The sequence below is a fragment of the Caretta caretta genome, chromosome 8 (assembly GCF_965140235.1).
Source record: "Caretta caretta isolate rCarCar2 chromosome 8, rCarCar1.hap1, whole genome shotgun sequence".
Taxonomy (NCBI): Eukaryota; Metazoa; Chordata; order Testudines; family Cheloniidae; genus Caretta; species Caretta caretta.
In genome coordinates this window covers 62,827,388-63,115,745 of record NC_134213.1, presented here as the reverse complement: position 1 = coordinate 63,115,745, position 288,358 = coordinate 62,827,388, and the positions used below count along the sequence as shown (strand labels likewise).

The following is a 288,358-nucleotide window of genomic DNA, read 5'->3' as shown; positions in this document are numbered from 1 at the left end:
CAGGGTAAACTCAAATTGTTCACCTTCTATAACACTGATAGAGAGATATGCACAGCTGTTTGCCCCCCCCCCCATACATTCATACATACTCTGGGTTAATTCATAAGTAAAAAGTGATTTTATTAAATACAGAAGGTAGGATTTAAGTGGTTCCAAGTAGTAACAGACAGAATAAAAAGTTAATTACCAAGCAAAATAAGATAGACTTGTTCTATGTCTAATACAGAAAACTGAATACAGATAAAAAACTCACCCTCAGAGGAATTCCAGTAAGCTTCCTTTTACAGACTAGTCTCCTTCTAGTCTGGGTCCAGCAATCACTCACACCCCCTGTAGTTACTGTCATTTGTTCCTGTTTCTTTCAGGTATCCTTGGGGGTGGAGAGGCTCTCTTTAGCCATCTGAAGACAAAATGGAGGGGTTTAAATAGACTCTTGTGGGTGGAGACCCCCTCCTCTCTCTTATGCAAAGTACAGCTCCAAGATGGACTTTTAGAGTAACATGGGCAAGTCACATGTCCATGCATGACTCAGTTTTTACAGGCAGCAGCCATTGTTCACAAGCTACTTTGTACGTCCTCATGTAGACTTCTTATGTGGATTGGAGCCTTCCAAGATCCATGGTGCATTAAGTGCTTTTTGACTGGACACTTAACTTGCAAATTCCTTTCTAAGGAAGCTGACCAAATGCTTTACTAAGGCTACTTAAAAATCAAGCAAATACACAGCCAGTATTCATAACTTTGAATACAAAAACGATACATGCATACACATAGGATTAATTGATTCAGATGATCATAACCTTTACAGAGATGTTACATGGCATATGTAGCATAAAACATATTCCAGTTATGTCATATATACATTCACAAGTATATTTCCATAAACCCTTATGGGGTGCACTGTCACAGCATGGTTTACGGAGAATGCTCAAGTGGGATTCAGGAGATCTAGGTTCAAATCCAAGCTCTGCATGCGATTTGTCCAAGGACACACAGAAGATCATTTACATCTGTGACTGTTTTCCCCTCCTACCTTTGCTAGAATTGTGCATTTAAATTGTTAGTAAAGCTGTGTGGGAAGCAGATTTTGTGGGAAATTCCACAATTTTAAATTTCGTTCCATTCTGAAATGGAACAAAAAAGTAAGATAAGCTGGAAATTTCCCAAGAAATGAAATTCAGGAAAAAAAAAGTTGTATGAAAAGGTTTCCATTCATGTTGACCTTTTCATTTCAATTTTTAAAGTTTTATATTCTATACTGTAGAGTCATTTTGAAACAGAAAATCCAAGTGTTCCATCTTGACTTCATCAGAATGCTCCATTCTGTGGGGTTCCTTCACTCAGAACAGAATTGAATCCAAATAGAAATGTTTTCATAAACATGTTTTTTTTTAAATGTCAAGTTGTCAAAAATGAAAGTCAGAAGATTTCCAACCAACTCCAATTGTAATCTCTCCGCAGCAGGGAGTGTGTGTATATATATAGTGCATAGCACAATGGGACCCCATCTTCATTGGGGCCTCCAATAACTATCATAATGCAAATAAGTAATGAACACTCCCCTTTTCCACACTCCTCCCCATTTTCTCATGTGGGTCACTTACTCTTCAAACAAACAAAAAAAAACACACAACCCATATGAAATGTACATAGTCACTGGAGTGGTTTGATTCCATAGAAGTAGGTTCTGTATGGGAAAGTAGACTTGACTCTGGGGAGACTGGCTGCATTTTGGAGAAATCTACTGACCTCATTGGAATGTGATAAGTAAACTATAGCTCTTCCCTCTCAACCAGCCTGTTAAAAGAAGGTGTAAACTTCCTAAACTACTTCTCTAAAGTGTGTGGTCCTACTTAGTAGTCTATGGAATGTTTAGACTGGTCTCAGCCTTCTTCAACAAGAAGTTTCTATTCCGGAGTTACTGGAAACTAGTAAGACAAAATAGAAAAGATCTAATTAGTGGATATAAATATTTTCCAGGCATCAGCTGAGTTACCCAACAATAAAAGGAAAGTATTAAGCATGGTCAAAAGTTTGAAAGGGCAAACCAAGATTGGGACTCCGTTGACCTAGGCACTGTACAGACACACTAGTATACGGTCCCTAATTTAAAGAGCTTACAATCTAAATATCATAGCAGCCTCTGCGCTGTCCAAATATTGGAAGTTAGAGAGGAAATATTAGTGTGCATCAACTGCTGTGTTACTAATCCAAATTAGCATTTTAACTTTGTTAAACAGTATCACACACTGTAATTAAAAGGAAGCACTTGTGTCTATGAGAATGAGGCTTCTTGTTCTACCAAGGCATGCTGAAGCGTTGCAAGGGATGAAGCCAGCTGTTGGTTGACCCCTGACTATGGGAAGGACAACCATTAATCTGCAGTGCATGCTCTTAGCTCCCTGACAGATAAACGTATCGGTTTTAGAACAACAATTTGCTAGGAACTAAAACTTAGTGATCTGCACCAAAAAGCAATGTATGTATGTATGTGGATCCCTCCCAGGGCATGTCTACCCAGAAAAAGCAATGCGTGGACTAGCCTACTAGCTTGAATCAGCCAGTGCAGAGATTGATAGCAGTGAAGGCATTGCAGCATGGGCTTCAAAGCAGGCTACTGAACCCAGTATGTAACCTAGGTCCATGCAGGGATTGTGCTATCCACACTTCACTGCTGTTGGTACCCATGGATTCAAGCAAACTCAGGTAGGTTAGCCCTTGCTCAGACCTTTGTGTCTGATCCTGAAATATTTAAGTCAATAAGAGTTTTGCCATTGACTTAAGTGGAAAAAATATCAGGGCCTTATTGTGCAATTTTAACCTAACTGCCCTATCATTCCAGCCTGTGTCCTCTAGGAGAAGATCCCTACACCAACAGAGGAATATGCAAATTGAAAAACTGTGTTACCCTCTGCCACCCCAAGAAATCTGGGGGAGGGAGGGGAGGAGAGAAAAGAAAGAAATATGTCTGGGTTGTGTGCTGGATTAATGAAATTCAGCCTTGTCCAGAGTGTCAGAACAAGAGGTATGTATCACTTAAGCCCTCAATCATGGAACATAAGCATACGTGTGAAATTCATCCCATTAGAAAAGTGGACATTACCTAAGATCCACTGTTCTACAGCACCATTCCTATTGCTTAGTATCTCTCAATGATCTCTCACACCTGATTCATCTGCTAGGTACAAGTGGGTTTTGTTGCATGTTGGGTTTCCAGAAGTCATATTTGGCAGGTGTTTGATTGCATTTCAATAATCATTTTTCCTCTCCTTATTTAGAGCTTTCCTATTCTCTGAAGCCACACCACTGCTTTCCATTCACAGAAAAACTCACTTGGATTTGAGGAGACATTAGGGTGGATGTTGCATTGCTCTGATTGAAAGTAATATTTGTTTAATTTTTAATAATCCCAAACACACACCCTGGATCCTCCTGGCTGCCATGAGCTTTGGCAGGTGTTCAAAGTCTGAATTTGACTTTTGCAATGTGAACCCATCTTTATTTGGCTGTGGTCATAGTCACGCCATCTGAGAACATCCCAGAATTTAAAAGTAATCAACAAAATACATGAAATTGTCCACAATAGACAGAACATCTTTCAGAACAAGTCTTTCACCACTGACTACTCCTCTTTTTCTTTCCCCTTCCCTTCAAAACATATGTGCAAAGAGACACAGTGAGGCTCTAAGAAAATAAAAAATGAATCGAGTTTCCATAGTTTTCTATTCTCCTTACCCTTTACAGTGTAAAGTACCCAATTGTCTTGTCCCCTCTTTCTTAAGATTTAATGTGTGGTGGGAAACTTGAATAGTCAATCAAAGTGTAAATACTTATTTGTAAGTCCTTTTTTCCCCCCTCCAGACTGTACTAGACTTTAAAATTCTGAAGCCGCAAACAGAGAGCCTTGTGTCAGAGTATTCCAATTTCTGCCAAACCACATGGCATCTCTTTATTTAAATGTTAATGCTTTTCACATTCAGCATGAACTCTCTGAAGTAAATTTGCATTTGTCTGTGATATAAAGTAGTTTGATATTAAGTGGCTTAATTAAAAGTTAATTTAATAAGTTTGCAAAATACTGTAAAAATGATTCAATAGCACCCAACTTTCCAGTCAGGACATATTTTAATTGGTAGAACTGTTACAGTGATTTCAGGCATTCATTTTCAATTAATTTGGAAGTGTTGTTCCCTCTAGGAGACTCAATGCAACATGATATCTATCTTCAAAGGTTTGGTGGGGTTTTTTGTGTTTTTAAATCCCCAAGGATTAACAAATATATTTTAGGAAGATATCCAAATGTATTGTGATTGAAATAACTTCTGTGAAAACAACAAACTTCCTTGCATATGTAATATCTGACAACTTCTGTGCAAAAAATCCATGAAAGGCCTTGGAGAAAGAATATCCGTTGCTTAAAAGGAATTTACACCGAGAGATGCAAAAAACCCAACACCGTAGCGCAGTCAGAATGTTCCTCTGACAAAACCTCATGGATTGTGCCATACACTTTTGTTTATTCTTGTTAGAGTTGGACCAAACTGAAAGTGGGTGTCACTGCCAGTATACTAAACAAAATACCAACAGGTGGTTATGCCTAAAGGGCACTATTGGACAAGACTCCTAGGAGGTACCAATGACAGAAGTTGGCACTCCCTTGAGTAGGCCACCATATGGTCAATTCACACTTTTGGCAATGCAACATTAAGGGTGACATTTCTGGGACTAACATACACATACCAGCACCCAATCAGTTTCCAAAGTCTAGTGTATAGACAGACCTTCCCCTCTGCTAGTGTCAGACACATCCCAAGATGCACATGTTTTGGTTGGTTTTGCAAATCCGTTCACATTAAAGATAGGACACTAGCTTGGGAGACCTACGTTTGGAAACCTAGCCCAGAACTAGATCCAAAATTTCTTTTGTGTATGTGTGAGAATGCAGCTTACCTCTCTGATGTGAGGTCCATGTCTCAGTTTCCCAAAGATTCTCTTCCCTGGGGTGATAGAGCAATACATTCCTCCAGCCAATTTGAAAAAAGGTCTTTCCCTTCCAGGGCAACAAAAAAATAAATAAAATAAAAGCAAATGGGAATATTTGCCCCTTCTTATTTTGGGAGGGTTTTTGGTTTGTTTGGGTTTTTTGTTTGTTTGTTTTCTCCTCCCTAAAGCACAGAGTTTTCCATCCCTCAGGTTAGGGGCTTAGCATAGTGCTTTGCCCTTTCTCTGTTAAACAATTGTTTCTGTCCTCCCAGGACTAAATTTTTCCATTGATGCAGGAGAATGAAAGGGTGCTGCTTCCTCCTCCCCCTTGCTGGAAACTGTAAAGGAAGAGCAGTTATACAGACTAGGCCTCAGTTCAGACAGTGCACTCTAATCATCATCAACTGCCATCCCCCACTGGAACCCATATGGGCCGTCATCAGACTACAACCCAAACTTGATGGAGACCCACCTGCTGAAAGAAGTCATTCCTAAGCCCCCATTCCTGGCCTTCAAACAACCCCCCTCCCCCCAACCTCTTCAAGCTCATCAGTAGCAAGCTCTCCACAGACCAGGACACACCAATTCAAAGTGGCGCCAGATCCTGCCGGAACAGATGCAAAACCTGCAGACGTATCTACACTGCTACAATGATCTACACCTTTCAAGATCCATGTATTCTACACATTCCTATCACAACATGTGGCTTACCTCATCCAGTGCACTACAGGTCCCCAAAAACAACAACGTGGATGAAACCAGACAATCACTACACTCTTGAATGAATTCACAAAGGAAAGAAGGCTAATGGCATATTGGGCTGCATTAGTAGGAGCATTGCCAGCAGATCAAGAGAAATGATTATTCCCCTCTATTTGGCACTGGTGAGGCCACATTTGGAATACTGTGTCCAGTTTTGGGCCCCCACTACAGAAGGGATGTGGAGAAATTGGAGAGAGAGTCCAGCAGAGGGAAACAAAAATGATCAGGGGGCTGGGGCACAGGATTTATGAGGAGAGGCTGAGGGAACTGGGTTTGTTTAGTCTGCAGAAGAGAAGGGTGAGCTGGGATTATATAGCAGCCTTTAACTACCTGAAGGGGTGTTCCAAGGAGGATGGAGCTAGGCTGTTCTCAGTGGTGGCAGATTACAGAACAAGGAGCAATGGTCTCAAGTTGCAGTGGGGAGGTCTAGGTTGGATATTAGGAAACACTGTTTCACTAGGAGGGTGGTGAAGCCCTGGAATGGATTACCCAGGGAGGTGGTGGTTTTTAAGGCCCACCTTGACAAAGCCTTGGCGGGGATGGTTTAGTTGATGTTGTGCCTGCTTTGAGCAGGGCGTTGCACTAGATGACCTCCTGAGGTCTCTTCCAACCCTAATCTAGGATTCTAATGGTATGCTGTTGATGCATCCACCTAAATGCAAATGGAGTACAAGCCAAAATAGTCTGTAGAGAGAAAGATGTTACTAGTTATATTTGCCATCTCAAGGAAACAGTTGCTAGGGAATGATCTTGTTCTCCATCATATGCAAAGTTAACTGGTTATACATATAATCAGAATTCTGAATACTCGGTAGCACAATGGGTCAAATTCCATGGCAAGAACCTCTAGATTCTGCACCACAAACCCTTCAGTTTTGCGTCCATATATATATTTATTGCCATGAAATAGAGTTCATTTTCATGCCCATCCCCCACAGAAACATGTTTTTTTTAAGTTTGTTCAGCTGTGAGACAACAACAAAAACTACACACACACCCCCAACCCAAGCTTAAAATGTGTGTTTATTTTGGGCAATGGATTGTGTGTCTCCCCTTCCCCCAGTGCTATTCTATGCTCTCCCAACAGCTTTGTTCTACCCGCAGGAGTCCTCATTCAGACCATTCTCCCCAACATGTATACCATCCAAGGGGGGGCTTATTGCTGGATTCACCTCTGCAAGCACTTGAGCACTGCCCTGTTCTTCCCAGCTGGGCAGCCTACACTTCTGGTTTCTCCCCTCCTCACCTTTGGTTCTGGCTCCATTCAATAGTGCAGGAAGCATGTACCACAATCCAATAGTCCCCTCCCCTTGTGGGAAAAGCTGGGGAATGAGAGGCAGCTGCAGGTAGGTTTTGGCTGGACTGGAGCAAACGTAGGGCCCCTGCCTGTAGCAAAACATTTGGCAAAAAATGTTAAATGTTTTAGAAGTCGGGTAAGTGTCAAATTCCACAACCATGGAGTACATAGTGCCCTGACTGAGATAAAAAGGGTAGTTCACACCTCAAAGCTATTGTTTCAGGGTTTATGCAAACTCAGGAAGACACACATTTGAAAATGTTAATTCAGTGCATCACTAACTATAGGAGCTAGAAACATGGATTTTAAAAGGCAAAGTTGAGGTTTTGGAGCACAGTTCCAGAGGACGCAGTGAATCCATGGGAAATTCTGTAGCTATGCAATATTTGGGGTCTTGCATGTAGTCAGTGATTTTTACTCTGTCTCCTAATTGTAGCCAAAGTACTACATTCATCCCTAATTCAGTTACATGGAAGACACCGTAACAGAAGAATAGGGAAATGAGTATACTGAATGCTGTATCTACATCAAGAGGGCATTAGGATGCCAGCTTGTTGAAATCAGGCAGTAGAAATTCTATTTCTAGCAGATTTGAAAATTTAGCTTATTCAGACCTAATGAAATATAGGACTCCAGTTCATTAAAGATTATATGCCAAGGACTGGATAACCTATTTGTCCTTCAGGAAAGAAGTGTGTTATATGGGGAAATTCACTCTATAAGATGGGAAGAATTTTAAAGACCCAGGATTGAATTTAGAAAAGTTTATTTGAAAGATTCTCAAGATTGGAAGAAATATTCCCTAGTCTTAAAATGATGTGAGAATTGAGCCTACAAATTTACCCGAATTGTGAGCTCATCTGTAAAAATTACGTTGAAGTTCATAACATGTTAAAATAACCTATAACAAATGATTATGGAAAAGGCATGAAAGGGAGACTGAACAACTCTCTTTTGGGGTCCCTAAAGAAATGGGGGAGCACAAAAGAACAAAGAAAGCAGAAAGAACAGAGAGAGGCTACTGGAGCAAGTTTCACCATCATGGCTGCCACTTAGGACCCTGGACTTTCAGCATCCTGATCCTGAGAGGCGTCCTGGCTAGAAAGGGGCCAGAGCAGGACAGCGACTCAGATAACATTGCCACTTCTACCAGATCCAGCTGAATCCCAAACACCACCTTGGTATGACAGTTACTATGTAGGAGACTGTCAAACAAGGTGGCTTTTCCTTCTAAGATTAGACTTTACAGCAGCAGTGACATCTCTGGCCTATCTCAACTAACTTCTCTTTTTTCCCCAGAAAGGACAATTACCATGTAATACTGTCAAAAAGGGGACTTCAGCTGTAGACAGTATTAAATATTTTTAAAGGGAAAGGGAACAAAGGATTTTGTTAAAATGAAAGCCATATATAATAGTTCACATTTCAAAAGCTTTAGTCATTTTTTCCCTTTCTGTATGTTTAATGGAAGGTTAAAGAAGATTTTTAATGGTGTGTTTGCCATGGTGTTAAGCAGGCTGACTTCTCTATAAACCATGTCAGGACCTTATTTAACACTGTTTGATAGTGACTGGGTTATATTAAACATCTTTAGCCTATTTAACACCACACACCTAACTAGTAATACCTCTCAAACCAGTATAAAATATTTAAGTGTAACCCTTGTAAATTGCCAGGTGAATTCATTATAGGGGTTGAACCAAAACACTATGTGGTGGAACATAAAGGGACTCCATTCAACACCGAATGTCATGTTCTCTAATAATGAAGCTATTTTACCACTTGTACTAATATGATCACCTTGGGGTCAAACCCTCATTACTTCAGTCATGTGAGTAGGTCAATTAAAATAAGTACCCCCAATGTGATGTTCCCTCTCCTTAATGTAAGCATTGATACAACAATGTATGCTGTGACAGAGTTCCTCCTCTGCTTGGTGGGTCCTGCATTTTTTGGCAGATTTGCTCACCTCAGAGGTTCACAGCAGCCCTCAGTTTGGCCCTTCTGCTAGAAGCTCAAACCTGCCGTTCACTCAGCTAACCTCATCACTGGCCAGCATGGAAGAAATGGAGAACAATCTTCGCAGTCTCTGTTGCCCCACCTAGTGGGTTGGGGACAGGCCAGATCCCTTTCCAAATTAGACCTTCCCTTCTGGTGTTGCTCACAGACCAGGTAAACTCCTCTTGTGTCCAACCAGGAGTTGGGGGGGATGGCGGGAACCCAGGCCCACCCTCTACACTGGGTTCCAGCCCAGGGCCCTTTGGATAGCAGCTGTCTACATCTCCTGTATCATATACAGCTCCCTGGGCTACTTCCCCATGACTTCCCCCCCAGTGCCTTCTTTATCCTCACTGCAGGATCTTCCTCCTGAAGCCTGATCACACTTGTACTCAGTCCTCCAGCAGCACGCCTTCTTGCTCCTTGCAAGCCCTCCACTAACTGATGGGATGCCCTTTTTAAGCTAGATGTCCTGATTAGTCTGCCTCCCATAATTGATTCTAGTATGTTCTTAATTGGCTCCAGGTGTCTTAATTAGCTTGCCTGTCTTAATTGGTTCTAGCAGGTTCCGGATTGCTGTAGTGCAGCCCCTGGTCTGGTCACTCGGGGAACAGAAAACTATTCATCCACTGCCCAGTATATTTGCCTTCTATCAGACTCCTGTACCCTACTGGTCTGGGTCTGTCACAATGTGGTTAAGCAGATCCCCATTCAGCAAAGTACCTAAGCATACGCTTAAAGACAATGCGACTTAGGCAATTTAAGCACATACGGAGGTAATTTGCTCAATAGATCTGCTCAACTTTTGGGTCTTGAATAGCAACCAGCTTTAGGCAAACAGACACAGCCAAGTCATTATTTAATCTAAGTAGAAAAACCATTATAAATGATGTAAATAACTAGTATCTCATCACTTGTAACCACTTCTGCAGCAGGTTTATGGAACACAAATATTCATATATATTAATCCACTAGGGCTTGATCCTACAAGGTGCAGAGCAACTTGCAATTCCCATGGACTTCAAAGGGTCTTCCCAGAGTTGTTCAGTGTTTGCTAAGCCAAGCTTTCTTACATTAGCAGAGCCTCCAAGAAATTATCACCTTGCATAGTCAAGCAATAAGGAGCCCCAGTTTCTGTTTTGTTTTCCTTTTGACCTACAGCTGCAAGAGAAAGCTATGCATGATCTCCATAGGGAATGAATCTTATTTTATGGATTGTTCTTATGTACTTATGTACACAGTGCAATGTGTATGCACAGTGCATTGCAAAAATATTTTAAAAAAGACAAAAGGCCAACATTTCCAAGAATGAGTAGTGATTTGGGATGCTTTATTTCTGAGACACTATAAAGGGACTTGTTTTTGCAGAAGATACTCAGCCATTTCTGAAAATCATGCACCTAAAGGCATTTCAAGCTGGGCACCCAAAAATGACTAGTCACTTGAAAATCCGGACCTAGATTCTTGCCCTTAGCAACTGTCAAGGTTCCTTCCCACTCTGAACTCTAGGGTACTGATGTAGGGACCCGCATGGAAGGTTAAAAACTTCCCCAAGGCACAAAGTCTTTGCCCTTGGATTAGGTAAAACGCTGCCACCACCAAGTGTTTTAGACAAAGAACATGGAAAGAACCACTTGGACTTCCTATTTCCCCAAAATATTCCCCCCAAGCCCTTACACCCCCTTTTATGGGGAGGTGTGAGAATAAACAAGATGAGGACAAACCCCTTGTGTTTTTAGGGTCTTAAAAATCCAATCAGATTCTTAAAAATCAGAACTTTATTAGAAGAGCAAAAATAAAAAAAAGAACACTGTAAGGTCATAATGGAAGATAATCTTACAGGCAGTCAGATTCAAAACAGAGAATCCCTCTAGGCAAAACCTTAAGTTACAAAAAGACACCAAAAACAGGAATACACATTTCCTCCAGCACAGCAAATTTACAAGCCAAAAAAAACAAAAGAAAATTGAATTCATTTTCTAGCTAGATTTACTAACTTTACAGGAGTTGGAATGCTTGCATCCTTGACCTGTTCCCAGCAGAGGTATCACATAGACTGACCAAAACCTTCCCCGCCCCCTCCAGATTTGAAAGTATCTTGTCCCCTCAGGTCATTTTGGGTCAGGTGCCAGCAAGGTTACCTTAGCTTCTTAAACCTCTACAGGTGAGAGGATTTTGCAGCACTGTATACAGAACGGTGGTTACCCTTCCCTTTATATTTATGACAAGTAACCTACCTACAATCTATATTAAATTCAAAGTTAAGTTTATGTAGCAATAAAATTATCTCATGTGGAAAAGTGACTCAGCCTCAAGATGGCAGATATGAAAAGTGATTTAGTTAAAAACAAAAGAAAGAAAGATACTATATGGAACTTACTGTAATAAGTAATCCAAGATAAATGACAATACACAATTTAAGAACAAATTTAAGGCAACTGAGCTAAAATGATGCACCATCATTCTTGTTAAAAGTTTTCTTTATTACATAATGGGTAAAATCCTGGCTCTCATAGAATAAAAGTAGAGCAGCATACAGTGTAAATTCTTATATTGACTTCCCTTGGAATCAGGATTTCAGCCAATATGTGATTGTTGGCACATTAAGGTTACAGTTTACCATGCTGCTCCTTACATGAGTTTAATGAGAACACATGGTAAAACCCAATAAAAAAAAAGGAGCACAGATTATACTTTTCTCCCTAATTCAGCAGAAAACTTAAACACATGCCTAATTTTAACCATATGACAATCATGGGACTATAACTTTACTTAAGATTTCTTGATTATTTTGGGTTTTAAGACTATGGGATAACAGAGGTGGAAAAGAGAAGTCATTCCTACCTACAGAATGCAGAACCATAACAGAAGTTTCATTTGATATGAAATTGGTATTAAGGACTGAATAGCTGAAAAGATGCATAAAGCCATCCACTACAACTCTTCAGAATTCATTTAAATGCCTGTTTGCTAGTATGACTACCCACATAAACGTATGTGGGGAGAGACATACATCTCTAACTATTACATGACTGCTAGACAATACACTTTTTTTCCTGACAACTCAGATCTCATGTACGCCTTTGACTTACTTGTTCTTTAACACTTAACCCATGAACGCCCACCTTGGTCAACACAATATGGTATGCAATTGAATTTTCACACTGAACAATGCCATCTGGGTGTAAGAGCTCATGCAGTGGCATGAAAGACTGACTGCATTATCTTATGGCTGTGTAGAGTATATTAAGAAGTGTCACCATTGTATAAGAATTTCCAGTTTGCAACAAGTACTTACCCATAAATGTAAATGGATGGAAATTCAATACATCTTTATGGACATGCTGGATCATTTATGGCTTGATTAGATTTGCTAGCTGTGTGTGTTTTATCTCCTCCTGTTTGTATTTAGGAGGCTAACTCAATCAGCAATGAAGGAGAATATTGATCTTTTTGGGAGATTACTTTCCAGTGGACTGAATAACTTTAGAAGGGAAAAAATAACAGTAAATCTTAATCCGTTTCTAAGAGTCCCTGAAATCTTGTCAATCTGTAACTCAAGTACATAAGAAATGTTAGTCTTCAGTGCTGGATATATTTCAATTAACTATTTTTTTTCCATTTGCTGATTGTCTTCCTAGATAATAAAGCTGTTTGGTAGGTGTAAAACGGATAGGAAATTGAAGCTATTTGCAAATTTTTATTTAAATTGTTTCTCTTGACTAGACAAAGCTCAAGAGATTGATGTAAATCTCTGATGATCAACTGCATCCCCATTATGGAAGGGATTTTGTTGAAAGGTATTTATATAAAATATATTTAGTAACTTTCTGTTCTGAGGATTACTGAATTCAGAGATGTGAAAGCTTAAGTGGGTTCTTTTGACCTCAAAGACCTCTTGTTAAGGCCAATACTGCTGCATTAGGAATAGTTTTATCTAAAAGACTTCTCCCCTTCTTCCCCCAGTGAGTAATTTGAAAAAGGAAAAGCAATATAAACTACTACTAAGAAAAAGAATATGAATGAGATGCAAGGAAATGGATAAATAGGAATGTAAAACTATTGTAGAACAATTCCCAATATGGTCACGTTAATCATAATCTTAAAAAAGTTTAAATATTCTTTAGTTACCATCTACCTAATTTTGCAATCTCCGTCCCACCCTGGCCAAAGTCTGAACACCCTGACACGGAGATTTGAACTCAGAGCCTGGATCCAGATCTAAATCTGTGTTTTGTAAATGGCCACTATCTTTATAATGGACAAAAACAAACCTGAGACTTGGACACCCCCTAAGCTTTGGACTGTTCCAAATCCACATCCAAATTTTATGGTTCCAACCAATCTTTAGCAGTCCAGCTCTTACAAAATGTCATTACATGCAATAAGCAGGTTAGTACTTCCACTCTAAGGAAGACAATCGTTCTAATATGCAAAGATACTATGGCAGTTACTAAGTGGTACTGTTCATGTAACCTTACACTTTTTCTTAGCATGCAAGCACTATTCAGAGTTTGAAGAAATGTGTGTTGCATTTATGATGCATTTGGGGGGGGGGGGAGCGGAGGAGAGGCTGCTGTGGCAAACAAAGGAGTTCTCTCTCCATCTCAAGAACTGACTGTAGTTAGAAAGAGACAACAGAGATGTTACCTAGAAACCAGGCACTGCTGTGGACTAAGATTCCAGATGGACAATTATGGTTGATGCTTGTGTGTGCTATTTGTAACTACCACTGTTGAAGGACTGATGGATTATCCCTGTATCTCATTCATTACATCCAGGCTGCATCTAGATCTTGTAGATTCTTACTGTATACCATATTTAAGATTTGGCCTCTTCCAGTTGTCCAAACAGCTACAATGCTCATCCAGGCTCTCATCTTGCATCCTCATTACTGTAACATCCTCTTCTCTCTGGCCTTGAAAAACAAACAATCTTATCCCACTCAAAACCACTAAAAATGCTATTGAAGTTAATTCTTCTAGCTCAGGGGTGGGCAAACTACAGCCTATGGGCCGGATAGAGCTCACCAGCCATTTTAATCTGACCGTCAAGCTCGGGCTTGCCTTGCTCCGGCGCTCCAGCTGGGGAGCAGAATCAGGGGCCACTCCGTGCAGCTCCCAGAAGCAGCGGCCTGGCTACCCTCCAACTTCTATGCATAGGGGCAGCCAGGGGGCTCTGCTCTGCGCACTTCCCCCATCCCAAGAGCCCCCCCACAGCTCCCATTGGCCGGGAACCAATGGGAGCTGCAGGGATGTTCCCAGCGGACAGGGTGGCGCCTCTGCATAGGAGCCAGAGAGAGGACATGCTGTTGCTTCTGGGAGCCACCTGAGGTAAACACTGCCTGGAGCTTGCACTCCTGAGCCTCCCTCCATACCTCAAGCCCCTGCCCCAGCCCTGGATCCCCCTCCCTCCCTCCCTCCAAATCCCTCAATCCCAGCCCGGAGCACCCTCCTACACCCCAAATTCTTTATCCCCAGACCAGAGTCCACACCCCCAGCCAGAGCCCTCACTGCCTCCCAGACCCCAACCCCAATTTCATGCATATTCATGACCCGCCATACAATTTCTATACCTAGATATGGTCCTCAGGCCAAAAAGTCCTCCCCCCATCCTAGCTCATTGCTTTGACCATGTCACTCATTGCATCCCTCCATGATCTCCGCTTTCTCAATTACATCAAAGTAAGCTACTTCTCTTCCCTTTCTACTCTGCACATGTCCTCTCTCCCCCCATAACACACTATTGAGATGTCAGCACCTGACTCTGATTAGCCAGCTATGCCAGTCTTCATTGTCCACTTCTTCAGTTGACAAAACAAGCACCTTCATGCCTTCTCCCAGGCTGTTCCTCCTATTTGGGAGGAGCTCCCAATGAACACCCAGAAACCACCTCATTGCCCTCCTTAAAACTGTTTTGTAGGGATACCTACGGTCACAGTTTTGATGTAAATTCACCTTCATTCCCGCTCCATAGCTCCCTGAGGGCATCCACTTAAGGCTTCCAGTTCCTAGCCATCACGTCTCTTGGGAGGACACCCATGTCTCCCTCCTTCCTGACCGGGGGTTTAAGGCTTCACAGATCCTGGTCTTACACTGTGATATTTGCAGCAAGCCAGTCTGATTTCTCTCCAAGAGCTATAACCAGTTAAAAGTTACCACACAGCTCTTTCTAAAGCAAGCACGTCATTCTCATTAAATCATTAGAGAAAAAAAATATATTTAAGACAATAAAAGTCCCTATACACATACAAGCTTACCAGAGGTCACCCATCCATTTTGTGGGGTCAAAAGTCTTTCCAACCCTTCTGCAAGGTTGGAGCCCTTGGGCTAAAGGTTCTGTCCATTTGCTGGATCAGAAAGAATGTCCCAAGTCTGTTTAAATCAAGTGGTGGGGTTTTTTTTAAATCAAAAGCCCTCCTTTGATTGTTGGTTTCTGGAAGAGCCAGTAAGAACCAGCATATGCAAGCATCCCAAGGGATGGAACTTCTCTGGATGTGTTTATAACACAAGCAATTCAACCTTAATCCTGGTGGGAGTTGTGACAACCCTCCCTCCCTTGGATTACAAACAATTCCCGGCCCACAGTGATACATAAACCTTTCATACCCTTAATGCAAAATGATCCCCACAGATCTTGCATGCAGTTACTATATCTGTCACATCTACAAACTTGACAATGTTTAGGCTGCTGGTTTTTCATACTGACCAATATTGTCTCATTGTTTCTGTGTGCGCCCTCTCTGTACCTGTGTTCTTGTTTTATAATTAGATTGTAAACTCTTTGGTGCAGGGACCGCCTTTCTGTTTTTATACACAGAGCTTAACACAACAGGATCCTGACCCAACACTAGGGCATGTATGTACAGATACTACACAAATAATAATAGTAATAAAATCAACAAGTTGCACTAGGAATATACTGACTCCATGTTTCTGATTTTTCTAACAGGAAGCCAACCTGTAAGACCCCACCACCTGCTACCATTCAGAAGGTGCACTCTCTGAATGACCCTAAGATAAATCTATATTAAAAAATTAACCACACATCACTGTTCTTAGCATATACCTAATGGAGTGATAAGTACACCCCCAGCAGACTAACATTTTTCATAACTTTTATAGTTTTCTAGCAGTCAGTTTTACCCTTAGAGCCTTGTTGGATCTCAGGCTAATGCTAACATAACTTTTTCTAAATTAAATTCTCCTACCAGAGGGCTTCTTCCCTGCATTCTTATAATTCAATGGTGCAGCGTTTCTCTGCAAAAATGAGCATCCTGTAGAATGATTGTTGGCATTCTTCCCTTCCCCAACTCTAGAGGGTCATTCAGCTCAAACTAAAATTCTTCAAGTCTGCATTAGCATCCTTTAGAGACTTCAGTAATAAGCTGTCAACATTTTCAATTTGAACAATTACCCAAGAGACCTCTTCCCTATGAATTAACCAGGCCAGTCATTTACTGGAATTGTATCATTGTTCATATGTTTAGTATTCTCCCCCAATGAACAGGTTTTTTTCCCCCCTTTCCCCATCTGACAAGTGTTAATCAAATTGAACTCAGATTTAGTTTAATTTATTTGTGCTTGAGGAGATTTTATTTTACCAAACTCATTTTCAGGATGAAATTGCCTTTCGTACACAGAAATAAGCAAGACGGTGAAGGAACTCAGATGCTTTAATGAATAAGCAAGTACCGTATGTTCTATTTTACACCACTTTGTGTGTGTCCCATAATACAAATGAAGGAAGTCCACACTCAACTCAAACAAATTTATATCTGTGCAATGTCCAACAGAGTGGAGATTCATTTCTTTAGTCTGTAAGAAGTTTGGTTAACTCTTGCACTGTCCATAGGTCTAATGGAGAAGACATGAGCATCCTACACCAAGAATAGTGAGTTCAAGACCCATCTAGGATAGATGTCCCTTTTCTAAAAGATAGTATATTTCAACTACAAGCTGCTAGGCTAGTTGCAGGAATCTTTGGGTGAAATTCAATGGCCTGTATTATGCAGGAAGTAAAAGTAGGAGTTAATGGTCTCCGACTATGAAATTCAGGGCAGGAAAGTGGTAATTGTGTATTGTACAGATCTAGGCAGTGTGTCTCTGCCAAAGTGATCACACCATAGCATGAAAATAATTTCACAGGGTTTCCTGTTAGGCCACTTTTCTGATTAAGCAATAAAACAGGGTTACTGGTAACAGGCATCCCTGTCCTGTGCCTGCATCATCTTAGAATGTGTCATAATGAAGAAAACATAAGTAATATTTGTCCTATAAGATGGCATGATCTGGTGGATAGGGTCCTGGAGCAGGAGATCATTCCTAGCTCTGCCACTGACCTGCGGTGTGACCTTGGGCAAGTCACTTCCATTGTTTCCTCTCCTACCTGTTGTCTGTTTGGACAGTAAATTCTTAGGGGCTGGGATTGTCCCTTCCCATTGGTTTGCACAGTCTGCAGCACAATCCAGCCCTGAGTTGGGTCTGGGTGCAATGCTTGATTGAAGGTCAGGGACTGTCTTTTTGGTCTTTGGATAATGCCTAGCACAATTGGGCCATGACCCATGACTGGGGATCCTAGGCACTACTACAATACAAATAATAAATGTAGAAATATAAAATAGTACATCACACACTCTGTCAGTGCCCCATTAACATATGCCATCTCCCACATACACTTTAACAGAAGAATTTGAACATGAAAAAAAGCACTTGCTTCTAATAGTTTAAGCCTTGAATATATGCAAATAAATGAAAGTTTATGGAAATCTGAAGGCTAATACATTTTCAGAGGACCCTTCACAGTAGGAAACACAGGCAGTGAGTGCCCTTTCAGAGATATCAGATTCTATACTATCCCTACCTTCTCACCACTCCCACCCTGCCCTTAGGCCAGCACTCATTATGCACCTAGCGTTTTCACGCATGCAGATAAAAAAAATGCTTAAATTAAAAGTGTGGCTCCTATGTTTAACTAACTGTTTCTATTGCCTCCAGTTATCAAAGCCACCTGGCACATATTAGACAGATTGGCACCTACTATGGTTATTTTTCTAGAATAAGGCAGAAGTCATAAGCAGGTGGTAGCTTTTACTGTCTAGGCCATTATTCTTTTGTTTCTTGCCTTTGGCCACTGTTTCCTACCAGATGTGTTCTGTATTTTTGCTTTTAATTAAAAAAAGTTTGACTATGATCTATAGCAGTATTGGATTTGTGCGCACACGCTCATGAACAGTTTTGTTCTTTAGAGAGATTTAAATAATTAATAACGGAAGTGGGAATCATGTGTTACTACTGTATATGAATTGTATTTCCATCATAAAAATCAAAACTTTGTTATGCTTTTTACGGAGAGGTTTTATGTAAAATAAGCTATTTGTCATTATTCTTCAAAGGCAACTAATAGAGTCTTACACAAAATATAAATGAATCCTCTTATTGGGGGCTGATATCTGAGTTTGGTTAAAAAACACCCCCCATGCATCCTACCAGAGTACTACAAGCCCTAACTTGAATAAAGGCTGTCCTCCAGGTTTAAATATCCTCCATCTGAATTATAACATTTTTTTCCCCTGCCATCCTCCAGACTCAAAGAACTTAGTGTCCCTGTAAATTTGGATTGGTCTTTTAGGTGCCTTCATCTGAAAATGCCATCATGCAAAACAACTTACAGTACATTATGGGTGTTTCATATATTTCCTTGCCATGACATTTAAGTGTCTCTCTGGTAGAAGAATTCACTTTGTCAAAATGACAGCTTGATAGTGCATAAATACCTTTACTCTTTGACTACAAAGTCATATCTACCGACTTTGCCATTAAAATAATTCTTTGTTTCTCTTAACATATGGTCATCTTAGACTATGAAAATCTACTCACTTCTCTGCTTTACCATCAACACTTACCAGCAATTAAGATAACAGTGCTGAATATACCAGAAGCAATGTTAATCTTTTGTTAGGTAATAAGCATCAGCAACCAAAGGCTTAGGAGACAATTGAATAAGTAGGAGTGGGACCCTTCCAGCATGAGCTTATTTGTTATCACAATAGCGGACAGAAAAAAAAAAATAGATCACTGTCTTGCAGTGGTGCTGGAACTAGGGGTACTGCTGCACCCTCTGGCTTGAAGTAGTAACACACCAGATACAGGGTTTTGGTTATCAGCACCCCCCCCCCCACTATAAAAATTGTTCAGCACCCCTGTTCTCTTGCATTCTAGTCTAGGGTGACTAGATAGCTACTGTGAAAAAATGGGACGGGAGTGAGGTGTAATAGGTGCCTATATAAGAAAAAGTCCACAAAAATCGGGACTGTCCCTTTAAAAACAGGACATCTGGTCACCCTATTCTAGTTCCACTAAACCATCATATCCTCTTACTTTCATGTCAGCGCTTAGGTGTGTGAAAAGAGAAACTTTTTAGAATGCAGCATCCAAACAAACATGGCTCATTTGTGTCAACTTGATAGAAGTAAATTATGTTACGGAAAAGGAGGGTGGGGAGTAGAACGCTATATTGCCAGAAAAAGCCGCAACCACATCTTCAGAAGTGATCATAGAATATCAGGGTTGGAAGGGACCTCAGGAGGTCATCTAGTCCAACCCCCAGCTCAAAGCAGGGCCAATCTCCAATTTTTGCCCCAGATCCCAAATGACCCCCTCAAGGATTGAGCTCACAACCCTGCATTAAGCAGGGCAATGCTCAAACCCCTGAGTTATCCCTCCCCCCAATTGACTGCCTACTTTCAACTGACACTCCCTATCACATAATTGCCCTCTTATATGATTTTTTCCACTAGCATGTCTTTGAAAAGGGGTGTGGTCTGGAACTTTAAGTCTGACAAGGAAACAGTTGTAGCCCTAAAGTCTAGGGGGCTTCAACTGTCTGCTGCAATGCCCCTTCTTCCTGCTGTTAGTGTTTCCAATTCATGATTTTATTGCGAGTCTCATGATATTTAGTGTATTTTAAAAAAATCCAGAGACCCAGCAGTCATCTGAATGCACCAGAATCTCAGTTTCTCTCTTTAAAAATAGAGAGTTTCTAGTACTCATTCAGATGTAAACTTGAAAAATGTTACCCTTAAAAAGATACAAGAGCCAGAAAAATTAAAAAAAAAAAGCTGTAAATGGAAAAAAAAAATCTCAAAACCAGCTTGCCACAATTCCTACCACTCTGACTTAGTGGTAACATCCAGTTTACATACAGTTTTTCTGCAGTTCTTATCTTGATATTACATTATGGCAGAGTTCTGGGAGTTGATTAAAATACTAGAAGTCCTTTTGGAAAGACAACTATTTATATTCTAGCTTCAGCATTCAAACTGATCTGGGAAATACTTGGGGTTTTTTTAATTGTTTTCTATGACTCAGCTGTAGTCTACAGTTCAGCGTGAGACTGGCCTTCTCTGAGATACTTCTAAATGTGAAAATAATGTGTCATAGGCCACTTGTATTCACACTTCGGAGGAGCATTCTAGGTTTTATTGCATAGGTTTCATCTCTATTTGCACAAATTTCTATTTTAGTCCAATCAGGTTCTAAAAGCAGGAGGAACAGAGTCTGTAAGGCACTGGAATGGAACTCAGGAAATCTACATTCATCTACTCCTGTCCCTTTCACAGGCATCTTGTGCAACTTTGGGCAAGTCATTTGATTTTTTTGTTACTTCATTCCCCATCTGTAATCTGGGGGCAACAGTACATCCTTTCTTCTATGCTCCTTCTGTGTTTGCACAGTAACTAGCACAATGGGGTCACTAACAGCTTTGTCTTTGAGAGATTCCAATCTTCTTTTTAAGATTTCAGGACAATGGATACGTTATGCACTTTGCCATGTTAACGAGGTACAAAGAGAAGACCAAGATCAAACATATGTTATGGTTACTCTCCAAAGAGAAGGGAGCTGGAGCATTTACTTGTACACAATGGAGTTCAGCAGGCTATTGTGAAAAGGCAACTCAAGCTGTGCTATCAAATGTCAGAAAGAGGCACATATTTCTTTCTATGCATCATCAATACAGAACTACACGTAATGGGCAACATTTTAAAAGAAACTAAATGACTTACAAGCCTACCATACTGGAAGTCAATGAGACTTAGCCATAAGGTGGCCATATTTCCCAAAGTAAAAAGAGGACACTGCCTGAGCCCTGTGCCGCCCAGCGGCTCATGTTGACACATGCCCAAAATGTCCCTCCATGCCCCCCAAGGGGTCACACCCCACATTTTTGGGAAACAGGGCATTTGTTCTGTTTGCTTTTGCCAACTGATAATCAGTTGCAATAGTGAACGGGACATATGCCCATTTTTGTTAAAGAAAGACGGGATGCCTGGTATGGGGTTTACGAATGGGATTGTCCTAGGCAAAATGGGATGTATGGTTACCCTACTTAGCCTTCTACATAACTTAAGCACCTTTGAAAAATGCTACTTGGTGGATGCCTCAGTGTAGGAGATACAGATTAGGTCTTGTTCTGTGCTCACTTCCAAGCCTCTTTAGAAAGCCATTTCCATTCTAATTTGAATATAAAATTTGGAGAATGTGTATATTTTTGTAATGGGGTAGTACAGGTTAAATTGAGCCCCTTGCATAATGTGGCTCAAATATACAATAAGACATTCCCTTCCCCAAACAGCTTATATTCTGAATAGACAAGATGGGTGAAATAATTCTCCTGCCTATTTTACAGCCGGCAATGGAGGCAAGAGAAATTGAGGGCCACGGTCACACAGGAAATCCACAGCACAGCCAGGAATTGAATACCCAGCCGAGGACCTTAACAGAAAAAGCATTTTTGCTCATTCTCCCCCTAAATAGGTCCTACACTTTCCTAGTGTTACCTGGAGGGTACTATTTTGCTATTGCCAAGCATCAATGTCTGAATGATAAAGGGAGGAAGAATTTGTACCAGTTTCTGATCCAGAAAATCAGGTACTATAGAAAACTGAATGACTGTGCTTGACTTTGTGAGTTTAATTAACATAGAAAAAACTGTTTATCTTTTATATCATATTTTGTAGTTCATGGATACTAATTTATTTAATTTTACAGCAATAAAAAGGAAATTAAAAAAATCTCATTTCAATATTACATCCAAAGTCGTCATTTCTAATGATTGTCTAATTTGAGGAAAAGGGCAACTAATATTTCTATGCAATGATTAATTACTTAGCCTAAACAATTGGTTGTAATGAATGTTTCAAAAGGTGTGCAATATTGGTTTTCAATGGTATTAAATTATTTAGACTTAAATTAGCCAATATGGCTTTAATTTATTTACATTGAATTCTAAAGTAAATTAGAAGGTAATTGCTTTGCCCTTTTTTGTATATATCCTGCTGACCATTTGTTAATCTCAGTGGCTATGTTAATTCCTATGATGCCTAGCACTGAGCTCAGTAGTACACAAAATTGCTAGGGCTAGATGTAGGTGCATTCTGCAAGAAGGGCATGCCTTCCATCTCCTCCATTGCCAGGATGGCATAAGGGCCAGGCAGAATTGCAGCCTCAACCTCAGGGCAGCATAGAGACTGTCCCTTTCCTCTTTTTCTAGGAGTCACCCAGCACCCAGGGGCAGCAGCTTGGGTCATTACCTTATTTTTCACTCCCCTGGAGCTGTACTGGTATACCAGGGAACATTTAGCAGTTAATAAAGGTAAGTAACAGAGGGCAAACTCCCACCTTCCGCCAGGTAGTTGAATGAAAATGTCATCCTCCCAGTCCTGAGAGGCTTTGTGCTGCGCCTTCCTCTCTGCTATGCCCAATAGCATGCTCTCCACTTAAATCATGCTCACCATAGTGACAGAGGATTAGGTTTACTTTCTGCTATCATGCATATCATTTTATAACAAGCCAATTCATACAGCTAGATCCTCAGCTGGTATCAAGGAGTGTAGTTATGCAGATTTATACTAGACGGTGGTTTGGCCCTCTCTCTGATTCGAAATGTCGTATTATTGTTCAAAGAAACTGGATTCAATTTCTATTAAGCCTGCTGTAATCACTGGCAATGGACACTTCTGTAAACAAAATATTCATTTTCCTCCAGTGACAAACAGTAGCAAGTGGCCTGTAGAATTCATCCCTGAAAGAGTTCAATTGTCCCTGTTTTCCGTACTCACTCTATGAATTAGTCAATTTTCACTCACTTTGTGAAACTGTAAGCTAGGCCTGTGCCAGAACAAACTCTTTGAGCTTATCTACACAGTACAAACCAGAGGGGTGTGCACTTTAGCATATTGTGCATTAACTGCCCCATATGGACCTGCTAGTATGCAGTAGAGGTAAGAGTATAGGACCAGATCTTTAGCTGGCGTTAGTTTGCATAGTTGTACCTGCTCATGATCTGGTCCAGCTTCTTCTTACAATTTCCTTTATGACTTTTTTTTAACCTGGAAAGGGTTCAGGAATCTTATTGCCTCTTATCACTTGCCATGTTGATTAATTTGTAAGACCTGCCTTCGTTTCCACATCTAGTAATGGATTCTATGGACTTGATTTATCCTGGTTGTCATAGGAGTGTGCTAACTGCACAAATCTGAGCCATCAAAAGCAGTTGTACCCCTGGGGCTCACCCCTAGAGAAAGCAGGTGGCATTTGCACTACTGCCCTCCAAGATCTCCCACCAGAGGAGACAGTCTTTAAATGTAGGTCATTGTTCCATAGGAACTGCATGGGTAGAAGTTGTGGTTAATCAGCACATCCCCCTAGACACTTGGGCTAAGCAAAAAAAATCTTAGCCCATCAGGCTTACAGCTGCCGTGTAATAAATTCATCATAGACCCTGATGAGAACACTAAAAATATTGATTTTACAGGCAACCACATTAAATGTGATTTGTCTCAAAAGACTGTTCTCTCCTATTTGTCACGATGAGTCTTTTTACTATTTGATTGTGGTTTTCTAAAATCTAATCTGAAAAGGTTAACTCTCTACATGGGTAACATTCTAAGTTAGAATGAATCTAAAACTTACAATCAAGGACTTTCCGACTACAGGCTGTGTTCCTGTGAATCTGACCTTACATTGTACATTAGAAGACACAAATGGTAATCAGTGCCTTTGTCTGAAAGACTGGCATTTTTTCAAAGCACCTGCAGTTCCTGTGCATATTTTTATGAATGCCTTTTATCAGTTCTTAAGTTTCATTCCACTGTGGATCTGCTTATGGGCATTTCAGGTTTTTAATCTTTGTTAGTTATTAAAATGTTGACCCCAGGAATTGGCAGGAAACAGATTGCCCTTTATCTCCCTTTACTATTAATTGCACACAAGTCATAGTGAAGTGAAATTACAAAAGGTCAACAGTAATGAAGGCTTTTATCTTCCTATCGCTTTTGTTTCAAGTTAACTTTGATTAAGCAAGGTACTAAGTAGATCTGTAAAACAGTAGCAGAACTGGCTAAGTAGTATAAATCTTGTCTGTGAACTCAAGCAGAATTCATTTTGAAACTGTTGATGAGACCCTCTTAATTATTTACAGATGTTTCTCCAAACATTGGGCATTAAAAAAAAAAAAGTAGAAATTCCAAAGTTTTCATGATTTTTTACATCAATGACTATTCATCTCAAATGTCTCATCAAGAGTTGATCGTTCCCCAGTTATTTTTATCCTATTTAAAATGTTTGTCATCTAGCAATGACAATAGCATATGACAGGTGGCCAACCATGCAATGTGAATAGTGACTAGTCAAAGCAAGCAGTTTGCAAACAATCCCTAGAGTGAAGGCTATTTGTCTAAAACTATTCACCAGTTTCTTATCACTTCATTAGGAGATTGAGACTCATGGGAATGATTTGCAAATACAAAGAGGACTACATTCATAATAAATATTGCTTGCCATAAAATATTCAGCCAACTCTAGCCATTAAATGATAATTAAAGTTACCTTATATTTGTTATACCCATGGATAGGCCAGTATAATTTAGTTGGCTGAGATTTGCTCATGTGGTCTAGAATTACTTACTATTGTTCCTAGAGGGTCAATATATTTTGAACTATTAGTTGAGATAAATGCAACTGTTTTCTTTAGAAGAAAAGACACACAAACAATAGGCTCAATATCTGAAAAAACAGTTGAATATTTGTTAACAAAAAGATGCTGCGAGTCAACTAAAACCATTCCCCATTGCTCATTTTTGCACTGATACAAGATTCAGGTCTCCTCTTGATATACTTATAGGAATCCTTAACCTAAATGGAAGGTACATACATGTAACAAGCAACACACAGGGAACATTTTTTCCCTCTTCTGCTGCTGCTTAGAGTTGTCAGACATGTATTTGGAAACAAGATTCAGAATAATAAAAAGACTTACCCCAGACACCAAGAGATGCCATCTCCAAATTGCTTTAAGTAGAAATTTCTATGCTCACACATTTTATTGGTATATGTAAATGAAAACACAGCATCCACTGTAAAATGTTAATTATGCCATAATGTATATCAGTCATTGTAGCTTCAGAACCAAGAGCTAGAGTAGCATTAGAGAGGTCATGTCTCTCTTTATATAATTAGTGGCTAACAGGTACCTCCACAGTTGTACACTCAGAGCTTACTACTGTAATACTGGCTATTCTGAGATGGGGAAGTCTCATTTGTTGTTGTTGTTTTTTTGGGGGGGGGTGAGATAAAAAAGGAAGGTCTTGATTAATCCCCATGTGGAACGAGAAAAAGGGCATCTTGAAATATTTTTCTAGATGGGAAAACCATTTTTTGACAAGCCCTACTCACAACCTCTCTCCACCAGCTGACCAGCAGCCATCCACTGCAGCCTGAAACATGAATGGAATTGACTACAGATGCCTCAATTCAGCACATTGCACAGGCAGCATCTGCTGTTGGGCCTTCTTTAGAGCCCTAAGGGTTATACTGTTCTTCCCTAGTGCAGCCCCTGCCAAAACCACTGCCTTCCTCCACAGGTGACCCCCTCCCCCCCCCCCCCCCCCAACAACTTCCATGGGTGGAGGCTGGTTCCATCAGGGTTGATATTGGCCTATGACCTGCAAGATCACACTCACAGGGTGAAGGAGATACATATATAAAACAACAAGAATACAGACAAGGTGATGTTGATAAATGCTCAGCATGAAATAGTCTGTACTTTTATGACAGAACACATGCTGCTTACTCTAGACAGCTTACTGTGGAACTTTTCAATTTCTATTACCTCCTAAATGATCTCGGACTACACAGATACTGTGGGGCCTGATTAACTCCCATATACGAGCTAACAGATTTTGAGCTGCTCTCAGTAAGTGCAAGTATCACTTGGAGCAAATATTGTATCAAAACAGTTTATGGAGCAGTGTCAGAAAGAGACTCGGGTTGAATCTGGGAGAACCCAATTACCTCTGAGAGCTTTTGGGCAAACATGTTCTGAGAACCCTGTGCTACAAGGAACTGCCAGCAGACCAGGTGTGGGCACAAAAAACAAGCTTCTTATTACTTTCCTCTGAGCATGGGAATGCCTGTGTTAAACATGATTTTTTAAGTGGCAGTGAGGGACAAAAATTATGAATACTGAGGAAAACATGCATTAGCAATTAACACTGCTACAATATCACTATTTAACCCTGCAATTGGTTGCAAAATAAAACCTCATGTGAATCAATAGATGCTCATGTTGTCCGACCCTTTACATCCTAAGCTGTGAAATACTGTACCATCTAATTAAGATATTTAAGGCATTTTGGGTAGGATTTTCGAAAGCACCTACATGATTTAGGGGCACAAGTCACATTGGAAGTTGATGGGACATTTTTGAAAATCCCAACCCTTTCTCTAAAATATTGTGCAAATTTTTACAATTCTGTTTATTTTAATGTCTAAAAGGGAGTGCAGATCATTCAAAACTCTGCTCTCAATTGTGAGCACTAAGCTCTTCTGAAACTCAAGCACATAGCATATGTCTACACTGCAATGAGACACCCATGTTTGGCCCAAGCCAGCTGACATGAGATTGTGGCACTGTTTAATTGGAATGCAGACTTCTGGGCTTAGCTGCAGCCCAAGCTCTGGGAACCTCCCACCTTAAATCAGCTAGCATAGGCCAGCCACGGGTGCCCAACTGCAGTGTAGACATACCCACAGAGTAACTTTTTTTTTTTTTAAATCAGAATCTGATTTGTCCTCAAACTACTCTTGTTTACAATACTGATGTGTGATGTTATTGACAAACTGTGACCATATAAAGCAAAGGAGTACTTGTGGCACCTTAGAGACTAACCAATTTGAGCATAAGCTTTCGTGAGATTATGCTCAAATAAATTTGTTAGTCTCTAAGGTGCCACAAGTACTCCTTTTCTTTTTGCAAATACAGACTAACACAGCTGCTACTCTGAAATCTGTGACCATATAAATCATTGTTGCAACCACTGTTATATATTTGCCGCAAATATTGTACAGAGGTTGTTTTGTGAGGTGCCTAAAAAAGGTTATGTTTCATTGGTTATGATTATGCTATCTGTATGTGTGTATCATTTTTGTAGTTGAAATTATGAATATTGACTATGTACTTGTATCTCAATGTGTTTGATTCTAAAGTAGCATTAGTGAAGCATTTGGCCAGCTTCTGAGAAAGGGATTTGCAGATTAAGTGCCCAATCAAGAAACACTTAACTGACAATGGACCTTTGAGACAAATCCACATATGAGAAGTCTTCCTGGGATGTTCAAGGTAGTATGTGAGTAATGGCTGCCACCTGCAAACTGAGTCATGCATGGACATGTGACTTGCCCAGGTGGCTACAAACTCCATCTTGTTGCTGTGATTTTGCACAGGAGAACAAAAAGAGAAAGAATATAAAAGGCCCTGGAAACCCCTCCATCTTGTCTTCAATCTTGCTTCTTACCTCTGGAGAAACTTTGTTCAGAGCTTCAGTTTGTAGCAAAGGACTGAATGACCCATCCCAGCTGTGGATGTACTCCAGAGACTTGATTTGAGTCTGCAGTTTATTCCATCACTGCTACAAGCCTGAACCAAGAACTTTGCCTTTACTGTATGCAGTTGATTCCATTTAACCAATTCTAGCTCTCATCTATATTTATTTCTTTCTATGAATAAACCTTTAGATTCTAAAGGATTGGCAACAGCATGATTTGTGGGTAAGATCTGACTTGTATATTGACCTGGGTCTGGGCTTGGTCCTTTGGGTTCAGGAGAACATTCTCTTTTACTGGGGTATTGGTTTTCATAATCATTCATCCCCATAAGAAGTGGCTGCTGGTGGTGATACTAGGAAACTGGAGTGTTTAAGAGAATTGCTTGTATGACTTATGGTTAGCCAGTGGGGTAAAACTGAAGTCCTCTCTGTTTGGCTGGTTCGGTGTGCCTCAGTAGCAAGAAAGCCCAGCCTTGGGCTGTGACTGCTCTGCTCTAAGCAATTTGTCCTGAATGGATACTCTCAGTTGGGTCCCGTCAGAGAGGCAGCATCATTACACAGTGAAAGGACTGTGATAAAACGTGTGCAGTTTCCAGTTTTTGGATCTTGTTTGTCTGTCCTTGGTAAACAGGACGTTTACCTGGAGCAATATTATTGAACTCCTGCTGATTTTAACCCTTCAGTTAGGTTACCAAGTTCCATCTCTCACCTCCCCTGTCCTCTACCTAAGAAGCTCAAACTTTCCCTTCATAATTTAAATCTTTGAGTCCAAGTAATATGTTGGTTGAATCTGTTTATCCCACCAGGACCAATTATAGCTTTTCTCACATGGCTATTACTGCATGAAAGACTCTTGCTGAGACCTAACAAATACTTTATAATTCCTTTAATTTTGTTTTTATTCATCTGGAATTCATGTCAGCAGCCTGTTCCTTCTGTGAAGCAGCCAACATCTTAAAACATCCTTTAAGTGTTCCCAATACTAGTATCTGGTCCATGTGCTCTAGCAAATATTAAAGAAAAGGTGCTAAAAAGCTCCTTCTGTACTTATTTCCACCAAATTCCATTTTCCATATAATGACCCCAAATAAGGGCCTCAGTCATTGAGTCCAGGTGATAAGTGTGCACTGCAACTTAGGAGGGAGAAATAGAGCTGGATTTAAGCCACCTTTGACAACCTGTCTTGATCCAGGAACAAATATATTCCAATATAAACTGCAGCAGTTTTAGGGTTTATCTAAAGTAAGCCAGCTGCCAATACCCCCAGGGGCTCATATGGGCAGGACGGAATAGGAAAAACCTGGTCATGCCTTCATTCTCCTGGCCAACATAGATGTGGCTAGAGGGAGGATGATTGGTATAGGTCTCTAAAGAGTGGCTCTCTGCAACCAGGGGATCCTCCTACACAAGGTGGGGAGTCATTTGCTTTAGACATTCTATAGGGCAGTGGTGCGTAGGAGAGAGGTCAGAGTGCAACAAAAGTTTGAGCCCATATCTTAAGTGACATAGGACCCAAAATTCAAAATTTAATCATTTCTGTTACACAATTGCAAATTAGTATTTAGCATTTACCATACCACCTGCTGAAAGAAGAGCTGTTGGGAATATTCTATGTATTATTATTCATGAAGTAATTGTTTAATACCTCTCATACATTTGAGATCTGTAGCTGTTATTGCATTGAACATGGACATTGTATTTTTAACCCTAGCATATAATTTTAATTTGGCATTCACACAGCTGACAAACCATGAGAAATTCATAGAATGCTATTTTTTACTATTGGCTCTACCAATCCGACCAGTTTCACTTCTGCTGTCTACAGTACGTGAAACCCGAGTCAGTTCAGTAGGGTCAGGCACTACTTCTAGTTCCATGTAATTTGAAGGGACTGTTTGCTTTCTAGTGCCCAATGCCTTTTATTGCCTGTTGTTGCTGTCTGATATGTGAATCCTGACAACAGCAGCTTTGCTCAAAGATCCAGTCAGTGACAAGATTGTTAGTAACTTTGTCAAGTCTGGTTTCCTTCCTAACTGCTAAGCATGAGTACTGATTTTATTCTTTGATGCCCTGTGACATAAGGCATCCTAGTCTTTCCACCTCCATCTGTCCAATGTCATATTTCTTGCTCTGTTATAGTCTGTTTCCATGACAGTGACATCTTCACAATGGTTCATATGTCAGCTGTTGTCTTCCTCTTTTCCATCTTCCACCACATGGTACCCAATCAAGTGTATGCCAAGGAATAGTTGTGATGTGTACAACATTCCCAACCACTTCAGCCTTCTTTCTCAAATGATTGTCTCTAGTGTCTGGTGGCCAGTCCTGTGTAATACATCAACATTGGCTACTTTATCCCATCAGCAGACACTATGTATTTTTTTGCAAGCATCTTTGATGGAGTGTAATAAGGTTTCTATTGTGGATTTCTAGCATTTGCATCATTTTGGAAGCATACAACAATGTTAGTATCAGAATGGCATTGTATAAAATTGTTTGTGTGAATCTCCTTATTTTTCCCAGACATTTGCCAGCCTCGAAAAGGTTCCACTTGCCTTCCCGATTCTTGCTTTCATCTCTTTATGGAGCTGGCTATCACCACTAACTGTATTTCTATGGCATATGAACTCATTAACCCAGGCTGTATTCTTCATTATCCATCACATATGCACAATCATTGCTCACTCCAACAACCATAACTTCTGTTCTCTTTTGGCTGATTCTTAATTCTACTTTGGCAGCCTCACATTGATATTTGGTAGAAGTCCTTCACATAGGAACAGCAGCTATGTCTAAAACAAAATCTGAAAAATTAAGATCTTGAAGATTAGCTCAATTCCACTGAATGCCTGTAGTCTCCCTTTGATGTTGCTTTTCACATCATGTAATCACAGTGTAGACAAGAAGAAGTGATAAAATGCATCCCTGTCACACTCCAGTGATAATATCAAACCAGTCAATCTCTCTATTTTGTCCTTACACAGCATTTTGAAACTTCATACAGCATCTGAACCAGTAACATGATGTTCCTAGGAAGCCCATATTGTTGCAAGATCTTCCATAGGGACTCTATTTATGCAATCAAAATGCTTTGGTGAAATCTATAAAATTCAAGAGTAACTCTTCTCTGGTAAGCAAGCCCTTGACTGAGAAACTGCTTTCTAAATCAATCTTTTCAGTCTAGAATCTGTTTGCTCAGTATGCAGTTTTCTCATCTATGACAAGTTTGAGTCAGTTCAATAGTACACTACAGAACACTCTTGCAGATACTAAAAATGGTATTCTTCACCATTTGGTTTCCTTTCTTTGGTAGTTTGCAGATCAGACCTTTCTTCTGCTCTTCCAGGGATTCTCCCCCCCCCCCCGACTATATTTACATATGTCTTGCAACTCACTGCAGAATGCATCTTTTACTTGTTCATTATGGTCACTGGGAGTGGAACACTGGATGAGAATTACTTTACCATGATTTGTAACAAAACATGCTCCTATAATTTATGAGTTAACTGGTTCCTACTCCATTAGATATTATATTGCCTTTTTGTTAATGAGTACTCACAGAGTATCATCTTGCCTTCCTGAATATAGTACTTGATACCATCTGAATGGATTCTTCCATATCCACTCCACCTCATTTCACTCATTCCAAGATTTAGTAATAATTAACTGAATCTTTTCTCAAACTGAGTCAGGTAATTAAAGTGTCCCATATGGTTCTCACATTCCAGCACCAGATTCTAGTTTTAGTTATTAGGATCTCTTCTTTCAGACAATGAACATTTAAAGAATTGCATTCCTCAGTGAGATGGGGCTGCAAAAATTCATTTTAAAGGGCTTCACATTTAACTTCTTATAACCTGAGAAGTATTTCTCCTATGTGGTTGAAATTATACCTTTTGTTAGGGGGAAGAATCAATCACAAAAACTTCCAGGAGGGATTGTTATTGCTTTGTGATGGAAGCTGAGCTTAGAAAGAAAGACCTAAACTTACTTATGAGTCATGACCAATGTCTCTATAATTCAGTTTCCTATTTCATTAAGCATATTTAACCATGCATAATTAACAAGCAATATGAAGGGAAAACATGGGCTTAAGCTATAAACTAAAGGGAATGAATTCTAAATAAAGTTTTTAAATGAGAATTTCAATTAGAAAGCCTGCAGGGAGCAGGGAAAAATTGCTGTGAACCCCTAACAAGCAACAAGATTCCTCTACTTATTTGCCCTGATCTTCTTGTCTCTCTCCTCATACACTGACATGTCTAGTGGGCTGAATCTGAATTTTTACTGCATTTTTGATTGCTCATGCAACTTCCTGTATTCTAGGAATCTTAGTGCAACACTAATTAATAACCACATGTGCTTAGAAGTTAGTGCCATGCTAGATCCTAGCCTATTACTAAAGTTAGATCATGCCGCAAAATACAAACACAACAGAGTAGGAACTAGGAGAGTAGGAACTAGGAAACGCCATTAAACTCCCCTTGCTGATTTTCCTCTGAATTATTCTGGGGGCAAGCTTTACTTCTCACTCCCAATTGTTTGTGAAAGAATGAAGGAGTTTGGCCCATGAACCCAGAGTTTAACATTGAATATGGACCGCCTGCAACTTTTCCCCTGCCACCTCCAAAACAGCACAAGTCCACAGAAGCTATACTGTAAGGGACCTCACAACTAGTATCCACCTCTGGGACTTAACTTGCTCAGCGCAGATGGGGCTGGATTGTTCCACTTACTAAAAGAAGTAGAGAAGATGCTCTACCTCTAACCCGTCCATTTCCCACATTCAGATCACTGGGACTATGAAAAAAAAAAAAAAAAGGTCTTCTGGAGAGCCTGGGAAAGAGGGAATGTTATGAAGAAATTACTTATCCCCCTTTCCCTGTGGAGTGAGGAAGATCCATGTCTGAAAATTTCCCATGATTCAATCTGGACCCTAGTTTTGTTATAGAGCTCTTTTTCCGGAGATATTTCTTTTAAGGAAAAACCACCACCAGCACCACTTTAACTTTTAAAGGAATTACTTCAGCCAGCTTTAAGGCAGAGGCTCTAAAGAGCTGTTTGGGGCTAGCTCATTTGCGGCATTATCTTGCAAGCCTGCTCTATACACAACTTCCATGGCCCACAAGGTAAAGTCTGGTGCTCCAGTCCAACAATAAGGAGGGACTGAGCTGTCCACATTGCTACCTTTCCCTTTGTAGAAGAATGTCCAGTGAGGCTGTACGTGGATAGGGCCCTGCTGGGTTTAGGGATGGGGTTGAAAAGGAGAGGGCAGTGAACTGGTCACTCTTTATGGCAATCTCCCATGCAAAACCCGCAGCTTTCCACATAAAATCCAGGAATGAATGATCTTTTGGTCAGCTGGAAGGGGAAACAGTAAATGGCAGCGCTGCTGCTGCCAGGATAATTGCCATCATTGTCAAGCAATTCTAATGGGGCTGGAAAGAGGGCACCCTCCATATAAACCCATTTTGGTTTCCATGGATCTAGTAGGGTGTAGGGGCACTTCCTCTTGGATCCTCGAAGTCTTAGGCCTTCTCCTCTACAAACTAAATGCCCCTTTAATTCCCACCCCCTTGTGGCAATGCTTTACATGGAACTTCATGTGGCAACCCTTGAAATTTGTGTGAGCTGCTCTTCTGGTCTGCTGTGACTTCAGCATACAGAGAGCTGGCAGGATTGAGCTCTTAGTTTGGTCCAAAATACTAGAGCCTTTTTCACAACTCTGACTTGGAAATAAGAGTTCCTGAGATTTGTGGCAAGGACTGGATAGAGATTGCTGACAGGTCTCAAACAGTGTCCAAAAGAGGTTTGATTAGGAGAGCCACTAGGATACGAGACAAGGTCTTGAGATTTTCAAAGACAAATGGCAGATGGGTGCTTCATCTCCCAGAGAGAAGGACTAGGATTAACTGCCATTAGTGCCTAAATGAATAGGAAAAAGTGACCCAGGAGCATCAGAGAAAAAGGAAGGTAAATTACAGGCTCTCTTCTTACACGGCTCATTAAAAAATGCAAATAGTTAGCAGACTTCCACAAAAGTTTCCTCAGTTTTAGAATTACTACTTTTATTTATTGCAATGATAGATCAATTCCTATTTTACTTTGCAAGAGAATTCTGCTGGAAATGGCAGCTCAACATCTCATTATCCTAAACAGAAGCCTTGAATGCCCTCAAAATTCCCCAGTTGCTAGAAAGCAGTATTTACATTTTGCCGGCAGTTGAGTTATCATGTAGATTCAAAGCATTTGTCCATCTAGTCTGTCTTAGTTCCCTCTAGCAATGGCCAATACCTGAAGCTTAAGAGGAGGGGAGGGATAGCCCATAATAATCCCAAGCAGTTATTAAGTATTATACAAGGAGGAGGGCAGACTTATCTGATTCTCAGTGACAATTGGGTTATACCATGGGGCATAGGAGTCACTCACTCTACCTTTATTTTAACTTGCAGAACTAAAGATGGTACAAATGATTTTTTTTTTAATTAATACCAATCAGATGCAGTAGGTCACTGCAGCCAATATTACAACAGTAAATACCACAGACTGACTGCGGACAGCATAAAGTACTTCCTTTTCCAAGTTTTGAGCCAGTAACTCAGAAAGTCATTTATGTTTATTACAAATATTGAAGATTTTAGAGCTATTAATAAAACTTTAGGCCAGTAAAAAGAGATTGTAACCTGATCGCAATAGATGTAATAACTTCTACTTTCTATCAGACAGGCATTAAGGTGTAATTTTCAAGCTTAAGAGGTTTAGGCACCCAATTCCCTTTGATTTTCAGCAGGAGATGGATGCTTAGCTCCCATAGGCCCCTTTGAAAATTCCAGCATACAATATCTGATTGAACATACATTATGCAGAACAAGGTTTTTTATAATGTGCCAATATTTAGTTCAGTGGTTGGAATCTGACAACGTGACCCCTAAATCAGTACCTATGGAGCAACACTAAGAAGTGCGGTCTTCATTTTCAATACCATTGTGATAGAATGAGGGAGATGAGAATATAAGATCTGAGACCATGAAACCAGGGGAAGTAATAGTCTTCTTTATGTTTCAGAACATTGATTTCTGTACTGTATCTAACTTCCAGGACTCTGAATAAACACCTGACGTGTGATGTGGTATATCGTACGGAAGGCTGAACAGCAGAATGTACTAAGGACAGCTGTCCATATCTGCTAATATTTCAGCTTTTATTAGCCAGTCAGTTGGGTTTGTGTTAGAAAAGGAGATACTGGGGCTATACCCATTAATGTAATCTCTATAGTTGTGTCCTCTTCCTGTCTTGTCCACCCACCTCCCATTTTTCCAGACTATTTTTGAAATAACATACACTCAGCCCTAAACAGAGTGTCTTTACCTATCACAATGTCACCAGCACACTGAAGATTTGCTCGGAATGTAAACACCAGATGCTAGGCAGTTCATCCCTTGAAACTTAGATCAAGGGGCATTGCCAACACATACAACACACTTTCCTTTCAAACATTCCACTGAACTCTCTGCAGAGAGCTTTAAAAGCTAGGCTCGCTGCTACTGTGCCTTCAGCAAAGTCTCTTGAGGTTTCAAATTTACTTTTCATTTCCTTGCAGCAGGAGAGGCAGGTGCCAGATAAGTGACAGCACAAGGCTTATATTCACATTACCTGGAACTTCTTGAGCAGCCAATTCAGCAGCTGCAGGACGATATGGTTATGGGCGTCTGTCAGTTAAGTTAAGGGGAAGGCAAACTATTTGTTTTTTTTCCTTGAGCTTTCTACATTCAGCTACAAACAGCTTTTTTACTTGCTTTATAGAAACCTCTGAAGCATCAATTCTAACTAATGGCTTAGATGAAATCATTCTTGGGGAAAGCTTCCTGAACCAGCTGCATCCTTGTTATTGGAACTCAAACCAAAGAGTTGTGAATTGAGAGTTTGACTGACATACAGGGAAACCTTCTGAGGTATGGATAAAAGTGTCCATAGCAACATTTTATTTATTTTGATTATTACACATATGGCCTGTCTATATCAGGGAAATTTCTACCATTACAGATATGTGATGTAGCTGTACTTGTGCCAAGTTCTAAGGTAGAGATGATGCCCTGCACAACTGCAAGCCCTCCCTCACACCACTGCAGAACACTGGAGTTTTCTATGTTGTAGTTACACTGGATACAAATATCCCCAGAATAGATAGGCCCTTATTCAATGCCTGTCCACAGCCCAAAGTATTTTTAACTCTCACTGAATGGGGGATGTGGGGGAAAAACACACACTTGCTCCTATGACAGTAACTTGCCATTCTATTTTAACATTTTTAAAAATTTACCCTTTAATTTTTGTAAATTAACCATAAAGGTCTGTCTTCAACTTATTCTTAAGGCCCTGATCCTGGAATGGACTCACTGTGGCTGAACCACTGTGCCTGTCCAGAATCCCATTGAAGTCAACCCGGTACCATAATCAGATAAAAATTCAGCGAGCTGCAGACTAGAACCTAAAAAGGTTTGTTTCCCCCCCCACCCCAAACAAAAGGAGCATTTGAAATCAGATCCAAAGCCCCAAGGCTCATTTCAGGCCCTTAGGGAAAGAGGGAGCAAAGTTCACAAATTTATGAAGAATACCTTTGAATAAAAATAAAAAACCTTATTTAAGAGAAAGAGAGACTAAGAAATTATATCTACTTTTGGCATTGGCTTATGTGAATTAGGATAAATTATGCTATGAAAAAGCAAGCTCGCAATCATAAGGTATTTAAAAATAGTGTTTAGAGAATCTAGTTAAAAATATCATGAGGACACCTACTGTGATGAACACCTGTCAGACTCTGACTAGCATACTTCTGAACACTTGAGTTTGGAAGCATCTTTTCCATGCTAATTAACAAACTTCCATCTGGGACAGCAGGTGTAAGATTGCTATCATTTGAGATTTTAGGCTGTTTTCTTAAACAAATAGTATGGAAGATGAAAGTAGGTTGAGTTTTTGAAGAACTAATCTCTGTTCTCCAAAGCTGTCAAGAATAGGAGGTAAGGAGAGAGAAAGTTTTATTTCATCCATTGCTCTTTATTTCCAAGGACTAAGGACACTCTTACTAGAAGGCAGGAGATGGAGAGTGGGCATATAGCACTTCTGAAAATTCTGAGTAGAGTAGTGACCTAATCCTCCAGTCTTTACCCAGGGACAAATCCTATTGAATTCAGTAAGAGTGCCCCACAGGTGAACACTGCAGATGTAGATCCTAGGACTATTTCTTGAGGATATCAACAGCCACATATGAAATACAGTGAGTTTGTAAGACTTTTGCTGCAGGTACTGAATATTCTCAGTTATAATGCTATCTGTTTGGTTTAAATTAGCTTAAATGGTGCACTACTGTGATTGAACATGGAGGGAAGGAGAGATACTGAAGACAGACAAGGGACAGAGAAGGGTACCAGGATTTTAAGAACCATTATCAACCCCCTGCATATGAACTCACCCCATTTCCACAGGTTCACATACATGGACTGAGCCTATTGTGACTCACGTAAGTACAGCATAGACATGGCTAGTGCAGTCTCAGCTCCTTCATTCTGATATACCCATGCAACACAACACATTTATATCTGGCAAGACAACAGCATAATCCACTCATCTAAGATAGTGGAAGTTTCTCTGAAGGGGGGGGGGGGGGGGAGACACAAAAAAAACCTCCCCAATTCTGGTTCCACACATCTAGGCTCAGCTCTCATGGGGATCTTTGATAGAGGAATATTTAATGGTCAGAAGTAATTATTTTTTTCAGTGTGGAATGCAGAAGCAAATGTATATGTATTTGGCAGCCACTTTTGCTGCACCAACAGCCCTAATTATGTCACCATTAAAGTTTATCACTGATCATTTTAAGGGCATATTCTCCATAATTAATTCCTTTTACATTATCTGTCTTGCTTAATACTCCCAAAGATTTGCAGCTAGCTCTGTTTTCGGCTACATGACAGAATAGATATGCTTAGCCAAGTAACATTGCATTAATTATAGTAATTAATGCAAAGTATGCAAAACCACTACAACTCAGACTACCATGCAGATGATAACCTTTCAACTGACAATGCAGAATTTGAACTTGTCCTGCTTAGTTATGGCAGCTAGAATGCTGAGAGCAGTGTTGTATTTCTGGTTACATAGGCTAAGGCTTGTTCTCAGCTTTTATAATTATGATGTGTTCATTCAGTAGCACCTCATAATGCCACTATATTTAAATACCAATTTCTCTAGTAGGCTGCATTTTACAGGAGCTTATGTGATGCTTAAAATTAGCACTGTTTTAAAGGCTGGCATACTAGGTGTTGAATCAGCTCAAAGGATGTTCTATATTGTTCCCCCTTTCTCCCAACAGCGTTTCTATTTCTTAGAATTCAAAAGCAGACTGATTATAGAAGTGTCATAATTATTGTGTCAGAAACCAAGGCTTCATGAGTAAAGTGCCTAAGGTTTCAGCCTCTTAGATCATTTAAATACAAAAACTTCCTTTGTGGCCACAGCTACGTTTCTCTTCCCCATCCATCCTTAAATGGTTACTTGGATCTCACACACTCCTCACACCTTGGGTAAATAGGAATTGTGATTGGATGGAGTTCTCTGGGAACCAGGAGCACCGTTTGATCTTGGGCAAGTCACTAATTTATGTCTCAATAACCCACCCACCCCCGGGGTGATATTTTATCTTCCCTTATAAAGTGCTTTGAGATCTACAACGAGTTGATCCCTAATTTTATTATGAGCCAAAGCCCATGGGTGAAATGCTGGCGCTACTGAAAGGTGTATGTGGGGCAGGGGAGGATTGCCATTGACTTCAGTGGAGCCAGTCAAGATTTCACCCCACATTTATATCCACATCTAACATGTGATGTTTTGGCTTCAAGTGAGCCCTCACTCATGTAAAATTTCCACTGACTTCAAATGGAGTTTTTGATGAGTGACTGTAAGAAGTGCCATACACATTTAGATCAGTGAGACAACTAGTTTAGCATATTGTACCTAAAAGTAGACAGTACCAGCTGCTTCATAAAATGTAAAACCTCCTTAATGGTCAGTTATGGAAAAGCCAGATCACAAGGAAAGTTTATTCTTAACTTCCAGCAGTAATGGTTGGTGTACATGTTAGAGCATGAAGGTCTGTATTTGTTATGCTGTTTAACCTGACTGTGGAAGCTCTCATCCACAACTCACTGCCAAACCCTCAGGCTCAATATTTTTTGTAGCAATGAGTCTCACAGGTAAGTTATGTGTAGGGTAAACAGACTTCAGGGTTTAGTCCACATTCTTTTTCTTGTCTTTAGTACAGTAGACTCACTGGAAAGAAAGGGATAGTAGGAATGTCCTGTACTGAGCTATGAACGCTTATATTTTGATAAGAGTCTTGACTTATTGGACTTATAACTTAATTGAGTCACACAGGTAAAATCAGAATCAATCATCTCTTTGATAGTGATAAAGGATTTTAATTAACTCTGTGTTTTGGTTGCTTAAAGAATTGTATTCTCGCCATGTAATGTGTGTTCCTCTAAATCTGTTTCAGGACGTTAGCAGTTTTTTTTAAAAAAAAACAAAAACACACATTTTGTTCAATTTGGCTTATGTTTATAAATATATATACACACACAGTGTACCTGTTTATTTGCAGAGTATATGCCAAAGCCATAACTTATTTTAAAGCATGTTAAAAGATTGTGACCTAGTGTAAAATAGCAGATAGACTAAAAGTGACAGCTGTGCACATAAAAAATTCTATGGAGAATCAAAGGTTATATGCCAGAATGTCACTACATTGAAATGCTCACACACAGAATAATATAAATGCCTAGATGATAGAAACCTGAAATGTTTTATACATTTCTATGTATACCTAAACAGGGGTTGCACATTATTATTTTTTACTATGAACACAAATAATCCATTAGAACTCAGTGCCTCTCCCTCTTCTAATGCTTCTCCCCCCCCCCCCAAAGTCATTAAAACAATCTCTCATTGTGAAAGATGACTGCTACCATATGTAAACAAACCCGTAAATATACAGGATTTAAGAGGTGCACAATTGCATGTAAGCAAATACATAATCTTTAAATCAGGAATAATAAATATTAAGAAACAGATTCAGAAAAGTTCAAGGCCTGATCCAACACAGGAAAGACTCCCAGTGAATTCACTAGGAATTGGATCAGGTCCTAGTGGCCTGATGCAAAGCCAAATGAAGTTAACGGGAGACTTTTCAGTTGATTTTGGAGCCAGACATAAGTTCAGACATTGAAATCAGTGGGACTATTCACTTTCTTAAAGTACATTTGTAAGTGTTTGAAGAATCAGGGCCTACACTTTCTACCAGTCCATTCATTCCCTTCTACATGATCATATCTCAACTGGACTCTTTCTTCCAAATGTGTTTATTTTCAATTCCTTGACTGTTTTGTACTCATGTACTTTTGATATTACATGAGAGAGACGGACAATCTGCCATTTGATTAGTGGCCAGTTTTTCTTTCAGTGTATTTTTCAGCTTCTCATCTCTGCAATATTTATTATTGCAACTGCTTTCCCATGTGATCTCAATCACAAAGTGTTTGGTTTTAAACCACAACTGAAGAGTGCCCATTGGAGAGTGTTGATTTGGATTAATTTTTTTGTATGTATTTACATCATCCGCAGTAAATTATTTTGCAGATTCCTCTAGTTTTCTGTTGTTGGGGGGGGCGGGGCGGGGGGAAGAGAGGTGGAAGGGTCAGTGGTAAAGTGGGAAAAGGGGATATTTTGAAACCTCAGACAATTGTAAAGGCTCACGAGAGCTATGTATATATAAGGACAAAGTCTAATATTGGCTTGCATGAGGAAATGAAGCTACAAAACAAGCTTTGGAGGTCCCATACTGCAAGTGCTATAAGTGCATTAAAAGGCACAGGGGAACACTAAATGAGTGAAAAAAAAAAACCCTAAAAATGAAGTGTTATTGTTGGGGCTACGATGACAGGTATTACTCTGCGTACCTAGCCTGTGAGATTGCTTCCTTGGATCTTTACTCTTTGTAAGTGTCACCTCTCTTCTTTGACTTTACTTCATGTTGGTCATTTGCCCTTTCCTATGGGGACTGTTGGATTTAAGTACCTAAGCAGGCAAGGTGTACCACTGGGGTAGACCTACCTAGTATTGTCATCCCCAACTGTTCAAAAATCATGGAGTCAAGACACTAAAACCCATGAAATTTGCTTAAATATCTTTAAAGTCATAAATGCTGGGGTTCTCTTTCTTTGCTTTCTTGTTTATGATCCTTTAGTGGGCACTTGGGTCACATTTTCAAACTTTTCTCCACAGCCATCAGGGCTAGAAACTTTTTAAATTGAGACTTTTTAAAAGAGACTCTAAAATGTCATAGGTTTAATGATAAAAATCATGAGATATGTAAATCCTGCCTAAAAACCAACATGGGATCATAGAAGATTAGGGTTGGAAGGGACCTCAGGAGGTCATTTAGTCCAACCCCCTGCTCAAAGCAGGACCAACACCAACTAAATCATCCTAGCCAAGGCTGTGTCAAGCCAGGCCTTAAAAACCTCTAAAGCTAGAGATTCCATCACTTCCCTAGGCAACCCATTCCAGTGCTTCACCACCCTCCTAGTGAAATAGTGTTTCCTAATATCTACCCTTGACCTCCTCCACTGCAACTTGAGACCATTGCTTCTTGTTCTGTCATCTGCCACCACTGAAAACAGTCTAGCTCCATCCTCTTTGGAACCCCCCTTCAGGTAGTTTAAGGCTGCTATCAAATCCCCCCCCTCACTCTTCTGCAGACTAAATAATTCCAGTTCCCTCAGCCTCTCCTCATAAGTCATGTGCCCCAGCCCCCTGATCATTTTCGTTTCCCTCTGCTGGGCTCTCTCCAATTTGTCCACATCCCTTCTGTAGCAGGGGGGAACAAATCTGGATGCAACACTCCAGGTGTGGCCTCACCAGTGCCGAATAGAGGGGAATAATCACTTCCCTCGATCTGCTGGCAATGCTCCTACTAATACAGCCCAATATGCCATTGGCCTTCTTGGCAACAAGGGCACACTGCCGACTCATATCCAGCATCTTGTCTACTATAATCCCCAGGTCCTTTTCTGCAGAACTGCTGCTTAGCCAGTTGGTCCCCAGCCTGTAGCAGCGCATAGGATTCTTCCTTCCTAAATGCAGGACTCTGACTTTGTCCTTGTCAAACCTCATCAGATTTCTTTTAGCCCAATCCTCCAATTTGTCTATTTTAATTCAATGGGGGCTCTGCACACAGATGGGGAATCCACCTGTGCAGAACTGTTTACAGGAAGAAGTTACAGAAGTTATTCTGGTACAGAAGTTATGCTGGCACATTAACTGCAGTCAGACAGTGCTTCAAGTGAGCCCCTACCTCAGTTTCCACTCATCCAGAATAAAAACAAAGTACAAGCAGACTTTACAGTACTAAAGAACACTCTCCTCACAGGGTCTCATTTCTTTAAACATAAAAGGACAACAAAAAAGAAACAAAAGCTTTACTCAGCAAATCAAGCAGCATCTCACCTCCCCAAGGAAAATCAGTCTTAAGTTTCACCCCTCTAGCCCAAGAGCACTGTCAGGCTGAATTCCCTACCTGGAACTTAGGTTTCTGCTGGATGTTCACCCAGATACCAGCTTTTCCATGACCATGCATCACCATTTGCTGAGCCACTCCCTTGTAGCTCTCCAGAAGGTCCTAAACTCAGTTCATTCTCCTGGTCTGCTCCAGTCCTTTGTCTGGGAGTACTTTCAGTCTAGGCCTGTTCCTTTCTGTGAGCATCTCTTCTCTAAGAAGAAACCACTAGAACTAGCTTCTTACCCAGCTACCCTGAGGAGCTGCTCTCCTCACAAGCTTCCTTTATTCTGGGGCTTCCTGACTGAGCCCTCATAAGCCTTTATTAGCACCAGGTGCTCCATACCTAATTAACTGCCACTCAGCTACTGACACCGTTAACTAAGCACCAGTGGATCTGGGTTAGCTCATTCGCCTTAGCAGAGCCTGTCTGACCCCCTCATAGGCTAGCTCCATGGCAGAGGCTTAACTCTGTAACATAATCTCTCTTTCTGCATCTCAATGGGTAAAATCCTGCCCTTCTTGAAGTGAATGGGAGTTTTGAATAGACTTCAGTGGAACCAGGATTTCACCTATTGTGTTTTGTGATATTTTATGTGACCTACATAAACATCTAGGCTGGGAATTTCAAAGGAGACAAAGGAATTTGTGTGCCCAATTCTCATTGATTTCCCTGATGAATGTCAATGAGAATTGGGCACCATCAGGCTCATCAGGAAGTCCCAGCCACTTGTAGTATGCTATGCTATTATCAATAATTAACTCATTCCAAGATGCACATATGCACCTGTGTTGTTTAATTTTTAATAGTTTGTCCTACTAAAGCACATCAAGGAGTACTATTAAAGGGGTACGGAACAGAGTCAATTAAAATCAAGAGTTACACCAGGGATGAATTTACCTCAGATTCAGCTGATGATTCATGGAAAAGCTCTTACACTTCAGTCACATTTCCTGTATTCTTTTTCGATATAGAATCATAGAAATCTGGGGCTGAAAGGGATCTCCAGAGGTCATCTAGTCCAGCCACCTGTGCTGAGAATAGACCAAGAATACATAGACCATCCCTGACAAGTGTTTGTTTAACCTGATCTCAAAAATTCCCAACAGACAGGGATTACACAGCCTCTTTTGGTAACCCATTCCAGTGATTAACTATCCATATAGTTCGAAAGTTTTCCCTACTATCTTTCCTAAATCTCCTTTGCTGCAAAACTAAGCCAATCATTTCCTGTAACTTAAGAAAAAGACATGAATTTAGGGGGGAAATGATGACTTTAAAGTATTTGAAGTGGTACCAATGCCCATCATTTCCTCAGATAATTTCTGTGGTTTTACAGTGACATTTTCTTGTTTCTTTAAAACATTTTTGTCTCTCAACCACTGTGTAAAAGACCCACAAACAGGAAGAGACTGATTATACACAAAATGCTGTTAAAATGCATCCCATAAATGAATATTTTTTTCTCTGAACTCTTTCAGCCACAGTTGTATTTGGGTTGTTTTTTATTTTTTTTTTCCTAACAGCAAATAAAGAAAGAAAAACAAAAGTGCACCTATATCTGATTTTAAGTTTATGATATCATCTGAAACCTCCAAAAGAAGATTAGCACTGCTATTTTTAGCCTGATTCATGCAATTGCATGATATACACATATACAGTGGTACATGATATTTAAGGCATCTTTCACCTTTAGGACCCTGATACAAATATAGTTCAGGTGAGTAGTTAAGAAATAACTGAAAGTCATTACTATCTGAAAGTCACTTGATATCCTGTTTGAAATGACTTTGCAGTCCCAATTCCAATTCTTAGAGTACAAATGTCTACATCACACAAAAAATACCATCAACCTTGGCATGGACTGCTGGTAGTTTCAGCATAAAGAGTCTGGGTTGACTGGGCATGAAGACTGACCCCGTTCTCAAGATGGGTTTGGCTTCTCTAGGGCCTTGGTTCAAGAAGACACTTAAGCAAGTGCTTAAATCCATCTCTATTTAGCAAAGCACTTAAATGTGTTTAGCTTTAGGCACACTCTTAAGTCCCATTAAAGTGAAATAAATAAAGCATGTGCTTTGATGAACACACGCCTGTGCACTGCCTACAATACACTGTGCCCTGCCTACAGTATGCACTGCCTACAATAGGACTGAGACTTACTGTCAGGCAAGATTGGTGATGCCAACTGTGTTATGTAAAGCCTCTGCTTGATCCAGCAGAATGTGATTGTAAGATTTGTAACTTTTCAGTCATTGCTAGTATGATCATTAAGTTCTGTAACCTTCTGCAAACTTTGTAACTTTAGTTATTGTTAGCATAGCCTTTTAAGCTTTGTAACTCATGCAAGCTTTGTAACCTTTTCAGTTACCACTTGTATGAACCTCCAAGCTTTGCAATACCCCATCATGCAATCAGAGAGAGTGTGAACAAGGGAGTGTGTGGGAAGATAAGTGAGTGTCAACAAGGGTGTGTATGTGGGACTGGGCAGAGAGGAACTGCAAGGAGAATACAGCACAGAGACAGGTGTGTCTGATGTAATCTGCCCTGAGAAGACAATCATGGGGTGCTGTAAAAAAAAAAAAAAAAAAAAAGAACAACAACAACAACCTGGAATGCATGAAAGGAACCAGGCCTGAGAATGCTTCTTGGTGACGGACACAGAAGGGAAACTCAGTGTATGTGACAGGAGCCACCCAGTTCCAGCACAAGGAAGAAGGCATACACACAAGCCCCCTGCTTCTTGACCTGCTCGCCAGCCCGGATCCGTGACTCCAGGTGGACACACCAGATCTACTATGCTTCAGCTTCTCAGCTTCCTCTGCTGTCTCCGGTAACTCTCCGCCTGTGTGAGTGTGTGGGTGCATGAGGGGATGAATGGGATGAATGTGCGCGTGCATGAATAAGCCCCATCCCTTTTCTGTTTGAACCAACAGCGGCATTTAATAAAAACCAATATGTGTAACCCTGGATTGGTTTCTAGGGAAACTGAGGTAACAAACTGAAGGCCAAACCTGATAAATAGGGGCTCTTCAGGCTCCAAGGTTGTGGATCTGACACCTTCAATTCCTCCTGAAATTCCTTTACAATGAAACAGTTGTACTTGGGTAAAATATTCTGAGGTAAATGTTATATTGGCAGCCGAATAATCAGAAACAAGTCACATTTTGCTTGGGAAAATCTATTCTTAGTTTCAATTATCCATATTTCATCTTTTCAGCTATCTAAAATTTAGGTATGTCTACACTTAAGCCACTACAGTGGCACAGCTGCAGTTGGTCTGCGGCAGTGCTTCAGTGTAGACACTACCTATACTAACTGGTTCAAGTAATCCACCTCCCCGATGGAGGAATTTCTTCCATCAGCCTAGCACTGTCTACACCACGGATTAGGTCAGTATACCTATGTTATTCAAGGGGTATGGATTTTTCACACCTCCGAGCAAAGTAGCTATGCCAGCATAAGTTCCTTCTCAGTGTAGTCCAGTCCTGTATCTGTATATTGGTATTCATAGCGTGAAACAGAAAAGAGCTGAATTCAACAATTATACTACAATTCAGAGGCTGTTGGAGTTGTGTTTATCATCTGTGGGTATACAAATTCAATCTAGCTGCTTTTCTATGATCTCCCCATGATCTCCTCAGAAGAAGAAAAACAAAGAACTTGAAAGGTGACTGTCAAGGTTCCTTCCCCACTCTGAACTCTAGGGTACAGATGTGGGGACCTGCATGAAAACCCCCTAAGCTTATTTTTACCAGCTTAGGTTAAAACTTCCCCAAGGTACAAACTATTTTACCTTTTTGCCCTTGGACTTTATTGCTGCCACCACCAAGCATCTAACACATGTATTACAGGGAAAGAGCCCGCTTGGAAATGGCTTTCCCCTGAAAATCCTCCCCAAACCCTACACCCCCTTTCCTGGGGAAGGCTTGATAAAAATCCTCACCAATTTGCATAGGTGAACACAGGCCCAAACTCTTGGATTTATATTATTCATTTATATTAGGTTACTCTTTCACGCAGGTTTTAAAATCATCTTTGGCTAGGTGGTGAAGTTGATCCCATTTTCCTTTTGATTTCCATTCCTAATGATGGTAACATGGAGACTCAGTAGTGCTATAGCAACATATTAACAGTAGGATTCTGTTTGAGGACCAAGCCAGCCCTCTAAACATAATGCTTCTGCCACTGTCTAAATATTACCTCATTGAACTTTGATTTAATTCATCTTCATTCCTGTATCTAAGTGCAGTCTACAGGTTGAATTCAGTGAAGCTTTCACAACACATTAACAATGACAGCCTCCCAAGAACTCGCAGACAAGACCCTTCACCTTCACAATGAACTGCGAGCCAGAACATGCAAGTTTTCACTCATACAGACAAACTTTGCACAAGCACAAAGGCAAGCAGCTTCCAGATGTGCAATTTTTGATTCACGCTTTAACAAGGTCAGCAAGAAATTGTGTCAAAAGCTGTGCCAAAAGAGGAGTTTATACAGATCATATAGCTTCATGTAAAAGTGATCACTTGAGTTCTACTCTTACAACACACTTCACATTTTTAGAACTAATTAGCTGTTTATGAACTGGGAATATTGAAGTTGCCCATTGATCTATTACAAAACAAATTATAAACCTATTTGCTTCATGTGATATTCCTAAACTCCAGCAAACATTACTACATTTTAATTATCTATCATATATACAAGTGGTACGGTTATCATCCCTTTAGGAATAAACATTTAAACTATCTTCTCAAATGTAAATTCTGATTACCAGAAATGTCAGAGATGTTTACCTGACGGCAGAAATCTCCAGTGGTTTGCAAGAGACATTGATTATTGACATGAAGTTCAGTTTGTAATGATCTAGTGTGAGAGTAAATTGACCCAAGGTCATCTAGACAAAACAAAAGTAAACCTCTCTCTACCTGTTAAGGAAACAATCACAGTGATTACACAAAGTTTATTCAAGTTTTGGAAAACTTTTCTCTTTTAAAAGAAAATCTCTCTCCTGGGGCCAGATCCTCAGTGGTGACTTCAATGAAGTTATACTGATTTACACCAGCTGATGATCTTCCCCCCTGCATTCATTTTGTAATATGCTGCTAGAATTGATATTATGTCACAAAGTGGAAGAATCTTAAGTGGCACCACCGTTGATGCTTTGATAGCTGGAAAGATTGGAGAGGAAAACTCTCCCGCAATAATCTGTTATATCCACAAGACATTATTTGGGGAGAAGTTTGAGAGAGGACTACTGTCAGAGTCCTTTTTAAAGAAGGGTGGAAAGCTTATGCGCCAATACATCTGTTAGTCTATAAGATGCCACAGGACTCTTTGCCGCTTTAACTAGCCAGTGAAATTAACCAACATATTTGTGACTTTTTAACATTCCAAGAAGGCAAAGACTGACCTTTACTTGCTATCTCTGGAACAGAGTTGTTTCCTGCACTTAGCATATGTCACTATCAATCCTCTCTCCCGATCTCCCCTATTCCATTCTACAGCATGACATTGAAAATACTAATGATTGTCTGCAGTGTTGCTGGGCACAGCACTCTGCTGTTTTCTGCCAGTCCTGTCCCCTAAAATCATGCTACTACACTGACATAAGCCATGCCATCGTGAACTTCTTGGCAGCTGCACTGCCTCCCAATGTTTCTTGTTTTGCTACATCTCCATGCAGACTGCAGATTCAGTGTTGCACAGTAATGCAAGTCTATTTAACTTAGCCATGATTTCAGTTTAAAAGAAAATCAGTGTAAGGCCATCATATCAGGGGGAAAGCTGTTATTGCCACATTTCCTATCCAGTTGTTTATCCCCCACTGAATAAGCTATGCATCCCATCACTAAATAAAATTTGGAGGGTCAAAGGTGGCTGTAGCTTTTAGATGAGCATTTTACCAGTGGGAAGGACTTCATTTCTATTAACCTCTTACTGATAGATTTATTGTTACTATATGACCGATATCAATGTTATTTATGACCATAAAAATTATGAGTTTACGGTTGTTTATTTTTCATTTGTTGCCTCAAAGTTTTGATATTTAATTGCAGGAATACCACAAAGTAGTATATTTACATTTGAAGCTAAAAAACAGTGCCCCAATTGGTATAAATCAGTGAGGCTCTGCATATTTAAAATAAAATGTTTAATAAAATCATTGACAGCTTCAGTGGATCACTGGCCTCGCACTATGCAGCAGCATGGTTGCCATAGAAACAAGAAAAGGCTCAAGGATCATTGGGCAATTTATGAAAGTATCAAAATCCTTTGGTATATAAATGATATATAACAATTGCGAAAGTAAAAGAGGTACAAGTTTTCTATTTCCCAGTTCAAATCACAATGTCCTTTTTACTAAAATCCCAAGTTATATGCCTTTTTGTCTGTATAAGTGCCGTAATACATACAGATGATCAGCTATCATTACTATACCATGTCATTCTTGTCTATTCAAATAAAAACAGTTGTATATGCTACTGTATTATGATACATGATCCACAGAATGGCAGGTTTGATATTCACTGGAGATTTTCTGTTCGCCTGTGCTTCACTTGGTGTCTACTGTTAGAGAATATAAAAACAAACAAGATAGCCACTAGATGGCATACAGGAAAAAATCCACTATTTTTCAGAGGTGCAAGACTATGAAACATTTTGATGTCAAAGGATGTCTTATGTCAAAGTTTGACTCAGACACACAATTTATCAGACCACTCTGTTTTATTAGCAAAGCTGCTCTGCTAATACGTTTAGAAGTGAGCCCCCCGAGTGGGGCTTGTGTCTCTTAATTTATACAGTTTTTGGAGAACAAGTTACAGAGAAGTTACAGACAAAAGAAGAAAAAAGATTTTAGTCACCAGCCTTCGAGATCCCTGAGACCAGTCACGTATCTTTAATTACCTGCCACCCTTAACAATCTCCTTTAACAGCTTTCAGTTAACTTAACTAATTGCCCTTCACACCTTCCATTCTGATGCCTGCTTCTTAGATGTGCTGGCTCTATCTTAATTGCTTCTCCATTCAAAAGCTAACTGTCCCTACATGTGCTCCCTCAGATACTTTGTAACATATTTTGGCATGCCCTCTCATATACAATGTATCCAGCATGTCCCCTTATACAACGCTATACTTATACAATGTTATATTTCCACAATCCCCCCTTTTGGTCAAGGCTACGCCCATGACCAATGACTTACTGGATTCCATACATCAATCGTTCTTTTTCGTTACTTTCACTGGTGACATTTAACAACATTAGATTAGCATTCTGGATTCCCCAGACCCTCAGGACACAGTAGCTGAGGATTAAGCTTCTCAAAGGACACATGTTGGAAGCAGGACCCTTTCTGGTTCCGACAACCCCTTTCGAGGGAACCGCAGTCACGGTTTTACGTCCACCAGGCAGCAGGCGCTAGGCTCACTACTGCTTCTTGTTTGTTGGGTCCTGCTGTCTGCTTACCCTCTGCTTCTGGCAACCCTTACGAGAGCGCAGATTGTAAGGTATTGCAGGCTGTTCCTCTTTGTCTTCTGGGGTTGAAGCTGGTTCTGCGTGGTCTTGCAGAGGTGCTTGGTCCCCTTGAGGTGGCGCTGGCTTACACTGTGAAGCGTGGATCCATGCAGCGATGCCGGATAATTTCACTGCTGTCTGGGCGGTGAGCAGTACCTGGTATGGACCCTTCCACCGGGGTTCCAAGGCGTGCTTCCGAAGGTGGTGCCGCAGGTAGACCCAATCACCAGGCTCAAGAGTGTGACAGGCAGCAGAGGTGGGTTCCGTCGGCCAAGCTGCTCACACCTGTGAATGGAAGGAGCTCACAGCTTGTTGCATCTGGCTTTGTTGCAAGGAGAGGTTCCTGGGTTAGCGTTTTTGTTGTGTGGTTCCTGGTGAGTATTTGCTTCCACACACCACACAACAAAAACACTAACCCAGGAACCTCTCCTTGCAACAAAGCCAGATGCCAACTCTGACCACAAATCTGACATCAGGAATATATCTTATTCCTTAAGTTAAATATCCTTACACCTTCTTGTCAACTGTCTAAATGGGCCATATTGATTATCACTACAAAAGTTTTTTTCTCCTGCTGATCATAGCTCCTCTTAACTAATTAGCCTCTCACAGTTTGTTTAGATTAGCCTCTCACAGTTTGTTTAGCCTCTCACAGTTTAGATTCCCAGCAAATGTAAATGATCTCTTGCCTGTCTAACAGATATAAAACAGATATAAAACATACATGCTCATATTTTATTAATTTTAAAATTCACCTTGTTTAGTTTGTTCAGGATGATCTTGGTGACAGTTGTCTATATCTAGTAGAGAGATTGGTCTGAAATTTTCACAAAGATTGGTAAATCTGGCCTAAGAGATACAGTGAGCTACTGGGCTCAATACATTTGTGCTCCGTGACTCCTTTGCATCATCTAAGGAGAAGCCACCTTCCCTGGGAAGCAAAGGAGAAACCTCTGGCCAACAGAGTTAAGGACAAGAAGAAGGAGCTATTTAAATATATTGGGAACAAAACGAATCCTGACAATGGTATTAGTCCATTACAAGATGAAAATGGTAGAATTAGCAATAATAATGAACAAAAAGCATAAGTATTCAATAAATATTTCTTGAATATTCTGTATTTTTGGACAAAGCAGATGAGATTGCCTCACCATGTGGTTATAACACTGTTACACTAGTATCTCTGGATGATGTTAAACAAACACTACTAAAATTTGACCTTTTTAAAAATCAGCAGGTCCATATAACTTCTATCTAAGAGCTTTATAAGAGCTGACTGAGGAGCTTGCAGGACCATTAATGCTGATTTTCAATAAGTCTTGGGGAAGTTTGAGAAGACCAGAAGAAAGCCAGTGTTGTACTATATTTTTAAAAGGATAAACGGGATGAACCAGGTAAATTATAGGCCTGTCAGCCAGACATCAATCCTGGGGAATATAAAGGAGCAGCTGATACGGGACTCAATTAATAAAGAATTAATGCAAATCAATGTTGGTTTAAGGAAAATAGACCCTGTCAAACTAACTTGATATTTTTTTATGAGATTTCAAGTTTGGTTGATAAAGGTAATGGTGACATAATATACTTAGACTACTGTAAAGCATCTGGTTTGGTATTGCATGATGTTTTGATTAAAAAGCTAGAGTGATATAAAATTAAAATGGCACACATTAAATTAATTAAAATTCGCTACCTGGTAGGCCTCAATATGTAATTCTAAACAGGCAACCATTGAATGCATGTGTTTCCAGTGTGGTCCCACAGGAATTGGTTCTTGGTTGTGCACTATTTAACATTTTTGTCAATGATAAAGTTTGCAGATGAGAAAAAAATTGGGGGAGTAGTAAATAATGAAGAGGACAGGTGACTGATTCAGAGCCATCTGGATCACTTGGCAAACTAGGGGCAAGCAAACGATGTGGGTGTTTAATATAACTAAATGTAAATGTAGACATCTAGGAAAAATAAACATACACCATACTTACGGGATCGGGGGTTCTATCTTGGGAAGCAGTGAGTCCGAAAAAGAGATTTGGTGGTCATGGTGGATAATCAGTGGAAGATGAGCTCCTGGTGGGATACTGTGGCCAAAAGAGCTAATGTGAACTGTGGATGCATAAACAGGGGGAACATTGAGTGGAAGTAGAAAGGTTGTTTTTTCCTTTATATTTGACACTGGTGAGAACACTGCTGGAAAACTACTCAGTTCTGACACCCACAATTTAAGAAGGATGTTGATGAATTGGAGAGGGTTCAGAGAAGAACCATGTGGATGATTAAAGGATTAGAAAACATATTGATAGACTCAAGGAGCTCAATCGATTTCACTTAAAGAGAAGGTTAAGGGATGACTTATGTATCCACATATAAACAAATAAATATTTAATAATGGGATCTTCAATCTAACAGAGAAAGGTAGAACATGACTGAATGTCTGAAAGTTGAAGCTAGACAAATTCAGACTGGAAATAAGATGCACATTTTTGACAGTGAGACTAATTAACCCTGAGAACAACTTGCCAAATGTTGTGGTGGAGTCTCTGTCTCTGACTATTTTAAAATCAAGATTGAATTTTTTTCTTCTTCTCTGAAAGCTATGCTCTAGGAATTCTTTTGGAGAAGTTCTATGGCATATTATTACAGGAGGTCAGACTGAATGATCACAATGGTCCCTTTTGGCCTTTGAATCTATGAATAACTTTTTCTTACTGCCAATTGTGTCTTAGTGCATCAGATACCCTTTTTATCATTATTGGATTTCTTTTTTCTTCTGTTCTTTTCATTCACCCTGTTTGCCATTTTAACCCTTCCATGTCCTTGGAGGATACATAGAGTGCATCAAAAGCCACCTTTGCAGTTGCTAATGTCAGCTGAATAAGTGAGAGTAACTGCAGGAAAAGAAATTAAACAATTAAACCAAACTTTAGCATTGTAGCTTTTTTTCTAGTTTTGATTGAAGTAGCTATAGCTGAATCTTGCTTGGGAGATCACTGGGACTTTACATAACCAGTGTAAAATGACAAATACTGCTGTGGAGAGGGACAGACCAATATTTCCATATTAAGTAGGCAAGGTATGTAAAGGGCTTCTATACCAAAACACAGAGACCTGAGCTCCCAACAGTCACTCCCTCCTCTGTGAATAACAATCTATGCCAAAGTGGTTTCTGATTAGCACAAATATTTATATTTGTATATATGAAGTTTTATAATATTTATTTAAAGGGGAGAGTATAATCTATTGTGTGTCTGTTCTAGCCTCTATTATGGAATTTAAATGATTTGAAAGCTATAGTAAAAAGACAAAACAAGAATAGAAGAGCAAAGGGGAAATGGATTCTTCATTAATTTTTTTCATTTGCATAATATATGGTGTCAGGGTTCCCTCCACACTCTGAACTCTAGGGTACAGATGTGGGGATCCACATGAAAGACCCCCTAAGCTTATTTCTACCAGCTTAGGTTAAAAACTTCCCCAAGGCAAAAATTCTTCTTGGTCCTTGGACGGTATCACTGCCACCACCAAGTGAATTAGACAAAGATTCAAGGAAAAGAACCACTTGGAGTTCCTGTTTCCCCAAAATATCCCTCTAAGCCCCTTCACCCCCTTTCCTGGGGAACCTTGAGAATAAAATACCAACCAAATAGGTTAACAAGGTGAGCACAGAGTAGCCCCTTGGGGTTTTAGTGTCCTAAAACCCCATCACGTTCTTAAAAGCGGAACTTTATTATAAAGTAAAAGAAGTACCTCTGTAAAATCAGGATGGAAGGGAATTTTACAGGTAATCAGATTCAAAACACAGAGGATTCCCCTCTAGGCAAAACTTTAAAGTTAGAAAAAAAAAAAAAACAACGACAAAAAACCAGGAATAAACCTCCCTCTTAGCCTAGGGAAAATTCACAAGCTAAAACAAAAGATAATCTAATGCATTTCCTTCCTATTACTTACAATTTGTAATCTTAGATGCTTAGTTCAGGTATGGCTTTAGGAGATGTATTTTCCCTGCCCTGGTTCCTCACTGTTCTCATGGTCCTGGAGAGAACACAAAGAAACACAAAACAAAAACCTTCTGGCACAGATTCTCCCCTTATTGGTCCTTTTGGTCAGGTGCCAACCAGGTTATCTGAGCTTCTTAACCCTTTACAGGTAAAGGAGGGATTTTATGCTACCCTTAGCTATATGTTTATGACATACCATCTTGAAGCTTTGAAATAAACCTGCAGGACAGTTTATTAATGACCAACAAGAAACAATCCCCTCAGCAACTTGCCTTTCTATTCACAGTTGAAGTCATTGTAATTCAGAAGAGTTATAGCCACAAACAAATATGAATTAAAAACTTAGTACTCTGTGTAACCATCTTGTTTGTCAGTTGTTCAAAGTGTTGAAGGAAAACAAGTGTTTCATAGTTATTCTATTAAAAAATCCTCTCCCTCTTCCTTATTTCCAGAGAATTATGTAGACACGTGGTCCCTCAAAGATACCTCAAAAATAAAAAAAGTACCTCAAAGAACCTCAAAGATTAAAAAAAACAAAACAAAAAACCCCCACCTCTTCTGGAAAAGAACTGGTTTTTTTTGTTTGTTTGTTTTGTTTTTTACAGAGTTAATGCTACAAATGTGCTTTCCCCAAATAGCTCAATAAATCTTAAATCTAATGACATATTAAGTTTTTGGATTGTTTGAGACTCTTAGTGTACCCTCATGGAAATAGAACTCATAATTCTTTCTACTGGAATCTTTCCTTTTATATCAGTTATTGTATCCACTTTCTTTTAAATTGGTTACTGGTTTATGTTGTGTTAGAGGCACATGTATTCTTATTGTGTCTTGTCCATAAGCTTTGCAATACACTTATATTGGACCCAAAATAAACACTAAAAAAAAACAAAACAACCTATTGATTAAGTGAGAGAAGTTAAAGGGGACTGGGTTTTCACAGGACTGTTGCTCAATTCTTTTAGAAAATTAGGTCCTTTTGTCTCAAATTGGGCACCTGTAATCAATAATCACATTTCAAAACCCTGGTATCTGTCCTTCACCTTGTTTTGGAATGTCACAGTGCCTTTCATTGTAGAACCTGAAACAGCATTACCAAAATTAAACCTTACAGTACTTTATTCCAATTTTACAGATGGATAAACTGAGGTGAATTTAAGTAACTTGACTGAGATCAGATTGAGAGTAGCACTCAAGATTTCTGATTCCCTGTCCCAGGCTTACTAGACGATATTCTCATTAGTTTGTGGTTCAACTAATATTGGTTTTAATAATGTAAGGATAATAGACTATTATTTACTGTTTTCGATTTATTTAGGTGGAACCTTCTTTTAATTAGTTTCTGAATTATCTCCCACATTTTAAAAGACAAAAAGTACCATACCTTTGTATATCAGATTTTAACAGCTGAGTAATGGAATTGTATGTGTGTGCTAGAAGATTGTTGAATGACCCTTGATTTGTCCACACAATATATAGTGGGACATATTACTGTTTTATTTTTATAATTCTTCAGACTTTCATATTTTAGACTGTAACATTACATTTCCTTTAACAAACATTTATGTATTTCATGAATATTTATTGAAGAAAACCCCACATACTAACAACATGACAGCATTTTAAGAGTCGCTTTGCTTTTGTGACAAACCAGGACTGTGAAGTTTAGTGATTAAAATACATAATGAAGAACAAATGTAAAGGGGGAAAGAAATGCTAATTAAATCTGATGTAATACAATGAACTGGAATGCATCTGCCTTTTGTTTGCTAAAAGTACAGATATAAGGCATAAATGAATATCAAACAAGCAATTATACTATTCTTACATTGTAGTAAAATAATCCATATAGTCTGCATTAAACAAACACCAATAAGAACTAGAAAAAGAGGCTGCTAAATCAAGTCTGAGAAAATACCATCAGTCACATTCCTAGTGAAGAAAAAACTCAGCCAAACAAAATAAAAATGTATCATCCAGAGAGAGGACAGAATTGTGCGTTATGAACACTCCATCCCTGTTAGTCCTTCAGGCAGGAATGCATTACCACATTAGCCATGACACGTGGATGAGCTCTTAGAAGGGAAAAGATCCTTTAGCTGATTTATCAAGAAATCCTCAAAGCTTACTTTGTTGACTGGAAAAGTATGTCTTTGCCCTTCCAAACTCAGAAAGCTTCTCTATCCAGTTAGAGATGATGAGTTCAGGATGTATGGATGGCACCCTGTACTTTTGAAAGATTCTGTAAATCCAGATCTTGTGTTGACAGCAGAGGGAAAAAACAGTTGAGGGTTCTAGAATGAGAGAGAGAGAGAGAGAGAGAGAGAGAAGAAATATGGTGGATTTAATTCAGAGACCATGTCCTCCTTCTAACAAAGGATTTAAGCATGTGATTAATTTTAATACCACAAATAGCCAATGGGACTACTTGCATACTTCAGATTAAACATGTAAAATCTTTCCTGAATTATGATTTATCAAAGCATGCTTGAAAGCTACATGAAGGATGTGGCAGAATTGGATTACTGCATACTAAAAGAAGAAAAAGTGGTGATGTAGAAAAGAGAGCCAAGAAAAAAAAAAGCACCCCAATGGTATCATATAACAGACATCTTCCTTGCCAAGGAGACAGATTCTGAAATATTTTTAGAATTGCTTGTCATGAATTAAGCCTCAATCTCTTTCTGTTATAATGCCTGTCAAAACTCTTGTTGATTCAGGATTTAGGTTCTGCATATGAGGCACTAGAATTTCAAGAGCTCTGCACCCATGTTAGGACCTAATTTCCTATAGAGCTCAGTTCCCATTTAGACACCTTCATAAAAAAGCTGGATTTTCAAAGAAGAGCTTAGCACCCACCAGCTCACTTTGTTACACTTAGGGCCAGATTTTCAAAGGAGCTTCCAATTTTGGTGCCAAATGGGAGTTGAGTTATTTTGACAAGCATTTGTTTCCCTATTCATTAACAAATATTACAGAACACATAGCAGTAGTCAAGAAATCAAATATTTATCAATGCATACCATGTACCACAGTATCATAGCCTCAGGAAGACACCCAGCCATATTTATAAATGTATGGCAGGTACCACACAATTCATAGCAGCAAGCAAAGCTCCAGGCCCAGCAGTATTTATAATTTGCAGCCAGCACAATGGAATAGATACCAGCAGCAAAAAACAAAAAAAGTCATAGTTTAAATTACACAAGAGACTTTGTCCCAAGACAGCCAGACAGAGCACTACCATGGTGGACTGTGAAAAATGAATCTGTATAGTCTCCCCCAAATGCATAGCTCTTGCGAACAGCAGAGCAGCTAACAAAAGGAGTTTGCCTGGGGAGAGCCCACTGAGGCTTACATCTTGCCAGATTCTCTGAGTAATTACTACAACTCCTGAGGAAGCTCGTAGAAGGAAGGTAATATGGATGGGGGGTGTTCAGCTGTTGTGACCTGCACTGGATGTGCTATGTTTGTCTTTCTTCCACAGGACAGATGCGACTTTGTCTGTACAAAGTGCAAGCTGGTCTCCATACTGGAAGAGAAGGTTCAAGGTCTGGAGCAACAGGTATCGCATTGCATAAGAGAAACTGAAGATTTCCTGGACGGATGTCAGGACAGGCTTCTAAAGATTCAGAGCAGGTTGCACATTGGGGACAGAAGGATGGTGAAGAAATTTGGCATCATGTGACCTCCAGAATTAAAAAGGGGAACGTCCACGTACCAGCAGGACAGATATAGGTAAGTAACCATTTTCATGTTCTCTCCACAGGTACTAATGCGGAGAGTGGACCTGATGATACGTCTGAGGGAAGGGAGCAGAAGGAGACTCCGCCGATTGGAAGGCATGGGATGCACCGTCCTAGGGTTGGGGGTTCCACGACCACCGCTCTCAAGAGAAGGAGGCAGGTGGTGGTGTTCGGGGTCTCTCTCCTCAGGGGGACTGAGTCATCTATCTGCCGCCCCGACCAGGAAAACCGAGAAACCTGCTGCTTGTCAGGAGCTAAGATTCGCAATGTGACGGAGAGACTGCCGAGACTCATCAAGCCCTCGGATCGCTACCCCTTCCTGCTTCTTCATGTGGGCACCAATGATACTGCCAAGAATGACCGTGAGCGGATCACTGCAGACTACGTGGCTCTGGGAAGAAGGATAAAGGAGTTTGAGGTGCAAGTGGTGTTCTCCTCCATCTTCCCCGTGGAAGGAAAAGGCCTGGAAATCAAATCATGGAAGTCAACAAATGGCTACGCAGGTGGTGTCGGAGAGAAGGCTTTGGATTCTTTGACCATGGGACAGTGTTCCAAGAAGGAGTGCTAGGCAGAGACGGGCTCCACCTAACGAAGAGAGGGAAGAGCATCTTCGCAAGCAGGCTGGCTAACCTAGTGAGGAAGGCTTTAAACTAGGTTCACTCGGGGAAGGAGACCAAAGCCCTGAGGTAAGTGGGGAAGTGGGATACCAGGAGGAGGCACGAGCAGGAGCACGTGAGAGGGGAGGGCTCCTGCCTCATACTGAGAAAGAGGGGCGATCAGCAGGTTACCTCAAGTGCCTATATACAAATGCACGAAGCCTGGGAAACAAGCAGGTAGAACTGGAAGCCCTGGCACAGTCAAGGAATTATGATGTGATTGGAATAACAGAGACTTAGTGGGATAACTCACATGACTGGAGTACTGTCATGGATGGATATAAGCTGTTCAGGAAGGACAGGAAGGGCAGAAGAGTTGCACTGTATGTAAGAGAGCAGTATGACTGCTCAGAGCTCAAGTATGAAACTACAGAAAAACCTGAGAGTCTCTGGATTAAGTTTAGAAGTGTGATCAACAAGGGTGATGTCATGGTGGGAGTCTACTATAGACCACCAGACCAGGAGGATGAGGTGGACGAGGCTTTCTTCCGGCAACTCACAGAAGTTACTAGATTGCAGGCCCTGGTTCTCATGACTTCAATCACCCTGATATCTGCTGGGAGAGCAATACAGCGGTGCACAGGCAATCCAGGAAGTTTTTGGAAAATGTAGGGGACAATTTCCTGGTGCAAGTGCTGGAGGAACCAACTAGGGGCAGAGCTCTTCTTGACCTGCTGCTCACAAACCGGGAAGAATTAGTAGGGGAAGCAAAAGTGGATGGGAACCTGGGAGGCAGTGACCATGAAATGGTCAAGTTCAGGATCCTAACACAAGGAAGAAAGGAGAGCAGTAGAATACAGACCCTGGACTTCAGAAAAGCAGACTTTGATTCCCTCAGGGAACTGATGGGCAAGATCCCCTGGGAGAATAACATGAGGGGGAAAGGAGTCCAGGAGAGCTGGCTGCATTTTAAAGAATCCTTAGTGAGGTTACAGGGACAAATCATCCCGATGTGTAGAAAGAATAGTAAATATGGCAGGCGACCAGCTTGGCTTAACAGTGAAATCCTTGCTGATCTTAAACACAAAAAAGAAGCTTACAAGAAGTGGACGATTGGACAAATGACCAGGGATGAGTATAAAAATATTGCTCGGGCTTGCAGGAGTGAAATCAGGAAGGCCAAATCACACCTGGAGTTGCAGCTAGCCAGAGATATTAAGAGTAACAAGAAGGGTTTCTTCAGGTATGTTAGCAACAAGAAGAAAGTCAAGGAAAGTGTGGGCCCCTTACTGAATGAGGGAGGCAACCTAGTGACAGAGGATGTGGAAAAAGCTAATGTACTCAGTGCTTTTTTTGCCTCTGTCTTCACGAACAAGGTCAGCTCCCAGACTACTGCACTGGGCAGCACAGCATGGGGAGAAGCACAGCCCTCTGTGGAGAAAGAAGTGGTTTGTGTCTATTTAGAAAAGCTGGACGAGCACAAGTCCATGGGGCCGGATGCGTTGCAGCCGAGAGTGCTAAAGGAGTTGGCGGATGTGATTGCAGAGCCATTGGCCATTATTTTTGAAAACTCATGGCGATCGGGGGAGGTCCCGGATGACTGGAAAAAGGCTAATGTAGTGCCCATCTTTAAAAAAGGGAAGGAGGATGATCCTGGGAACTACAGGCCAGTCAGCCTCACCTCAGTCCCTGGAAAAATCATGGAGCAGGTCCTCAAGGAATCAATTCTGAAGCACTTGCATGAGAGGAAAGTGATCAGGAACAGTCAGCATGGATTCACCAAGGGCAAGTCATGCCTGACTAATCTAATTGCCTTCTATGACGAGATAACTGGTTCTGTGGATGAAGGGAAAGCAGTGGACGTGTTGTTCCTTGACTTTAGCAAAGCTTTTGACATGGTCTCCCACAGTATTCTTGCCAGCAAGTTAAAGAAGTATGGGCTGGATGAATGGACTATAAGGTAGATAGAAAGCTGGCTAGATTGTCGGGCTCAACGGGTAGTGATCAATGGCTCCATGTCTAGTTGGCAGCCGGTATCAAGTGGAGTGCCCCAGGGGTCGGTCCTGGGGCCGGTTTTGTTCAATATCTTCATAAACGATCTGGAGGATGGTGTGGATTGCTCCTTCAGCAAGTTTGCAGATGACACTAAACTGGGAGGAGTGGTAGATACGCTGGAGGGTAGGGATAGGATACAGAGGGACCTAGACAAATTGGAGGATTGGGCCAAAAGAAATCTGATGAGGTTCAACAAGGACAAGTGCAGAGTCCTGCACTTAGGACGGAAGAATCCAATGCACTGCTACAGACTAGGGACCGAATGGCTCGGCAGCAGTTCTGCAGAAAAGGACCTAGGGGTTACAGTGAACGAGAAGTTGGATATGAGTCAACAGTGTGCCCTTGTTGCCAAGAAGGCCAATGGCATTTTGGGATGTATAAGTAGGGGCATTGCCAGCAGATCGTTCCCCTCTATTAGACATTGGTGAGGCCTCATCTGGAGTACTGTGTCCAGTTTTGGGCCCCACACTACAAGAAGGATGTGGAAAAATTGGAAAGAGTCCAGTGGAGGGCAACAAAAATGATTAGGGGACTGGAATACACGACTTATGAGGAGAGGCTGAGGGAACTGGGGATGTTTAGTCTTCAGAAGAGAAGAATGGGGGGGACGGGGATTTGATAGCTGCTTTCAACTACCTGAAAGGGGGTACCAAAGAGGATGGCTCTAGACTGTTCTCAGTGGTAGCAGATGACAGAACAAGGAGTAATGGTCTCAAGTTGCAGTGGGGGAGATTTAGGTTGGATATTAGGAAAAACTTTTTCACTAGGAGGGTGGTGAAACACTGGAACGCATTACCTAGGGAGGTGGTGGAATCTCCTTCCCTAGAATGACCTCCTGAGGTCTCTTCCAACCCTGATATTCTAGGATTCTAATAGCCCTGTGCCTGCCATTCAAATTCAGCAAACAACCAATCCACCTTGCCCCTCCACCATGGTGGCAGTATCCCCCCTTTGCCTCACAAATTTTATAATGTACACAACATGCAGCTACAACCATTGGGATATTTTTCTCATTGGAATCTAATCTAGTGAGTAAAGACCACCAGCAACGCTTAAATCTACCAAAAGTACGTTCTACAGTCATTCTGCACCTGCTGAGCTGGCAGTCGAATCTTTCCTTGGTGCTCTCAGGATGGCTAGTGTACAGCTTCACGAGCCAGGGGAACAAAGGGTAGGCTCGGTCACCGAAAATCACGATTAGCATTTTTATATTGCCAGTGGCAATCTGCTACTCAGAAAAAAATGTCCCTATATGCAGCTTTCTGAAAAATCCTGTGTTCTTAAAGATGTGAGTGTCATGCACCTTTTTGGAAGCACTCCCAGTGATCCAGGAGCACTGGCTTAACCACAGAAAATTAGCCCTTTCTTTTGATGTACTCAGTAGCAAGATGGGCTAGCACCAAAATAGGATACCAGTTCCATCTTGCCCAGCTGCCAGTGGGGAATCCCATTGCTGCAAATCCATCCACTATCTTTTGCACATTGTTGAGAGTAACAGTCCTGCATAGAAGGAGACAATGATCCTATACACTTGAAAGGCACCTGCTATGGACTTTAACTCCTAAATGATTTCCCACTGACCAGTAGAAATCTGACATTGCATGTTTCCAGAGTGTGATCACCATTTGGTTCTCCACTGTCAGTGCAGGTCTCATTCCGGTGACCCTGTGCTGGGGGCTTAGGACGAGCTTATCTCACAAATCCAGGAATGTGGTCTTCAACAACCAAAAGTTCTGCAGTGACTGCTCATCATTCCAAACCTGCATTATGATCCTATTCCACCAGTCAGGGCTAGTTCCTCAGCCCCAGAAGCAGCACACCACCACCTGCAGCTGGTCGATGAGAACCACTACCAACATGGAATTATTTCCTATGTCCATCAACAAACTCTCCTCAGAGCTATCCTAATCTTCCTCATTGTGATCCCAGTTATCGTAGAACTTCCTCAAGGTTTGCAGGTAACAATAAAATCATGCAATAATTGCAACATTTATGAAAATGGTCCCAAGCTCTGTGTTCTCCATGCTTCTGTCAGAGATGTCAAAGACTGAAAAGCACTGTGCAGGTTTGTGGGATTTTCAAAGAGCAGGGTGAGAATTGTGGGATGTGGTATCGATTATTGGATGATGAAAGTTGCATGCTGGGAACTTGACCCCAAGCTCCCAGAAATCCTTGGGCAAATCATTACTATTCCACAAAACACTGCAAATGTCCCAAAAGGCTCTCTGCTGGATAGCAACACACATAAGCACCGGCTTCCTCTGGGCCCCAGGGGTGCTCAACACCACACTCCACCCCAGATCCCGCTCCCAACCACCCCCTTCCCCCACAGACCCCACCCCACCTCTTCACACCCACCTCCATCCTCTTACCTGAGCGCACCCTGTCCCTGCTCCTCCCCATTCCTCCTGGAGCCTCTGGCATGCCGCAAAACAGCAGATCACAGCAGGCACTAGGTGCTGGGAGAGAGGGGGAGAGGAGTTGATCGGCAGGGCTGTTGGCGAATGGTAGGCACTGGCAGAAGGGCGGGAGCTGGCTGCCAGTGGATGCTAAGCACATGCTAATTTTTTTCTGTGGGTGCTCCAGCACCGGAGTAGGAGTCGGAGCCTATGGCAGCACATAACACACTGGGATTCCTCCCCATTGTGCAATGCACTTTATATCAAGACAAGCACTCGTAGGGAATAAGCTCAGTGCCAGGGCAAGCGGACAAGTATGCATATGCCCAAGTGCTATACAAACTTTGGAAGCTGTATGATGACGCAACTTGTATCTACCTAACTTAGTAGGCTAGATGTGGCCTTCGGATTTTTTACTGCTGCCCTTCAGCATTGTATCTGAGCATCTTCCATGTAAATTCCATAGCAACACTAAAAGCCACAGTGGACTTCATTGACTTTGGTAATGCTCCCTTTTGGGGAGTAAATATTCTGCCTATTGTAGGGTGGTGAAGCGGCCTCCTGCCACTTCCCTCCTGCCGCTTCAGCTACTTCATACTTCCCTCCTGCCACTTCAGCTATTAAAAAGCAAAACTACACAACAGTTTAGGGCAGGCAGTGAAGAATAGCATATCTGATTTAAACTGCAGGAGGAACTTGGCTTGGCCAAATGTTATTAAAACTTGTTATTTGGGCAGCATATTGGGGTTAGTGCCCCTATTTTACAAAAGTATAATGGAAGTTTTACAGTTTACAGCTGTTATACACTATTGGAATTACATCTCATCCAAAAGACATCTCTAACAGTAGCTCAGTGCTCTCTAACACCAGGCTGAGACATTAGGTGAATGACTGAGGGTAATCACCTAGGAGTTTCCCCATCCAAACATTGACACATCCTGGTCCCCAGTTAGCTTGTAAAATGTAATATGATCACAACACAAAGTGGCATGGCTGCAGACACACTCCCCTTTAACTAGAATATTCTCATTGGTGTATTTGATTGTTACCTTTATGAAGGATTTTCCTCTTCCCAAACCAAGAAAAAATACCCTGCCAAAGTCAGTCTTTGATTTCACACCCTCCTTTTCTAACTACCCTCAACACATGTCAAAAATCAGAGCCCAATTGTGAAGAATGCCTCTAATGGGGATAGAAGCAATACAATCTAGTAGGTCTGTCAATGGACTGGGAATCAGGATCTCTGTAACACCCCAGAGCAGGTGAACAAGTCAGTTCATCTCTGTTTAGACTGTAAGGTCTTTGGGGTGGTGGATGTCTCTCCCTGTGTGTTTGTACAGAGCCCAGAACAACAGGACTCTGATATTCATTGAGGCTTCTAGATGCTACCATAATATTTTCTTCTCCATTGTGTTAATCCCAACAAGTGGGGTCTGTTCTAGGAGTCCTCTCCGTCCACAGTGCTCTGTTCAATGCCACATCCTCTATCACTCCACCTGCTACCATGTGTTCCTTTATGTCATCCCACCACTTCTTGGATTGGCCTCTGTCTTTTTCCTTCAGTCGTGATCTGTTGGACTATCTTACACACATAGTTGTCAAGACTAACTTTGCATGATCAAGCCTTCTGAGCTTGCACTCCCTCATTTTTCCATTTACTTCAGCCTCTAATACACATTCCTCACATGGTCTTTCTTGCTCACACTACTGCATGGTTTACTCCTTCTGGGGAGAAAAGAAGGTGAACAACCCCTGGATTGCTGTGATGATCAATCTTCACTTGTGCTGTGCAAAGGAAGGAGGCTACTTGTATGCCCACAAATGGAGCAATCACATCACCTTTATTTTCAAAGAGCTCCAAGTTGTAATGGAGGAACCTTTATAGCCTAGACTATAAACATTTTTCGATATATACAGTATGGTGAAAACTTCTCCTTAGGCACTTTAGGAAAAATGGGGAAGCACGATCTTCCATTCAGAACTCAATTCTCTCTCTCTCTCTCCCCCTCTCCCTTCTTTTATGGCTATGTAAAATAGAAAAGTAAGAAATATGGGCTTGTAAATATCATTCTAATCTACTAGACCCATTGAATACACAGGAAACATATTAGCTGATGTACAAGCACATCACTCTCACAAAGACTACATATTTATAATAGAGGATACATTAGGCTGACCATTCTATTTCAACTTGTGTTTTCATACTGTGTATAGTTCCAATGTACTGATTAGCTATTTCACAAGGATAAGGGTGTTGGAGATTTCTATTTCTTTCCATCTAATTGCATCATTGAAAAAGAAAGAAAGAAAGACAGACTTCCTGGGGCATTTCCATAGCAAATAACAATTCAGAATAGCATACCATCAGGGGTCTGTTAAAAACATGTTAAACCAATTTAACATTACTTCTTTGGAAATAGTTTCTAGTTGATTTTAATAACTCTCTATGAGACAAAGGCTAAGGCATTATAAAAAAGTAATGAGTTCCCTGGCATGTATTCTTTGAGGAGGCAAAATCTCAAACTTCTTACCAGTATAGATCAATTTGAGATTCCATGTGTCTGTTTTGGCCAGGAATATATATTACAGTTTCCTTCACTCTTCCTGAATTTGTAAGAGCCAGGAATATAATGCAAGAATCTTTGGTCCAGGCAATTGTTTGTAAAATATAGCCTGATCACAAGGTTAGATCAGAAAAGTACTGACCCAGAAACATCAATGTGCAGAGCAAATAATACAGGGTGGAATTGAAAGAACAGGTGAGATACAGTCTCTCATGGAAAAAAGAAAGAAAATTGAACTAACAAAGGAGAGATACTTTTAAATCTTAGAGGATGGAATTGACTAGTGATTTAGGGCATCCAACTTTAGACACTTTAAAGGGCCCTGATTTTCATCATGTGCTTAGTACTTGCCCTCTGAAAAATCACACTCTATTTCACATGTCTGCAAAATGGACAACCAAAATCTCTAGACATTCTCACTTGAAGGTCTCTGTGCCCAAATAAACCACAAATGGAAGTTTAGCAAAAGGCAACTTGACTCCTAAAACACATAACAGAACCAGAATGAAAAACAAAACAACCTGAAAGCAGTTCTAGAGGGAGGCTGAACTGAGTAATACATTCCCAGGTATTACTAATAACAGCCTAAATCAGCCAGCTGAATATTGACATGAAAACAAACAAATATTTGGCCCTACATATTTTAGTATGTCTGCATCAAATCAAGTTAGAGGAGTTGGCAGATCTCATGGAAGCAGGCCAGACAGTCAGTGGCTGATTATAGATCTCAGATTATAGATGTCACCAACACAACTCAGCCATTTCTGAGTCACCATTTCAGATCTTTAGGTTCTTGCTGGCACCATGTCCTCCAGAGAGTTGTGTGAATACATGAGTTTCTGGATTGCTGGCAATACTGAAAGACAAAATTATTTTGAGTGAACCCGAAATGTTTTGGTTTTTTTCAGCTAACCAGAAAACAACAACATTTTTTATTATTTTACTTGGTTTTGGAGTTTTTTAAAAAAAATTCTAAAAAAGAAATACATTTATAAACAAAAAGTGATTTTAAATCAAACTATTGAAACATTTTATTTTGAAATGTTGAAACAAAACACTTGGATTTTTTGCAGATGTTTTTGTTTGGTTGGCCCCTGCCTCCACCAAAACAACTTAATTAGCTCAACACAAATTTGCAAATTTTTTCAATGTACCCAAATCTGAGAAAAAAGCTTCAACTCAAAAAATGTCATCCAGCTCTAGCCCTCAGTGCTGCTTGGAGCAGAAACCATACACACGTTGATCAAAACAATCTCGCTAGCTAAAACCAGAAAGATCTAAAATAGAAATGACATTTATCTCCCCTCAAATAAATAAATAAATAATTTATTTGCTACTGGAGCAGGGTTGGAACTAGAAGGCATAAGCAGAGAAGGAGAATGTAGAATAAGATGCAGCATCAGGCTTGCTTTCTTCTTTCACTCTGGAGGTTCTAAACATTACTGTAAGGTAAATAATGACGTCAGGGCCCTGTTGTGCTAGCCTCTGTACAAGACAGACAGATACAAAAGAGGTCTCTGCCCTGAAGAGTTTACAATCTAAATTGACAAAGAAGGCAAAGAGTGAAAAGGGAAACAGGCACAGAGTAGTGAAGTTATAAGGACACACAGCTGGTCAGTGACAGAGATTGGAACAGAATTTGTCTCCTGACTCCCAGTCCAGTGCTTGTCACTAGACTACATTGCACACCATTACACAAAACAGTCATTTACTCGGTGTTAGGTTCTGACTGATGACGACTGTCAAGGCTAATTCCCCACTCTGGCACTTCGAGTGCAGAAGGCGGGGGCCCACACAGATTCTAAAAATTAATACTGGCCACTCCAGGTTTGTATTAAACTCCCCAAGGTTACAGCTTTTCTCTGACCTTGGATTGCTAGATGCTACCATCACCCAAGTACAGAACCCCTTTGAGAGCCCAGGAAGGCGCACTTGGGAATTCCTTCCTGTGGGGTACCCTCAAGCCCTTTCATCCCCCCGGGGAAGAGCTGAGAAAGAAAAAAAAAAAAAAAAGGAAATCAGCTGTTGCCACCAGCTAATTGAACAACGTGTGCACAAACCTCTTAAGACACAAAAATCCAATTCTGCTCTTCATTTTTTTTTAATTTTATTAATAAAAAAGAAAGAAAATACATCTGGGAGTTCAGGTTATTGCTAGATTTTAGAAGAGCAACTACAAGGATTAAGCATCAAGAATAGCTTTCTTGAGGTCCAGTTTAAAGGTGACAAGCAAAACAAAAGCACCTGGGGTTAGCACAGAGGAATCCACAACCCATAAAGAAATAAAAGGGAGAAACCTGGTTGTGTCTTCCTAGACATTTCCTGATTTACTTACTTATCTGGGGTTTTAAATGAGTAATGTCTAGGTATGATACTGATTTTTCATACCTGGCCCACGCTTCTCACAGTATAACTCTGCCCTTTTCACCTCTCCCTGGGAAAACAACCACAGACAGACAAAAGGGGAGTCTTGTTTCAATTTTAAAAAGTTCTAGCTTTCCCATTGGCTCTTTTGGCCAGGTGCCCACTCACTTCCTTTTACCTATGCATAGCGGTGAACCTTTAACCCTTTACCGGAGCAATTAGAGAACAGATACTAAGAGGGATTTTATAGCTACTGGCTGGCTGGGTGTCCATAAAATGGAGCTATCCCCTGTGATGTTGCACCCCATAATGCTTTATGGGAATATGCTTATGAATATATATATATGACATAACTGGAATATTTTTATGTTACATATGCCTTGTAACATATCTCTGTAAAGGTTATGATCTACTGAATATATTCATCCTATTTGTATGCATGTGTCATTTTTGTACTCGAAGTTATGAATATTGGCTGTGTACTTACTTGATTTTAAGTAACCTTAGTAAAGCATTTGGTCAGCTTCCTGAGAAAGGAATGTGCAAATTAAGTGCCCAATCAAGAAACACTTAATGGACAATGGATCTTGGAAGGCTCCAATCCACAAAAGAAGTCTACCTGAAGATGTTCAAGGTAGCATGTGAACCATGGCTGCTACCTGTAAGTTTTGAATCATGCATGGGCATGTGACTTGCCCATGTGACTCCAAAACTCCATCTTGTAGCTGGAATTCTCTTGTGGGGGTATCTACCCACAAGAGAAAGTCTATTAACTTTAACCCCCTGGGAGACCCCTCCATTTTGTCTTCAGCTGGCTCAAGAGATGGCCTCTCCACCCCAAAGGATACCTGAAAGAAACTGGAACAAAGGACAGTAACTACAGTGGATGAGAGTGATTGCTGGACCCAGACTAGAAGGAGGCTAGTCTGCAAAAGGAAGCTTACTGGAAACCTCTGAGAGTGAGGTTTTATCTGCATTCAGTTTTCTTACTGTATTAGGCATAGACTTGCATGTTTTATTTTATTTTGCTTAGTAATTCACTTTGTTCTGTCTGTTACTACTTGGAAACACTTAAATCCTACTTTTTGTATTTAATAAAATCACTTTTTACTTATTATTTAACCCAGAGTACACATTAATACCTGGGGCGGGGGCAAACAGCTGTGCATCTCTCTCTATCGGTGTTATAGAGGGTGAACAATTTATGAGTTTACCCTGTATAAGCTTTATGCAGGCTAAAATGGATTTATTTGATGTTTGGACCACATTGGGAGTTGGGCATCTGAATGTTAAAAACGGGAACACTTCTTAAGCTTCTTTCAGTTAAGCTTGCAGTTTGTGGGACGTGGTTCAGACCTGGGTCTGTGTTTGTGGCCGGCAAGCATATCTGGCACAACCAGGCAGGGTTCTGGAGTCCCAAGCTGGCAGGGAAGGTGGGGCAGAAGTAGTCTTGGCAATCAGTTTGCAGCCCCAGGGGGTTTCTGTGATCCAACCCATCACACACCCCTCCCCCTTCATTTATCACAATGACCAAACCACTAACTTAGTTTGGTGAGATTTAAAATGCTGTAATTCACAGCAGGCAGACATACTGGTCCAAATGTTCAAGAGTGCCCACTATTTTGTGGTGCTTAAATTTCTCAATACCAAAACAGTGACTGGACTTGATTTGGAAAGCATCCACAACTCCAACTGAAGTTAAAGGAAGGTGTGGAACAATCAGCACTTCCAGAAATCAGGCATGAAGGTCCGGATTTCCAAAGGTATTTAGGCACCTAGAAGTGAGGGACACTTCAGTGGGATTTTCAAAACCCCACTAGGCACCTCTCTCTACCTTTAGGCACCTAAGTACTTTTGAAATTCTGGCCCTAGGTGTCCTAAGTGGCCAACAAAACATATGGCACCCAAATAAGTGGATACTTCTGAAAATTTAGGCCATGTTTTCTCTTCTCAAAATACTCAATTGATATAGTAAATATGTTTTAAAATAACTGATAATATAAAGGCTGGTATTAGACAGGGGACAAGGGGAGATTTTGCCCTAATAATAAGTTCAGTGGTAAGAGACTATGTGTAAAAATATTTTTAATTCTGTACTTTGTGTTCTTATGGCAAATCAGATCAAGGGTTCTCATCCTACTGAACATGACTGAAATATAGTGAAGAAGTTCTCTTTTAATACATTTAATGAAACAATTATTTTAGACAATTTCCCAAGAAACATGTTAATTCTCCCCTATATTAAATCATTACTTACAAGTACTAATTAACCAATAATGTTGCTCAAAAATTATTTTTTACAGAAATGAAAATCAAAATGCTGCCATCTGAAGTTGCATATTATCAGTCATAATGATTTCCTTCTTGGTTAGCAATTGTTAATTAATGTTCCCCTGCAAATCATAATTTATGTTGCCGTACGATCTGTGGATATAATGTACTTCCAGCTGTAGTTACAATAAATCTTCAAAATCTCTATAAACTGCTCAAATGATTTTATCCTCTTTGCTTCATTTTTGCCAATGGGGAGACATTGAATCCATACATGAGGCTGGTCAAATTGGGTTTGGCAAATATATAAAAGAACAAAAAACCCAATGCACCCAGGCATTATGGAGCTGATTTGGGAAGATTATACAAATTAGCTCCTTGTCTCCTAAGCACTTCCATCCCTTCTCCTGACTCCCACAGAATCCCATCAGGTGGAAATACCTGATGCAGGCACCTCAATAAAATTGTGCAAGGTTTTTTCAGAATTTCCCTATTGTCATTCCCTTGAATGAGTTCTTCCATTGCTTTCAGACAAAGCCAGCCCCTGAACTGAGTAGATCCAAGGAGGCATCCATACTGACTCCGAAGCCCCAACCCCTCACTACATATATTCATGGATTCCAAGACCAGAAGGGACCCTTTAGTTTAACCTCCTGTATAAGACAGGTCATAGAACTTCTCTAAAATAATTCCTATTGAATGAGATAGTTTCTTGTGAGGACAACTCCATCACAGCCATGATACCATGTCCTGTCCAAACTATGGCCCCTTTAAAAGGGGCTTTACCAGTTTCATAGTGGTTGTGCAGCAAAGGTGATCATAGGAAAATGAAATTCAGCTCTGTGCTGTAATTTTCATGGGACTGTTGAAAGGATGGCCTGTGCAACTCCTGGCCAAATCCTCTCCCACTTTAGGTCCCAACATTTCTCACCTCATCTCCCTGCATGGATCCCAAATCCACAGAAATCCCAAGAAGGTGGAAGATGTTATAGAAGCATCTAATCCTATACCCTCGTTGGGCATAAGGAAGGGTATGCCTATCTGCAAAGGGTTACCTACGGGAACAGATCTTGGGGAACATGCTGTGTACCATGAAGTTGTTCCTCTTTCCCCAGTCCTGCTGGGGACTTGACACAGATGTTACTATAGTCATAGGGCTGGAGAACAACCCACACAAAGCTCCAGTTCCAAAGCTGGCAATGGTCAAATGTTTCTCCTATTCTTCATTCTGAGTAGTGCGGGGCATTCTGAGCAGGGTTGCCCATTGCTAGTGTTGGGTGCTAAGCCCCATTCATCAGAAAGGTGGAATCCCATCATTCCTGCCTCCTTGACTATGTATTCTTTGAAGGCCAAGTGAGAATCTTTGAATCAACAAATCCCTTATGTTTCTCCCTGGATGAGCCATGTAACTGAACAGTCAGACAGGGAAATATATTTGAGTCATGAGGCCCTTTTAAAAGTTCATCTCTAGCCGATTGTTGCCTAGGCCACGGCTCAACCAGCATTTTCAAAGGGAGGGAGCTCTCCACCTGTTGCTCTGCTCCCAACCCAACATATTCCTCCTCCCTCTGTCATACCCAGTCCTGAGCTCTGGTGCTGCCTCTGCATCCAGACCTGAGCTCACCTCTTGCACCAAGCTCCCCTGCTCACCTCTTGCCCCTGCTGCCACCCCACATCCAGTCCCATGCTCTCTCCCCCCGCTTTGCTCCACACCCAACCCTGTGTCCTAGTCCAGAGAGTTGGTCAGGCTGAAGAGCACTATCCCCACCAGGACCCAGGCCTTCTACAATCCCCAGACTCCATTCTACTTCTGCATCTCCACTTCCACAGGAAGCACCAAAATCTCAGATCCAATCCTTCCATCCACCTGAGGACTCACTGTGTCTCCTCTTACACCTCTCCCCAGGGGTTAAGGGTTCCCAGGGCCTATGGGCACCAGGAGGACTGCAAAAGTTGGGGAGTCAGCAAGCAGACCCACGGGGTCATCACACTACTCAAATTTGGCCTGGACACCTCTCTGTCATTCCAGCTCCAGTCAGTGCCAAAGAGGAGGTTAAGGGAGGGGGGTTGCTGCCCTGGGTCCCCCTCCTATTGAGCTCCTGCTCCTAGGAGCCTGGTTATATGGCTAGATGATGTCTGTGACAGTACCTTTAGGAACAGAACAATAACAGGTGGTTGCACACTACTGAAATCAGCAGTATATGGCTACTACACCAAGGATTAGCCCTGGAGGCCTTCTGCACAGCACTCACCACACTGATTAACTGGAGCAGAGGGGAGCCTTTAGAATGGACTAGTTCTACTGTGCATTACTGTTATTCCAAATTCAACCATCCTCTGCAGACAATAGCAGAATATGACAAGTGTAATAGAAAAAGGAATGTGTAGCGTAGTTCTTAGCTTCCCTCATTTTTCAATCAGAATTAACTCCGCCACCCCTATGTGGTAAATGATAGGTTGGCACAATGAATTCTGCAACTTTGTTTTTGAATCCGAGGATTCCCCTCCCACCCCGCGGTTTAAAATGTCATATTATTCAAGTACCAGCTCTGGTCAAATTTTCAATAGAGCTCCATCCCCACAATGCGGGCCATATTTTCGAGAGCCGAACTCCCATTTAGGTACCCAAGTGGTCAGATTTTCAGAAGAGCTCAGCAATTTGACTACTCAGTGTGTGCTGAGTTCTCTTGAAAATCTGACCACTGATTAATGTGCTTAAATGGGACTCTTGAAAATCATCTCTCAAATTATGGGTGCTAAGGGTTTGAAATACTGGCCACAAGAGGTAATGGAGAAAATGACAAAATCTTAAGCAGATAAATCTTATTTATAAATTATAAACCACAATTTAAAATTCAGTCCGCCATTAAAGCAGGTGGCCCACTGGACAGAGTACTGGAGGGTGACTTAGAAGTCCTGATTGTTATCCTGCCACTGATCTGCTGGGTGACCTTGTCAAATCACTGAACTTCTCTATGCCTCAGTTTACTCACCTGTAAAATGGGGGTAATGGTATTTGCTTCCTTTATAAATAGCTTTAAAAGCTACTGAATATATCCCTTAGTGATATATAAAAGCTTGGTATTATTAATGGGGAAGCGGCACAGCTCAGTGAACAAAGGGCTCATTGGCACTGTTTTAGTATGGCCATGCTGTGGTGATGGAATGTATTCTGGGAGTCTTTTCTGTCTTCTTTCCACGGTTGTTAGCTGCTCTATTCTACTTTGTGCCAAATCCTGCCACCTCCATTGTGGCTATGGCAGGGTTTGTCCGCAGATCCATTGAACGGGGGATTGGCAGGACTTGGCTAAGCCAAGAGTTTTGTCCATCATGACCTCCAGCTCAGGAGGGTTCCATCTGCATCCTTAGGCAACAAGGTTTTGGGGGCATAGACAGGGGACAATCTGCCACTACACAGATCCACTGCCCCTTGCCTTCTGTGGAGCAAGGATGCAGCAGCAGAAGGGGGCCAGCAGCCTCAGAGTTGTGGTAGGAACCATGCAGCTGCTCCACTACCATTCTGTGGAGCTGGGAAGTGAGGATTCCCTTTCCCTTGCTCTAGTGAAATGCCCCTGCACTGAGCCCTGTTCAATATTATGCAGCTAATATTTCAACATGGCAGGCTGTTAACCCACCCCTGGCCAGCTGTCATTGGCTTGGCATGGAGATGGGGAGGTAGGGTCCTCAAAACTGTTCAAACATTGAAACTCTTCTATATATGTATTATTCACTTACTGCCAGTGACTAGTCAACATGAATCTTTATATGGTTTATATACTCGGGGAGGGAGGAAGCTATCCATATGTGATAGAAGCCCTGTCTGAACTAGTATCTTTCACACACTGTAGGGTAGGTTGGGAGAACAGCAATGCCACGCTACCCTATAGGGAAATTGGGAAGAATTGTGCCTCCGTTCCCCCACCACCCTACCCCAGCTCTCCAGCCCATAGAATGGAGTATATTGCCTACCCCATCCCTTAGGCTGTTAGTATCTGTACCCACCAATGGGTCTACCCAGTTCCATATGTTGGTGAAGGGTGTGGGAAGGCAAAGGATGAAGAGAAAGGGGGTACAGAAGTTAGGGCACTAACCTAGACATGGAAGAGCTGGATTCAATTCCCTGATCTGCTACATGCTTCTTGTATGGCACTGGGCAAATCACTTAGCTTCTGTACCTCAGTTTCCTCATGTGTAAAATGGGCATACGTAGTATTACACTCCCTCAAGGGTAGCAAGAGGATACATATGTTAAAGATTTTGAGGCGTTTGAACAGTGTAATGATGGGGCCTTGAGTACCACACATAGTGAGACAGGGCTAATGACTCACCTCCTCTAGTTGTGTGGATGGAGCAGAGTTCAGTGCATGTGTTATGTTTGGCCCTAACCCTTAACGAAGGTACATAAGTGAAAGAAAAGATGGCTCTCGCAGTGCACACGCAAAACATTCTGGAACAATCTATACACATACAAAATGCAATTTCACAGCAATATTACCAATAGATTTTACCCTTTTATGGATTAGGTAGAGATTTCATTAACAAGCTTTGCTTTTCTACTTAATGATGGCAATACAATCAATTATGCATGTAGCTATCATTAGACAATATAGAATTTTTCCTGCACAAGTGACAAGAAAAAATAATATTTCCATCTCTCCTACCTTTGTAGTTCACAAAAAATATGGCGAATCCTTCTTTTCTGGGAAATCTTAGTTTGCCTTTTGAAATATTGATCCTATATGTAATATAGGACTACACTTCACATTTAGCCATTCCCTTGCCCCACATCCTAGGTGGCTGGTTTAAGAAGAGTGGAAGCTATTTGAAATCCTCAAGCCACAAAGCAGCTTTTTAGAAAGTTATTCCCTCCACCTCAAACCTACAACAAAGTAGAAAGAATTTTATCCTCATTCTGGGTGCTACATAACACATTAGAATAAATTTATAGAGAAGGTTAATTACATCGCTCTGTTAGCATGACCTGACGGCATGCTATAGTCAGGAAGCATGAAAATGATTTTGAAGTACACATCAAGGGAGTGGATTTTTAATTCTTCTTTCTCTGGGGTTGTTCCTATACTTTTTGTGCTCAGGCAAGCAATAAGAGATATCTGTCTCTGCTGTGTTTATATTCAAGATCCCAAGAAGTTTGAATGCTTTTGTCAAAAAAAAAAAAAAAAAAAAAATCAAATGAATTTGATGACAGCATCAAAACAAAAGCTAAAATATTGTAGTTTTGTTTTATGTAAACCTTAACAATGACCAGATTCTACTAAGTTTTAACTATGTATCAGTGTCTTTTACCATCTACAGCTAATAAGATTATGCATTATGCAAGATAATTATCTTGTAATAATCACAATTTGAGTCAGTAGGCTAAGCAACAGTTGATAATATACAAATGTGTACAGTAAATCCATTAACTATTTTTTAAAAAGTTTACGTCTCTGTGAATGATCAACTTTATAAACATATAGCACCTTAGATATTCCAGCAAATGTACATTTAAAGATGGAGAAGAAATTTTAAGGCTGATCTCCCTTGATGAGCTTTGTACTGCTTTCTATCATGTAATTGTGCATTTGAGGTTCAAGAACTGTTCCATTTACTGCAGAATGTAGAATATAGAAAGAAAACATTTCAAAGGAATGTTTAAGTAACCTCCAGCGAAAGTAAATACTGGAGAGTATCCATATAGTTTGAGTGGCATGACTGTCTATGTTACTAGCTCTATGGTATATCAGTTAAAAAAAAATCTTTTTTCACTTTTAGTTTGATTTGTGTTTTTTTAATTTTTATTTCTAACACCAGTCTTTTGAACAAAGACTTAAGAACCCAAATATTCTCTTTGCAGGAACAACAGAGTGAAAAGAACCTAAAATATTTTGATGTTTCTTTGTGTGCACTTTTGATTGCCTATAATACAATATTAATTGAATTGGCACAATCCAGGAGCTTTGCAATTCCACTTCCTTTCACCCCTTCTTTTAAAGAACAATTTAAATTTACCCCACAACAAGTTGAATTATAAGGCTTATGAAGCTATCACTCAGGTCCAGATCCTCCAAGGCTCCTAAACTTTCATTGAAATCTGGGGCATCCTAAGAAATATTCATATGGTACACACTGTCAACCTCAGTGGAGCCATCCCCACTGAAGCCACTGGTCCCAGCATCTCCCCTGCTGAATGTGCTCCATGCCCGGTTCCTACCTTCCAACCTGGCCCACCCAGGTGCAGCGTCATTCCCCATCCCTGAGATAGGACAAGAGCTGCTAAAAGTGTGGCAAGGCCAGGCAAGTCCCCACGGGGGGACCCCTGATGCAGGAGATAGCCCCACAGCAGGAGCAACACTACCTTCACCACATTTGGCCCCGACCACCCTCTGTCATTCGGGTGGTGAATGGACAAATAATTCCTCCCAAATACGGACAATCTTCAGACGTCGGTATCTATATTTAGGCACCCAAATCCATGTTTATTAGAGCTGTTCGAGAGACTTCCTCTACCTTCTCCACTGTGCTCACTGAAAGTGTGCTCATATGTGTAAGTTCTAAGCACCTGTAGCCACGACAGGACAGAGATTTTTCAAAGCAATGCAAGGGATTTAACCACCTGTTGTCTACTGAAATAAATGGAAGCAGCTAAATTCCCTATGCTGCTTTGAAAATGTCAGCCTTATAACTTAAGTATGAAGACTGTGGCCAGATTGGCCGCTAGGGCAGCAACAGGGGACATCTCTCCAGCTGAAGGTTCAGGAAACAAGAACTATTAAAGATGCGAACAAGCTATATAACCTTCAGGAAAAAACATTTTTGTCCCCTCTATTGTCAGAGTGGTTTTCCCTAGCCCCCAAAAAAGCCATTCAGGTCAAACTCTTTAAAAAGACTACTTAGATTTCTTTAGCAACCCAGGTTTACCATCAATGAAAAATCTGATTAACGCTGGAATTAGGAAGCAGAAAAGGGACAGAGGGAAGAATTGGATAGGATCTCATGGAATGGCCAGGATACAGATACTTGCTGTAAGGGGCAAGAATTATTGATCAAATGATTGCACTGTCTATTGTACTTTTACAGGTGATTATTCAGTTTCGTTCTGGAGAGGCTGCGGGAGAAGCAGTTCACACTTCCCTGTACATCATGGTGGAGCTGCCTTTTGGTCTATGAACTCTTGGAAGAAGGTAATCATTGGCATTAAGTACATGACAGGATGGGTCTTATCCCTAGATCAAGTATTACTATTGTTTCCTGATCCAGTTGCTCCAGTAGACAAGTGGCCAGATTTCCACTAGTATAAATCAACATTTCCATGGGCATCAATGAAGCTATGCCAATTGACACCAGCTATGGTTTAACCTAGAAATTTTACTGCTTTGATTATCCATGAGTCCTTATATAATGTGTATGTGAGAGCATGTGTGGTGGAGGGGAAGAGGAGTAGAAGGAAACATTAAGTAAAAAGTACTATGGTGGAGTATTATGTAACACATTTCCGTTTTCCTGCACCGTGGCCTCCCTTTTCCAGCCCTTTAGTTTCCTTCTGTGATGAAACACAGACCAGAGTGCTATATTTTTCTGGACTTAAATTATACAGCATTAAACTTCATCAAGAGAGTGCCATACAATTTCTTAACAAATGAACATTTAATGTAAACAGACACCTGCAACCAGCATTGTATATCTCATACACACAAACAAACTTATTTCTTCATACCAGTCATCCTGCCCTTTAAAGTATTTATTTCGTGTTACATGACAAAAGCAGGTTTGAATGATGATTTGCTGTTAAGTTATATGCAAAATTTTAAAATGCTGTTTGAGCAGACAGTTGCATTCATTCCGTAATTTGGAAAGTAGTTAATGTACACATGATATTCAATTAATGTCATACTTGTTTCTCTAATTAAAATTTTCTAATTGTGTTTGAAAAGCTTGAACTATGTATTATTGTAGGTGTTAATATAATGAAATGTTATAGTCTTCCCTAATCAAAACATACAAGTGTAATTATGAATGAGAATTATCCCATTTTCCTCAACAGCAACTTAAGTTTACTCTTTAGCAAATGCCCTTCATGTTAAAATGTATAAATTGAACTTTTCTTATCTCAGTAAACATAAGTAGAGATGCCACTGACTGCATCTGCACCATTTAGAATTTACATCTTTTGGGGGCTAGGCACGGTTTGTTTAGTTCATTGATTTTGCACATTCTTACTGATTTATGTTTATTTACCAATTCAAATAATGCAAATGCTAACCAACATTTGGCGAGAACACTTAGAATTCGCATAACACCTCTGAGGGGAAAAAAAAAGGTGAGGATAGAAGATTATAATTCAGAGATGGAAAACATATTTCCAGTCACACAACTTAATCTCTGATCATATAATGAAGTTTAAAAAGCTAGTTGCATGTCAGTGGCTTAGAAATTCATGATTTGATTGGTTAAGAATTAGTCATGTATTCAAGCCCAAAGCCTTGAAGTGTTACCACTTAAAACTAGACTTGAAGTCTGTATGCCTCCACACCAGGAAGTAAAAGTGAACAACAGAAATCTCCCACACCATGACACACAAAGTTTGGGCTTGTAGGGGGACACACAATTTTTGGAAGGGTGAGGGAAGAAGAACAGTATATGTATCAGCTTAGGCACAACGTGCCCAACCATTTGATGGCATCATCATCAGCCATGTGGAGACACAGTAGCCTGTCATCGAAATAAGTCAGTGGGCACTTGTCAGGAGCTGCATCCTGGCTCATTAGAAAGTTCCCTTTTAAAGAGATTTGCTGCACAGGTGCCCTGTCCTGTTTGAAACAAGATGACTGGGAAGAATGATCTTTTGTGTCAAAATAGCACCTCAGTACATATATTCAATGAAAGGCTATATACATGTGCAATAAATGCAACTGGATAAACTGAAAAACTGTAACCATATATTGTACATTAGAAAAGTTGCACTAAATTGATTTTAATTAGTCTAAACTGGCACAAATACCAAATACCCAATATAGATTCACTTAAACTTGTTTACCCTTAGCTTAATTTGACAATTTACAGATGCAAATTAAGCCAATTTAAACACAGGTTAAACAGGTAAGGCATTTACACCAATTCAACTAGTTCAGTTTCAAATCAGTTTAGTGAAACCAGTGAAGTTTTTCTAATACAGAAGCTCTGAATGAGAAAAAACAAAACAAAACAAAAAAAAAACAACTTAGATCCAATAGCTGAAACATATACTGCAGTGGATTCCTCTCTGGTCCTTATCAGTAATACAATTTCTCAGTAACACACTCCATAACAGCATTGCAATTACTAATTCTTTGGCCTTTTGTCCCCAAGTCAATAATTTCTCACTGTATCAGTATGGAAGATTAGCCCCTGCTCTCTTTCTTCCTGAGATTTCCTTGAAAGTGTCACAGTGTATTATCCCTTTAAGGCCAGCCCTGAGCCAACATATCCATGCTCCAAGTTCTGTCCCATTATGGGCTATCATACTGGGGACTATAGATGCTAGAGGATTATGTGGGCCTAGGCTGTGGCAAAATATGTTGAGAAGCAATTACTAGAAGTAGCCTTCCTTCTATGGAGGGAGGAGAGATTGATCCTGGTATGGGATTCTCCACTAAGACTTGGAAAACGCTGAGCCCTGAAGGATTGTGAAGAGGCAGGATATAGGATGATCCTATTAAGTTGTTTCACCCCAATCTGTCTTTTCTTGATGAAATGACAAGTTTGGTTGATAAAGGTAATAAAGTTGACATAATAGACTTATGTAAGGCATTTGTCTTGGTAAGGCACAGCATTTTGATTAAAAAACTAGAATGATATAAAGTTAACATGGCACATATTTAAATGTATTAAAAATTAGCTAACACACAGGTCTCAAAATGTAATTGTAAATGGGGAGTAGTCAAGCGAGTGTGTTTCAGTGTGGTCCTGCAGGGATTGGTTCTTGACTCTACACTATTTAACATTTTGATCAGTGGATGAACAACAACAACAATCACTATGAAGTTTGCAGATAACACAAAAATTGTGGGGAGCACTAAATAATGAAGAGAATAGGTGACTGATTCTGATAAACCTGCATCACTTGGTAATCTGGGTGCAAACAAAGCATGTGTGTTTTAATACAACTAAATGTAAATGTATTCACAGAGGAACAAAGAATGCAGGGCTGACAATAATTGGGGGGGTCATGGTGGAGAATGAGCTGAACATGAACTTTCAGTGTGATGCTGTGGCTAAAAGAATGAATGTGACCCTGGGATAGATAAACAGGGGAATCTCAAGTAGGAATAGAGAGGATATTTTACCTCTGCCTTTGGCATTGATGCAGCTACTGCTGGAATACTTTGTATGGTCTGGTATCCACAATTCAAGAAGGATGTTGATCAGTTGGAGAGGGTTCAGAGAAGAGCCATGTGAATGATTAAAGGATTAGAAAACATGCCTAATAGTGATTGAGCTCCTTGAGTCAATCTATTTAACTTAACAAAGAGAAGGTTAAAGGGACTTGATTACAGTCTAAATATCAACATGGGAAGCAAATATTTAATAATGGACTTTTCAATCTATCAGAGAAAGATAAAACATGATCCAGTGGCTGTAAGTTGAAGCTAGACAGATTCAGACTGGAAATAAGGTGAACATTTTTGATAGTGAGGATAATTAACCATTGAAACAACTTACCAAGAATTGTGGTGGATTCTCCATCACTGACAAATTTTAAATCAAGATTGGATGTTTTTTCTAAAAGATCTGCTCTAGGAAGTTCTATGGCTTGTCTTGTATGAGAGGTCTGACTAGATGATCACAATCATCCCTTCTGGCCTTGGAATCTATGAATTTATTAATTGAAGGAAGAGTCCTGGGGTATGGGCTTAAGGTTTGATTTTGATGTCTATCCTTGCCTTATGGATTTAGGCATGGGGTTCCAGAGAGGATGAGAGGAAGCCCTTTTCATTCCCTTGTATGAAATGGGAAAAGCAAGGCAGATCCTGAGAGAAGAAGGACACATGAACCCAAAGAGGGCTGCTGATCTCTTGCTTGGACTCCTATCTTGTCTCTTGAAGGGAAGACTTCTGATTTGTCTGAAGGGTCAGATCATGGTATCTATCTAGAAAAAGATACATAAGGAAAATTGAAGCAATGGATGCATCTCCATGGTAGAGAGTTAAGATGAATTTACAGTAGCCACTGTAAAACAAGATTTAGTATAAACAAATATCCTGCAAGTAAACACTAAAGCTACCTCTGGGGATGCCATTAGGATGATTTAAAAAAAAAACAGTGATCAGCCCAGAGTAGCATGTATTTTCTATATGGAACACTTCCACTGTAAATACTGAGTTACAAGCAGCTGGATCGTTTTGGTAGAGTGACAGAGTGGCCCAGTCCTGGCAATATGAAAATAGAAATAATTCCCAAACATGGAACAATGATTCCATAGCTTATTAGACTTATCAGCATTAAAAAGTCTTCTGGAGAAAGTACAGACCTATTAGTAGGTACAACATGGATAAACTTTCACAACTGATATTCTGGTGGAGATGTCTACAAAAATTGTGAGGGAACAAAATCAAATGTGTGTTTGGCTGGTGAAGTAGCAGGTTTAGCTCACACTTCCCTCAGCCCTGCCTCTCCCCATCACAGATGGTTCCAATGAATCAGGTTTTAGACTCAGAGGGCAGACCTGGGCAGTGGAAGAGGAGTTACAGCCCGACTCTGCAGCATTCAAACTGACCTCTTCACCCAAGCCCACGTATAGAACTAATGATGATTGGGTCAACATTATCTTACATGTTGTGCCGTAAACAAAGATTAAAATAATGTAGAGGTACAGCTGCTCACTCCTCTCCTAAAAGCAGAAGGAGATCCTCTGCATGTCTTGGGTCAACTGTGCTCCCCTCCATTGTTTGATTGGCATGGTGGGACCTACCTCCCCTCTTCCAATATATTTTAGCCTTTTTACTACATGGTCAAAGATTGGCACTATGGACTTCAATGGTGAAGTCAGAGAGAGCTTTAAGGGAGACAGGATTTGACCCCACCAGCCAGGCTGGGAGGACAGCAGGAGACAAGGGAAAAAGCTGGTTGAAAAGTTTTCCGTGAAGACTTTTTCCCCAGTGAAAAATATTACATTGAAACTGAAGTGTAATGTAGAAATGCACTCGTTTTGATGAAGTTTTCCTTGGACAAGTTTCTGAGGTCCAGGCTGTAAATTAGAAACAGACTGACTCTATAGCCCAGTGGTTTTGGCACTTGCCTGGAATGCGAGACCCAGCCTGAAGTCCCTGCTCTGAATCAGGCAGAACAGGGTCTTGAACCTCAGTTATCCACATCACAGGTAAATGTCCTAACTACTGGGCTCTATAGGCCCCATAAAAATGTCAAAAGGTCTCAATTTTGTTCCGATGCAGAATAAAAGTAAACTTCAAAATTGTTCCTATTTTTTTTTCTTCCGGCTAGCCCTACCAAGGAGGCATTAGTAGCACAGCTCTGGAATGAACCATGCTGCTATGATGTTCACAGGGCCTGGGGAGGACTGAGGAGGAATAGAGTGCTCACAGATCCAAAATAGTCAGGTTTAAGAGACCTTGGGCCATGTAGGGTCACCAGGTGACGATGCCTGCCAAGTCAGAAATGTGTCTTTTTAATGATTGCCATTATATTGTCTCTCTTGTGAAGTTTTAATATTTTGGTTTTCTTCATAAGGTTTCTAGAATCTATAACACATGCATGAAACATCTGCTAATGGTGGGCTACTCGGTTTTCAGTATTTAGATGTCAAGAAAGTGGATCAAATTCTGATCTACACGCATTCTCTATTCAGATTCTCTCACCCTCACAGCTTCTCTGCAATCAGCTGTACAAAGGGCATATAAAGGGCCAGGTCTTCACAGATAAGCATTTCCCCCAGCATGATGTAGTTATCAGGTGGCATACGACTGATATAACCTTCTTGCTAGTTTGAGTGCATCGCCAAAATGATGATGCACTACAACAATCCCTGGTCCTGTGAGGACCGTAGCCAGCCTGCATAGTTTAGAGTAGTCATGAGACTGCTCTAAAGTGACACTGACCACCAAGTTGGTGGAAAACCAGTCTTATTTTCTGGTGTTTGTTGACCCTTTTTCATTGCAATCAGCAGACACTGGGCATAGATAAGAAACTTTGCTTGCACATATATCTAATAAAAATATTTTATACTGCATCAGAAGATCCAGGGGAAAAAAACCACCAAGTTAGCTAAGAGTAGGGAATATGAGTATTCAATTGTCACAAACATACTATAGAAAAGTGGTTAAAACACCCCACAACTGAACATACAGATTTCTTGATGAGATTAAAAAGGAACATAGAAAAGTGACAGAGGATAACAGAAAATTTAAGAAACTCAAAATGAAAGGAAATGGGTAAATAAAAAAATGGCAAATAGGTTAAACTGTCCAAAAATTGCCACTTTAAAATTGAATTGTATTAATACTCAGAGCATCAAACATTAGATTACATTTCTGAAACAGCAGTAAGGATAAATACTTGCACTGTATTGATTGTGTCTAAATCTTTTTTTAAAGTGAGCCATTGAGAAAGATGGAATGCAGTTTACTACTTCATGGGCATAGGTCTAAACAGAGCGATTACTTTTCAGATCAGGCTCCATGGAATGATCTCCTGCTAGTGAAGGCTTGTCTTTAAAAATCATTTACTTGGTAGAAAAATTAGGCATATGCTACAACACCAGAAGGGGAATTGACTGCTTATGTTTCTACAGCTCAATGAAGACTCCTCCCTAGAAGTTCCTTTTAGTCTTTAACTAACATCTAGCAAACACTAGCGGCAGGCAACACTCATTTTCAAAAATCAGAGGAGCATCTGACAGTGGTCAGTTGGATGGTCTAGGTTTTCTCCCAAAACTATTCACACATATTTGATCTAAGTTCCAAGACACGTATTACCAAAATAGAACAAAGGGTGTTACTGTTCCTCAAGTTGTTGAGAACTACCCACAAGAGAGTGACCTCTATTCCTGGGGCTACACTTTGGCTTCTGCTCTGACTGATCTGCCTCTCTGGAACCTTAAACTGCAGTCACCCTTTTCACAAAGCAACAGTATCTTTATTGCTTAAGAACCTGTTAGCTGTGATTGTCCCACCCATGATTGTGTAATCTGCCCCAGATGGAGTAACCAATTTCTAGTGTTGTAACTGTCAGTGAGTGGTCTGACTACAGATATCTAATCTCAGACAAGGAAGTTGATTCTGCCTTCATCATAAGGTGAAATAACTTATGTCCATGGGCTGTTTCACAGCTTAGTTTACTCCTGAGCATTTCAGATACAGCAAAGTACAGAGAAAGGAGGGGGAAGAATGCAGCAATGACCTGAGATAAAGAGAGACCAAGGAGTTACTCACTCACAATTCCTCTGTCTCTCAAACCCATGTATTTCTGGAGTGAAGACTCAATTAAAGAGATTCACACTCCATGAAACTGAATTCTGACCCAAGCTACACATGATTTATGCTGCGAGTGAGGCCAGTGTGATATCCCTTCAGGAGGTCCAGCATAATCCACCTACGTGAATTGATCCCACTCTGAGCAGAAGTTGAGCAAGCAGGGAAGAGATCTATGATCTATCCATGCCCTGTTCAGTTGACTTGCATCCAAAGTGGGTGTCACACAGTGCCAGATAAGAATGTGGCAGCGTGTTATACCCACTCTGCAGAAGGGATTAATGGCTACAGCAGTTGAGTCACTGGAATATCAGTGCCTGGGAGCTGAAAGTTCAGGATGTCCATGCATTTTCCAGAAATTAGGTATGTACTGAATACCCTTAATGCTTAAAATAAACGTTTCGGATAGGGGAGGGCATGGGACAAACTGAGACAATGAAAAGAGAACACACACTGGTGATGACCACTTATCCCGAAGATGTGATCTTGTTCCCATGAGACCAGGTCATACTATTTGTGGATTGACATTACTTATGTTAGAAGGAATGGCAGAATTGGGCCCAAAGATGTTAAACAAAACTTCACTGCCTTCAAAGGGTGCAAAATTACTAAGATATAGTAAATTGGATATGAAAACAAATCTGGCCACTTATGATTCTTACCATGCTTTTGTGAACAGAAAAGGGAAGGAAAAAAAAATCTCTTAAGAGTGGACCTTTTTAATGTGAAACTTGGTAAACTGAAAGGCATATGCCACTGGAGATGATCTGTAGCCACGTGTGCAGCTCTGATAAATTTTGTGAATGCTATTGCCAGTAATGAGAATTAAGGCTGGATAGGCGTGCCATTACACCAAGACCCATAATTGCAGGTTTAGATTTCAATGAAGCTTTTCAAATCTCTGATTTCTCCGTGGATTTACAAAAGCTCTGAATTGCCTGTTACCAGTGACTGAGAGATCCTTACACCATGTGAATAAATAAATTTAATCACCATTGAGGAGGAAAACATTTGTCATGTTGCAAATGAGTTCTTAAAAATGGTTCAGAGAAGAGCTGGCTAAAACTGCTACAGCTCAGTTTCACTTCAAGTCCTGGCAGATCCCCCAAAGTGTGTAAATCATGGCTGAATTTAAGTCAATAGATCTAATACCTTCCACCCAACTGAGAGTCTAGTCCCTAGTGTCCAGCAGATTCAAGATGGCTTCACTAGGAAGAGTACATCTGCGGCTCCCCACCTACCAGACGTGCTAACTACTCTAACCTGTAAGTTCCAGATTCTGCCACCTTTATCTACCACTGGGGTAGTGTTCTACACTGCAAGTAGGCCCATTCACTTTGTCTCCTGCCTGAGATAAGGTAGAAGCTAGTATTTTGCCTTCATGCCCTCTAAACGTTGTTCTGTCTCCTTTCACATCCCTGTAAACCTTCCCTTAGGAGGTTTTTCTCTCAGTAGGTTACATTTTAGAGGGCCTAATTGAAACCCATTTGAAGTACAAAAAAAACTCCAGTGATTTCACTGATTTGGGGATCAAACCTTCATTATGCAGAGGAAAGAAAGTGATGGTGGCTGGGATCCCTCTCCAACAACAGAGAAGATACACAAAAGTATTGTAGAGTGGGGAGCAAACCTACTGCATTCCTGGAGTCTACAGCAGGGAGAGATACTGATTTCTTGTACATATATTTTTATATTATTGAGGGGTGCATATCACAGCTAAGTTGGTATCCTTGCATTTGGCGTTCAAATTTTGTCAAAGTACTTTAACCCATCTCAGATGCTGAGCTTCATAGATTCTGAGGCCAGAATGGGATCATCTAGTCTGATCTCCCACATATCACATAGAACTCCCCAAAAGTAATAGGAACAATTTTATAAAAAGTGTCCATCCCACAAGAGCTTATTCCCAAAATGGACCCCTCCCCCCCCCCAAAAAAAAAAACCCACCACCCATTGCAAATGACATTCTAACTGAGCTTTGGTGAGAAATCTATTGAGGCCTATGGACTCAGCAAGACTAGCTCCTATTTACCCCATTTTATTTGTTTTCCTCACTCATATCTATAAATAAAGTAGTGATGGAGAAGCCATCAACTATGCAAAAGAATAAATAAGGCATGTAAATACAAGAATTTCTATGCAGATAATACTTTGTGGGCCAAAACCTAATTTCTGTATGATGGTATTATCTATCTTTTTAAAAAACTTGTTAATACTAGAATATAACATGGGGGAAATGATGCCTTTTGAAACTACAAACTCTTTGGGATCCAAAAACCTTTCAAGAGGATCAAATGGAATAGTGATAGCTCTTAGGAAAATATGCTAGTGGCTTGCCCTTTCTACATCAGAACGTATGATTTGTACAGTTAGAAAAAACTCAAAAAATTAAGTTAACACTTGTTTTGTTTTAAAGCTGTAGACATTTTGTAAAGAAAATGTAACAATCTTTTGGATGATCCCACTGAAGCACTTAAGACTGGTGAAAAGTCAGATTTGTGTAAAGGAGATGGATATTTGAATGAGCAACGGCTCTGAACTTTTAGTTTATCACTTAATTTGCTTTGCTCAAAATAGCTGTAGAATGTATGCAGATTTATATTCTTACCAGTGCATTAATTGGGAAGATACACATTTCAATCACTATCCAAGTAGCATATTACTGTGCAAATAATAAAATTTGCAATTTGCCTCTTTAGTATCTTATTCCATGGATACTTACAAGGCCAGACTGAAGTTAATGAGGGCACAAACTAACTTAATTGTTGATACACTGTAATTCCATTTCTCCCTATTCTTTTTATTGTTAAAGTATATTCTCAACCCAACATCTTGTTTCGATAGGACATAACACTGAAACAGATGATATGAAACAACAATAGGCTGGGTTAATAATGGAATATTAATGCATCTCATTTATATTATCCTCTTACTTCTGAAATCATAATTCTGATAGAACCAGGTCTTTGAGCAGACCTGAAATATCTGATGGAAATATTCTCATTATAGGTAAAGTCCTCAGCATGCAGTTTATATGTTTTAAAATCTTGGGGTAGCTACAGTTATAGCCTACCTATCCCTTGATGGGATGCTTTAATATTGAGTGATTGCATGTTATTTCTTATCACTGTGAGGATCCCAGAAAACTGACCCATGACCTTTATTTCTGGTATGAAATAGGGACTTTTTAAACTTTTAAAACAAGTTCTTCACTGATGAGTTTCCTGTAAAGTTTAAAGGACAGAATCCTCAACTGGTGTAAATTGGTATACCTCCACTGGCTATAATGGAATTATGCCATATTTCACCAGGTGCGATTCTGGTGGACGTTATAACCAATTTGTACAAATATTATATATACATGCACACACACACAACCACATAGATGTCAGAATGAGTGCCTTTACAGGCACTGATTTAGAGATGGGGAAATTGAATCAGAAGTGAAGTGACTTTCCTGAAGTCACATAGCAGATCACTGGCTGTGACCCCAAGTCTGATTGCTTCATCTAATGTCTTATCCACAAGACAACACCACCTGTGTCGTTATAATGGGTGTACCATTACAATGTGACAAATAGTTTTTTTTTAAATAGCTTAAAGTGATCATCACTGGGATTTACAAAGTCTCAAATACCTTTACTTGATATACTCCTACTTAGTGGCCTTTTGATAACTTCTTTATAAAAGGGATTTTAAAAAGATGTATGGACCAAATAGCAAGACAAAGTGAGAGTTATCTGAAAAATGCCTCAAGAGTTGAAGATCTGTGAAGTGCATGGGTTTGATCTTTCAAGGTGCAGAAGTCAGCAATAGCAGAGGAAACTCACTATCTCCAAAGAAAAACACTGAATGAGGCTCTCTGGGTGTATGAAAAGGCTTCAGTGATGTTATAAAACAGACATTATGTTTATTTCTTGGTCTAAGGAAGACGTTGAATCAGAAATTATATATATATATAAATAAGCAGACACTTGGTTGTGTCTTGAAAGACTTCAAGAGTTCAGACGGTTTAAAGCGAGACTAATTTATTTTCAGCACTTCCTGGAAGGAAGTCACCTGGGAAGAGCATCACATTAGTTCACCATAATTATCTCAGTAATTGAAGAAACAGGCATTCTGGGGTGTCTTTGCCAGAAAGAATGCAACTTTAAAAAAGGAGAGAGAGTGGCTTTCAAAGACAAGAAACATTTACCATATGAAGTGTCCCACCTGCATCCAAGACCATTGCAGTGGATGGAGAGATGCCTATTGACTTTAATGGAATTCAGGTCCTGCCCTCTTTCTGTAACAGTTCAGAGCTATGTGAAAGTGACTGCCTCTAGTCAAATGACTTAAAAATATTCTTGAGCAGTGAAACAGAAGAACCAGTGGGCAAAGCGGGACAAATTACCTACATGCACCAGAGGGGGCAACTCTAAAATATTTCAGAACCAATAGAGTCTGTCCATCTTTCACAGCTAATGATCCACTCTAAAATTGTTGTGTTCACCAAAAAGAGGAATTAAAAAGAAGGCTGGTCAAAATTGTTCTATCTGAAAGCTGGGTTTTGACTAATCTCTTTTGGACAGAACATAACTTTGGTAAAAAATAAACACTTTTAGTTTTCAAAGACTACTCAGCCAAATTTTCAATTTGTCCAACAGACTATTTCCATGGAAAACTTCAATAAGTTTCTTCAGTTTTCCAAATGGGCAGAACACTTTCACCAGCTTGACTTAAGAGTTTTAGTCTCTTTTGCATTTTCATTATTGACTCCCCAAATTTAGAGATTATCTATAAGTGATGCATTTCAAAAAGTAAAAACACTACCTTTATCCCAAGTTGCTACTACCATTCCTCTCATAAGTATTTTTATCCCATTCATGATGAAGGTTTAAATATTTTTGTCACACTGGATATGAGTGGCTTCATTTATCATTAGAATGAAGATCATTCTGAGAAAGAGGGTGTGATAAGCTGACACCCTAGAATGGCTAAATAAATCCTTCAGTTTCCAATGGAAGGTACTATAGTTAAGTCAAGATAGTTCTAAACATTTCAAAGAAATGTAGAGTAGGAAGTAAAGTACCTGACCTCATATAACACTGTGGCTATAAAAAGCAGCAAGGGATTACAAGGATACCAGCAAAAGCTGCTGGATAAGAAAACACTACTCTTCTGCATTCCCAAATACTTTAAAAATAGTATATTGCATTACTTCCAAGTGACAAGCAGAACAGAATCTTTCAGTATACCACACAGATACTGATGAAGCTCTTTAAAAATACCAAACCTATCAGGATTCCAGCTAAGTTCCTATAAAGTTTTAAGTACTTCATGGGATGATATGATTCTAAAACCACAAATATACAGCTTTTTAAAACCACTTCTACACTTATTATAGTTATTCTCTATCTGCCAGTGCAGTCAGCTGTACTTATATTTCATACCAAACTATTCCTGCTGACTTTTCCATTCCAACATTTAAGCATATTATGTTAAGCAACTGAATCTTTGCCTTTAATGCACCATTCAGTGCCTAATTCTCTGTTCCACCTCACTCTAGTTCCATAGAGACCTGCTTTCCATTAAAAAAAAAAAAAGAAGTGTCTCCTCATTTTCACTAGTGGATATTATTTCCTTCAAAGAACAAATCTTGGTGGTTACAGGAAGTTATTTGCACAAGTAGAACAAGCCCCAGAGCTTTGTTAGATTCCTGTACAAATAATGTGGATCCCTCTTTTGGGTTGGTCTCACACGACATTCCACATTTGGGCATTGGCAGGCTGAAAGGTATCTTCTGGAGCAGTGATACTTAGACTGAGGCTCGCGAGTCATAAGTGGCTCTTTAATGTGTCCCCTCTGACTCTTTGCAGCATGTGATATTAGAACACTGTGATTTAATTAACCACCAATCAGGATGCTTTTACTATGTTATTAACCAATTGTAGCTGATAAAAATAATAATACTTGGTCAGTCATTTTGCTATAAGAATTATATGTTTAAAAGACCTAAATATTTCCTGTCATACTGTTTAAATATGAATACATAGTACTACAGTAAATGAAACGATGAATTCACAGGACTGTGGCTCTTTTGGGTAAAGCTGAGTGCTAATTTGGCTCCTGAACCACTGAAGTCTGAGTATTACTGTTATGCAGCATTTCTGAAAATTGTATGTGCGTAAGGTTGCGATGAAAGCCTGCTGGAAGAGGAAAGTTGGAGTTTAAAAAACTAGCTATATGAACCAGACTTTATTATCCTATTGTACAACTAGCCCAAAACATACACCCTCTAAATGTTTTAGTGGTATCCTTCTGAATGGGTTGTGAATATTTTCTGTTTTAACAGTCCTTACAGTAAGATTTGTGCACACTGGTCCTATATATATATATATATATATATATATATATATATATCATATCAAGTACCCCTTCCAATCATGAATTATAAACTGCCATTAACTTCTTGGTGAAACCTTAATTGCACTGAAAATTAAACAAATATATGCTAGATTGAAAGGGAGAAAATATTATAAATAGTAAGGGCCTGGTAACTCAACTTTCTTCAATGGAGTCACTCCTCTGAGAAGAAAATCACATGATTTTTGCAATATTGCATTTTTAATAGAACCAGATGCTCCAGTGTTTCATGTTCTCTGTGTATATAAATCTCCCCACTGTATTTTCCACTGCATGAATCCGATGAAGTGAGCTGTAGCTCACAAAACCTTATGCCCAAATAAATTTGTTAGTGTCTAAGGTGCCACAAGTACTCCTTTTCTTTCATCTCCATTAAGTCTGCTTTCTGCTAGAACAGAACAAGAGAGATAAATCTGGCTTACTGGAGGATTCACTCAAGGATAGTAAAATATCAGGAGACCTAGGCCTGACAGAGTAGTGTCTATACCAATTCCATTCCTGACTCTCAGCATCTGGTACACAGCTGGGAGAGAAAACAGCTATAGAGGCTTGTTTCCTGGCTACCAGGATGGCTATTTAAGGGCCCATTGGTCACCAGTATGGCATAGAGCAGAACTGAGGCTGCTTTAGCCTATGCCACAGACCAGGCTGAGACACAATAAACTATGAGGTGAAGGATGCAAAAATCTCCTTCTCCCCACCCACCCTCAGCTGCATCCAGCACATACTGGGCATAGCTGGGACTCTAACTCCATGCGTATTTCCAGATTTTTACACTCAGTAACGCATGCACTATATCATACAGCAACACTGAAGCCAGTGGGAGTCTTTCCATCACATTTAAAGACAAAAAGTATTAATCTAAAACAAAATAAATGTATTACACACAAGAATTACAAATACTTGCTAGACATTTTGCAAACTCAGCGTGCGCAGGGGATGGGAGGACTCTGAGGCTGCTGTAAAAGCACAGCACCCTCTATGTATACCCCCAGAGAAATAGTGCCTTCTAGGAGTTGAATATCCACCATGACCCCACTACCCCCCCCAAAAAAAAAAAAAAAACACCCAAGACCTACAACACTGTTTCGTGAAGGGCAAATCCCATCCTACAGTCTGAAAGATCTCTTGAAAGATTTCAGTTCCCCAGAACTGTATTTCTCCCCTCCCCCATCCCTTTCAGGAGAGGCTGATGTGGCCTTGGGTTATTTTTTTTTTCTATGTTGTAGGACTATGTCATAACAAGATCAAAATACACCACATTACTCAAATCTTCATTCTCTACTCACAAGCTGGGGAAATGAGAGAAACAACAAATGCTTCACCTCTATCCTGATTACCTGAACACTGACTTTGGTGTACTATGTCACTATAGTGTAGATCATTTAGCAGAGCTGTGTTTTCTCTCTGCCTTTTGCAAAATACTCTCACTGACAAGGCTGTGTATAGGCAAATTCTCTCTTCTGTCTCCTTGCAATATTGCAGCTCAAGTAATATACATGGTGATAATATAATGGATGTGATGGTTTTTATCTCAGTCTGGTTAATATAATATATGACTACCACTTGTATAACAGAACAGAGATGCTAATGAATAGAGAGACAATAATGCAATCCCCTCTCAGGAAGCAGTCCTTCCGGATCATAATTGCACCTTTAACTGCAGTTGGTTCTACTACAGATCACATTATGAGGCTGAACAGGGGCACTCAGAAGGTCAAAAGCAATGTCTTATTTCAGTTTCTCTAAGGCTCATTAAAACTGAGTGTCCCCAAGGTCCTTGGAGATTACATTTTCATTCTGGGGATGCCAAGAAATTCAAGTAATACACAGTATTTTATTAGTCTGGATGATGGCACTGAACATGCTTTCATAAGAACATAGATTTTTAGGGAGGCTGAAAGTACTGGAGCCTGGTTTCCATGAAGTATTTGGTATTTTTACAAAACAAGATCTCCTCAAAAAATGGACAGGTTTCAGAGTAACAGCCGTGTTAGTCTGTATTCGCAAAAAAGAAAAGGAGTACTTGTGGCACCTTAGAGACTAACCAATTTATTTGAGCATAAGCTTTCGTGAGCTACAGCTCACTTGCCACAAGTACTCCTTTTCTTTTTTCAAAAAATGGAGTTTTCCCTGAAATCCCAGAATATTGACAATGACAGAGTATATTCTACAATACTAAATTTTGCCTGTCAGGCTGTCTGGAGTGGGTCTACAGCACAGTATAATCATATGGATTGGAAGGAAACAGCCATGTTCTATTTTAATTGAAGTCAATCCTCTTTTATAATCCTTACAGCTAACCATCCCAGCTGCATGGATGATGAGACTACCCTTGCAGTAACTTCAGTCAGGGCAAATCCACTTTCCTTTGGCAATTTGTTCAAGTACACCATTGTCCTCATAATAAAGTTTCTTAGGGCTTGTCTAAATGGTGAGTTAGTGCACAACAAGCAGGGTGGGAATCTACAATGAACCAGCTTGTCATGCACTAACTGTTGACACTGCTACAGCAACACTTACTGCACTCTAGTAGTGTCCACATAGTATATTTTTGTACTGTAGATTCACACCCTGGCTTCCCACACACAAATTAGTCATGTAGGAAAACCCTTAGTACATTAGCTTACATTGTCCCTTTCTGCAGCTTAAACACATGTTACTAGCAGCCATTATTGATCCCAGTGCACCTTAAAGTATCTCTTTACATATCTGGATACTGTCCATCCTCATTCTTTTCTATTCACTGAATGTCCAGCTCTCTCAGCCTTACCACCTATCTCTTATTTCCTAAGCCTTTTATTACATTTGCTCTCCACTTGACCCTCTTCAGGCCTCTGTGCCTCTTAAGTGTTGCCCTAAATTGAGTGTAATATTTTATCTGACGCATAACCAATACTAAGTGCACAATAATTATAAGGCATTGGTTAATCTCAAAAGGTTCAGGGAGTTTCTCCTAAAAGGTTTTACAGAGGCTGGGGGACAGGACCATCAATCTCAATTTGTGCACAACTTCCACAGGGCTCAGTCAGCATCCTTCCAAAGCATGAACCTTCCAAGCGTAAATTCAGCTACCCTTCCTCTCCACAATATGAGCTCTTAAAGCTCCCTTTCCCCAAACTAGCCCTCACCTGAAAAAAATCTCCCTTCCCGCACCATTTTTGTGTCTGAATCCCTTCCCTTAGCATTCATCCTTCTATGGGGAAGGAAAGCAACCTGGGAATTCGCTACAGAGAGCTGTCAGACACCCCTCACTTCTGGCAGGGGCCTCACAGTAGCAGGAAGATGCAGAACAGCAGCCTGCAGTCAGAAGACTGTGGGGAAGGATTACAGCTATATTCCCCTGTATTGGACTGCTGTGAGGGGCTGAATTAGGGACAGAACTGGGCAGAGAATACACATTTCATTTTAGAAATAAATTGGTTAGTCTCTAAGGTGCCACAAGTACTCCTTTTTCTTTTTGCGAATACAGACTAACACGGCTGTTACTCTGAAACATTTCATTTTGTGCAGGATTGAGATACTTTGACATTCCCTTTCATTCCAACTCAGCATGAAACTCAAACATTTTGAAGTTCTGTGAAAGAAAATGTTTGGAGTTTGACTTATGTTGTAGAATATAAAATCAAACTATTGTAAAAGTCATTGAGAGAAATAGAAACATTTCATTCTGAAAACGGGACATTTCAACATGGTGGGGAAAAATGGAAACAAACTCTCACAGACATTCATGAACTCATGTCACTTCACTAAAATGGAAGTGTTTAGTTTTTGACTCAACTGCATTTTCAGATGGAAGAGTTTTCAGTCTGAAAGTTTTTTTTCCCCCCAACCAGTTCTAGTTATGGACTTTTGATCTCCTGCTGTAACATGAAAGCAACTAAGCAGCCCGAGTAAAGCAATCCCCCTTACGGGGGAATGTTTTTATGGGAACCTACCAGGAACTAGAAGCTTAGTGCTTGAATCACCAGCAGCATTTGCTTGAGAGCTTGTGGAACACAGAGCATGCTAACAAACATCTCGGAGAGACTGGTGTGCCATAGTTTCACCCTGCAGTCAGATAGGGTCTGATTGCTTGGGCTTCTCAAGTATCAAGGTTTACAACATAAAATAAGCCAGCAAGTACAATATATAGTTTTGTCACTCTTAGTTGTTGAGAGCAGCTCTTCCTCCTCCAAGCAGCAGCGTTTCAGGTAGTCTAGTCTATAAACATCTGGGTAAATTTAGTTGCAATTAACCCTGTCAGGTTTATGCTGCCCCACTTTACTGGGAAAGAGGGACCAAGGCAAGGAGAGTCCCAAGCAGCATAGCTCCAAAGGAATCTCAGTCTATGACAGCCCCTGGAACTCCCAGGGGAGGAAATCTAATACATGTCAGGATGTCTTGTGCAGCTTTCGTTGACCCCATGCACAGTCTGCTCATGCAAACCAGGTGGAGGGGCAGGTAAGTCTCTCAGGCATAAAAAATTGTCTGATGAGACTCCTGCTTTTGAACTCTTCTGTTGTTTGAGAAACTCCATTTCCAGTAGGGCTGTCATCCTGCAGCTTTTCATCAGAACTAAGCTATTCACTTCAGGAAAAGACAACTTTACATCATTATAACAAATAAATCATGGTGTGAATGACTTAATGTATATATATTTAATTAACAATTTGAACTCTGCCAGACTTCTAATTTCAAGAGAATAGTGAGAGTGACAAACTAATGAGGACTGACACGGGTCACTATATTATAGACATTTTTCAAACTGCTGCGTAAGGAAATAGCAGCTATAATATCATTCATAATTCATTAAAACCTAAAACATTCAAGTGAATGTGAAATTGCTGTATGAGCAACTTTTCCTGATATGCTTTATGCAAGGAGAGCTATGAATAATGTGTTCTACTTTTATGATAATTTCTCTTTTATTCAAGTGACCTAATTTTGTCTCTTATATGATATGATTACTTTCATAGCACAAATTACAAAGCTGTGATGAATTTGAATAAAAATGATTATGACTTGACATTCCAATTCAATGTTTCCAAAAGATAATAAAATGAAGGTAACAGTGGCTTAGCACATTATATAGGCATTAAAGCTCTGAATAGCTGAAAATAAAAGCTGATTTCTTTTCCTTAAGTTGCCATATTCTTACATCTGTAATGTAGTTACTGTTACAAAACATGTAATTAAAAGTTTATAATTCTGAATATATTCTTAAAAACAACTAAATTATCAGCAATCCAAACATTGTGGATGTATCTACTTTTAATTAACTTTAATAAGTTAAGTTAACAAGGGACACAAAGACTATTCCAAGTTTTATTATTAATTATTATTATTATTTGAAAAAGGGGTGAAATATTAGGTTTCCAGCAATCTCTCCTCTGTGGTACAATAGACTATCATGTTGGCTAAATTAGGTTGAGTCTGATATATGAATACACTAAACAGAATTGCACCAAAACTGTATTGGCTCCCAAGAAAGGGGTAGGAGGTAAAGTACAAAGATATATCCCTGTATGGAAGTGTCTATGGCCCTGGTTCTACAAATACGATGCATGTACAGACTAGGGACTGAATGGCTCGGCAGCAGTTCTGCAGAAAAGGACCTAGGGGTTACAGTGGATGAGAAGCTGGATATGAGTCAACAGTGTGCCCTTGTTGCCAAGAAGGCCAATGGCATTTTGGGATGTATAAGTAGGGGCATTGCCAGCAGATCGAGGGACGTGATCGTTCCCCTCTATTCGACATTGGTGAGGCCTCATCTGGAGTACTGTGTCCAGTTTTGGGCCCCACACTACAAGGAGGATGTGGAAAAATTGGAAAACGTCCAGCGGAGGGCAACAAAAATGATTAGGGGACTGGAACACATGACTTATGAGGAGAGGCTGAGGGAACTGGCGATGTTTAGTCTACGGAAAAAAGAATGAGGGGGGATTTGATAGCTGCTTTCAAATACCTGAAAGGGGGTTCCAAAGAGGATGGCTCTAGACTGTTCTCAGTGGTAGCAGATGACAGAACAAGGAGTAATGGTCTCAAGTTGCAGTGGGGGAGATTTAGGTTGGATATTAGGAAAAACTTTTTCACTAGGAGGGTGGTGAAACACTGGAATGCGTTACCTAGGGAGGTGGTGGAATCTCCTTCCTTAGAAGTTTTTAAGGTCAGGCTTGACAAAGCCCGGGCTGGGATGATTTAATTGGGGATTGGTCCTGCTTTGAGCAGCGGGTTGGACTAGATGACCTTCTGAGGTCCCTTCCAACCCTGATATTCTATGATACATAAAGTTAAGCATGAACATAGTCCCACTGACATCTGCTAGCTTAAGTAAAGATAAGTATGTTTCATAATCAGGGCCTATGAGCACAAACAACTCATGGTTCTGTATTTGGGTCATCACCCCCTGAGAAGCTAATATTTTGCTTATTTTTAAGAACTGGATACAAAAAAAAAGATAAAGAAACTGAAGCCAGTTTTTAGATTATTGGCAGTGATCCCATTCCATGACTGAGAACTTTTACTACTGTGCACAATGCGTAGTGCCATAAGTAGCTCAGTTTAAGGTACCTATCAGTTTTATAAGAAAAAAATGAAGAAATAAAGCAAATTAAACAAAACAATACTTTATGGAAGAGAATAAAGAAAAAAAGCATTATAAAAGAAAAGATCTCAGTAATCACCTATAGATTGAAGGTTGATCCTACAACCTCTTATTGATGATTAAAATGGTTATTAGTGAGAGTAGCCCCAGTGATGGTGAGCTTCAAAATTTAGGGACGGATTTTATAAACTTTTAGGCCCCAATCCTGCAATCTGTTCCATGCTGGTTCAGGGACTTCCCAGCACTGAGCAGTTTATAGAATCCAGGCTTTATGCACTCAGAGTAGAGAATCAAGGGAGAATATATAAGGAAGTTCAGCTCTGACTTACACAGCATAGCTGAATGATGAAGGAGTGACCATGAGGACAAACAAATTTAACTTGATAAAAAGAAATATGAGGTGCCAGTGACAGCAGATTCTGGAAGATTATAGTATTTAAAACAGGAGAAATTTTGGTGTGGACATGTGATTCTGTTATGGAGACAGAGAAAAAGAAACAACATGAATGAAAAAGTAGTAGGATTTGGTCACACCCAGGAGTTCAAAGAGAAACGAAGTCGAAAGCATCCAAGATTATGCCCTTTTGAGATAAAGTTTAAATGGGGTTGTGTGCATGAGCATCAGCCAGCCAGCCTTATCCTCCCACCCAGCAGAAAGGTAGAGAGAAGGAAGGGTCAGCCCCCATATTGTCAGACGTACATTCTTTCATTCTACTCCCCACCTGATCAACATCAGTTGTTGGGTCAGGAGTAGGAACACCTGGTTGATAAGGGATCCTGGGGGCTGCAGTCAACACCACTGACCGGGCCGTTAAGTTGGGTCGACGGCACAGGCAGGCTCCCTACTTTGCCCCGTGTGACTCCCAGGAAGCTGCCGGCATCTCCCTCTGGGTGCTAGGTGGAGGGATGGCCACAGGCATTCTGCGCTGCTCCCGCCCCCAGCATCAGCTCAGCAGCTTCCATTGGCCAGGAACTGTGGCCAATGAGACCTGAGGGGGCAGTGCCTACAGGTGCCTCCTCCTAGGAGCCAGAGGAAGATGTCATTGCTTCCTGGGAGGCATCTGACGTAAGTGCCGCCCAGAGCCCATATCCCTGCCCTAGCCTGGAGCCCTCTCCTGCACCACAAACCCCTCATCTCTGGCCCCACACCAGTTCCTGCAGCTGCAACCCTCATCCCCTCTCAGACCCCAACCCCCTCTCCCAGGCTGGTGAAAATGAGTGAGTGAGCAAGGCTTGGGGGAGAGTGAGTGACAGAAGGAGGAGGGATGGAGTGAGTGGAGGACGTGGCCTCGGAGAAGGGGCGCGGCAAGGGTGTTTGGTTTTCTGCAAATAGAAAGTTGGCGATCCTAGTCATGAGCAGCATTGGAGAGATAAGAGATATGCAGGTGAACAGCAAGCAATAGGTCTATCAACCTTGACATTTGATTTGTTCCTTTATAAGTGATTTGGAGGAGCAAGATTGCATGTAAATAAATAAAACTAATACTGTAATGGAAACACTAAATCAGAGATTAGTCTGGTCAAGAAACAATACAGATTCCTGGTGGAATTACTGTTTACTATCTCACTTGGAACCAGTACCTGAATCATAACAAACTGCAAACAAACTGAATCATAACAAACTGCAAACAACTCTTTGCATAACACATTGCAGGACTGAGACCTACAGCAGCTTGCTAAAGAAACAAAAAGCTAATCCAGATGCTTGAAACTGTCTAAAATCCCAGTACAAAACAAATGATCATCATGCTTGAAAAATTATACTTTAAGGTACTATTATACTTTCAGAAGTGTAACCGGAAAAATATAGATTATCTTGACTAGGAATCCTGTATGCCAGTGGTTCCCAAACTTGTTCCTCCACTTCTGCAGGGAAAGCCCCTGGCGGGCCATGCCGGTTTGTTTACCTGCCGCAACCTGCAGGTTTGGCCGATCGTGGCTCCCAGTGGCTGTGGTTCGCTGCTCCAGGCCAATGGGAGCTGCTGGAAGCGGCGCGGGCCAAGGGATGTACTGGCCGCCGCTTCCAGCAGCTCCCATTGGCCTGGAGCAGCGAACCGCGGCCACTGGGAGCTGCGATTGGCCGAACCTGAGGACGCGGCAGGTAAACAAACCAGCTGGGCCCGCCAGGGGCTTTCCCTGCAGAAGTGGAGGAACAAGTTTGGGAACCACTGCTGTACGCAAACAACTATTGTCTCTTCCTCTAGTTGTGGGAGAGATTAGATATACTGAACAATAGCAATGTCTAAGTAGAGAAGAGGTAACAGTATAGTACTGTATTTCACTGCTCTTCAGGAGAAAATAACCAAATTCTGCACTCTCTGATGCAAGTACTACCTCAGTGAAGTCAGTGGTGTTTCATAAGTGTCATAGCAGCCTAAGAAATAGCCTTATCATTTAGCTAATTGTTCCACCACCAAAAGCAAAAGGAGCAGAGAAGCAGACCATTCCAATCTCAGTTTAGAGAGAGAAGGACAAATCATTAGTAATCACAGAATCTAATAGACATATCACAGATGTATTTAATTCATGGATCTTGTGACATCTTGGGTTATTCACCCCAACATTAAGATTTCTCTATGTCAGAGACAGCTGCCAGAAATAGCCCTACATTTATCAACTGGAAAACCATGTTGAATGTCACCCTGCTATTGTCAAACTACATTTTGATACATGCCAGCTGGTTTAAATTTATTAGGAAGGATTTTTTTTTTTATTTTAATCTGGTAGATACCAATGAACATTTGGCAGAACTGTTTAGTCACAAATAAGCCGCACTGGTCTATAATTCTTTGTGGCTAGTCCATCTTTATCTGGTTGTCTGATCAATATAACATTGAACTTATAAATAAAGGAAGCACTGGAATCCGCAGTGAAAAAAAATTAGTGCCTGTAAAATCACTAGCATAAACAAAATGCAAGATCAAGAAGAAAAACCTTACTGTCTATTCCTCTTTCCTTGGATCATCCACACCCTGAGGGTCTTCCGATTTTATCAAAAGTTGGTTACATTTGGTTATGCTGTAAATAAAGATTATCCTGGTATATTGTCAAGACTCTTTTTAAAGGGTATGTCTCTACATGGTTGACAACTTTGCTGTTAGCAGAATTTTTGTGATTCATTGTCACTAACTCCAAAACATTCAGAAATCATACATAGGAAACTTCAGTCACATTTTCAACCTTTTATCCACACCCATGAGAGATTATTTAAGAAAAGAAAGCTAAGATCCTCACATAATCACTCATCTCCAAGAGCTGGAGGTTTAAACAAACTTGAAGTATCACAAATTGTGCAGTACTCTAAGGAGAGTTTGTAACACTTGTGATTTCATCTGGCAGAGTTACAGCGAGAAATACAACAGTTGTCTATTCTGGGCTTCCCACGCTACACTCAAACAGCTATCTGTGAAAAAATATACATACACTTATGTGTCAGGCACGAAAATCTACTCGCCCACCTGTTACCATGAAGGCACTTTAATTGCCTGTGAATAAATTACTCTCCCTTTGCAAGTAGTTCAGTACAATTTTACAGGCATTGTGGTTAGTCAATTGTACAGACTTAAGGCAAATAGAAAGAGCTTCCTGAATAGGATTTACTTAATATCATTAATAACAGTGTGGAAAATTCTCACTTGAATTAAACTAAATGAAAATGTTCATGGAAAATATCTGATTTTTCAGCAGAAAATTGAAGAGTGATTTTTGGCCAGAATTTTGTAGGCTCCTAGTTTCTGAATGCAAAAAATAAAACTCTGGAAGGGGTAGGAGCCAGAACCAGTTTTCCAACCTGCCCTACAGATCCTGATCCTACAAACACTAAAGCACATGCTTAATTTGAAGCAGAGAAGTAGTTGAAATGGGCAGAAGAGAGTAAGTTTTGAGAACTGTTGATTTTCAGTATATCTGTTTGGAGAACCTGACACGCCATTTGGCTTGATTTTCATAAGGTGCTGAATACCCTCAACTCTTAATAATGTCTATGGGAGCTCAGCACTTCTGAATATCAGACTCCAGGTGTTTTGAGTGTGAAACCATAAAATGGTTACTCCTGACATCAGTAGTTAATTTTAAAAATGTTGGCCTTAACTTCTATGCCTCAGCTTCCTTATCTATACAATGGAGTTCTTAGTACTGAACTCAGGAGGACTACTTTGGGGCTACAATTGTTAATGTACATAAAGTACTTTAAGAACCTGTTTAGATGGAAGGTTGATACAGAGTGCAAAGTACATCATCATAATGTATGCACATTTGGTGGTGGACAGGCATATGCTATCGATAATCAGAATTAATAAAATTCCACCCTAGTTCAGCTTCCCTTCTTCTTTGTTTGATAAGTTTTCAAGCAGGAAATCTTCCTATCCATCCTGTCTCTCAATTAAGCATTAAAGACATTTGAATATCAGAATTGGGCGGGGGGGGGAGATAGCTCTCATGTAACCTTGTTTGTGGTGTTTTTGTTAGCATGGAGAAGCAAGTTACAATGAATAGCATAGACAAGAATCCCACAAAGCAGTGAAAATATTACTGCCTCTTTCCTTCCATCCACTGTATAATGTATTTGTTAGATGGCTGCTTGAACTCCTTTATGCTACAGAAGGGTATAACTCATGCCAATAGAGTTTTCATTCACCAGGTACATATCTGAAGTTTCAGCACACATTATTAGTTCTGACAAAAGGAATACCTCTTTAGTCTGTGAGCTGAACTACATTTCAGCCATTTTCACTTCTGAGTTACCTGTAGCCAATATCAATAAGTCTGAAAAAGTACTCTGGTCCCCATCCTCGATTACAAGAATAAATGTTTGAACAGCAAGGATGTTGGCTAGATTTCATCTTTTCTCTAGCCCTTGCCTGCTGCACCAGATTTTCCCTCCTCACTGCTATAATTGCATATTGCTGTTAATAAGCCCATTTGCCTCCTCTAGTAATACTCTATAACATACATTGACTCCTTCACTTAGTATTCAAAGGCTCTTAAAACCTGTGAATGTGGAGTCCATGTCACAGCTGGAATTATTCCTCACTTAATGCTCTGTACAAGCAGTCATGCATGGAAAAAAATGGCTGTTTTCCACAAAGTCACCGTACTAACTCTACTGCCAGTTTCCACTAGCTAAACATCATATGAGAGAGACAGTTAAAAAACAATAAATGTTGTCTGTGTTCATATAGTAACTACACATCTAATCCAATTTTCTTCAATCTTGGCTTGTTTTGTAGCTCTAACTGAGAATTAAAATTCAAGCAAAAGCTGAAGTTTTTATATGTTGTCCTATAATTCACTGTTTATAGGGTTGCATAAGAAATTTCAGCATATAGTATATTGTTCACAAGCAAAAGAAATAAACGTTACTGCATGAGGGTGTTAAATCCATAATGGCGGATGTCATTTTAAACAAGTTATTCTTCATATATGAATGTTTGGTAAGTGTTTTTAATTGGCCTTACTTACTAAGCTTATAGTAGAAATGGAATTTGGAATAAGGGAGAAGTGTGAAGCCCCAAGAAAAATCTAGTTAAGGTTCAGGGACCTCCGGAAGTATTCTAGATCCCAAAATAACAGCTTTCCCTGTATTTCACAATGTACAATTTTACAACAGCTTTCATCCAAAGATTATTTACAGGGAAATTGAGGCGTAGGGAGGATGAAGCAAATTATTGCACTTAAGCGTATTTCTAATTTTAAGCACACACCAAAGTGAATTAAGGCCTTAATAACTTGATACCACTATGTATCAACTTGATTGCAGACCCAGGAATAGAATCCCAGAGTCAGGACTGAGGGGTCAATAGATACATTTTGGAGGCTAGAATGATTTTGTGTTTGTTTTTGTCCTGTAGCATCCATGAAAAGACAACTCTACATTGTATTTTATTTTTATCCTTAAAATCCTGTTTAAAATGGAGGCAATTTAAGTTTACCTGGGTTCCATAGTCCATGATTTGACTACTTTAACATTGAGGACAAGCATCTTTTCCTCAATCTTTGCTCTTTAATATGTTCAGACATTCATAGCATTAGGAGTGTTCACTTACACAGGTGGTTACTAGAATTGTTAATACATTCAGCAGGGACTCAGGTGGTGTAAGATATAGAACATCTCTGATTCGTCATGATCCACCCCCACACAGACTTATGCCCTACAGACATTATTTTCAGACATGTATTGAATACTTTCTCTTGGCACTAGCTATTCTTCCAAAGTGGGTAAGTTGCACATGTCACCAACTGGGGTCAAGCTTTCACTTGAAAGAAGTATGCTAGAAGTTGGTGTCCTCTCTCTTAGTGTTGGTACTCCCCATCAGTGTCTGACTATTGCTGGACAGTAGACTGTTTGTTTTTCCTATTTGTCAATGAAACAGTACAAAGTGAAGGTGTAAAATGTACAGTACTCTGCTCAGGAAAGAAATTATTCTCTTCCAGCAGCTGGTAAGCCTCTTAGATGAAAGCCTAACCAGGTGATCCAGGTTTTGTTGCCTCCCAGGTTACTGTGACTCACGAACCTGGGTTGGTAAACAACAGCTACTAATGACAGGTTTCAGAGTAACAGCCATGTTAGTAATCATAATCAAAAAGGCTGACAAAGGAGGTGCTGTTGTCATTATGAATAGGTAGGAATATGAACAAGAGGCTGCTCGGCAGCTCTCCAGCACCACTTTCTACAAGCCATTACCCTCTGATCCCACTGAGAGTTACCAAAAGAAACTACAGCATTTGCTCAAGAAACTCTCTGAAAAAGCACAAGGTCAAATCTGCACAGACACACCCCTGGAACCCCGACCTGGGATATTCTATCTACTACCCAAGATCCATAAACCTGGAAATCCTGAGTGCCCCATCATCTCAGGCATTGGCACCCTGACAGCAGGATTGTCTGGCTATGTAGACTCCCTCCTCAGGCCCTACGCTACCAGCACTCCCAGCTACCTTTGAGACACCACTGACTTCCTGAGGAAGCTACAATCCATCGGTGATCTTCCTGATAACACCATCCTGGCCACTATGGATGTAGAAGCCCTCTACACCAACATTCCACACAAAGATGGACTACAAACCATCAAGAACACTATCCCCAATAAGCTATTAGAAACAGGAGAGTGGGGTTTTGGGGGGAGGGAGGGGAGAAAACCTGGATTTGTGCTGGAAATGGCCCACCTTGATTATCATACACATTGTAAGGAGAGTGATCACTTTAGATAAGCTATTACCAGCAGGAGAGTGGGGTGGGGGGAGAGAAAACCTTTTGTAGTGATAAACACCCACTTTTTCATGGTCTGTGTGTAGAAAAACATCTTCCGTATTTTCCACGGTATGCATCCGATGAAGTGAGCTGTAGCTCACGAAAGCTTAGGCTCAAATAAATTGGTTAGTCTCTAAGGGGCCACAAGTACTCCTTTTCTTTTTGCGAACAGCTACTAAGAGATTGAAGTTGGTACAGCACACATCAGCATGCCTCATTAAAAATAAAGGCTAGTCGGAACACATCACAGCTGTGCTTTACAAACTACATCGGCCCCCTATTTAATTGATAAAAGTGTTTGAAAACCTGGGCCACATTAAAAGGTTTTTAATGGAAAGGAACCGGATTGCTTCAGTGCCTAGTTTATCCTTCATGATGTACAAACAGAACTATGCTCCACAGGACTGCTGCAGCTAGAAAAAACTAAGTCTGACTATGAAGTAATTTGGGGACAAAGCATTCTTGTCTGAGAGACCCCAGATATAGAACTCCTTGCCAGAACAGATTGGATTGATTGCAAGTCTAATGACATTGCGAATTAGCTGTAACAGGCACGTGTTTTTATTTTTTTTTTTAAGTAGAGTTGCCATCCATGGAGGAAAGCAATAAAATAGAACACATTAAAAGACTTTTACAAAGTTGCACCATCCTCCTCTAGGAGGATAGGAAATAAAAATGCCACATTTTGGTATGAATGTTCATGCTCCTGAAGTTTGTTTGACACACAGTTAACATGGTGACAACTGCCTTATACCTAACAAAGGTTAGGCAGAGAAATGGGAAATTACTTTCAAGGAAAATCGAGCATCTTTTGCCCACAGGAGATATTTCAACATTGACAGAGATCCCCAACCATACATAGGCCTGGGTTGACATAAATCATTAAGCTTGGGGGAGGCCTCATTTCTTAGAAGACAGGATTAGGGAGTTAGATCAGCAGACTGAAAACAGAATATTTGTGCTAAAATATGTAAACTGATCAGTAAGCTAAAAGACGAAGTGTCTGAGCTAGTTAAGATAAGAGAGGGAAGACCCATGGAACCATTTACTAAGAACAAGAGAACCTGGGAATGCAAAGAAGAGATAAAGAGTAAGCTCCAACAAAGACAGTGCATGGACAGAGCATGCTGCATAGGGATTGGTTCCTGAAAAGTAACCAAGCAAATCCCAAAATATGTGATGCAACGTCTAGTGAATGTAATATGAGGTGTAAATGTATAATAAGAAAGGAGGTTTCTGTAACTTTGCATGTGTGGTATATCCTGTACCTATCCCCTATATTTGAGTCAGACCAACTCAGACTAGCTTTGCTGTTTGTCAGATAAATGAACCTGTGTGACGAGACTGGAGTCAAACTCAGTTCTTGGGGAACTGAGTGGAAGAGGTCTAGGAGGCTACCCCAACATCATAAACTGAGGTTCTTCATGAAAGAGTGAAACATTTCTACTCTTCTAAAACTATGTTTGCCAAACTACCATGTCTAACAGATTTTTTTTTAAAAAATATGTAGTGTAGTAAGAGTCAACTCAGCACAAAAGTACCTTATCATGGCTGGGATCTTTCTTCGCTAGCACCAACTGTTGTGCCAGTCCTGTGATGTTCTCTCTTCTTGTAACTTAGCCCTCCAGACACGTCATATTTTAGTTCCACCAATTCCAGGGTAACAAAGTCCAACAAACAATTCCAAGATCTTGCATCAGGTCTCCAACTCCCTGTCTTTGAGCCCAGTAGTCCTTATATCTTTCTCTCGATATTTTAATTGTTCTTATCCCCGTATGTCAGGAAGCTACAAAACACCTCTGGGTGAGTGGCAGCTGCAGGAATCTGTTCCACATCTGTGTATTCCAACTATATTCCTCTCCATCCCCTGGGCTAATTCTTTTCCCTGAAGGAACCTCTTGTTTCACTTAGGTCTCATCACTACTACCTCAAGAATGACTGGAGAGGTCTCTCTCTGCAGCCCCTCAAAAGTCAGTCCAAACACCCCTTATGATTTATTACCTCCAGCTTCCTCCTAGCAACCTGCTTCTGGCCTCAGGCTTTTCACTGGCTTTAACCCAAAAGAGCAAACTTCAACTACCACCTGGATCTCCTCTTTGGCCTTTTTCCCATTACCCTCTCCTCCTTCCTTTATAAAGACACAGACCCTCCCTAGCTGGATTTGATCAAGTACTGCCAAGTGGCCTAATTAGGCGCAGGCCCCTGTTAATCCATAATTAACCAGTATAAAATGTATGCATCCCAATCACCATAGACATTCCGTGGTGCTCATCACAACGTTATCTTTTGAATTTTCATGTATTCTGCAATTTGAGAGGTATGGGCAATTTGTTTTTGAGCTCTCAGTTCTTGTATTTCTGTCTGGTCCTACTAGAACTACAATAAGCCTACTGAAACTGTGGGCTCCAGTTTTCATTAAGTCTCTCACTAGATGCACAGTAAAACAGTCTTGTATTTCAGTTAACACATACAACTGACATTATCACTCATTATATGATGTATGCATGGCTCTTTACTAACATATGTCAAAGACAGGGCACCAACCTTGAGGAGCTTTCCACACAGGATTAAACTACCCCATTGCTTGAAAGAAGGAGGAAAAAATGTTTATATCCTGTACAGCCACATGACTTCACTGAATTTAGCCCAGTGGGTCGGGCTTAGGCCCAGATCCACAAAGGTATTCCATTAAACACAATGAAGTTAGGAGCCTAAATACGTTTGTGGATATGATCCCGAGTCCCTCCAATACAGATAGCTTCAATTATGCATCATGCAGCAACTGACTATATAGTCATCAAATTGGGATTTCCTTTACCATTCTTGGACAGTTTTAGACCAATTACAAATTACAAACATTTTCCAGTGTAGAAAAATGTATCTCCTGTTGCAGAATCCCACAAGAAAGGGTTTGCATATTCTGCACTATGCTGGAGAAATTTCCAATTAAATAAATTCATTCTGCCTTTAATTCTGCAACAAAACCTTGCAGGAAAAGCAGAAATGCTTCTATTTCTGAGTTGAGTTATCTTAATAATGTAATTAGTCCCATTGAACTCAATGCATAAGATCACGGCATCAGTTTTTTCTCCATGGCTTGCCCGTTTGAGATCCATGGGACACTCTTGTATGGAGAGAGAGAGAGAGAGAGAGAGTGTGTATAACTGTAGGTGATGTGTTAAATAAAATAATCAGAATGATGTAAAGAGTAATGACATCTATTGGGATTTTTTTAATTAAATCATCAAGTGGGTTTCTTCCTCAATTCACCAAGTCTCTTATGAAATTTAAAGTAAATGTTTGTTCAGGATATTCAGTTTAAAATCAACAAATGGAACCTCTTCAGGTGCAAATGTTGCAGCTGAAAATTGTAAAAGTCACAAATGTAGTTGGGTTTCTGCCTTTCATTTTCTGAAAAAAGAAATGCATTGAACAGTCAGCATTTTGTTACCCAAATAAGTGCAATTTATCTATATCTTGGAAGTTGTATGATAAATATTTCTAAGTGTCCAGGAATATAAATGGTCATAATGGCCCTGATATTATTGAGATGACTGTGCAGCATCACCCAATGAGCATTAAGCTATTCTGTCACTTGTTGCTCATTTTCTTTTGTCAGTTTCTTGGCATTTGTGAGCTTGTTTTCTCTTCATCCATAAAAAGGAATTTGCTAATCAATAAAGTGATAAAAATAACTGAGGTTGACAAACAACAATAACAGGAAAAGAGCTTGTACCATTTTAAAACTGCTTTTGAGTATCGATAGGTTAGAGTAATTTACCTTTTCTGGGGATTTTTTATTGATCTTTAGCTAGTTTGACATATGTGAAGCTGTTCTACACAGACAGTCAGTGGCCAAGAACAAACAACTAAACTTCCTTAAAATTCCTGCTTCTCATTTTGCAATTTGGAAGTGTTTAGAGGAGTCAGTTCTGCACCTATTGTAGATAATAGCAAATTATCTCCCATTTATATTAACATGTGCATGGTCTGGTCCTATGATACAAAAAAAAAAAAAATTGGTGCGCTGGATCAATGTTAAATGGTAACACTAAAACAGAAACAAGGGGGGAAACTGCTACAGGTGAAGATTAAGGAGTGCTGATTCTGCCCTCTTTTGTTGCTCCTATGCATTATTGGAACAGCATACAGGGGCCACAATGAGTCAAAGAGCCAAAAAAGAAATGCAGCAGAGAATCTTTCCCTGAGAATGGGAGAGATTTCATTTTTTCCCCAAGCACAAAGGCCCAGATGCACAAAGATATTTAGGCTCCTAACTTCTGCAAAAGTTAGGCGCCTAAAAACCTTTGTGGATCTGGACCTAAGCATTTACTCAGTACATTTCTCCCAGCAGCTGCTGCAGTAGGCTCAGTTTTGTGCCCTTATCATAGCTGCCTCCTGGAGCCCTCAATATCAATCCTAACAAGGGAACTTCTTTAGAGCTAAACTTAATTTGTCACCACCAATTAACTCCTCTTTCTATTTATAAAGTGTTCAGGGCTGAGATCTTGTCTCCCTGATTTCTATTTAGCAGGTAGATGTAATAGCTGAGTGTTAAGGGTGGTCATGCTTGATATGATAGTATAAGTTGTAAGAACAAGAGATGTAAGGACCTAATCCATTGCTATTGATATTAGTGGAGTTTCTTCACTGACTTCAATGGGATTCTGATCAAATCCTAAGAAAACAGGGCATTAAAAACACCACAGGAGGTGACGGAAAGAAAATGCTTACAGGGAAAAATCCCTTCAAAATAAACATTTCTTAAACAAATGAGTTCTACGTTGTATTTAACCCTAAATGCATGAAACGCCTTATAGACAGCCACACAGTCTGTTGTAGTCACTCAAGGGACAATTCTAGAAGCTGGTACTTTTTGGGGGCCGGGGGGGGGGGGAGTTGAAATTACAGAACCTGTAAATATACTCTTATATGACCATAAGCAGATATTGTACAGATTCCAAATTAGTTGGCTGACAGTGAATTATGGGTAAAATTTTCTTCATCCACATAAAGCTCAATGAATTGGTTACTGCAGGTGTAAAATAGGGAGAGCTGGAGAAATGAAATCCACACCCCATAATATTATTTCAGACTTTGAGACTGCAGCATGGTCCTCCAGGCAGCATCTATCCTTTTTCTTCCATCTGTGCTTCTTCTACAACTGAGTTGAACCATTTCACTCAACTTTCCCAGAAAGACATGAGAAACAATACTGGTATTGGGAATGACTCAGGAGAAGCTCAGGAAGCAAAGCCTGCCAGTAGGATCATATATGTTTCATATATAAACATATAAGTATTGTGGAATGGTTCAATAGCACATAACTTAGCAACCACACCAAATTAAACAAACAAACAAACAAACAAACATGTTGTAGTTTGTACAATACATATCTAAGAAAAATATTTTGCACTCCTGCCTTTATACATTTCATCACAATGAGAAGGAAAAATATCAGAAGACTGACAAGTGTGGAATGTATGAAATGCTATCTAATTGATGTAAACATGATATGATTGAGGTTATACATCTGACAGAAATAGGCAACAGCTTATAGCAAAAAAGATCTCTTCTCAAAATATTTATTTGACCACTTGTGTTGGCAAAGTGTCTGTTCAGAGAAAGTACTCAATAATAAGTGACATCTGGACTGGAGAAATAAACAGAATGTCAACAGACATGGTAAAGGTCATGAAACTGGTACAAATCTGGATGACAACAGCTATGAGTCGCATGAATAATTGTGGGGAACATCAGATATTCAGAAAAATATGTAAAATGAAAGAAATGCTAGGCTTATTCTCAAAGAATGATGAAATTTTTACTTGGGCTTGTCCCCCCCCAAAGGGGGACTGTACAAAATACTTACCTAATGTTTCTTTTCCCATCTACTGTATGATGTTTTAGTCACTGTTGATATATTACAGTATACTGTAGAAGCCAAATATTTTGGGTCATATTACACTTAATACAAACACAAGCCAAAGGGAAGCCTACCTTCCACAGGCCATGGAAATGTGTTGGTCTTGCACCATGTTTTTATCTGCCCACAGATGGAAGCCACTGAAGCTCTGGTAGGCCAGGGCTCTGTGTGCATTTGGGAGTAGGACTGAAAGTAGGAAAGGCAAAATCCAAATAGTAACCACACTCCGTGGCATGTTCCCCTCCAGCAATACTAAATAATTATGAGTAAATTAATGTTGCTAGAGGTCATCATTTAGATTCAGTTCCAGTACCCCTCCCAGAGACAGTGGATTGCACAGTAGCGAAGATATTGCAGGTGAATGACAGGATTAGATACTGGCTATTTAATTCTCTACACAGCTGAATTATTTTGTCATCCCATGGAAGAAATAAAACATGTCTACTTCAGGAGGGAAAAAGTCAGGTATAAAGCTATTCATTGGGGAGCAAGAGAAATGTGGGTTATTCAGCTGCCTTGTGCTTTACTATTAATCAGTATTCTTTGGGCCTTTGAAAAGCTAAAAGATGTTCTGATATGATATTGTGACAACGATTGCTATTCAGAGGAGATGGGCAGAAGACCTTTGGTCAGTTTCTATGAAATTACCTATTCCCACATCTTCCATTCTTAATCTGAAAAGGAATTTTTTCCTACTTCATAGTTTTTATTCTTTGTTAGTAGATTTTTTCTCAACAATGTATTTGTGTAATCTGCATCCATAATTCATGGCTTCATCCACCTCAATGATTATGGCTTTTGAGATATGGTTAATTCTCAGGGACATGTTGCTTGTACGCAGTCACCACATTTCCCACACTTTTTGGCATTGGATAAGCATGTCATTTCTCTCATCTTTACTGATACAAATTTCCTTTCAAGCAATGGAAGACAATGCTGCATGCCTTTCTCACTTTTTTTCAGTTCCAACAAGTTATAAGATCTGAAGGGCCTGGGATTATTTGCCTGCACTGACAAGGTCTCTTGTCTTGGAGTTTTGCACCAACTGCATGATCCACATCCTCTGCTGCTACTTCCTGGAGGATTTTCAACAGATTTCATCAGAAGCACCAGTGGCCACAGAAAGTTCAGCCAAAAAACTATTAGTGATTGTGCCCTAGCTCCAGCCCAGAGCCCCATGGTACCTTCCTTTTAGTTGGTAATAATGAAAGAGGCGGCAGCTAGGGCGAGCAAACTCATCAGTACCACAGCCAGAGAGAACAGGGACAGCGTTTTCCCAAGCTGTCCCTCTTTCATAGCAAAAATGGAGAGGCTGTCATTGATATACATTTATTTATGTCACTTATTTTGGAAAATATCATGGTCCTGTAGATATGGGCCTAGTGCTCAGAGTGGTGTCACTACTTGGACTGTAACAATATTCTGCTCTAACAACAGATCAATTAGGCAGTGGCACCTTTGCCAGTTGTATAGCAGTGTTGCCAGGTGGCTTGATGTTTTGCCACAATTAAGTTTCCCTCATCCTCACTGTAACTCTTCAGTAAACATCCTGCTACGCAGCACCAATACATTGAGTCACTCCTTCAGGCCAAGTGATAGAGGCCTCTATTTTGGTGCTGAAGGTCCTGTGTTCCAGCCCTGATGATGATCACAGGATGTGTTTGAGGGAGTTTATACTGAATTGTTACTTCTGCCTTTTATGGAGGAGTGTTGGAGAGTCAACCACAATGTTTGTATCAGTTTCTCATGAAATATTCACAAAGTTCAGGGGTGTCTGAGCCTGTTTTAGGGCTATGGCCTATCTGTACTTCAGTTTCTACTCTATCCTGGGTCAGACACATGCATTAGTGACCCAATGTCTTGAATTTCACTCCCCACACTGTAGTGAAGGCTGAAGGAGAAATAGTAATACAATATGGTAGATTTCCCTCTCTCTTAAAACAAGGCCTGTTCCACTGATTCATTTGGCATTGAAAAACCTCCCATTCTCTTGACTGTGTATTTGTTCAGGCCCATAATTCATGACAGTATGGACATCTTACTTTATGAGTTTCATCCTTTGCCAGAGGATGTTGTGAAGACCAATACTATAACAGGCTTTAAAAAAAAAAAAGAACTAGATAAATTCATGGAGGATAGATCCACCAATAGCTATTAGCCAGGTTGGGCAGGGATGATGACTCTAGCCTCTGTTTGCCAGAAGCTGGGAATAGGTGACAGGGGATGGATCACTTGATGATTACCTGTTCTCTTGATTCCCTCTGGGGCACCTGGCATTTGCCACTGTCAAAAGAGGATGCTGGGCTAGATGGACCTTTGGTCTGACCTTGTATGACCGTTCTCATGTTCTTATGAAATAAAAGCTACTATCATAACTAAGGAATGGAGAAGCATATTTTAAAGAAAATTTTGTAATGAAGGTGTGTGTTTTTAATACCATTCATAATTCCTCTTTAGTACTAAGATTATCCTATGCCCTTAGATAAAGAGGTCTTGTTAATACATTTTATTTCCCAGCAACTTAACTTAGGTAATAACCAGTCATGCAGCCCCCATTTACTCCTGCACACCTAGAGCCAAGTTGAGGGGTATGAGCAGAAGTTCCTCCCTGCTTCGGGTTATAGTCCAAGTTAAAATCTAGCCTCCTAATTGTAAAAGTGTTATTGATGATGTAGCTTTAAAAAAACAAAACTATAGGATGAAGTAAGTTTGCATGGGAACACACAATACAAAATGTCAATAATTAATAACACCAAGTATTTTACTATGTGCTTTTCTGTATTTCATTTTTTTATTGCTGATTACCACTATATTTGCGTTTTTCCTTTCTAAAGGAACAAGTTTGTTCTTGTTCTTTCACTTTTTTTTTTTTTTTTTAGGTGATAGCGTAGTCCTGTGCTTGTGATCATGTAAGTGTTGTTTCCATGTTGATCAACTGTGTTATCACAATTCAGTGTTTGTGATATCACTGAATCAGGCAAGTTGTGCAGGTGAGTTAGACAAGATGTATTCTGTTTACCCAGCAATATCCTGATAATTGACAATTTGGGAATGAAACTACAAGCACAGAACATGACATTCTAGTAGGGTTTTAATAAAATATTTTAAACCTTGCCAGACTGTGTCAGTATTTTAATAAAGATAAAGTGTCTTCCTTAATTTAGAACATTGGTGGATTGATCTTATCTTCAATATTACTTAAATATTTTACATTATGTAATAAGTCAGGTTCCATATTATTGTTTAAATATAGGAAAAAAGAGTAAAAAGATTTTGTAAATGGAAACCGTCTACACTCAAATTTGACAAGATTGTACACTAATCTCATTTTGAACCCTGGTCCTCTAAAAGTAGAGGACTGACTAATTAGCACATTTTAAAATATCACCCTCAGAGTTTTCAGATCCCTTAATTTACCTTTTTTCCCCTTCAACCCCCTAATTAACCCAAGCATCCTCTAGAAACAATGCTCAGCCATTGTTTGTTGTCCTACCATTACCGTACAAATCAGGAACAGTCTGATTCTCTCCCCCACCCTCATTGCAGTCGGACTGCAGCTAGCATGATGGAAACCATGCTCTCCCAGCAATGATGATGACGACTGTAGTCCCTGATGGGGACTTGACCTGGTAGCACAGAGGGTCAACTCTGTGACAAAATATATTAGTATGCTCCATTTTAATGGTCTTTAACATCAGAGATATTTTAAATAATATTAATAAAAAAATTATTTCAAGGAATTTCCAAATCTTCTGGGTACCAGTGTACAAAATGTAACATAAGGAATTAGAAAGCAGGCCAATTAGCTACTGGTACTCTGTTACTTCAGAGGTTTGTTCCTGTTGTTTTTTTTTTTTATACTATCTCGTGCTCTACTTTATGGAATAATAGAAGAGCAATTTTGCACATGGATATCATTTATATTAAACTTTAAAATGTGGTCCCTTCTGTGTATTTTTCTTTTCAAAAAGAATGCAGAACTCACGTCTCTCAGTCTCCAATTCTTCTCAGTAAAGGCATGAGTGAAAGGCATTATACAAGACCAACTTCTGTTTCATTCTGTAATATTCCATTGAAAATTTTGCAAGTTTTCATGGCTCCAATCCACAAAGCACATGCTTAACTTTAAGCATGTGAGAGTCAAACTGAATCAAACTCCTGCACTTAACTCAATCATGTGCTTTAATGTTTTGCTGTAACCAAAAGTGCTAAATAGCAAAGTCTGAATCAATGTCTTCAGATTACTTTCTTCAATGACAAAATGCAGCCTGAATGACTTCAGTTAATATCAGTCATAACATACCAGAGTATTATCTTTTTAATTTGCAGTGTAATACTTTCAAATTCTAGAATTTTCAGCTAAAATAAATGATTCTATTAAAGATCTCCCCCGCCCCTCCGGTAAGAATGTCTTTGTTCATTTCACTTGTAACTATTATCAGAGGTAAATTGTCAGTGAGTTCAATCACTTGTGCTATGTAATATCCCAAAGGAGTCTAACCGAGAAAACTGAAAAACAGATCAAGATGGAAAAAAATAATCTCAATGGTTAATTACTATAGCAGAACCACTGTAGTTTACAATTAAATCTATAGTATCACCCCGAAGTGTGCTATGTAATAACAGAAGGTAGCATGCTACCTTAGTTATTCAAATTGTTAGAGAAACAACTTTCAAAGATCCTCATCTTCAACACTTTTTGACCTGTTCAAAAGTTGTGTATGGAACAGAGTGGATAGATCAGGAATGAATGAGTTACTTCTTGCAAAATAATGAACTGGGGCTCCAGTCCTGCACACACCTATACATAACTATATATAACTATAAGCATGCTAGTAGTTTCGTTCAAATAAATAGGGTTACTTTCATGCTCAAATCAAAGCATATGTATAAGTCTGTGCAGGGACTGGTCTCTCTGCTTGAGATTATAGAAACCAGAAACAGCCACATCAATTATTTAATACTTGGGTTGTTCACAAACTGCAAACTTTGAACAATAGTGAATATTTTGTCACTGTGCATGACTGGGCACCTAAATCACACAGTTTTACATTTGTTCCCTGAGTGGATGAATGAAATGATTTTAAACAGGAGAACAGACAGGGACAGACAAACAGCAGATAAAGAATTTCTAGTATGAATTTTCAGGCAAATAATCTGAATAGTCACAAACAGACAATGACAATAACAGCAACCCTTTTATTTGTGAAAATATTCACAAATCCATTTTTGTATTATTCATGTTTTGTATTATTTTAGATCAGTGCCATGAGCCTGTTAGAGTTCATATCAAACACAATAATGAAATGTAACAAGTTAAGCTAACTAAAGGCTAGATGCAGTGGAGTCCACTTCCAAATTCTTAAATAGATTTTAAAAGTCCAAGCAGTCACTAGAGCTGTCTCTCATGAGACATTGTTTCATTAGAACTGGCAGATGGGGCAAGGTTGAAACATTTAGCAGAGACTGTTCAGTTTTGCTGAAGGTCTGATGGAATCCAGGTTGGCTGCAAATTGAACCCTGCTTTGTTTCCTGCCATCTTGCCCACCTTGCTCCTCAGCAGCCTAGGCTTTTAGGGGCCGCAGCTCTGGGGCAAGATGGATTGCCCCAGAGCTGGGCCTCCATTGCCTTTTCCAGAGAATTTCAAAGTTCAAAGTTTTAAGATTAGCAATGAAATCCAGAAACTTAATTTTTAAAATGTTGAAATTATCCACAAAAGTGAATTACCTTTCTTTGGCCAGTTCTAGCAGTTAGACTGCTAAAACCCCATGCAGTGGTTTGAAAAATTATCCCCAACAGGATTTAGATAGAATTTATTTATACACAGAGTTATATTGAATATAATGACTTACCAAGAGCAACATATTAGAAAATACATCATGGACTGAGATGTACCATAGATTTGGAAGGTAAATATTATGGGCTTCACTTACTAATTTTGGGCTGAATTTCACAGATGTTCTATGTATAGGATGGCAGTAAGATTGGGTGCTTTTAGACAGACAGCTATCTTTCTGCCTTCAGAATTGCCATTGTAAATTGTCCAACGTAAAATTTAATGTCCAATCTTAGATATGACTGGACTAATATAGCAGAATCTCACTACATGTTTGCTTTGCTAAACATTATCATCTGCTCCTATACTTGATGTTCTTTTCCCTACACACATTAAAGTTTTAGTAAAGAACACTTCATGAGGTCTCATATTACAGAGATTTCTTTATATTTTGCAAACTTATTACAATATTACAATACTATTATTATTATTGCTGGAGGGTATTGGTGGCTGGAGAGTGATGGTCATTGTTCTATTGGTAATCATGGATCTTGCTGAAGCTAATGGGCATGCTAGCTTTCAGGCTTAATCAGGGAGCAGTTAAATGCCCCCTTTGTTTAGTGTTTGTAATATTGTAATAACTATGTTGGTCCCAGGATATTAGAGAGACTAGGTGGGTGAGGTAATACAGTACAGACCGGTTTACACGCGGATGTCAGGAGTCAAGCCGTCACGACCACACGTTAACGGACCGTGGGTTAAGAGGGCCATGCTGAAAAAAAGTGTCTATGATTCACTTAGAAAAAAAATGCCATTATTTTCTGCTCTTTCTTATGAAGTCTGTCATTCGCCACAGATGAATGATTTCGATATTTTCCGCATTTTGCTCCTCCATAAATCTTGCAACAGTTTCTACAGCACTAAGGACTTCTGTGGGCGAAATTTTGACCTTTTCAACGACATCCTTGCCATCACTTTCATGGTCCGATGTAGCCTTGCAGCTCATTAATATTTCTTCTTCGGACAGAAATTCTGAAGTCTGGCAATCTTCATCCATCTCCAGCCACTCGGTAATGATTTCTGGCGACGTATCCAAACTAAAATCTTTTATCATTTGAAAGGGAAGTTTACCTTTATCCTCTTTTGTCTGCGTGCATGTTTGTAGCATGTCTTCTTCCGAAAATCCTTCAAAGTCTGGCTCTGAATCAGTGCCACTGCTGGAGTTTTCCGAGTCTGACCGTCTTTGACAGAAAAGGCATCACCAAGAGCCTTCATCCAGCAGTTTTCAATGGACTTTTGTTTTACTCCGTCCCAAGCTTTTTTAACTAAATAATCTGCTTCACATTTAACTGTTTCAGGAATTCGGAAATGCCTGAAGATATGCATGACATGATCGCCAAAATCAGCTTCCGCCAATAATTGTTTTTAAAATTATGAATAATGCCCTGGTTTAAAGGTTGAATTTTTGAGGTTGTGTTGAATGGTAGGTATAGCACTCGAATTTTTCCATCGCTCAATATCAGTGATTTGGCTGGAGGATGGGCTGGACAATTGTCAAGTAGCAAAAGTGCTTTGGCTTTGAGTTTCTTCGACCGCAGATGTTTACAAACAGCTGGAACAAAGCTGTTGTGGAACCAATCATCAAAAATGCGTCCCGTCATCCCAGCATTTTTGCTGTTAGTGTATATTACTGGCAATTTGGCTCTATTGAGGTGATTAAAGCAGTGAGGGTTATGAAAGCATCCAGCGAGAAGAGGGGCAAGCTTGTGGCTGCCCATCTTATTACTACAAAAAAGAAGAGTCACACAATCTTTTATCTTTTTAAATCCAGCTGTTTTCTGTGTCTCGTAATTAAAGGCTAAAGTCTTATCAGGTAGCAGTTTTTCAAAGAAAGCTGTTTCATCACAATTATAAAGTTTTTCTTCGTGGTAGTCTTCATTTTGTAAAATGGATTTTAACTCAGCGGGAAATGCGTTCAGGGCCGATTCATCGGCTGCTCGGCTTTCTACAGAAATCGATACCTGCACTATGCCATGACGCTTTTTAAAACGACTTATAAACCCCTTGCTGGCTTGGAATGATTCATTCCCCATTAAATTTCCAAATTTTGTTGCTTGGGCTTGAAGAATTGTCCCACTTAGCGGCATTCCTTTCAGCCTTTCCTGAACAAACCACGTGAGTACGGCTTTGTCTATTGTGGGTTTTGCTGAATAGCTCACATGTTTTTGCTTAAGCCCCACGGTACAATCAATATTTTGTACAAAGCCATTCAGTTTAGATTAGTTTTTTAGCCATCCTTGGAGAGTAGATTCGGCAATCCCAATATCTTTTGAAACTTTGGCCCAGGTTTCTCCACTATTTACTCGAACTATTGCAGCTAGCTTTTCTTCTACAGTGTAGTAATGCTGACGTTTGCCCTCTGCCACAATATTAGGCCTACAGTTAAAATTTTCTAATGTAGTATATATATTACTATATAACTACTATAAATGTAGTGTATATAATATACCTCTCTAGCGTGACAATGGCTAAGCATACGTGATATGTCTTTACCAATATCAGTAAAGATGTACAACACGTTTCCGCTCTGCACTTCCTGTCAATTTCTATGTCAGTGAGCTAGTGAGCAAATCTGTAGCACTACATAGCAAGTTCCTGTACTGTGTGTTAACGAGTTTTGCATGTTAAATAGGTAGCACTGGGAGTCACGCCGCTACCAGGCGTTAAGCGGATTTGCACGTAAACAGGTCTGTACTGTAGGTCCAATAAAACAAACATCTGCTGGTGAAAGAGACAAGCTTTCGAGCTTACACAGACCTGAGCTTGTCTCTTTCACCAACAGAAATTCGTCCAATAAAACATATTACCTCACCCACCTTCTTCCGTCATTTAGTGGTGGCTGAAACAATAGAGGCCACATCTCAAGGCATGGACCAGTACAGGAAGGTCTGAGTAAAAGCTTAGCCATGTCATCTAAAGGATTTTTCTAGGACTGATTGAAAATACAGGGTCTGGGGCATTGATTTGTTTGTAGCTGTCTGTGTGTGTGAAAGGAGCCAGAAAGTGAGCAATGAGGAGTGTGAATGTGGCTGTGGGAACAAATCAGAGTGCTGGCTGGAAAGATAGGTCTAGAAATCATAAGTAAGGAAGCTGCGTCCTGTTTTTTTCTTACTATGTTCAGGGAAACATGACTATGTACATTCTTTGAAAATGAATAGCACTGTGCCAAATAATACATCTGATTTGTATCCATTTAGTGAAACACAAAAAGACCTCAAATATTTTCTAACCACTTGGACCAAACCGCAACAATACTTTCACTGGTACACAGTGAAGAACTAACATAAATAAAAACTAAAACTACAGTTGACAAAATAAACAAACAAGTTACATTTTTGTGAAAAAAATTACCCCTGCTTTTTATTGTTTCTTCACTTACAAAAAACAAAAACCCTTTCTAAGGCCCTGTCTACACTTAAGGTGGGATGGTAGAGTAAAAACAGTGTACATGTATCTACACACTGCAATGAAAGGGGGCCTGTCACCATGGTACGTAGCTACACATGACAATGAAAGGCTCTGGGAGATAGGAATCAGCAGGAAAAGGATCCAGCAACTTTCTGCTACTGGAGTCTGTCCCTGTTGCCTCAACCTTGCCAAAGCCTTTTACTGATGTGAGGAAAGGCCCCAGAAGTAGGGAGCTGACAGAGCCTTTCCCCACCTCTACTTCCCGCCTTTCCTCTTTGCTGGACCTTCTCTCTGTGGCAAGGAAAGGCTCTGGCAGCAGGACGCTAAAATGCTAAATATAGCAATATAGTCATAGGAGACACTGCTTAGGCATGTAGAGAACCATGTAATATATATCCTGGGGTTCAGATGTGTAGGAAATACCTATCTATAGTACTATTTATACCCTTGCTAGCTGAGCATAGAGTGTGCATGCAACCCTTCTACCAGGTGGTGTCAGCAGCAACAAGGGCTGGGCTCAATATCTATGGGTTGTTCATAACAATACAAAAGAGAACCAGCTCGAGGCCTTAACTAGTAATCTGCAAAATTTAACCATCACCCTGTGTGCCCCAAGAGGCAATACCCCCCTACTCACAAACATTGAGTCATAGAATCATAGAATATCAGGGTTGGAAGGGACCTTAGAAGGTCATCTAGTCCAACCTCCTGCTCAAAGCAGGACCAATCCCCAATTTTTGCCCCAGATTCCTAAATGGCCCCCTCAAGGATTGAACTCACAACCCTGGGTTTAGCAGGCCAATGCTCAAACCACTGAGTCTGTGTATAACAAAAGAAATAAACCTTCTATTAAAAGGAAACCCAAAATTAATTTGGGAAAACACCACAACTATGATTCAAAAGTATGTAACCATAAGCAAACAGCCACCCCACAGTATGTTGAGTGGTGCCCTTTGCCTCAGTTTTCCACCTTGTGGTGTGAAAATCCAAACGAATGAACATTCCTTTATCACACTCTTTCCTTTTTGCTCTGCTTCATAGTTAGTTGTCCTTGGTCAGTGAGGACCCAGAATTCAGGGATGCATCCACATGGGCTCACCTCCCAACCATGAAAAGCAGATTTGGGGGGTTCAAGTAATGCCTCTGCCACCACTTCTGCAACAGGCTCACTGCTGCTATTGGCCACTTGTTGTCATTGTTTCTGCTGCTGCTGCTGACCACTGCTTGCTGCTCACTTCCCTCTTCTGAGGTTCCACCACTTAATGCACCTCTTTAGTGATTTCATTGGGTAGCCTCACTGTAGTGCAAGGTCTGCACTGTCTTTCCCTGCAACATCTGTCCCATTCCATCTCTAAGACTTAGCCCCTAGACCTGTTCATCCATGATTTTAGCTCTAGTAACCACTGAATAGAAACAAGTACTCTCAATTGAGTCAAATCAGCATTATCTTTAAACAATGGAGGGGGGAGGGAGGGGCAGATCAAATCATTTCTAGGACTTTTGCAGCAGAGTCCACACTACCCATATAGAAACACCTGTCCCCACCTCACTCTCTCTTTCACTGTGATTGTCATGCCAACCCTCTGCTTAGCAAGCAAACTTCAGTTTAGAAGGCCCTCCACCATCAGGCCATGCTACATACAGTTCTGCTGCCCTTTACTCATGTAATAGTTATTGTCTACATTTTGTTACCAATGCATTCAAACTAAAGTGAATTGTAACCCAAAACCAACCACAACTGATGACTCTGGCAAAGAAGATCTGTTCGCTGAACACTTAGGCAGAGTAGGTGTGTCTGTGCAAATAAGGTCTGCTCCTGAAATCTCCTCCCCCCCCACCCCCCGTTTGTAGATATCAGGGGAAATCTCATTCAGAGCCTGCTTACATGTGTACTCTACGTGGCAACCTAAGTGTAAATATACCATTAGGTACTTATATCACCATCAGCACCATAGTATCTGAGCTCCTCACAATCTTTATCCATTTGATAGGGAAGTAGTTTTATATAAATTTTACAGAAGATGAAGCGAGAGAGGCACACAGGCATTCTGTGGCAGAGCCAGGCACTGGAATCCCAGTCTCACAAGTCCCAGGCTAGTACTCTGCTGTATTTACTAACAGTACGGGCTAAATTCTGTACTTTGCAATGGGTCTCCCAGTCCTTACCACAATTTAGAGAGTTGTCTGCATCTTTAACAAGGCAAAAACATAATAAAGGGAAATATTGCAGGTGAGCATGGGGCTTCCTGATCTGATCAGGGAATCAGAAAAATCTAACCTTGGAAGTTTGCCATAATGGAATTAGATGATTCTGTTATCTTTTCGTCAAGCAACCTTTACCTGCTTGGAAGAGCATTAGTCACTGTAAAAAGTCTCCCTAAAATTGACCCCCAAACCACACAGTGTTCGATAGTAAATAAAAGGTTTGAACTAATTGTCGGGGGCAGGGGGAACTGCTCTATTGATTTTCCTAGTGCAATTTAGAACTATAGAGATATAAAATCAAGCTTCTTTAACAACTCCAGGACCACAAATGTCACCGGTGATGTAATTAGAGATAGAACATCATAGTGGATGATATTTACTATGCCCTTAGGGATTCTTTGAGTGGGAAAAGTACACCTAGTTTCTGTAAAGGATAGTTGGTTAACCACCTAGGCCTAAGATTCCACTCACTGGTACAACTGAACAGGGACTATACTTGTTCCACTTCATCACCCAGGAAACTACACATCAATTTCTATTTCCTGTGGCTTTTCTTATTTCACATGATTTATTTATTTAGGGCTTCTCTTTGTTCTCGTGCTATTAATTGTAGTCTAGATAAATAGATTTCCTTGGAAAGTTTATTGGCATTTAGAAATAGCAATGTATTTACAACATCTGAACACTATTACTGTAATAGCAAATCATACAGTAATAACCACTATGATGACCTAGGCTTAGCAAGCAGGTTAATTGGCCAGCCAAATACAGTAACTCCTCCCTTAAAGTCATCCCGGTTAACGTTGTTTCGTTGTTACGTTGCTGATCAATTAGAGAACATGCTCGTTTAAAGTTACGCAGTGCTCCCTGATAATGTCGTTTGGCAGCTGCCTGCTTTGTCCACTGCTTGCAGGAAGAGCAGCCCATTAGAGCCAGTTGGTGGGGGCTTGGAACCAGGGTGGACCAGCAGCCCCCCTATCAGCTCCCCGTCCCTGTGCGGCAGCAGGCTATCAATTACCGGCAGTTCAGCTGTCCCTCCCCCCACTGCCATGTGCTGCTCCTGCCCTCTGCCTTGGAGCTGCTCCCCAGGGCCTCCTGCTTACTGTGCAGGAAGGGGAAGTGGGGGCTAATGTCAGGGTGTCCCTCTTCCCCCTGCTCCTGCACCCCGCTTACCCCATTTCCATAGAGCGGTGGAGGGGGGGGGGGAGGGAACGACAGGGCTCAGGACAGAGGGAGCTTCCTGGCAACAACTTCTGTCTCAACTTGCTGATCTACTTAAAAAGGCAGTGTACTTAGAGTGGGGTCAGCATACTTAAAGGGGCAATGCGCATCTCTCTCTCTCTCACACGGTGTGTGTCTCTGTCTGCCATGCTGTCTCCCCTCCCTCCATGCTGCCTTGTAGAGTGTGAGGCTACATTAACAACAACGTGTTAACCCTTGAGGGCTCAGCCAAGTGCTGGTTCACCATTTAGCAGTAAGGCATTCCCTGGGAAATATCCCACCCTCTGACTTCACCACCTCAATCAAGCTTCACAATCATCATCGCTATGCACCAGTATTAAATGGTTTGTTTAAAACTTATATTGTGTGTGTATGTGTGTGTGTGAGTATATATATATTATATAAAAATATAGCCTTTTGTCTGGTGAAAAAAAATTTCCCTGGAACCTAACCCCCCCCCCCATTTACATTAATTCCTATGGGGAAATTGGATGCGCTTAACATCGTTTTGCTTAAAGTCTCATTTTTCACGAACATAAACTACAACGTTAAGCGAGGAGTTACTGTCATGTCAATTCATGGATTATTTGAGCACAGTCAAATACTTCTATTATTCCAGCAAGAATGCCTTAATGTATTCAGCAGCCTAATTTGTTGTTTCATCATTGTTTCATCCGTAAGCAAGTCTACTTAGATGCCTTGGTCACTTACTTTACTACATGCTAGTGCAGGGATTCTCAAACTTTTGTACTGGTGACCCCTTTCACATAGCAAGCCTCTGAGTGTGACCCCCCTTATAAATTAAAAAAAAAGAAAATATATATATAACACCATTATAAATGCTAGACGCAAAGCAGCGTTTGGGGTGGGGGCAGACAGCTCGCGAACCACCATGTAAGAACCTTGTGACCCCCTGAGGGGTCCTGACCCGCAGTTTGAGAATCCTTGTACTAATGCCACCAGTTGAGAAAAAGATGAATTAACTGGGAGTTTAGCATAATGATTGGCTGGAATCTTCTAAAACAAACATTGTATATGTGTATACATTTGTTTGTATACCCAGTAATCAGTGTACCTAGCAGTTTACAAAACACAAAAAACAAGTTAAAAAGACATGGTCCCTGCCCTAAAGAGCTTAAGATCTAGACTTACTGAACATACATCCAGAAGTTAACTTAGAAGGGAGGGGGGGAAGGAAGAGAAGGATTCAGTCATTAAACTTCCTCCCCCCAACACAAAGAGAAAAGATACATAACCATTAAGCCTCTCCCTTAACAAAGGTATCATGGCTATCACCCCACCCACCCAAAACAAGGCAAAAACAAAACAAACACACAAAAAACCTCAAATGCCCAAGTATCCCCCTACCCCTTTTCCCCTCTCAACCAAAACGCCTTCCTACTTCCTCCATTTCTCCAGAGCCAAACCTTGCTGATAACATGAAAAGTTCTACGCTAAGGAGGGGATGTCATATCTCTGTAGAGGCCCCTCCCTTCCTCCTCTGTTCCTCATCCCGATGATGATGAATCCATTATGTTTGTTGCAGAGAGTAAAGGCCACTTTCTCTCTCCCCCTCCATGTAATCTTTGAATATGTAAGGGTCCTGAGAGGGAGGGGGCAGCATGCTTGAAAACATTTTGATTGGCTGGAATCTTGTAGAACAATAGCAGGTAGAAATAGAACTGAATGGCTACCAGCATATGGAAATACAAGAGATACTTCATAATCCAGAGAACATTCTAGAAGTAGCAAGACATTAAGAACTATGACATAATGACATTATGCAGAGTTGGGGATAGGCAAAGTCATTTGTTCAGGGTTTTGTTGTTATTGTTTTGTTTTTTTTAAACTCTAGACGTGAACATGGGAAAAAAACTGCTAACGCTAATGCAATTTCTGTTCATCTGAGTATGGGACATACGTAGATAGAATAGGGAGACATTTCTTAAGTTTGTGATGTGTCCAGGGACTTTCAAAGGTAGATTATTGCAGTTAAACAGTAAAAAGAGGCAAATCTTCTGTGCATTCTCCTTAGTCTTCAGCAGCAGCATCACAAAGGTCCTTTTACAAAGATAAGTGATATGAGTGACAATAAAAGTGAAACACATTCCATTTGTTCATCTTCTAATCAGAAGTTTGCTACAGAGGTAGCAAATAAAAAAGCAAGAAGTAGCCCAGTAATTCATAAAACAATGTGGAGTGCAGTCCCTATAGTTCAATCAAAACAGCTAGCTCCAACATGGTGAAAAGGGTTGTGTCTTTCTGGCCTTCTAGCTACAGTGGCAGAAATTCCTTTAACATTTATCTGTACTGCTGCATATATGGAATGAAATTCTTTGACATGGGGAATCATCCATTCAAAAATCAGAGATGGACAGAAGACCTCCAGTGCTGGGAACCTGGTGACTGTGTACTGCAATTTAGGATTAGAGAAGAAAATGGCAGATGAAGAGATGATCCAATATGCATCAGATGCAGAGGAAGAACAACATACTGATGAATTTGAGGATAATGACAAAGATGTAGCTGAAATCATTGAAGCTGAAAAAGAAGCTAATGAAAAGCAAGATTCTTGAAGAATTAGCCTGATGCCTACACAAGTTAAGTGCATTTAAAACATTGACTCCACCCCCACACTTTTATAGCTTATGTGTTTGTTTAATTTAATTTTTCTTTTGCAATTGTTCAGTCTAATAACATTCACATTTAAATGCTAAATTAACATTGCTAAAACAGGTAATATTCTTTCATTTTTTTCAGAACTTCATTTAATTATCTTTCATATTTTTCTCAGTTAAAATAACTCAGTTAAGTGGTTTTATTATAAATAGGCATAAGTCCAGTAGGCTTGGCCTTAGATAAACTATGAATTCTTATTCCTTGTTGCTGTTCAATAAATTAATGCTTTAAATTATTTGACCATTTTTGACAATATTTGGCCAATCAATTGACCAGTTATTTTTGGATCAGTCAAACACCCAACTCTGTGATAAAGATTTTGTACTTTTATTGGTGATGAAAGTAATAGAAACTTCAGAATGTTCAGTAACATGGAGCTATGTCATGATAAACATAAAATTCTTCTGTCAGTGAAATCGTATATGAAGAAAAAAGGCAGTTTACCCAAACTCCAGCTTTTACTTTCAATTTATTTTTTACTTTAAGAATATACTGCAGCACGATGCCATATGTTGCATACAGTGGTTTAATCCAGGTGCTGGGCTGCATTTGCTGCGGCAGACATCTCTGACATTTTTATCCAATACATTGGCTCTCCAGCAGTTACTGTAGTGCAAATGAATTTGTTAAAGGAACCCTCTAGATGTTTTCTAGTTACAGGTCTGGATTAAAACACAAATTTTGATTAGCTACACAAACTGAGAAACTTCAAATATGTGAATTGTAGCAGTGTTACATAAATATTTGAGAAACAACTGTCACAGGCAAAAAGCTATTTATGAAGTAATAGGAAATTAGGACACTGGAAACTACTAGCAAGAGAACCCAAGGTCCTCTGTAGTCTTCACAACAAGCCAGGATTCTTCGTAATACAAATCCATATCCAGCCATCATTATTTACAGAAGAATTACATTTGACTTTAATGGGAACTCCACATGCATAATAGCAGAATTTGTTCCTAATTGCAAATTAACGTCAGAGGTGATATAGATATTAATACAATGAAATCTAAAAATGATGTGAATATAATGAGAGCTTAGCAAAAGGTGGGGAAAATTACCAGACATAGTCATTCAATTTTCAAAAGCAGTTTGACAGTATTTATGATCCTTCCCAGTTAGCTATTGGTGAATGTTAGAGCTTTCTATCTTTATATTTAATATTAAAGTTTGAATTATTGAATATTCACTAAAAGCACATTTTTAAATTGTATAATCATCGTCAGCTGAAAAATTTCCAAGGTGTGCTCTGTGTTTATATTTAGAAACGATACCCCTTGACATAGGTAACTAAGACAGAGCAAATGAAAGTATATGTCATGAATTGATCTGCAGGTGGACATGAAGAAATCTACAAATAATTTGAGAGCTGTTTGCAGACAATACATAAACAGAAGATTGTGTATGTCAAATAATTTATTAGTGGTAAATTACTGAGCTCTAATCTTAAAGATTATTATTATACTAGAGAAAAAAAAAACACAAGACATGGAGAAATTCTATTAAGCCCATTACCAACTACTTCAGACAGATTAATATTACTAATATTACTAATTATTAATTATTACTAATATTACTGTGAAATTCAGTTGTAAAAAATTGATTTGGGCAACTTACTATTTGATTACCAAATAACCACTAACAATTTTAGTTAATGAGGCAGGTATCAATTGACATATACCACAGACTGCCCTAGCAATGCCTATCTCTATCTATATGCAGGGTTGTAGCAGCAACTACTTCAGCATTTATACCACGTTCATTACATGGTGTCTGAACACCTACTTTATTAAGCTTAAAGCAGTATATTTTTACACAGGTGCACAGAATGGTCAGAGCACTCATTTTAAAAATGAAAGTTTTTATATTTTTCTCTTATACTAGCAAAAGAGAAAAGCAATTTGGAGCTTAATCCAAAACCCACTGTCATCAGTGAGAGTCTGTGTGTTCACTTCAATGAGCTTTGGACCAAGCCCTTTAAATAATACAACAGTGGCATAACTGTGGATTACTGAACTGCCAAGATAAAACAGCCAGCTACATTCAATTTAGGGACTGCAGATTTCATTTGAGGCTACTGCATCCGATGAAGTGAGCTGTAGCTCATGAAAGCTTATGCTCAAATAATGACAGGTTTCAGAGGAACAGCCGTGTTAGTCTGTATTCGCAAAAAGAAAAGGAGTACTTGTGGCACCTTAGAGACTAACCAATTTATTTGAGCATGAGCTTTCTAGCTCACGAAAGCTCATGCTCAAATAAATTGGTTAGTCTCTAAGGTGCCACAAGTACTCCTTTTCTTTTTGCGAATACAGACTAACACGGCTGCTACTCTGAAACCTGAGTAAGGACTGGATTTGATCTATAAAATGGTCAGCGCAAATACCATTAAGGTAACAAAGGGTTAAACCCAATGTTTAGAAGTTGTGTCATTCCATTTCTGGAAAGATATTTAGGTAACTAGTGTTGTAGATGGGGGCCGACCGGGATTTACAAAAGAGTCTAAAAAGCCTGCTTAGGTTTTTTATTTTGTTTTTGTTTTATTTTTCATACTACTAGGCATCTATCTGCATCTTTATGGTCTAGATTTTCAAAGGTATTTGGGGACCTAGACCCTTGGTGTAGGAGACCTCAGGTTATTTTGTGTATGACTGAAGACTATTGATTAAAAATGTAGCATTTCAGCAAGGCATACAGAAATATACACACAAGATTCCTTTAATTGAATGTACAAGATTCTCCTAAAAAAAACAAAACAAAAAACCCAGACTATTTCAGTCCTATTCTTAAATATCTTCCTTTTTCAAAGCCGGTCAAAGAATAAATATTGAGTAAAGTCAGTGAATCTATGCATAGGAGTGTTTTAATAAATAGCACATTTAAAAAAAAAATCAGTGAAGACCCACTAGCACATGGTAGAAGTTACTGGTCATTTAGACGACAGAACAAGGTCATTGTGAGGTTAAAATGTTGATAGGGAAGACAGCATAGCCTGGATAGATTTACTGAAGCACAGTGAATACCAGCATTAATGTATGGTATCGTTAAGGCTGGGTGTGTGTGCACGTGTGCATATTTTATTTTATATAGAGAGAAATAATTTTACACATACACAAAAATATATCCAACTAGCTTGTAATTAGCTGGTTTTGTGTTAATATATTTAAGCTTTTACTTGGTTAATAATAGGCACAGCATATTACAATAAACTCTTTATTATGTAGGAGTGAATGAGCACAGTGCATCCAGTGGCTGAGTTATTACACATTCTTTTGTAGCCTCTTCTTTGAGCTACATAGTTTTAAGTTTATAGTTATATGATATTTTATCCTTTTTTTATGGCACTTCCTTTTGTTTAATGAAAGGAAAGCCTACTGGACCTGAAAACATCCCAAATGAATGCTGTGAAGCATTACAGACAGTTCACCCTGAAAAAAGTATACTTTAGCATTCACTGAAGACAAGTGAAGTACCCTCTTCAGTATTATGAGCAGTGTGAGCATACATCTTGTTGACACCTACTTAAGAGAAAGCTATGCAAGATTACCACAAGCTACAGTTTGAAAAAATATTTTCCTATTTTTCCCCAGCAGTACTGTGCAGCATGCTGGAGGCCAAATTCTCTTCTCAGAGTTCCAGGAAAACCTCTAGTCTAATATTCTTCCCTTCTTACATGTGGTGACTTGATGGACCACTATTTGCATCTGATCTGCACATGAAGACCAGAGCTCCATCATGTGCAGCTCAGAAGAGAATGGCTTCCTTAGCTGTCTAAACACAATGTTTTTAAGGACACCAATCAGTGCATAATGTTTGTAGGCTGATGGTCCCAATTCAATTTCAGGAAATTGTTGTTTGAGGCACTGTCATTTGAAACTGGGATATGGATATCTGGTAGGTCAGATAGTCCCAAACTATGGCCCATTGGCCTATCCGCATAGCATTAGCTGGAATTAATGGTGATCAGACTTATCATGTGATGCTCTCTCTCTCTTTTTCATATCCAGCTTTTAAATACACTTCATATTTACCTAATATTGCTTTTCTTTGCAAGCAATTGCTATGGTTACCATAGGGATGTTGTGTCAGATACATATAGTAGGAAGTGATTTGGACATCATGAACGGGAGGGGAGATGGCATACAAGACAATCTCTCTGTTAAGATATGGTCCACACAATTAAAAAAAGTTTGAAGCAGACTATTTTTTTACCTCAGATGTAGAGGGTATATTAATCAGATTAGATGGGGGACCTGGATCAGTGTTCATGTTGCACTCCCCATCAGTAACTGGTCTGGGCATGATCCAACTAGCAGACCAAATTCGGTGATGATACCTGTCCATGTGCCACCTGAGGCATGTTGCACAAATGCTAAGAAGAAAAAATAGGATTATATGACAGGTGATAAGAGGAGACTGGACTAGGTAACCCAGGAGGACCCTCCCAGCCTGTTTTCAAAATCAAATACAGCAAACAAACAAACAAACAAACAACCCACAGGTACAGTTTACTATGGGCCTGATTCAGTCACCCACGGTAATACTTTGTGAGAGTGAGGATGGCAGAATCTAGCCCTAGATTAAGGAACAATACTAATCTGCTATTCGGATAGGAGTGAAAGATTAGTACAGCTCTGCTCACTATTGATTTCAGCCATTCACTGGATCTATGTTGTGCTTGTCTCCATTAAAAGAGGCTCATTTGAGTCTTCCATTAACAATCAGCTCTCACTGAGGAAGCAAATGTGCCACCTGGTTGTTACTCAGGAAACTCGGATATTCCTTTATACTACACGAAAGATAGACTGTGATGATGGAAGTGTATAATACAAGTTGTGTAACAGCCAGGTAGAATCACAATCCCTGCACTGAACAGATCACCGAGACTGCTTGTATGACAAAAGGAAGAAATTGTCTCAAGTAAAATTGTACTCCATTTTGCTTATTTTGCTATACACACCATTTTGCTAGCTTTGAATTAGCAAGAAGAAATTGTAGCCTTGAATTAGTAAGAAGAAATTTTTCTGTGTTTATTTTTTTCTGATTGTGTTAACATTTATTCCTAGAGAGATAGAAGTTGTATGGCTATAATTGCCTTATTTACTGTTTGGTGTGAATGAAGAATGTATGGTAATTAACTGAGAAAGGACATTTGGGTCGGATGGTCAAGAAGGGAGTGGAGGAGGCACCAACTTTATTATCAAACACCCGGCTGGCAGATTGATGATCTAAAGCAAAGGCGTACACCCCAAGGATGAGATAAGGAGCTGAGCCAAAGGGACAGATAAGAAACAGTTGTGGATCCTCTTGGTAACAACTCAAAATAATGCTAATTAAGAGCAACCTTGACTACCTCATGATTGACAGCTCTGATGTGGCACAGCAAGGTCCATAATCTTATATGGGAACTTATCGCTGTAAAACAAGGGTGTATTGCCATGGGACTTTGGGTTAATTCTGCATCAACATTGGGGCTTCAAACACATTCAACAGAGGCCCAGCTCCCTTCCCTGGTGTGCAGTTTCAGCTGGCCACTTGCACTGACCAAGCAACACTAAGGACTCATAACTATAAAATCGAGCTGCACAGCCGTGTGTGTGTGAGAGAGCGAGTGTCTGAGAATGGAAGCATATGCTGATTTTGATGCTTAAACTGTACTCTCAATAAACATGGTATATTGCTGTATCCAGTTTAAAAGGATTCTGTGTGCTTCTTATAAGCATAACATGCTCCCTCCCTACTGTGCTGCGGAAGAACGATGCCCCGAAGGAGTAGAGAGAAAGCAGGCTCAACCCCACCCATCCGTTCACATAATAGGCATCTTACTACCTCCTCCCATTAAAGGGTGAGGATAGTAGCTGCACTGCATCTGCATGCCAAAAGCTTCAGGAGACTGCTTCCTAGTGTTCCACTTAAGGTAGGTGATTCTGCATCAGACATAGACTGTGCCAAGTGGGCATGATCTAGTACCAAGCTCTTTCAAACACTCATCACTGTAGGATTATGTACCCAGAGAAAGTTTAAGGGGAAGATCAGGGGAGGTGTGCAGCAGTTTCACTGAGAGCTAAGAGCATTTGGAACCTCATTAGTTATAGTCTATGTATTATAAAAGGTGCTTGTTTTCTTACTAACTGGCTGACAACCACCATATTTTCTGTATATACTGATGAATCACTCCAACCTGTCTCCTAATTTATGTGCTACTTATGCTCAGCAACCACATGGGCTATTATAGAAGGGCTTCACCCAAACTACAGATGTTGCCAAGAGCTATTGCCTGTTTCCATCAGCTTGTAAAAACTAGTAAATGTTTTCCACATTTTTAAAAAAGTCTTAGATTATTGCATAGAGCTGAATCTATATATGTAAGCTTTATTCCCTATTTATACTAACCCCTTATGGAGTCATCATCCCAAAGAGAAGTTCTAAAATTTTGAAACAAACATTATATCTGCACTTAATCTTGCCTACTAGGCCATCTGCCTTTGCCTTGCTGGCTATAAACCTGCCAGCATACACAACACTCAGCAGATTTAAGAATGGAGATGACCTTTATTTTGCCAGCACTGACACAAGCCTTGGACCTTATTTTCATTGTGTTATTAAACAGTTGTTGATTTATTGCAGAACTAAGTACATTGTGCCAATTTGCTTTTTTATTTGACTAGTTTGATTAGTTTTGTGTTTTCTACCCCTGACTGTAGCCATCACAAGTAGCAACTCAGTATCTTTTATGGACACTAACAAAAATCAGTGTACAATTAAATATTGATATCTGACAGCTTGTAAGCCATTAACGAGTGATGTAGGAATAAATTACAAATGAATAGACTTACATTTTAAAAAACAGTTGTATGTATGCCAATAATCTTCCATGAAATCCTATACGGACTATACAGACCCTATTAAGGACTTGAACGTTATTGCAGAAAATGTGCACCATTTGCTTAATGTGTATTTTTAAGTGCATATTAAAATAAATAAATGCCTTACATATTAAGTGCCCAATTTACTATTTGTTCTGTAAGTAACAAGTAACAGAACAGACTTTTATGAGTCTGTGTTAAGTTAAATAACTGCCAGTAGGTTTACTGCAGCTATTGCACTAATCTTTCTACATTGGTGGCAACAACCCATGAAGTTCTAAATGCAGGAAATAAGGTAGGGGATGGTATGAATTGTGTGTCCTGGTAAGTCAAAAGCTGAAAGCAAGGTATTTTGACTGCAGTATGCCACAGATATTATAAACAGCCACAACAGCATATAATACATCTTCTGTATCTAGCAGAAGTTTTGTTCATATGGCAGGCTGGCTGACCGATCACTGGCTCAGAGCAGAGGTTCAGTGGACGTGTGCCATCAATCTGATATCCAACTAGTGGTCATGGTTGTTTGAGTGAATAGATATTCACCTTCTGCTTCCTGCACCAAGCCCCTGAAGGTGCCTAGTGGAAATATGCCCCACTTCATTGCTCATACAGTGGGCCATGTGAATGATATGCATCTTCCTGAATATTGGTGGCTGAAAAAAATTCAGTTATAGCAGCCCCAGGCAGCTTTAGTTTTCTTTGAGCTGGGTGTCATCTGTATACCGAACACATTGCAACCTATAGGGCTTCACTAAGACTCCTCATGAAATTTTTCTGATATTATTAAATAGGAAAGGTGATAGGATGAACCCTGCACAACCTCAAATGAGAGAGCCTTAAGAGCAAATGAGATATTGCCTGACATTTCTTTTGCTCAGAGATCCCAGAAAGTACAGAAAGAAGAATAATTTAGATTTATTAGGAACCAGGGAACTTTTGGGGAAAGAAGAAGCCTACACAAGAAGGATGGGCTCCACCTAAATCAAAATGGAACCAGATTGTTAGCATGTAAAATTTAAAAAGGTGGTAGAGGAGTTTTTAAACTAATAGCTAGGGGAAAAGCAGACAGGTGCAGACGGAGCATATGGTTCAGACAGACATTCCTTAGGGGAGGATTTTTTTTTTTAAAGGGGATACTCCATATCCTAGTAAATAGGAGAGGACAGAAGTTGATGAAGTACAGTTAGGGACTGAATAGAAAAAAGTCCACTCAGTTACATTACAGGAAGGCAGACACATTTCGTAAGTGCTAGAAGTCCAAATACTAAGATGGGTGAACTTGAGTGTCTGGTATTAAATGAAGATATTGATATAATATGCATCATAAAAACTTGGAGGAATAATGATAAACAATGGGACACGGTAATACCGGGTACAAAATCTATAGGAACAGAGGAGGTCATGCTATAGGAACAGAGTAGGGGGAGTGGCACTATATGTGAAAGAAAGCAAACAGCCAAATATAATTAAAATATTAATCAAATGAAACAGTACCACAGAGTCTCTATGAATAGAAATTCCATGAGTGAATGATAGTATAGCAGTAGGAATATATTATAGACCACATAACCCAGCTGGTGACTGTGATTGTGAAATGGTCAGGGAGATTAGAGAGGCTATAAACAAAACAAATCCCAGTAATAATGGGGGATTTCAGCAATCCACATATTAACTGGCTATGTCACCTCAGGATGGGGTGAAGACATAATTTCTAGACATCATTAATGTCTGACTACTTCCTGGGACACATAAGAGTAGAGGCAATTCTTGATTTAGTCCTAAGTGGGGCATAGCATCTGGGCCAAGGGGTGACTATAGCTGCACTGCTCAGAATAGTGACCATAATGAAATTAAATGTAAACAGACAAGGGAGGAGGGGGGCAGATTCCAAAGTAAACCTAAGTTCAGTACCAGGCAAACCAGGGAGGCATGTTGACTCTTTCTCCCCAAAACTGCATTCATCTATGTATCTGATAATTCTGTTCTTTACTTTCAATTAACCAGTCTATTAGAATTCTTTGAAGTGGAGTTAACAAAGATGTGGACAAGCTGATACTGTGTACCTGAGCTTTCAGAAAGCCTTTCACAAGGTCTCTCACACAAGGTTCTTAAGCAAAGCAAAGAGTCACAGGATAAGAGGGAAGGTCCTCTCATGGATCAGTAACTGGTTAAAAAGATAGAAAACAAAAGTAGAGGAATAAATGGTAAACAGTGAGGTGGCAAAAAATTGCAGGTGATACAAAGTTTCTCAAGATAGTTAAGTCCAAAGCTGATGGCAAACAGTTAAAAATGGATCTCACAAAATGGCAGATGTAATTCAATATTGATAAATACAAAGTAATGCATACAAAGTGATGGAGTCTAAATTGGCTGTTACCACTCAAGAAAGATCTTGGAATCATTGTAGATAGTTCTCTGAAAACATCTGCTCAAGGTGCAGTGGCAGTTAAAAAAAATGTTTGGAACTATTAGGAAAGGGATAGATAATAAGACAAAATATAATGCCACTGTATAAATCCATGGTGAATACTGCGTACAGTTCTGGTTGCCCCATCTCAAAAATATGTATATTTGAATTGGAAAAATTACAGAGAAGGGCAACAAAAATGAATAGGGATATGGAACAGCTTCCCCAGGAACAGAGATTAAAATGATTGGGATTGTTCATCTTAGAAAAGTGATGATTAAGAGGGAAGGGGGAATTTCAGAGGTCTATAAAATCATGAATCGTCTGGAGAAAATGAATAAGGAAGTGTTATGTGAAAGGCTAAACAACACAACTAGGGATTCTTTCCTCCCCCCGCCCCCCAAAAGGCAGCAGGTTTAAAACAAATGTAAGGAAGCACCGCCTCACACAATGCAGAATCTGAGTAACTCATTGCTAAGGAATGTTGTGAAGGCAAAAAATAAAACTGGGTTCAAATACTGTCAAATACTCAAAAATTGTCTAATTCCTGGGGGCTGTCCTTATTCCCCTTTTTATTGATAGGTACTACATTTGCTCTTTTCTATTCCTCTGGGATTTCTCCTGTCCTCTGCAAGTTCTCAAAGATAATCACTTTCACAGAAAATACATTGTATTACAATGTTTGTGTGATTTTCTTTGGCAAAAAAATTAATAGAAAGTAGCAGCACAAATTGAATCTCATTTGTGTGATGGTAGTTTTATGAGATTGATTAGTGAAGTCAACCTATTCTCATGTTACCTTTCCAACATAGTTTTGCAGTTTGTCTTGAGAGCAGTATCACATAAGTAGATCCAATACTTCAGGTAAAAATAATTCCTGGGACACTTGATTATATCATTCATAAATATTTAAAATATACTTTTTCTCCAGCAGGGTTATGTTCATGATTCAGTTATTCAATATTTCAAGTAGTTGAAAAACTTGAAAAAAAATGTTGTTGAAATGTTAGCAACTTCAGAAGCATTTTCGTAACTACAATATAGTGTAATTTTTTGGCAATTCCTTAGAACAAAAGTTTGGAGTTGGACTTTCCATTTGGAAATCAGAATTTTCAAATAACTACTAGTCTGGGTGGGGGGAGAGAAAAAAAACACGACTAATCTGACTAATGAAAGTTAGAGCAATACCGAAGAAAAACCAATCCAGTTTGCAGAACCAAGCTAATTTCTCATTTAAGATTTACAGAAACTTTAACACTCTTAAAACAAATCAAATATTTTGATAAATTTAAATGTTCACAACTATTTGTTTTATCCCATCACTGCGGAAGTTCCTGTGTCTTGTCTATGGACTAAAATGACCTACATATATTGTAATAACCATGTGAGTAAGGATGTAATAAAATGCATGGCTCAGTTACAGAAAAAAATAGTTTCATATTGTTTCACATGTATTTATTTACACAGCAAGACAGGATCAGTGCTGGAGGCGTTCATAAGTTAAAAAAATGCTTGCACTGATCTGATTGCAGTATATGGCCAATGTTAAGTGTCAGGATTTAAACTAGGGCAAAAATGGTTTGGAGTTGAGAGCCATTCCAGCTCACTTTAGCATGTAGTGTGATATCTCAGATTGTATTGTTGATGTAGGGATCCTTATTTTCATCTGTCAGCCCGTAATGAAAGTCATGTATAATTTTGTAATGCCTTGATTGCTCACTTTCAATTGCCTCCACTGATGTGAATGAAGCAGGAGATACCTGGGCAGCAAATGCTATTGAAAAGGAACATTCAAAGATTGTCCTCTTCTCTAACTAAAAGATGATGGGATCTTTAGATAAATCACCTGAAACAATGTAGGCATATACTGCAAATCTGAATTCATGTGCATCGTCCTGAAAAATTTAGAATGATTGTTAATATAGGAAGATCTCCTCTCAGGTTTATGTTGACATAGAGAGCTCTGCACAGCAAAATGGTGATAAGTTTAACAAGACCTCAAAGCTTATCTTAAACAACATTATATATATTATACACACACACACACACAGATTTTCAGTATCCAAGCAAACTTCCTTCTGCATTTCATCTCACAATTTTAGAACATTTTTTCACAGTGTACCAAGGTTTTAAAGAATATGTACTGAATAATAAGTAATATGCTTTCATTCATTGATGCATAAACTGTGGCATGCAGCCAATTAAAACAAACAGAATGGGGTTTAGATTTTATGGGCTGGAGGAGGTGGTAGTCACATACGATCAGGAAGTGCAGAATAAGTGTTCCTGATACTCTAGTATCCAATTTTTTAGTGGTCATATTAGATACTAAAGAGACTTGAAAGAAACCCCAGCATGACTTGATTTGTTGGGAAATAGTCAACATGATTTTTGTAAAGGGAAATCATGCCCCACCAATCTACTAGAATTCTTTGCGGGGGTCAACAAGCATGCGGACAAAGGAGATCCAGTGGATATAGTGTATTTAGATTTTCAGAAAGCCTTTGACAAGGTCCTTCACCAAAGGCTCTTAAGCAAAATAAGCAGTCATGGGATAAGAGGGAAGGTTCTCTCATGGACTGGTAACAGGTAAAAGACAGTAAACAAAGGGTAGGAATAAATGGTCAGTTTTCAGAATGGAGAGGTAAATAGTGGTGTCCCCCAGGGATCTGTACGGGGCCCAGTCCTATTTTAACATATTCATAAACAACCTGGGAAAAGGGTTAAACAGTGAGGTGGCAAAATTTGCAGATGATACAAAACTACTCAAGATAGTTAAGTCCCAGGCAGACTGCGAAGAGCTACAAAAGGATCTCTCAAAACCGAATGACTGGGCAACAAAATGGCAGATGAAATTTAATGTTGATAAATACAAAGTAATGCACATTGGAAAACATAATCCTAACTATACATATACAATGAGAACGTCTAAATTAGCTGTTACCACTCAAGAAAGAGATCTTGGAGTCATTATGGATAGTTCGCTGAAATCATCCATTCAACGTGCAGCAGCAGTCAAAAAAAAAAAAAAAAAAAACGAACAGAATGCTTGGAATCAAGGAATATCATATTGCCTCTATATAAACCAATGGTACACCCAAACCTTGAATACTGCATGTAGATGTGGTCGCCTCATCTCAAAAAAAGATATATTGGAATTGGAAAAGGTTCAGAAAAGGGCAAATTTGGCAAATTATTAGGGGTATAGAACAGCTTCCATATGAAATCTGTGAGGAGAGAAATTCCGTATGAGGAGAGATTAATAACACTTTGGGACTTTTCAGCTTGAAAAAGAGGCAACTATGGGGGGGATATAATAGAAGTCTATAAAATCATGAGTGGTTTAAAGAAAGTAAGTGTTATTTATTCCTTCTCATAATACAAGAACAAGGGGCCACCAAATGAAATTCATAGGTAGTAGATTTAAAACAAACACAAAGAAGTATTTTTTCACGCAATGCACTGTCAACCTCTAGAACTTCTTGCCAGAGAGTGTTCTGAAGGCCAATACTATAATGGGGTTCAAAAGGGAGCCAGATAGATTCATGGAAGATAGGTCCATCAATGGCGTCCCTAGTCTCTGTTTGCCAGAAGCTGGGATTGGGTGACAAGGCATGGATCACTACTTGATAACCTGTCTGGTCATTCCCTTTGGGGCACCTGCCATTGGCCACTGTCAGAGGACAGGATACTGGTCTTGACAGATCTTTGGTCTGACTCAGTATGGCCATTCTTATGTTATTACTTGTTTTGGAATTACTTGACCATGGATTTTACCTAATCCCCAAAAAATCAGAGGCCGATTTATGCTATGAATCATATCCTTTCACTTAATTCTAATTTACTTTCTAATTTAAGCATGGATTTTCTTGCAGGGGAAAACATGATTTGGATCAAAAGGAAGTCAATTTAAGATGGAAAGTTAGAGCTGGGGACACTGTTACCAGACTGTTTTGATAGCAAACAGTCTTCATGGCAAATTAAGATGGTGGTGCAATCCAGGGAACAGTGGTGCCAGTGAGGGGGTCTGATGGGGAGCATGCCCTTCCTCCAGGGTTTTCCACTTGGTCAAAATTCCATAGGCCGTGGTAGTGGAAGGGTGAGGGTGGGGAAAGGGAAGGGTGGGCATGGCTCAACCACTTCAAGCAGTGGTCTTGTATTAAATCTGTACAGCTGCTGCCAGAGTGGTCCAGAGTGTTGCTCTTGCTATGTGAATACACAATCACTGAAATCTGACCCAGAAGTCCTTCCTACAGATGGAGGGGCAGCTGGGCCAAACTTCCATGATTAGCTTTACAACCTGTCACATGGCTCATGACACCACACAAATTTTCCCCAGCAAACAGAGAGCTGGCTGGGCAAATAGTGTTACAACATACATCTGTTCCTGTCTGGCGAAGTGCAGGGGGGACGGTCTGCCGAGAACTCCTGGTGGCACCAGCTCATGCATTGTGTGGTTGAGAGAGAAAGGAGCCTCAGGGTCACTGCAGGAGGAGGATGAGCAAGGCCTGGAATTTGCCTTCCCAGAAATGTATGAATTAATGCCACAGCCATTTAGATCAGTAAGAAGTATTTCTTCTCCCCTACCTCCTACAATTCTGACTGTACCCTACAATTGCTGTTGCCACCAGAGAGTTGTACTCTTTCCCCCTGTTCAGTCAAGATGGCAGAGAATGCCAGGTACACGAATGTGGGTCAGAGGTGTGATTCTATTTGATTTCTAGAATTTCTGATATTCAGATCAAGTAGATTGTGCATTGTCATCATTTATGTTCTGCTCTGGGATACCAGTCCTTGCAAACAGGTTCGTAGTACTGTGAGACATAAATTCACAGGTAAGACCATTTAAAATGTCTAGAGACATTTTAAATGAAGTAGTGATCACAACAAAACATTTTTGGTCCTGGAAAAGTCTCCCATGAACTCCATATAGATGCCATGGTGGATAACTAAATAATCCTTTAGAGAGCTCTAAACTTTGAGTTCTCCTCTGCCGGGTTCCTAGTGGCTTGCCTCTGCTTGCTTTCTTACTTTGATATCTCAGTTGCTCTGAGGCTTTTTTATTCTGTCTATATTCATTATGAGTACCATTTACACTGTCACTGACAAAGGATAACATTTGTAGGCTTGTCTACACTTACTGGAGGACTGACTCTGTAGCCATTGATGCATCAGCGGTTGATTTAGCAGGTCTAGTGGAGACCCACTAAACTGACCGCTGATTGCTCTCCTGTTAACCTCTGTACTTCAGCTGATCGAGAAGAGGAAGGGGAGTTGATGGGAGAGTGTCTCCCATTGACATGGCGTAGTCTGGACATCGCAGTAAGTAGATCTAAGCTACGTCGATTTGAGTTATGCTAGTCACATAACTCAAATTGCGTAGCTTAGATCGACTTTTCCCTTTAGTCGAGACAAGGCCACAAAAACAGTGAATTGCTTTATGCTTTGCTTTATTCTTATGAATTGGTTACATTCACATTTAATTTCCCCCTCATGCTATATATGTCCTTATATCCCTTTGGAACAGAACTAATATGTACTCTATTCAGCTGCAGCAAAAACAGATAACATTTAAGTTTCTCAATATGGCACTTAGTGTACATCAAATCATACTACGGGCTATTTCTTCAGTGTCTTTTGTTATAGTCTCCACGGACATCAACAGCTCAGGAATAGTGTGCTCTATTGCAAGCCATTTAGGGCAACAAAAGTTTTAAATACCTAAAAATGCAAATAGATGTCTGTGCTATTTAAAAAAAACCAAAAAAACCCAAAAGCCTTCTCCCCCCCCACCCCCACCCCTCAGCACTAAATCCCATTAGGTGATTATCTGCATCTTTACATGCCTAAATACCTTTTTAAAAAAATCTGTTTTAGTATCTCTGTACCTTAGTTCCTCATCTGTAATTTGGGAATACTAGTACCCCACACCTCACTGGTGTGTTGTGAAAAGTGAAGACACTACAGTAATGGGGCCATTTAAGTACTTAAGACTGATAGACAAGTCAAATCTCATTGCAAACATTGTGGTATGACTTCATATATCAGACCACACACTGAATGATACCTTATTTGATCATCCAGATTTGCTCCAGAACCACATTGCTTGCTTAATTTATTCAGTCATGCCACCCATTCATGTATAGACACTGCACACTTTTGACACTGATTAAAGGGCTGGAAATATCCTGTTAGGAAAATAGACAAAATGTCTTTGTAATAGTAATACTGTGTGTGTAACAGTTCACACACAGCACCAGTGAAACGAAAGAAAGAGGGAACACACCAACCCATATTTTTTTGCTTCCATAAGGCTCGAATGGGGCTTGGTTAAGGTAGATTGAAATAGAAGGAGACCTCTCACTGGACAAGTGAAGGAGGAGGGGGAGTTGTTTGGGAGCAAGGTCCTACAAGCCAGGAAATGTAGAGAACTCTCCCTCTGCTTTCTTACGGACTTAGCTTTCATTTTCTGCTATATTCCTAGTCCACTCTCTCACAGTCCTCATAGGATTTGGCATAGGAATTTGTGTCCCCCACAAACTTAACCAATATGTCTAAGCCCCTTAAGAGCTTTAATACTTATTCAAATAAAGCTTCTCAAAATTACTGCTTACCATTATTGTCTTCACTGTTTAGAGAAGCATTAACACAAAATAAGATTCCTTGATAATTCATCTATCAACAATCTGTACTGACTTCAATCAGCTGGTGTATTTGCACTGCGCATGCAGGCACAGCCAATCACAAGTTAAATTTATTAAGAATAATCAGGAAGCACAATACATGAGCAGTCTATAACCTGATTTATGTATATAAGCCTCATTAGAGGCAGATCTTCTATTTTGTTTCCTTTTAGATAGTTCAAATTCATGAACTATCACCCCATCCCTCCCCAAAGAGAGAGTTAGAATTGTTAAGACATGAATATAAACATTCAAAAGATTTGGACTGCAGATGGTAGACTGAGAAAATAACTTTACAACACTTTGTCTACCATCACTGTTTCAGTACTATTTGTGTGTGCAACAGGGGCACTCACCTCTTGAGTGACTCCTATCAGCCAGGTATGGTGCTGCAATCTTTTTTCTGCTCTAGCATCCCTGTAGGTTGCCAATCTTGATAGACAGGTCTTTAGTGGCACAGCCCTCTGGACAAGTCACATTGTCAAATGGATGAAACTCTTCTGTGGTAGCAAAAGTTCAAACAACTATCTGCCCTCTTCAGGGTCTTCATCTCCATCTCTAGGCCCTTTAAATCCTGTCCTTCACTCAGGCTTCTAAGTGACCCTGCCCCCTTCTCAGTGCTTAGGCCACTTTCCCAACAGCTGGTGGGGGAACCTGGGCCTACCTGCCCATCATTCCAGGCTCCAACCTAAGGACACTAAACAGCAGCCACATACCACTACCACCAGCTCATAGGCCCAGGGAATATACGTTTCTCCCCCATAGCCCCTCTCCTTTTATCCATTACCTCTCATTCCCAGGGCCAGTAAATCAGTCCATTATGCTCTGCTTACCAGAGGGGAGCACCCTTCCTTGCTTCTCTGGACCCAGCCAAGAACTGATCTGCTCAGACCCTGCATCTCTTTTTATCAGAGCCTGCTAGGCTCTGATTGGCACCTTTGCAAGCTTTCTAGGCAGGCTCGGAAGACCCCCACCTCCTCTGCTCCTTTCTGGGGCAGGGTGTAGTAGGAGTTTAGGGCCTGCAGCAGGGGGTCATGAAAGGCTCAGTACACCCTGTCACAGTGATTAAAAACAGCTTTAAACATCGCATTTTTATTTGCGCTATTTGTCAATAATACAAAATACATACACTATATTGTTAATAGTTATGCACATAAGGTACCATTCCCATACCAGGACGCTCAATGAAATATTTGCCATGCACTTCATTGGGTGCAGAAGCAAGCCCATTGTCACAACTGACTTAGCATGGAAATGTATGTTTTCACCAAAAATGGTTTGGAAATAGTTCATTACTGTTGCAGAAATCCTCAAATGAAATATGATCAGTAGTCCCTTTTTTGCTGGACCTCTACAAATTCTCAGTCCTTCAAAAGTTTGGCTCACTACCTTCTGCATTCTCTTTTTGGGTACTTTAAAGGGTAACATGACATTTGACAAAAGAGAGTTATGTGGCATGCAGCCTGCAAAGTGTAAATGGTGCACACTAGGTTACCCTAGAAAGATTATCTACAACAGTCCCTTCAAAAAAATTGCATTCCTTTTTTAATTGTTAAATAGTTTGAGCTTTTTTCCATGTTCAAATTGATTGATACGTATGGTAAGCCTTTCCTTTCAGGAACCTTTTAGGCTGCCTAACTCCTATGAAAACTAAATTATATATGAAAAGAGAAGCAAGGTCATAGCAAAATAGAGTAGACTAACTCTTGCAGATAACACTTTGTCCTTGCATTGAAATATTAATGAGGAAGTCTTCAGGAAAATATATTAATGTGCTACTTTTGCACTGTTACAAACTTTGACAGTTGTCTTTAACAACTCTCTCTCTCTCTCTCTCTCACATATATAATGTGTGGAAGCATATATGGATCTATAGTTGGATCTATCATTATTATTTTGAATTTATCCTACATTTCATCTGAGGATCTGAAAGCACTCAAAAACTTTAAGAATTATCCCCGTTTTACAGATGAAGAAACAGCCTGGGGAGAGCTTAGGTGATATCAGACTTAGTGTGTCCATGGCAATACTGAGATGGGATTAAATACCACATCTCTTGATTCTCGGTCTTGTGCTCAAACGATCTGAGCAGTCTGGTTGCCTGTATTATAAGGAGTTGGTAATGCCATCTATAGTTGGCCTAATACCTCCCACTTTAAGATCCTGGTTTCAATTCCTTGTAATTTTGCCAAAATTTCCATGCCAGGTATATGCCAAAGGCAGAATTTTTTGGAATGTTTTGGAAAACAAATAAAAATCCACATCCCTGAGCGGCATAGTTAAGGTGACCTAAATCTCCACCGAGACACCACATCATCAATGGAAGAATTCTTTCATTGAGCAGGCAGATTACCTACACTGATGGGAGACTCCCTTCTGTCAGTGTAGGTAGAGGTATAGTGCTGCAGCTGGATGACTGTAGAATTTTGAGTGTAGAGAAACTTAGTCCCTGATCTGGAAAAATGGGGGGAATATCACCCACACTTCATTGGGGCATTGTGAAAATAATCGCGTTTGTGAAGCACTCAGATGCTAGAACATTGAGCACCATAGAAGAGTCCAAGGAAGAGTTTAATTCTGTATTCAGTGCAGGATTTGGATGATGTGCAATAAATAAGGCATGGGATCAAAATTTGAAGGGTAAGGATTCATTGAGTGCTGTCTATCCTATGCACAGATGAGGTAAGAGGTTCTGTGGAAAAAATAATGTGTGTTCATGTAACTGCAGGCTGTATTGATGTGCAAGAGGCTGAATGAAGAGTGTACAGCCTACCCTAATTTATGGTATTTCTTAATGTGTACTTGACTTTGCAACTTCAGAATTCCTTTGAACAAATGTTATATATACATATATACATATATATATATATATATATATATACACATATACATATACACATATACATATACATATATATACACACACACACACACTGTTCAGTTAAAACTTAATATACCATGCAATTTTTTATTAAAATACATATATAATCTGGTTGTCTAATAGTACACACAATTCACATTTTCTTGGCTGTCCCATGGAGCATTCTAAGCAGAAATATGTAAATGAGAATTAGTCTGAAGATGAGAATTGATGTAGACGCATTAAGATTCTGGGGATAAAGGAAAGGCCACGAAATACTTTCCCTTAAGCATCAGTGCGTTGTGCTACAGATTTGTTAAGACGGAAAAAGCGTTCAAAACAAAGGACTCATTGCAATGTAATTAAAATTGGCATTATACCAATTTAAGTCTTGAAAAGCAATCCTGTATACAAATGAATCTTCAGCCCTCATAGCTACGATGCATGAATATTGTGTGTGTGCGCGCACGCTCTTACAGAAGACAATGTATTCTACTGCATTTTCAGTAGAATGTACAGGATACAAACAGTAGTAAGTAGGCAAGAACTTCTCTGTTGAATATGGATAAATTGCACAGACCCCAATGTTACTATCTCAGTAATGTCAGAAGTTTGCAGACAAGCAAATCAACACTCAGCTAATTTTTAGTTTAAAATTGCACGTGAATCAGATTTGTGAACTGGATTAACATGTCTTCACGTAGCCATGAACAAAATTATACCATTAGAAAAAAAAAATCAACAGCTTCCACATGGTCTGTATAGATGAAATCCAGTGGGGAAATATAGAGCACTGCTATTTAACAACAAACTGGAAAGGTTTTCTTTCTGTATTGGATTTTCAGAAAACATTCAGCATTGGCTTACCTTTGCTCCCATTGAAATTAATGGTTGACTTCAGGGGGAGCAGAGTTAAGCCAACACTCCCCTTTTTGTTGTTAGAGATGGGCACAAAACGCAGGATCCAAATACCCCTGAACTTCAGATCCAAATCTGGCAGGTAGAGCTCATCTTTAATAGGCATCCTTTAGACTGAATTTTGTGCAACAAAGACTTCAAGCCACAATGTTATTGGCATCAAAAATTGTGTGTCAAAACCAAACCAACTCCTTTGTTTAGGACTATGTGTCACACGCACAGCCCATTAGAATGGGTTGGAACAGAGATGTAATGCTCAAGAGGGAGCACCAGGTAACATTTTCCCCAAGTGTTTTGCTGCTTTCAGAGCACTCAAGGAACATGCACTATATTCTCCATTATGCATCTAGCTCATTTGGTGATTTAGCAGTCTCTGTGCTTAGGAGTTCAAGTTCTGCAATTGTGGCTGCCCCTGTCTGAAGGATGGGAAATGGGATGCAGAAGACTCAATGAATCATCTTCTCTATTACATGTTTGGCCAATGCCCGGGTACAGTCTGAGCCATTGTTCTTTATATACGGTGACCATGCTGGGACAGAACTTTGGCTGATGTTAATAATCAATATAGCTCTATTGAAATGAGTGGGAGCTATAAAAGCTTTCACCAGCAAGAGATCTGGCTCTTTGGCTTTAGATTCATTTTACATTTAGTAGTTTGCAGTGTAGCGCCTGGATTAGAAGGAAAGTGTTTCTGGTATAAAGAAATGTTAAGAGCGAAATAAACCCAACCATAAGTATGTAGGATTGCTACTAAAATGAATGGGAACCATGCATGTGACGGGCTTGCAGAATTGGGCCCACTGCCTATTAAAAATACAAGTACTATTGTATACATACATGAGGAAAAACAGCAGGTCAAGTGGTTTTTTGACAGAACATTTTGAAAACAATAATTACAGAGAAGCATGAATGGCACTAGAAGATAGCTCTTTGAAGGGCTAGAAGGGGAAATACCCAGTAGAAGAGCAAGTAGAAGATAGGGTTGAAGTTGACCATCATATGTGGCTAGTGGTAGGGAAGTTGCTTATCCGACTATGGTAACAGAATAAATAAATAGCTGAATAAAGACATGCTACAGTGTAGGAGTTGGGAGGTCAGGTAACAGAAGTTCTATTACTTAGTTGTACTGCCCTATACTGTTGGCAGATACATTGAAGGCCATTCCTCAGCAGAGTTCCTTTTCTGATGTCTCAGTGACAAAGGTCAACGGTAGTGCCATTGATGCTATGAATCCATCATTAACTGATTGATGTACATCTGCTAAAGCACAGTGGAATCATTCTCTGCAAAATGCAGACAATAAATGTCAATGTGGGGTCACTCAAAAGGTCTTCTGTTAACTATTCTTTTTTTAAGATAGCAAAGTTCATAGAGGATAGGTCCATCAATATCTATTAGCCAGGATGGTCAGGGAGGCAATACCATGCTCTGTGTCTCCCTAGCCTCTGTTTGACAGAAGCTGGGAGTGGACAACAGGGGATGGACTTAGACAGTAGTATCAACTGTCCTCAAATACTCCTTGTCTTAGGAATATATCTTGTAACAAGGCTGGTCATGCCCTGTGATCCAAAGAGCTCCACCGAGCAAAGCTTTTGTTTTTCCTGTGTTCCATTTTCCCCTCCTTATTGTTCTCTCATTTGAGAGCAGGCAGGCTGAAAACAGGAACAGGAACAGGGAAAACAGCAGGCAGGGTGCACATTCCACCACTGTTGGCCATCCCCACCTTGTCTCCATTTTTCTCTTTCCTTCCTTGTTTCCTTTCTTTTGATTCAAAGAGAACTGCTCCTGGCTTACACTGAACCAGGAACTTTTTGCTAGGAAGATAAACTTCAAGATGGAAGACAGGCTATTTGCACAACAAACTCCACCCACAAGAAAATTTATACCAAATAGGGGGTAGAGGCAGAGGCCTGTGTGTGTGGCGAATGCTAGCCCTGACAGAAGTCAGTCTGAGGGTTTTGTGGAAGAGACGAGCGAGAGCTATGAATCCATCTTCATTAGGCTGCTCAAAGCCTTTTGGAGATGGTGGAATATTTTACATATCTATGTCTAATATATTGACATTTTGTCTTGTTTATTATATTGTATTTATTCACTCACTTACATTCTACAACTACAGTAAAACTCACATGTAGGAAGAACTATATGTTTTAATCACAATCTAGATAGCGGCCTATTATTTACCATCCCTCCACTCATCACATATGGCATTGTGACAGACATGAACTCAGTGAGTAACTGGATGAGTATTGTTTGATTATTCACTACTGTTTTAACCCAAAAAATAACTGTGGCTGCTAAATACGCTTTGCTTCAAGGGCTAGGCCTATATCTTTTGTACTTATACACCTGTACAAAGTGGATGGGTTACAACACTAATTCAGAGTTGGTGTTTTGCACTCACTTTGCACACAGGTAAATGTCTATATTAAGTGCAAGGGGAATGGAGAATCAGGATGAATGATGTCCTAAGCAAATACATTATCAGTCACCCATCAATTGTAAAATGTGAAATCTCAAGAAAAAATGGAATAACGTGAGTGTCATTTAAAAAGTCAGCATTTAACAACCAGTAGCACTCTGATAAGTGAGAGCACACACATTTTCTTTTCAAAGCACAAGGGAAACAATTTGGACATCTGTTACCATTGTTTAATTATTCTTGCCAAATCTTGATTCTTAAAAAAAAAAAAAGGGGGGGGGGGAGAGAATGGCAGTTCTCAATACCCAAATCCTGAAAGTGCATCTTAGACTCCCCTCACTTTAGCACATGAGGAAACAAGATGGCATGGCTTGTAAATATGGTCAGCCAGCCCTTTCCCCAAAGGTGGTCAGCCCATTAGTGCTGCAATCATACTTCGCAGCAGCCAGCCAATCAGAAAAGCTATTCCCCTGCAGTTGGGAACCGAGGTGCCCTTGGGGTAAATCAGGCCAGCTGATTAGCCAAAGCTCCAATATATAAATCCCCAAGGGAATGGGATGACTATTGCATAACTGATGTTTGTATGTGATATACTTTAAACTTACATATATTGTATAAACATTTTAAGTAGAGAAGGATTTGAGCTCTAAAATTTAGACATGGATGCATGTTAAAATGCGTTAACCCACTGGAAAGTTTGAAGGCATTCAGACCTGCTGTCTTTGATCAGCTTCATCTTTATTTCTTAATAGTCTAAAGGCTGACCTATAAAACAGTTCCTGTGACATATTTGGGAAAGCAGTACACTACTAAGACTTTATTTTAGCTGTAGATTACAATTGCAATGTGGCCTCACATCTGATTAAGGGCAGCACTTGTCATGTTTGCACATAATACTGTAGAGCCTTAGGCCAAAGAGGATGGGAAAAGGAATTATTGTGAATGCAAAGGAAGAGCCATGTTACTCCTCCTTCATATAACCTTAGGTATAAGTTCTTCTGACAATGCCTGAAAGATTGAGATTACACTAAATGTTAGAAAAGTTAAATGTTGTAATTGTGTGTGTCAGGATCTGGACATGTGAGCAGTAAAAATAGCACACAAATATCCCTAGAGTCTATGGTGCTAAAAATGCACTGTGTGAGAAAATATTTTCCATCATCTGGAAGTGCTGGTGGGGAAGAATGCCTCTGCAATAAGCATGGTAAGGAGACAAAATGAAGTTAAGTCTGAACTAATTAGTCTTCTTCCCGCAGGACACCGAGAAGACTCTAGAGATCCTAATGAAAATTTTATAAGGCCAAATGCTTCAGCAATAAGAAAAACACTAACAAATTAGTTTGCAGTCACATCAATGTAGGGAATTGCATCCATTCTGTTGGCGGAAATGAGGTCATGCTTTCCAGTTAAAATTCATGTTTCACATGGGTAATAGACCTTCAGCTCTGAAAACATGGATCCCTGCCACTTGAGCAAAAGGACAGTCACTATCAGCTGTCAGGATTAAAATTATAGGCTCTTTCTGGGGCATCCCCAACAGCTGAGATTATCACATATACTTGAGCAGGTCTGAGATTCTATCTGGCAGAGGCAATGAATGCATACAAACTACCCAGTGTGTTACAATCATCAGAAGACTGCACAGTTTGAAAAAGGCAGGCATGGGTGAAGGTCAACATTTTACATAATCCTCAAACATGCTATTTGCTAACCAGATGATGATAGTGTCCTTCATCCACTATAAATAGCAGCTCGCAGGGTCCTAGTCAGGAAAGAGTCCCTATTGTGCTACCACACACTTATACAAGTGACCAACATCAGAGTACTTTTGTGCACAATTGAAGTAGATGCACTCCATCCTGGAGGACTTACAGTCTAAACACCTGTTTTCATGGTATTAAATTCCATTATTCTGCCTCTTAATCATTTTTGTTATATCATGTAGTTTATAATCAGTAAAATGGGTAAACTAAGAACCTGCATTAATCTGTGTAAATATCTGCAGTTTTAATACTTTTTTTCCAACTCTCAGGAAACTTTTGCAGTTTAATTTAGGCTTGGGGCACCATGTGAGGTAGAAACATGGAACAATAGAAGTTTTAAACCTAATACTAGATATGATATACAGTAGTTATGATGTGCCTTAATATCTTCACTCAGATGTGCAATGACAATTAGAAAACCCTACAACTAATCAAGATCCATTTCCTTCTACAGTCTGGAAAGAAAATAAAATAGAACTTATTACTTTTAAGATACTTGAGAGCTGTTGAGACACACCAAATTTATTTGTGGGGGGAGAAGGAGGGGAGCATATAGAGTTGAGGGTTTGGGTTTTTTTTAAATGAATCAGACCCTGAAAGTAGACATTTTATATTTATAGCAGAATTTCATGTGTACATTCACATAACCAATTGCAATTCAGGCTTTTTTTTCTGGTTTGATTAATTTTTATCAATTTTATCTTGAACAAACACTCAATTGCCTCTGAATAAGTATTTCTAGTTATGGCGGTACAGCAATTCTTTGTTTTTAGAAGCAAAAATTGCAACATAAACTGTATTTAGATAGATAAGGGAAACAAAAATATTATTGAACCATCAAAAGTGTATTCTTAAAATGTGTGCCTTTAATTGGGTTTATTATTCAATTTTGGGGGGGCAAATTATGTACATTTTGAATATTACTGAAGGAAAATAATTGAAGTTTTATTAAGCGGTGTTTGATTTGCATTTTTTTTATTTTCCTCTCCCTCCAAAAAAAGTCATTAAGGCAAGTGTTCGTTGGCACGCGATAATGGAATTTATTTTAATACATTAATAGCTCATCAGGTGACAGAAAGATAAGGTTGATGTCAGCGATTATCCTCCTACATATTCAAAAAACTATAGAAGGAGTTAACACATTTAAGATTGAAAATAAGAAAGCTGCTGAGTTTTCAATTACTAGAGATTTTTATTGAAAGATTTTCTTCTATTGTATTTACTGCAAGAGCTTTCTTTCCACTTATTCTTATACCCCCAAATTGTTAATTTAGTTGGAGCTAGAGACCTCAGCTGAGACTGGCATCCCATTGCTTTACACGCTGTGCATACATGTAGCAAGAAAATAGTCTCTGCTCTGAACAGCTCAGTGTAAACAGAGGAGAATATCAAACCATTTGAGTCAAGTATTCCACACCCAGACATAAAATGCACAAAAAATAAATAGGAGAAAGATATAATTCCATTATTACACTGCATTGCTTGTGACATTAACTCATGTCTAGTAATGGGCAATTCCCCTTATGCTATCTCATAGATCATTGTTTAAACATTTACATACAAAATACTAATAAGTAGCCTAAATATATGCTGTATGGGTGAAATCTTGGACCTGCTGAATGGCAAAACTCTTTTGGGGCCAGGATTTCACTCCATATATAAGATTATGTGATGATCTGGTAAATGTCCATATTTGCCCACATCCCACCACATTTTATTTTAAGTTAACATGCTGCATGTCCTTGTGTGATGATTGATGGTTTACTGGCTATGGAGTTAGCACAAAGGAATCAAAAGAAACAAAGTAAAACAATGACACATAAGCAGCCTGAAAGAAACAATGGGGAAGCTAGCTATTGGTGAACACCCCTCACATGGCTCCAGTCAGCTAAGCATGGTTTATTCTTCCAAAGGCTAAGACAGGATTCAGAGGAGGATAGATTAAAATAAAATAATAATAATAAAAAAAAAACTAAAAGAGAGTCACTCCAGGCCTAGAAAGGGGAAGAGTTTAATAAATGGGCACAGGCTACGAGCAAGAGCTGACAGGCAGAGAGGGGCAAAAACTACACCAGTCCCAGCCTGCTTTTCCCTGCAGAGATGGGGATTATCTGGGCTGAGGGGAATTTACACATGCTTCCAAGGAAAGCCTGAAGTATTAGTAATGGGAAATATGCATTTAGACCCTTATTCTTTTATCCTTTGATCTTTGTAGTATGTACCTTGGAGTGAAGAATAAATAATGCTATGTTTTGAAGAAGTTGTTTAGTTACTTTCATTTCTCACAGGTCCCCAGAGGGAAAGTGCCAAACCAATCTGAACCAGTCATTTAACTCAGTTAGGAAGGGGGGGGAGGGCTGGTGCCCCACCATTCAAGAATATTTCCATCCAAAGTAAATGGAGGAAGCCACACCTGTCTAAGGAGGGTAGCTTGAGAGGGATTGAAGAGGTCCAAAGTGCAGTTTGCCCTGTAACTATGATAGCTTGTTTTATTTTACAAGCACATTTTCAATGACAGAGTTCAAAATATTTATCTTATGGGCAGTGAACAGGTTAACTTTGTTTCTACAATACATCTTCCATGATCCTTTTATCTGGACTCCTTCCAGCTGTGAATTTTAAGAATGGCCATTCTGGGTCAGAGCAATGGTCCACCTAGCCCAGTTTCTTGACTCCCAACAGAGGCCATTGCCAGATGCTTCAAAGGGAGAAAACAGAACAGGGCAAGTAATATACTCCCTGTTATCCAGTGTCAGCTTCTAGTCAGGGGTTTAAGGATATCATAGAATCATAGAATATCAGGGTTGGAAGGGACCCCAGAAGGTCATCTAGTCCAACCCCCTGCTCGAAGCAGGACCAATTCCCAGTTAAATCATCCCAGCCAGGGCTTTGTCAAGCCTGACCTTAAAAACCTCTAAGGAAGGAGATTCTACCACCTCCCTAGGTAACGCATTCCAGTGTTTCACCACCCTCCTAGTGAAAAAGTTTTTCCTAATATCTAATCTAAACCTCCCCCACTGCAACTTGAGACCATTACTCCTTGTTCTGTCATCTGCTACCATTGAGAACAGTCTAGAGCCATCCTCTTTGGAACCCCCTTTCAAGTAGTTGAAAGCAGCTATCAAATCCCCCCTCATTCTTCTCTTCTGCAGGCTAAACAATCCCAGCTCCCTCAGCCTCTCCTCATAACTCATGTGTTCCAGACCCCTAATCATTTTTGTTGCCCTTCGCTGGACTCTCTCCAATTTATCCACATCCTTCTTGTAGTGTGGGGCCCAAAACTGGACACAGTACTCCAGATGAGGCCTCACCAATGTCAAATTGAGGGGAATGATCACGTTCCTCGATCTGCTCGCTATGCCCCTACTTATACATCCCAAAATGCCACTGGCCTTCTTGGCAACAAGGGCACACTGCTGACTCATATCCAGCTTCTCGTCCACTGTCACCCCTAGGTCCTTTTCTGCAGAACTGCTGCCTAGCCATTCGGTCCCTAGTCTGTAGCTGTGCATTGGGTTCTTCCGTCCTAAGTGCAGGGCCCTGCACTTATCCTTATTGAACCTCATCAGATTTCTTTTGGCCCAATCCTCCAATTTGTCTAGGTCCTTCTGTATGCTATCTACCACTCCTCCCAGTTTAGTATCATCCGCAAATTTGCTGAGAGTGCAATCCACACCATCCTCCAGATCATTGATGAAGATATTGAACAAAACTGGCCCCAGGACCGACCCTTGGGGCACTCCACTTGATACCGGCTGCCAACTAGACATGGAGCCATTGATCACTACCCGTTGAGCCCGACAATCTAGCCAGCTTTCTACCCACCTTATAGTGCATTCATCCAGCCCATACTTCCTTAACTTGCTGACAAGAATACTGTGGGAGACCGTGTCAAAAGCTTTGCTAAAGTCAAGAAACAATACATCCACTGCTTTCCCTTCATCCACAGAACCAGTAATCTCATCATAAAAGGCGATTAGATTAGTCAGGCATGACCTTCCCTTGGTGAATCCATGCTGGCTGTTCCTGATCACTTTCCTCTCATGCAAGTGCTTCAGGATTGATTCTTTGAGGACCTGCTCCATGATTTTTCCAGGGACTGAGGTGAGGCTGACTGGCCTGTAGTTCCCAGGATCCTCCTTCTTCCCTTTTTTAAAGATTGGCACTACATTAGCCTTTTTCCAGTCATCCGGGACTTCCCCGGTTCGCCACGAGTTTTCAAAGATAATGGCCAATGGCTCTGCAATCACAGCCGCCAATTCCTTCAGCACTCTCGGATGCAACTCGTCCGGCCCCATGGACTTGTGCACGTCCAGCTTTTCTAAATAGTCCCTAACCACCTCTATCTCCACAGAGGGCTGGCCATCTCTTCCCCATTTTGTGATGCCCAGCGCAGCAGTCTGGGAGCTGACCTTGTTAGTGAAAACAGAGGCAAAAAAAGCATTGAGTACATTAGCTTTTTCCACATCCTCTGTCACTAGTTTGCCTCCCTCATTCAGTAAGGGGCCCACACTTTCCTTGGCTTTCTTCTTGTTGCCAACATACCTGAAGAAACCCTTCTTGTTACTCCAGAGCATGGAGTAGTGTCCATGACCATCTTGGCTAATAGGCACTGATGGGCCTATCCTCCAGAATCTGACTATTTGCAAACCTAAACAGACACATGAAGCGGACCCTCTAAACCAAAGATGTGTACCCTCTAAACCAAAGATGTGTACAACTACACTGCTTTGAAAGTGTTTATGATCCTAAAGATTTGTAATGCTTCACTCTTTTCCAAAAAATATGATGGGCTGGTATAAAGTAGCCTATTCCACTGGCATAAATGGTACTATGCCTGTTTTCATGAGCGGAGGATCCAGCCTGGTGTTGCAGGTGTACTGTTAATACATATTTTTAGAAAAATTCAACTCACTTTGGCTTTTGATGCTATAAGGTTAATATAGATCAGTTCAATTACAGCAATTTGCTTGTACATTGGGCAGCTTGTGTTTTATAAAAAAAAAAAATCAGGAATTTTATTCCTATTCCAGTGGAAGGACCTTTCACTTTATGATGTGGAAGATTGACCTATATGCCCTAAGCAGCTGTCAGTTCAAGATCCCAGAGATCGTATCTATTCAACTTGAGCTGTCAGCTAAAAAGGGCAAATGCACCAGCAGGTAAGTGAATTAACACTGTTCCAGCAGTTAGTAACCTAACTATTTATGACATGTCATCTATGCTAGAAGCCATTAAAACATTAAATTCAAGATGTCTAAAGAACCCAGTCAAAAATAAACTTCCTGAGAGGAGAAAAAATGCTGAGTGTAGTGAGTTCCTTCCCATCCTTTTCAGCTAGTGATTATAATGTTGATTTTTCTCTTAAAATAAAAATATGAAATGTTATTTATCTCCTAGTGGAATACAGCTTCCTTCATTAAAATCAAACAGCTAAGCCCTATGCTTTATGGAAAAGCAAATAATCCATATATTGATATATCCAGGATTGCTGCAAGGACTGTTTACTCTAATGGCTGCTATTACAAAGTTATTTATAATCCATACAGCATCTTAGATCACTGCTCTACATCCTTCTGTTCAACACATAGTAAATACTGAAATACAGTACAGGCATTTTCATTTGTATCATTGCCTATTAGTCTGCATTTTCTTCTGTCTGGGGCCTTTTAGTACTTTCCTATAGCAGCAACAACTGCATGTGACCGTCCATATTTAAGATGAACATTTGATCCATACCTACAAACTGTGCTAGAATGCATTGGTGAGGGAAAGGAGAGAGAAAGGATGGGAATCATGAAGCCCAACTCTAAAATACTCAGTTTCTCTAAGTGTAAACTCAGAGGGTTTAGAGGAGTTGGAAAGAATCTACAGAAGGAGGATTCAAAATTGGTAGTCTTAAATAGACTGTGTGGCTTTCTACCATTTCAATATGAAAATTGGATTGAATGGAAGGATGTCCGGCTTTGCAATAAGTCATATGTAAATAATTCTACTGAGGCAGACTCTGACCTTCACAGTAAAGGAAAAAACCTCTTGATGGTGGCAGATCTGCTGCCAGTCTCAGAATGGCTAATGCAGTGCAGTCATAGATGTTGCTTGGAGTCAATGCTTTTAAGTTAAAGCAACCTTTTTAATGCTGTCCCTTGCATTATTTTGAATACATTTCTAAATCTCTTCTTCACAAGGGAAATTTAGATATTTCAGAACTGACTTCTTATCAGGTACAATACATCGTATTGGTCCTTACCAGAGAGAAAAAAAATCAGGCATTTTATTCCTGGTAGCATGAGCATAAGCAGTGGGTTGACACCCCCCTTCAGGGAAGCTAGCCTTGAAGACTCACCTATTCTGCATGAGGCCCTGCCCCGCACAGCCAGAGCCCTGAGCCCCACTCCCAGAGAAGTCCCAGGCCAGCCGCAGGGGTGGCAGGTGGACCTCCATCTCTTCCATGTGAGTTCCTGCCTCCCACAGCTGGAACCCTGAGCCCCTCCCACAGCTGGAGAAGCCCTGGGCTGGCTGGAACCCTGAGCCATCCCCCCGCTGGCCAGAGGCGACTGGGGCCAGCATCAGCAGCAGCCACTGGCCTACTGTACCTGAGCACCATAGCCAATCAATTCAGGCTTTAAACTTGCTATTCCAGAAGTCTTAGCTAATGGGACGGATCCTCAGTTGGTTAAGTGGGTGCCACTCCTTTAGCTTCCATGGAGCCGCACTCATGAACACCCACTGAGAAACCATCCCAAGTTCCATACTACTTAGCCTTCAGAACCTGTGAGGAGCTGAGTACTATCTATCAACTATTACCGAGTTCAGAAAGAGTATTATTCAGCAACTCACAGGAAGGAAATGGCTGGCACCTTGCAGGATTGAATCCCAGAGGTAACGAATTTAGGGGGCTACATGCCACGCACGATATAGCCCAGGGGGTGTTATTCTGGTGAAGCATTAACCTGAAAAATCACAACATGCAAATACTAACTCTGCTGCACATTCAAATTACACACATTTGTAGTTTTTTTGCACTGTCCTGCATAGTAATGGAATGAGAAATGGATAGTTTTTAAACACACAGTTCAAAGTTTCTTGAAGGTGCAATTCATTCTTTTAAATGTAACCCCCTCCGCACACGCTGCTTTCCCAGAGGAAAACAAAAATAGGGTGGTGGATTGGGGTGGGGTCAGGCTGAATTGTAAGGAAAGAAACAACAAACATGGAAAATTGGACAAGGAACACGCCATCCTGAGTCAGACCCAGGGTCTATCTAGCCTAGTATCCTGTCGGACAGTGGCCAATGTCATGTGCCCCAGAGGGAATGAATAGGTATTCATCAAGTGATCCATTCCCTGTTGCTGCTCATTCCCAGCTGCTGGCAGTGAGAGGCTAGGGACACCATCCCTGCTCATCCCAGGGAATAGCCATTGATGGACCTATTCTCCATGAAATTACCTAGTTTTTTGGAACCCTGTCATAGTCTGGGCCTTCACAACATCTTCTGGCTAAGAGTTCCACAGGTTGACAGTGTGTTGTGAAGAAATACTTTTTGTTTTAAACCTGCTGCCTATTAATTTCATTTGGTGACCCCTAGTTCTTGAGTTACTCCTCATAACAAACACTTCCTTATTTACTTTCTCCACACCAGTCATGATTTTATAGACCCTCAACCATATCCCCCCTCTCTCTTTTCCAAGCTAAATAGTCCCAGTCTTATTAATCTCTCCTCATACAGAAGCTATTCCATACCCCTAATCATTATTATTAAAAGTAGCAGCGTAGCAGGGGCAACACAGGCTAGCCACCCCACATATAAATCAGCCTGAAGCCCAAAGGTACATATCTGAGCAGCTAGACTATGCTGCCGCTGCCCATGCCACCACAGCTACGTTGTTATTTTGAGTGTGCTAGCTAATACGTGACAGCGTTATTTAAAGCAGCATTCATTCGAGATAAACTGATTTTCTTATGGATTCACCATTCAGGAGGTCACTGCCATCCTGAATATACACTAGTACAACTACATACACCATATAGTCTTTTTTCCTTCTCTGTACACACCAAGGAAAAAGATGTCTGGATGGAGCTTGCTCTCAGTGGGAATACCATGTAGAATACATTACACACACCTGCATTTGCTGTATTTTATTTATGCACACCATTGTAAGACAGCCACCATCAAGGAGTGGAGATGTTTCTGGAAAGGCAATATTCTAGAAAATTATTGCTTAGACATCTTTTGGGGAAAAAAATTAAAGAAAATATTGTTCTTGCCTTTCTAGTTAAGGCCCACTCAGGAAGTGTTTTATGGGTTGTAACATGAGCTTTCATACTGAAAACATGACAGTGCATCAATCCCCTGTTCTGGTAACTTGCTGTTAGAAAGTTTGCCTGGTTAATGGCTTGAACAAAATGTTCCACTGCTCTCATTTGATGCTGGGTGAAACAGAAGCAACTTTGTCCTACTTCATTGACTTTAGACCTAGCATATCAATTTTTTCTGAAATAAACTGTCGAGCATCGACTAAGAAGTTCCACAGGGAAACCTTATGCAGTGAATTCCCTGATGACTTTTTAAAATTTGTGTTTTAAAGTAAGGGTAGATGGCATTGTCAGTTGTCCAGGCTACTATGAGTAAGCTTCAAATGCGGTCAAGTGAGTCTCCTTATCAGGGTTGGCTCCAGGTTTTTTGCTGCCCCAAGCTCTAAGCGCCCAAGCAAAGAAAAAGGGTGGCCGGAATGCTGCCCCAAGCACATGCTTGGTTTGCTGGTGCCTAGAGCTGGCCCTGCTCCTTATACTTTCTCCTCACAATCTCCCTCAGGAATGCCTGTCTCCCTCAGATTACTGCAATGCCAGAATATTGGCAATATCAGGAATTTTTTTATAGTCTAAATAAGTTAGTTCCTCACTTAAAATGGAGGGCATATATTGGCGTGGCATTGCATTTAATTTTACTCTTACAGTCTATGGTATGAAGAGTTGTACTAAGCTGTTAGGTGACAAATACATATCCTAATGGGCTGATATTTGTCCTGTGTAGTCTGCTTAATTTCTTGTCTGTTTCACATTGGCTAACTGGCTCTAAAATAAATCCAGAGTGTCTCAGTTCATACTGTAGGGCATTCTATATCTTCCACTAATGAGTTGTAAATCTGAATGTAGTTAAAGAAAATTAAGTTCAGGAAGGAAAAAAAGTTTAGCTAAACAAACCTTTTTAAGCTAGACAGAACTAACTGTTACAGTACAGTTAACTTCACTGATGCCTGGAAAGTGGTCTTCATATTTTAGCAGTATAAGGAACTCAGAGGTGAGGTGAAATGCTAGGCACACAACAGAAGAAATTGTTTTCAGTTTTTTTTTTTTTTTAAAGATACAGATTTCAAATCTCCAAATCATGATTTTTCCTTGTTTTCTGGTCATCTACTATGCATCAGACCATGTAAGGGTAAAATTTTCAAAAGCACTTAAGTATCTTTTTTGAAAATGGAACTTAGAAGCCTAACCCTTCTTGAAAAAACAGTGGGATTTGGGCTCTTAGGTATGAAGTTGCTTTTAAAACCAGAATTTAGGCACCTAAATACTTTTGAGAACCTGGGTTTAAGTGTTTACTCCCAGTATTTCAATAGAAGTTACTTACCTTTGAAAAATCTGAATTTAGGATACTGGAGAAACCAAGGAGGATTTTCAACAACACCTAACTCATTAGCTTTTGGCATCTAAATAGCTTTTCAAAGCTGGTCTTTAGTGCTTAAAGGCAGAATTTTTAAAGGAGTGTGAGTTGGGTACTCCAGTCCCATTGAGCATTACTTGACTAATTTCTTAAGGTGAAATTTCCAAAGGAACCTAAAGTATGAGAAGTCTCAACCTGAGGTTATACCAGTAGTGCCAACTAGGCAAGAGTCTCAAACCTTAGTTCAGTATGGAGAAGAGGGCTTTCTAGAGCAAAGAGTCAGTAGTCCTGGGTTCTATTCCCAACTATGTTAGATTTTCTTATTCATTTTACTCAAAGTGATTTATACTGAAGTCAGAATTTTCTAAAAAGATAGGTTGTGTGTTATCTAACAAGGTGAAATAGAGAGTGGGTGTTATTAGTTTTCTCCCTCCACTCACCCTTCTTGTCAGAAGGATCCAAGTGGGATTAAGAGGGAAAAAAAAAATTGTGCCAGGAAAAAAAAGTGTAGTTGGAAAAAAAAAAAAAAAAACTCCACAAAACATTGAGTTCTACCTTTTCCCATATCCTTGAATAATTGCTTGCCAGCCAATATTTTTCCCCATGAAGTTTTTGGTCCATGAACAAGGAAAAATTTGTTAAGCTTCTTTGTTGCATTAACTTTTAAATGAACAATGACCCAAACGTCTAGGCCTTTTCAAGTACTCATGAATTTTACTGTAAGCATTCATAAACCATCCCTTACGTCTGTTTGTGGAATTAGCAGAAAATTCGTTCCAATTGCTGGTCTCAGTATAGGTGTAACAAAGCTTCAGTCATCCTAGAGAGATCTGCCATATTAGGACAGATACCAATGTCTCAGAAAGGAATTCTTGTGTGAATTCAAGAACTGGGGGAGAAAGGGGAAAAAAAAGACTGCATTCAGAGGATAGAAGAGCCAGTTGGAACAGCATTCAGTACTTGGCCAGATCCCACTAGAGGAAATGCTGAAGAAAGCCAAGATTTACACTGTGAGTGAGTTTCCAGCTTTTAGTAGATAGGCTCATTATACATTAATTAGCACAGCTCAGAGAAGAAAGATGGAGAAAGGGAAAATACAGAGGTATCACACCTGACAATTGCTGGATTTGCAGTTATGGAATGTTGGAGTGTAACTAGTTGGGCTATGCACAGGCCTGGTCAAAGAGGAATGGGAATCCTGCCCAAGGCTGCTCTCTGGCCCTGTTTCAGTCTGAGCGATGCACTAGCCCCATGCAACTGTTCCCCACCCTATTTCCATTGAGGCATTTGCCCAGAGGATCTATGTAGCTGTAGCTACACTGTCCCACATCCAACCCCAATCCTGTCCTCTTGCGTTACAGCCAGAATCCCATGGTGTACAGCTCCCTGGTATGAGAGAAGGGTAGCCTCCTTATGCAGTCTCCCTGCATCCTTGCCTCTTCCAAACAATCATGTAGACTTTTGAATTTTAATCTGATCAGAGGTCACAATCTTGAGCCTTAAGATACAGACTGCATAACCCAATAGCTAATTATAGTAGTTTGGTGCTGTATCAAGCAAACAGTATATAAGTTATGAATTATAATCTCTCTATGCACAAGTAAAATGAGTTAAGCAAATGTGTACAGTTATAGCTTCAACATGAAAAGAACCTTGGTATTCAGTCTTTTTATTGCTTCTTGAATCCCTTTATAACAGCTTCTATGAAGCACTTGTCCACTTCCTGTTTATAAACCAATTAATTATTGAGTTTGAAACCAACTTAAACACTACCCACTCTCAACATAGATAAACAGTTTCCTTGCTTTAGCTCTTAGCAGGATCAGTGTGGGCACTTGGTCTCCGCATGTACAGCAGTATTTGCTTTTGCTCTGCTTAACAATTCAACAGTTCTATGAATATAGAGTAGGTCTTTAACACACACTTACCAGGTTGCAAATGTATAAACATCTGCTTGCTTTTCAAACTTCACTCACAAAAGCATCTCTGCCTATATTGTAATGAAAATGCCTTTATCTAGCTTTTAATATATTTTCTGTTCCACAATGGTATAATTCAGTTTGGCTGTACATGATTCAATGAAATCCTGACTTGAAAAAAGTTGCTAACGTGCCTCAAACTCTTTCTTGGAGATTCCATACAAGATTTGTCTGGCTGATTATTATGGTTAGTGTGGTAGATAAATGCAGTCCCACTTATAGAACAGTCTTGCCATCCTGCTGTGGGAAGCTGGAGTTCACCATTTACATTAATAGGAAATCCATGGGACAGCTGCAGGACTATTCCAGTAATAGTGCTGTTTATTGGAAAACAAGGTCTGTATATAGCTTGTGTAAGTGCTTGATGTTATGTTTTAAATGACATAACTTAAGACTATTGAAAGAGTTTGCTGTAAATTTGCTGGCAGGCCAACATCTTGAAGTCAATGCGTTTGCCCTATATGTGAGCTTGTGAATTGTTTATAACTTATGAAAAAACCTTCATTTCTACAGCACCTTGTACTAAGGCTCTTAGAGTACCTTACAAAGATTTAATTAACACTCCTATGAGATAGGTAAAAGCTATCATTTCACTAGTCACTGAAACAAAATGCCTCTAAGGCAGAGTACTGCAGGATAACCATTTAGGACAGGAAGTGAACAATGCCATATAATAGGAACTATTCTGCTGCAACTCATTGTCTGGCAGACTTTCTACTATTGGGCTTCAGCACAGACCTGGGTCAAATTCATTCCCTCATGTAGTATTTTTGTACCACAGCAGCAGAGTAGAATTCTACTTCTCCCAGACAACCTCAGTTTTCCTATTATTTCCATACTAAACAGCTCATTTTACCAGTCAGAGAAAGTGGAGCTTCTTACTGATGATCTATTTGCCACTAGTATATCATGCCAGAACTATTTTATCTCATTCATTCAATTGGCCTCTATGCAGACAGGAAAGATTCTATGTTGGCTTCAAAAAAGTGGAGACATATCTATTATTCCAGTCATTTCTTGATTGAGCTAGGGGAATGGAATATGAGGCAGGCTAGAATGGTGTTGACACCAACACAGACAGCATTCAATAGGATTCATGTGGTAATCTTTAAAGCAATATCCCAGGGCTCAATACAAGTCTTTCAATTTCTTGCTTTTAGAGAACCAGAGATGGCTCTTTACTTTCTAACATAGCATTTCCTACTTCTCTTCTGGGACCTAAACCTTCCCCAAACTCATTGCCAGCGTGTGCTCATACCCCATAGGCCTTAATCTATTCCAGGCAGTATGCAGCCACTCACAAACCACCACCCTGTACATACAGCTTCATATGGCCACCCCCATTTAATTTTCAAGGCTGCTTGTAGAGATTCCACTACCTGAAGTCAATAAGGGAAAAACTGACAATGTTTAAAATATTTCTCACTGAAAGCTCTAAGCAGGAATCCTGGTGCTTAGCATTTAAAAAAAATATTGGGAAAAAACCTTTTCTAAGAGAAGTTCTGGATACACTGAAGTCAAAGGCAAGACTCCCATAGAAGATGCAGTGATATTATACATGGTTGCTATGATACTGGGGTCATAAGTACCATAGAATCTGAGTGCCTCAATTTTTTAGTGTATATGAGCTCACAACCCTCCTGTGATGTTGGGAAGTACTTTTATTCCCATTTTACACATGGGGAATGGACATGGAAAGCCTAAGCAACTTTCCCAAGGTCACACAGAAAGCCTATGGCAGAACAAAGACATGAACCCCCACCTTCTAAGCCCTAGACTAGTGCACTAACCATTGGGAATTCCTTCCTCTTCAAAACCTGAGATTGATTGATGTTATTAATGAAAGGTGTGGCCAAAAGTTAACACTTTGCTAGCCCTTTTATGGCCATTTCTCTTATGGAACTCCACTACTGACTTTAGTGCTTGTCGAACTTTTACCTTCTCACAAGTGATTCATTGATTGCGGTAATGTTTTCCCAGTACACTCTCTCCAATATCCGTGAGTTGAATAGTGCTCATGGGCTACAACAGTATTAAAATTCAGTTAATATAAAATTAGTTAATTTGTTTTTAATTATGCTGGATAAAAATAAATAGGACTTGACACTGCTGAGTATGTTCCAAAATAATTAATCTCTACAACTGTAAAAGCACAGCTTTTATCAGGCTCAGATTTCAAGTTCCTGCATTCTTGCAGTGAACAAGTCTTAGAGTGTCTAACTTGGAGCAGCTGAACATGACATTGTTCAGATAGATGAAAATAAAATAAGTCAGTCAGTGCTGAAAGACAAAAATACGTTGGCTTGATTCAGCCTAACAAATGCATTTTGATTGTAAATATGAGGCTTATTGAATGGGCATTACAGGGCATACACCTGTTCCCATTGTTAAAATTCATATTGTAGAGGAGATAGCATAGGAGTCAACATGCTACACTGTGTGACCAGAACATTGATCTGCACTGAAAGGTAGGTAAAATGGCAGTGGGCAGCTGGAGTGGCAGAACCTGAAGCTACAAGTAGAAGGTTTAAACAACAGACTACTCACCTATAGCATGGAAATCAATTTTCAAACCCATACTTAGAAACTCAAATGGTCAATAAAAAAAAAATCTACGCCATTTAAGTCAATAGCAATGCTCCCACTGACTTGAAAAGTAGCAGAAATAGGTGTTAGGAGACAGTAAGGCACACATTGTCAACAGTGGCCCCAGTTTTCAGGCGCCCAAGCTTTGGAGGCTGATTTTGGAGATGGTAGCTTTGAAGACCAGGTCACTTATTGATGTGCTGGACTGCAGTCAACCATGTTTTCAGATTTTAGCATCAGTAAATGCTGTGTTTAGATGCTCACAAGTCTTATTGAAAGCACAAAGACCTGAAGATGAGAGCTCAACATTACTGAGAGCCCCAGATGAAAGGTGTTCTATAGATGTCAGACATTGTTCTAAGGCCAAGCTAACATCATAAGAACAGCCATACTGGGCTAGAGCAAAGGTCCATCCAGTCCAGCATCCTGTTCCCTGACAGCAGCCAATGCCAGGTGTCCCAGAGGAAATTACCAGAACAGATAATCACTAAGCGATCCATCCCGTTGCCCATTCCCAGCTTCTGGCAAGCAGAGACTAAGGACACCATCCCTGCCCATCCTGGCTAATAACCATTGATGGACCTATCCTCCATGAATTTATCTAATTCTTCTTTGAACCCTGTTCTAATACTGGCCTTCACAACACCCTCTGGCAAAGAGTGCCACAGGTTGACTGTGTGTGTGTGTTGAAATACCTCCTTTTGTTTGTTTAAGTCCCCCACCCCCGCCATCCACTTGACGTCAAGTGTAAACATCTTCATGGACAATCCCTTAGCAATCTCCTCTCCCCCTATCCTTCCCCAGTCCTGTTGGTGGCATAGGGGGTGGGGGCAGAATTTGCCTCCTCATGGATAAGCTGACATCTGTACTGCCACACTGTGCTCTGGACCCTGATAGGCTTTCCAGGCACCCTGCTGCAGCTGCTCCCATACCCCAGGGGGAGGGAGAGGACTGGAGGAAGAGTAGTACAGCCTGGTGTGAACCCCTTCCTATTGTATGAGCAACAGTTTGCCCAGAGATAGCACCATTCTTCCTAGCTATGGAGCTGCTCTACTGACCCTTCACTGTGGAGGAGGAAAGATGCAAGAACCACCTCCTCCCACCCCACCAGAGACAGTACCTGCTTATCCTAGACCATAATAAACAGTGGAAGGGATAACACAGGATACTCATGGCACAGGACTATTTACAAATGCAGCACTCTGGGCTGGTCTCTGGAACAGCAATGCCTGTTGAAATGGGTATTAATAGGCTATAGTTGACTTGGAAGAACAACGTAGAAGATTTTCCCCTCCCCAAACACTTCAGTGGATTTGCTCCAGATCTACACAGGCATAGTGAAGGGAACTGTAGAACACATATGGTATTTTTAGGAATGCTGGGCCAAAGTCTAGTGGAGGTCCGCTAAAAACCAATGAGTTGCACCAAAAAAGATGTTGTTAAATCCTGCTCTCAGTTACAATGGCATAAATCCAGAATTACTATCAGAGCCTTGTACTTAATATCCTGGTACCAATGGACTATGAGCAACTAGTAGCATAGAAATCTCTCAAGACTATGTGGTCCCCCCTCAACACACCTCACACACTTTTTAGCCCCCACTGATGTGTGTTGTAACAAACAAACCAACCACAACTTCAGAATGTTCCTGTACACCTCAACACAAATCACCACATGGGAAGCAAAAAGCTTTTTGCTTCCCTAGTTTAACATTGCACAATATTGCAAGCTGTTTTATACTGCTGTACTCTGAGTATTAGAGATACAAGATCTAAGAGGCTTAAAATGTTAGTCTTTTAGCAAAGAAATTTTGAAAGTAATTTCAGAGATGTTTTCTGTAGTACTGTTTTCTTTTCAAACCCAGGAACTTCTTAGCATTTTCATTGTGCTTCCTAACTATAAACACATGAGTTCCATGACAGGTGTCTTTGAAGACATGAAAAGTCATTCCATTTTTAAACAGAACAATCTTCATTAGCTCTGCACAATTGGAAAAATCTTGCTTGTATGAGGGGGAATGGAATATACACAGCATGACATTTCTCAGGGATAGTATTTTAGGCAGAAACGCTCTACCATGAAGGAGACTCATGTGTTCCCATTTTTTAAATATATGAAAAAGTATCTATAGGGTGGGGAACTACTTTTAATACTTTACATTATATTGTGGATTATAGAATTTATTGTACAAAACTGCTACAATATGAATTTTCATATTCCAATTTCAGAACTATTTCACAAGCTTCTCCCCCCAACATTTTACTGTTAACAGTTAGCATGTTCTCTGAAGACAACTATGCCTATTAAAGATAATTCAGCTCATTTATTATTCTGTATCAATTCCTACTTAATAGATTTTCACTTATGGATTAGTAAAATCAGGCTCAAGCTTCAGAGGGTGACAAAGCATAAGTCAGTTAGGATTTATATATTTTACTGTAGAATCCTAAATGCAGTTTTAGATAAATATGCCAGCCAATTGTGAAGTTGGCTTCTAACAATGAAAGGGAATGTAAGTGACAACAGCTTTTCAAGCCAGAGCTGCTGACACTTAAGAGTTAAAAAGAACAGCAAGACATGAGTAAGAAGCCAACTAAATAGAGAGGGTTTAGTCTCATTTGCATTCGATAGCCTATAATCAGAGAAAGGAAAACAGGGAATGAGTTTTGAGCACTTGTTCTCAAATTTTTGGGAACATCCATCAGGATTAATGCTTTTAATATTTATACTCTGGGAACATAGAAGTCATTTATAAATGAACAAACATTTGTTGTTACTCTGTAGTACCTTTGAATAGTCTTAGCCTGAAATAGGTCTCTATAAAAAGAGAATGCCTTCATGGAATTTTCCTCTGAAAATAAAGTTGCAGCCAATACCTAAGACACAATACTGTCAACTTCAGTTTCAAGGTAACTGAACCTGTATTCCTCCTCTGTGGTCCACCCAGGGCTCCAACTTTAGGCTTCTGACTCCCAGCTGGCACATCTCTTGGGCAGAGACCTGCATCTCACTTCCTCCTGACCAAGGATTTTAAGGCTGCACAGCTCTGTGCCTTATACTGTAATATCCCCAGCAAACAAGATCGCCTAAAAGGCCAGCACCTGTGCTTTGCTAGCTCTCCAAGATCTGTGACCAATGTATTGCCCACAAAAGTTGCAACACAACTCCTTCCAAGGAAGTACATCTATTCTAAAAAGTAAAAAAAAGCATTACAGGGGTGGAAAGAAAACCACTAAACAATAACCTGCATGCATGCTTAAAAGGTCAGCCCCCAAATCCAGCCTAGGGTAGGTTTCAGTCCTTCAAAATCAACAACTGGGTTTCCCCCATGGTCACAAGTTTATCAGTCTTAGATCCAGAACCACAAAAAATGCTGGGCAGGTCAGACATTTCTTTATATAGCTCAGGCTTTTTACCTTCACCTTCTGAAGCAGATAATCAGCAAACAAAGACCCTCTCCTCCGGGGATATCTTCACAAGGCCTTTCTTAGGCCTAAATGGAGCTGGGGAGTTTGCATTAACCTTCCTATCTAGGAGTTCCCCAGGAACTCTGAACTCCACATAACATCCCAAGAGTCCACACCTGTCTCAATTCCCAAGTCTTACATCTTGCATATATTTCCTCCCATCTGCCCTACCCCATCCAATTCCAGCCCCCACTAAACTTCCTGAAATAGCCTTGAAAGACCTTATTGCAGTGAATTGCCATAACTGACAAGACACAATGACCATCTGTAGATATATGACAATGCAATAACAACAAATACTCATTAAGGGGCCTTATTCAGTAGAAGAGATTCTCATAGCCTTAAAGAGGTCCACTTCCTAGACACTACAGTGCTAATAAGTGATTGTCACATAAACACCACCCTATACCAGAAACCTACTGACCACTATACTTACCTACATGCCTCCAGCTTTCACCCTGACCACACCACAAAATCCATTGTCTACAGCCGAGCTCTAAGATACAACCGCATTTGCTCCTTTCCCTCAGACAGAGAAACACCTATAGGATCTCTATCAAACATTCTTACAACTACAATACCCACCTGGTGAAGTGAAGAAACAGATTGACAGAGGCAGAAGGGTACCCAGAAGTCACCTACTACAAGACAGGCCCAACAAAGAAAGTAACAGAACGCCACTAGCTGTCAGCTACTGCCCCCAACTAAATTCTCTCCAGAGCCTCATCAAGGATCTACAACCTATCCTGAAGGACGATCCCTCACTCTCACAGACCTTGGGACACAGGCCAGTCCTCACTTATGGACAGCCCCCCAACCTGAAGCAAATACTCACCAGCAACTACACACCACACAACAAAAACACCAACCCAGGAACCAAACCCTGCTACATACCCTGGTGCCAACTCTGTCCACATATCTATTCAAGAGACACCATCATAGGACCTAACCACATCAGCCACACAATAAGGGGTTCGTTCACCTGCACATCTACCAATGTGATATGCCATCGTGTGCCAGCAATGCCCCTCTGCCATGTACATTGGCCAACCCAGACAGTCTCTACACAAAAATAATAAATGGACACAAATCTGACATCAGGAATCATAACATTCAAAAACCAGTAGGAAAACATTTCACTCTCTCTGGTCATTCAAAAAACAGACCTAAGAGTGACAATTCTTCAACAAAAAACTTCAAAAACAGACTTGAATGTTTAATTCCAGATCTGCAGTTTATTTGCAAACTGGACACCATCAGATTAGGCCTGAATAAAGCCTGGGAGTGGCTGGGTCATTACAAAACCTAAACCTAATTTCCCCAATGCTAATTGCCCCCTACTGTTACTCAGACCTTCTTGTCAACTGTCTGAAATGGGCCACTCTCATTACCACTTTAAAAAGTTATTTTTCTCCTTTGGTATCCTGCTGTTAAGTGAATTCTCTCATTAGACTGACCTCACACTTGGTAAGGCAACTCCCATCCTTTTATGTATTTATCCCTGCTCCTATATTTTCCACTCCATGCATCTGATGAAGTGGGTTCTAGCCCACAAAAGCTTACGCCCAAATAAATCTGTTAGTCTCTAAGGTGCCACAAGGACTTCTCATTGTCACAGCCTTCAGTGGTTTGCAAGCTCCAAAAGGCAATATATGGTAAGCTTGCAGAAGAGCACCTAACCTGGAGAAAGAGACTTTCAGCACCAGGGCAAGAAAAGTTCAGCTGCACATCCATGAGATGTGCAGCTGCTTGGGTACATAACTAATATATTTGATCCTCCTACTCCCCTCACCCCAAGGACTATGGAATCTCAGCTTGGCTTCTCTCAGCCCCGACACCTTCAGAGAAAGAAATGGTCCAAAACACCACATCTTATGATAGGGATATTGCACTGATCGTGGACATTGCTGTAGAAGACTAGAGTATTTTCATAATGGTCCATGCTCTCTATTTCCAGCCCCCTAGGGCTATACAGTCACCGGGTGTTGCTACAACTGCACAAGAGTGGTAACCTCTCATATGGAGGCTGAAGAGTTTTTACGGGAATCATTACCTTGTCAATGTTATTGTTGCCCCTTTGCTGAGGCATAGCATATTTGGGGGCTAAACAGGTCACTTTCCTATTTGGACCAAATATTTAGTGTTTGTTTACAAGTGTATGCAAGTCTTGTTCCATTGCACACAGAGGTGGTAAACTGCATACAGGCAACTGTCTTTTTCCAAAAGCCTCACATAAGACATCATTGCCCTTCCCCAATAAACAGCTGTTTTGGGCCTCTATCTCTCTAGGGTCTCCCACCAATTTACAGGTTCTTAGTAGTTCTTTCCCTGTTCCAGTGCCTGAGGTTTACACCTGGGAAGGTCCTCTCACTCAGAGCTTCTCCTCTTGGACCACATGGCCTTCCAAGACCAGCCTGATCATTAGCCCTCTCTGAGGGCAGCTGCTTTTCCATACAAAGGAACCTCAGTGCTCCAGAGAAACCCACAGTGTTTTCTTAATGGACAATCTGAAGAAGTTACATCAGACCTCTAGTTGACAAGCCATTAGCACCTTGCACTATAAGGTTTTAAAGAGGTTCACAATGTTTCAGCAGTACTAACTCACTGAACAATAAGGAGACATGTTTGGATATTACACCCATGGGGGCTAGTACATAAGACATCACTGAACAACTCCAAGGTAAGCAGTTCCACTTACCATGGTAGTGCTCCCAACATATAAGCACAGCATCACAGGAATCTTGATCTGGGACACCCCCTGTTGACCTCTTCTCTTAGCCCGAGACAGCCTGCATCTAGCTATGCCTTCCACAGCCCAGCCTTCTGGCAAGGTCACCTCTCTCCATTCCTGAGGAAACAAAAAAGTCATCTAAAAAAAAATCCATACAAACTGCCAAACAAAAGAGATTTCTGCCCATCTCAGGCAGAGTTGACATTCTCTGCTCCAACCCCGCTCTCAGGCACCACAGAGTCCTTTCCTTGCTCCTTTGGCTAAGCACAGCTTTTCAGGCTTTGTTTCTGGAGAAGCTTCTTCTTAACAGGTTTCTCCACTACTTCACCTCCCCATGAACTTTAACAGCTTCTCCTAGAGAAGCACCTTACTTATTACAGACCCTATTCCAGGGTCTGACAACACAGGAACCTGATTTTCTCACTCACACTCTCTTCCTTCCTCTAAGTCTCTCCTCTAACTGAGATCTCCTCACCCTCTGGGTAATCCTCTCTGATCCTTTCACAGCTGGGATCACTAACTGTAACTGATCTACCAGATCAGGATCAGCTGGGGGAAAACTGCTAACTCATAGGCAAGGCTGAGGCCAGTTCTCCTTAAATGGTCAGCTGGCCTGTGACAATATAGTGCCCTGAAATTTACACAAATTGAATTAAATCCATAATCCTAATTTAATGTTCTGAGACATTAAACAATGTACATAAACAACCCATGTAGTTTCATGCTTTATTTTGATGTCACTAGGAAATGTCAGCGGAATTGCAGCCTTATAATATACAGCTGGCCTTGGCTCCTTATTTCACCAGAGTTTTTGATTTTCATCCCTCAAATATATATATTACCTTTGAAGCAGTTTCTGACCGTAGAAAGAAAAAGGTATTTTTGAGAAAGGAGAAGCTACATGTAAATCACCTATTGCTATACTGTGACGTGGGATACAAGATTGGTTCTGATAATTGAAAATTTGATTTAGCTTGATTTATATTTTTCTCCAAAGATTCTATTGTTGGGTGGTCATATAAGGATTTACTAATTTAGCAGCCTAATCCAAAGACATTGAAATGAATGGCAAGATTCCATTTGATTTACATCCTGGGGGCAAATGTTCCTAATACTGTAGTTTGAGAAAACAGCGTCAAATTGAATAAATAAGTCAGAATAACCATGTTAGCATAGACAAAAGAGGTTGTGCCTAAGCTTTACTCAACAGGGAGGAAATAACTTTTATGATATCCCTTTGTAGCATGTCATTAAAAATATACTCTCACGACTCCTTGTGAACCAGTGGGGGGAAAAATGCACTGCACAGTGTCAAGAATCATAGTAATAATGTTGAAAAATGATTTGCAAATTCTGGTAGTGTGGGTGCCTAATTTGGTGGATTGATGCGTCTAAGTTTGTAGACAATTTTTCAGACTATTCCAAGGAACCTATTTACAGAAGCTACTTTGTGGGTCCTGATTTATTTCACCATATGCTTGGTGTTCTGAAATGTGTTCCCATGCTTCATTTTGTTTGAGAATATAGATTGTTTTTTATGCAAATGTGTATGGGTTCAAAGGTATTCAAATGAATGCTTTAGCAATTATTGCACCAGATTTGAGCTAACAGATATTATTCATTTTGTAAGCAATTGTAGAGTTCTTGGTTTGCCTTGCCTTGAAGCTTAGCTGCATACTGGATTAAGAAGTAATTCTGGAAGGATTTGAGAGCAGTTTTTCTGCCTATGTTATGAATACTGCACTTTCAAGTTTAATTTAAAAAATCCCTCATTATATACAATAAACTTGAAAGATTCATCTTTATGGTCTGTTTTCAACCAGTAAACTGGCAGAATGGTGGCCAGGACACCATTAGAGCACTTCTCCTTAATGATCATTTAAGTACATTTTGAAAATAAATAAAAGTCCATAAAGCAAAGTTCGTATCTATAGTGATTACTGTAATCTGGGAATAGCTGAACAACAGAAAAACTGAGGCCTACATTTACAAAATAACTAATGATTTTGGGAGTCCAACGTTAGACATCTTAAAAGGGCCTGATAATCAGAAAGTGTTCAGCATCCACGCTCTGAAAGTCCAGGGCCTTTAAGGTGTATCCTGTTCAGCATACCAAAAGTGAGCCACTTTTGTGAGTCTGTAAACTATTTCCCAAAAGCTGTGGGAGTCTGGCAAAGCAAGCCTGCTTTGCCGTATTGCCAACTTCGTTTTCTCCAGCTTGTGATTATGTGAAAATTTTAGTTTTAATTAAAAAATAGTAGGTTTGTATTTCTCATGGTAGCAGAGGAAAGTTCGAAAACACAATTAGAGTGTACCCTAAAGGTTCAAAACACAGAAAACATGAAAGAAGAAACCCACATTTGTTATACATAAAAATGAATAAATAAAAACTACCAAACAAAAAACCCTCATGATTTTTGGGAGGTCCCAACTCATGATTTTTAAATGCTGATGGCTGGCAAGGAAGAAGGGAGCGCTGCTGCTAAATGTAGGTGCTGCCACACAAAAAAAAAATCCCCATCAGCCTAGAATGGGTTGGGTTTTTTTAGCCCTAAACCAGAGTTAGACAGTTCACAGCATTTTGGCAAATTGGTATTTTTCTGGAGACTGCCATCTTTCACTTTTTAAAAGTGAAGTGTCTGGTACCTAAAATTAAAAAGAAAACTTTAAAAATGTGATCTAAGGCCTAGATCCACAAAGGTACTTAGGCACCTAAGTCCTGTTTTTAGGCACTACTGTGATCATGAAACTCATGGAACTAAATAGGTGCCACCTAACTCTGTAGGATCCTAAACTCATTTGGCACCTATGCTTTTGCAAGAGTTCCTCAGCTACCTGTGTTTCAGCATCTGGGCATGTGTACCACTGCCTCACTGTAAGCATTCAGAAGCCTATTTCCCACCTAAACCCCAAAGCAATCCACAGCCTAATGCACGGATAGGCCCCAATCCAGTAGGCATGCTTAGAGGATGCATAACTCCACACAAAACAGCTTGGGGAAGGCACTCTCTTATAAGCTTTAGTCCATGGTTTAGAGCACTTGGCCAGCATACAGGAGGCAACCACTTCAAGTTCTCGGAAAAAGGGATTTGAAGAGGGTCTCTCAGATGAGTGCCCTAGCTCCTGGGCTGTAAAGTCATTCTCAGGCTTTCTGGCTTGCTTAATAGTTAATTAAAGTAGAATAATCTCAATAGGAGAGACCGAGGGAGCCCCACATCAGAATTTTCTATAGTCTACTGGTTAGGACACTCATCTGAGTCATAGCAGATCCCTTCTCAAATCTGTTCTCATCAGAATCAGGGGGACTTAAACTGGGTGTCTCCCACATCCCAGGTAAGTGCTCTAACCACTGGGCTAAAGGTTATACGGGGTGTCACTGTCCTCCTCCCCACCAGTGTTTTGTGTGGAGTTAGATAGTCACTGAGCAAATATACCAGATCGACCCCTGCGTGTGTGTTAGATGGAGAAGCATCTATCCTCCCTTGGTTTGTGGATCACCAGCAGAGGTAAGCACCTCCCTCCAGCCCAGACTTAGGTGCCTAGCTCAGTAAGACAGGCAGGGTTTAGCACACACCCGTCTTGTCAGCATAGCCCACTGGCTAGCTTAGGCAGCCCCCTGCCTAGGGCATTGGTTTTGTGGACTGCATTCTAAGGCATCTGTTTCTCCCTATTCATTGTACAGGGAGCCTCAGCACCGAATTGCAGCAGTGGTCCTGTGATTTTCTAGGCACCTAAAAGTTTAGCACTGTGACCTGAGCTTCACGCTGCCTAAGTCCCTTTTGTGGATTCAGGCCTAAGTATAACCATTAAAGTGTTGTCTGCCTGACTCTGCAGAGTGTGGAGTCATTTCAAGGGGCTGCTAACTCTCAAGACTAATGATGATATTTAAATGGTAACCTTAACTATTTCACTGCTGATCAACACAGAGAAAGGAAGTTGATCTGAAGTTCTATAGTGCGTGGAATCTTGACATCTTAATTTGTGTCATGCAGTGGATGAAGGTGGGTTTGTGGGTAGAGTTTGAGAGATTATTACTATTTATTTTAATTCAGTTTACCCCCTGCCATAAATAGAGCACAACACTCACAATGTTTGAGTCCAGTCCTTGTTTCAAACCCCTAAATTCAAGTGCGTGCATAATTATATCATTTATTTGCCCAACCCTACTATCTATACGACATGCTCTTTAATGCTTTCTTTCTAACAAATGAGGCTATAACAATTAGCAACATTTGCCTTAATTACATTTCATGTCTTTTATTTTCATAAAGCCACTTACTTTAAACCCCAAGTCATTTTATGAGTTCTCATCCATTTATGTTCTTATATTTTCATTCTAATTGTAAACTGTGCTTTTTATAAAGGTCTCTGTTTAATTATAGGGGGTATGGCAGCAGTCACGTTAGTTTAGGTTACAGAACTATTTTCCTTGTTCATTTTTTTTTAATCAATGTTGAGGTTTAAATCAGGATGAAAAGTTCCAAAGTTAGTTTCTGCCCACAGATGCTTTTTAATAGTTTGACCAAAACATAAAATAAAATCAACTGACAGTTTTGTGGGGGAGGGAGGATACGCATTTCCCGTTACAAAATTCCACTTGTGATTTTTCTTGAACAGCCCTATAGCTGAAAAAAGCAACTAATCGAAAGTTGAACTTTGTTATGGCAGTAGCCTGCACTGAGAAGAAGTACCTTTCATTTTTCTAAAGGCAATTGGTTTTGATTTGACTTAGTTACAGGTATAAGCCTTTGAAAAATAAGTACCATCAGCAAAGCTTGTAAATTGTGCATTTAGGGATTAATCTAAAGCCCAGCGAAGCCCAAAGAAGTCTTTCTACTGACTTCAATTGACTCTGGAGCAGGATTATTGTCCACGCATTTGGAGCTGCAAAGTAAAAATTCTAGTAACATATAGCTCCAAATCAGCAGGAACACCTAGCGTGGAAGGAAGGGATCCTGAGCAAACTGTAAGGTAGAAAGGAGTATTGTGTGTGTCCCCTACATCTTTTTCTTCTAGTTCCTAACTAACTAGACTAGATGCTCTAGAGAAACTGCTTCTCTGCAGGGATATCTTGGAATCCTTAGAGTACAGGAACAGCCACCAGCACAAATCAATAGTCGTTATAGGCCAACATTTTGTCTCCAGTGACCCTTCAATGGAAAGTGCAAGAAACCTTTTGTGGACAATTATGAAATAGCCTCTTATTAGGAGAGGTTACTTCCTACCTGCATCAGTTAGTGGATCTGACTGGATCTATAGATGACCTCATTATCCATAAATGTCTAATCCGGGTTGTTTTTTTAATTCTGCTAAGCTCTGGGCCTAAATGATATCTCATAGTAATGAGTTTCTAAGGTTAATTATGCATAATTTTAAAATGTTTCCAAAATCCTTTTGTTCTCCTATTAAGAGCAAGAATAAATAGGAAAACCCAATTTACGATCTCTACATCATTATTTTTATGCCTTTATTGGATCCTTTCTTGTTGTCTCCTCACAGAAGTAAGGCATCCCAGTCATTTCAGACTCTCTTCATATGGAAACCGTTCTATGCTTCTCACCATTTTCATCATCTGTCTCTGAACCGCTTCTATTCTGCTTAGGAATGGTTCCAGATTTTCCTGTATATATTTGGTCTCTATAATGCCCCACACTTTGCCCTGCCAACGTGCCCCCGAAGAAAGCATGGAAAAGGAATTCAGTAAGGTAGAAACTCATAGAACTTCCTGACTGAATTTCCTAACATTCATCTTCTCAGTGTTTTATCTATGGGAGAGGAGTAGTTAGGAAAAGAGACTCTTTCCTATTGCCCTGAGACAGAGGAACAAGTCAACCAAAAGTCAGATAGATCAAGCTTTACATGTTTGCTTTTAAACCAAATGATTGCTTAATGATCTGTGCTGTATACATGAAATATCCATAATCCAAAGGAAAGCCATGGTTTTTGAAAAAAAAATTTAAAAGATCTTTGAAAAAGAAAAAAAGCTGTTTGGATGGATTAGTGAAACACGACTATTTTTTTAATCAGGCCACAAGTATTTTAACAAATGACCATAATAAAAGCTCTTCACGGTGAGAAACATAGTCAAACTGGGAGTCAAAGGTTATAGTGAATAAAGCTGTCTTTATGGAGTACAAGCCACAGCATTTTGTTCCGTCTGTTTCAAAGCTAGCTACACCATCTGGACACTGGAGAGAATTCATACACATTTCAGGCAACTACATTTCATGACTAGTGTGGGGTCAGAAAGGCAAGTGCTGCTACCTACCCTGCCACATGTTAGCACAGTAACTTACAAGACTGAAGATTAGTGCATTTGTTCTTCCTTGATTTATTTTACATAACAAATCCCTCCCAGCAACATAAAATAAATTAGTGCAACCAATTTGTTGACAGGTAAGGATTCTTTCTGCATTGTAATAACAGGTTCAAAGAAGTAGTCCTTGTTTGCCTTCCGAGTCATTCTACCTTTTCCTCTTTGTAACTGGATGATGTTTGTTTCACTATCATTCCAGTTTATGATAGATTTACTATTTACTGAATTCTAGCAGGTCTGATTGTAGTAATCTTTCAAATTCCAACACAGTGCTACAAAGCAGAAAAAGAAAACTTTCTGAAATCAACTGATTGACAATAAACCTTTAGAAGCCAATGTATTGGTACACTAGGCTAGAACATTACTGTCAACTTTCTGCAGCCATGGTGTCTGTTTCTGTAGATTTTAAACCCAGCTGCCAGTTGAGTTTGAAAATTAATTTCACACATTTGAATCACTACATCATGAGTAAGGTGATCAGAATTCTTTTGTAATAAAATCTCAGAAGCAGGAAAGGTCTAGTTTTACAAACGAGAGATATAAAACAACAGGATTATTTGTATTATTATTATGAGTCTTTTGTACTTGTGCAGTCCCTTTTTGTAGATGGATCACTAAGCACTTTATAAATAAGTAATCTTTCTAAAAAAGAAAAGGAGTACGAGTGGCACCTTAGAGACTAACCAATTTATTTGAGCATAAGCTTTCGCAAGCTACAGCCCACTTCATAGGATGCTCAAATAAATTGGTTAGTCTCTAAGGTGCCACAAGTGCTCCTTTTCTTTTTGTGAATACAGACTAACACGGCTGCTACTCTGAAACTAATCTTTCTAACACCTCAATAAAAGTACCAAGTATTATGTGTATCCAATTTACAAAGCGTGAAATGGAGGTACAGAGGGGATGACCACGACATTTCAAACCTGGGTGTCCAACGTGATGTCCATTGGAACTGTTAGCTTTCAGCAGAGATGGAAAAAAATCAGGATCCTTATTTTGGTGTCTGAATATACATTTAGAGGTCTAAATGTAAATCCTCAAGATAGAAAAGTTTCCCAGTATCACTCAGTAAATTGAAAAAGAAAATAGGATCTACAACTCTGGTCCAGACTCCAAATCACACATAGCAAAGAGCTCTACCTTATATAAAATATTAAGTGGTGTGGCAAGGCACCTTCTTCACCTCACCAGACACAGTGTTTCCCCCTTTGGCGGTGGAGACCTGGAGTAAATCAGGCCCACTCTGGAGAGTTTTTATTCTTCACTGGAGTTTTTAATTCTTCAGCATTTACAAGGTAAGCCTCGGGGTAGACTCCAGGAGTAATTTTCAGCCAAACGGAAAGAAACAAGTTTGTAACACACAAAAGGAATACCTCTTCCTGCCCATCTCTGGAACGTTACCTCGTTATGCTGGCCTCTGGGTGCCAGTCCTTCCCCAAACAGTCTGTTAGCCTGCTTGCTTCCCCTTTAGGGTGGAAAGCAGCCTTTCACCTAAGAGAAGCCTTTCCCACAGCTGTCATTAATGGTATATCAGAATTTAGAACAGACCCATCTTATTATCTTAGGCCCAGAGCTGCACAGGAGACCCCTACACACGTGTGTGGATCAAATGGCAGGATTGAGGCCTCAGTTCTAAACAGCCATGTTTGTTTAAGCACTGTTTGCTAGCCCCATGTTCCAACCATGATATGAATGTAAGCAATGGAAGCATTGATCATAGTAATAGTAGATTCCAGTATAAAGTTAGTTTTACCTCTTGTATGAAAAGTTAACCTACACCCTCACTACTATGTCCCTCCATTGGTTTGTACATTCCCATAGATATCAATAGACTGTCAGGACATACAATGCAAATCAAATCAGTGGTAGGAATTGGCCATTTGGAGTATGTTACTCTGAATGCTGATTGGCAAATATTTAATAAAAGACCACAATATTGAAACACAATGGCAAAATTTAATGAAGAAAGATATTCTTTTTGCTTTTATCAACTTGTGCAGTAAACACAGGGGTAAATATTACCCTTACCTCACTGAGGTAGTACAGGATGTAAGTCAGAGCAGAATCTGGCTGTTTGATATTAACATTATTTCAAATAATTCTTTACACACTATTGAGATCTTATTGAATGCATAGAGCTATGTTAGTTCCATGGCAAAGTTCAGCTTTAGACAGAACAAAAGTAAGTTCCGGTTTCTACAGCCATTGTAATTTAGCCCTCTTGCACATATTAATGCGGTAATACAAAATAATATATGTTTTAATTCAGGACGCTGCAGAAAAGAGAATCAAGTCTTCTAAAATGGCATCTAAAACTGCAAAGGGTAATTTTGCTCCTGTGTGTTTTCATGCCCACATTTTTTCAAAATCTCAAATTTGCATCCACAGGTTGAGTACAACCTGCATAACCACCTAATCAGCTCAGACTATCATACAGATGAAAGAATCATAGAAGATTAGGGTTGGAAAAGACCTCAGGAGGTCATCTAGTCTGACCCCCTGCTCAAAGCAGGGCCAACCCCAACTAAATCATCCCAGACAGGGCTTTGTCAAGCCGGGCCTTAAAAATCTCTAAGGATGGAGATTCTACCACCTCCCTAGGTAACCCATCCCAATGCTTCACCGCCCTGCTAGTGAAACAGTTTTTCCTAATATCCAACCTAAACTTCACCCACTGCAGCTTGAGATCATTGCTTCTTGTTCTGTCATCTGGTACCACTGAGAACAGCCTAGCTCCATCTACTTTGGAATCCCTCTTCAGGTAGATGAAGGCTGCTATCAAATCCCCCCTCACTCTTCTCTTCTGCAGACTAAATAATTCCAGTTCCCTCAGCCTCTCCTCGTAAGTCATGTGCCCCAGCCCCCTGATCATTTTTGTTGCCCTCCATGGGACTCTCTCCAATTTGTCCACATCCCTTCTGTAGTGGGGAGGCCCAAAACTGGACACAGTACTCCAGATGTGGCCTCACCAATGCCGAATAGAGGGGAATAATCACTTCCCTTGATCTGCTGGCAATGCTCCTACTAATGCAGCCCAATATGCAGTTAGCCTTCTTGGCAACAAGGGCACACTGGTGCCTCATATTCAGCTTCTCATCCACTGTAATTCCCAGGTCCTTTTCTGTAGAACTGCTGCTTAGTCAGTCGGTCCCCAGCCTGTAGCAGTGCATGGGATTCTTCTGGCCAAAGTGCAGGACCCTGCACTTGTCTTTGTTGAACCTTATCAGATTTCTTTTGGCTCAATCCTCCAATTTGTCTAGGTCACTCTGAACCCTATCCCTACGCTCAAGCATATCTACCTCTCCCCACATCTTAGTGTCATCTGTGAACTTGCTGAGGGTGCAATCCATCCCATCATCCAGTTCATTAATGAAAATGTTGAACAAAACCGGCCCCAGGACCGATGCCTGGGGCACTCCACTTGATATCAGCTGCCAACTAGACATCAAGCCGTTGACCACTACCCAGCTTTCTACCCACCTTATAGTCCATTCATCCAATCCATACTTTTTTAACTTGCTAGCAAGAATACTGTGGGAGACCGTATCAAAAGCTTTGCTAAAGTCAAGATATATCAGGTCTACCGCTTTCCCCATATCCACAGAGCCAGTTATCTCACCATAGACGGCAATCAGGTGGGTCAGGCATGACTTGCTCTTGGTAAATCAGCAGCTGTTGACTGTTTCTGATCACCTTCCTCTCCTCCAAGTGCATCAAAATTGATTCCCTGAGGACCTGCTCCATGATTTTGCCAGGGACTGAGGTGAGGCTGACCGGTCTATACTTCCCCAGATTCTCCTTCTTTCCTTTCTTAAAGATGGGCACTATATTTGCCTTTTTCCAATCGTCTGGGACCTCCCCTGATTGCCACGAGTTTTCAAAGATAATGCCCAATGGCTCTGCAATTACATCAGCCAACTCCCTCATCACCCTCGGATGCATTGCATCCAGCCCCATGGACACTTGCATGTCCAGCTTTTCTAAACAGTCCTTAATCTGTTCTTTCACCACTGAGGGCTGCTCACCTCCTCCCATAGTGTACTGCCCAGTGCACACAGGCTGAAAGTGCAAACGTTTGAACATGTAAAATTGTGCCTCCTGTTTCAGAGGTGTTAAGACCCCTTCTGGGGAAAAAAACTGCCCTTCAAGTTTGTCTCTGAAGATAAAGTAAAACAGCATAAGCCCTAGTCCTGTAGTCAGATGAGATTTTGCTTGAGTATGGACACCAGAATCAAGTCCAATATTTGGAAATGTTTTTGCAAATTATTTTTGCAAGTGGGACAGTCACATATGGGTACCGGAAATCACTGTTTGCAAGGGAGATTCTTATGCAACCACTAATATGCTGCTTTTGCTTGTTTGATCTATTTGGCAACTATGATTGTTGTCTAAAAGCTCAGCTTACTTTCATCTAAACAAAACAAAGATCAAATCTAGCTTTGATGTTAAGCAAACTATGACATATGTGGCCAGTACTATTCGTGCATCCTTGCAGCTAGACATTGATTATAAGGCACAGTTTACATACTTGAAATTGAACTTTGCTCCATCCATAATTACAGATAATAATTTTAGTGACTGGGTTATTGGAGCAGATAGTGTTTAATTCAATGCATTAAAAACCTATTATAGTCCTGCATCATAAAGGATTAATAATTTGCATTGTTATTAAAACATGCCTTCCATTCTGATAGTGCTTAACTCCTTTTCTGTAATCCATGTAATGGAATAATATTGACAGTAAAGCTAAAGGTTATATGGACAGCAAAATGTCATGTGTTAGTATTATACAACACAGAAAAGGTTTCAATTTACAGATTTCATTATCAACTGGATTTATGTTCAAAATGTCTAATCTGTCCTTTTTATGTGGGAATCCTGTGTTGACCTTCATTATCTCTAGGCAGATTTAAACTGTGTATGATGTTGCTGTTTAATCAGCTTTATTATAGCTTTCCTAAAAACAGTCCAGAGGGTTATTGAGCTCCATTCCAACCAAATTCAAAATGATGATTTTTCCCCCCTTCCCGTTCCAACAAGGCTTTTCATAGATTTAGTGGCTGGCTAACAATATATCCAATTCTTACACTACCTTTGAACATAGACAAAACTGTCAAACTGTGATCATCTAAAAAGCAGAGACTTAAAGTGTGTTTCCACATGCTTCAAACACAGTCATCAGAAACCTCCTACTGTACTTCTAGGAGTGAAGCAGTACAAAAGTGTGATCAAAGTGATTGATTCTCCTACCAAAATGAGACTCAAATAAAAAGGCAATTTATGGAGGTCACTTTTTCAATGTAATCACAGCATATTATTACAAATAGCAATATGCTAAAGAGACGGTTCTCTGCAAGTAGGTGTCTGCAGGAGATCCTCTATTTATTCATTACTCGGTGAGTAATCCAAAACAAAGCAATTCACCAAAATTTTTATTTATATAATTCCCTAAAATATTGCCTCTGGAAGAAAGGGGTTGGAACTAAATACTAACTTGAATTGACAGTGCTGTAAAAAAAGAAAATAAATAACCTTCTGCTTCAAATAGTCTATCTTAAAAGAATGATATGATATATACAGATCAGACACATACAGATGTGAGGGACAACAGGAAAGGGCCAAGGAGAATCAGTAAAGGTAATCCAGTAACTTGCTCCAGATCCTCAGCCAATATAAACTGGTGTAGAACCAGTGGCTTCCATGAATCTATGCTGACTTACACCAGGTGAAAACCTAGCCCATTATGTTTATATTTTAATTTTATTTTATTATAACTATATAACAAAAAAACTGCAGAGTTGCTAAGTTACATGCATGCTTAAGGTACAGGCAGCCAATCCTATGATCAGATCCAAAAGTATTTTCAAGGGTGTGTCAGTTAATTAGGAGCCCAAATTCCATTGACTTTCACTGAGGTTAGTCACTTTTGAAAATGGGGCGTAGGCACTTTTGAAAATTCTTTGTGTGTCTATAGAAGGTGAGATACCAAGATGCCGAGTTTGAAGTTGATGGAATTAACCAATTTTCACCAGCTGAGAATCTGACCCACTGTTCAGCACTTCTACACAACAGAAAGCAGCATATAGATTTTTCTAACCAGTGACAAACACCTCCCACAAACATCCTTTTAATCAAAATATAACAAACAGAATACTTTTTACAATGTAGCATCTTCCTATCACATATTCCCTTTACACAGATAGTATTTTTATTATTCTCAGAATAATGGATGCTATGTAACTATGCTCTCAGAATAGCTTTTGATTAGCTCCCTAACCAATAGCATCCCTTTGTATATTGAAAGGAGAAAATCATGCTTTGAGAACTTTTTTCCTAGATGATGGTTCAAAAGAACAGGTGAAAATGCTTAAATTGTTTCTCTCATTTTCAGCTAGATGTATTTACTGAATACCCGTCAGTAGGACAGCTTTTCTGTTTCTTCATAGTGAGCAATGTTCAAGCACTACTTACAATGTCAGGTTGAGGAAAGCAGGGAGGTAAAGTGAGGTCCAAGGCTAAATCTTGCTCCTAGTGGGCTGGGCTGCAGTTCCCCTGGGGCTGTATGCACTGGCTACTTTGGAAAGAGAATTATGCTGAGCAAGTAGGGGCTGAAGCCACGGTCTATATGGCTACGATGCTAGAGTATCTGACCACTGAAATTCTGGAGCTGGCTGGCAACGTTGCTCAGGATAATAAGAAAACCAGGCTAATCCCCTGTCAACTGTAGCTCGCCATCCATAATGATGAGGAGCTCAACAAACTACTGTGGAAAATTACAATTGTTCAAGGTCATGTCTTGGCCAACATCCAGGCCTTGCTGCTGTCCAAGAAAATTGAGAGTCACAAGGCCAAGAGCAAGTAAAACCTGCCAAGAGGAAATGGGAATCTTTACTCGAAAAAGCTAGGACAGCTTGAGCATTCTGTTTACCTTTGTGTTGACTAAATAGGTTCTGTAGATGTTCAGAGTAGCTGCCGGTCTAATTTTTAAGGGATCTGTTTCATAAAACTTGTCTCAGTTCTTGGGCCCAGTGGTTAGATAACTGCTCTTTGCTCATGAAACAGAGAGACAAGTTAAAATACAAAAGCTACCTCTGGCATTATCTCATTTACTGTACCAGAGATTCTAAATTACACATTCATTTTTTATGATTCCTGATGAGAGAGAAACCTAGAGGAATCACAAATAGTGAAACAATACCACAGCAATTAATGGAACCTTTGTGCCCATTTGAATCCACCCAAGTTCGGTGGGGAACAAAATTAATTAGTCCTCACTGAGGCCCTTGATCACATATTTTCTTCTCATGGAGGCAGAATGGTCTCATTCTTGTTGTAAGGGAATGGGAGTCAGGCAACCCAGGCTGCTCTGTGAGTTACCTTGAGAAAGTCACTTAAATGCACTCTGCCTCAGTTTGGTCCTCTGAAAATATGTCTACCTATTTTCAGCACTCCTCTTTTAAGGCACTTGAGATGCTCATATGAAAGATGCTATGTAAGTACAAAGTATTACATGCTGTTGTTATAGCAGCTGAGTGGCCAACATCAAATAATATAGAAAAAGTTCTAGGCAAAAAATAAAAACAGTGGTTTAAGTGGAGTCTACATATTGTTGCAAACTCTGAGGTTTGCAATGAGGCTGATAGCTAAATTAAATACCCAGTATAATGTCAGCGGCTTTCTCCTCTTTATTTCTTTTCTTCTGCCAACCTCTGACATCACAAGAGTTTCTCTTGCGGCACTATATCATATTGCTGATCTTGCAGCTTACTCCTTTTACTCACTGGAAGTCAGGGTCATGCTGGCAGATACACAGCTAATGCACAATACATTTAAATTAATCAATCACCTTGTGGCACAGAGATGGAGACAGGAGAGTGATATTAATTTTACAAAGGATCAGGAAACTGATGATACGACAGTTTCCAGAACAATTAGTAAACACATCTGAAAAAACTCAAAGATATCAAAAAGCTTTTCAAGCAAGTCATTTAATCACTGAAGTAACATGCTACATCTCCACTTCAGAAGAACATGAAAGGAGGAAAAAGGTATGAGTTGTGGGAGAGCCAGAGTGGTATGGAAGTTGAGCAGTCACAGCCTTTAATGAGAAAATATTGTATCAACCAATCAAATGAAAGGGAAGGAATCACATTAGGAAAACGTTACCCATCACTTTATTTCTGGATTGCACCACATTTTGGGACACATGTTTCTGACAGATCTCTCTCTTTCTCAGAAATACTTTTGGCTCTCTCACTTTCTTATTACTGTTGTTTATTGACTTTACAAATTATAATATATAAGTTATGGAAAACATTAACTTGCACTAGTCTTTCCTTCTGCTATTTCTGTTATGTCTCTAATTATAGGCTAAATGCTGGTCTGCTATAAACTGAAAACCCCATTGAAATTAGTTGCATTAAACCAAGTCTGAATTTGACTGTAGGATTTTTTCCGCAAACCTTTTTGTTTTAATACTTGCCTCAGAGCAAAGAGAGGATCTGATACAAACGTATTAACTAATGTACTTGATTGTTTTGAAAGACAAACATTTTGCTCAGCTTTATATCTGATTCAGTGATGCAGACAAGCTTGTTTTGTATTTTGCAATGAACCTGAATGAATCTCTGTATTTTTATAGCAATAAAAATAAAACACATATGAATAACAGAGGTTTGGTAGAAAGTCCCTTCCCTTAGCTAAATGTCATCTAGGTTCCTTGAAGTGAACCAATCGCATCCTCCACATCCTCCTCTTTTACCTCCCGTTGAACTTAATAGGATGGCAACCGTCACTTTGATAATACTCCCTTTCACGTCACTGGTAATCTTTAAGAAGCGGGCATCATTGCTTCCAGAAGGAATTTAGGGATTTGGCACATTTCGGATAATCTGTCATACATTTAGCTCAACAAGAAGCAGATTTAGAACTGATACCAAAATGCACTCACTCAGGCTTATAAGGGCTATGTGTGTATGAAAATACATTAGTAGAACATTAAAGATATAAATTCTCTAATAAATCATATCTAATGCTTTCTGAGACAGACTAGGTTATCTTCTGGAGTAGAATTCTACCAATAACTAGCAGCTATTGCCCTGAGTAGTATAAATTACTTTGCTTTTCCTCATAGGCTAGCACATACTTTTCTCTCTACCACACAACAAAAATGATTATGTACATCTATGGAATTTGTATAAACTTATCTGCATCATTCAAATAATTTTCCCCTCACAATCAATGAAAGTATTTACATATTCATTTAGAACATTGTGACAGAGTAATATCATAAAAGGTGATGCATTACTTTACATGTTTCCACAGAAACCAATGACCTTGTGAACACTGTAAATAATTTAAGAAAAAAAATTAGGGCTGTCAATTAATCACAGTTAACTCATGCGATTAACTCAAAATATTAATTGTGATTAAAAATTAATTGTGATTAATCACAGTTTTAATCACACTGAAATAATAATAGAATACCAATTAAAATGTATTAAATATTGTGGATGTTTTTCTACATTTTCTTATATATATTGTATTCTGTATTGTAATTTAAATTAAAGTGTATGTTATTTTTATTACAAATATTTGCACTGTAAAACTGATAAAAGAAATACTATTTTACAATTCACCTCATAAAATACTGTAGTGAAATCTTTGTTGTGAAAGTGCAACTTACAAATGTAGATTTTTTTGTTCCATAAATGTTTTATTTTTGAATGCAATATAAAACTTCAGAGCCTACAAGTCCACTCAGCCCTACTTCTTGTTCAGCCAATCGCTAAGACAAACGAGTTTGTTTACATTTACAGGAGATAATGCTGCCCTCTTTTACTTAGTGTGACCAGAAAGTGAGAACAGGCATTTGCATGGCATTATTGTAGCTGGCATAGCAAGCTATTTACATGCCAGATATGCTAAAAATTCATATGCCCTTCAAACTTCAGCCACCATTCCAACCCAAGGTTTAGGAATCTGAAGTGCCTTCCAAAATCTGAGAGGGACAAGGTGTGGAGCATACTTTCAGAAGTCTTAAAAAAGCAACACTTCAATGCAGAAACTGCAGAACCCGAACCACCAAAAAAGAAAATCAACCTTCTGCTGGTGGCATCTGACTCAGATAGAGAAAATGACCATGTGTCGGTCCGCACTGCTTTGGATCATTATTGAGCAGAACTGGTCATGAGCATGGACACATGTCCCCTGGAATGGTGGTTGAAGCATGAAGAGACATATGAATCTTTAGCACATCTGGCACTTAAATATCCTGTGACACCAGCTACAATAGTGCCATGTGAATGGCCTGTTCTCACTTTCAGGAGACATTGTGAAGAAGAAGCGGGCAGCATTATCTCCTGCAAATGTAAACAAACTTGTTTGACTGAGTGTTTGGCTGAACAAGAAATAAGACTGAGTGGACTTGCAAACTCTAAAACTTTACATTTGTTTTATTTTTGAATGCAGCTTTTTTTGTACCTAATTCTACATTTCTAAGTTCAACTTTCATGATAAAGTAGTGATGAATGAACTTATTTGGATGTGAAGTAAAGCATTTATATTTATTTGTTGGGTGACCAATCAATCCTGTAAGCAACACAATCATGCATGTAGCCACCTGAAGGAAAGCTCTGTCATAATAATAAGGTCTGGCTTGACAAAGCCCTGGCTGGGATGATTTAGTTGGGATTGGTCCTGCTTTGAGCAGGGGGTTGGACAAGATGACCTCCTGAGGTCTCTTTCAACCCTAATCTTCTATGATTCTATGAATAAATAAATGTGACTAGTGTGAAACTAATTAGGCTATAGAACTATGGGGAAAGTTAGACCACAGTCAGGGAAAGCAAGTCTCTTCTTTTTGATCCTAGTTTTAGTAGGTAAAGGTGAGAGGTATGGGACATGGCTTACAAGGCTTTTGGCAAGGTCTAATTTTTATGAAATGGGAAGTGGGAAGTTGAAGGATGGGTAGGAGGAAAGATTGGGCTTAGCCCTAAATCAAAGTGTTTGTTTTCTTCTTATTCTATCAAGAAGAGATGCAATTATAACCAAAAGGTTTGAAAATGCCTATATGTGTAGAAGTCTATGCGCTAAAAAGAAACAAACAATCATGAGAGAAGATGTTTTCCGGATTATAGTAAAGCAACCTGCTTCACTATGTATGCAGTACAGGTACCTAACTGATTCTGCTTTTGCCAAAAATAAAACCAGGTTTACACCACCTTATTGCTAAGACTGCTAAAGCCTGCACCAGGCATACTTCAGTTTTGCCCCAAAGAATAGAGTTCAGTTCATACTGTACTTGACAGCTATAAATTGGCACCAACAGTGAAACTGACTGTTCCCAGGGGGAAAGAACTGGAAAGAATTAATGCTCTTATTTTTCTTCTGCCTCAACCATTGTCACATTGTTTTCATTTTTCTGTTGGTAGTTTAAGAAATGATACTTCATAACGCATCTCACATTAGAGGCTCAGCAATTTTCCCATTTTCTTTCCTATTAGTGCTTAAAGAAAAAAAGATAGTATGAGTTATATATTCAGCTATAGGAGCTGGATTAGACTGAATTAAAGAAATCAGGCTAATGAAAGCTAATTTTTCACTCAAAGAAATTGAGGAAAAATGCAGACGAGTGAATAATTTAAGAGTACAGAACTCTTCAATAGAATTCCAGAAACCAAATAGCAAATGGGGGTGGGGGGAATAATCTCTGACAGTGTAATTATAAAGGCTACATGGAGAGACTTTATTAAGCCCTAGAGGATTCAGGCCATGCCCACCCTACAAAGTCTGTTTGATGCAAGTTATGTCAGCAAATAGCCACAAACTGTTGTATGTTGCTCTTGCACATACACGCTTGGGTGCTTGCATCAGCACAGTGGGTCCTCACCACAAGTGGTTGTGTTGATGTAAAATACAGTGCACCATCATTAGGTATGCCAGCGTGCCATACCATGCCATAGGTCTCAATGCTTTATGGGACATTTTTGCACTGCATTGTGTGATCTGATTGGTTCCCTTGGGATTTCTGGGAGCTAGGGGTCAAATCACCATGCCACTTTATCCATCCCATTATGCCTGTTCAATTCCCCCCCCCCCTTTTTTTTAAAGGTTAAAAAAATCAACACCTCCCATATTCCTGTGTGCTGCATTTTGGTCTCCTCTGTCTCTGACAGAAAATTCTCATTAGTGTTGCTAATACCCTATTCTTCTCTATCTGCGGAACTTGAATGAGCACTACTACAACTGTATGTGCAAAGAAGAAGATGCAAAGATGCACAAGCACAGTAACTGCATGCTGATGGATACAGCAACAAATTGCCAGATGGCTCCTGGAATTCACTGAGCAGCTCCATAGGGTAGCTTGTCTCTTCAGGGCCCAAGAAATGAGAACTGATTATTGGGCTGCAGGTTCGGGATGATAAACAGTGGCTACAGTACATTCGGATGCAAAAGGCCACATTCCTGGATCTGTGTGTCAAATTCATCCTAGCCCTCTGTGGCACAGGGACGTGAAAATGAGCACTTCATTGACAGTGAAGAAAACTACTCCAGCAACTTTCAACACTGGTCAGTGACCAATCAATTTGGAGTTGGAAAATCCACAATGGGGGCCATTGTCATCCCAAAGTGTAAGGCCATTAACTGTCTCTTGTTACACAGGATTGTGACTCTGCAGGAAATACATAGATGAATTGGCAGCAATGTGTTGCCTGAACTACACTGGGGTGATTGATGCCAGCATAGGGAAGATATGTACCACAAATCCACCATGCGTCAATGGATAGGGATACTTTTCTATGTTTCTGCAAGCAATGGGTTACCAGGGACCCTTCACTGATATCAGTGCGTACTGGTCAGGGAAGGTCTATGACTCTTGCATCTTAAAGAACACAGAACTTTTTGAAAAGTTGCAAACAGGAACATTTTTCCTCAACCAATCCATTAAAGTTAGTAATGCTGAAATTCCAGTAGTGATGCTGGGAGACCTAGACTACCCCTTGTTCATGAAGCTGTATACGGACCACCTTGTCATCTCCAAGGAGAGATTCAACTACCAGATTTGTAGGTGGTGGAAAAAAAGACTGTTGAATGTGCTTTTGATAAATTGAAGAGTCACTGGCAATGTTGTCTCACTAGATTGGAGTTCCGTGAGGCAAACATCCCCATGGGTATTGTGTGCGTGGTATACTACACAGTAACTGTGAGGCAAAGGGGGAAAGTCCTGGGGGGATGGAGGAATGAGGTGGACTGGCTAGCTGCTGAATTTGAACAGCCAGACAAGTATTACTAGAAGAGCCCCATGCTGAGGGAGGCATTAAAAGGTCATTTTAACCATCAGGTATATTACTTGTGTCTGATGAACACTTTATGAAAGTGTTCAGGAGTTCAATTTTGAAATCTATGATGCTTGGTGCAAGCTATTTAATATGGGCAGGTTATTATCTGTCCCTGTGAAATATGTAACGCTTAATTTAAATGTTTGAATATGGTGTTTTTATTATCTATTGCTATGAATTCTGCAATGTAAGAAAGATACACAAAGTTTCCAAAAATACAACTGTGTGTCTATAGAAAATAATAGGGTTAAAAACAGTCTAGCAAATTGTAACTGTATGAATCATACTTTTACTGCACTGTCCAAAATGGAATGAACCACAACTATTGTCTAATCCTGTGGTTTTCACAGGCCTGTGTATGCAAAGCTGTGGTTCTCTTTGTTTTCCCCTAGATGTGGAATGGTGGGGATAAGGGTGCATGTCTGTTGTGTTGTGGAGTTTAGGCACCGTTGACCATGGAGTCCTTCAAAGGCTGCAAAAGCTGTGAAGTCGGTGGTCTTTGAAATCTAGAAGCCTCTGTTCATTGGCTGAGCCTTACTCAGGGGGTGGGGCTATCAAGAAGGCTAGTGCTTTATAAAGCAGTGAGCAAGTGACCAGGGAGCTTTGCGAACAGGGACTGCTAACAGGGAGTTTCGAGAGGGAGTTGGGAAGGGGAGTGGATAGGGGACAAGGTACACTTGCCATTCTTTAAAACCTTTAAACTAAACTATAATCAAAATGTCTTGATTTAAACAAAAACCCTATCATTAACCTACGTAGCTGTAAGAGAGAATGCAGGCAGAAGCCCAGCAGCAGAGTGGGGACTATCCTGTTTATTGCACTCAGTGTAGCATGTATGATTACCTGCCCTGTGGGCAGGTGGCGTATGTGTGCATTCGGTGCAAGGAGCTCCTGGCCCGCAGAGACCCTGTACGGGCTTTGGAGGCCAGGGTGGCGGAACTGGAGGAACTAAGAAAGGCAGAAAGGTATGATGATGAGGCTTTCCAAAACTCTGTAGATTTGTCCTTGCGCTGTTAAGGAGGATGAAAAGCCCAGGGAAGGAGAGCAGTCAATGGGAGCAGAGGGAAACCTTCCCATAGTCGGGACTCTCCTTCCAGATGATGTTGGGGTATCCTCTTGCACTGAGGTTACCTCTCCAGGGGAGGGAACTCCAGTCACTAGGAAAAGGCAGGTATTAGTAATGGGAGATTCAATCATTAGAAACATAGATAGCTGGGTTTGTGATGACTGGGAAAACCGTATGGTGACTTGCCTGCCTAGTGCGAAGGTTGCGGATCTCTCGAGGCATCTAGATAGACTTATGTGTAGTGCTAGGGAGGAGCTGGTGATCGTGGTACATGTAGGTACCAATGATATAGGGAAGGGAAGGAGAGACGTCCTGGAGGCCAAATTCAGGCTGCTAGGAAAGAGACTGAAATCCAGGACCTCTATGGTGGCATTCTCATAAATGCTTCCAGTTCCACGCACAGGGGCAGGTAGGCAGGCAGAACTTCAGAGTCTCAATGCATGGATGAGACGATGGTGTAGAGAAGGAGGGGTTTAGATTTATTAGGAACTGGGGAAACTTTCTGGATAGGGGGAGCCTATAGGATGAGCTCCACCTAAACCAAAGTGGATCCAGACTGCTGGCACTTAACATTAAAAAGGTTGCAGAGCAGTTTTTAAACTAAGAGATGGGGGAAAGCAGATTGCTGCAGAGGCGCACGTAGATTGGGCAGAGACTTCTCTTAGAGGAAAGTCTATTGATAGAGATTCTCTAGGTTTTAGTCAGGAGGAGAGGATGGAAGAGGATAAAGTATGGGCCAGATCAGACAAGAAACATTCAGATAAAGAATCTGACACATCAGAAAAGGGCAGACAATAAAGAGTGAGAAGTTTTTAAAGTGCTTGTACACAAATGCTAGAAGTCTAAATAATAAGGTGGGTGAACTAGAGTGCCTTGTGTTAAAGGAGGATATTGATATAATAGGCATCACAGAAACCTGGTGGAGTGAGGACAATCAATGGGACACAATCATTCCGGGGTACAAAATATATCAGAAGGACAGAAGAGGTCATGCCGGGTCGTGGGGGGGGGGCAGGAGGGGGAGTGGCACTATATGTGAAAGAAAATATAGAATCGAATGAAATAAAAATCTTAAATGAATCCACATGTTCCACAGAATCTCTATGGACAGTAATTCCATGCTCTAATAAGAATATAACAGTAGGGATCTGTTATCGACCACCTGACCAGGACAGTGACAGTGACAATGAAATGCTAAGGGAGATTAGAGAGACTATCAAAATAAAGAATTCAATAACAAGGGGTGGACAATTGGGTGTACTGTGTATAAGGTGTTTTGCTGGGAATGTACATATTACTGGGGGCACAATTACACCAGCCCATAACCAAACTACACACATCTACATGCTGCTATCTGGACTTTGGTGCACAAATGGATCTGTGAATCTTATTGCTGTAAATAATCAAACTAGGGCATGCTGCCTGATTCCATACCAAGTGGTCAAGTTGGTTTGGACAATATCCCATTTCTCTGTGAACATTCAGTGGACTTATGATATGGACAAAAGCAAGCAAAATCTGCAGGGGCAGCTTGTTGCAACTGCCAGCAACTGGACACATAAGATCGTGACCCTGTCGAAGGAGGAGGGGCAGTGTTTTGGGGGTCTCTCGGATGTTGGACCATACTGCAGTGGTCAGGACTTGGTGTTGCTGTGGATTTTGTATTGTTAACTGTACTTGTGTTAAGTTGCATAGGGAGATAACCTATAAGTAATGTAGTAAGCCCTCCAAACCCTGCAGTGTACTAGACAACCTGGACCCAACCTTCTCGGGCCTACTCTAATGGGAAGTCTGGAACACTAATTGGAATAGGTCTGGTATGCCCGTACGAGAGAAGGTGCAGGGCACTTTACTACACAAGGGGCAGTGGGACAAATGGAATATCGTCACCTTCCACCTTGATGCCTGGCCCTATCAGGAAATGTGTTGCCATATGTCCTATGCTTTTCCAGGGATACCTGGGCAGGGGGATCCCAAAAGAAAAAGAAAAAAAAAGGGGGTGGAGTGTTAGGATATAGATATTCAGGCCTGTCGGTAAAGGCCTGTACTCTAAGAATTTAGGTGTATTCTTATCACTTGGCTAGTTATAGAGATATAAAAGAAAGAATCAAAATCACTATCTGCCGGTGTAAGGGCCTTCTCTTACTGTGACAGTCTGAGGCTCTGTTCTTAGGCTAAGGCCTTTGGCTAAGCAGCAGAGGCAGCCATAAGCTGGGAAGCAAACAGTCACATCCTCACATTCCAAACTAGTCACATTGAAATAAGGTTCTATTGGGCTGTTAGGAATACAGTCCTGTCCTGATAATGCCTTTCACCTCCAGAGAAAGGGAAGTGTCTAGAAAATGTAAAAGGAAACTTAGTTTGATAGCATCCTGTCTGGCAAGAACTCACTTATCAATAGCTGGGATGTGAAATCCTCACTTCTGTATTGTTTTGTCATTATAGTTCCCACTTTGCTATTGTTTGTCTGTATAATCTCTGTCTAGTTCTGTGATTGTTCCTGTCTGCTGTATAATTAATTTTGCTGGGTGTAAACTAATTAAGATGGTGGGATATAATTGGTTACATAATCATGTTACAATATGTTAGGATTGGTTAGTTAAATTTCAGGAAAATGATTGGTTAAGGTATAGCTAAGCAGAACTCAAGTTATACTATATAGTCTGCAGTCAATCAGAAAGTGACTGGGTGGGTGTGTGTAAGGGGGAAATGGGAACAGGGAATGGGGGTAAGGAAATTGGAATCATGTTTGGCTAAAGGCAGGAATAGGAACAGGGACACAGGTATAAGGCTCTGTGGTGTCAGAGCTGGGAAGGGGGACACTAAGGAAGGAAACTGGAATCATGCTTGCTGGAAGTTCACCCCAATAAACATCGAATTGTTTGCACCTTTGGACTTCGGGTATTGTTGCTCTCTGTTCATGCGAGACGGACCAGGGAAGTAAGTGGGTGAAGGAATAAGCCCCCTAACAGTGACAATGAAATGCTAAGGGAGATTAGAGAGGCTATCAAAATAAAGAATTCAATAATAGTAGGGGATTTCAGTTATCCCTGTATTGACTGGGTACATGTCACCTCAGGACAAAATGCAGAGACAAAATTTCTCGATACTTTAAATGACTGCTTCTTGGAGCAGCTGGTACAGGAACCCACAAGGGGAGAGGCAACTTTCGATCTAGTCCTGAGTGGAGCACAGGATCTGATCTAAGAGGTAACTATAACAGGACTGCTTGGAAATAGTGACCATAATATAATAACATTTAACATTCCTGTGGTGGGAAGAACAGCTCAACAGCCCAACACTGTGGCATTTAATTTCAGAAAGGGAAACTATGCAAAAATTAGGAGGTTAGTGAAACAGAAATTAAAAGGTACAGTGACTAGAATGAAATCCCTGCAAGCTGCATGGACACTTTTCAAAGACTCCGTAATAGAGGCTCAACTTAAATGTATACTCCAAATTAAAAAACACAATAAAACAACTAAAAGAGAGCCACCGTGGCTTAAAAACCATGTAAAAGAAGCAGTGAGAGATAAAAAGGCATCCTTTAAAAAGTGGAAGTCAAATCCTAGTGCGGTAAATAGAAAGGAGCATAAACACTGCCAAATTAAATGTAAAAAATGTAACAAGAAAAGCCAAAAAGGAGTTTGAAGAATAGCTAGCCAAAAACTCCAAAGGTAATAACAAAATGTTTTTTTATGTACATCAGAAGTGGGAAGCCTGCTAAACAATCAGTGGGGCCCCTGGATGATTGAGATACAAAAGGAGCACTTAAAGACGATAAAGTCATCAAAGAAAAATTAAATTAATTCTTTGCTTTGGTCTTCACGGCTGAGGATGTTAGGGAGATTCCCAAACCTGTGCCGTCTTTTGTAGGTGACAAACCTGAGGAATTGTCACAGACTGAAGTGTCACTAGAGGAGGTTTTGGAATTAATTGAGAAACTTAACAGTAACAAGTCACCGGGACCAGATGCTATTCACCCAAGAGTTCTCTCAGAACTCAAATGTGAAATTACGGAACTATTAACTATGGTTTGTTACCTGTCCTTTAAATCAGCTTCCGTACCCAATGACTGGAAGATAGCTAATGTAACGCCAATATTTAAGAAGGGCTCTAGAGGTGATCCTGGCAATTACTGACCAGTAAGTCTAACGTCAGTACCAGGCAAATTAGTTGAAACAATTGTAAAGAATAAAATTGTCAGACACATAGAAGAACATAAATTGTTGGATAAAAGTCAACTGGTTTCTGTAAAGGAAGATCATGTCTTACTAATCTATTTGAATTCTTTGAGGGGGTCAAGAAACCTGTGGACAAGGGGGATCCAGTGGACATAGTGTACTTAGATTTCCAGAAAACCTTTGACAAGGTCCCTCACCAAAATGTATGCTCTTATGTAAATTAAGTTGTCATGGGATAAGAGGGAAGATCCTTTCATGGACTGAGAACTGATTAAAAGACAGGGAACAAAGGGTAGGAATAAATGGTAAATTTTCAGAATGGAGAGGGGTAACTAGTGGTGTTCCCCAAAGGTCAGTCCTAGGACCAATCCTATTCAACTTATTCATAAATGATCTGGAGAAATGGGTAAACAGTGAGGTGGAAAAGTTTGCAGATACTAAACTGCTTAAGATAGTTAAGACCAAAGCAGACTGTGAAGAACTTCAAAAAGATCTCACAAAGCTAAGTGATTGAGCAACAAAACGGCAAATAGAAAAGGAGTACTTGTGGCACCTTAGAGACTAACCAATTTATTTGAGCATGAGCTTTCGTGAGCTACAGCTCACTTCATCGGATGCTGTAGCTCACGAAAGCTCATGCTCAAATAAATTGGTTAGTCTCTAAGGTGCCACAAGTACTCCTTTTCTTTTTGTGAATACAGACTAACACGGCTGTTACTCTGAAAAATGGCAAATGAAATTTATTGTGGATAAATGTAAAGTAATGCACATTGGAAAAAATAACCCCAATTATCCATACAATATGATAGGGGCTAATTTAGGTACAACTAATCAGGAGAAAGATCTTGGAGTCATCGTGGATAGTTCTCTAAAGACGTCCACCCAGTGTGCGGTAGCAGCCAAAAAAGCAAATGGGATATTAGGAATCATTTTAAAAGGGATAGACAATAAGACGGAGAATATCTTATTGCCCTTATATAAATCCATGGTATGCCCACATCTTGAATACTGGATACAGATGTGGTCCCCTCATCTCAAAAAAGATATACTGGCATTGGAAAAGGTTCAGAAAAGGGCAACACAAATGATTAGGGGTTTGCAATGGGTCCCATACGAGGAGAGATTAAAGAGGCTAGGACTTTTCAGCTTGGAAAAAAGGAGACTAAGGGGGGAGATGTGATAGAAGTATATAAAATCATGAGTGGTGTGGAAAAAATGAAGAAGGAAAAGTTATTTACTTGTTCCCATAATATAAGAACTAGGGGCCACCAAATGAAATTAATGGGTAGCAGGTTTAAAACAAATAAAAGGAAGTTCTTCACTCAGTGCACAATCAACCTGTGGAACTCCTTGCCTGAGGAGGTTGTGAAGGCTAGAATTATAACAGAGTTTAAAAGAGAACTGGATAAATTCATGGAGATTAAGTCCATTAATGGCTATTAGCCAGGATGGGTGAGGAATGGTGTCCCTAGCCTCTGTTTGTCAGAGGGTGGAGATGGATGGCATGAGAGAGATCAGTTGATCATTACCTGTTAGGTTCACTCCCTCTGGGGCACCTGGCATTGGCCACTGTTGGTAGACAGGATACTGGACTGGATGGACCTTTGGTCTGACCCAGTATGGCCATTCTTATGTTCTTTCGGTATGTAGATCAAAAATGCTCTGCCCTAACATGTGTTTGTTGTCTGAGCTGACCCATGATGTGGTGCTTTTTCTGATGTACCTCTCGCTCCTTTTTCTGCTCCTGCAGGAGCCAATGCCTCCATTCTCAGTCCTTTTCCATGGTCTCGGTCATATGGCCCCTCCACACTCTGTGTTCACAGTCTGAAGCCATAGGGGATCTTGCTGAACATATCCTCCCATGGCCTCATCTTTCTCCTCCTTATCAGGGTCAGATGGCTGCCAGGCCAGAGTATACTCACTGAAACAGTCAGATATGACATTAGATTTACAGTCACAACAAAAAAGGGAAAGGTAAGTCTCAAAATTCTCTTGCAATAATCCCATAGATACCTTTAATGTTAATTAGAGAGAAAAGGTGGATGAGGTAATTTCTGTTATTGGACCAACTCCTATTGGTGACAGAGACAAGCTTTCGGGCTTACACAGAGCTTTTCTTCAGGTCACATTTAATGTTGTTGTCACTTTAGCTTTGGGGTGCCTTGCTACAACAGCACTCAGCAGCTCAATCCACGGTGAGTACGGCCTTGCCTACCAGGAGGTAAGTTCTGTTGCGTGGAGGCATTAGAAGCTGGGTAAACGTATAGCAGGGGTGCCAATTGCGCGGAGGAAAGGAGGGTGAACGCCCCCAGTTTCACACAGGAGGTGTCCCAGCTCCCAGGTGAAGCTCTTAACTACAGCACAGCATTAGAATGGAATGTAAGTTCTGCAGAGGAGATGTGCCCCTGGGGCAGGGAGTCAGTATTTTCTTAACAAACAGAGGCAGGGTGAATAAGTTAAGAAAGGGCTGGTGATTAAATTGAGTATCTGCAAGTCTAGCCTGTAAAACAGGAATGGGGGGAGGGGAGGTTGTTTTAGAGGGAATGCAGGGGACTCAGAAAAAGTACAGCCAAGCCCTCTCAGCCAAGGTTACATTTAGAAAAGGGAGAGATTTTGGGGTGTAGGTGAAAAGAAGGGGCCAAAATCAAGGGACCGGATAGCAGTGGTACAGAGAAGTTCCCACTCTACATGTGGTATTTATGTGGCTCCATCACCATAGTAACTGAGCACCTCACAAGGTCTAAACTATTTCTCCTCACAGCCCCTTGCTGAGGTAGAGCACAGTTGTTATTCCCATTGTACAGAGCGGGGCACTGAGGCAAACTAAAGGCTAGATTTTCTAAGGTATTTAGACACCTAGTGGAATTTTCAAAAGCTCCTGGAAGGTTAGGTGCTTTGTAAACTCCACTAGATACCTAGCTGTATCTTTGGGTGCCTAAAGACCTTTGAAACTCTGTCCCTAAGGCACTGGCCTGAGGTCATACACAAAGTCCACAGGGGGAGTAGAACCCAGGTCTTTCCAGGCTAGCTCCCTATCCGGCGGACCAGCCTCTCTCTCTCTGCAGCATCCTGCAAAAAAAGAGGAATCTGATAGATGGGAGCAAAACCAAGGTGGCTAGTTCTCTGAGACTCTAGCAAACAGTCCCAGGAGGATAGGATGGAGATCACGGTTGACAGCAAGAAAATCAGCACCTAGGTCAGGAAGGATGGAGAATGAGAGTCAGATGAGAGGAGATCACTTAACTCCCAATAGATGTCAGGTTCTGCCCCATGCTGGGTTGTAGAGCAATGACTGCTGTGCAATTTTACATTTTAACTGAAAACCATTTTGTTTTGTCATTTTTTTGTTCTGAGTTTGAGAAAAGGAAGGAATCAGAAAGTATCATACAAGTATCAGATGTGTTTATGCCTCAAATTCTTAGGGTTTCAGTTGTATCCAGGCCAATTCCAGAACAAAGAACAGAAATTGCACTCACAGAGTCCATAAAGTCAACAATTATTGTCATGATTTGTATTATTCATTGGGCACCATCTGTGTGCTCAGCACTGTTCAGAATATGCCAGACATTATAGTCCCTGAGAGCCAATGTGTATAAAAGTGTAGCCCTGGATAAGACGGCTCAGATATATAAGTATGAAGTGTATAGTTATTAAGCACATGTTAATATCTATGAGTAGAGGCTCTGATGGCAATAGAAGTTTTAGTCAATTAAGGACTAGAAGATTTAACTCTCCAACTTTCTTTTTAGAGGAAGAGCTGCCCAGAGCTCCTGTACCTGTTTATTTTCCTTTCCTGACTGCAGTGGCCCTGATATACCTCAGAAGTCTCAGGTTTTTTCTCAAGTTTAAAATATAGAATTTTCTTGGTGTTTGGTTTTAAATATTCTCCTGTGAGAACTGTAACTGAATCAGTGTAGTGTTGTGTTTAAGAGCCCTCCGGAAGTAACTAGCCTTTAAATAGAAGTAAAAGCAGTGTTGCCAAGTCTAATGATTTTGTCATGAGTCTAATGATAATTGTTTTCCTTAAAGCCCCAGCTCCTGGAGTCAAGTGAATATGTGATGGTTTCAGCCTTCATTCTTAAAGAAAAATGAAGTTTCTAGCCCTCGTGGCTGTGGAGAAAGCTTCAAAATGTGACCCCCAGTGCATCCTTGTAGTGGGACAGCTGCCCCACTCCTGGAGAACAGGGATTTAAAGCAGCCACAGCTGTGGCCAGCTCAATTTAGAGCCCAGTTGGTAAGAGGACTAGTGGCCAGGAGCTGGAAGAGTCTTACTCTAGCCCTGGAGTGGGAAGGGCTAGCTGTCTGGGAGCAAAGTACCTGAGCTGGAGCAGTGCTGGGGAAGAGGGAAAGGGAGCTGGGGAGCTCCAGCCTGGTAAAACCCCAGGCTGCAGGCCTTGTTGAAGGCCTACAGAGGTACTGGGGCTGCAGAGATACAGCAATTGGCAATGGGTTACCATTACAGACTGCAGTCTTCCCCAGTGAGCAGGGGCTAGATGATGACTGGCAGTAGCCACTGAGGCAAGGTGGGTTTTGAGGGTTTGGGGTTCCCCTGGGAGGGGAGACCCAGAGTGAGGTGGTACAGGTAGGGCAGAACCCTGAGGTAAAGGACACCGGAGTCCAGGAGGGACACGGGGCCAGCGACAGGTGAGACACCGGCCTGCAGAGGACATTCCATACCCTGGAAAAGAGCTAATTCCCAGATGACCAGTAGGAGGGGCTGCACCAGTGAGTCATCACTTTGCTACAATCCTAAAGGGTCAGAAGGCAAATAAAAACACCACCAAATCTATTATTTTTACATAATCTCATGATTTTTGATGAGCCTGATTCATGATTTTTGAACATTTGGGATTGGCAATACTGTGAAAGTGACTTGAAAGTGTCAGCTTCACTCCTGTTTAAGGTTAGTTTCTAGTCTATTATTTGTAGTGAGGTAACACCCCCTAGAACCGCAGGCAGGCGCTGTATAAACTTGCGGGGAAGGAAGGGGTTGCCCTAGTAGGATGTTTCCCAAATTAAATGATTTATTTCAAGCTTGATGAACTGCAAAAGAGTGATTAAAAGTAATCTAGATTTTTCTACAATTGTTGTATTCCAGAGTTAATAACAAAGAATATACATTAAAATTGTAAACCTAACCAGTGTCCCTTAAGTGACTTGACAAAAGATGTGAGAATATGTTAGTATTAGAGCTCAGTGGGTCTAATATTTATTTAATCCTCTTTTTATATGTAGGAATTAGATACAGTGTTCCTATCTGCCCCCCCCCCCCAAAATCTGGAGTTTTCAGGTGCCTACGTAGCCCCTAGAATAACTGTTAAAGTTGCTCTCCCCCCCCCAAAAAAAAAATCTGAAGTGGCACCCCAGGTGTATAGGGCAAGTTCAGTGTATATTGGTAAAATTTTCGACAGGCAGTGGTGATTGTGGTGGTGCACCCCATAAGGCTTTATGGAAATATGCTTATGTGCTTATGAATGTATATATGTGTCGAGGACTCGAACCCCAGACAGCACGGTTCGTTGTCTGACCGGAGAGAGACTGGCAACACCAGCAAGGTCCGAACTCAAAGCTCTTTATTGAAGAGTGCACACAACAATAGAGAGCAGCCCTTCTCCAAAGAGAACCAGCAGCCTCTAAGTAAAACTCATAGGTTTTTTATAGACAGTCCCGTCGCGTCACAGATTTATTCATAAAGCAGCCCACCCTCCCCCATATTAGTTAAAATCCTCTCTCTATTATGCATGCACTTCTACCCCCTTATTGTAGATAACTTTTAGCAAATCGCAATGCTTCACTAACTTTCTTATCGGTATGGGTGTCAACCAGGAGACGAGGAGTTAAGAACAGATATAACACAAAGACAAGGAGTGGAAAACAGCGCCTCCTATCACAACAAACTGTTCCCAGAACATTTGGTACAAAAACGCAGGCCTCCCCTTTTTTCTTACTCCCTGTAACTTAAACAAGTAGTCTTTTATTCTATTTATCTCATTCAGGGACTTTCCCAGCAACCTTTATTGGCCGGACTTTGGTTTGGTTGGCATACCTGCTTCATATTTAATTTCTCACCTAACATATTACATAACTGGAATATGTTTTATGCTACATATGCCATGTAACATATCTCTGTAAAGGCTATGATCTACAGAATCTATTTATCCTATTGTATGCATGTCTCATTATCATATTTGAAGTTATGAATATTGGCTGCATACTGGTTTGATTTTTAAATAACCTTAGTAAGGCATTTGGTCAGCTTCTTTAGAAAGGAATTTGCAAGTTAAGTGCCCAGTCAAGAAGCACTTAACGCACAATGGATCTTGGAAGGCTCCAATCCACATAAGAAGTCTATCTGAGGACATTCAAGGTAGAGTGTGAGCAATGGCTGCTGCCTTTAAAAAATGAGTCATGCATGGACATGTGACTTGCCCATGTGACTCCAAAACTCTATCTTGGAGCTGAACTTTGCATAGGAGAGAGGAGGGGGTCTCCACCCACAAGAGAGAGTTGATTTAAGCCCGTGGGAGACCCCTCCATTTTGTCTTCAGTGGGCTCAAGAGATAGACTTGAGTGTGTTCTATTTTATTTTGCTTGGTAATTCATTTTGTTCTGTCTGTTACTACTTGGAACCACTTAAATCCTACTTTCTGTATTTAATAAAATCACTTTTTACTTATTAATTAACCAGAGTATGTATTAACACCTGGGGGTGGGGGGAAACAGCTGTGCATCTCTCTCTATCAGTGTTATAGAGGGCAAACAATTTATGAGTTTATCCTGTATAAGCTTTATACAGGGTAAAACAGATTTATTTGGGGTTTGGACCCCACTGGGAGTTGAGCATCTGAGTGTTAAAGATAGGAACACTTATTAATCTGCTTTCAATTAAGCCTACAGATATTAGGGGACATCGTTCAGACTTGACTCTGGGTTTGCAGCAGGCTATAGGGCCTGGCTCAAACCAGGCAGGGCACTGAAGTCCCAAGCTGCCAGGGCAGGAAAGCAGGGGCAGAAGTGGTCTTGGCACATCAGTTGGCAGCCCCAAGGGGGTTTCTGAGTAAAAGCCACGTTAGTCTGTATTCGCAAAAGGAAAAGGAGTACTTGTGGCACCTTAGAGACTAACCAATTTATTTGAGCATAAGCTTTCGTGAGCTTCAGCTGACTTTTCTGTGATTCAGCCCGTCACAGTGATCTTGGCTGATCTCACTCCTGAGGGTGACAAAGGCACAAGGAACCCAGATGCCACTGGTGTCCTAAAGCTGCTCAGGCCCATATGCTGCTAGCCGGTTTACTGCAATGGTCACAGCCAAACTCAAATTCATTGCAAAGAGGCCTAGGGAAGTCTGATTGCAGGGGTAGAAGCAACACCTCCCTCTTTGGAAATGTTCAGGAGAGTATTGCAGAGTATTTTCATGAAAGTTTCATCAAGATCTCAAAAGGACAAAAGAGACATCCTAATTCATATAAAGTACGCTGCATGGCTCTCACTGCCTATCACAACAAACTAAAAAACTGAAAAGAGACCAACTCTACATGTTTCTTCTACCTCTACCCAAGCACAGGACACTGATGTGGTTGTTTAAAAGAGGACTGCCATGTTCTTTTTCAGAATATATTCTCTAACATTAATTACTTTACTGGTATAATCTTATGTCAGTGCCTTTGTTCTCTAAAGCTGTGGATGGGCTGAGCATCATTTTAAAGTCACAAGGACAGGTAGCAGGGGTCGGGGAAGAGGAGGGAAATGACATTTTGGGGAACAAAAAGGGCGGGAAGTTACTATAAGGAATAATTCCTGTGCCAATTTACCCAAGCTGCTTTCATCATCAGGCTCATCTGCATTCATGATATGCGACTGGCCTGACTCACACACAGTTGAGTCTCCCACCACATCTCCCCTTCTCATCACTGTTCATGGCGGGGGTCTCCTTCTCAGGCTCCTGCAAAGTGTCTGTGATAAATGAAAGGGGGGAAAGGGGTAGCTCGCTTTTATGGACACCCAGCCAGCCAGCTATGGAATTCCTCTTGGTGGTGGTTCTCTACTTGCTTTACCTGTAAAGGGTTAACAACAGATAAAAGGAAGGGAGTGGGCACCTGCCTAAAAGAGCTAATGGGAGGGCTAGAACTTTTTAAACTTGGGGGGGGGGGAAGCTTTCCCTTGGTGTGTCTGTCTGTTGTTCTCCAGAGAGAGGGAACAAAGTCAGGGCTATGACTATGCTGTAAAAAGCTTTTTGCCAGGTATGGAAATCAGATTATACCTAGAACTACCCAAATATGTAAGTAGATTAGGAAATGTCTAAAAAGACGTAATTAGGTTTATTTCTTTTATTTTCTCTAAGGCTTGTGGACTCCTCTGTGCTAACCCCAAATTCTTTGTTTTGCTTGTAACCTTTAAGCTGGGCCTCAAGAAAGTTATTCTTGATGTTTAAATTTTGTAACTGGGTTTTTTAAATGTAGCAAAAGCCTAAGTACCAGATGTATTTTCTTCTTTTTTGTTTTTAATAAAATGTTACCTTTTTGTAAGAACAGGATTGGATTTTTGGTGTCCTAAGAGGTTTGTACATATGTTTAATTAGCTGGTGGCAACAGCTAATTTCCTTTGTTTTTCCTTGTCAGCTCTTCCTGGGGGGTGAAAGGGCTTGAGGGTACCCCACAGGAAGGAATTCCCAAGTGCACCTTTCTGGTTTCAAAGGGTTTTTTTTTTTTGCATTTGGGTGGTGGCAGCATCCACCCATCCAAGGTCAGAGAGAAGCTGTAACCTTGGGAGTTTAATACCAGCCTGGATTACTTTTTAGAATCCTTGCGGGCCCCCCACCTTCTGCACTTGAAGTGCCAGAGTGGGGAATTAGCCTTGACAGTGTCCATAGTCATATGTGGGGTCCCTGCCAAGCATGGCATTCAGCTCATCAGTAGATCTGTGAGGCAGCACCAGGTTTCTTATTGCCCTTTTTTGCCTTTGGCATGCCTGATGTTGATGTTTCTATCATGGGTCTATAGCTGAGCTTGTTCAGGTTCTTTTCACCACAGGCCAAAGAAATCCAATACTACGTGCCAGCTCCAGGCCGAAGTGCATCTAGTAGCTCTCTGTTTCAGAGCCAGCATGATCAGACAGTTGGATGCGAACAATGAAGATGAGCTGGTAGGTGTGTTCCCCCAGGCAGACAGACAACCAGGAAAAGGCATTTCAAAAATATGCAGGGTACTTTAAGGGAAGGTAGGCTTCCATGCCCGTAAGCGATGGAGTTCAAATGGTGACCGAAGCAGCCGTCATAGGGACAAGGGAATTGTGGGACAGCCTCTGGAGGGCTGTTCGGGTCAACACAGGTAATGCAAGTCGACCATGACTGCATACGGGGTTGTGGTGTATTGTATTGCTGTAACAGGTTGGTTGTGTTGCTGGGAGTCAAATTTTGGTGTAGACACATGCACAACTTAGGGTTGCCAACTTTCTGATTGCAGAAAACCAAACAACCTTGCCCTGCCACCTGCCCTGCCCCTTTTCCAAGATCCCACCCCTGCTCACTCCATCCCCCCCTCACCCCAACACCCCACTCACTCATTTTCATGGGGCTGGGACAAGCGGTTGGAGTACAGAAGGCAGTGAGGGCTCTGTTTGGAGGTGTGCGCTCTGGGGTGGGGCCTGGGATGAGGGGTATGGAGTGCAGGAGGGGGCTCCAGGCTGGGGGGTGGGGCAAAGGGGTTCAGAGTGTGGGAGGGTGTGAGGGCTCCAGGGTGGGGCCAGAAATGAGGAGTTTGGAGTGTGGGAGGCTGGGCTGGGGCACCAACTGGACATTTAAATGGTCTGGTCACCCACCAGGTGCTGACCGGAGCTACCAGGGTCCCTTTTTGACTGGGCATTCTGGTCAATCTGTCTCACCTTGCATTTTGCAGTAATACTCTAAGTACCTTGCCCAGACCTGAGCAGCTTGAAAGCTTGTCTCTCTCACCAACAGAAGTTGGTCCAATAAAAGCTATTATCTCACTCCCTTCTCTCTAATACACCTGAACTCCATTTTTTGCCTTTGTTTTCATAGTTTAATATTTCAGTGGGGTTTCTTTCACGAAAAGCATTTAAAATAAGGACTCTGTAAGAACAGTATTCTCAGCATTTTTTCAAACAAACTTCTGGGCCATAAATAATTTATAATTCCTATCCAGCTCACAGTGTCCTTATTTCCTTTCAAAGTTTACCAGTCTGTAGAGGATTTTTCCCTTTTTCAAAATGTATTTACATCTGCGAACATCACACCATGCTTAATGCTCTTCTGAGACAGAGTGGCTAGCATTTTATTGGTTGAATATTTCTGAAGTCGTTGTCTACACAAGTCACATGTTCTTTATGTTGGAAAGAATGCACTATGAGTCTGACGCAAAGCCCACCAACATCAACAAAAGCTTTTCTGTTGATTTCAGTAGGCTTTGCTGCCTGATTCACTGAACTCTTCCTCCTCCTTCCATACTAACAAGGTCCCTTCTCTTGATTATCTTTGCCTATGACTGCTTTACTTTTGTTTTTCCCTGATGGAGCATAGGTTATGTAGCTTATAATGGTTGTGTCCTACTCTAATGAAAGGGTTGAAATCCTGGCTAGTGGCAAAACTCTCATTGACTTCAGTGAGGTCAAGATTTCACCCTGTGTTGTTCTTTGCATTAAAGCAATGAGAGCTTGTATTTCAAAAATACATTTTTATTTAAACATAACTAACACAGTGGCAGCCAGAGATTGGCATAGGCTGCAGTCCAAAAATATGCAGTCCAAAGATGGAAGATGCCCTTTTGCCTCTGCAGCTGTAGATGCCCTTTTGCATCCCTACACAAAGACAGCTTCTCCATACATCCTCAGAGTACAATAGCTAAAAAAGTTCTCCATACATTCAAAAGCAATGTGCTGTTCCAAGCCATATTTTCCCTTAGTTGTATAAATGTTTCCATTACCTTTGATCCCAGGCTAGCAAGAGCTGGGAGGGGTTACTGAATAGTTACTCATACGCATTAAGTCTTTCAGAACTACGTTCTAAAGGGACAATCTACAGTCCTGTAAAGTCAATGGGAATTTTCCCTGAACTTCAATGGACATGGAAGCAAACAATAAGACTAATTGTTCATATTTCATGATAGCAAATAAATCATAGCTGCCATGGGATTGTAGTTTTGTTACAACATTATTTTTAATAAAGTATAAACAATTTTTGGATAGGAGAGCTTTTTAAAGAAGAGACAATGCATATTACACATTTGCAAATTTCAAAAATAAGTCTGCTGTTATACTGTGTATCTATAAGCTATCTTTCTCCAAGTGTCCTGTGCTGAATATACTGTACTTCTAATATAAAAAAAGCTAGTGGTCCTTTGGCCTGCAGTAGCTTTTCAGACTTATAAATTAGGTTGCTTTTCCCTTGTTGATAAATTAGATCAGGAAGGGATGATCTATTCTTCAGATAGCACCAAAATGGATTATCACAACATCAAATACAGATTCTCAAGATAAATGCCTCTCAAAGCTAGCTTCGCTAATGACACACAAATCCTAAATTAAAGGCATAGGGGTCAAAAGGAATCAAGAAGTCATGAGAAATGGACTAATTATTTTCCAAACGTGATATTCAAAATTAGAAAGCAAGTGAAAAATGGATATTTCCTGCAGCTGTCTGACTTTTATCCATAATATTACATCTGCAGTGATTTAAAAAACAAAAACTAATGACTTTTTTTTTTTAATAAAGACCTTAGATTGGTTATTAGAGACATTTATATGAATTAGTTCTAACTGACACTGGCTGAATTTGGTGAAGCAGGTATTGAGAAAAGGATATCTCTTCCCACCAGGTGTTCTCCAGTATCCCAAGCACTGAACATCTGTTTGTGGCCAAGCATAGGGTCTATTACCTTCACTGAGCTAGATCCACAGAGTGGCTTTAGGTTCAGCAGTGCAATGCCTAAATTCATGCACCCAGCTGCCTCATGGAATCCACAGTCCCATATTAGGCACCCAGGCTCACTATGCACTGGATGAGTGGAGTTAGAGTCCTAAGAATGAGGAGCAGGGAGTTGCATAATTACCCAATAGTAAGTGATGAGGAGAGGGGTGGGGCCTAAACCCTGACCCTCAAAAGGGAGATAGGCACATAAGTCTGGGCAAGAGGGAGGCCCCTATCTCTGCTTGGGATTTACAGCTATAAGCCATCTTCTGAAGTTAGATACCTAAGCCCTCTCTCAAAAAAGAGATGAGGTGTCCCCCTTACAACGTTTAATCTAGTGGTTTACCCATGATGTGGAAAACCCAGGTTAAAATCTCCCTGAATTAACCCATATTTCCTACCTCTTGGGAAGAATCTCATAACTGCTGGACTATGGGATATTCTGGGGTGGGTCTTTCTCAATCTTTCCTGTTGAAACCATTCTACTGTGTATAAACAATTAGTCACTGGGCCAGAGAGAGTGAGAATAACCCCTGGGATATAGAGTCATTCTCTCACTCCCTCTGCCCCAACGATTAGTTATTTATATACAGCTGAACAACCTCAAAAGGGGAGATTGAGAGAGAGAGACACCCCCCAACTCCCACACTTCAGTGGGAAGAGCACTCACTTGAGAGGTTGAAGAATCAAATCCTTACCCCAGATCTGACAGACGGGGGAAGATTTGAACCTGGGTCTCCCCTATCCTGGGTCAGTACTTTAACTACGGGACTCAGTGTTATGAAGGCAGGCAGTGGCACCAGCACAATTCTGTGCAGGGCCTGATCTGGAAGGCCGCCTCTGCGAATGCTTATCAGATTGGACTTTATAGGCAAGATGAGCAGAGGAATGCCTAATTAGAGGATCCCAGTGGGGCTTAGGCATGAGCTAGGTGCCTGGATGTCAAGAGTGAGGTAGCTATATGCAGAGGCAGATTTTTAGGTGAGCTAGGGATCTTTATTGGTGGAAGTGTTAAGTATAATTTAAGCAAGACAATAGGAACAATTTCTACAAGTAAGGTTGGCTAGATCCGGGTGGGGGGGGGGGGGGAGAGAACAACTTGCCAAGGAAAGTTGTTGAGGCTCCATCCCTAGAGGAGCAGAAGGGTAATTCTAGATAAAACATCTAGAAGACTAGTGTAGCAGAAAATCCAGTACAGTTGCAAAAAGAGAGACTAGATGATCTAGGTTAACCTTTCCAAAATTATCTCTGAACAGACAACTCAGAATTTATGAAAGGCAAAGCTTTGTGTAATAAAGCGGGCACTAAAAAAAATGCAGATTTAGTCAGTTGATTAATTCACTGATCTTTGAAGGTCAAAATGTGAGAGTGAATTAGGATTCAGTTCCACAATATTCTAGGGGGAAGATATTAAACTTTATCAAACATGTCTCTCGAGAGAAGTCCAAAAATAACTTCAGTATTATTCATGGGGAGCATTGTACAGTGGCATAACTTGGTTAATGATGAGGATGTGGATGGAAATGGGACATGGATGTTCTGTAGTCACAACCTAGATTTAGTAAATATAGGCACAGACTAAGAGATAATATTGAGAAAATATAGGTGTCAGGGTTCCCTCCCCACTTTGAACTCTAGGCTACAATCATGGGGACCTGCATGAGAGACCCCCTAAGCTTATTTCTACCAGCTTAGATTAAAACTCCTCAAGGCACAAATTCTCCCTTCTACCTTGGATTAGGTAATGCTGCCACCACCAAGTGATTTAGACAAACTCAGGGAAAGGACCACTTGGAGTTCCTACTGTTCCCTAATATCCGCCCAAGCCCCCACACCCCCTTTCCTGGGGAGGCTTGAGAATAAACAAGATGAGCACAGACCAACCTTGTTTTTTTTTTAGGACTCTAAAGAAAAAAAACAACCAATCACATTCTAAAAGAAACAGAATTTTATTAGAAAGAAAAAAGGTAAAAGAACCTCCTCTGTAAAATTAGAATGGAAGATAATCTTACAGGGCAATCAGATTCAAAAACAGAGGATTTCCCTCTGGGCCAAACTTTAAAGTTACAAAAAGAAAACCAGGAATACACCTTCCTCTCAGCACAGAGAAAAATCACAAGCCAAAACAAAAATAAAGCCGATGCATTCCCTTGCTAGTACTTACCAATTCTATTAGAGTTGGATTACTTGCTTCCTTGAGCTGTGTCCAGCAAGCACACAGAACAGACAGACCAAAACCTTCCCCCCTTGGCCACAGATTTGAAAGTATCTTGTCCCCTTATTTGTCCTTTTGGTCAGGTGCCAGCCAGGTTACCTGAGCTTCTTAACCCTTTACAGGTAAAAGGATTGTGTGCCTGTGGCCAGGAGGGACTTTATAGTACTGTATATAGGAAGGTTGTTACCTTTCCCTTTATATTTATGACCATAGGTATTTAAAATGCCATGCAGGTTGCTGCTGCTTGTACATGAGGAGTTTCTTGTAGACGATACAATAAAAGTTTGAGGTTGTTTTTCATTTTTACATCAGTGCAAAAAGACTCAGAAAACTGGGAATGAAGGCCCCAGTCTTGCGGACACTATATGCACATGATTTGCTTTATGCATGCTTGTAGTCCCATTGAACCCAGCTGACATATTCAGAGATAAGCACATGCATGTTTGCAGGACCGGTATATAATCTACTCCTTCGGCCCCAATTCAGAAATCCTCCCTATTTAACTTAAAGTTACGCTTAAACATATTCTATAGTGCTGTCCTAAATACAGGAGGACTGAAGTATATGTTTAAGTGCTTTCTTGAATTAGGGCCTATTTATCATTGTTATTCATATTTAATTAGATTAAAGCTACAATCAGAGCATAATGTGAAAATCTCATACAGGGTAGATTTTATCTTTTACTGTTACACAGATTTTCTTCTATCAAAAGAAGAATTTCCAAATAACAGGTTTCAGAGTAACAGCCGTGTTAGTTTGTATTCGCAAAAAGAAAAGGAGTACTTGTGGCACCTTAGAGACTAACCAATTTATTTGAGCATGAGCTTTCGTGAGCTACAGCTCACTTCATCGGATGCATACTGCAGTTTCCACGGTATGCATCCGATGAAGTGAGCTGTAGCTCACGAAAGCTCATGCTCAAATAAATTGGTTAGTCTCTAAGGTGCCACAAGCACTCCTTTTCAATTTCCAAATAAGTAACTGCAAGTATACTGATGATATTAAATGATAAACCCTGTGGAATTTTCCATTCAAAACTAGCTGGTTTTTGTTGTTGTTAAATATTGTGTTAAGATATTTTAGTCAAAGATTCTCTGTATCTCATCCCATAATAGATTATTGATAACAAAATTAAGCAATTAAATAAAAAGCTGCAAAAAATGTGAATTATTAGAAACAGAAACTTGATAGGAGAAAGATATTTAGAAGCTACTCAAAAAGCAAACACACACACACACACACACACACACACAAACAGTTGAGCCAAATTTCCAATTCCTTACTCACGCTCAAATAAATTGGTTAGTCTCTAAGGTGCCACAAGTACTCCTTTTCTTTTTACTCAGGCAAAATACTCACTGAAATTGGGAGGAGTTTGCCTGAATACCTGAGACCTCAAGCTTTAACTCATTGTTTTGAGATCTGTGCATATGCAAAGAAAAGTAGTAGTGTTTCATGTAACCACACTAGGTTGTGGGAACGCACAGAGTCTCTGCTAGCTTTGACACTCCTCCTCTAAGGCTCTTTTAATGGCCCATATAAACAGTGGCTCCAGCTAGCTACAACAAATGTTTTACAGGTACCTCTAAAAAGAGAGCACCAACCTAGCCATGGAAAGATTAATGTACTCAATGGCCCCAGTTCTGGAAACAGATGCACCACTGAAAATTCTTACTCCAGCCAAGAGTCCCATTAGCTCATTCTGCACAGGTGTAAGGGTCCACACAAGATCCACATGTTTGCAAGATCAGGTTTTAGAACATTAGAACTGGTTGGGGGGGGGGGGGAAATGGGAGGGAACATGGCCTGTCCACTTTTTGCCAGGGCAAACCCCTTTCCTTTTACCTTCTCTTCCCCCTGATTCTCGCCCCCTCCCCAGCCAGGCCAGCGAGGGGCCCGGCCATGGAGACCAAGCAGTTGTGGGAGCCATGCATGCGGACCCCTTCAACTGCCCATGGTGCAGGGCAGCTGAGAGCAGCCCCCAACCCGTGTCCCTGCCTGGCCCAGGGCAGGTGGAGGTAGAAGGTCTGCAACTTCACGCCAGTTCCCCACACCTGCCCACACAGCTCTCCCTGACCTGGCTTTGGCTGGGGGTGGGGGGAAGAGGGAGGACCTGGGAGCTGTGACCTGGCCATGGTAAGAGCCATGCCACAGGCAGACGTGGGGAGCGTGGGTCCCTCCACCTGCCCTGGGTGGGGAGCCTGGGGGGTGGGGACACAGGAAGCCCCTCCCCACTCTGGGTATGTCCTCTGTGGAGCAGGGCCCCCAGCCTCCCCACTTTTGGGAAGGCTCCAGAGCCCCTGGTATGAGGAATGACCTCACTAAGGTTGCCCACATCACCTCTGAAACAAGTTTTACATACAGATGTACGAAGTGCATTTGAGTATTGTGACAAAGTTCCTCCTCTACCTTGGTGGGTCTTGCACTTATTGGTGGATTTGCTCACCTTGGAGCTTCACAGCAGCCCTCAGTTTGGCCATTTTCATGAACCCACAGTCCAGGACAACTCCTCCTGTGTCTGACCAGGAGTTGGGAGGTTTGGGGGAGAACCCGGACCCGCCCTCTACTCCAGGTTCCAGCCCAGGGCCCCGTGGAATGCAGCTGTCTAGAGTGCCTCCTGGAACAGCTGTGTGACAGCTACAACTCCCTGGGCTACTTTCCCATGGCCTCCTCCAACACCTTCTTTATCCTCACCGTAGGACCTTCCTCCTGGTGTCTGGTGATGCTTGTACTCCTCAGTCCTCCAACAGTATTCATTCTCACTCCCACATCCTTACCTACACACCACAAACTGAAGCGAGCTCCTTCTTAAAACGCAGGTGCCCTGATTAGCCTGCCTTAATTGATTCTAACAGCTTCTTGATTGGGTGCAGGTGTTCTAATCAGCCTGTCTCCAGAAGGTTCCCGATTGTTCTGGAGCCTTCCCTGTTGGGAAACGGGACGTCCCTCGCTTGCTCCTCAGCTATTTGCTTTCTATTCTTTCCTAAAGCCCCCTGGCCCGGATTTTTCTTACTTTTTGAGCCTACCTTAGTTCCCCCCCCCCCCCCCGACCGGGCCAGATGTTTTTTTGTTTTGGTTTGTTTTTTTGCCGCTTTTCTTTGTTGCCGTTTGAGTGCTGGTTGGCTGCCAGCTTGCCGCCAGCACCCACCCACCCCCCACGCCTGCTCCCGGGCGCAGCTATTTGCCTTAGCTGAAACCCCCGGAGGAGGGGGGGAAGATTGCCAATCCGCTATCCGGAGGGGGGAATGGAAGCCCCCAGACCCAGCCATTTTGCTGTCAGTTCGGAATTTCCTTCTTATCTCTGCAACATTCTCGGCATGCCGGAAGCCTTGGTACAAAGCCAACACAGCTGGAGAAGAAGAAGATAGACGACAGAAGAAATCACCCAGGGAAGCTACAAATCATCGTGGAGGGGGGCCGTAAGACTGAGTAATTTTTTGAATTATACTCTCGTGGGGGGGAGTTTGACTGTGGCTTAATTGCGTTTGTGGCGGCACAGGGGGTGTGGCACAGAGCTGCCCCCCGATCCATCGGTGCCCCCCCCAACATTATTACAACTGTCACGGCCCCCGCCGCCGTCCGTCCCTGCTGGCAACCTGCCATCTGCCTCAGATCCAGCTGTTTGCTTTGAACTTTGCCTTTCGGACTGGACATAACAGCCGACCAAACGAGACTCTTTGGACAAACGTGCGTGGGTCCAGCCCCCCCCCCCCCCGGACTGTTTATCCCACAGCTTGCCCCTATCACCGGACCCCGATTCCTGTTTTTCCCCCCCTTCCATTCCAACTCATTTGGTACCCAACCCCCCCACCTGCAGCCCAGCAGGGAGGAGCGGTTAATCTGCTTCCTCCTCCCCCCTCCTCCTTCTGGTGTCTCCCCATCTCTCCCTGCTCACAATGGCGGGGAATGAGAGGGGCAAGGCCCCTCTACCAATATCAGTTGTCCCTCCCCCACCTCCCCCCCACCCAACCCCCGAGCCCCCCCCCACCACTGTCAAAACACCTGCCACCGCCCCCGCTGGGGCACCGGCAGCAGGAGGCACCGGGGCGATCACTGCCACTGCTACGTCCACCGTCCCCCCAGATTCTAGGAACCCCCCCCCAGCTGGCCAAAAAGGCCAGGGCAGGCAGAAAGGAAAGGGCCCCGCTAAAACCAATAGGCCCTCCATGGCAGGGGCTGCCCCCACCGCTGTGGCCTCGTCATCGACCGTGGCATCCCCCCCTGCTGGTCCCTCCACCAGCTCTGCGAACGTCCCTCCCCCGGCCCACAGGACGTATGCCCGGGCGGTGGCAGGCTCCCCCCTGCCTGCCGCCTCGTCATCTCGCCCACCCACTGCCTCCGCTACCATCACCAGCAGCCGAGGCCCCTTCCCCACCTTGACCAGGAGGCACGGTGTCCGTTGCCTCCTGGTGCCCGCCTCGCCCCACGTGGAGACATACGTGCAGGCGTTGGCGAAGGTGGTAGGACCCACGGCTATTGTGGCGGCCTCCAAAATGTATGGGAAGGTCATTTTTTTCTTAGCTTCGGAGGTGGTGGAGAAGGGCCTGGCGGTGGGGGGGTGTTTGTCCCCCTAAAGCCGCTAGAAGACCTGGGCGTTCACCTCATCCTCACCTCCGTTCCTCCCTTTTTACCCAATGCTGCCCTGTTACCCGCTCTCTCCATCCTGGGGAAACTTGTCTCTGTCATCAGCCCTCTCCCGTTGGGCTGCAAGGACCCCACCCTCCATCACGTCCTTTCGTTCCGCCAGCAAGTGCAGCCTCTACTGCCGACGGCGGTGCGTGACGGAGAGGCGCTCGAGGGGTCCTTCCTAGTCCCCTACCAAGGAGCCCGCTATCGGGTCTTTTACTTCACCGGAGAGGCCCGGTGCTACCTCTGCCGCTCAGCGGGGCATGTCCGCAGAGACTGCCCTTTGGCCCGGGGGGAGGGGCACCCGAGACCCCCGAGACCCGGCAGGACATCGGACCCGTCGTTGCCGACGCCCCTGGCCACCCGGCACCTGAAACCAACCCTCCCCTTACTCGATCCACCACTGCTCCCGTCCGTGCCCAAGAAACACCTTCCCTACAACGCCCAGGCAAGCAAGGGAGTACCACTCCTTCTGCCCGGATACCACCCGAACGCCCCGCGAACCCTGAGGCGACCGTTGAGGCGGGCCCTAGAGGAGAGGCCCCCGGGGTAGCAGGAGTTGGCCCCTCCTCCGTGTATGCGGAGATTGAGGCCCTAGATTTGACCCCGGTCACCGAGGGAGAGGATGATCTACTGCCGGCTGGCCTCGATCTGGGTAACCTCACCACAGCCCCCTTTTCCCCATGCTTCCTCCCCCTAATTGCCTTCCCGGGCGAGCGCCCCGCAGAAGGTGGTCCACCACCTGATGCCATGGCCATCAAGACCACCACGGAGCCAGCGCCTAGCGTCACTGGGAGCCCCCTCCCTTACCCCTTAACCCTCGACTCTGCTCAGGAGGCACCTTCTTTTAGCTGCTCGCCTCCTGAAGCCCAGAGCCTTACCTCTGCCCCTGCCCCCACCCCTGTCCCTGCCCAATTTACCTCCTTCTGCAATGCTATTGCTGCCCCTGGGGTTATTTCTTTCCCGCCTTCCGCAGATTCCCCCCAGGGAGCAGTCTTTGCACTTCCTAGTTGTGACCCATTAGGAGTTGCAATTTTTCCCCTGCCATCCCCTTCCACCCCAAGGTGTGAAATGGATTTAAAAACCCCAGCCTGTCAGATGCCCCGTCGGTGGTCCGCACCCTGCCTACCCGCCTTAGCGGACCACGAGGCTGCATTAAGAGCCCCACCAGGGAACACCCCGGAAATCGTAACCCCAACCCCCATGAGCTGCGGCATACACTACGGAAGTTCCTAGAACACACCCGTAGCGCCCGCGATAGGGCACAGCTGGCTCTTCAGCTATGGGGGGACTTTGATCAAATCCTCCAGGCCACAAGGGCCCTTATAAAGGAGGGCAGGAGGCAAGGAAGGCGCGGTGCTGTGGCCTACGAGCGAGCCCGCAGCTTCCGACGAGATCTACTCACCCACGGGATGGGTCACGGGTTGCTGCACAACCCGCCAGGGGCCCTGAACACCCCCGCCAACACGAAGCCCCCACCCCCCCAGCCCTCCGCATGACGCCTCTTATTATTGCGACCCTGAACACCAGGGGCTGTAGGATGGCTCTCCGCAGGTCCCAGGTGCTCTCTTACCTTCGGGAAGGGAGGTACTCTGTAGTTTTCCTGCAGGAGACCCATACAGACCCAGCCGCCGAGGACAGGTGGCGGCTGGAGTGGGGGGACGGGGTATACTTTAGCCACTTCGCGACCTGGCAAGCTGGAGTGGCGACCCTGTTCTCCCCCAACCTACGGCCTGAGGTGCTAGGGGTCAATGAGGCCGTGCCGGGCCACCTGCTGCACCTTCGAGTCCGTATGGAGGGGCTCGTGGTTAATCTTGTTAACATCTATGCCCCGCAAATGAGCTCCAGGCGGCCACAATTTTATCAGCGGGTGTCCGACTTTCTCAGCACCCTGGATTCGCACGAGTGCCTGGTCCTGGGAGGGGACTTTAACACCACCCTCGAGGAACGGGACCGCTCAGGGGCCGAACCGAGCCCGGCCGCTGCAAATATTCTCCAAGGGATAGTTGAACATCACTCCCTAGTGGACGTCTGGCGTGACCATCACCCAGATGACACCTCCACGTTCACCTTTGTCCGGGTGGAGGCCCATCGGTCACACCACTCTCGGTTGGACCGTATTTACTTATCCCGTTTCCATCTTTCACAGGCCCACTCCTCCGCCATGCGGCCGGCCCCATTCTCCGATCATCATTTAGTCACTGTAACGGTCTCCCTCCGTGCAGAGAGACCGGGGCTGGCCTGTTGGCACTTTAATAACAGCCTGTTGGAGGACGAGAATTTTGTAATGTCCTTCCGGGAGTTCTGGCTGGCCTGGCAAGAGCAGTGGCGTGTCTTTCCCTCGGTGCGGCGATGGTGGGATCTCGGGAAGGTGCGCACCAAGCTCTTCTGCCGTGACTACACTCGGGGCACCAGCCGACGGCGAAATGCGGCGATAGAGCAGTTGAAACGGGAGGTCTTAGAGATGGAGAGGCGCCTGGCCGCCAGTCCCGAGGACCCGTCCCTCTGCGGAGTGTGCCGGGAGAAGCGGGAGGAGCTCCGGGCCCTCGAGGACCACCGGGCCCGAGGTGCCTTCGTTCGGTCCCGCATCCGCCTCCTTCGGGAGATGGACCGCGGCTCCCGCTTCTTCTATGCCCTGGAGAAAACGAGGGGGGCCAAGAAACACGTCACCTGCCTCCTGGCAGAAGACAGCACCCCCCTCACGGAACCCGGCGGAGATGTTCAGGAGGGCCCAAGCCTTCTATGCAAGTCTTTTCTTCCCGGATCCTACCAACCATAGCGCTTGCAGAGTGCTTTGGGAGGAGCTCCCTATGGTCAGCGCAAGTGATCGATACTGGCTAGAGTTGCCTCTCACTCTGGCCGAGTTCTTGGAAGCCCTCCGTCGTATGCCCACTAATAAGTCTCCAGGCATGGACGGGCTGACCGTGGAGTTCTACAGTGTATTTTGGAACATCCTTGGCCCAGACCTAGTCACCGTCTGGGCCGAGTCTCTGCAGAGCGGGGTCCTCCCTCTGTCGTGCAGGCGAGCTGTACTCGCCTTATTGCCAAAGAAGGGGGACCTCTGCGATTTACGAAATTGGCGTCCCGTCTCGCTCCTCAGCATGGACTACAAAATTGTAGCGAAAGCAATCTCGCTGCAGCTAGGGTCTGTGCTGGCAGACGTGATCCATCCAGACCAGACCTACACCGTCCCGGACCGCAGTATCTTTGATAACCTATTTCTGGTTTGGGACCTTTTGGAACTCGGGCGTAGAGAAGGTCTGTCGTTCGCCCTCCTGTCCCTAGATCAGGAGAAGGCATTTGATAGGGTGGACCACAGGTACCTCCTGAGCACTCTGCAGGCATTTGGCTTCAGACCCCAGTTTGTGGGTTTTCTCCGGGTGCTGTATGCTCCGCAGAGTGTCTGGTTAAGCTCAACTGGACCCTGACCGAACCGGTCAGCTTCGGGCGAGGAGTACGGCAGGGGTGCCCCCTCTCGGGCCAGCTGTACACTCTGGTGATCCGCAGGAGGTTGACAGGGTTGGTGCTGTGGGAGCCGGAGCTGCGGCTGGTCCTGTCGGCGTATGCTGATGATGTGCTCCTCGTGATCCAGGACCCAGCGACTTGGCGCGGGTGGAGCTTTGCCAGGTCATCTATTCAGCAGCCTCCTCCGCCCGGGTCAACTTGGTCAAGAGCTCTGGCTTGGCGGTAGGAGACTGGTGGCAGGCGAGCTCCCTCCCACCCGCGCTTCAGACCATCCAGTGGAGCGCGGGTCCGCTGCTCTACCTCGGCATTTACCCATCTGCCATGCATCCCTCTCCACTGGAGAACTGGGAAAATTTAGAGGGCAGGGTGATAGAGCGGCTCCGGAAATGGACGGGACTACTCCGATGTCTCTGCCTCCGAGGGAGAGCGCTGGTGCTTAATCAACTAGTCCTCTCCATGCTCTGGTACTGGCTCAACACCTTGGTCCCGGTCCCGGGTTTCCTGACCAACCTCCGGACATCGATTCTGGCGTTCTTTTGGTCAGGAACGCACTGGGCCCCTGTAGGGGTTCTTCATCTACCCCTGAAGGAAGGAGGACAGGGCCTGAAGTGTCTACACACTCAGGTCCGTATCTTCTGCCTCCAGGCCCTACAGAGGCTCCTCTATGGTGCAGGAGTTTCGGCATGGAGCACACTGGTGCACGCCATCCTGCGCCGCATCCGAGGGCTCCGATATGACCGGCAGCTCTTTTATCTCCGTCCGGGAGGTATTCCGCGAGACCTCTCTGGGCTGCCGGTCTTCCACCAGGACCTCCTCCGGACTTGGAAACTGTTTTTAACGACCAGGTCCGTGGCGGCCACCGAGGGGGTAGATCTCCTCATGGAGCCTCTGCTACACAATCCCCAGCTCCGTGTGCAGGTGGCAGAGTCCTGCTCGGTGCGCCAGAGCTTGATCCTGGCAGAAGTCACGAGAGTCGGAGACTTCCTGGACTACGACCGGGGAGACTGGCTGGATCCCCTGATGTTTGCCCTGTGCATGGGGCTCTCCAGACCTCGCACCCCCTGGTGCATACTTCAGGAGGCGAAGGCCGCTTTGCCGCCCATTGCTTGAACTTACCTCAACCAGGTCCTGCTCAAGGGCACGCCCCGCCCACCCTCTACCCCAGGCCCACCGGACCTTTTAATTGGACCCCTGCCCCGCAGACCCAATCGACCCCCTCACCCCTTCACTGAGAGCCGGCTGCATGAACTGCATCTAGTACGCTTCCAAACCACGCCAAGGAAACATCTATACACGCTCGTGCTCCACACCCTTCACGCCCTCACCCTAGCGTCCCATCCCGACACAAAGTGGCGAGACCTTCTGCCACCTTTGGAGGGTGAGCAGCCCCAGTGGGCCTATATTCCACCTTGGTTCCGAGGCCCATCGGGGACATCAGTTGGCGTCTCCTTCACGGAGCTGTGAGCACGGGCATGTACTTGGTGTGGTTCACCCCCGTCCCGGATACTTGTCCCTTTTGTGGTGTGAGGGAAACCCTGGCGCACGTATATTTGGAGTGCGCCAGGCTGCAGCCCCTGTTCCAGCTCCTCACAAATCTCCTATTACGTTTTTGGTTGCATTTTTCCCCTCACCTTTTTATTTATGCACTCCCCATCCGTGGTCTCACAAAGTTACGGGATCTCCTAGTTAACCTCCTCCTGGCCCTGGCTAAAACGGCCATCTATAAAACCAGAGAGAGGAGGTTGGCCTATGGAGTTTCCTGTGCTGTGGGGCCATTTTCTGATCCTCAGTCCGTTCATGTGTCCGGGCGGAGTTCCTCTGGGCGGTGTCCACCGACTCCCTTGATGCTTTTGAGGAGCGGTGGGCGCTGTCTGAGGTTCTCTGCTCGGTGTCCCCATCCAGGTCCCTTTGTCTGAGCCTTTGACTGGGGGAGAGAGTAAGGGATCCCAGCCCCAGCCATTGCTGCTGCGGACACCACCACCTTAGAGGGGTCCTTTCACACGTGGGTGCACATGCCCGCACCCCCTCCCGGATTGTCCACTCCACAGTCTGACCCTCTTGTTGGGTGCTTTCAGAGGAGGGAATTGTTGGTGACACTGGGCGTGGCACCAGGTAACTCGAGGGGGTGGCAGACCTTGAGAGTCGATGAAGCCCCCTTGCTCTGGGCCACGAGGTAACTCAGCAGGATGGAAGACCATGAGAGTCGAGGAAGCCCCCCGCTCTGGGCCCAGACAAGCTTGAACACTTCCCTCCCCTGAACTAATGAGAAAACAATTGTGATTGGTTGCTGTGTTACACATGGCATATGCTGCTGTTTTTTACTTTGTAAGTGTGTTATGCAAATAAAAACATCTTTTGCTTCAAAAAAAAAAAATTACTCTCCTGTAGCCATCTGGCCCGACCCTGTCACAGTATATAGTAACTACTCCATTTCCTTGTATGGTTACTGGACTACCAGTTTAGAACTTCTTCTTTTAAAATACTTTGTGGCACTAGAAGTATGAAAGGTTCCGTTGTAAAGAAACACATTCAGTTTTAACACTTGTTAGGTCTTTCAGGAGACTCGGTAACAGTGATTAGTTGTGCTGTAATTTCATTCTCATAGCACTTTGCAGATGGGATGCACCTCAGAATTACTTAACAGCACAGTATGTGCTTCCAAGTCTCGGAATTTTAGCTGTAGTCTGGTGATATTTGAGGTTTTACTTCAAGCTCCAGCTGCTGGAATAGATTACATGAGAATCTCAGCTTTCACTTAAAAAAAAAAAAAAAAAAGTGTGTAGCCTGCCTGATTAAAGAGAAAAAATGACCCAAGTGTAACTGAAAGGGTTGTCTGCCCCATAAGGGCATTACTGCCTACTGGTACCTGACATGGCTCTTTAAGAATCAAAGAGTCCAATTATAGAAAGAAGGACCCGAGAAATATTGGAAGAAACATTTGGAGGAACCCTGCTACTATTTTTAAAAGGGCACAGGGCCTTACAGTGAGGGTAGGACAAGGCTACTCTCTCTCCTAGCCAATTGGGGATGATATGGGAGAAAGCGACCAGCATAAATGCGCCTCCTCCCTCAGAGCAGGGCAGCTGTCTGCAGACATTGAAGGGAATAAGAAGGCTCCTACAGGGAGCAGAATCATGCAGGAGAAGAATGCCAAACCCTCTGACCCTGAGGACTAAGTGGAGCCAGCTGATGGATAATAATTGGTTGAATTACCCAGCTCCAAAAAGAGCACTGGAGACTCCAGGTGAGGAAAGAGGGCAAGAATTACTTGAACTGTCCAAGCTCCAGGAAGTGGGCTGGGCCCTCCTGCCATAAGGTGAGACAAAGTCTGAGAAATAAACTTGAGGAGACTGGGAACAGAGCTCAGAGGGCAAGCTTCAGTGGAACTCCAAAAGTGAGAAGCTCCTTTTCTTTATTTGGGACTTTGTTAAGAGATCTTTTTTTGGCACGTGTGATAATAAACAAGCCCTAATGAGGGTATCCTTGAATCAAGACTACCTGAAGTGAAGTTATTGGCACCCTGAGAAGGTAAACTGAGGCAAGGACTAAATACAACACCACACTAACTCAGCAGTGAGTGCTACACAGCAGGGATATCCTACAAGAGTGAAACAAAGGCAATATGGGGGTTGGGGATCTTGACTTTTTTAGCCAACTTCATCGTTTGTGGGGGGCAGGGAAGAGGCATGACTTATGTTTGAAGACTTGGGGTTAGAATTAATGCAATACAGTAGGCGTACCAGTACTTTAGGAGTCTTGGTAGGTTAGGATTGACCAGAGGAACTCTATTAAAATAGCGGCATCTCTATTAGCTGCATATGAGCAGAGTTTGGTGAGAAACATGAATATCTAGAAAACATTTGAAAAAATATGCAGTATAGATGTGAACATTGCGATCAAATAGAAAAGTAAGTAACTGACCATTATGGTTGATACATAAAAGGATTTGTTTCCTTGCATGCCTAAGAAATATGACAAAAGCAAAATATCAAATTAATGCTGAAATGTGCAAGTAAGGACATACACCCATGCACTACCAGTGATGCAGTGGAACTAAAAGACATTCTCAGAAATGTTGAAATGAAATACCTTAATGAGTGTGATGAATGCCACTAATTAAAATGTTATTTTAAGCCACTATTCAACATGCACTGTTTACTTAAGTTGGAGAAACAAAACTGCTCTATACCACCAGCTGGTTCAGTTATGTTTAATTGATTTTATTGTAAATAATAAATTAAAAAAGAATTGTAACAGAAGTGGGGTCCATCCAGCCCCTGGAACAAGAGGGAAGAGTTGCAGGTGAGGATTGGAGCCAAACTACATGGAAGCCCTCTTTGCCAGGAGAAGTTCTACCCTCCCAAACTTGTCTATGGAGGCACAAATGAGATCACTAGAATTCCTGTGCCTGTCGCTCGAGGGAGAAACATCCAAACAGATCCTAGGAGTCTGTCAAATTGGGGAGACGTAAGAAAAACAGTGGGATCTACAGAGGTAACTGGCCAGGGTAAAAGAGCAGCAACAAACCATCTGAATTATCAAACACATAGATGAATACAATATGTTGAGGAAAAGTTAACATGGCTTTTGTAAAGAGAAATCATGCCTCAATGTTACAGTTCTTTGAATGAGTCCAAAGACATGTGGACAAGGGTGATCCAGTTGATACCATGTACCTTGACTTTCAGAAAGCCTTTGAAAAAGCCCTTTAAGTAGAGCAAGCAGTCATCGGAAAAGAGAGAAGATCCTTTCATGGACCAGTAACTGGTTAGAAAAAAGGAAACAAAGAGTATGAATAAATGGTCAGTTTTTACAATAGAGAGGTAAACAGTAGGGCCTCACAAAGATCTGTACTGGAACCTGTGATGGTCATCATATTCAGAAATAATCTGGAAAAGGATGATACAAAGTTATTCAAGAAGATTAAGTCCAAAGTTGACTGCAAAGGGATCTCACAAAGTGGGTGACTGATCAACAAAATGGTTGATGAAATTCAATGTTGGTGAGTGCAAAGTAATGCAGATTGTTGGGATTTTTTAATATAATGCACATAAAATGATGGTGGGGAGGTCTAAATTAGCTGTTACCACTCAAAGATCTTGGCATCATCATGGCTAGTTCTCTGAAGACATCTATTCAATGTGCCATGGCAGTTCAAAAAGCTAATAGAATGTTAGGCACCATTATGCAAGGGGTAGATAAGACAGTAAAGATAGTTCCATGCCCACATCTTTAATAGTGTGCACAGTTCTGGGCACCCCATCTCAAAAGAGGTATTAGAATTTGAATAAGTACAGCGAAGGTCAACAAACGATTAGGGATATGGAACCACTTCCATCTGAGTAGAGATAGAGATGACTAAGGGGGGACGGATACGAGGTTTATAAAATTATGAATGATATGGAGAAAGAATTATTTACCCCTTTACATAACACAAGAATAAGGTCACCTAATAAAACTTGTTTGGAGCAGGTTTAGCACAAATATAAGGAAGTACTTCTTCACACAATGTACAATCTATTTGAGAAACTCATTTCCAGGTGGATGTTGTGAAGGCAAAAAATATAACTGGGTTAAAAAAAAATTAGATAAATTCATCAATTCTATTATCCAAGATGGTCATGGATGCAGCCCTCTGCTCTGGGTGTCCCTAAATCTTTGACTGTTAGAAGCTGGGACTGGACAATGGGATGGATCACTCGATAACTGCCTTGTTCCGTTCATTCTCTCTGAAGCATCTGGCATTGGCCACTGCTGGAAGACAGGACATTGGGCTAGATTGACCATTGGTCTGACCCAGTATGGCCGTTCCCATGTTTTTATCCTGTGTAAGGAAACTGTCAGCAGCTGCTGGGGCCTGAGAAGATAAAGGTACTCAGGAGGCCAGAGGGCTGGCCAGGGCTGTGTTACACCTGTAGGGGCAGATAGGGGCAAACACTTCTTATGTGTCCTATGTAAAACAGGACATAAAGCGTTAACTCTGGGGATCAGAATGCAGGGAAAACTGCTGATACTCAACCTGTCAGGGCATGGACATCAGCTAGGTATCTCAGATGTGGTGGAGATTGGACATTGGCAAAGGGGCTGCCCGTGTAAAACTGAGATGTTACAATGGGAAAAGCAGGGGTCTCAGAAAGGAGGGACTGGCCTGCAGCACAAAGATTAGGGCTGCCACGGGAGTTCAGGCAGTGGGGGTGATGAAAGCCCTTACGCTTATGCACCTGTTCCACTCAGCAGCAAGCCAGAGGGATCCAAGGGACAAAAATTGTTGCCGCTGAGATAACAGGAGTCAGTATGGCAACATAGATCGATACCAAACAATACATGATGGAGACTCAGCACTGTTTTCAAAAAGGAAGAAGGGCAGGACTGTGAACATATTGACCTAGGGCAGTAAGCTGAGGGTCAGACAGAAAGCCAGACAAAAGTGACAGGTACATAGTGAAAGAGGCAAAAGAGGGGTGAGAGGCTGACAAAGTAGGCTTTGCAGGAGTCCCAGTAAGAAAAAGCACTGGATTAAAGAGAAGTTTGGAGACCACCTGTGGTGGATGGAGCTTCCCATGTGGATGAAACTCATAGAGGGGGACATGATAGTAATGTGTGCCCTGAGACCAAGCAAGGTTTAGAAAGGGAGAGGGGATGGGGTATCTCATGGGCTGGCTAGCCCTTTAAAGGCAAGCTGGGCTTAGCTTGGCCCATGATCTACCAGTTACCCCTCAGCCTTGCCCATGATCTATCCATACAGGAGTAATTAGTTGAGTGCAGTGGAGTTAGAGTAGTAGAGGACTACTCAGAGATGAACTTAGCTTGGGGGAGAAACTGCAGAGAAGTCAGGACACTTCTACAATAAGGAAACCCACATGGAACAGGGTAGGTTCCTGTGAATGGGGGAGAAACCCTGAGATATGTCCTACAACAATCAGGGAGATCCCTTGGGGATGCTGCCAGAGTCCCTGGGGAAGAAGCAAGATAGAGAAGCTCTACAGGGGCCAGGAAAAGGGGCCAAGAAGCAGAGAACTCTAGCGGAGCCTGAGAGGGGTGGCAGAACTATTGATTTGGACTTTCAGTTGGATCTTTTGTTTCCCTGGAAGGGGACTGAAATGTGTGATGTGGCACAGGGCTGAGTTATAGAAGATGTTGATGAGAGGCAGACTGCCAGTAGGCAGTGCTGGTGATGAGGTCCCTTTGCAGCACTGCATTCTGACACAGGAGGATACTGGGATGGTGAGTACGCAACCTTAGAAGATCCTGTAGTGGTATTTCCAATCCTAATGATATGGTGTTAAAAAAGGTACCTATTATTTATTAACAGACAGCATGGACCGCATTCTAAGCTCTGTTACACCAGAATAAATCAGAATTAATCCTATTTACTTCAGGAGTATTATTCCTGAATAATAACTGAGTTCAGAATCTGGCCCTATATGTTCAAATTATATTCTAATCTCAAATTGTATGAAAAACTGAAATAGGCATTTACAAGACTTAGATTTTACTGTTTCTTTTCCTGGGACATGAGAAGAGAGTTTCAGAACAGAAAAATGCTAGTATTAAAAATGGGGAGCTGAGGAAATATTGTTTTCTAAGCAGCTCAGACTTCACTCCATTGATCAGATCTTTGCAGGTGCAAGGTATTGGTTACTACTTCCTGGGGCATATTGATTTCAATGGTATACTTTCTTCCTGTGTAAGCCTTCAGTAGACCGAGGGCATCAGTGATGGAGGGTTTGATCTTGAGAAAGTGCTGAATATCTACAGTTGATGAGTATCTTCAATTCCCAAAGAAGTCCTAATGAAGCCAATGGGAACTCAGAGCTCTCTGCCCTTAGCAAAATTACAGAAACTTGTAAGACTGAACTATAAGGGAGTTGTCATAAATATAAAAGGAAGGGTAACCACCTTTCTGTATACAGAACTATAAAGTCCCTCCTGGCCAGAGGCAAAACCCTTTCACCTGTAAAGGGTTAAGAAGCTAAGATAACCTTGCTGGCACCTGACCAAAATGACCAATGAGGAGACAAGATACTGTCAAAGCTGGTGGGGGGGCAAAGGGTCTGTCTGTCTGTGGGATGCTTTTGCTGGGACCAGAGCAGGAATGCAGGTCAGAACTCCTGTAAAAAGTTAGTAAGCAATCTAGCTAGAAATGCGTTAGATTTCCTTTTGTTTAAATGGCTGGTAAATAAGCTGTACTGAATGGAATGTATATTCCTGTTTTGGGGTCTTTTTGTAACTTAACGTTTTGCCTAGAGGGATTCTCTATGTTTTGAATCTGATTACCCTGTAAGGTATTTACCATCCTGATTTTACAGAGGTGATTCTTTTACTTTTTCTTTAATTAAAATTCTTTTAAGATCCTCATTGCTTTTTCCTTAAGATCCAAGAGTTTGGGTCTGTGTTGACCTATGCAAATTGGTGAGGATTTTTACCAAGCCTTCCCCAGGAAAGGGGGTGTAGGGCTTGGGGGGCTATTTTTGGGGGGAAGACGTCTCCAAGTGGGCTCTTTCCCTGTTCTTTGTTTAACAAGCTTGGTGGTGGCAGCATAGGTTTCAAGGACAAGGCAAAGTTTGTACCTTGAGGAAGTTTTTAACCTAAGCTGGTAAGAATAAGCTTAGGGGGTCTTTCATACAGGTCCCTACATCTGTACCCTAGAGTTCAGAGTGGGGAAGGAACCTTGACAGGAGTGCAACACACCTGTTCACAATCAGTTATTCTGTTACTTGTACTTTGTTACCTGAATGCTCAGGTATGAGAAGACCTGCATATTGCTCTGGCAGTGCAGAGGATCCTTAAAGTGGGTGTAAAAGTAAACCCACTAACACACTATGGCCTTAGGGTAACTGAGAATCAGGCTCAGATCATGTTTTCACCTGTTGGTCTTCTAAAATAAAGCTCACTGCTTTAGGAAAGCTGGCAACCCCCCCTACACACACTACAAGGAGACTAGACTTGGAAATCCTCAAGTCAAAATTAAAAGAGCATAACTTGAAATAGGGTGTGTTTATTTTCCTATACTAAAACAACTGATGGAAAAACTAAACTTGATGGGTGTGAAATAACATTTCATTGATTTTTCATTGGACATTTTCATTGATTGAATTAACATTTCATTGATTTCATTGGACATTTCATTGATTTTTCCACAGTTGTGTGTGTGACATATGCTTTAAATATTTGAGTCTCTGTGACCAAAAAAAAAAAAAGACAGTGAAAAAGCTTGAGTGATGGTATCGACCTAAATTGTCCCTGCAGCATTCTCCATCAAAATCTCCATGTCCAGAGTTCCCAGCATCTTCTGTTTCTAGGTCATCTTTTCAATGTAAAAGTCCGGATACTTGGTTGTGACTAAAAAAATAATCACAGAACGAAGTTCAGGTGTGTGTGCAAACTTTTAAAATACCTTTGTGCTTCCCTAATCCTGGGCTAGCTTTGCATCAAAACTGTCCTCTGGTGTGGCTGGTGTAACTTTTCCTGGCTGCCTATGGCTCTAAAGCTGCCAAAATGGCATGTCCTCCTTTCTCTCCAGGAATGCACCCTAATCTATCCATGCTGAAAGGTGGCACAGGAGCTGCTATGGTGGCTTCAGGCCACTGGAGGATCCTTCTACATGTATGCTGACTTTAGGGCCTGTTCATGCTAGTGTAGTACAGTGGAGAAAGTGGGTCCAAATAAGTTAATATTTTGTAATTATCAGCAACATTTCTAAAGAACTGTGTCATAGCTAAAGCTGAACAAAAAGTAGAGTTTCCATCCCACAGGAAATTCCCTGATTTCAAAGTTTGGAATCAGGACAAGAGTTGAAATCTGAATCTCATTAAATGAAATTTTGTATTTCAATAATTTCCAGTTGACAATTTCAATGAAATCTATATAGTCCTGTAAATTGTTTGCTTTAATTAAATCAGCATTTCCTAATAGAAGACTGCTTTGTTGGAAAATTTTCCACTAGCTGTACTAACAACGTTCATTCCATTTTAAGTTCTGTAATACACAATCACACCACTAACTTGCTGTACAAGATCAGCTGAATTGCTGATTATTATCTGAGGTGCTAAGCGAATATGTAATATTAGATAAATGGCTGGCCAGACTGCATCCTCCTATAATGGAATTCATGTGAAGGGGTGCAGGGGGAGTAAAAAAGGGAAAGAAAAAATTTATTACCAGCCATAGTACTCTTGCATTCCTGCTAGTTGGCCTCTTATGGCTCCATGCCATATTTAATCAATAGTCATAAATTTGCCTGAATTATTCTACCTTTTCTATCATGCAAAATGAAAATTACTGATTTCTAACAACATTGCACATGCTTGCCAAATCTTGGAATGGCATATTACATTAATACCATTGAAGGTTAGGGCCAGATCCTCAGTTGATTCATAGCTCTGCTGAAGTTAGTATTTGAAAAGCATTGATTGCATGTACTGAGGATCTCTCCCTGAATAATTTCATAGTACATAATATAAAGAAATCTGAGAGGCATTTTCTTAAGCTCTCATAAGAGAGAGCCTCCCTGATCAAAAAGAAACTAACACTCTTTGTCAAGGTTCCTTCCCCACTCTGAACTCTAGGGTACAGATGTGGGGACCTGCATGAAAGACCCTCTAAGCTTATTCTTACCAGTTTAGGTTAAACGCTGCCACCACCAAAGTGTTACAAAAAGAACAGGGGAAGTGCCCACTTGGAAATGTCTCCCCCCCAAAATATACCCCCAAGCACTACACCCCTTTTCCTGGAGAAAAATCCTCACCAATTTGCATAGGTGAACACAGACTCAAACCCTTGGATCTTAAGAACAATGAAAAGCAATCAGGTTCTTAAAAGAAGAATTTTAATAGAAGAAAAAAAAAGTAAAAGAATCACCTCTGTAAAATCAGGATGGTAAATACCTTACAGGGTAATCAGATTCAAAATATAGAGAATCCCTCTAGGCAAAACCTTAAGTTACAAAAAGATACAAAAACAGGAATATACATTCCATTCAGCACAACTTATTTTATCAGCCATTTAAACAAAACAGAATCTAAGGCATATCTAACTAGATTGCTTACTGACTTTTTACAGGAGTTCTGACCTGCATTCCTGCTCGGGTCCCAGCAAAAGCATCACACAGACAAAGAGACCCTTTTTTTCTCTTCCCCCCCGCCAAGCTTTGAAAGTATCTTGTCTCCTCATTGGTCATCTTGTTCAGGTGCCAGCAAGGTTATCTTAGCTTCTTAACCCTTTACAGGTGAAAGGGTTTTTCCTCTGGCCAGGAGGGATTTAAAGGTGTTTACCCTTCCCTTAATATTTATGACACTCTTTATTTAACTTTAAGAGAAGGAAAGGAAACTGCATTGCAGAAACAGATTCAATATATGGCACCCTGCCACTGGGTCAGAATTAGGCAGTTATACAAAGTGGACACTACATGTAAAACACCATTACCCATGTAAAACTAGTCCTAGATAAAGATGTTTGGTGTATTGACTTTGGCAATACTTGTATAGCTTATAATTCCAATAAAGTTATTGAATTTGAAGAAAATATGGTGCATGTATCATTCACAGCGAACAATAACCTACAGTTTGAAACCTGCTGTATTCATTTCCTTGTGCCATCATAAAAGCATATGATAATTCAGCTGGAAATCTGCATCTGATGAAGTGAGCTGTAGCTCACGAAAGCTTATTCTCAAATAAATCGGTTAGTCTCTAAGGTGCCAGTAGTACTCCTTTTCTTTTTGTAAATACAGACTAACACGGCTGCTACTCTGAAACCTCTCATCAAGAATGAGAATTTTAAAAAAAGGCATGGACAGCAGCAATCAGCTCACCCATTGAAAAAAATATTTTAGATTGTTACCAATAGCCTGATTGCTAAAATCTGGGAAAAAATGCATAGAAACCTAGACTCCTATTCCAGATCCTGGGCAGAGTCCATGCACACTAGCTTTTCCAGTGCAAGACAGCGGGGCTGAAATTCTTTTCATTTGCCCTAGACTACAGAGAGGTAGCAGAGCTGTTAATCATCAGTTACATAGTTTAGCAATGACAAAACCAGGGGAGGCTGATCTCACGATCAAGTTATATTCTACCAATGAAACCAAGTGGAACTTTAGCATTATAGGACCAATCCATCTCCCATTGAAGTCAAATTGAGTCATTCTGCTGACTCAAATGGAAGCTGGATTAAGCAGTAGGTCTTCAGTATTCACAAGTGTGTCACATTTCACCCTTTCTCTAGTGATTTAAAATGCAAGTCAGATCAGACCTGGTCCTATTATATTCAGATAATAGTATCAAAATCGCTTCAGTGAATTAGCCATATTTTACAGCACTAGAGTATAAATCAGAATCATTGTGGCTTTGTTTTGTGTTCTGTATGCCCTTTCCCTGGTTTTGTTACTGTTTTGTGGTATTTATGCAAACGACAATAAGTATACTGGAATAAAAGTCAGATCATTCCACTACTCATTCTTACTTTAAATAACTCTTAGCTTGGAATGGATTTCTCTTTCACTTGCCAGTATTTACCTTCCTGCACAGGGATATGCCAGAATGGAATGGCAGTGGGTCAGCCATCACTGCACTGCTACCCTTCACTCTTCCAGACCCTGTAAATCACTCCATATAAAAACATTTACAGTAAGCTACAGTAATTGTCCAAAACACTGTAGTAGCACTATTGTAAGTTGTAATGCCTGGGACAATTATAGAATACTCTAATTTACTATAAGTCATGAACTTTAAATGTCACTCAGTCAATGTTGCTGCTGAGGATAAGTTATTATAATGCCTGTTTCCCCATCTAAGGTATATCTTGAGTTGTGTCTCCTATCCTTAGTTGCCCACTCGCATCCTGTTCTTGTTAGTCTTGTCAATGTACAGTCATTTTGTTTTTGTCACATTGAGTAGCAGTCTTTATTCCTCACTATCTGTTTATGTGACTCCAGAGGTTGTTGCAAATCATAGGCAGTATTAGCAAAAAGCAGGAAATTAAATTCATCTGGCATCATATATATCCCGTCAAGGAGGCTGTTCCAAAGAATCCAGAAGATGACTAGGAATGACTTGCTCAGCTATGGCCTCCCTTAAAGTATAGAAAAAATAAGGCATGTTGAAACATACAAAGTGTGACTGGTGAAAAGTCTATTTCCATAATGATTTACAGATGCAAATCATGGGAAATAAATGCTGCTCACAAGAAGAACATTTAAGCTTTTGACATTTGGTCCTTCTGAAAACTCTTGTATCTCCTGGAGTGGGAAAAATGCCTACCTTAGAAATAGTATTAGAGAGATGCAGACCCTGGATGTCAGGGATCAAGATAGAAAAATTTTGAGAAAGTTATTGTGGAAGGAATAGTGGAGGGTCATCATAGTAGTGGCTAACCAGAAAGTAAATAGGTGGATCATGTGTGAGAGACCACTCAAAGGTCATCTTCTGAGTGCTCAAAGTTAGCAATGGAGTCTGAAGGTTTTAGAAAATTCTGCTGTGAGTAAATAACTTTTACTTAACCTTTTCATAGCCTTTAGGGCAACATTTCACAAAGAACCATATAAGTCATGTCCCTCATAAATAAAGTGTAGGGGCAAGGTTGCGGAAGACTGGCGAGGAGCTAAGTGGTGGACTGAGTATGTGACTGGATGTAAGCAGAGGATTCAGGCAGTTTCAATGAACTTTGTCCGACAGACCCTGCCAAAAGATATTGTAGCATAGCTCAGCATATTTTTGCCTGTAGATGATTCAGTTTATGTAATAAGCATAAATTATATATATAAGAATGTAACCAGCTGTTGACCTCATGTAACCCCGAGATAAGCGCGGAGAATATAGTGCCGCAGAGGACTCCCCCACAGTGGAGTCCTGCCTGGTCAGCTGTCCCGAACGGCCAGAGTCCCCTGCAGCCCCTCGGCGCATCCTAGGGACTCCCTGCGCAGATTGGAGCGTAAGTTCTTCCTTCCTTCAATAAAGCATAGTTTACTATTCTTAGGCCTGAGTGTCCTCCTTTTGCTGGTATCTTCCCCCCCAGCCCTTGCGGGCACATAAAGGTTCTATGGTAATTGCACAAAATACTGTAATACTATTGTAAGTTTTCAGTGTTTTGGACCATTACTACGGAATACTTCATTTAAACAAAAAAAGATGCATGTTTTACATAATTATCTGCAAGTACTATGGAATGGCAACCTTAATACCTGCCATGTAGTGCACTCTAGGCTCCCTGAAATCCTGAGAGGCCAATCAAAAGACACAAAGAGGAAAACCACTTCTAAATAGTGATGTTTTAATGATAGAACCTCAGATGTATCTCACCAAAGTCAATAGCTTTGGAACATGAAGGACTGACAGTCCCAAACAATGTCCGTGTATATATAAATATCTCAACCTGCTGAAAGCGGCAGCCATATAAGGTATTGCCCTGTCCATATTTTTTTTAAAAAACTGTCTCCTGAATGTGTGAGTGTGTTGTGCCTCTGAACCAAACCCTAATGAACTTGATGGCATTACAATTGGTGCATAGTAGTTTATATGCCTAAATTAAATTAAATTGGTTTTTGAAGATGGTAACTTTATCCCCTTATGGTGTCACTACAGGTTAAGGTTGCTTGGGTGCCTTACCTTCACCTTAAGGTATTTGAATTTCATTTTAGTTTAACTTTAATTCAAAATTTCTTAGGTTTATATTAGTTGATCTGAGGATAATTTCAACATCCCTGAAGCTTGTTTTTAAAAAATGGAAACTGAGGCCCAATGATAGGTGCCTAGTAGGATTTTCAAACATGCCTAAACAAGATTAGACACCTTACTCCCATTCATTTCCATGGGAGTTAGGCCTCTAAATATTTTTTAGGATCTGGGTGGAGTTAGGTGCCTAACTTTGTTTAGGCATTTTTGAAGCTCTCTAGACACCTATCTGCAGCTCTTGCGCCTAAATGCCTTTAAAAATCTGGTCCTATACAGTTTGGCTAAAGTCTCCCTAGAACTCTGTGGCAGATCTGGGAATTGAACTTCTACAGTTGTGAGGCTCCATATGCCTTATGTTAGATATGATGCCAATTCTAATTGCCAGGTCCAAAATTTCTCTCAGTTGTAAGAAAACAAGTGAGGCTTCCTTCCTAAAGCTATGCCTCCACTGTGGCTGTAAACATAAGTTTTCCTGTGGGTCATGCAGGGGAGTAAGAGACATTCCTAAAGTCATCTGGCATGTCAGTTATTTTAAGATAAGGGTTGTATATGATTGACCTGGATGACAAAGGAATACTACCCCTGCACCTCTAAATCTAACTACAGCCCTTTGAAAAAGCTATCTCTTGCAGATGAGAGGAGAAAAGATGGATTCTATTGCTCTCAATTAAATACTCTCCAGACAACCCTCTGGGTTCGGCTTTGCCTCTTCCGAGACTCTCTTCTCTCTCCCCGAGTGCCTTTTGCATTCCTTTGGGTTGCTCCCTGCTTTTTCCTGAGCAACCACTCTCAGACTTCTACCTGGAATCTTCCACAGGCCTCTGCCTGCCTGTGGTCTCTGGCTCCTAGCAGCTTTCTGCTCCCTTCTGTGGACAGCTCCCCACTGCTGTACTTCCAACTGATACTGTGTGCTGTGTTAATGCACCCAATTCTATCTTCCAAGAATTTCTCCAAGATTGGAGTTGCCTGAAGTTTCCGTGGGCTTTGCCTGCCTTTCCTTTGCATCTGTGTGATTTTTTTCAGACATCAGAATTTCATAAATTAAGCACTTAGTACCATATAAACAGATTCAATCCATGTTTCATTTACTTCAAATATTTATCCCTAGCAATTGCCTCTCCTGTGACAAAAGTGCTTGAAGCAAGAGTTGTCTTCAAGAGCTGAATTCATCTTTAACCTTGGTAAGTTCTTCTTTCACATGGCAGATTTTTGGGTATTCTTAGCTGGGAATTGATTCCTCCTGAGATAAGAAGGGAGGGGTACTTCTATTTTACAGAGTGAAATATAAATTGATTTTAAATTTAATCCTATAATCTATATATAATATTTCAAATATAGGAGATAGAAATGTGTCTGAAACATAATTGTCAAAGTATAATACCCTGGGCATCAAGGTGCAGATAAGTTCTAATTTTTTTTTGTCAGTTGTCTTTCAAAGAAATTGTTATGAGTATAGTTTTGCAGGTTGCAAGTGACTGTGAGGCCAACTACAGAGTAAAATTGGGGATGCAGGTAAAATAAGCTTTTTATAGACATTTCAAAGTCTGAATGTTGATCTCTAAGAAGCTTGTTTAATCAAATATAATTACAAGAAGGTAATGAAAAAAAATTGGTACCACTAAAACAGTTCCCTGAGAACTAGGCAGACTATAAAACCAGTTTTATTGACATTAGCAAAACTCTATTTTTTTAAAGTAGACAGCTATCCTCATTAGAAAAAAACCAGCATCTTCCAAAGTATAAGGTATAATTGAAAAGGGCAAACACAGAAGCAGTAAAGTAACAGTACAGAATTATTCAGTAAACTTTATCATGCTGAACCCTTAAATGTGTGAAAAAGTCGGATAACAAATCATGTAAGGGCTGTATGATTGGGAGGAACAGAAAAAGTGACATTGAAAAATGATGTCGCAAGAAGAAACAATGCTACTTTATAAAACATGATTGCATTTCCCAGGTGTTTTTTATAAGATAAGTCTGCCTCTAATTTTACATGTACTGTATTTTGCAGTGACTCTGAAGTTAGGATGATGAGATTAATTTAACCCTCATCTATCAGGATTGGGGAAGGGGAAAAAAATCCTTCATGCTGACTGTTAGCATCCCTCTCTCCGGGGGGCGGGGGGAGAAAGAGTGTGAGGTTGTTCTGAGAGGACATATTTAAACAAGAGGACATTAAAGGCTAGATCGGGACTTTGATTACATGCCCACACAGGAGAGGAAGGGGCAGGGAGTAACACACCCCACCTTCCAGGGATAGGTGGAGGGTGAGTGGGCAGAGTCTGCCTACCCTCACCATACTGACTAGCATAGAGAAGCCAGCACAGGAAGTGTTGGACATACCAGCAGCAAGGTGAGAGCTGGCAAGGAATTATCTCAGAGGGATGCCACTGAGGCACAATGCCTCAGAGGGCCACTTTGGGGATGGTTCTCATTATGAACCATCCCGTTCTTCAGGCTGTGCTATTTGGTTTAAAAATATATTTATGATGTTGCTTCTGGAGTTCTAGTGCCAACAATAAAGCTAGGTGGAAAAGGTTGAATTTGTGAGATTGAAATGTTTTAAATTTCTTTGAGCCCTGTGAGTCTCCCTGAATGTGATAAGGTCTGTGAGAAGTCTTGAAAATGCTACAGGCAATGAGAGAGCATCTGTGGAACGTGTACATCTGAAATTCATAACAGCAGATGCCCAGCTGTGTGCAAATGAGGTCCAATGATCAAGGAGATTTGTTGTTTGTGTACTCAGCTATATTAATTATGCACAAAAATTAGGCTTTCAATTGCATCTGCAGTTTTGTACATGGCCTTAGGCATCTGAAGATTTGATAAGGAAGCATGTTGTGTTCTTCTATGAGAGATAACTAGGGTATGAGGGTGTTTTTTCTTAAAGCCCCATCCTCGGCATCAGGTGAATTCATGAGAACATCTGCATTCATTTTAACTGAAGATAGGCTTCATCTGCACTGGGAGCTAGGACAAAGATTCCCCGCTTGTGTAGACCTACTCATTCTAGCTTTCATTGAGTTAACATGCTAAAAACAGCAGGATAGCCATGGTAGTAGGGACAGCAGCGAGCACAGGTTAGCCACTCAGAGCACATACCCACAGGGTCCAGATGTGTATGTACTCAGGGAAGCTGGCCTGTGCTACTGCAGCTCCACTATTTTTTAGTACGTTGGCTTGATGAGAGGCAGTGCAAGCATGTCTATGTGATCTGGGAATCATACCCCCACGTTTAAGTGTAGACATAGCCTAAGTGTCTAGTCAGCCTGGCTGCAGAGAAAAGCTTGAAAACATGACCGCTAAAACCAAAAACCAGAAGGCAAATAAGAACCCCAAATTTGCTCCTTTAAAATAAATAAATACATTAAAAAAAAACCCAACAACTTATTTTGAAGCCACTCATGATTTTTGAATGCTTGAGGTTGGCAATAACAAGACAATGAGAGCACTTCCAGCTTTATCTATCTCGAGGTCTAAAATTAAAGAAACCCAAAACAGCTTCTCCCCCCCATCCCTCACCATGAAACATTGTATATCTGATTTCTTGGCAGAGAGGAAAATTTTAGAAAAGTATGGTATGAATGAGGTGATCAGTATGAAGGTTTGAAAAATGACATGTTTCACATTTTAAAATACTTAATGTACTTGAAACATCACATCTTTAAAGTGACTGATTATAGAAATTCTACATTTATTTTATTCTTTTGTCCTTAATGAAGGTGTAGGCCTATTAGACTTGTTGACTTGTTAATTCTGAAGATAGTTTCAAGGAACAGTTGAACCTATCAGCCCTCTTTGGAGTTTACAACCTTCCTGATAGTTCTGGGAAGTTTATAATTGAGGAAATAGTCTAAACAGGAACTTGTAAACTCTGTAAAGCAAAAAACCTTGGTTCAGAGGGTATAAACTCTGCTAGCATAGCTGCTTAAACTACTGAAGCCTACAAAGAGATTCCAATGACAATTTCAATTGAAATAGAGTTGTGCTAGAAATTTCACACAATCTGTTTTCTTTGCCAAAAATGTGTCTTTGTCAGCCTGTTTAAATCAAAAATACCTTTGGCTTTAGAAATAGAATTTGGCAAGTGATTGATCACAGATAAGACAAAGTAATTGATCATCTCTTTCAGGGAATGGGAAAGTTTATAGAAGTGTATTAGGGTATGTCTACACTACGGAATAAGGTCGAATTTATAGAAGTCGTTTTTTTAGAAATCGGTTTTATATATTTGAGTGTGTGTGTCCCCACAGAAAATGCTCTAAGTGCATTAAGTGCATTAACTCGGCAGAGCGCTTCCACAGTACCGAGGCTAGAGTCGACTTCTGGAGCGTTGCACTGTGGGTAGCTATCCCACAGTTCCTGCAGTCTCCGCTGCCCATTGGAATTCTGGGTTGAGATCCCAATGCCTGATGGGGCTAAAACATTGTCGCGGGTGGTTCTGGGTACATATCGTCAGGCCCCCGTTCCCTCCCTCCCTCCGTGAAAGCAAGGGCAGACAATCGTTTCGCGCCTTTTTTCCTGAGTTACCTGTGCAGACGCCATACCACGGCAAGCATGGAGCCCGCTCAGGTAACCGTCACCCTATGACTCCTGGGTGCTGGCAGACGCGGTACGGCATTGCTACACAGTAGCAGCAACCCCTTGCCTTGTGGTAGCAGATGGTACAGTACGACTGGTAGCCGTCATCATCATGTCCGAGGTGCTCCTGGCCACGTCGGCTGGGAGCGCCTAGACAGACATGGGCACAGGGACTAAATTTGGAGTGACTTGACCAGGTCATTCTCTTTAGTCCTGCAGTCAGTCCTATTGAACCGTCTTATGGTGAGCGGGCAGGCGATACGGACTGCTAGCAGTCGTACTGTACCATCTTCTGCCAGGCAGGCAGGAGATGAGGATTGCTAGCAGTCGTATTGTACCATCTTCTGCCAGGCAGGCAAGAGATGAGGATGGCTAGCAGTCGTACTGTACCATCTTCTGCCGAGCAGCCATGAGATGTGGATGGCATGCAGTCCTTCTGCACCGTCTGCTGCCAGTCAAAGATGTAAAAGATAGATGGAGTGGATCAGAAGAAGAAATAGACCAGATTTGTTCTGTATTCATTTGCTTCCCCCTCTCCCCCGTCTAGGGGACTCATTCTTCTAGGTCACACTGCAGTCACTCACAGAGAAGGTGCAGCGAGGTAAATCTAGCCATGTATCAATCAGAGGCCAGGCTAACCTCCTTGTTCCAATAAGAACGATAACTTAGGTGCACCATTTCTTATTGGAACCCTCTGTGAAGTCCTGCCTGAAATACTCCTTGATGTAAAGACACCCCCTTTGTTGATTTTAGCTCCCTGAAGCCAACCCTGTAAGCCGTGTCGTCAGTCACCCCTCCCTCCGTCAGAGCAACGGCAGACAATCGTTCCGCGCCTTTTTTCTGTGCGGATGCCATACCAAGGCAAGCATGGAGGACGGTCAGCTCACTTTGGCAATTAGGAGCACATTAAACACCACACGCATTATCCAGCAGTATATGCAGCACCGCAACCTGGCAAAGCGATACTGGGCGAGGAGGCGACGTCAGCGCGGTCACTTGAGTGATCAGGACATGGACACAGATTTCTCTGAAAGCATGGGCCCTACCAATGCATGCATCATGGTGCTAATGGGGCAGGTTCATGCTGTGGAACGCCGATTCTGGGCTCGGGAAACAAGCACAGACTGGTGGGACCGCATAGTGTTGCAGGTCTGGGACGATTCCCAGTGGCTGCGAAACTTTCGCATGCGTAAGGGCACTTTCATGGAACTTTGTGACTTGCTTTTCCCTGCCCTGAGGCGCATGAATACCAAGATGAGAGCAGCCCTCACAGTTGAGAAGCGAGTGGCGATAGCCCTGTGGAAGCTTGCAATGCCAGACAGCTACCGGTCAGTTGGGAATCAATTTGGAGTGGGCAAATCTACTGTGGGGCTGCTGTGATGCAAGTAGCCCACGCAATCAAAGATCTGCTGATATCAAGGGTAGTGACCCTGGGAAATGTGCAGGTCATAGTGGATGGCTTTGCTGCAATGGGATTCCCTAACTGTGGTGGGGCTATAGACGGAACCCATATCCCTATCTTGGCACCGGAGCACCAAGCCGCCGAGTACATAAACCACAAGGGGTACTTTTCGATAGTGCTGCAAGCTCTGGTGGATCACAAGGGACGTTTCACCAACATCAACGTGGGATGGCCGGGAAAGGTGCATGATGCTCGCATCTTCAGGAACTCTGGTCTGTTTCAAAAGCTGCAGGAAGGGACTTTATTCCCAGAACAGAAAATAACTGTTGGGGATGTTGAAATGCCTATATGTATCCTTGGGGACCCAGCCTACCCCTTAATGCCATGGCTCATGAAGCCGTACACAGGCAGCCTGGACAGTAGTCAGGAGCTGTTCAACTACAGGCTGAGCAAGTGCAGAATGGTGGTAGAATGTGTATTTGGACGTTTAAAGGCGCGCTGGCGCAGTTTACTGACTTGCTTAGACCTCAGCGAAACCAATATTCCCACTGTTATTACTGCTTGCTGTGTGCTCCACAATATCTGTGAGAGTAAGGGGGAGACGTTTATGGCGGGGTGGGAGGTTGAGGCAAATCGCCTGGCTGCTGGTTACGCGCAGCCAGACACCAGGTGGTTAGAAGAGCACAGGAGGGCGCGGTACGCATCAGAGAAGCTTTGAAAACCAGTTTCATGACTGGCCAGGCTACGGTGTGAAAGTTCTGTTTGTTTCTCCTTGATGAAACCCCCCACCCCTTGGTTCACTCTACTTCCCTGTAAGCTAACCACCCTCCCCTCTTCCCTTCAATCACCGCTTGCAGAGGCAATAAAGTCATTGTTGCTTCACATTCATGCATTCGTTATTCATTCATCACACAAATAGGGGGATGACTACCAAGGTAGCCCAGGAGGGGTGGTGGAGGAGGGAAGGAAAATGCCACACAGCACTTTAAAAGTTTACAACTTTAAAATTTATTGAATGACAGCCTTTTTTTAGGGGGGGGGGGCAATCCTCTGTGGTGGAGTGGCTGGTTGGCCGGAGGACCCCCCACCGCGTTCTTGGGCGTCTGGGTGTGGAGGCTATGGAACTTGGTGAGGAGGGCGGTTGGTTACAGAGGAGCTGCAGTGGCAGTCTGTGCTCCAGCTGCCTTTGCTGCAGCTCAACCATACACTGGAGCATACTGGTTTGGTCCTGCAGCAGCCTCAGCATTGAATCCTGCCTCCTCTCATCACGCTGCCGCCACATTTGAGCTTCAGCCCTGTCTTCAGCCCGCCACCTCTCCTCCCGGTCATTTTGTGCTTTCCTGCACTCTGACATTATTTGCCTCCACGCATTCGTCTGTGCTCTGTCAGTGTGGGAGGACAGCATGAGCTCGGAGAACATTTCATCGCGAGTGCGTTTTTTTTTTCTTTCTAAGCTTCACTAGCCTCTGGGAAGGAGAAGATCCTGTGATCATTGAAACACATGCAGCTGGTGGAGAAAAAAAAAGGGACAGCGGTATTTAAAAAGACACATTTTATAAAACAGTGGCTACACTCTTTCAGGGTAAACCTTGCTGTTAACATTACATACATAGCACATGTGCTTTCATTACAAGGTCGCATTTTGCCTCCTCCCACCGCGTGACTGCCCCCTCAACCTTCCCCCCTCCCTGTGGCTAACAGCGGGGAACATTTCTGTTTAGCCACAGGCAAACAGCCCAGCAGGAATGGGCTCCTCTGAGTGTCCCCTGAAGAAAAGCACTCTATTTCAACCAGGTGACCATGAATTATATCTCACTCTCCTGAGGATAACACAGAGAGATAAAGAACAGATGTTGTTTGAATGCCAGCAAACATACACTGCAATGCTTTGTTCTACAATGATTCCCGAGTACGTGTTACTGGCCTGGAGTGGTAAAGTGTCCTACCATGAAGGACGCAATAAGGCTGCCCTCCCCAGAAACCTTTTGCAAAGGCTTTAGGACTACATCTAGGAGAACCGCAAATGCCAGGGCAAAGTAATCCTTTCACATGCTTGCTTTTAAACCATGTATAGTATTTTAAAAGGTACACTCACCAGAGGTCCCTTCTCCGCCTGCTGGGTCCAGGAGGCAGCCTTGGGTGGGTTCGGGGGGTACTGGCTCCAGGTCCAGGGTGAGAAACAGTTCCTAGCTGTCGGGAAAACCGGTTTCTCCGCTTGCTTGCTGTGAGCTATCTACAACCTCCTCCTCATCATCATCTTCTTCGTCCCCAAAACCTGCTTCCGTATTGACTCCATCTCCATTGAAGGAGTCAAACAACACGGCTGGGGTAGTGGTGGCTGAACCCCCTAAAATGGCATGCAGCTCATCATAGAAGCGGCATGTTTGGGGCTCTGACCCGGAGCGGCTGTTCGCCTCTCTGGTTTTCTGGTAGGCTTGCCTCAGCTCCTTCAGTTTCACGCGGCACTGCTTCGGGTCCCTGTTATGGCCTCTGTCCTTCATGCCCTGGGAGATTTTGACAAAGGTTTTGGCATTTCGAAAACTGGAACAGAGTTCTGATAGCACGGATTCCTCTCCCCAAACAGCGATCAGATCCCGTACCTCCCGTTCGGTCCATGCTGGAGCTCTTTTGCAATTCTGGGACTCCATCATGGTCACCTACGCTGATGAGCTCTGCATGGTCACCTGCAGCTTGCCACGCTGGCCAAACAGGAAATGAGATTCAAAAGTTCGCGGTTCTTTTCCTGTCTACCTGGCCAGTGCATCTGAGTTGAGAGTGCTGTCCAGAGCGGTCATAATGGAGCACTCTGGGATAGCTCCCGGAGGCCAATACCATCGAATTGTGTCCACAGTACCCCAAATTCGAGCTGGCAAGGTCGATTTAAGCGCTAATCCACTTGTCAGGGGTGGAGTAAGGAAATCGATTTTAAGAGCCCTTTAAGTCGAAATAAAGGGCTTCATTGTGTGGACGGGTGCAGGTTTACATCGATTTAACGCTGCTAAATTTGACCTAAAGTCCTAGTGTAGACCAGAGCTAAAACACTGAAAAGCAGCCTTGTCTGCATGTGCAGTGATTAATACAGAATGAACTATTTTTACTACACACACACACACCTTAGAGTCATTCCACTTTGTTAGGTAATGTAAGGCTGGATCATGCCTAGGGCGACCAGATGTAACGATTTTATAGGGACATTCCCGATATTTCAGGCTTTTTCTTATATAGAAGCCTGTTACCCCCCACCCTCTGTCCCGATTTTTCACACTTGCTGTCTGGTCACCCTAATCATGCCTGTGATTCTGTGCACATAAATCTCCCCTCCTGAGTAGAAATTGGACTCAGCAGCTTCTTAGATGGCATCCTCCTGTTCTCTGGAACCTGGGGAGGGTGCTTCATGGCCCTGGGGTGCACAAGTAAGGAGGGCACGAGCAGTGCAGGGGTGGAGGGCGAGTGTGCAGGCCACATTTTTCCTCCAACTGGAAAGGGAGTCACCATCTGGGGAAAATCCAGGCAGCACATCCACGCTGGATATGTACTGTTAGGGAGTGGCACAGTTGGTGAACCAGCAGGAGCATTGTGGCACATAATTTCCACGTGGATGAGCCCTGCTTCTCACTGATCTCTTGGATGTATGTGCAGCCTGAGGAATCCATGAGATTTGGGAACCATATCAATGACCTATTCTGGAGGGCTGAGGAGAGGCACTTGCCATTCTTTGACTAAATGTTTTTGGAGAAAACTCTAAGCAGCTGTGGAGAAGTATTCCTGCTCTTTACTTGCTTCCTATATATTTTCCCCACAAAGGGGCAAACTCATCAGTAACATAAGGGGCTAATTTGTGGCCATTCCAGCAGAGATGCACTGCAGGGAGTGTGTGAAGATCTATACCAGCTTCGTTCACCTATATAGGTAGCTACAGGCATAGGGAGGACAAAAGGCAGAGCTGACCTGCACTGGAAGGAGTGCTGACTACATCTGTTGCATATGCCTGCCAAATCGTGCCATCGGCCAGGCTCCCCACAGCACCCAGCTTTCCAGTGGAGAAGCTTGCATTTGTATATAGTTCTGTACATTCTGGAGACACTGGACTTTAAGGTTATGACATGTTTATATACAAAGCTCATTTAGGTCAGCTATATTTATTCCTTTCCCTCATAGGTCTATAAAGTTCAACTCTGGTAACTAAAGCACCTAGCTTTACAAGCTAAGGACTATGAAAATTAATCCTAATAAAAACATTTTACAACTCTAAAACATGCCTAAAATAGTTTGTCTTTAACCTAAGTTGCATATACAGAACACACAGCTGTGTGTACTGTAAAAGGTTTTATTGGCTCTCATTTGGGAGGACTAATGACTTCACCACTCATTAGTCATGCAATCATCCCCAAATCATGACAATAAATCATAACGCACCACACTTTCATATGATTATATAAAATCATCAAATAAAAGCCACAGTATTTCCTTATATTTTTCACACCAGGAATATTAGAAATTGGAAAGGAATCCAACTCTTGTAATTCACCTGAAATGTTGTTTTAACGGAAAGCGCATTTGTTCTGTTCAAAAGGAACTTCAGCCTCCAAGGAAAACAGCCCTTAATTTCTGAGGGAAACAAGGGGAAAAGATTGAGTTTTTATGGATCGTTGGGGGCTCTAATAACCTGATCCAAAACACATTGAAGTCAATGGAAAGAGCCGATTGGCATCTCTTAAGGTCAAACCTATAACCCATTGAAGATGGTGGATCTCCACAAAGGGTGTAGGAGAATCCTGTGGAAGTTTCTAATGGAGCACAACATGTATGAGGGGAAAAAACAGGGAAGGCCTGGGAGGCAGTATCTACAGGTGGGAATTTGACTGCAAATGTGAAGTGTGAGATTAGTGCATGAACTCATTCTTTGCAGTGACAGAGTAACATAAGAATCTTTATGGGAGAAAAATGGTAGTGCATGGGGATATTTTTATGGTGAGTAGAGAGGTTGCACAGGGGGGATGTGTTTACTGATTAAATCAAGAACCTCATGTGTCAACTGGTTTATCAATTGTCAAGGATGGAGCAGTAGCCTTAATATTCATTTCCCTGGCTTTTACTGGACTGTGTTACACCATTCAGGTAACTTAAAATGTGAGGCTTGTGTTATTTATTTTAAACATCTTAGCTCTTGCTTTAGATTCTAAGTTTGTAAAGACAGAGCCTGCCTGTTTCATTTTGTTCTGCTCTATCAGAGAAGTGTGCATTTATTGTGCAATGAGATCAAAGCTAAGTATACAGAAGGTTAAATATCTGTTACCTGAAATATCCTGTATTGCAGATGGATCCCATTTCAAGGGAAATAAAAGGCCCATTTAGTAAATCTAGCATTTGGTGAGTTTACAATTCACTTCTCTGCAGGTTACACTGAACAAAGGCAAAACTGCTTCATCCTCACAATGACTAGCTACAGTAAAGGATATCATTAGTTCATGGCACAGTACTGATTTCAGGGCAGAATGGTCACTAGTGACTTTTTGTGTAGCCCTGCTCCTGAAGAGACTAATGAGAAGAATGTGTGTGTCAAAAAAAGATATCTTTCTGCATCAACTTTAAACTGCAGTAGACAACGGTAAGATATTGCACAGGACAGGGAATGTTGCCTAGTGGCTAGAGCAGAGTATTACGAGGGAAAGCTCCTGAATTCTTTGGTTCTGTTGTTGATTTGCTTTGCAAGATTAGATAAATCAAATAAAGACCAGCTCTGAGTCTACCTCTATGTTTGTACAGCACCTAGAATGGTGACCTATCTTGATTGAGTCCACCGACCACTATTAGAATATACTATTAAATAATAATGCAGTCTTCCGTACTCCAGGGTTTACCATTTAGTACTTGGTACAAAATACTTTAAGAGATGCAACTAACCTAAAATGTCCAGATGCCTTTTTCAGCCATTGCATATTGGTACAGACGTTGGCATGAAGAAAAGTTGTCTGCGTGCAGCAACTTCAGAAACAGACACCCAGAGCGGCACAGTAGGGGCCAGAAGGGAATTGCTGCCAGACCTGCTGATCCTCCTAAAAGTTGGTAGAAATAATAGGAGTATGAGGGTTAATAACTGGAGCAAGGAGAGGAGCAAGAATATATCTCACTAGCTGAGCCTATATTGAACCACCTTGTTGCAGGGGAACAGGCTGATTCTCAGCTCAAACCAGATCAGCACCTCTAGCATCAATGAAATTCTTGTCAAGTAACGTGGGTAAGTTAATGCATTAGCATACTCTCAGTTGACATTGCGTTAAGTTCTGCCAAATTTACGTCTTGTGGAATCCCACATGTTCATATGAAAGTGGAATCTGGGCCTTTGTATCCTCTTCACATTTGAGTTTTTTCTAGTACTAGGAAGTTAGTTTACTTATTTATCTTGTAAATAAGGAAGAGATTGTGGGTACTTGTTCAAAAGAATGGCAGTAGGTTTTAGCTGCTTGAGCCCAAGGGAATGCCAACCCCATGCAATGCCTTGAAAGGATGGATTTAATTACTAAGAAAGTAATGAGGAGGTTTTGGGCTTGTTTAGTTTTTAAAGAAAGCTATTTAAGATTTGAATCAATCCATGGGATGATACTTGAGGTTTAGGCAGAGCCAGTCCTTCATTGTGAAATAAAAATGTATTAACTACTAAACCATATGTCTGGACATACTGTAAGATAGGAACAAGGAAGGGGAAGGTATGTCCATATCCATGGCATATTGAAGCATGTTGAAGCATTTACTGTCCCTCCCACCTGACCACTAAGGTCAGCTCTAGTGAGGGCTCTGCATCACTTTCTGTAAAACGGTGTTTATTTCTCTCCAGACATCCTTTTTCTTGTTCATCACATTCCACTTGGAGTCCATGTGCATGAACAACATTTAGGGGGGCATACTGAATAGCAAACAACCAAAATTATCCTGTCACTTACCCTATCCACACCATATTCCCACATCACTATCAAACTATAGCAACTCCATTTCTAGTAAGAGGCTAAATACATCGAGGATTGGCACTAAGCCCCTTTTTTGTTCATGCTGGGGCTCCATGCACTTACAGAAATGCAGAAAGTCGTACCCTGGTGCCTTTTTGCAGATGATGTAGCGCTCCTAGGGGAGAGCAAAGATGAAGTGGAAGAAGATGGAAAGATGAGATAAATGTGCATAATTGAAAGACATTTCATGAAAATCAGCATAAATAAGACAGTATATAGTCTGCAGAGTCAGTGATACTTTGCGGGAAGACAACAAGATTAAGTCAGGTTGGGCGGAGGGGAGCCACTGCAAACAGTACAGAAGTTCGGGTACCAGATACAGTGAACTTACCAATGAACTTATAAGCAGAACAAGAAAGGCATGAACTAAATGGGGAGAAGTGGGTGAAATGAAGTGATAGGAGAACACTTATCAAATTGAAAAGTAAGAGCTAAGACTAATGCTTTTGTATAGCTCAAATGGTAGGTACCAAGGAAGAGAGAGGAGCAGATCTTGAATGCAGTGGAAATGAAAGTGTTAGATGGATGCTTGGAGCTGCAAGGATGAACCATGTTTGGAATGAACAAATTAGAGGAAGTGTGACAGAGTTACTGATGATAGAAAAGCTGAGGAAATCTAGGATTAGATGGTTTGGGAATGTGAAAGAGAGACTGGAAGAATATATAGGAAACAGGGTGTTAAATTTAGAGGTAGCAGGTAAGAGAAGGACTGGAAGACCCAAAACTAAATGGATAGATGTTATACAAAAGGATTTTAGCTGTGGAGTTTGAGGAACTGCTTTGAGACCAACTGGAATGGAGAAGACTGACTTGAAGGGCTGATCCCATATAGTGGAACTAAGACTAGAAGTGACCATGTGGGAGCAGCCCTATGAGATCCTTAATTTTGAGACAATGGGATGGGTTCTCTATTCTGTTGTCCTTAATTTTACAAGAACACAATTTAAAATATTGTTTCACAAAGGTAGGCTGCCTCTTTTGAGCTCTTCTGTGCTTTACTCTATTCTTTGTGTACTGGTCCTTTCTGTCCAGAGGCATAGTTTGCTCTATAATTCAAGCTGTCACAATCTTGTCTTGATAGGATGTTCTAATTCATTACCCTTTTCTTCCCTTTCCTTTGACATATTGGACCTGATTCCACTCCCCCTTTCACCAATTTTACACTATTGTATCTTCACCTCTGTTGAAGTTTTGCATGCTTTACATTGTAGTAACAGGGCAGGATCTGGCACATTATCTTCTACTATTTGACCACTGAAAATTACCCTTCCATTTTATATTTTTGTTTCTACATAGCTTGGCCATTTAGCCTCTAGGGATTCAAGTTAGGTGGACACCCTTGAACATGCTGATGGAGCATCTGTATGGGGGGGGAAGGGGGGAGTTAGTATTTTAGGGGAGTAGTTTGACCTAAGAATCCAGAAAAGTAGTACAGGGGAGATAGGGAGCCTGCACTATTTGCATAAGCACCACATTTTCAGATAGGTGCTTTCCCTTTTTTTTTTTTGGGGGGGGGGGAGGAGGGCTTTCACTGCAATCAGCCCACTGCAATCAGGTTCACTGATTGCCCAGAGGCTGAAATTTGTTTGTTCAATTAATGTTTTGGGCAATTCCGAATAGCAAGCAACCACCCCCAAACAGCAGTTTGTTCATGGGCAATTCATTGTCAAGATGAAGCACTTTATTTGTAGGATAAACTAGTCATCATTACCTGTTCAACCAGATGTAGAACTAAAACTTTATGAAGTCTCAGTTTCAATTCTACCACCATGGCACAAGGCAACAGATACAGATGACATTTATATTCCTTATATGATACTCTGTACCTGTACTCTGCATCAACATTAAAGGTATGGACATAAGCATCCTGATTCTTTACTTTTGAGTCTGACCTGAGCTGGGAGCATAGCAAAAAGAGTAATATAATAATTAAAATGGGTTGTTACAGGCACTAAATGGCATATCACCCTGAAAATGTTGATTTTTTCCATCTGAGCCAAATTCTCAAATTTGCCCCATTTGAACATAATTTTACACTTTACAGTTTCTTCCTGAACTTATTGAAGCAAATGTGAATGCTATAAACTCGAGTAGATCTAAGATCATACCCTCAGAGCCAATAGGCGTTTACTGGAATAAATTTCAAAGTTTTGCCCAGGATCAGCTTTTCAGAAATAATTTTAATAGATGAATATTCAGTGCAAAGTGAGTGAGCAGGAGATGGAACTTCTGTGTGGACCAGTCCAGGACTGGAATGAATTCCGACCTGATAGAAGAACCACCACATACTTCACTAACACTTATGGCAAGTGCAAGGTGCGCTTCTTCAACCTTGTTTTTGCTAATATAAGCACACAGCTCACTGTACATCAAATGATAAATAAAACAACAATAAGCCCATAGAATTTCTCTTTGGAGAGAGGATGAGAGAAAGAACCACACCTGACAGATGCTACTCACATTGCTCACTGCACTTTTGGAAAATGCTCAGATACTACAATGAGGAGGATTATACGAGAACCTAAATAACAGAATGTGTGCCGTACCTACTTTGTTCTTCACTTTATGCAGTCATTTACATAAACACAAAGTGAGTGCAATGGAGAATCAGGCCAAAATATCCTTTAGGAAGGCAGGATATGAATATGAAAAGGCTGTTTCATCAACTTTCTGAAAAGACCAGCTCTCTGTGATTCCCAAGTACATGCATCAACTAAAATTTGTAAGAGTAAAATTCCTAGTAATTCCCATTGTTGATGTATTAGCATTAAGGAGATGCTAATCTGAACATTCATTAATGCTAAATTAGTTACAATGGAAAAATTATATCAACATAAATATCAGAGTTAATCATGAATAAGCATAATTTTACACTTACGATAAATATTTCTGCCTCCACATAAGCCATGTAACACATTCTTTTTATGTTAATTGATGCCAAATAACAATGAAATTCCCCTGGAAGTGAATATAACATTCAAATCACTTCCAAGTAAAAATAATTGTGTTGTGTGCTGTTAGCATGAGACCAAGTCTCTTCTTGTACTGCATCATACACAATATTTTTTTCCATTCATGCCAATTTTTCCAACAATGTAAGACTAATTGAAAACATCATAATAAAACTTCTCCAGTGTTTCATATTTACAGCCATAGGCAGGCGGGTTTTGTGCCATAGTAAGCAGGAAGAGAGCTTTGGCCCATTTGAATTGTTTCATGAGAAGAAGTGTATTTGTATATTGAGACAATCTTCTGGTCCAGGCATTGGATGGTTACACATGGGCTCCATTCATAGTTCTGTCACTATAACCCTGGTCAAAATAGGAATTAACCTCTGTATCTCAGTTCCCCTTGTATAAAATGGGGACCATACTCCCATGTCTGTCTTGTCTAGTCTGTAGTCTCCTTGAGACAAAAGCTCTGTTTATTTTTATAATACCCATCACAATGGGCTTCCAATCTTGTTTGGGCCCTCAGGTTCTTACCATACACTGATAGTAAATAGCTATGTAAAATTGCACATGTACAAGGTCTAAAATTATGAAAGATTGATTTCATGTCAGTGAAGAATGGATATGCCATAAAACGTTTGTAAGTTTCTGATGTGTAGATGTTAATAAGCACTTTTTTGTTTTTGTTTTAAAAATGGTACGAATGACAAGCCATCTTGCTCTAGGCTACTTGGAATGGTGTTCAGCAAATGGAGATTCCTCTTGATTCCCTCACTATTCAGTTTCCTTCTTGTAGTAGAAACAGATGGAATTTGATTTTCTCAAAATTGCTATAAGCTCAAGGTTTGTTTGCTTTTTTTTAAAGGCATCAAGGATCTGGAAAAGTCCAACTACAATAACAACAACAAAAACCATGCAAGCTTTCTGCAACAGTCTGGATAATAGCTCATCTTAAGTGATCACTCTCCTTACAGTGTGTACGATAGCACCCATTTTTTCATGTTCTGTGTGTATATAAATCTCCTCACTGTATTTTCCACTGAATGCATCCGATGAAGTGAGCTGTAGCTCATGAAAGCTTATGCTCAAATAAATTGGTTAGTCTCTAAGGTGCCACTAGTACTCATTATCTTTTTGCGAATACAGACTAACACGGCTGCTACTCTGAAACCAGTCTGGATACTGAAATATAGAAATAATTTGCTAGGTAGAAGCGTCCACTTCTGTATATGAATTACTGCTGTTCAACAATGGATCCTGAAATGCTTTGGGTGTTAAAGGTGTGTCAGCCTTTGTAGAAAAGATACTCTTGAACACAAATCTTAGTTTTATAGCAGAATCTATCATTTCACCATCAAATTATATATGATTTTTCTTTAAGCCCACATAGCTCGTTGCCATAATAGATATGACTGAAACAGTTCTTTCAACGATGAACAAGCATTTTCTATTCATGTTTCAGAGGAAGAAAAATGGAAAGTGCTAGAATACAGTTACTAAGGTTAGGATTTGTTGGAGACCCTGAGAGAGTCAGGCACCCAAATCCTATTGAAATTCAGTGGGCTCTGGTTCCTGTCTCCTTAGGCTCCTTTGAAAATTCCATCTTAAACACCTAACTCAATGCCCTTTTATTTCAGTGTTCGTGGGCCTGGGCCTGAGTAATGTCATTCCAGCTCAGATCAAAAGCAGTCCGACCCATTTTTGACAGAAGTCCAATTAACAGGACTTATCTAGATTTCTGGAGAGCATTAAGATTGTTTGAGAGAAATTTCATGTAAAAAAGAAAAATCCCTTGCTGAGTGTTAACAGAGAGTGTTGCACAGACTGCATTATACACACATGCACTCTTTTCCTTCAAAGTCAAGATGTCATATTTATTTTGACACTATACCTGCAATGATGAAGATCCAATCTCCCTGGGATTTTCAAGAATAAGCTGTTTAATGATTAAGTTCCCTGCTGTTTTGCTTCGGAGGAAGAATATAAAATGTCCAATGTGTGATATAAAAAGCAGTAGGAGATTAAATCTTATTCATCACAAATATGTAAAGTAAGACTGTGTCACTGCTCAATTATTTCAACCATTTGTTTGTATTCATCTTACTGAGCTGTTCCTACCCTGTATCTCATCTCACTTGGAAATAGGAAGAATAAGGGCTAAAAATAGCCTCATTAAAATAGGTCTTTCAAAAGTTGCATTGTACTGAGAATCCTCTCATTAGGAAGAGCAACATTTTTTTTTCCAGTCCATAACGAGAAGCTGTTTATCACACTTGTGTGTGACTGCAGTAAATTAACACATTATCATTTTTAGAATGAGCCTCATTGGAGGCTGCGTGCATCGGTGTATAGATGCTCTTAGTTTTGTACTGCTTTATATAATCACTCATTTAAAAATAATATTTTAATTATGCCAATTATCACTTTTCCTTCAACAGAATTCCTTACGCCCCATGATATTTTTGTTGGATTGCTTAGGCCATGGGGGATTATAAGAAATATAGTACGGGCTACATTGTCAAAGGGTTTGTGCCACTAAATTGGGCATGTGCCTCTGCATTAAGGGGCAGAAGTGGAACGTGCACCTGCTGAACATTTTGAAAGGAAAGCGCAACTAGGACACAAGCAGAGCCTGGTGTTTAATGTGACTATACAGATATGTTAATTGCTGCATCAGTTCAGATTATTTTGAAATTGCTGCATAATTGTGCTCCTGAATCTAAGCTTTTGTTTAAAAACACCCCACTCCCCCCAAACAAACACCCAATCACTTACGGCCAGATTTAGATTTACCAGTCTGTTCCTGCTACTGTGCACCAGTCCAGAGATGCAAAACAGCCATAACCTGGGTTTAACTGGCTTCTTAAGGACAGGTTTATGATTGATTTGTGTCACTGAACCGTCATATGCCAGGAGCAGTGTATCTGGACTTTTAATGCTAAACCTTATCATGGTTTATTAAGGCTACATAGATACCTAAATGTGAAGGGAATGTGTTTTCTACCTGAGGCTGTAGACAGCTTGGAACAGTAGTACTGCAAGGTGTAAACTGTCTTTCCTCTCAAGGGAGTGTTAACTCTGCAGGGTAATGATAGCATGAATGTCAGCATTGTTAACTATTGCACTGATGATCATTTTACCAGAAACAGCAAGTGAATGTTCTATTTGCTCATTATTGGATGGCAGATATGTGGGTTGTTTGAGTCCAGCCCCTTCCAGGCTAGTAAGGGGGTCACATGCCCAGGCCCTAAAGAGCCTGTGATTAGCCTCCAACCACTAGTCCCAGAGTGGGCCCAATATCTCCCTCTCCCTTCTTCATCAGGGGAGGAACAAAGGATGTTAATAATGGGACAAAAATAAAGTTCAGTGGTGTTATGTTAGGACCTCCACCCCTAGTCTGGAGCTTCAGCAGCCTCTGCCCCTCTTCCCTTTGGCAGGGAAAGGTGATAGGGGTCCCAGGATCACCTTAGCCTCTGGTTCCCAGCCCAGAGACCTTTTGTGGGGAAGTTCAAGACAGGTCTCCTGTTTCCTCCCTGGCCTTCTCAGGCATCTTCTGTATAGTAACCTCCCTTAGATCCTTCTGCCAGGAAATTGATTTCTTTAGGTAGCTCCTCCCTGCCAGATGCTGTGGAGCTGCTCTACTGTGGCTCTCAGTCTCTCCAAGCATCCATCCTGCTCTATCTGTTGCACTTTTTCATCCCAGGCTGTTGCTAGCCACCCATTTAGTAATTACTTTCTTCATTAACTCTTTAGTGTCTGCTGCCAGTTGAGGGTCTATACAGCCCATCAGACCCCCCTTCTCAAAAGCAAAAGTCCCAATGTCCACCTGGATAATAAACCAACTGTCCCCAGCCCCTCACTGCCCACACACACATTGGTGGGTACAAAAATCCTGAACTGTTCCTTGCCCAGCTGCAACACCCATCTGCCCCTGACACCTTCTACAAGATTTCACTTAGAATATCAGGGTTGGAAAGGACCTCAGGAGGTCATCTAGTCTAACCCCCTGCTCAAAGCAGGGGCAATCCCCAATTTTTGCCCCAGATCCCTAAATGGCCCCCTCAAAGATTGAACTCACAACCCTAGATTTAGCAGGCTAATGCTCAAACCACTGACCTATCCCTCTCCCATGAGCTATTCCTCCTAGTCAATACAAATGTCTGCAGAACATGAACCTTTTAAAGTTCAATGGCAGCATGGAATAAATTGGATTTACTATCAAAATAAACCATGTAAGAAATTCTGTATTTATTGGTCTAGGCTGGGGCAGCAAATCATGTGGTGGCTGGCAGTGATTCATAAATCCAGGCTCCAGGGCTCAAAATTGGAGTCTAATATGAGGAATGGGACATGAATCATCAGGGTGCACAATATAAGTTCTGTGACTCTTGTTCACTTCCTGGGATTCAAAAGGAATATATATAGGAAGATTGCCAATGCCCATCATGGTGTATATATAGAAGGGACCACCGTGGTCATCTAGTCTGACTTTGTGCATAGCGCAGCAAAGGAAAGTGCCTTGCCTGAGGTCACAGAGCAGGTCACTGCCAGAACTGGGGATAGAACTGAGGTTCCCTGACCCTGCTCTGGTGCTCAGCCCACTGGACCATACTGTCTCCCTGTTGCTTGCAGTGCGTGATCACTTAGATTTCCTTTCTTCTCTTCACAGGAGCACAAGCAACAGAACTGATACATGCAGATTCCAAAAGGAACTGCATAAGGGAACAGAACGTGTCAGCTGCACCCGCATTAAACAGGTTCTCTTGGTACCAGAGGACCCTCAACGGGTCACCTATGTCACGGACATCTGTCTAGGTAGTTCATATGAATACAGGCAACAGAAGCTGCAATAATAGCAAATGCAGCATCTGTGCTGCCATGGAAACTATGCCAATAGTCATGGCTTTGTGTTCCTGACGTGGTCTGTGAGGGAGGCCAGAAATCCACACACACAAATACATTTGTGAGTGTCATACCTAGGATAAATAGCTGGTTGCGTTCCAAATTCCATACACATTTTTTCAGGCACTGTTTAACACCAATGAGAAAGGGAAAGCAGATGGCCATGGCTCAGTTAAAATCACTTTCTCTCAATGTCTCTGAATGGCTATACCAGCCCCAGATGTTGGCCTGATTCTGTTCTAAGAATACTAAATCCTCATTTTCCTCTTTGTTCATTTGAGGAAACTGTTCAGGCCAACATGGGAAAAGTTCCCACTGTTTCCTCTCTGCCTTTTTTTGTCTCCCAGGAAAGGGGTATTGGGTGCAGGAGCACTTGGTGTTTGGGAGGGGGCCTGACTTTGTTCTGAACAAAGATTTCCAACTCCTCCTGATTTATACCCATTGCCCCACCAACACAAAATAGGTTTGCAATTCAGATAGCTTGATACTGGTTGGAGCTCCTTCGGGCTGTTGAATCTGCTGTTACATTATAATACAGTTATGGAAGAAACCCTCTACATTTTCCCGAGACACCTTCAATAGGATAGAAATAATTCTATTGAAGGTGACGCCCAGTGTCGTTGTAAATTTTTCCTTCAGTGTACTCACAAAATTTTCAAACTCACTTAGTTTACAACTTGGGAAATGTATGATAACATTGCAAAATTCACCATTTTGACATAATTCTGAAATTTTTTTTTATTTTTTTTTTATTTTTTACAAGGTCATTGTTTCCAGTGGAAGAGATTTTCCATCCAGGAAAATTAAACGTAGGACATCCATAAAGGCATAAAAGTGAATTAGGCTTATTGACCCCTGTATGGATGCTGTAGCAATGTCCTGCATGGCAAGTTGGTGCATTGTAAATTTACATCCTGGCTGTCATGCACTAACTTTCCATGTAGATAAGCCATAAAGACATATCACACTTGAATGAAGCCCCACAGAATGGTTTAATGCACTTAAATCTTAAATGTGCACCTTCAGCTAATCTGGCTGAACTTTTTCTGAGTGTCACTGTGTAGCTATGCCCTCAGGGAGATGGGATTTCGTCTTTTATACAGATATCATGCTTCTGAAGCCAGGAGAGATCATTGTGATAATCTGCTCTGACCTCCTGCATAACACAGGCCATACAATTTCACCTAATAATTCCAGCACTGAGTCCAAGTACTTCCCCCTTCACCAGTCATTAAGTGGAAAGTCTCTCAGAGTTAAAGTCACCCATTTACATTAGCAGAGAATTTTGCCATTCAAGGATCTACTTTATGTTTGATAACTTGCAATGTAGACATGGCCTAAATTCACTTTAGCTTAATTTATTGCAGTTTCCTGAGTGTTCCTGTGCACAAATGCTGTGGGGTGGGAGGTGGCAGGTAGGGAGCAGAGAGCAAAAAGAAATGGGGAAAGGACACTGAAACAATAAGAGAAGTGGGGGAAGGCTGAGCGGAGGGGTTAGAGTCGTAAAATGAGATCAGTCCTAGGACAGCTGTCAGCCATAGAAACATAGATGAATATGGCTGGATTTTTTTTTTTAACATAGATATAAAAAAATAGCTGTAGATACCTAAAATGGGACAGATGCCTTTTTAAATCTAAATCTATGGACTATCTATACAGGCATGGGAGAGGGTGTGTTTTATGTAAGTATGGATTACTGTGGCCTCACTCCTTCCCCTGCGCCAAGTGGTGGTTCATGGCAGAGGGGCTGTCTCAGGGGTTGTGCGAAAGACAATCTTCACTCCAGGCACTCTCAATCTAGAGCAGCCACTGCAGCTCACGCACCTTTCCTGATCATGAGCCAACGTCCAGTATTGCTTATTCTATGCCCACCAGATCTGTATAGTGACAGTTCCATAACCAAGCTCCTCTCCAAAGCCTGCCCTTGCCTCACCGACCATAACCTGTTGTTTAATGAGCCCATGCAGCATACATTGGAAGCAGATTCCCTCCCCCAATTACCCAAATCATCTCTCATCTGTGCAATGGAACCATACCATTTCCACTGCACCTGTGACTGGAGCCTCGGGTCTACCAAAACATTTTCTGACTGCTCATTGAAATTGCTTTTTCAGCGTGTGACTGTGCTCACTCACCACACTTGCGCCTTGGGGATTCGCTCCGCAATGTCAGTACGCCCTCTCCCAGTGGTGCCTCACCTGACATCACTTCTGCTCCCGGACCCACATCACCCCAAACACCGCAGTATCCTCTTCATGACACAGAGGGGTGTATCACAATCTGTGCTCCCCCATTCCAGGGACATGTGCAGCAGCCTAACTGTCCCAGTCACTTCCTCAGTGGCAATTGGGGGTGGGGGGTGGGGGAAGAGATGTGTGAAGAGAGGACCTGGGCCCACCCACTACTCCAGGTTCCAGATCAGGGACCCTGTAGATGGCAGCCACGTGTTGCATTCCCTCCCACTCCTCAGTACTTTTCCACACAACCCAAATACCTTCTTCACACTTGCCTCTAGGCCTCAGCCTGCAATTCCCAGCAGCCAGGCACTCACTCTAGCCCCTCTAATCCCTGCTAATAGAACTACTCTGTCCAGAGAACTAACTCCCTTCTGCCTGCCGGGGAATAACTGACCCTGTTATGCCCTGCAGCTCTTCTTATATGGGCCTGCCACGCCCTGATTGGCTGCTGCTCTCAGCCTCTCTCTAATTGGTTCCCTCCTGCGCAGCCTTCCTAGGGCTTTATTTACCCCTTAGAGGCCAGTGTGGGGCCAATGTCCCAACACAAAATAAAACAAAAGTTGCAAAAAAGTCAAAATATTTCATTTCAACATTTCAAAACAAATGTTTATTTTGAGTTTTACTTCAATTTTATTTTTTTAATTAAAAAGACTTTTTAAAACCCTCAAAAATTAAATGAAATATTTCATTTTGAAATTAACAAAATATTAAATAATAATTAATAATAATATTTAAAAACCTGAAAAGATTTTTTTTTGTTTAGTCATTTCTAAAAAATCCTTAATAACTCAGATTATGTGTGCAATAGATCCCTTCAATGTCTGTCACTGAATGGTACATATGAAATAAATATAGTATTGAGCTGAGTTACCTTTTCTAATTTAACCTTTGAACATTGTACTGTAGAATCTTAACATCTAGCAACAGCCATGTTAATTCTGTACCAAGTTGCTTTCAGAGCCACTGCTGTGAGGGAAGTAAAACTGCTCAATAGATGACTGATGCTACTGTATTTTCTTAGAAAGTGGAATGTTGCTAAATGCAGTTGCATTATCGGCAGCAGACAATTACATTTAACCTTGAAAGTGAAAATGATTATTTAAAATGGAAGTTGATGAGCAAGGTGTCTAAAATAAAGCTCACAAAAATTATGTTACTACAATATTTTGTAATGTTCCTATTATTGGTTACTGAAGAAAAATATTTTATTTCCCTGCCTCTGGAAAAACTGGAGAAAATTATTTGCAATTAGCAGACAGAGAGTGAGAGAGCACAAAAGAGATGTGAACAACCTTATTTTGCTCTAAGTGCTGCTCCCAAAGCAGAAAATTAATAACCTTCTTTGAATACTTGGACTATTTTATATACACAAGAACATCTTGAAGATGCACATCTCCAAGCAAAGAAAGCTTCAAAAGACAGATCAAGTCAGTTTTAAAACCTGGCATATATTATAACAAGACATCCTTAATTCATTTTACATACCCTATTCCACTTCTGTCGCTCAAGCTGGAACACTGCAAAACACATGAGTCACGCATATACCCTGGGAAATTAACAACCTAACTCCTGTTTTTATGCTTGGCAACAGTCACACTATTCTATATTCATGGCACAATGTTTTAGTACCAAACAGTTGATTTTAGCAGGTGGCCTAAATACGTGGAAGCCACTAATTGCTCCTATTGTTCAAGTCAAAAACCTCTAATCTGGGAAATGCATCATTGACTGGTGGCTGTGGGTATCATAAAGGAAACAGCTGCATTATTTTCTTTTTCTTCTGAATATGTCAGAAAATTCCTGAAAGAGCACCACCTGGCCATGGAAGCTTATCCTAAAGCCTTGATGCACATTTAAATTAATATAAAGGCACTTGGCTACCTATCTTGTTCTAGGACAAAGATGAAGCTTCTTCAGCCATTAATCCCAGAAAAGATTTTCCAGATAGGTGAAGATGAATCATTTCAATTCCTCCTCTCATTTAAGGAAAACTTTTTAATTCAGTTCCTTTCCCAGCTAATTTACAACTGGGAATTGAGTGTGGTGCTTTATACTTATTTTGGGAGGCCTATCCATGCCTCCCCCTTACTACTCTGCCCAGCTTAAGTCTGAGCAACGCTTTGGGTGAAATTTAGTCCTCTTTTAGAAAGCACTCTTTCATCTTTTCTACTCTGCGATGCACAAGTTCCATTGTTAATAATTGCCAAAGCAGTTTCAAAGATTAAAGGACTTTTTCTCCTATAAAGTAAAGCCTGCTATACCAGGCAAAGTAAAAGTGAGCAAAGGTGTTCAGATACCATGGCGAGGAAAGTGGTGGCAATAGCTAATAGCAAAACACATGGCAAAACTTGATGGTTGTCATTTTAGTATGATACATTTCTAGTTCTTAAAAAGGTTTAACACAGCAGTGACATTGGAGATGGATCCAACACATGAAGTTCAGATCTTATCCAAATTCCAACTTTCCCAAAGTTTGAGGGAGCTCAGATCCAGTGTTCTGATTTGGGCTGCTGATATACAGTGCTGATAAGCATTCAGTATCGAACTCTCATTTGAGTCAAAAAAGGCAAGGAAGCTCATTACCTCTTCAGTGTTAATCTACATTTTATGGTATTTGATATGGTGTTTGTCCCCTACTGAGAGGAGGGTTAGGCCATAGAAAAAGTCAGCAATAATTAAATTTAATAGAAAAAAGAGAGATCTGGGTTAGGCATCACTGATTAAATTTAAATTAAACTTTTATGAACATTTACACGATGGAATGTTTTTGGTATGATTCCAAAATAAAAATTGTTACAACTTTTACAGCAGTAGAACTCAATTAACAAATTGGGGCTCCGTGAATCTTTGCCAAATTTCCCAAATACAGTATACAAGGAGAACTTAGTTTAATAAGTAAAGGTCGAACAGTAAAAATAGATATGCGGAAATAGAGAAAAGTGTTAGTCTTGTGACGAAAACGCTGATTATGGTTCCAACTCAGCAAAGCAGTTAAACACTTGCATAAGCGTAAGCATGGACTTCAGTTTATTTCTCTTCAGCAAACAATTAAGCATGTATTTAATTTCAAGCATGAGTTTAACTTCAATAGGATTTAAACATGTTAAATTCTTCCCTGAATTGGGGTCTGTAGCTGGTGATTAGTGGCAAATCCATCAGGCTCACTGTGGTCAGCTGCTCAGGACAAATTATCCAGTGCTGTTTCTTTTATAAGCTTCTCTCCTGATGTCACTGTTTGATAAGCAAGGTTTGTTTGTTTTTTAATTATTATTAATTTGATTTTCCATGTAGTTTGCTGTAACCATATCTTATTTTGACCTTCTTAAAACCTTTAAAAGTAAAACTCAGCAGAAATCAATGAAAGAGCTGGGGTTAAAAGCACTTTCTGTAATAGCCAAAGCATCTACTGAGCACATATGGTCTTCATTGATCAAACTATATTCAGAGGTTACTAGTTTATAACCCACAATTACACACAAAAAAGCAAGAACACACACACACTTTTAGAAATACCAAACAATCTTGTACTATTGACATATGTATATTGAATCCTATCACTAACATTTGCCAGTATTAGAGAATGGAGAGGAAGGATAGTAAGGCATATAATTTAATAAGATTTAAAGAATGACATTACGTTTTTTTAAAAAAACAGGCACCACTCTGAGACTAGACCATAACCCAGTGCCTTATGGGCCAGATTTTCAAAACAGCTTAGCACCCAATGTGACCCCAGCAAGGCAAGCTCTTTTGATATTCTGGCCATAAATGTCACAACTGGAGCTGCTCAGTGCTTTTGAAAGTTGTCCCTTATTGTGGGTGCTGAATATTTGAAAATCTTGCCCCAGTGCCTGAACTCTAGGGTGCTATCTAACTGTGCAACCAGGCCTTATATTTTTGCACAGTGCTGAACCCACAGACAGTGCTCATGATATAGTTATATTAGCAATCATAAGAATAAAAGTAGCACCTGATATTACACGCACTAGTATACAAATTATACCAGCACTCAGTCTTCATGCATAAAGTGATCACCAGCTGGGATTGCAGAAGACATTGCTCCACAATTAGGTGCATTGTGTGAGGAGCTTGCATCTTCCTCTAAAGCATTGATGGTTGGTTATTGGTCATGATAGGATGTCAGACTAGAATAACTTTTGATCTGTTCTCATGCCGTGTGGTTCCTATGAGTTGGAGATGGAGTCCTCCAGAGATGAAGTGGGAGTCACCCAGTAATTTGTAGACACCACACAACCTTTTACAATTTAGTAAATAGAATTTGTAATACAGTTTACATGATGTAAACAAAACTAAATTAAAATACAATATAACAAGCAGAGAAAGCTCATTTGGTAAACAAGATCCTTCAAAAGACTGCATTTGCAGTGCTTAAAAAGAGCATACCAATTTGAAGCAGATAAGTAAGGACTATTATCAAAGGGATAATAACCATCTCATATTTATGCATGCAGCATAATGAATGGAAAAGCACAATAAGGCAGATATGTTAGATTAGCATAATTTTATTCCACTATTCAAATGTGTAAATTGGAAATGGATTTTGTTTCAATTACTGCTTTTCTCCATGGGTTTTAAACATTTTATTCAAAATCCAGGCTCTGTTTTATTTTGGTTTTAGTCATTATCTGCCATTACTGTTTACCTTGACTGCCTTTAACCAATGGATGCAGTTTTTTAATCTGCTCCAACATTCTTATAGACACTATTGACATCCCCTACAATTTCTCTTTCTGTATTTCTAGATGTATTTTTGCACTGAACATGTACCAAACACATACCTCTTGGTTAAATATTCAGATAGGCCTATCAGAAATACTATATCAACACTACCTAAAGCCTTTTTCAGGATACTTTATTCTTGCTGATATTCAGTATCCTTGAATAATTTGATTGTAGTGGGAAAGATAATTAAAGTGAGTTTATAATATTCAGAGATTCGCAGAGTTTAAGGCCATTTAGTCATGAGATCATCCAGTCTGACCACTTGTATATCACAGGCCATGAAATTAACCCAGTTACCCCTGTTTTGAACTGAATAACTTGTGTTTGTCTAAAACATAACTTCCAGAAAGTCTTGATCTGAAGACATCAAGAGATGGAGAATCCACCACTTCACGTGGTAGTTTGTTCTAACGGTTAATCACCCTCACTGTTAAAAAATTGTGCTTAATTTCTAATTTGAATTTGTTCAGCTTCAGATTAATGAGCCCTTTAGTACCCAGTATTTTCTCCCTGGGAAGGTACTTCTAGATTGTAATCAACTCACCTCTCATTTTTCTTTTTTGATTTAGCTATTTAAGTCTTTTATTGTAAGGCATTTTATCCAGCCCTGAAATCATTTTTGTGGCTCTTCTCTGTTCCCTCTCTAATTTTTCCAATATCCTTTTTGAAATGTAGACACCTGAGCTGGACATAGTTTTCCATTACTGATCTCATTGAAGCCATATTCAGAGGTAAAGCACCTCCCTGCTCATTACTCCCTTGTTGATACATTCAGGGACGGCATTAGCCCTTTTTTGCCATAGCATTGCCCTGGGAGCTCATGTTCAGCACATCACATTCTTCATACTGAGTTAGGGTTGTATGTGCAGTACTACTTAGGTTTGGCAAACACAAAGGAGTTGCAGTATTTTCTTACAGTATTTTCTTACAGTATTTTGCTACTTCCACTTCCAATTTTAGCTGATGAAACTGAATAGCGGTGACGTGTATACATTTTAAGCAAAGAAAAAAATCAAGAAAAGACAAATTTGGTTGAAGATTTGAGTGTGTTTGTGTTTTTGTTTCATCAGATTGGGTTTGCCTATCTCTAGTTAAGTGATGGGATGTCACCTGACATAACCTAATGCAAGTCGAGATGAAAATTGTGTGTTATCCAAGACTTCAGCATCAATGAAGAGGCAACTAAATTCCTGAGTCATATAATCAATTGCTAATTGCCTGAATTATTTTTTCAACAGTCATTTCTAAAGATGAACCAACACCACAGTGTATGGATCCAAATTTGTCTGAAGTGAGGCGATGTTAGGATCTGGGAGCATTAGTTTAAATCCATTACTCCTTATTTCTACATTACACATTGAATTTTGACTCCAACATTGCATTTTTGGGTGTCTTATTTGTGGCATTTTCAAGGGCCTTGATTTTTTTTTAAGTGCTGAGCATCTGCCTCTTAAAATTAGGCCCCTTTAAAGGTGTCTCAAATTGAGTATTCAAAATTGGAGCACTCAGAATCGGTCATTCTGACAATACCAGCCCTTTCTACTGGCCAACTGTAAGAGTTGGCATTTATTCCATAAGATATACCACATAGATTTAGACAGCATGGATGTCTGGGGAGAATGGGATATTGTGAAGCTGAAGAGGGTCAGAGGGGGGTCATTATGCATGGGCCACTTGGATGCAAATCAATATGTTGTCTTGTATATCAAGCTTGAATAGTTTTCGCTAACTTCTTTAAAAGGGAAGCCTCCTATTCTAGGAGGATATGGAAAAAATATACTGTAGTAGCAGCTGTCATCAGAGCAGCTACTGTTATGTTTCATCCAATGGGTGAAATTATGCTCTTGGTTACACTGGAGTGACTTCACTAAAACTGATGGAGTTCCTCCAGATTTGCAGTAGTTTAACCAAAAGCAGAACCTGGCCCCCATATCTTCATGTTTCACAGTAACTACCTGTCTTCTGAGTGTGTCTGTGTATCTCTATCAAGAGAGTCAGGCAGTCTGCCATGAGTCTGGAAAGTAGAAAACATTTTTATTGTGGTATATTAAAGCCATTCAACTAACTATTACATTTAGTCTATTTGTGCTTCCATCTTCAAGATTACATTCATTCTCTCTCAAATTTCTTAGCCTGTAAAGGATTAACAAACAGCCAGTATGCCAAAGGATTGTCCCCTGCCTCCTTTAAAGAATTATACTTTTCCTTTATTCCTAGATTTTAAAAGTCTACTGGGATTTTTGGAAAAGGTCTCAAGTTTGTCTTCCAATCCCACTTTGTTAAGCTACTTTCCAAGTGGTAACAGATGGCTGCTGTTCTCTGTCTCTCTCATCCACTGATTTTCACAGGCTAGTTGTTTTCACAAGCATTTGACATGAGTGGTGTAGTCTGACTTACTCCCAGTTCAGCAGGTCACAAATATTTTGATTCATTACATTCATGTGTATTATAAGTCTTCACAGAGTATGAATACTGATAAAAAAGGAGATGTGGTTATTCTTGGTCACAGTGATTGACTCTTAACATAACAGTAGGAAACCTCACTTCTTGCTGTCTATATAGGCCCTCAATATATAGTATCTCAATGCCTCTCAACCATCTTTCTCTTTCTTCCTTGATTTGTTTATGTGTTTGCTCATTTATGTTTGCCAGTAAAAAAAAAAAAAAAAAAAATAGAGGGAAATCTAAATGGAAGAAGTGAGTTTTGCAATAACAAACAAAGGTAGTTCAAGGGAATAATTAATGTAAAATATTAAATAAGTCCTTGTTACCTTATAGCCAGAATACTGTCCATAAATAAGATGTTCAATCTGGCTAAACTAATTGTTTACTGAAGTAACTTACAATAATATAAAAATAACGAGGCAGCAAGGGAGTAATAAAACTATTAAAGCAATAAACCTAAAAGCAGATAAAACTATGATTATTCTGATCATACTCTTGCATATTTCCCTAGATTATCACATTACACTCCAGTCTAAATTAATGCCTTTCAAACAGCCACCTCCTAGGGTAGTAAGGGATAATCTCATCTGCACTATTTCCCAAGGCAGTCAACAAGATATGGTAATAAGAACAGAAATAGTAATGTATTTACATGCTAAATAAAATTTCCTGAGCCCAAGTTTTCCATTTCACAACAAGCAGTCACACAGCTTCTCTCATCAGGTTACTACTAGTGACTGGGAAGGCTTGATTTGGCACAGCTCGTACTCATGGCAATTTCTTATGAAAACAAAGTCATTCTTCATTGTATATATTTGCCTTTGCTCCATTTCATGATTTGATGTGCTGTCAGATGGCATTTGCTCTGTACTGTAAGTCAAGTTATTTTGTGTAACACTTACATTTTTTTTCCCTAAAAGAAAATCGGGTCCAAATATATTAGCAAATTGAAATGAAGAGAATGTATATTATTGTACAACATAGTCTCAGTTAGGCTCTCTCCAGCACTATTTGCTATAGATTTTCACTTGTCTAAAGATGCTCCACTCTCATTGGTTAGCTTAAAAAAAGTCTGTCCAAAACTAAAATAATGTATGAAAACCATAAAAGGCAATGATGACACAAATAATTCAATACAGAGGATATTAAAAGTTCAACTCATTCAAAAAACAATGAGTCTCAGAGCTACCTAGATAATAATATTAAAAGGAGAGAATGTCTGAGGTGTCAGCCAGGAAAAGGGACCCAGCAAACTCACTCTGTCTTTCTATGGTGTCACACTACAGTGTCTCAGGGATTGATCGTGAAAGGTGCGGCAATCCGATCAGATTCCATGAGAATCAAGATGCTCAGCATTTCATAAAAATGCACCCTGAAAGTGTGAGGGAAAGGTCCTGATGATAAACGAGAGGAGGGAGCTATCTGAGGTCTCCTCACCAAAATCCCTGATTTCCTGTAGGATGAGAAGGAGTTGCCTGGAGGGAGCAATACTTCTTTATGTAGAGCTATACTATGACTTGACTGATATGTCTGTACAAGGGAATAATGTGAGTTAAGATATCCCCTTATATCTCTACATGGGCTACTTGGACTTTAGGTGGGTCTGAGTGCACAGCAGTAAGCAAGTGCTATGTGCTCAGTTATTCCCTCCTCAGAGCAAGTGGGCTGGATGTGGAATGGGTGGAGCCTTTGTTCTACCTCATCTACTCAAAGGTCAGAACAGCTGAGAGATTCAGGGTGGTCATGGGCTGATATAGTATTTGGAATTACTTTACATAATGTTGAATATTCCTGTATGAGTTTAGTTTATGGTTTCATTGTGATATTTCAACCCTTTGCCATTAAAATCTCACCCTTAATGTGACATTAGACAATTTGCTGAATTTAAAAAAGAAATATGCTAATATTGTACCGAGGAATGAAAGTCTTTTCCTTTTAGTAACACCAACATTCATTTTAAATCTAGTACTCATCAAAAATTGCAAAATAATAACTGTCTTAAAATTTAGCCTTTGATGTCTTTGCATGTTCTCTTGTAAAACTGATTTGTATTCGTTTTATTTAGTTTTTAAGGTCTCATACACAGCATATATTCACAACGTAATAATATGTTTACTTGCAGTATATTATTAAGTCACTAGATGTGCCTATGTACTGCATCAGAATTCCTGGCAGGCTCTGATTTCTGGTAAAATCAAATATATCTGACAGAATTACTCATTCAGGTCCCAACTCAGCAAGGCACTAAACACTTGATTAAGTTTACGCCCATGGTAATATAACCAACTGAATCAGGGCCTCAGCTGATATCTTAAGGGCCTGTTTTTTTCAGAAGTTCTGAGTGCACACAACTCTGGTTGAAATTAATAGGAACTGTGGGTGCTCAACACCTCTGAAAACCAATCTCTTAATGCACAAGCCAAGGCTGATGTGTGTGTTTGGGAAAATACAATTTGTGGGGTTGGCTAAGGTTTACGTGTGAAAGAGACATGATTTAGAGACCTGATAGAAATCCCATTGAAGTCAATGGGAGTCAGTCTTTCCATAGAGTGAAGAAAACATTAATTGAGAGCTCATTTCTGCCACTCATACTAAGTAGTATATTGCTCTGCAAACAGTTCACTGGAAATCAATAGGACCGGTCCTGGTGTAATACATTACTGCATGTGAGAGTCAGGTCTTGAGAATACATATTCACAATGTGTCGCAAAATCAAAAATAAGATTCAACGAATATTATTTGAACAGTTCCAGGCACTAAGTGCTTGATTCCTCTGGCTCTCTGGGGACAGTGAAAATGGGTATACAATTCACACAACACTTCTTTTGGCTATGCACATCCCTACTGTGAAGCCCATAATTGATACCAGAGGTTGTCACAGCAAAGTACAAAAATATATGTTGCCACAGAAGTAGTTATTAGCGACTTTAAGGAATTGGAGCTAGTACAAATGCCTCAACAAAGTCAGCAAACAAAATCAATTTTTTTGAGTTATTCAAGAATTTACAAATGTTTCATGAACAGGGGGAGGGATAGCTCAGTGGTTTGAGCATTGGCCTCCTAACCCCAGGGTTGTGAGTTCAATTCTTGAGGGGGCCATTTAGGAATCTGGGGAAAAGAATTAGGGATTGGTCCTGCTTTGAGCAGGGGGTTGAACTACATGACCTCCTGAGGTCCCTTCCAACCCTGATATTCTATGATAAATAATAAGAACCCAGTTTCTCCAAAATTGTGCTTCCTTTCTGAAATACAAGTTTTTTCAGCTTTTTAAAATTTGCTCTTCCTTATCTAATTTTGATTTTTTTCAACACTTAGAGCTTTAGCTCTGTGGTATATTTGCCCTGTGTTGTTAAATCGGTCAAGTAATAAGATATGACAATATGAATCAGGTGGTTATGAAATAATCACTCTCAACAAAAGGGCTGAGAATGAAGTATAGCCAAGTGTCCTTCATGCTAATGAATGTAATTACTTTACAGTGACTATTCTGTTTGGAGCTTTACACCATTGTAATAAAGACCAAGTTGCATGAAAAATATATTGATATGTGTACTATCTGTAAAGACGTAGGCCTATGCATAATGTGTGTGTGGGGGTGCACGCACTCAGATGGCTGTGTTATAGCAGATCACCCTAGAAAGAGTCTATCAGTATTTCATTATAAATCCATACGTTAAGGGGTCTGTGATCAGCTGTTTAAATGTATTCCTGCAAGAACTTAAACACAAAGACAAATCCTCAGATGGTGTAAATCAACATACTTGACTTGGACAAGCTGAGGATCTGGATGACAAGATCTTAGGCCAAGAGTACTAAATTTATTTCTAGCTGGTGATGACTTAAAATGTTTATTTATCTCTCTATAACTCAAGCAGAAGTGTGATTAAAATAATGAAATGATCTAAATAGCAATATATTGATAACAATAAATACATGTCACCTACATAGTCCCTTTCATCTGAGGGTCCCAAATTGTTTTACCAACATAGACCTTGATCCTGCAAAGACTAATCATGTGTGTAACTTTACAATTTGTGAATAGCCCCACTGACTCTAAGTGGACTGCTCACAGGACAAAGCAAGCATGTGTCTAAGAGCTTGTCTACACAGGGAAATTGACCGGAACAGCTAATGTGGAATCCATTATTCCTCAATAGCTCCCCATGTAGATATTTTTATTCCAGAATAAGAGTGACTCTTCCTGATTTTTCTTAATCTGCTTTACAGATTTACAGGCATGTATTTATTCTGCAAAACAGAATAAGCTAAATTAGGAAAAGGCACTTTTATTCCAAAATGAGAATTTCCACATTGGGTGCTAGTCCAGTCAATGTCCTCTTAAAGGCAAGTCTTAAGTCTTTGTGGGATTAGGGCCTTAGTATCAGATGTTGCAATCAGCCAGACCCTTGTTCACATATAAAGCTCCACCAACTTCAGTGGGACTCCACCTGGGTGCAAGGAACTTCCTGTGATGTTCTAATTACAGAAAAGGAGCTAATGGTCCTCAACACCTCTGCAAAGAAAGTAATATAGAACAGTGACTTTCTATGTATACAGAATGCTTTGCATACAATTAATAGGGAGAACAGATAGCTCAGTGGTTTGAGCATTGGCCTATTAAACCCAGGGTTGTGAGTTCAATCCTTGAATGTGCCATTTAGGGATCTGGGGCAAAAATTGGGGACTGGTCCTGTTTTGAGCAGGGTGTTGGACTAGATGACCTCCTGAAGTCCCTTCCAACCCTGATATTATACAATTCTAATACAAATGGCAGAGATAGTGAGGTTTAAGTTCAAAAGAAGCTTTTTTTTATGGGAGCAGTGATTACTTTTTCATATGGAAGAGCTGAGGAAAAAAAAAGCACTTCAAAAAGATGAACCCTAAATATTTGATTTCAGTTTTCCTTATGTGAAGCTACAAAATTCATTTGGGACTTGGATCTTTTAGGAACCCTTTGACCAACCATTTTGTTTAAATAGCACATACAGCAAACATATGTGTTTCATAATACTAAATAGTAACAAAATTCTTTTTAATAGCCAGTGGAACAAGTCATAGTCTATTTTTCTTTTTCCAGCTAATACAGTATTTTGAAACCACTTACAAGAATCTTGTTCCTGTTCTCCCGAGATCAAATCCTCAATTATCAGGCACAGACAGAAGGTCCTCTACTTTTGGGGACTATTTTGATTCTTTATCTGAAAGAGAAATCAGAGGAATGATTATATAGTACCAATACTGTATATAATACAGCATTCGTGTTTTTGATTTTACTGTACATGGTTACTTATTCTGTGCATTTCATAGTTGGATGCTTTGACTAAATCAACTTGCTTTGGATTGATGTGAATATCAACTTTTAATATCAGCTCTACTCATCTGTTTTTATTCATATTTTAGTTTTGTGTGGGAAAGACCTTCTAAACAGATTATGTTAATGATATCATTTTTGTAGTTTGCAATCCAATTCATATTTATAAATCTGGACTTCCTTTTACTAGATCTTTCTCCTTTAAAAAAATAAAAAGTCATTTGGGAACTTAGGAGTTTTTAATTGATTTTGGTGAAAGCTGTGCTGAAACATTAGTCAAATCTTCATTATCAGAACAGTAGAAGAGAGCTGAAGGTAATTTGTGCTTATGTAATATATATGACAGATTGTTTTCCTTTCTGGAACGCTACTCTGAGATGATTTGTTCTAGTTGAGTCCCATGGTATACAGAAGTTCACCTGAACTAAAGATATATTTGTGACAATGGGTCAGATCCTGGAGACTCGCCAAACTGTACATAGCACAGGGGATGTGCACAAAGGTGACGTAAAACTCATATTTGCACTCCCTTGCTTGTGTGTGCACAGTAATCCTGCGTAAATTTGAGCAACCTGATGGCTGCATGCTAATATTTATGCTGCATGCTAAAGGCCCTAAAAGGTATATACCACAGCTGAAGGTCACCCTTGTGTTAGGATGTCTCAATCATGCCCCACGTGTAAGTAACAGGTAGGGGAGGTGGCACAAGAGTTTCTACACCAGCTTTACACAAAGAGGATCCCCCATGCAATGAAATGAATCACTTGCAGTGAGATAAACTAGCTTTATATCTATTGTTACCTCCTTTTGACCCAACCAGCTAGCCAAAAAATGGGGTCTAGTAGGTTGTTCCAGTTAGGAGGAGAAACTGGTGATAATCAGATATTTATTTAATATGCTTTTGTTTATTTACAAAAGAAGTACAAAGTCCTATGTCTCTGAACACAGAAGGAATGAAATAGCAGAAAACAGCTTCTTGTGAACCCAGCACCAAGAATACTCTTTTCAGTCTACACCCTGACCCAAAAATCTCTCCCCATTTCTTCTTCTGGAATCAGCCACTATACTTTCAGTTGCTCCTTCAGGCTGTCTCTCTCGGTCTCTCTCTGACTTTAAGTTTTTGTTGTCCTGTCTTCCCCGCCACAAACATCCTACCCAAAAACAATACTCAGAAAAAGCTCCTCAGCCGGTTCACATACTCCTTTTATCTTAGGTGGGGGCTTATCCTTACAGTTATGTTAACTGAAGGGTGAGTTCACACCTTTCAATCTCCATGAGGTTTTAACTCAATCCATAACAAGTTTTCTGCCAGCGCATTACACTATTTTCCTCCCACTGGCACACAACACCAAAGGATTTGGACAAATGTGTGCAGTTGCAATGGCCACTAACTATGCCAAATGTTCAAAAGGGCCTCAATCAAACCTCTAATTTTGCTCCTGCAATTTTAAATGAAGGATTATCACATAGTGGAGCAGTGGATTTGCTCTTCTCATCTCTTTTAATAAACAATAGCTTATCTCTGAGTGATGGATTAACAACAATAGGCCTCATGAAAAAACTGTATTTTGTGGAGACTTTGAAAAAGGATAAACTGGATGTGTGCTGAAAAGGGCTATGGCATTGTCAGAGATGGGTGGAGAAGTTCAACTTTTCTGTTAAGAAATGCTTTAAAAAAGCCAATTTTAAAATAGTTTGTTTCAGGTGCCTATGAAGGACCTGATCCAAGCCCTATAGAAGTCAATGGGGGGGGGGGGGGATGTCCCTTTGACTTCAATGGGCTTTGGACCACACTGCTCACTGATGGTCTTCAGTTTTTAGACTCATCAGCCAAGAGTGAATCTTCCCAAAGCAATTTATGAACAATAATGAAATATCCTATATTTTCCTCTCAAGCTGCTTCAAATTTTCCCTTTGTTTCTTTGAGGTCTCAGTGAAATTGGATCATTTATTTATCTCTAAATTCATTCCTAAACTAAATTATTTGTGTTCGTTATTACTTTTTTATGAGAAGGAATTTTCACTGTATATTGTTCCACCAACAATCTATTAAGCTTAGGGTAAACACTGAAAATGAATCAAGAGCAAATTGAGACTGCTGATTTACTGAATGATGTAGCTTCTTCAAATATCTCTCTTCCTAAGCAGGGCAAAGAGGCCCAGCTCTTTGCAGTTAATTATTATAACCCTTTAACTTCCTATAAACTTCAAAGTGGGCAGACAATATAAATGTAGAACTGATAACTCCAAGGAACATGAAACTCACCTCATTTAAAAAAGCCTACCTGTCTCACTCCAGAAAAGGGAACTTTAATATCCTCAATCAGCCTCAGCTGTATCTATCCAGTTTACATCCTTGACATAGATAGAGAAATATATACACACATGTGTGAGAGCGAGTGAGCACAAAATAGTGATGGGAAGTGTGACGGGTTGCCCCGGCCCCTCTAGGGTGCCACCTGTGGCCTGGGGGACTACTCTCACACTTAAAACCCAGCACATTCTCAAGCACGTTGCTGAATGGGTACCATGGTTAGTATAGAGTTCATATCTGGAGCCCTCACTTTGTTAGTGCTATACTGAATATTAAAAACATTCAAATCTAGCTGAAGGGAATGGGAAGCTGGGGTGACATTCTGAGTACAGGAGCCACTCAGAGAAGTAAAGTTACAGAGAAAAATAGCAGCACTCTGACTGGCTATCAGCCAAGTAGAATACTGGGATTCACACAGTCCAGTGACTGAGAAATAACTGCATTGTGGTTATGTATATGAGATGCCCACCACTAGTCAGAACGCTGGGAACTGCGTTGCTGCGGGAGAAAAAAACCCTGTCGTTATTCAACAGTAACAGTACATCTCTGTACTCTGACTGCATGAGCCACTTCCACTGCAGTAAAGTAGGATATATATTTTATGCTCTCAATATAGATTGAAGGGATAGTGAAAGTGGGTTTAAGAATTGTTGTCTGTGATTGGGAAAATGCCACAGGAGGCTCATATTGCCTTTGGGGTGATCTGTAGGCTGAGTGGAGGGCCTTAATGTAACATTCTATTGACATTGTTTTATTTGAATTGTGTAATCTTCCTAGAACCTGGGATAGGTGCAGTGAAAAACTCTGAATAAGTGAATAAAAATAAATATGGTATAAATGTTTTATAGGAGTAGATTGCACTTCCACACCTACTTTATTTACATTAAACAAGTTATATGCTGACTTTTCCTATTCAGCCAGCACAGTATTTTCCCTAGAGAGGAGCAAAGAGCTACACATTTACCTGTTGCTGATTACATTGTTTACACACAGCAGCAGTTGACATGGCTGCAAACCAGCAACAATTAAAATGAATCCCCACATTTTATACCTTGTTTTAAATCTAGAAAATAAATCTAGATTAAAGATTACAAGATGCTTCTCTCACAAGAAAGTTCATGTGTAGCTATGAAAGATGCTCTTTAAGCATTATAATTACTATTTTTAAAACACCCACCCTGTACATTTGTACTCCCTGCTGACTCCTTCTCTATCTCATTGGCACATATTAAATGAATATATCTCATAAAAAGAAAAAGAGTGAGCTACAGGAAAATTCAATAGGTTAGACCCATAAAGGGATTTAGGTGCCGAAGTCCAAAAATTAGATACCCAAAGCTCCTGCTCAGCTACAACCTGACCCTGTAGGCACCTAAATTCCCAAGAGACCTTAGGGGTCTTTAGTGATAGAAACTAAGTGCCAAAAATTGTGTCAGTAGGCATATTAACAGCACCCAGTTCCTGACACTTATCTTATACCTACACCCTGTCTATGGTGGGATCTTCAACTAACTGTTTTACCACCTAGCTCACCTGTGGGGCCTAAGCCAGTAGGCAGCCTCTGAGAATGCCTACCGATTGGGATTCGAACAAAAACACCAGAGGATGAAAGGCTGCCTCCCTTATAACCTTTAGCACAGTGGGTAGAGCATTCATTCAGGATGCAGGAGACTCAGGTTCCAATCCCTATCTGCCTAATGTGGGATTTGAACCCACCTCTCACAGGAGTGCCCTACCCACTGGGCTATCAGATTTCTCTCACTCTAGCCCAGTGGTCCCCAACCTTTCTGTGGGAATAGCACATTCGTATTCCCAACAGACTGTGGCGGGCGCCAAACACCCCGCCGCCGAAATGCCGCCGAGAAGCGGCAATGGTTCTCTGCGGCATTTTGGCGGGCGGTTCTCAGGTGGCCGCGCTCAGCGGCGGCATTGCGCTCGCGGGCACCGCGTTGGGGACCTCTGCTCTAGCCTATTGAAGCTGTTCCACTCCATATAAATAATTAAACATTTACTGAGCCAAAGAGCAAGTGATAAAGATTCCATGGTCCAGTGGTTAGGGCACTTCTGTGAGAGACATGGGTTTAAATCACTGTTGTGATGACTAATTATTTATACAAAATGTAACCGCTTCAACAGGAGACACAGAGTCCTACCCCAGAATATCCTATATCCCAGTCATTAGGGCACTCAAAACCCTTCTTTACATCATGCAGAGGGCAGATTTGAACCCAGGTCTCCCTCATCCTATGTGAGTGCTCTGACCACTGGACTACAGAATATAAGGGGGACACAGATACTACCTCTTTTTTTTTTTTTTTTTGTAAGAAAGGCACCTAACTCCAGAAAAGGGTTTGCAACTTTGGGTATGTCTACACTACCTGCCAAATCGGCGGGCAGCGATCGATCCAGCAGGGATCGATTTATTGCATATAAACATGATAAATCAACTCCTGAGCGCTCTCCCATTGACTCCTGTACTCCACCGCTGTGAGAGGTGCAGGCAGAGTTGACGGGAGCGGCAGCAGTCGACTCACCGCGGTGAAGGCACCACAATAAGTTGATCTAAGTACATCGACTTCAGCTACGTTATTCACGTAGCTGAAGTTGCGTAACTTAGATTGATCCCGGCCCCGCAGTGTAGAGCAGGGCTTTGAATTCTGAGTGGAGGAAGGCACTTAGGTGCCTAAGTCCTTGAGGGGGCAGAGCTTCAGCCACACTACTGTCCTCAGCATTTCCTACTGACTAGTGTAGGCAGCTCCCTGATCAGCTTGCTGGCTTTGTTGAATCCCCTTCTTAGGTGCCTAACTCTCCCCATGCATTGTATAGGGATTCCATTAGGCCTATGGATTCCTTATGTAGCAGAGCTCATAAAGTAAGGCATTGAAACATTGAACCTAAGTCCTTTTCGTGGATCTAGCCAAACTGTTTCAAGCATGGAGCCAATGTAAATGCTGAAACCAAAAGCCCACTCCATCAAAATTTTGTTGTAATTGAGACAAACATTAATAAATGGTAGGAAAATCAGTAAAGGTCCCAGCTGACAGCCCCAGAGACTGAAGTCCAATTTATCAAATGAGGCACAGACTGTAAAGTAATGATTTAAGTACCTCATTTTTGTTCTGGATACCCAAGTCTAGAGGTTGTTTCTGTGGTGTGGATACTTTTGCCCTTGCCAACTCATTTCACCTAGTCATCACACACCATCATGTAGTATTACTGGGTTGTATGCTATGTGATGACCTGAGGATATCATCACATATGGAGTACTGCGAGAAACCTCCTCCAAGATAGATTCTGAGAAGCACTGGGGAAAGAATGAAGAAACAGGTTGTTACTCAGCTAAGCTTGAAGCATGGAGTTGAGTCCACCCTCCTTGAGCCTCAGTTTAATGGTATCTTAGAAAGGAGCTCCCCTGATGAATGGGCATAAGCCAAAAAAAAAAAAAATGGGGCAAGGTAATTTTATTTTGTGAGTGTTGCCTCCAAAGAGGATCTTTGCGCAGGAGATGGGCAAGATTCTGGTGCAGAGATTTCTGATCAGGACTGAGCCAATAAACCTCACAATAGCTGGATGGAATATTGTGGGTGGGGATTCAATAGGTCTCAGCTCACATTCTGGAACAGCGCTTTTTGAGCTCTATCTGTGGGACTCTAATTCAAAAGCTTGCCCCCCACCCATCAGTGAGTGTCCATTTTCACAACATCCTGGACTAGAGCTGAAATAACTCGGGGGGGGGGGGGAGAAGAAAAAAAAATCAGCAAAATTTAAATATGAATAAAAGGAAAGGCATTTTCATAACATTTTAAATTAGATATGAATTTTTAATTTATTGAACCAGAGCAGGGATTATCAACTGTCTCCCACATACTGCAGATATGTACATTAATGATCTCAAGGTCTGAAGACAAGATAAACCTTGTCAAGGTTCCTTTCCCACTCTGAACTCTAGGGTACAGATGTGGGGACCTTCATGAAAACCCCCTAAGCTTATTTTTACCATCTTAGGTTAAAACTCCCCCAAGGTACAAACTATTTCACCTTTTGCCCTTGGACTTTATTGCTGCCACCACCAAGTGTCTAACAAATATATAACCGGGAACGAGCCTGCTTGGAAACGTCTTTCCCCCAAAAATCCTCCCCAAACCCTACACCCCCTTTCCTGGGGAAGGCTTGATAAAAATCCTCACCAATTTGCATAGTGAACACAGACCCAAACCCTTGGATCTTAAGAACAATGAAAAAGCAATCAGGTTCTTAAAAGAAGAATTTTAATTGAAGTAAAAGAATTACCTCTGTAAAATCAGGATGGTAAATACCCTTACAGGGTAATCAGATTCAAAACATAGAGAATCCCTCTAGGCAAAACCTTAAGACACAAAAACAGGAATATACATTCCATTCAGCACAGCTTATTTTATCAGCCATTTAAACAAAACAGAATCTAACACATATCTAGCTAGATTACTTTCTAAATTCTAAGACTCCATTCATTTTCTGTTCCTGGCAAAAACATCACACAGACAGACAGAGAGCCTTTGTTTCTCCCCCCTCCAGCTTTGAAAGTATCTTGTCTCCTCATTGGTCATTTTGGTCAGGTGCCAGCGAGATTATCCTAGCTTCTTAACCCTTTACAGGTGAAAGGGTTTTTCCTCTGGCCAGGAGGGATTTTAAAGTTGTTTACCCTTCCCCTTATATTTATGACAAACCTCTAATTAAGAAATATGGATTGCTCTACATTTTTATACATGTACTGTAAATAGTTCTTCAGATAATTTGTATATATCAGACCAAACTCTTTATCCACTAGAACTCAAGTTACAGACCTACAGATACTATAATTCTCAGATTCAGGACCTGAAAAGACATAATATAGTTTTATACAACATATTTGCTTACCCAAGTGGAAATTTGTCAGCCTCTATTGGAATCCTCTGGGTCCTTCTGCTTTCTGTTGGTTTCCACTCATTTTTATCAGTTGCAATTAGAGCATCAGTAGTCCCAATCAGATTAAGATTTCTGATGTTTTATTCCAAAACCTAGTAGCCAGTAAGAACAGGCTGAAAATTTACAACTGGAATTTTCCATCTAGAGGGTTCTCCACTATCACTTATTCTGAAGTCCATAAGGTGAATGCAATGGAAAAATCAGGCCATAATATCTAGCACAATTTGGGTACTTTATAAAACAAAACAGAATATTGAAAACAATAAACATAACATTAATATTACATATTTTCTGCTTAATACACAAATATGAGGGCCTAAATCTTACAAGCTGATTTGCATAGACAGACTCGTAAACCTACTGCAGTTCAGCTGAGGATCTGCACCAGTACAGGGATCTGGGCAATAGATTTTCAGGAAATAAAGATAATGTAATACAAGATTTAACCATACAGGTCAAATTATTGGTCCATCCAGCCCTGTATCCAGTCTGCAGCAATGATCAATATTTAGAACTCAGATATTGTGGGGATTGTAACTGTATTAGTAGCTAGATAATCCTGCATATAAAGGACCAAGTAGTTGTGCACATCTGTCTATGGAAGGAACTGTTCTTCATGATCCCTGTGGTGGTCATTTTTCAGCCAGCAGCATGAGATTTGCCTTCCCTTATCTTTGTATGCACAACTGCAGGTGTGGGGGTTGGTTACAAAATGATCCATGACTTCGGTGCAGTTACATTATTTCACTCTCACCTCAGCAAATCCCACAGCCTGATTCCAGTCTTTGGGGAGAAGTATAGCATCTCTTTCATTTGTCCTAATACTGACTTCAGGAAGAACTCAACAAAATAAATTTCCCTTAAGCCAAACCATTCTATGCCAAGTTTAATTCCTTTGGGCCAAATTCTGCCTTTGTCTATGCATACATAGCTCCTATTGATTACAATGTGATTGACATACTTTAATCCCAAAAGAGGATTTAGCCCAGAGTCTGGGCAGGTCAACCCCTGTAACCATATGGAGGCCCAACAAAGTTGTTCTTCTGAAGCTAGTTATAGGATCTGGGCATTAGAATGGAAAAGCTTAACTAGTGCAGGGCAACTGTCCTGCTCTGATTTTTTGGCCTATTAAAATAGACAGCAAATAGCGTTGCTTTATAAAGTAGGTACATTTACTTTAAAATGCCAAAGAAACTCAATTTACAACTAAGACCAACTGCAGATGAGAGATACTTGACATATATATTGCATAGTATGAATACATGACAATTAATAAAATGCTTTTCTGGCATTATCTTCATCATTCCTTTAAATCAAGTGTGGGGACTCAACAACAGGAAATACCAGAACCCTTTCAGGATAATTATGGAAAGTTCTGCCACCAAACAGAAAATAAATTATCAAAAGCTGTGTTTGGTAGATTGATAGTAAGACTGACAGCATGGAGATTTAATCAACTAAACATGTTTTAAACATTCCCTAAAAGACCTTATAAATAATCATCAAGGTTTAAACTTATTACGTGTCACAGCCAGAGCTTGTGAAGCTTGGCTGTTTCTCTTCATTACAGTGCATGTGAACTTGAGGTTTTCTTCACTTAGATTCACACACCTCGGAGTTGTGCTGAGTTTCAGGTTCAGTAGAATTAACTGCATCTGAAGCTAAAAATTGGCCCAGGTTCACCTGAGAGGAGAGATGGTCCTGAACCACAATTTTGAGATCCACAACTGAATTACCTCTAATACTGGTGTTCAGCTCCAAAGCGTTTTTCATCTTAAAGCTTTGCTAGTTTGCAAATATCTAGTTAAAAAAAAATCAACCTTTAGTACATAAGAAAAAAAAAACTACTTTCTGGGAAATGCTATTTAACTCAGATCTCACATCTTAATGTAAATTATTCACCTGGAAATTAGCTTCAGCAGCTTTGTTTTAAAATTGTTAATTGGAAGTGCAATATACAAAATTCTTAATTTATTTTTTTCCCCATTACTTTCAGACTTCATTATAACTAATGTGCTGTACAAAGTAGTTAGAAGTATTTCTTGAATTTCCAGACCCCACTACTCTGAATAGTGTTACAAATTATACCTGATAAGACACGCACAGTTCGAATCTAGGCTGAGGCAACTGAACAAAGTCCACAACTGCAGAGTTCCCAAAAAACACTAAGTTTATTACGCTCAAGCGTGGTGCCCCCCTGCTAGTCAGGAGGGGACCCCAAATACAGATTATACAAAGGTTATATACGTTTTAGCAAAGCATGTTGCCCTTGTGCATCGGAAACCTTAGCCAATAAACAAACCCTTTTCTTATCTACCACCTATCCCTGCTAGGTGCATTCCTTGTGCTCAACTAGTATGTTAATTACACAGCATGGTCCTAAAGCAATGCATCAGTAACTTTTATTATCAGGATGGGAGGCCTCACATCAAAGGCCAGGAGATAGGGAGTTAGGGACAGAAAAAGAACAGATACCGGGAGTCAAGGCAGGCTAGAGACAAGGGGGAGGATTTTCACAGGAATGCAGTATCTAAGGAACACTCCTCCTGGTGCATGATGTGCTTGCTTTTAGACAATGGTGGGCCCCAAACCAAAATGGAGTCACATGTGCTAACTTTTCCTTAACAATAGTTGGTGACAAAAATGTACAATTGTGCATAATTCTACTGATATACATTATTAAGAACAGTTATTTTAAAGACAGCAATAATGTTATAACATTTAACATTTTGTCCTCATGAAATACACTTCTCAGTTTCATAAGGACTTCAAGTAGAGAGCAGGCCGTCTTATAACATACTTCAGTATCATTCTCACAGTATAATGGAGGAGATTCAACATACGAGAGAAGACTGTCATCCAGTGGGTAAGGCACTGGAGTGGGACTCCAGAGAGCTGGCTTTTTTTCCAAGCTCTGCTACTAACCTGCTATATGATCTTGGGCAAGTCACTTCATCTTTTTGTGCCCCTATTTTCCCACCCCCTCTCTGTCTGCCTTGTCTATTTAGATTGTAAACTCTTTGGGGCAGGGACTGTCTATTGTGTGTTTGTACAGTACCCAGTGATATGAGGTCCTGACCTTGAGTGAAGCCTCTAGGTGCTTCTGCAATGAAAATAATAATCAGCAATCTCAGTTTGCTTCCTTTTCACAACTGTGGCAAAATTCATTGTGTGGATGAGTCCTTGTGGACTCAGCATCTAGCAGGAACAAGCTCTTAGGATCACCTAACCACAGTAATGACATATGGGAGTTACTTTCTGGCTGCTAGAGCAGCTATAAGAAATTTTAGGCTATTTTTAAAAAAGTATCAATATCAGAAACTTGATGTCAGATAATGTCACGGCTAACCTGGTGGCAGAACTTTGTGACTTTGTCCTTACCTATAACTATTTTACATTTGGGAACAATGTATACCTTCAGATCAGCGGCACTGCTATGGGTACCCGCATGGCCCCACAGTATGCCAATATTTTTATGGCTGACTTAGAACAATGCTTCCTCAGCTCTCGTCCCCTAACGCCCCTACTCTACTTGCGCTATATTGATGACATCTTCATCATCTGGACCCATGGAAAAGAAGTCCTTGAGGAATTCCACCATGATTTCAACAATTTCCATCCCACCATCAACCTCAGCCTGGTCCAGTCCACACAAGAGATCCACTTCCTGGACACTACAGTGCTAATAAACGATGGTCACATAAACACCACCCTATACTGGAAACCTACTGACTGCTATTCCTACCTACATGCCTCCAGCTTTCACCCTGACCACACCACACGATCCATCGTCTACAGCCAAGCTCTGTGATACAACTGCATTTGCTCCAATCCCTCAGACAGAGACAAACACCTACAAGATCTCTATCAAGCATTCTTACAACTACAATACCCACCTGCGGAAGTGAAGAAACAGATTGATAGAGCCAGAAGAGTTCCCAGAAGTCACCTACTACAGGACAGGCCTAACAAAGAAAATAACAGAACGCCACTAGCCGTCACCTTCAGCCCCCAACTAAAACCCCTCCAACGCATTATTAAGGATCTACAACCTATCCTGAAGGATGACCCAACACTCTCACAGATCTTGGGAGACAGGCCAGTCCTTGGCTACAGACAGCCCCCCAACCTGAAGCAAATACTCACCAGCAACCACATACCACACAACAGAACCACTAACCCAGGAACCCATCCTTGCAACAAAGCCTGTTGCCAACTGTGCCCACATATCTATTCAGGGGACACCATCACAGGGCCTAATAACATCAGCCACACTATCAGAGGTTCATTCACCTGCACACCCATCAATGTGATATATGCCATCATGTGCCAGCAATGCCCCTCTGCCATGTACATTGGTCAAACTGGACAGTCTCTACGTAAAAGAATAAATGGACACAAATCAGATGCCAAGAATCATAACATTCATAAACCAGTCAGAGAACACTTCAATCTCTCTGGTCACGCGATTACAGGCATGAAAGTTGCAATATTACAACAAAAAAACTTCAAATCCAGACTCCAGCGAGAAACTGTTGAATTGGAATTCATTTGCAAATTGGATACAATTAACTTAGGCTTGAATAGAGACTGGGAGTGGCTAAGTCATTATGCAAGGTAACCTATTTCCCCTTGTTTTTTCCTACCCTCCCCCCCGCAAACGTTCTTGTTAAACCCTGGATTTGTGCTGGAAATGGCCCAAGTTGATTATCATACACATTGTAAGGAGAGTGATCACTTTAGATAAGCTATTACCAGCAGGAGAGTGGGGTGGGGGGAGGTATTTTTTCATGCTTTGTGTGTATAAAAAGATCTTCTACACTTTCCACAGCATGCATCCAATGAAGTGAGCTGTAGCTCACGAAAGCTTATGCTCAAATAAATTGGTTAGTATCTAAGGTGCCACAAGTACTCCTTTTCTTTTTGCGAATACAGACTAACACGGCTGTTACTCTGAAACCTGGAATGATGTCAGGTGTTACTGAATGGGGAAACACTTTCCTCACAATGTGGGTGCGGAGAAACCTGCTATAGCACACAGCATGAGCTGGCTGCTATGACCTTGTACAGTCTTGATGTCCAATGCACATTGCAGAGTTTTCTTTTGCAAGTACCCACAGAGCCCCAGCACATATGGAGCTTGGAGGAAGAAACAGTCCAGGGTTGTGGGTTTTGTGATTGTAATTAAATAAATAATTGGCACAAGAATATGCTTCACATGTTCGCAGCATTTAAACAATGTATTAATCCACTATATAGATCTGCCAGCTCTTTTTCCTACTTGCAAGAATTCTTCTCTCACCCAGGCCCCTATGGACTTCAGGCCTGGATCAACAAAGAGACTTTAGTGCCTAGAAAATCACTGGGATCCACAAAGCCCAAGTTAGGCACCCAGGCTACCTATATAACAAATAGCTTAGGTGCCAGTAAGCTAAGGGGCTCCCCGCCTCAAGTAGCCAATAGCAGATGCTGAGGAGAGGGGTGTAACCTAAGTCTCACCCTTCTTTGGTTCCTAAGCACAGGCTGGAGGAAGATGCCTATCTCTGGTTGGGTTCCACAGCTGTGAACTTTCACCTGGAGTGCCAATGTAGTGGTGGTTTGTGGCATGTTTTAGACAGAACATATGGGCCCAAAGAGTCAAAGATTTTAACATGACCCTGAAACTGTCAAACATTAAACAAGGTTCAGGGTTTGGCATAAAGAGACCTCAGGTTGCTTGCCATCATGGCAAACACACCATTAAGAAAATCCTTTTAGAATTTTATTAAATATACAAAAAAAAAGGAAAACCTGTTCAAGCATTTGAAATAAGAACATAAGAATGGCTATACTGGATCAGACCAAAGGTCATCTAGCCTAGTATCCTGTCTTACGACAGTAGCCAATGCCCAGGTGCCCTAGAGGGAATGAACAGAACAGGTAATCATCAAGTGATCCATCCCCCGTCACCCATTCCCAGCTTCTGGCAAGCAGAGGCTAGGAACACCATGTCTGCCCATCCTGGTCAATAGCCACTGATGGACATATCGTCCATAATTTATCTAGTTCTTTTTTGAACCCTGTTATAGTCTTGGCAAAGAGTTCCACAGGTTGACTGTGCATTGTATGGAAAAAATACTTCCTTATGTTTGTTTTAAACCTGCTTCTTATTAATTCCTTGCCTATTAATTTCATTTTGTGACCCCTAGTTCTTGTGTTGTGAGAAGGAATAAATAACACTTCCTTATTTACTTTCTCTACATCAGTCATGATCTTATAGACCTTAAATGTCTCTTTTCCAAGCTGAAGAGTCCCAGTCTTATTAATTGCTCCTCATATGGAAGCTGTTTCATACCCCTTATCACTTTTGTTGCCCTTTTCTGAACCTTTTCCAATTCCAGTATATCTTTTTTTTTAAGATGGGGCATCCACATATGCACGCAGTATGCGAGATGTGGGCGTACCATGGATTTATATAGATGCAATATGATATTTTCTGTCTTATTATCTATCCTATTCTTAATGTTTCCCAACATTCTGTTTGCTTTTTTGACAGCCGCTGCACATTGAGTGGATGTTTTCAGAGAACTCTCCACAATGACTCCAAGATCTCTTTCTTGAGTGGTAACAGCTAAGTTAGATGTTCATCTATGTGCTGACAATTTTATTCTTTATTATAGTTTCAACAAGTTTGCCCAGTACTGAAGTCAGGCTTACTGGCCTGTAATTGCCAGTATCGCCTCTGGAGCCCTTTTTCAAAATTGGCATCACATTAGCTATCCTCCAGTCATTTGGTACAGAAGATTATTTAAATTATAGGTTACAGACTACAGTTAGTAGTTCTACAATTTCACATTTAGATTCTGGGTGAATCTCTGGGTGAATACCATCTGGCCCCGGTGACTTATTACTGTTGAGTTTATCAATTTGTTCCAAAACCTCCTCTAATGACACCTCAATCTGGGACAGTTCCTCAGATTTGTCACCTAAACAAAAAGGCTCAGGTGTGGGAATCTCCCCCAAAGCCTCAGCCATGAAGACCAATGCAAATAATTCATTTAGTTTCTCCAAATGGGCCTTATCGTCCTTGAGTGCTCCTTTAGCATCTCAATCATCCAGTGGCCTCACTGGTTGTTCAGCATGCTTCCTGCTTCTGATATGCTTAACATTTTTTTTTATATTACTTTTTGAGTCTTTGGCTAGCTGTTCTTCAAATTCTTTTTTGGCCTTCCTAATTATATTTTTACACTTCATTTGCAGGAATTTATGCTCCTGTCTATTTTCTTTCTGAGGATTTAACTTCCACTTTTTAAAGGTTGCCTTTTTGCCTCTCACTGCTTCTTTTACATTTGAAATGTAAAATATTAAGGCTTTAATTTTAACATACCTTGTTCTGTTTCCCTTTAGCTGGAGAGTGTGTCTTTGGTGTTGACCTTCACTTGTAACCTCACTTCTGGGAAAACAGAAACAACACACTCTGAGACCTGGTAAACTTGTACCAACAGTGTGGTGTTTAGGGCATTACTTTTAGTTGCCTCTCTGATGACAGGCTCAGATCAGTGCTGCAAAATAAGCAATTGTGGCTGGCTAAGCCAGACTCTTATTAACAGAAGGCAAAAGGAGAGAGATATGAAAGAAAAGAAATTAGGCAGGGAAGGAAAAAGGACACAATAGGGTTGAGGAAGTCTGAACCCTAGTCTACACTACAGGGTTAGGTCGAATTTAGCCTCGTTAGGTCGATTTTATAATGAATGCATCTGCACAAGCAACCCCATTCCATCGACCTAAAGGGCTCTTAAAATCGACTTCTGTACTTCTCCCCCGCAAGGGGAGTAGCACTAAAATCAACCTTGCTGGGTCGAATTTGGGGTAGTGTGGACAAAAATCGACATTATTGGCCTCCAGGAGCTATCCCAGAGTGCTCCAATGTGACCGCTCTGGACAGAACTTTCAACTCCAATGCACTAGCCAGGTACACAGGAAAAGCCCAGGGAAATTTTGAATTTCATTTCCTGCAGTCCTCCCAGAATTGCAAACGAGCTCCAGCATGGAGCGAACGGGAGACACTGGATCTGATTGCTGTAAGGGGAGAAGAATCTGGGCAGGCAGAACTCTGATCAAAAAGAAGAAATTCTAATATATATGCCAAAATCACACAGGGCATGATGGACAGAGGCTACAACAAGGACACACAGGAATGTCACGTGAAAATCAAGGAGCCTACTCAAGCCAACCAAAAGACAAAGGAGGCGAATGGTCACTCTGGGTCAGAGCCCCATACATGCTTCTATGATCAGCTGCATGGCATTCTGGGAGGGGAGGACACTACCACTACCCCACTACTGTCCATGGACATCGACAAGGGGGGAGTCTCATGCAACATGGAGGAGGATTTTGTGGTGAGGAAGAGGAGGAGGAGGAGAATGTACAGCAGGCAAGCGGTGAATCCATTCTCCCTGGCAGCCAGGACATTTTCATCACCCTGGAGCCAATACCCTCCCAAGATGGGATCCCCAACCCCGAAGGCGGAGAAGGCACCTCTGGTGAGTGCACATTTGTAACTACAGTACAGGTTTTTAAAACAATAGTGTTTAATGTTTCATTCGCCCTGAAACTTGGGATGCATTCGCGGCCAGTACAGCTACTGGAAAAGTCTGTTAACGTGTCTGGGGATGGAGTGGGAATCCTCCAGGGACATCTCCATGAAGCTCTCCTGGAGGTACTCTGAAAGCCTTTGCAGAAGGTTTCTGGGGAGGGCTGCCTTATTTCGTCCTCCATGGTAGGACACTTTACCACGCCAAGTCAGTGGCAAGTTGTCTGGAATCATTGCAGCACAAAGCATGGTCCTGGGTTTTGGTCACATTCAAGCAACATTTGATCTTTATATTTCTGTGTTAGCCTCAGGACAGTGATATCATTCATGGTCACCTGGTTGAAATAGGGGAATTTTCGTAACGGAACAGTAAAAGGACCCCGTTCATGCTGGGCTATTTGCAGTTGACTAAAAGGGATCATCCCATAGCCACACAGTGGGGGGAGGGGTGAAAGGGATCATCCCAAATAGCCACATGGAGGGGTGGGGGGAGATGTGTACTGCACATCCACCTGAAAACTGCAGCCCCTCCTTTTCAATGGCAAACCCAACTGGCATTGCTTGCTATGGGAAAGGAGGACGCTGCAGTTTGAAAACATTCCCACATGTTATGAAGGCATTAGAAGCCAAACCCATGTACCCTTTGGCTTACCATGGCTGCCTGGAAACCTAATTCTTTTGCCCAGATGTGTGTGATGTGTCACCATACCGGCAGGCACTCAATATAAGAGGCAAAATGAGACCTTGTACCTAAAGCACATGTGCTGTCTACTGTCAATTGTCTGATTCACTGTGAAAGACTCTCCCTTTTGTTCTCAGAAATGCATCATCTTAAATTTTACTCTCCCTTTTTATCCCCCTGCAGGTGCAAATGTTTCTATTCTCCCCCATCATAACCGTACCTGAGGTTATAGCAGATTAGAAGGCGAAAAAAACCACACTCGCAATGACATGTTTTCCAAGCTCATGCAGTCGTCTTGCACTGATAGGGCACAGCTGAATGCACGGAGGCATTCAGTGGCAGAGTCCAGGTAAGCATTAAGTGAGCACAATGAGAAGAGGCAGGATGCAATGCTGAGGCTAATGGGGGAGAAACGGACATGCTCAGGCATCTGGTGGAGCTGTAGGAAAGCTAACAAGAGCACAGATCACCACTGTACAACCGCCTGCCCTCCTCCCCAAATTCCATATCCTCCTCACCCAGGCACCCAAGAACGCCGTGGGGAGGCTCTGGGCACCCAGCCACTCCACTCCAGAGGATGGCCCAAGCAACAGAAGGCTATCATTCAAACAGTTTTTTGAGTCATAGTATGGCTACAATAAGCAATGTGCTCTTGTCCTTCCCTCCTTCCCTCCTCCCTCATCCCACCCGGGCTACCTTATCAGTTATCTCCCCCTTTTTTTAATTAATAAAGAAAGAATGCATGGTTTCAAAATAATAGTGACTTTATTTCCTTTGCCAGCTGGGATCGAAGGGGGGAGGGTGGTTGGCTTACAGGGAATTAAAATCAACAAAGAGGGTGGGTTTGCATCAAGCAGAAACAAACAGAACTGTCACACCGTAGCCTGGCCAGTCATGAAACTGGTTTTCAAAGCCTCTCTGATGTGCAGCACGCCTACCTGTGGTCTTCTAATCACCCTGGTGTCTGGCTGTTCAAAACTGGCAGCCAGGCGATTTGCCTCAACCTTCCACCCGCCATAAACATCTCCCCCTTACTCTCACAGATATTATGGAGCACACAGCAAGCAGCAATAACAATGGGAATATTGGTTGTGCTGAGGTCTAACCTAGTCAACAAACAGCGCCAGTGAGCTTTTAAACATCCAAAGGCACATTCTACCACCATTCTACACTTGCTCAGCCTATAGTTGAACTGATCCTTACTACTGTCCTGGCTGCCTGTGCACAGCTTCTTGAGCCATGGGAGCAAGGGTTAGGCTGGGTCTCCAAGGATAACAATTGGCATTTCAACATCCCCAACAGATTTTTTTTTGTCTGGGAAGTAAGTCCCTTCTTGCAGCTGCTCAAACAGCCCAGAGTTCCTAAAGATGCCAGCGTCATGCACCTTTCCCGGCCATCCCACTTTGATGTCGGTGAAACGTCCCATGTGATCCACCAGATCTTGCTGCACCACTGAGAAGTACCCCTTGCAGTTTATGTGCTGGTTGGCAAGGTGGTCTGGTGCCAAGATAGGGATATGCATTCCGTCTATTGCCCCACCACAGTTAGGGAAACCCACTGCAGCAAAGCCACCCACTATGACTTGCACATTTCCCAGAGTCACTACCCTTGATAGCAGAACATCAGTGATTGCACTGGCTACTTGAATCACAGCAGTCCCCACAGTAGACTTGCCCACTCCAAATTGATCCCGACTGACCGGTAGTAGTCAGGCGTTGCAAGCTTCCACAGGGCTATCGCCACTCACTTCTCAACTGTCAGGGCAGCTCTCATCTTGGTATTCCTGTGCTTCAGGGTGCAAGAAAGCAACTCACAGAGTTCCAGGAAAGTGGTCTTATGCATGCAAAAGTTTCGCAGCCACTGTGAATCATCCCATACCTGCAAGACTATTTGGTCCCACCAGTCTGTGCTTGTTTGCCGGGCCCAGAATCAGTGTTCCACTATATCAACCAGCCCCACTGCCACCAGGATGTCCCAATTACCACATCCCATGCTTTCAGGAATGTCTGTGTCCATGTCCTTCTCACAATCGTCCTCGTGCTGCTGACTCTTCTGCACATATTCCAGGATAATGTACAAGGTGTTTACAATGCTCGCAACAGCAGCGGTGAGCTGAGTGGGCTCCATGCTTGCCATGCTATGGTGTCTGTATGGGTAACCCAGGAGAAAAGGTGTGAAATGATTGTCTGCAGTTGCTTTCACGGAGGGAGGGAGGGGAGACTGATGACATGTACCCAAAACCACCCGCAACAATGTTTTTGCCCCATCAGGCATTGGGAGCTTAATCCAGAATTCCAATGGACAGCAGAGACTGCGGGAACTGTGGGATAGTTTCCCACAGTGCACCGCTCTGTGAGTTGATTCTAGACACGGTAGTGAGGATACACTCTGCCGACTTAATGCTCTTTGTGGGGACAGACACAATTGACTGTATAACATTGATTTCTAAAAATTGACTTCTATAAAATCTACCTAATTTCATAATGTAGACACACTAAGTTTTGCTTCCCAGATGGTCAGGATTTAGCCAGAGCCAGTGGAGGTGGCAATGCAATCTGGGTCCCTCTCTGGCCTGGTCTAGTCAGGACATCTCTCAGGATTAGGACAAAGAAGGTGGGGATGGCAGCCTTGATGATAAAGCTTGCTGCGGCAACTGCTGGCAGACAGATGCTTCTTTTGCTAATTTTTCCCTAAAGCCTTTTCTTTTTTAAGAACTCCCAAAGGGAGTGTTGAGCAGAATAGTCATTTTGTCCACCAATTGCCCTAATTTCCAACACATCAATTTTGGTTCATTGATTTCTGGTTCTCTACACCTCTTGTTTACCAGTCATAATCTTAACACAGTCTCTCAGTGGTAACAGTAAAACCCTTGCTGTTTAAATTAATTCAGACTGTCTCTTCCTTGCATCTTTTCTAAAAGAATTGTAAGTAACACGTCATTGAGATGCTGTATGAAATTTCACTCAGTTTTTTCAGTTGTGCTTACTGTTAACATGAATTTGTAGGCTCAATTATCAAAACAGGCCTCCCTTATAACTTTTTAGCCCCATGGCTAGATCTCTCACCCAGAAAGCAGGAAAGTATAATGGCGGCACCACCACCACCAAGTCTCCCCCCAGATTTTGGATGGGTCCTAATCCATTGGGCATGTTCTGCTATTTTGCCCAGGGAGCCCAATGCTCAGAGGCAATATCTATTTTCATCTGGACGAGGATCGCACTGGAGCTTAGACATGAGAGTGATGCATTATGTGCATGTCCAGAAGCAGAAATTTAGGTGCTTATGGGAAAAAAAGTTAGGTGCCGAAGGATATTTGGTCCCTATTGGGTTAGGCAGCAGCCAAGCAGGGGTTTGGAGGATCTCAGTGACACCAAAATTTTGGACTTAACTGCCTAAAGTGGGGAGTTAATTCCCTAAGTTCTTTTGTGGATATGGGCCTCAATGTACTATACCGCTACTCAGCTTGCATGCTAGTTCAGTGCTCTGCCCTATGGGTCAAATTCAGTCTTATGCAGACAGGCCTACTTACCACTTAAGGCCATTTCACAAGGCCTACATACCACTTAAATCCCACTTAATTTCTTTGGGTGAAATCCTAGTCCCATTGGTTAATGGCAAAACTCCCATTGAATTCTATTGGGCCAGGATTTCACCTTCAAAATATAGCATAAGTGACACATATACCTTGTGCTGGCCCTGTACAGACAGAAGACTTTCACCTTAAGAGAATAAATCAAGCCAACCTAGAAGCAGAGAAAAACTCTTTGGTCCTTGCTGGCAGGTTGGTTCTTAGTTTTTGTTCAAATAATCAACAATAAAAGGAGGATCTTCCTAACAGAGTCAATAGACAAGATGGCATGTTTCAATCTTGCTAAAAAAAAGAAGCATGGTGAATGTCAGAGACTGTGCCTTAATCCTCACTGTGAAAGCTGGCTCTGTGGGCTTTTTATTTTGGGTTTGTATAGTAGGCATGTTTTTTATTTTTCCAGGTTAAAATACATGCTTATATCAAAGACTATGTAGAGAAGCATACACCTAATAGTGAAGTCAGGCCAAAGAAGTGTCCGAGTAGATATAAAAAGGAAATATTTTTGGCAGCATAGAAAG

At 41.1% G+C, this 288,358-nt stretch overlaps 3 long non-coding RNA genes and 1 pseudogene across 4 annotated transcripts; 1 reads left to right on the top strand and 3 right to left on the bottom strand.

Annotated features, from left to right (window-relative positions):
* Window positions 1-1,455: 1,455 nt before the first annotated feature.
* LOC142073107 (uncharacterized) lies at window positions 1,456-7,097 on the bottom strand. Its single transcript, XR_012669792.1, has 3 exons — window positions 6,992-7,097; window positions 4,951-5,050; window positions 1,456-1,928 (listed from the first exon to the last, which is right to left on the bottom strand). It is a non-coding gene; the product is annotated as an uncharacterized LOC142073107 (long non-coding RNA).
* Window positions 7,098-49,245: 42,148 nt separating this feature from the next.
* LOC125641738 (uncharacterized) lies at window positions 49,246-267,624 on the bottom strand. 2 transcript variants are annotated; one of them, XR_012669671.1, is made up of 7 exons: window positions 267,533-267,624; window positions 244,051-244,202; window positions 170,335-170,484; window positions 56,179-56,343; window positions 54,000-54,083; window positions 52,037-52,157; window positions 49,246-50,336 (listed from the first exon to the last, which is right to left on the bottom strand). It is a non-coding gene; the product is annotated as an uncharacterized LOC125641738 (long non-coding RNA). The 2 variants fall into 2 exon arrangements; XR_007358138.2 differs by lacking the exons at window positions 49,246-50,336; window positions 52,037-52,157; window positions 54,000-54,083; ... (1 more) ...; window positions 170,335-170,484; window positions 267,533-267,624 and adding exons at window positions 239,188-239,653; window positions 240,242-240,650; window positions 242,675-242,754; window positions 256,726-256,799.
* Window positions 183,138-183,545, top strand: LOC125641737 (histone H2A.J-like; annotated as a pseudogene).
* Window positions 267,625-273,166: 5,542 nt separating the features above from the next.
* Window positions 273,167-275,183, bottom strand: LOC142073106 (uncharacterized). The gene is made up of 3 exons (XR_012669791.1): window positions 274,950-275,183; window positions 274,344-274,419; window positions 273,167-273,357 (listed from the first exon to the last, which is right to left on the bottom strand). It is a non-coding gene; the product is annotated as an uncharacterized LOC142073106 (long non-coding RNA).
* Window positions 275,184-288,358: the final 13,175 nt, after the last annotated feature.